This window comes from Phoenix dactylifera, unplaced genomic scaffold, assembly GCF_009389715.1.
Source record: "Phoenix dactylifera cultivar Barhee BC4 unplaced genomic scaffold, palm_55x_up_171113_PBpolish2nd_filt_p 000077F, whole genome shotgun sequence".
Taxonomy (NCBI): Eukaryota; Viridiplantae; Streptophyta; class Magnoliopsida; order Arecales; family Arecaceae; genus Phoenix; species Phoenix dactylifera.
In genome coordinates, this window is record NW_024067676.1 from 566,907 (window position 1) to 851,549 (window position 284,643).

The window sequence follows — 284,643 nt, forward strand, 5'->3', positions numbered from 1 at the left end:
AAAAAAAAAAAAAAAAAAAAAAACTCGAGATTGACTCGACCTAAATATCAACCGAGCTCAAATTTAAACTCTAATCATTCTTTAAAAATATGATTGAAATTAAAAATTAAATTAGATTTTATATATATATATATATATATATTATTTTAAAATATTAAATTAACAATATATATTATAAATAAAATATAATATTTGAAATACCCTCCCCCTTCCCTTCATGAAGCAACATATTGCACCTAGTCAACTACAAGTAAAAATGCTGGCAATGAACGTTATAAGCAAGACTTTTATACTCAGACCAAGGAATGGAGTATCATATGTTACCGAGAAACTAGCAGAATGTATCCTGCATGCCAACCAGCATCTAGAAGCATGACATAAGATTCTTGGACAATGGATACTGATGAATTTGTTCATTGAATTCACTTGCCTGTCAGTGATACTGCATCAGAGAATTCTACCGTCAGTTCCCAACTTAAAAGCCAAATCATCCTTTGAGAAAGATCATCTTAGCAGTATATGGAAAACCTTTACAGCTTTTTTCTACAACAACAGTCCTTAAGCTACAAATCTTTCCTTGTACGATAAACCATTCAGTGGTCATCACCAAAAACCTGCATCCAGGAAGACCGTTCAGGCAATCCAAGTAATCGTAAAAGCCTATTCCTGGAAAAAGGAAGCACGGCATTATCCAAATTTGATTATTAGAATTTTCTTTTCTTTTAACTGGCTGCTGCTTCTGATCAATCCTGTAGGTTTAGGTGTTAAACCATTACAGACTCTACTCATTATTTCAGATAAGTTTAAGATCTTAACTTTTTAAGAGCCCTTTTCAATTTATGCCTATTTGTTAGTAGCTTGTGATGTACTTCGATCATGCTCTGATAGCACATGAAAAACCCTTGGAAACCATGGCAAGACATGTCTGGGCAATCTCAAATATCAATGAGGAGATCAGGGTATTAAATGGGACAAAATGAATTAGAAAATGAAAAAAAAATCCTAACATTTACAGACCCCCGGTGGCCTTGCATCTTAAAAAAAAGAACAGGCTCTAATCCTATGAGGCCTACTGAAGAAAAACATCATGACACCTTCAGCCGAAAATGGTAGGCTGACAACCTGTTCACAAAAAAAGTGAAAGGTTCCACTAGCCTGAATTGCATGCAAGAATGTGCTGATGACTATAACCGAACAGAAACCTGAATTGGAACTTAATAAATTTTTGATAATATCTATTTTACTCTCTACTCATAAGCATGTCTCTTTTATAGTAAGGGCATTTTAGTAAAAGTATTAAAAATGTATGCTTTTTTTTTTTCTTTCCAAACTTCCAAATAAGAGGAAAGAAAGTACTTTCTCTTCCCTTCTAAAACTCCCAAACAAGAAGAGAGGAAAGTCTATTCTATTCCATTCTTTTCTTTTTCTTTATTATTAAAATTTTTCTTTCTTTTTCTTTTCTCCCCAAAACTTCCAAACGGAGGCTAAATGTTAACAGGATTTGCCAACCGCTCCATCACTTTCTGCGGATAATCAGAGCGAAGACACATCTGGCATCTCTGACCATTGGAAAATCCATATGGAAAATTTGCATCGTGCCAAGTTGAAGTGCCTAAATTTAGCGGAGCATAAGATGGTCTCCAAGAATCGAGTAACTGCTACTTAGTTCATTAGAGGATGCACATGCTCCAAATCACATGCTGTGGCCATGTTCAATGCATATCAGAGACAGAAGAAACTAAACCCGAACGGCAGAACCCCCAAATTCTAGAGCTCATCTGACTACCGTGGCAACCAGGAGCAGTCCCCGCTAGATCCGGGAATCCACCTGCTGCTTGTCGGACCGTCGTCGGCTTCTTCCCAGTCACCGGCCGCTTCGACGGGCTGATCTCACCTTGCTGGCCGCAGTCGAGGTGAGCGGCCGTGGCGAGTCGGGGAAGCCGTGAGCGGCGACGGGAACATGGTAAGCGATGGAGGGAGGGCTCTCCAGTGAGGGCCCTCGATGAGGAAGGGGCATGGCCCTTGCTTTGGTGCCACCACCCCACGCCATGAAGAAACTCCCGTCTTCTCCGTTTCCCGACTACACTCCTTTCCTCATTCGCCGCCTCCGAGCCTCGCTCGACCTTGCCTTCGTCGCGTCCACCCATTCCAAGCTCCTCAAGTCAGGCGGCTCCTCCGCCACCTCCCCCGGCAACCACCTCATCAACGCCTACCTCCGCTGCGAGGCCCTCGCCGACGCGCAGAAGGTGTTCGACGAAATGCCTGAGACGAACGTTGTAACCTGGACGTCGCTCATGACCGGCTACGTCAACGCCGGCAGGTCCGACCGCGCCGTCTCTCTCTTCCATTCAATGGGCAACCACCAAGTCCTTCCAAATTCTTTCACCCTCGCTACGGCCATCGACGCGTGCTCCCGCCTTGCCGACCTTAAATCAGGCCGACAAGTCCATGCTCGAGTCGCGACTTCCGGCCTGCAGTCCGATCTCGTAGTCTCGACTGCTCTCATCAACATGTATGGAAAATCCAACAGCGTCACCGATGCCCGTAAAGTCTTCGATGGCATGATCGATAAGAATGTCATTTCTTGGGGCTCGATGATCTCAGCTTACACTCAGAATGCTTGTGGCCACGAGGCAATTGCTCTGTTCACTGAATTCCTCTGGGAAGTCTCATCATCGTCGAAATTAGCTCCCAACCACTTCATGTTCTCGAGCGTCATCAACGCTTGCGCTAGCGTGGGCAGGCTCGGCATGGGAAGATCGACGCATGCAGCTGTGATCCGACATTGCTACGACGGAAATGATGTGATCGCAGGTGCGCTGATCGACATGTATGGGAAGTGTGGATGCATCGATTCGTCGAGAAAAGTGTTCGATGGTATTGCACGTCCCTCATTGGTTCCATACACCTCCATGATCGTGACTGCAGCAAAGTACGGGCTTGGGAAGTGCTCGCTAGACTTGTTCGAGGAGATGGTCCGACAAGGGGTGATGCCGAATAGCATCACTCTCCTCGGCGTCCTCCATGCTTGCAGCCACTCCGGTCTCGCAGACACGGGACTTCGGTACCTAAATTCGATGAGCAGTAGCTACAACATAGCACCAAGCGTGAAGCACTATACCTGCGCCGTCGACATGCTCGGCCGTGCAGGCCGTCTCGACGAGGCCTACGAGCTGTTGAAGGAAGTGCGAGCGGAGGGTGATGAGGCGTTGATGCTGTGGAGCGCATTGCTCTCGGCGAGCAGGACGCATGGGAGGTTGGGCCTCGCGGTTGAGGCCAGCGAGAGGCTGGCGGGGTTCGACCGGGACGTCGCAGGCGCCTACGTTGCCATGTCAAATGCTTATGTTTCAGTTGGGCAGTGGGAGAGTGCGGAGAAGGTTTGGAAGGAGATGAGGCGGCGAGGGATTCGCAAGGAACCCGGGTGCAGTTGGGTGGAGATAAAGGACGCTGCTTTTGTGTTCTACGCCGGGAAGGCCTCGGCAGCAGGCGAGAGGGAATGGGAGGTGGTGGAAATATTGAGGGAGTTGGAGGAGAGGATGAGAGAGAGGGGGTATGATGGTGGGGGTAATGGATGGGTGTCTGATGAAATGGTGGAAGGGGAGGGAAAGAGATTGATGGTCGGAGTGCACAGTGAAATGCTTGCTCTGGGGTTTGGGCTGATAGCTTCTCCCCCAGGAGTGATCATCAGGTGATGAAGAACCTGAGGATGTGTGGGGACTGTCACGAGGCATTCAAGCTGATCAGCGATATTGTGGGGAGGGAGTTTGTGGTGAGGGACTTGAATAGGTTTCACCACTTTAGGCATGGCTTTTGCACTTGCGGGGATTACTGGTGATTGCAATTCGACTACAACCAAAGTCGAACTTGGAGTAGTGAGAGCCAGCAGAGTGGCTACTGTCATTAGATGGATCCAGCAGAGTGTGGAAGGAGTGGGTGATTACTATATGCTCCTCAGGGATATTCGAAAGATGGTGACGGTGGATGGCCTTGCAGGCCAATTATGTGTATCGAAAGGCCAATGGGGTAGCAGATTGGGTAGTTTTTTATATGACTAACCATTCTAAAAAAACACTATGGCTAGAGGAGAACGGGCTATCCAGTGCGTTCCGGAACTTGTTATCTTTTGATTTTTTTTGGATATATTCGCACTCGCTATGTATGATACATTTGGTTCAGCAAAAAAAAATAGAGTTTTGAAAGTTTTCAGCACCAAACTGAAGTAGGCTCCTTCCTAAAATGATTTCCTAAGTTTGTTTGGCAAAAGAGCAGTTACACAAAATATGATCTATATCTTCCTGTTCACCACCATATATCAACATGTATACCCCAGCCACAGTAAATGAACTCTTGGGGCTGTTTGAATCTTCCACAAGGCTTTGAAAATTGTAAAAAAATATAAAAATATATAAATAAATCTACCTCATCCTATCAGCTTAAACTTTTAGGACAAGTGGTGATTTCAACATGGTATCAAAGCAGAGGTCCTGAGTTTGAACCCTGTCTCCGCACTCTTTAACTCCATTATTAAAATTTCACATGTTGGGCTCGCCCATTAAAGAAAAATCTGGCCCATATGTGAGGAGAAGTATAAAAAAATATATAAAAAAATCTATCTCATTCTATCAGCTTAAGCTTTTAGGACAAGTAGTTTGTGCTGCACTATTCGACCGAACTTTAATATCCTTTGAACTATGTTGAGGAATGGCAATTGATCCAATCTCGTAAGCTAATCCCATAGGGCAAAGTTGTTGCATCGCTAATATTTGTAAATTGTATTGCATAAGCTTATTAGGCTGGATTCCTTCCTTGACTTGCTAAGCATCATCTTTCTTCAGCACTAGAACAATATAGGGTTTTTTTTGTAATCCTCAGGCATACTTCCCAACTCAATTACCTCCTTGACGCTGGCCACCAAGTCCACCTTTATGATGTTCCAGAAAGCTTTCTCTGATGCAAGGCTCTTCATAGTAGCTTCGATCTCCTCCTCCATGATATCAGCAATTAGCCTTTCATTATCCTCCTGGTTTAGATAATTATGCGCCCGGGGAAGATCGAAGGATCCCTCAACATGGTGGATTCTCCCTTGAGGCGACCTCTGTTGTTTCCTCAGTAACATCCTCTCCTACCAATCTTGTGACTTGTTTGTCCATCTACGCAGCATAGTAGTATGATGGGAGAAATTGTATTCATATCTTCTTCCTTCCACCGCGGCAATCCAGATTTTTGTCGCCAAAACATCTCCTGCTGTGTTAATACTTTATCATGCTCCCTCAGTTTGTTGAATAGAATCGCATACCTCTCTTCCTTCAACGCACTAACAATGACATCCTCCTTTTGTAACTTTTGAATTTCTTTCTCTAATTTCTCTGCTTTCTTGAGAAGATTACCTACTTCTCTCTTATTCCAATTGATTAATGACCGCTAAACTGATTTCAGTAATTTGATAAATTTGAAAGCTGGTTGCCATGCTCTTCTCACAACTTCCCGCACAACATTACAGCTTAACCAAAATCGTTGGAACCTGAAGGGAGAGAATTGTCTATTCCTATGTTGTTGTAGCTGCACCACTATAGGGCAGTGATCTGCTACAATCCGGGGAAGATGAGTAATCCGAGTTTCTAGGCATAAGCTGAGCCAATTACTGGTCACCAGGGCTCATCAAGCCTTTCTCAGGCTCTTGCCCGACCCTGCTTATTGTTGCACCATATAAAAAGAATTCCAAAGTATCTCGGATCTAGTAAGCCTTTGTCTCTGACAAAATTCTAAAAATCCTTAATCTCTCTCTTCAATTGGAAGGGCTTGCCACCTTCTTTTTCTCCTGTGCTTCTTTAATTATATTAAAATCACCAAGTAAGATCATAGGAGCATTCAGGGAGAGGACCTTCTAAAGGCCAGAACCAGAGACCCAAACTCTAAAGGCCTGATCCTTTCCCAGCTGCTGAGCAGGCAGAACATCTTTTACTCAAGTCCGTTTGGTTTTGTTTCCATCCAGCTTAATTGGCTCCATTCTATTCTCCACAATCAAAACCTTATGAACTGGTCCTTTGCGCACCAACACTTTTATTTGGCGATGGCTTCTGCTCATCCTTCTTAGATCCACAACACCTGTTTCATCAACCAGCATATCTGAAACGTGGCTAGGTGGCCTATGCTAATTGGTCCTACCATGATCAGTGGAACCATCACGAACCGTCCGATTCAGAACATGTTGAGCCATACCGGCGGCAGATTGGAACGTACTGATTAATAGGGAAAATGGTGGATGGAGTACCAAAATCTTATCATTATTATCAGTAAAAAAACATTTTTGTTGGCTTTACTTCCTGGGAGGATTAAGGTGGCTTTCTATGACCACGAAATTACAGGTTACAATTTAGGGTGCAATTCTTGTTAGTTTAAGCCGAACCTAACTTGACTTAACCCATTGTTTGGATCGAGCTGAGAATCCCCCTCCAAATGACCTGATTCTATATGACCCAATCTAGCATGATTGAACCAAAGAAATATTTGAATTGAATATCTATGTTTAGGTTTGAAATTATCGAGTTTGGTTGAATGCGGTCATTTATTTTGTTTATCATGTTGGGCTAGGGTTAACTCTTAACCCAGTCTGCCCTACAAAAAATTGGAACATATCCAATGCCCTGCAATTTAACTAGCCTAATAGTTAGCTCGTCGCACTTAAACCTATCATATCAGACCAAACAAGAAATTTTTACCTGTAGCACTCAACTAAGGTATCGAGCGATGAATTGACACCTAAAATGCCAGCTGCATGAGCCATGATATATAAACTAACAACCCTGTCGCACCATTAACATGGTTAGGTTTGCTATTATTTAATCACAACTTGGTCGCCATTAGTCTGATTAAACTAACACATAGGTGATCTAGGAAATTGAGGGGGTTGACAAAAGATCATGCGGCGAAGATCTTGGGATCCATAAAGTTTGGGGGAAATTTTGAGTGATCTTGTTGTTGGGGTTACAAAAAATAAAAATTGTAGAACTGCAGACTCTAACCATGCTATATCCTAGGTTGAGACTTTCTTTCTTTACACTACTAATCATTCTTTTTATGGTCTTAGTTTTTCTTATGTGGTTCGTAGGATCCATAGAACTCTGGTCTACCTAGCTGCATGGGGGGTGACTTTAGGTAGGTCAACTTCTCGAAGGATGGGATTGCCCAAATGTCAAAATTTCTTAAACAATTTCAACCTGCAGCTTGTGTTATGTTACTTCGTGGAGCATAGAGGAGTAGGTTTACACATCCAATTTATATAAACTAGTTGGTTTGGGCTCAGCTCTGGTTAAGCTTAACCTGATTTGTTGCAGCCATAATTCGGATCAGCTTGGATTACGATCGGGTCGGGTTAATATTAACCTACCTAAGTTAGAATATAGTGTACAGGCTCAAGAAGCAACCAACCATGCCATCTATTTCTCTAGTGGCACTGCCAACCTGATGCAACTCTAACGAAATTAGTTGGAATTCGACATGACGAAATCATCGTCACAGGTTCAAGTAATCAAAGCATGCATATAGACCCATAGATCCAACCTGAATAATAACATTAGGTCAAAAATTGAATCATGCGATAAGTGCAGTTTGGGTTAGCCTAACCTAGTTCAAACTGCCCTAAGCTGAAAGTTCTTCTAGTCCATGGGCTCAATTTTTCTAACGTGATCTAGAACATTATATCTGTTGAATCAGATTTTGCTAATTTTTCATGAAATTTTAAATGAAGAAGGCATAGATGACATCATAAATTAGGGCTTAATTATAAGAGGCTGCAAATGACTCAGCTCCATTTAGTGTATCATTTGCTTGCATGGAATGCCAGCCTCTATTGATTGAGAGAATCAATGGATTGCAACTATAGAATGAGCATAGGTAGAAATTAACAGTTAAAATTTCATTCATAAATTAAAAATTTGTTAGTTAATTCTTTAATTAAAAAGAAAAAGGCTTTATTTTCTTGAATATTAGTTGCTTGGTCATCAACCGTTGTGCGACTTTCATTCATTATCTCCTTAATTCAATCAGTATATCAACTAGGAAAGTCTCATATATAGTTTTGTTGTAGTGGTGGTTTCCACAAAGGCTCTATTTCATAGGGAAAGGCCCAGTTTGGGGGAGCTTTTGGAGGGTCAAAAAACACTTTTAGATGAAATATGAGTGTTTGGTAAAAATTTCGAGAAGCTGTTTTAGTTTTTTCAGAAAGCTAAAAACAGCTTTTTGGGAGAAGCTCCATTTTGGAGCCTTCCGAAAAAGCACTTTTAGGCATGGTCGAAAAGATTTTTTTTTACCAAAATACCTATGATAAAATATAACAATTATACAAAATGTCCCTTTAATAATTACTTAACCAATTTTATCACATAGCCAGAAAATTTTTATATTATGACAAATTAATTTACACTAATAATTATAATATTTTATATCTTTATTATTGTATTATACTATAAAATAATATAATATTATATTATATCATAATATATTGATATGTTATGTTAAATAATCTAATATTGTATGAAATTATTATGCTATAGTATACAATATTATATTACTATATTATAATAATATTATATTATATTAAGTAATACTATACTATATCATATATTTATGTATTAATACATATTATATTTTATTATACTATATTGGATAATACTATGCAATGTGTATGATCATTTTGTCATACTAAAGATACTTTATTAGTTTGTTTACCAAATACATGTTAAAGTAGCACATCACTTTAAAAATATAGTTACCAAATAGCAAATAGCTTTTTATACAAGCTCTACTTCAGAAAGCTCTATTCCAAAAGCTCAACTTTCAAAAATTCTACTGCCAATAGCTCTCCCACACGGGGCCTAACCGCCACCGGCCAAGTATTTGTTTGAATCCAAACCTTCCCTCCAAATGCTAGGGCCCCCAACGACACCAAGTCTTAAGTTCACTTCACAATTGCATTTAAGTATGCCAAACTTCACCTTCAAATAATACAATATTTTAGGAGGTAGATTTCATGAGTCCGACATCATGATGACAAATTCCACACGGCAACATCTGGATCCAAACAAATTGATATCTTTTTCTGAAGATGTCTTTGTCGTTTGATAAAGAATGGAGAATGTCATCTTTGGCCGACTCCTTTCGGTGGATTCATTCATGGGTTATTTTGCTCACATCACTAAGTATTCCTCTCAATTAAAAAGTATAATTGGACCTTGTCATAGTTTCTTCCGGACTACAAGAAGACCAAAATTCTTTCATGGCCAATAAAATAAGTCATGGTTTGCGTTTTTTATAGTTTGGAAGGTGTTTCCTGCCTAAATTCCATCATTTTCTCGTCAAAACAAATGATGTAGTGTACAACATAACACTTTTGGGAATTCATGATGGGTAGGTTGAAAGAATAGAGGTAATATTGCTAGCATTTGTTTGATGGCATCTAATTTAGTTACTTTCCTATGTTCAACTACTAAGTTGTCGCCGCTCCTCAATTCTGGTCTAGGGACGTAAAAGCTTTATTCTTCACATACAATATATAAAGGAGTTTGAATTTTACACTCTGAATTTATCATATTATATAATAGGTCCATAAGGTGAATTTATACTTAATTATAGATGTGATTTGCTGCCGCTGGAAATTGGTACATCCGAGGCACCGAGTTGGCTAAGTTGTTGGAGAGCTCGGCGATCAATTATTCAGGCTATACAGATCGACAAAAGGTTGCGACGTGCCTAAGGTGGTGCTAGAAATAGGAGATTGATGATCAAACCTTCGCTCCAGCGCTGGATTAGACCAGAAACAATAAAGATAAAGAAGTCCTCTTGTTGAAGAGTATCTAACGCGATATCCTCCAATACCTAAGTCAGACAGACTATCAAAAAACAGTAAAGGTGTTGTGAGAGTGGCAGAGTGATAGCATAAAGGTGTATGAGGGCTCGAAAACACTTATCTGAAGGGTCCATCGAGATTGGTTTGTATTGGAGAGGGTGTCCGTTGCCGAAGGATTCAGACGTATGGATCGGCCATCATTGGTAAGCTATGTGACGTTCCCAAGATCATGCTCGGGCATTTTGCCCGCTCATCGTGCACTATATATCTCATGAATGCGATTAAGGAAATCACACTTGATTGTAGCCGAGGTGCTGCCAGTTGGGAAGAGTTTTGAAATTCAAAGAACTCTCCGCCTGCTTTTGAGCTGGCCACGTGGCAGGTTTTGATTGGTTAACTAGGGCTGGTTGGCTTGCCATGTAGGCTGTGGTTGGTCCCGAAGCATATCAAAATCTAAAACAATAGAATCGAAAATATGGAATTTTGTATATGTGTGCATGTGGGGGTACATATTCTATTCTCGGAGAAAAATTAAAAGTAGAAAATTTTAGATGCTCCATGCAATAGAACATCTTTTTTTCATTGAAATTAAAACAGGTAAAAGTTTTGGAATTGGGATTCTTTATTGGGAGGTTAACAAGGGGGCTACATGCATAAGGTCTACAAGAGTGAAAATCTTGATTCTTAAAATCTAAATAGTATATCATTCCACTTCTATGTACAAGGATTTTCTTGAATTCTTGGCACATATGACACTAACTGTAACAAAGAAAATACTCTCAAATTATCAATGAACATGCAATATCACAAATTATCTTGCATTTTATATTGGTGCAAAAGCCAATTATTAGGACATACTTTTCATCAAAGCTAGTGCAACTAAGTAGTAAGGGTACATACATCATTATGAGGGGGATATTTTTTAATCTAGCAGACTTATACACCAAAATTGGAAAAGATCTATTATTGTTTGTGATTTTTCCGGATCCTATTTTTCATGCTTATGGCTTGCATCAATTATTCTAAGGATTTCAGTGTCAATGTTATATTGTAAATAAGATCACATTTTAGTAGCCCAAAAAAGAAGTTTTTGCCCTAGTAGCCATTTTCAATTAGAAGTTTCTTTGTTACCATATCACCACCATCCACAAGTTTCAATTTTATCACATCATATGGCTCGTTAGCTATCAATGTCTGCGACCTATTACAAGTTAGCAAGTTGATATATGTCCCCCTCATGATGTTATGATTTCTCCTAATTGTGTTCAAGTATCAAATTATAGGTCAAATAATTATTTGAATTATTTCAACTTTTCATGAAATTTTTCCATGATATATTATTATTGTCATGAATTAACCATGACATCATTATAACATAATTCTAAAATATTACATAACGATGTATTATTACAATATTTACACCACACCCTTAATCTTCCTTATATGCCTATTATGGAGTGATGAGTTTGAAACATGGTTGTTGTTTTTGCATGCACAATTAATGTGACTTCTTTTCCTCCTTTGATGTGAATGATTTTTTTTTTATTTTTTTGATAAAAAATCAATCTAGAGGATGAGGGTTGCTAGACACCTACCACTTCATTGATAAAGTATCAATGAAGTAGAAGAAATATCTAATACCAAAACAATGCACCCAAAGATTGGCTGAGTTCGAAAGAGAATAAAAAGGAAAATTTCAAGGTAGGTAAATGGTAACCAAGGATCTATATCTACACACTTAACCAGCTAAAAATGGTGCAGAAAGCAAAAACATTATAAATCTTAAAACCATTTAACATCCCAGAGCTAGAAAGAGAGATCGATAAACTGCATCTAACACCGTCTGCCACTATGCCTCCCTCCTCTTGCAATAAAAGATCCTCATGAGCAACAGATAAAAAAAACCAACATCCTTATGAGATGGCAGGAGTACTTGGATCATGTTCACAAAAAGAACCAAAAAAAAGAAAACAAAATCTCCAATCAGCAATATAAGTGCATTGTATCAATATCTTGCTTCACTTGTGATTGTATATATCACATAGCTAATATTTTTTTTATCATTCTGATATAACTGTATACTCACCCAACATAAAAAATGCAGATGCATTATTAATGCATGCATATCTTTATGCAAGTGTTAGTGATATACTATGTGCTCACCGTAGGCTATCACTCTTGAGGGCATAGGCAAATAGTGTGGAGTAGAAAAGAGGGAGAAGACTAATTTAACAAGAAGGGACCACCTTCTTTAGATTACATCTTATATGCTACGTTGGATAGCTAAGGCTGTTTTAACATGGCTATTTAAATTAATGCAGCCTTTATTAATTGACTCTGGGTGGGAATTGCAACAATTTGTTCGAGTCTTCTTGTCCCATTTGAGAAGCAGGATCCAACCATGCTAATGTGATTCTACAAGGCATCTTTTCATATAGTCCATTGGATTGTCCAAATCAAGAGTGACAAGGAACGACTGAAAGCATCACTTCGTCCTTTAGCTAAGGAAATTTTTGGTGTTGTTCCATGAAATGATGAGCTCATTGTGTTGTTCAACAGTTGGAATTGTTTGCAGAAGAAGGCCTTGTTAGAATGTAGCTTTATATTACCTTGACTTCAGATGCCTCGTTTTCTGGCTGTGATGCTAAAAATTGTTTGATTCCAAGGCCATGGCTGACAATAATGGGCCAAAGATCTTCTCCACTCAGATTTGTAGAATATAGTGGGAAATAGGTGTGATTTAGTAATGTTGTCCCCAGCTAAGGCCCTTTACTTGATGAGCTGCATGGGGGACTTCTCTTCCATTCTATCAGCATTATCAGAAACCTTCCTAATGTCATCAATTGATACCTGTTTTATTTTTTTAATGTGTGTCATCATTTAATTAAATTCCCTCCCTCTGTCTGCTGCCCCAAACTCCTTCCTTCCAAACTACTCAGGCAATCAAATAAAACCTTGAGCATGGATTTAAGCCTATCCAAAAAGATTAGAGATAATTTCTGGTTTAGAATGCGAGACACATGAATGGAAGCAAGAGGTGATTGCTGCAAACTTCGCTATAAACTACTTAAAGTTTCATACACTTTTTTGATGTTTTCACTTTTCAATTCACATAGTTTCATACACTTCAGTATTTTTAAAAAAAAAACATGCAGTATTGTTTTCTTTTAAAAATGAACTATTATTAGAGAGAGAGAGAGAGGATAAGGATTGGAGGCATCGATAAAAGCATGGAAAGGGACTTGGCCTTGGAATGAAGACATATTGCAGGCCAAACTAGAATATTAAACACAACATCTCTCTCGCTCTCTCTTTCTTGTAATTTTCTTAGTCTATGCATTATATTATATTCATGCACGGACCACAACGTTATCGACCACACAAGGCACGTCATTCTTAAATCACTTTCCCATAACCCTAGACCTGGAGATTATAATAAAACTAAGGTACCCACACAACCCTTCCTCTCTTTGTCATTTATTTTTTTATAAAAAAAACTCTTTACTCTCATTGATTCTTTCATCTTCATGTCTATCCAACAAGAAAGAAACGAGTAGGGAGGGGAGAAGGGAATGAGACTGCCGGCCTTTGTCTTGAGCTTCCTGGCAAAGTGGCAATTTGGATGTTTTTTGATCATTTTTTTGAGCAATTTCATGGATGTAATATTTTTCTAATTTTTTAAATATTCATCTCCAAGTTTTGAAACTGCATCTGCCCACCAGCTGAGCTAAGTTTCTAATGAATAAAGGTATGAAATTATCATTATTCTTCTAACAAATAACTAATTGACTTTCCTAGGCTTGGGTGATAACTTTTATGGCATGCATTTTATAAGTACAGGGTGTAACCATGGTTAATTACATCTATCATCATAAATTACAAACAAGTGCGAGCATAGATTAATCTAAAGGAGGGCTCGTTGATCATCTGGCTGGTGAACCGAACCCATCATCAATAAAGAGGAGAAAAGCATGCATTGACGTCTGCAACGTACTTTGTATATCTATAGGATTATTATGTATTGATTAGTATAGCAATGCGTAACTGAAAAGGTTCTTTGCTTCTTTTTTTTTGGAGGGGAGGATGATTTCTTTTTTTGAAAAGATCTTTTTTTCCCAATTTGATGTGTTCCTCTCAACAGTTGATTTATTATTATCACATGACATATCATTTTTAATGGCGAGAAGGCAACATTGCTTTAGAGAGTAAAAGCCAAACAAACCCACCAAAGTTTGCTAAAAAATTACCAAAGGTTTTCGGTATTTTCCTGAGCCTGAAGATGCCATGATTCAGATCTTGTTAAGGTGTTTCAAGATTTCAATCTAGCATTGCAAAGTGACAAATTCGCCATTGTGCTCGATAGGACTATAGCAAGGCTTGAGTTTGCTTATCTATGAGTGTATCATTCTTCGGGAAGGTAACCTACAAATGATATAAACTCTGCCATATTAATTAATAGATCGACTGAGAATGAGCTGTGGTAGGCCATTCTGGTTAAATTTTAACCAACTAACGAAAAAGAATGAAATTAAATAAAAATAAAAGTTCTGCATGGTTCAATGAGTTCATCTGTAATTGCTTGAGACAAAGTGAATTATAACGCAGGTGCGATTGATCCAAATTGAGTCAAGTATCGATTCAGTCAAAAGCTTGGTCCATACTTATTTGCTCAAGTTTTGGTCCATACTTATTTTCTCGTAACTTTAGTAATGAGATTAGTAATTACAAATTTATAACAAACTTCAATTTTTCATCATAATTAAATTACTCCCATTATCGTCTAACATTTGCAAATAAAGTAGTGTTCTATTTCATTACACTTCTTAAGGAATGGAATATGCTGTTACTATATATAATTGAATCTTAAACTTTTCATTGAGCTAGACTTGGTGTTGTTCAAGCATGGGTTCATAACTAATCAAGCTTCAAACTTATGCTTGAACATGGTTTATCAATCTCATCACCAGTTTTTTGATTTAGCTTGGCTTGATGGATGAATCTGAATCAAGAGATGAGTCAACCTGGAAAACCGGACCGAGTTTTAGTAGGCCGGCTTGACTGTACCAGTGTCAAGTTGAAGGCCACCAAGAGGGAGTCTATGGTCAAAAACTATTCCAAATAAACTAATATTCCATTAAAATAATCGTGTGGAAGGTGTAAGGAGAGGACAAGAAGAGACCCGGTTCCACTGTTGCTGTAAGACTTGCCAGCACAGGACTCTTCCACCGCAGATTTGGAGGAGAATTCTCTGCCTTTCGTCTTTGGCTGATCCCATGACCAAATAATCACTACTCTCAATAATAGACACTGTTAAAATATCAACTTAAAAGTATGAAAAATATGAGCTCCTATATTTTATTCCATCAATGGCCTCCCCTCCTACCATAAAAGAAAGAGACCACCACCCCATAGCCTCCCCCTTCTCCCCCCTCCCCCACCCCCCCCTCCCACCATCACCACCATCCCAGAATCACTGCCAACAAGAGGGAAAAGAGAGAGAAATAAGGCAAACAAAGAAGAGATCATAAGAAAGCAAGCAAAAGAGAGAAGAAAGAAGTGGTTGAAATAAAGGTTGTGGATACCAAATGTCAAACATAACAGGAGATGGTGGGAGCTTCTCCTCTGAGAACCACACAGGGGAGGAGGAGGTCCACCAGAGCCAGCAGCAGCAGCAGCAGCATCCACTCCTTGGAACCATCGCTGCCACGGCAAATGGCAATGGCTTGAACTCACAGCCACAGGCACTGCAGGTCAAGAAAAAAAGGAACCTCCCTGGGACTCCAGGTATATGTTTCTTTTTCTTTTTTTTTTAACTGTAGAGTGATTGGCGGTTCAATTATTGGTGAGAAGCTTGTCTGTTTGTTAGCTTAGAACTAGGAAATAATTTTGAAAAAAAAATGTACCAAAGTAAAATTCTACTAATAATTATAATTTTACTCTTAAATTTATCAGCATACCAAAGTTATTAACTCTTGGAACACCATAACAATTCGGCATGGTTTTTTTTTTTTTGAATTTTTTCTTTATTACTCTCTCGTCGATCTTATCTAAAGATTCTTTAATGGTTGAACACTTTTGGCCCTTCCTCTTATCACCAACAAATTTGTAGTAAAGTTTACTGTTTGTATATAATATGGACAAAATTCTCCCAGAAGCAGTCAGATTTTTATAACCCTACTCAAATCAAGATCAGATAATTGTGTAACCTGCGAAGCAATTTTTTTGTTATCATGCATGCTAATGATTTAATATGGAGTTAATCTGCACAGACCCTACAGCAGAAGTGATTGCTCTATCGCCGACAACCCTGATGGCAACAAATCGCTTTGTGTGTGAAATTTGCAACAAGGGCTTCCAGAGGGACCAAAACCTCCAATTGCACCGCAGAGGCCACAACCTCCCATGGAAGTTGAGGCAGCGGACGAGCACAGAGGTTCGAAAGAGGGTGTACATTTGCCCTGAAACCACATGCGTTCATCACAACCCGAGCCGAGCTCTAGGGGACCTCACAGGAATCAAGAAGCACTTCTGCCGCAAGCATGGGGAGAAGAAGTGGAAGTGCGACAAGTGCTCGAAGAAATACGCAGTGCAGTCGGACTGGAAGGCTCATACCAAGATCTGCGGCACCAAGGAGTACAAGTGTGACTGTGGCACCATCTTCTCCAGGTTCACTTCTTACACTAATAGATTTAATGTCGAGTAGTGAGTTGTCGATAATTAGAAGGACCACTTTGATGATGAGATGCATGATAATAGTTATGAGTTATAGCTAGTATTATATATATATAAGACCACAATGGCTGTCATTACTTGGCAGAAAAAAAAAAGAGAGAGAGAGAACCATAGATTACTTTTATCCATGCATTTTAACAGCCATTTTTTGGTATTATAATGGCATATAGCAGCTTACGATAACAAATCAAATGTGTCAGGATATCTTACTGAAAAAAAAAGGCATCATATAGAGGTATCCTATGTCTAAAGAGTATCTTAGATAACAAATATTTATATGGAAAGAAAAATATCATGAGCTCGCCATTTCAATCATTTAGAATCTCTGCTATGTCTTTCATGTAACAAATGCAACGTGACTTAGTATATGTTGAGAACATTAGAGGTGATAGAAAAATATCATACAATATTTACAAGAACCATGATGTGAATAGAAAATTAAGTTTGATAAGTGGGTAGCATATATGTTAGGTATGGAAAACATCAGAATATCTAGGATTCCCTCTGAAGTTTAGGGATGTGGTCTTTGAGCATGTTAGTGCAGAATGAGGATCACAAGGTGAACGCTGAACTGTGGAATCACAAGGAGAAGACTATTTCTATTGTACATCTATCAGGATCTTCAATCACTGGAGTGTTCTCTCGAAAGAATGATACAACAAGAATGCACTAATCTTAAAGTAGCTAGTTGATATATCCTGTCTACTAGATTAGTATATGAACTTATTGCACATCAGATTTTTAGGGTTAAGTGGTGGACTCACATGACACAACTTATCATGTTGTAACTGTTATACTGATGAAATTAAAAAATAATTAATTTAGGTCCATTAAACTAACAGGAACTATATATTGATGGTTTCCTATCCTAGAATTAATGGTTTCTTCTCCCTTTGTTCAACTTTTTATTTAGGTACATACAATATCGTTGATTTTTGAAACATGAAAGATTAAGTTTCATTGCAACGCCTTTCCTAGAATTTTTCTTGTTCAAATCAGAATAGCATTGTTTCAACCCCTGAGCGCTACTTAGACGCTTTAATGTAAAACAAAGCAAGTGAGATGCAAACTAGCATGTAAATATGATAATATTCAGGTTTTCAAGGAACATAAACTTGTATTTAAGGGAAATAAAAATCAATAGGTCAAAAGCGATGGTTGTTAACTCCAACGTCTAGAGGGACAAAAAGAATCCTTTGGTTGAAAGACTGTTTTGAATAACGTTGGAAGTAATAAAATTTATGGAAGTCAAATTTTGTCCCTAAAAGTTGGGCATACTTGCTTAGAAAAGGGTGCTTCACAGTATTGCTACTACTAGCTAGAAGAGAACAGGGAACCTCAAAAAGGGAAGGCAAAAGTTTCAAACCCTAGGCGAGAGATTACTCTCAATGTCTCACTGTCCTCAAAAAAAGCAAAATGGTTTCTTTTTTGTTCCTTTTTTTAACAGCAATTTAAAGATTAGACTTGAACATGAAGCTAAACTAAAAATATCTTTTGGCATCAATTTATCAACTATATTATTTTGTTCTCTTCAATCCTAAAAAGCTCTATATATGCATGAAAATATCTTCCAATTGATGTAATAATGAAACTCTCATGTCCACAGGAGAGACAGCTTCATCACCCACAGAGCCTTCTGCGATGCTCTAGTCGAAGAGAACAACAAGACCAGTAGTGGCCTGATGCCTACCATGGGCTCAAACCTCCAAGCTCATCGAGTCCCCGAGCTTATGATGCCCATCGGCACCCCCAGCACTGCTGACTCGCCGGTTGGACTCTCCGACTTCAATAACCATGACATCAAGAACCCCCTCAAGGCCCTTCCCTACGACCTCATGCCCACTCCATTGCGTTCGCATACCATGGCTGGAAGCATGCTCTCCACAACCACGGCCGCCACCCTCTTCAGCTCGAGGACCTTTCCCTCAGGTTACCATGTGCTTAGCGATAGCACCAAGATGGGCCAGCTAGCCATCGGGTCGGCCGACATGTCGGCGACCGCATTGCTCCAAAAGGCAGCACAGCTGGGTGCAACCGCCACCTGTGGCGCGACTGCCATGACCTCCTCGAAAACCCACAGGAGCTTCATCTCGGAAATGGCCGGGCCTGATCAAAACTCTACCATTAGGCCTTATGGTTTATACGATGGGGTGCAAACACATGGGATGGGAGTCGATGGAGGAGGGTTTGTGAATCAATTTTTCGATACTACAATGGGTGAAAGCTCCGGGTTGAGTGACATAGGAATGTTTCCCTTGACCGCTGGAATGTTGAACAATAGTGGTGGTGGTGGTGGTGGTTCGCAGGGAGGGAGTGGGGGGTCAAGGTTGAGTTATGGAGGAGGGGGAAGTGGGGACGTGATGACTGTGGATTTTCTGGGGGTTGGCAGAGCAAGGACGGTGCCAGCGATGGGATTACATGAGAAGCAGCAGCAACAACAACAAGGGATGCAATTTGGAGGAGTTGGTCAGCAGAGGTTGCAGGAATTGCACCCATTTCAGCGGCAAGAACAGCAGCTAAGCTATGGACAAGCTGCCATGGAGAAGGCTTTGTGGGACGTTTGAGTGAGAAACAATGTCGAGAAAAAATATGAGTTTCTTTCTCTCTCCCTCCCCTCCCTCCTCTCCCCTCCTCTCTTGAGCTGGGTAGAATTGGTAGGAGCATTTTGTTAGCATTTTGGTAGGCTCTCATGTAAGTTTTAACTGTTTGATCTTCGGATTAGAAAATTTTTCCTGGCTTTGCTCAAAAAAAATTTTCTAGTATGGATGGAATGATGCAGGTAGCTTTGTCAAAGAAAGAGGTGGTAAAATTTCTCAAGGATAAAGTCCACCATCAAACAAGTTTTTTTCAGAGAAGATTTTTTTAGTAATCCTTTTACCCACAACAAATCTATACTTATTTTTAGAGATAATTACTTTTGTTATTATATATGCAAGCTTAGTTTATAATAACAAAACATTTTGTCTCTACAAATCCATCAATGGAGTTTGATCAGTATCTATAGCAATGACTATGGACATTATCTTTTTGATGAAACTATGAACATTGTTGTAAATATCTTTCAAAACTTTTAGTGGCAAATATAATTGCTACAGTAAATTTTTTTTTTGGGTAAAAAATGTAAAAGCCTCAAAAGTATAAAAATAGTAAGTAAAATTTTAAGTATAATTATGTAACCTATTTAATTACAAAAAATAGCATATACATCAATTAATATATGCATAATCAATTACAATCCACATTAGGAAAAAAATAACAATATTTATTCATACAACTGTGTGTAAAATCAACAAAATAATATCCATTATACATAATAAATAAAAACTCATAGAAGCTAATTCAATGTGTATAAGAAATTGCTCTCCATCCCCATTAGTAATATGTGGTCTAAAGTCATCTTTCATAACTTGGATATACAAAATATACTCTTCCTCCTCTGCTCCTCTCAAAATGCAACCATCGATGAGAAGGAAGGACTTTGAGGGAAGGGAAGGATATGATGTGAGGATCGAGGGTGAATAAACTATTTTTGAAATCTTGTTTGCTGAACCACAGAGATGTCTCCAGGCTTTTTCAGAAAATTTGGATATACTTGTTTTTTATTCCAATCAAATACTATTTAAGTAAGAGTTTTTTGATACCAAATCTTCTATAACGATTGTCTGATGATCTAGAGACATAAAGGATGCTTATCAATCTGCTTGGCCATGGTGATGAAAGACGGACCGCTAATCTATCGTAGAGAGTGTGAATCTGCGCACAAAAAGAAGGAAAAAACTCATCGGAATTACTTTGGTCGGGCCCTCTGATGCTTAAGTCAAATAGGGTATTGGAAAGAATAGGAAAAAGAAAGAAGAAGAGTATGGTATAAAATAATCTCTCTTTTTTTGTATATATGGATCTTAAGCTCTTTATATAGATACAGAATCTATGTCCCATCAGAGTTGGACTCTTTAGAGTATGAATTTTAGCGGAAAACAGCATCTTGGCATTCCTTATCTAGATAAGCTCAGGAATAAGAGTCTCATTGAAATTGGCATTTAGGTGACATGGGCTCCTTTTTGTAGAATGATCTCCTAGATAGGTCGGCTTGGATAGCTCGGTCTAGCCCACTGTAGTCAGCCTTATTCTGGTTGGCTTGGGCCTGGTCGATCATTTCGTTGGCCTTCTTCTTATTGGCTTAGGCCTGATCCACTGGTAAGAGACTAGCCCGCTTAATGTAATAGGTCCTTTGGTTCTATTTATATAGAGAAGGAAGCATGGATATATTACGATTGTAAGCGGAAATCAAGAAATGAGCTATAACCACCGTTCTTTATGAGCCATATGTTGGGAATTGTGTCCCAAAGCCAATTTTTATTGTAAGAATAATGTATATGTTTTATTTAATGAATAATAAAATCTATTATGGCACTCTTTTCATCACAAGTGTTGCATCTTCAAATAGGAACTCCTGTGTATTGTGATGAAGTCCTTAGGACTAATTTAGTGGATAAAGGAGGTTTTATCATTTAGTCCTTAAATTAGTTCGCGACCGATTGACAAGCTATTAATTGGACAATAGCTATGTCAAGTATAGGTCGTTGTATGCCATTTAGTTGGTTGTCCTCTTAACCAAGGAGTGTGGAGACACTGGTATGGCATATAGGTGAGATGTAGGAGTACATCGTCGCTGAACAGTGACTCACCTGTTGAGCACTCCACTGTCGGGAGTTAGCTCACAAAGCATATGGGCATAAGTATCCCTTAGACCTGAGACTATCACGGTGACTTGCAAGCAACTCACTGTACTTTGGCACTGAACGATCTGAATTTCTAATTCAGATATTGAAAAGTTGCTGGGTGCAGTCAAGTACTCGCGAAGTCTGTGTATGAGTCAAGAAGGGATTGACCGCTCCAGATTATAGGAGTTGATGTTTCGTTGTGTTTCAATTTAGTAAAACCTTGGCCAGGGTAAACCAAGTGATTGGTCACTTAAATTTAATTAATTGAAATACAATATGGATGACCGGACCAAAGTATGACAGTTCACTTTAGGTCATCTTGAGCATCGTTGGTCAAAAGGATGAATTATGCGGTAACCATATGAATGGGTTCTTGAATGTTGCTTTGCATATTCGACCTATCCGGACGTCGGATATCATTGCTAGATGGTCACCTCGATTAGTGCATGAAGTGGTTCATGTACTACCGGCTTAGTGTTCGAACCTATCGGAGTCACGCACACAAGTCAAGTTAAGTAGGAAGGACTTGATCCAATTTAATTGAGAATTAAATTGTGGGTCATGTGAGATTTGGTTTTGTCTATGTTCAGCTAGCACTGAACATGAGGTACATACTGAATTTCATGGATGTGTATTTGATTATGTCTGTATTCTGGCTTAATCAAGTTTCAATTAATGTAATTGAAATTGATTTGGGCTCATTTGTTGAGTATGGTTTTGAATTGGATTCAAATAAATATAATTGGGCTTTATGACGATTTATTCCATATTTATTCTAGTCCAAGTGTGACTCGGATTGATCTGAAAATTGAACTAATTGGAGTTCACATGAATCAGATTCATGTGGAATTTTTTCGGATCCAAAATCTTTCAAATTGGTCTTCAATTTGGTTTAGAACCAATAATGGACTCAAGCCCATTTTAATTCAGCCCATTTGAATTAAACCATTTAAGAAAAATCAATTTGAATTGGGAATTTACTTAGATGCCCTCCTGAATTAAATGACTCGTTTCCTGTGTTTCTTCTTCGGTCCACACAAGTCTGTGAACCACTTTTCTGCTGAAACGTTCTCCCGTGAACCACGGTTTTTCCCTTCTTCGAAACACATAAATTGACCGCTTGATCTTCCTCATCCTGCAACCATTTGAAGATCCGAAGAGACGTGTCTCTTCGGTTTTCAAAACTCTTTAATGTAGTGCTGATTTAAATGAAATCAAACGGTTCAAAAAAATTTAATTAAATCATGAATCGTTTGGCGTTTTCTCTTCCCTGGTTCAGCCTTTTCTTTGCCTATAAATAGGCTGGGGTTCTCTTCATTCTTTGCTAGAGATTTTATCTGGGGAGAGGGGAGATTCATGATCTTTTGAGTAGCTTGAAAAGAGAGGAAAAGGAAACGGGAAGAAAGAGGAAAAGAAAGAAAAGAAAAAAAAAGGGAAGAAAGAATTTTTGAAATTCTTTTCTTCCAGGGGTTTATTTGCAAAAAAGGTTTTTGCACTATACAGACATCATCCTACCTTCCTGCATTTCTTGGCGTGCGTGTGAAGTAGAGGGTCCGTACATCCGGGCCTCGCATAGCACCAGATCCACCAGTACCAGATCCGGCACCAGATCCAGTTCCAGATCCAGTTCCCGATCCAGTACCAGATCTAGCATCCGATCCAGTATCTGATCCAGCACTTGGCCCTGTACCAGATTCTGTTCCAGAGTACCTCGATCAATCTTCCGCTGCGGGACCGAGGTATGGTAAACATAATATAGTTATGTTATTTATTTATACCTGTTATAAATAAATAGATAAAATTTTAAAACTGATTTTCTGACCTGGCATCCGATTTTATCGGATTTTGCGGGAGATTTTTACTTCACCATAACCTCCTTCCTTGCGTGGCTTCCTTTAATTGTGGACCTATAATTGCCTAAAATTCAAATACGTTTAAAATTGCTTGCCACATATCGACCCTTGATAGGCAGGTTGAATTTAGACTATATCACTTACTCCCCACTTTCGAGCTTGAGCTGTTTTCTCTAGCTCGGATGAATAAAGTAGATTAGCTAACTGTAGGCGATCAGATGTGCAAACCTCAGCTAGTTTGGGCTACTATAACCTTTTTGTTTTGAGGGATGTTAGGGTTAGCTTTTTGTGTTGAGAGCCATTTAGGTTAGCTCTACAATTTGTATGAGGTTGGCTCGTCAGTCTATGCAGGGTCGGCTCATCGGCAGGGCCGACCCAACCCTTAGGCGACTGAGGCGGTTGCCTAAGGCCCCGGCCCAAAGAAGGCCCGCTGCAAGAAAGGGCTCAAAGACAAATGGAAAAAAAAATCCCCCCTGTGAGCTCGCCTTATGCTGGCCCACTACAGGGAAGGCCTCAAAGACAAAACGACCTTAGACCCCCCAAATACATTGGGCGGCTCCTGCTCATCGGCTTGCTATGGGTTGGCCTTTCCTCCTGCAAGTAGTTAACTCATCTTGCTTGGATGGATCTAGGTCCTCTCTATGTGAAAATTTAATCAAAAGTCAAACACTTACAATTGTTTAAAGAGGTGCAGGAGTTTAGCTCCTTGAGATTGTTGTCCTCTGATATCAGCTTGAGAGCTGTTATGGCCTAAGGTTGGCTACGAGGTGCTTGCCCCCTATTCATTGGCTGGCTTCACTCATGACTGGTAAGGTTGGGCGGATTGCTCGTGCCTTATTTCTTGTTGACGTTGAGGTCGACGTGTTGAGGCTGAAGTGTCTAGATGTAGACTCTAGGAAGCTCAAAGTGTCTATGGTTGGATCGGACCTTTGTCCCCCATTCATTGTCGTTTTTAGATCGATGCATCGTGCCCGCTCTATCATCGCTTTCAGGTTAGTGGGTCGCGCCCACTCTACCATAGCTCTGAGGTTGGTGGGTTGTGATAACTCTGCCAATGCTTGGAACTTGTCTTCTCATCCCGCAGCCTCCATTTCCTGATTGAAGAGGTGAGTTGTTAGGAGTTTGGCTCACCGGATCTTCTGTTGATTGGATTTTTTCGGTGGCTAGCATCTAAATGATCAGGTCGAGCATGCTTCCTCTAATTCGAGCCTAGCATGTACTAGGTCTTTTCATCGGCTCTTGGCCAGTAAAATGGAGGTTCTAGCTGCTTCTGAGATATCGTTGAGGGAGGTTCCAAGCTCACTCCCTAGCCTCGTAGGCTTCAGCTAATGCCCAACCTGCAACACTTGAGTGTGGCATAGTCGGTGGTCTTAGTGAGACTTGCATGACACTCCGTCTATGGTCACAATCTGGGAGATTTGCCAAGCCCATGGGGATTGTAATCAGTAGTATGTAGGAGAATCCTCCGATCAGTCATTTTTTGCAGTTGGCCTCATGGTTGTTGCCTCAACCTAGCCTGAGCTAGGATTTTTCTACATGCCTGGAGCTGCGTTCATGCCTGGATAGATCGAGGGCTTGGGTTATGGAGAGGGTGTGAGCAATGAAAGGTAGATCTTATGCATTCAAAACTATTCAAAATGGTTAGATCACAAATAATCAATTTACACATGGTGTATGTGAACGTACCCATTTGAAGCCCGTGAGATACTCTGCAGCCCAGTTTGGCTGCCATTGCCCTATTGTTCCCACTTGGGTTTGTATCTCGGATCATTGAGCTTGGGTTATTTTGCAATTTTCCATGCTAATGGAGTCAGTCGATACGTTGAATACATCTAACATGGTAAAAATAGATAGAGTCATTAGATTCATTCATGTTCGCGGATATGCAGTGATGAACCAGAGAAATTGATATAATAAACCAGTTATAGAGGCAAAATTAGGGCAAACAAAGCTAAAAATGGAAAGAGCACACCTAAAAACATAGGGGGAGTGGTCTAAACCAGTTCAGAACTAGTTCAAAAATGGGTGAACTAGGTGGTCAAAGTAGTCATACCAGTTTGAACTGGTCTAGTCAATGCTGTGAGTCGGACTAACCAGCTCCAAATGATGAGGTGGCCAATATATGCTAATGTGGTAGCCAATATGGCGGATGTCATAGAATGATTTCGCAATGCATGCTAATGTGTTAGATGTCATGTCTGCCGATATGGCAAAAGTGCTGACGTGTCACTGTCAGTGTGTCACCAATGATGTGGCAGCAAAGAATCGAATATTGCAGTTAATGTGTCGATAACGTGGTCGGTAATGTGGTAGTTTTGCTGATGTGGTGCTGACTGGACTAGGCTCGATTTGAATTAATTGGTTTTGAGTTGGATCTTCTTTCGGACCCGCTTGGGGCATCTGACCTGGCCTCCTTCCTTCTCGTAAGGGCTTGGATCCAAGCCCTAATTGTAGCGACAGTGGTGGCAAGGAACCGTTTGGCTAAGAGAAGAGGATGGCATCGCAAAGCCTCTTAGAAAAAAGAGGCAATCGACGGCGGAATTTCTTGACGACGAAGGTGATGGTCAGTTGCCATGCTGTAGTGAGAGGAGGTTAGGTAGCTGTCTTTCCTTGCAACAGAGATAATGAAAAGTGGTTGATGGAGAATGGAATACCAGATCTCGACGGTGGATCTTTGCGGGCACTTGGCTTTGGCTCAGTCAAGCCAAGATGGTGAGGAGTCGCCGACAACGGGAATGAGCAAAGACAACGAGGTGGCTGAGGATGATGATGCTAGTCACGATCAATCATTGCCGGAAGCTACGGGGACCGGTGCTGGCGCAGTTGTGAGGGGGTGGCAAGGCTTCAATGGGGCTTTGGCGAAGGGCGAAGGGCCATCGGTGGCCGGGACGACAATGATGGAGAGGGTGATGACCATGAAAGCGAGGAAGGGAGGCCGGACGGGTGCTCTTGACGATTATGGTATGCTGGTGAAGGAAGAGGTGGCCTATGGCAGCAAATGCCACGATGGCCATAGAGGCGATGAATCTAGATGGAGTGATGCATGGTCAGATCCACTTTCACTTCATGGATTATATATCTAATTTTTTCTTGCAGAAATTTGTGAAGACAAGAATTAAAGAACATGGAACTGCATCAGTCCAATCAATTTGAGAGCCGGAATCAAAACTATCCATTCTAAAACTGAGGTCAAATCAAGATTATTTGACCCAGAACAGTATGCAGCCCTAGCATATATACTCGGTGCTCTCAAATGTCCCAAATGGAGGTTGGGTTGAACCGTGTCAGGACCCTTAGGTTTAGGTTTCAAAATCTTAACGCACCCCAGCACTACAGAGAAGCACTGGCGTGGCACGTGCGCCACCGCGAACTAGAACCTTCCTTCGCTGGAACCGGTTCCCGGTTCGTTCTCCCTTTCCATCCATCTCTCTCTTCTTCGCGATCGATAGCTGAAGCTTCCATAGGAGTTAGAGTAGAATAGAAAGGACGAAGAAAAGTGGGGAGGGGATGGGACAGGCCCTGCGGCGAGTTACGGGGAGGGTGCGGCCGTCCCGGCCCGACCACCCGGCAAGGCCGCCAGTCAAGAACCCCGAGCGGCCGCCGCCGTCACCTTCGCGGCCCGACCACCCGGCAAGGCCGCCGGTCAAGAACCCCGAGCGGCCGCCGCCGCCGCCGCCGTCCGCGGCCCAGGTGAAGCCGCCGGATTCCCCAACGGTGGGGCAGGATCGACTCGGCATCTCCGATGCAGGTCTGACCAGCAATCGATCCCTTTGATGTGCTTTTTGAGCTGACAATGACGCGAATCCTTCTTATTTTTTGGGCAAATTCGTTTGTTTATGATGTGATTTTTTTCTTGGTTAAGATTTCAAGGACGAGTCTATGCTAGGTATGCGGTTTTGCTTTTTGATTTTTAATTTCCTTTTTTATAGAAGCGCGACTAGGCTGTTTTGAAGTTTAAATGGCGAATAAGACCTGGCCCTGGGATCTGCACCTGAAGCCATTTCTTCTTCTTCTTTTTTTTTTTTGGGGGGGGGGGGGGGGGGGGGGGGTTCGATTTGTTGTTATTTGTTACTGTAAGAGTTTCTTTTCTTCAGAAAATTCATTTAGTAGTAGAGGCGAGGTTTATGATTCAAAGACATATGGATTGAAAGACGCGTAATGGGAGGTCTTGAATTTGGAATTTGAGTCTGATATGAAGCTTGAGGATTGATGGGAGGATTTGGTCTCCCTTTTGAGAATTTTTTATGCTTTTGCTCATTTTATTGCTGCTGTTATTAGAGTAAAGAAAGAAGTAAAAGAAAGGAGGACGAGGAGGAGAAAAGAAGAAGGTGACAAGGAGGGTAATTAGGAGTCGTCGAATTTGCTGCATATAAAGATACTTACCAGTTAATCAAACTTCGATATTAAATTAAATTTCTGGGTTCCCCATACTTTTCAAAAGCTATATTCTATTTGGAAAATTTATTTTACATGACTGCCTGCATCTTTTTCTACTAATAATGTAAAATAAAAGGGAGACTGGTAATGGTTTCCCTTCCACTCGAGAATAGGAACCTCAGAATCATTCGCAGCCAATGTGTAAAAAGCTTATGAACTTCCAGTACCCCCCCTTAGATGAATTTATTGTATGAGTCATGCCATCACTGGTCGAACCTTTTGTACTAGTAGGATCCTATAAAGCATTGTTTCTTTTACCCCTGTCTCTTGATAGTTATATTTCCTTTCTTCTTTCTTCCATTTACTATGTAAATATTGGTCATCTTTTTATATGGTGCCAATTGTGAAAGCACTCTAATTATTAATTTTCATCGACGCTTTTTTATGTGCAATGTCTTAGCATGGAAGCATTAATCTCAGTACTCTGCAATTTCGACTATGCTCTCCCATGCAGCTGTACATGTGTCATAGATGAACTGAATGTTATCTGTTGATGATAAAAATCTTCGTTGATCAGAGAAAGGCACGGTTGAATGCTCTCTGTTGACGTGGCTTTCTTTGATAAGAGGAAGACACATTTGGATGTTCAACTGAAATCCTGGGGACAAATATGAAAGATAAATATCTAAGGTCTGTAGAGTTAAATGGAATTATGAAATGCAATTATCATGGCCCGAAAAGGAAAGAAGTTGAGCCTCAGAAATCAACATGTAAGGCTATGCGATGTCCCACTTTTTTTTTTTGAAAAAAATTAAGATCTATGTACAAAATTGGAGATATACGGAAAGATGAACCTGATAGTGTCACAGTGGATACTTAGGTGCGTCATGTGACTGCCACGTGTCTTTCAGGCTTGAGGTCGTTCGAACTCAAAAAAAAAGATCTCAATGTCAAATAAATCAAAATAATAGACAATAAATAGGCTCAAGTGAATTGTGAAAAAAGTGAGAATGATTGGGTGGATATGGCAGATTGACGAGGCAAGGATGAGTAAATTACAGGAATGGTGGAACTTTTACTAATCAATAACAATGTTGAAGTTCTAACTCATATGGAAAGTTCGAGGAGTCTTTGATTAGGAGGGGGGCTCCATCTGTGCTAAAGGATAATGGACAAGATATTATATATAAGATAACATTGGTGGAATTTATGATAAAGTCCTTGAAAAAGCTTGCTGTGTTGATGTAGTTTGAAATAGGAATGACTGGTCAAGAAGGATTCATGAAGCTTGTTGGAAGGGTTGGTACATGGCTTGATTTGTTTTGGTTGTACTTATGTTTACTTCCTATATTTTTGGAACCCATATACAAAGAAGATTTCCAAAGTTTTAGAAAAAAAGGTTTATTGGCTATGTTTATGGATCATGGATCATGGATCATAGCTTGATCTATTTTGCTTGTAATTATGCTTACTTTCTAATATTTTTGGAACCTTTATTTCTGAGTAGCACAATCTACTTAAGAATGGAATGCGGTTTACAAAAACAACAGAAGAAGAAAGATATGCTATTAGCTGCAAAATAAATGTCAGTTTAGGTTATCACTTAGCTCTACAGACTGATGCTGCTCACAAGATTCTGTGCAACTAATCTTTCTTCCAATATCTCTTTGCTTATTGAGTTACTTAAGAAGGATTCCTCTACTGCTTTCCTTAAACAACACTAAAGGCCCTACATTACCTAACATTGACTTGAGAATGACTTTTGATTTAGTTCCATCTGCAGTCATTTGGATTAAACTTTTCAGAATGTCAACTAGCTGCATCTATATTGACATCATCATATATCTTTTTGTTCTAGAGGTTACTTCAAAGGATAAAGATTACCAAGGTGTCCTGGAAGAACGAGATCCAACATACGATGAAATGCTCAAGCAGATGGTTGGGAGAATCACGTCAAGGCCTGGAGGGAAACTAGAAATGGGTGAGGTGAGGTTAACAAACTCTGTTCCCTGTTTCTTGGCCAGCTCTCAATTTTCATTAGTTACATGCTTATCTTGAGTTTCTGTCTGTCAGAGAAATGAGAGTAAAGAAACAGTCATCATCAATAACTTTAGGATTTGCAAAGCTAAAAAAAGAGGTGTTTTTGCAGTCATGTTAACATATGAGACTCCTGTTAGGTTGGCCATGTAGCATGGATCAATATCTTGATATTTGGTCTAGCTCTATGCACTTTTTCTTTGAAAAAGAAGTTGCAAGATAAAATCTTATTAAGACCATCTCTAATGAAGAAGAAAATTTTGAAACAGTTGTAATGTGATATTTTAATTATTTCAGCAAATGTTGACACCCAGATATCTTTTGGCTGAGGCATAGCTGTTGGTCGTTAGGTGCCATGTAATCTTGATGTCTTCTTTTTGGTGTATCTATTTGTTTATTTTCTCATATTGCATTATACCTGTGATTATTGCTTGAACACCAGACTCTTCAAGCAAAATAGAGTTACAGTTCAACTATTTTAAGACCCTATCTGCTGAGAGTGGGGGTTGAGGGTGGTGAGAGTGTGTTAGATTTTATTGGTTGATCCTCAAGTAGTAGGAACAAGTTTCATTTGTATTGTGATAAATTTGCACCCAAGGAGTCCGCATTCACTTTTATATTTTTTTGAGAGAACGGGAGGAAAACCCACCTGCACTAAATATCCAAGTCCAGATTTTTGTGGATGAACCAAATTAAACCTAGAACCTCTAGTTGCTAAGTAGAGGGGTGTAACCATGGGGGCAAGCCCCACCTTACTTGTTCATTCTATAATATTTATCATTTTCTATGCATAATTTGCCATTCCAGTTTTTCATTGATTTCCTTTTTTAATTATAATATGTAGCTCAGCTTGGTGATCAAATACTGCAACCTTTTCTGGTTTCCATTAGTGTTCACACTCATTCTGAGCTTTTGTACAGTTTATGCGACTTGGTTTCAAGATATGATAACATGCATTTATTTTATTATTAGAAGATATGATAACATGCATTTATTTTATTATTAGAAGTTTGAAACTTGTTGGAACTAAACATTCACTGCGGGCCTAAGGTCAGTTTGTTGAACATGAATTACAGAACTGAGTTTGTAAGGTTGGGATGCACACATAGCTTTTTGAGCTCATAATTAACCATAGGACCTTGCTTATGCACATTGTCAAAATGGTCAAACTTCAAAGTAGGAGAACTTCAAATGAAACTATTGTAAAACCCAAAATAAAGGGAACAAGAAGGATAGTACATTTTAGGATAACTATGTATTCTTGTAAGATTTCTGACTCCTGAGAATATCTATAACCATGCAGCCCAAGCCAATTTCAACACGGAGGGGGATGATGATGATTGGTGGACGATTAGAGGCTCCTTAAATCATAGTGTGCCATGTAACTACACCATAGTGGGGGACAAACTTGTGAGTGATGGTGGAGGCTCTCGCTTTACCACTGTGGCAGAGAAGATGTGCTTATAATGATCCAGCTGTTGCTCAATCCATGGAAATCACAATGGGAGGCCACGTGTTGTCAAATAGTAACAACGGCAAAAGGGAGAAGCGGAAGCTCTCTCCTCAAAAACAGTCCAAGGATAGCTGTGGATCCCCTACATAGCCGGAGCCTAATGTTTTGATTGTATATGGCTTTTTGGAGGCCATGGCCCATGAAGGCTCAAGCCTAAAATCTACGGGGTGCTAGAATGAGCCTGTGACCTAAAAGGAAAAATACACCCATCATGGCCACATCAACATGCCCTAGCAATTTAGGTTTGTCCCCATATCCAAATCTGAGCCTAGCATGTCATCTTGAATCATTTATCCTAATTTATAGAGGTAACTGTACTTTCTATTGAAGTCCCTAGCTACGCCCCATGTCCGCTCCAAGCATTCATCATTCCAATCTAATGCTTCTCCATGATGCCATCCATTGAATGTCCACATCATCTTCTACTCCAACTATTTCATGACATGAAGCCATTGAGGTAGAAGAAGGATGGATAATTCGAGCATCTTCCTCCTACCATGTTCAAGCCATGACTACTAGCTTCATATCAATAGCTGATGGGGGGAGTAATCTGGGTTTATTAATCATATGGCTCTAACCTCCATCAAGGTTCAGCCTAAGAAAGAGCTTACATGGTGACTCACCTATCAATTGCAATCACCTTGGATGGTGCAAAGGCAAGTCCCACCCTCCTGTTCCACCCAAATTTTCCAATGTTAATCCTCTCATGGAATTTTTAGAGGTACTGCTACCCTCCTTTTCAAATAATTTTAAGCAAATTTTAAGGAATCATGATCTTGATATATGCTTGCTTCCTGAAATAAGTATATCTAGGGAGTTTGGTCTATGCTCAATGGGTTGTTGGCCAACATTGGAATTTCTCTGTCATTACGTCCGAGGGCTTGTCCATTGGGATTATTTTTGGAAGAAAGTTTTAAAGGAGGTGGATTTCTTTAGTTCAAAAAGAAATTGCTTTTGGGTTGACCAACATTCCAGACAGTGTCACCTGAACACTCACCTTGAGCTCCAAAAATCTGTCGGAAACATATCAAATACTCAGTGTTCGGGACACTCCTTTGTCCTAGGATTTGTCATGGAGTTGCCACCCAGCTAAGTCCCTGGGAACTTATCTAATAGTCAGGGCTATAGGCAAGGATCTAGTTAATGGTGAGGAAGGGCTTATGAGCACATCTCCCCCAGCCCTCCTGTAGGGAGGTTAACTCACCCTTAGGTTCCTATGTATGCATGGCAAAATGTAAAGAAAAGAGAGAAGAAGTGAGGCACTTGAGGTTCTCTTGCTCCTTTCTTCCTTGTCAAATGGCTGGTGGAGGGTTAAGGTTGGGTTTTTTGGATGGTGGCATGGAAGGAGGGAGGGGAAGGCTAGGGTTTTGGAGAGGTAATTTCCAAAGATTTTCCAAATTCTGGCCTAATTCTAGGGGATTTATCCATGAATTTTTCTATGATTTCTTGTTAGGGTTTCTTGTTAGATTTTGGAAGAGGAGAGAGAGGTATTTATAGATAGAGGTGAGTGGTTCTAGGTCTAGGATTTAATGAAAGGCGAGGTTGCTCCAAATCCTAAGGCTAGGAAAGGGGAATTAACTAGCTTCTCCTTATTGACTCTTGGGTTGGAGGGGAGATATGGTGAGATGATAGGAGAATGTTTTATTTGGGCTTGTTTCTTTGGAGGGCTAGGAATGTTTTATTTGGGCTTGTTTCTTTGGAGGGCTAGGTTTGCATAGTGAGGGGAGGAATTAGTTCAATGTACGTGATTTAATGCTAGGAAATCTAAGAGTTATGATGGATTTGAGGTGACAAAATTTCATTGGCTAAGGGATATGAAGAGAGGATTGAAGAGGTGGATGGTGAGAATTTAACGAGAGCATGTTTCTTTTGACGGATAGGATTGTGCAAAATGAAGGGGTTTAATTTGATGGTCATGATTAAATCCTAGGAGATCTAAGGATTGTGATGGATTTGAGATGACAAGGTTTAAGGCTAAAGGGTATGAACAGATGATTCAAGAGGTGGATGGTGAGGATTTAAGGAGGGTGTCTTTGTTTGGTTGTTTTCCTTTGGAAAACTAGAATAGTGGAGAGAGGGAACGGGTAAGATAAGGGGATAGGGTTTAATTTAAGGGTGAGGAGAGAAGTTAGATGGAGGAATTTGATTGGGTCTTCCTCTCCTTGTAAGGATAGGTGATGTGGAGGATGAATAAATGGTTAGGATTTTGTAAGAGAGGGAGAAAAATTTCAACTTATTGATTAATGATGGTACAAGCCCTATTACTGATTTGGCAGTACTAATTCGGCAGACCTTGTGGCTGACTATTTTATTTTCTCATTAAATTTGAATTGTAGGTGAATAGTGTTTTTATCTCTTTGGATCAAACATTGCAATGTAGACCGTGATTCTCAATTTTTCAAGAATTATGGAGAAGTTGCCTTCTATTGGAACTGTTTCATGATGTCTTTGCCTTTTAACCCTGTAATTCCTGTTATAAGAAGTCAGAAAAAATTGCATTGATATTATGTCTTCAATAAAGCCCAAACTTGGCTGCTTACCAACTTCCCTAAGCAGAAATGGCACAAGACGATCATCTCATTTTCTTGCTTCCAGTTGTGGCATATTTGGTCTTAAAGTTTTCTGATTTGCATAGAGAGCATTAGATTACTTCATTTCATTGGTTGAATCAAGTCAAGATTATTTACTAGTGTGTAAGTCTTCAATTGCAGGCTTTTGTAGTAGAAAGATACAACAGACCAATGCCAAAGCTTCGGAGTTCAAAAGCAGAAGCTGGGGGAAGTGTGCAAAAACCACTGCCTCCGGGAACTCTAACTATTGAGCAAGTGCGCCAAATCATCCTTCTTCACCAAGGTAAGTCCGATGAGCACCAAGGGCCCATGGACATTAATGACATTGCCAGCAAGTTCAGAGTTGATGGTACTCATGTTCAGAGAATAGTGCAGTTCATGTCATTGCCCCCAGAAGATGGTAACGGAAAATCTGAACAGTGACTGCAGGTAGAATGGCTAATTGTTTCTCATACAATCACATGCTTTGACTTATAATAAGTCGGTCAGTCTGTGATGGATGCTTTTGTATCCTTGAAATATTGAAGAGTTCCAAGGAGCTGATTTTATCTGCTCTTGTTTCTCCGCGATCTTCCAATCTTTTTATAGATGGGAGTGCTGCTAGTTAATTTTCACCGGCCCTGTATCATGCGAGTAATTGGTATTCATAATTCAGATATGAATGGAAGATGGACTGACAGTGATGAGTCTGATATCCTTTCTCAATAAATATTCTTTTATCTTTTTTTCCCTTCTGAATATAAATTTACAGTCAAGTCACATATGGGTGCTTGAGGCCACTTTTTTTGGTTGATCAGATATTTGATTAAGGTGTTTTGTATGTGGGAAAGTTCACACCTCCCAATGCTTCCCGATAATCGTTTGAAATGAATTTCCGATAGAAAGGTATTGAATATAAACAACTACTGCTTGCTTGGATCTGACAAAGCCCATGGCACCTGGTCTATTATTTGGATTCAAGTACTTCCTCCATTGAATTCTTCAATTTGCTCCCAGAAGATCGAACAACTAGCAAATCATCGCCCGCCCTTTGTCAGCCAAAATTCTCGGTTTGTTGTAGGGCATGGTTTTTAGCTGTTACTGTTGAGACCATATAGACATGAGTGTGATAACTATGTCCAACTGTTGCTGGGTTCTGTTAATACAAGGTGCTTACTCTAATTTATATGATGCACGATGAATTATCTTAGTGAAATAGTCAAAATTTTTAAGGGAGAAAAAAAGGTTTTCTGCAGTTAAACCACCTCTTAAGGACATCATTCAAAGCAACTTGCATGTATGTTTGATCTAGCTTATTCAATGCCTGGACCTTTTCTCAACCAAAAAATGCTGTCCTTTTAAGTTCAGACAATCTCATGCTTGTGTTGCATATGCCTGTTTCTGGGAATCAACTTGAAATCTGAAATAGGTGAAGATCTTAAGGGTTGGATGAGCACTGTATTTGCTAAACATGCATTGTTGCATTTCTGTACTTAGTGTGGTCATAGTTTACTTTCCTACAAAATGACAACTCTGTTAACGTGCTGTTTGGATGTAAAGAAAGCGCCGCTGACTACTTCGGAACATATTCTCTGTATGATTATTCTCTGCCGTTTGGAGCAAAAATTTATTTAAAATGCCTTATTTCTAGGAAATAGTACGAGAGGGGGAAAACGGATCAAATCGATACGATTCAAGAGGGTCGACACGTGAGTGGATATGGATTTGAAACCACCCAAAATCGGGTCGGGAAAGATACGGATCAAGATTCGTATGCTCTAGACCCGACCCGATCCGACCCATTGGCGACGCTCCTTCACGAGACGTTCTCTTTTTTAATCCGATCTCTTCCCCATCTCCTCCTCTCCCGCGTCTCCGGCGGCGATCGACCTCCGGCTGTGTCACCGCCGGCCCGACAGAAGTTTCTCATCGGCATCCACCTCCAACCAACACAACCGTTTTGCGTTATTCTCTTTTTCTCTCCTCTCCTCTTCCCGTTCGCCGACCCGCCACCGTCGGTGTCGCTGCACCTCCGGTGGCCCGCCTCGTCTCTGCCTCCAAACAACTCCTTTCCGCCTCCACTCCGTTATCTCTTTCTCTGCACTCCGGCGGCGCTCCAACTCCTGTGAGTTTACCACCGGCTGGCACAGTCCCCTTGGTCCTCACTGTTTTCCACCCCCTACTTGCTTCGGTTCTCCCCTTCCGTTCCCTTCTCAAGGTATAATCTATTGAATGCTAGTTTGCTCTTAGATCCTTTTCTCGATTTGATGCCATGTAATTGTTTGCTGTTTTGTTCCAATGAAGAGTTCAGAATGATTTTGCTGCAGCATAGATCTGATGCTGTTTGTTTTTGTTGTGTATTTGATTCTTGGGTCTCTAGAATGAGTTGGGCCTTTTTGTTTAGAAAACGTTGTCAGCTTTAAGTATATGAGACGCAAGTTACGAGCTCTAATGCATATATGCGAGTCACTACCTATTGGTTTTCCTTCTTGTTCCTTTTGTTCAGGCAGAATTTGGAGCAGTAATATGCTGTGAGGTGCGAGCTTTCAATTTGCATGAAAAATAGCTAGCTTCAACCTATGCTTAGTGTTCTTAATAAGCTTTAACGATGCATTAAATTATTAATAAGATTTAACTCCTAGATGCATTTTATCTGTCCATTTCAGCTTGATGCTAAGTGCTACAGATTGTTGTCATCTTAAACACTAATTTATCGAATTCATTACTTGCATAGGAATCTGGGTTGGAAACTACGATGAAGCATGGCTCTCATTGTTATGATGCTTTTAATTTCAAAGAAACTATGCACCGAGCCCTTCTAAGCATTCTACATCATCCCCACCATAAAAAGTCACTTTGTACACTATTATTCTCGAGCCAGAACTTGACTATGAGCATGTTGTAAGTTCATCGTTACTTTTATAGCTTGTTTGGATGATTGAGCTAGAAATCCTATGGGATTCGTAGGTTGGGTCAAAGGCCACAAGCTTTTCAGGTCTTTGTGGAATTTTCCAGAAAGTAGTTACCACTTGTCCTTCTTGTCATTGTCCTGCTTCTTTGCTCACCTATTCCCCTATCAAACTTTTTAATTTTCTTTTTTTCTTTTATCCTCTTCCTGCAATGTTGCTTATGCAATTTAATTTCATCAATTTAGCGGGCAAGTGCAAGATTTAAGATTTCCATAGCCTCATCAGAAAACAAAGAAATAAAGAATTAACAATTTTTTATATTGGTAACTTCACGTATTTCCAAAGCACTGTAATAAAGGCAAAGACCAATGTTGAAACATAAACCCATGATTGCATACTCTCCTCATAAAATGTAATGCTTGCTATTTACCAACAAGAATTGTTTGCATTATTTGTTTGTCCAATTCTTGAGCCACCTTCCTTTATCTTTGTTGTGTGATTTTGCCATCTTGATGGAATGCTACATGAATCGCTTGCAGTATCATGTCATATCATGTTATTGGAAGTGTGTTGGCTTACAAGCATGAAAATGGTCGACCATCATTAGTGTATCATGATAGCAAATACCCACCAAATCCAAGTGACCCTCTGTGCTCCTTTGCTGCAGTTTTTTATCTTTAGAAGTTCATTATTTACACTTTTTTACCTCATCATTTTCATCTATACCCACTGAAAGTCTGAAAGGGTGGTAGAATAAGCTTCTGCCATGTTTCTTATTGGCAAGAGTTCCATCCAAAGGACACACTATGTTGTTTTGTCAGTGAGGGAAGATGCTAGCTATGATGAAATCCGAGCTGGTTATAAGGCATGGGAAAATAGATGAATCCGGTCTTCAACACAAACAAGAACAAAAGTTCCTGGATATAAAGAAGGTGTGATAAGTTCTTTCTGATTCCAAGTCCAAAGCAAACTCTGACGGGGCTGCAAGTCTCTAGGCAGGTGGTGGAGGTTGAACCAAATTGGGACATGGCTACGGAGAACCTCAGTGATTTTCAGAAGTTCTTCTATCAGTGCAGGTATGGTGATTATTTCTCGATCATGTTAATGGAGCTTGGGGAGATGGTCATCTCATTGCATGAGAATGGAGCAGTAGAAATACAGACATCTGCTGAGTTGCCATCATCCTTGGTTTTTCTTCCGTGTGTTTGATGTTCACTTAATATTCATCTTCTTATAGATGAGAATTCCTGGGTCTTTTTCTTTTTTTTGTGTAGTGCCTTGAATTGTTTGTGGTGTTAGCAAATGGGAGCCCAAATTTTTCTGTTTTCGTTAAGAAAACAGAAGGCTTCCAATTCATTTGAGAGCCAATGTATAACTGCTGAAGAATCTCCTTACATTTTTAAGAGCATGTATTTTGTGCCAGGACCAACTTGCAACAAGTCTAATACTGTCAGTTCTTATGATGTGGCTGAGCTGGCTTTCGAAGGTTCTACGGTGAAATGTTAATGGTAACAAAACTTTATATTCTAAAAGTTAGCCTGATGGCTCAAGCTAACTTTAATAACTAGTGAACTGCTCTCATTTTGTAAAAAAATCAGTTCATTCATCTTAAGATCTGTTTTGATTCTGATAATTGAAAATGCTAGAAACTTGATATGCATGGAGCTAGAATGGCAATTTCGATTAAAACAGCTTTAGCTTTCTTTGAATGCAAATCAGAGAAAATGCCTAGAAAAGCTCCTCACCAACTACAAACTTGACCTGTAACTGTTGGGATCCTTGGTTGGGTCACAAAATTTAACGTTTTTTTCCTTTTTGAAATTGGAGTTACGTATAAATAGTCCTTAGATACGTATGATGCACATGAGAGAGGGACACCAGGATAGCCAAAGTGTTAATTTCTATTTTTCCTTCGACTTGGTGCGATGTGTAGGCTATGAGTCGCATTCCTCGTAGGCATGGCATTTTTTCTGTGTCTTGTCTTAATATGAGATAGCGATTTATGGTCCGGGTAGATGTCCCTCTTAGGATTTGCTGTGCCGGTACTGTACCAACATAAAAGATCATAATAGAGAGAAAAAGAAAGAGCGAGAGAAAAAGAAAGAGCGAACGGAGGAGGGAGGAAGGGAGAGAAAGAGGAAGGTCCGCCGATTTCACTTAAAAATCATAAATTTTTTTACAGCAGCTGGACTCTTATTTTCTACGAAACAAAGGTTCTCCTACGCTCTTCGCCATGCACACCAGCATCAGGCTCCCTCTCTCTCCCGCTCACTCTCTCTTTTCTTTTCTTTTCTTCTTCTCTTCTTTCAACGACAGCGTTTTAGTTTTTTTGTTAGAACCGTCCTGGTAAGCCGCCAGTACAGCTCGAAATGCTCCAAACCGAGTGGTTCAAAATGGTTTCGCTAACCTTAGTCCTTCACAAAAAAAAAAAGTTTAAAAAATATGAAATATTTATTTGTATCACTAGTACAAGTCAAGGTAGATGATCAAATAGACATTTGCTTAATATATTTACACTTGTTGGAAAGTAAGTCCATAAATTTTTTATTTGCAGCAAGTGGACTTATAAATGTATAAAATACACGGTCAGCACACAATTCACCAAAGTAGGGCAAGAGGCACTGCACTAACATGAAATTTATGGGGTTCAAGGAGTGACGACTGTGACCACCTATTGCTCCGGAATATTAGGGCTATGATGAGGGATGGAGGGGCCTTTCAGGCCAAGTATGTAAACCGCGAAGCTAATGGGACTGCGGATTGGGTGACTGCTTATGTAGCCTATCACTCCGGCAGTACCCTATGGGCTGGAGATGGAGAGTTGCCCCTGGCACTCCAAGGTATCCTATTTTTTGACTTTATTTGATGTATCTGTACTCGTCAGGTATGATCCATCCGTCATAGCAGCAGCAGCAGCAGTAGCAACAACGTCGTGAAATCTATTTCAATCCATCTCGAGATTCGTGCATGAAGCCCTTGTTTGCTAAATTCACCTGGGCCCCACCTACACCAGCGGATCAGCACTCGCTGCACCTTGTTATCTCCGCCCAGCGGATCAGCTCCAGCCCCAAATCCACCCGTCCGAAACCGTCCGACTCGAGGCAGCTCCCGATCCGCTGAATCTTGTCTCGGATGCGCCTCACGGCCAACTGAATCAAACCAAGCGTGCCCACGAAGCGCCACGCGTTACGAAACGCTGCCCCTCGCCGCCTTGCTCCGTTTCGATCTCGGATTCGGGCGAGCCAGCGAGCCCCGTGTTTATTACAACCCCACGCGAAGCATCGCCCGCGAAGAAAGAAGGGGAGAGGAGCTCGGGATCTCAAGGAAAGAGAAGGAGGAGAAGCCCAGGAGTCCGCACGGCGGCCGGCTCTGTAAATACTCCTCCCCCGCTTCGCGTCTTCACGTTTTTCTTTTCGGACTCTTGGCGTCGTACGAGATCTTGCCGCCGGCTGTCGAGCTCGTCGTCGGAGGGATGGCGATGTCGAGGGCGAGCTCCGGTCCCGCTTACCCCGAGAGGTTCTACGCCGCTGCCGCCTACGTAGGATTCGGCGGATCCTCCAACCCCTTCTCTTCCGGCGCGATCTCCAAGTTCCAGAATGATGTCGCTCTCTTGCTCTACGGGCTCTACCAGCAAGTAAGAACGCGTTTATATATATATATATATATATACTTATTTTTAGGGAATTTTTCGTTGATCTGCCGGTATTTTTTGTGAATTTGATGTTTTCTAGGTTATGGCTGGTTCATCGGGGTTGGGATCTGTGTCGATAATTTTGTCTTTCGATTTTTCTCGGTGTAGTTTTTTGTTGGATATTGTTGTTGTATTGATATGGAGGTAGATCTGGGCTTGAGGGCGTTATTGGATCGATCTTGCAACGTTGAAAAATCGGGGGGCTATTGGCATTGAGATAGATATGATGATTTAAGTTTTTCATATGGTTTTTTGTTGCATTTCGATCTGTGATGTCGGAGCTGGAATGCATGTGAGTGTAGAATAGTGGCAAAAGTGTTCTGGTTTCTGATCGATGGTGGCATTGATTCTTGCTTGCAGGCAACAGTAGGGCCTTGCAATATTCCAAAACCCAGGGCATGGAATCCTGTGGAGAACAGCAAGTGGACCAGGTTGGTGTTACTCTATCGCTATTTGTTCCAGAAGTTGTTATGCTTGTTTTCTGTTTGAATTTTGAAGAAAAATGGTAGATGTAAACAAAAATCATCAACCTGATTAATTAAGGGGAAAATGGAAAGTACTGACTTTGGGGATGTAACATTTATACTTGGCACTGTTTACATGTGCTACTTTCCTTATGTATCTTTGCTCATGCTCTCTTTGATGTTATAATTTCTTATATAATTAAACACGTTACATTATAGAATAAGGCAAGAACAATTTTGAAGTTTTTAACTACATTGCTCAAGATATTAGTGCTAAGTTAGTTATTAAGAATTTAGAGTTAAATCCACACATGCCATCACAAAAATTACAAAAATGGCCAATCATGACAGTTAGCATGCTTTATCTAAAGAGGCAGAACTACAATTCAATGTACTTTAGAAATCTTTAAGAAGACGAAGTAGGTTTGGCAAATGAGTTACTAATTTTGTTGGATCAGGTGGCTTTGGAAAACAAGGAGGTAAAAAAATATGGAGATAATGAATTTTGAGGTGTCTGTTATCAGCTCATACAATTAAATGAAAAAATAGTGATATGTTTTGTGTGCGAGAGAGGATGGTTTGGGACATCATACCTCTGGTTAAGATCCAAAGATTTCATCTCATTAGCCACTATGGAAAGGATCTTATCCTATGCGAGCATCAATACAAGAGTGAACAATGTGGATAACATTCATTGCTGCTGTGAGGAGGAAAGCGAGGCCATTCCCTATCTTCTTCACTATGACTTGGTGTATAACTTGTCTTTGGCTGTATGTGTAATAATTTGCACTGACAGCATGTGTAGGAACCACCTTCTCAGTTGTAATAGCAATATTCATACTACAAAATCATTTATTACCTGTTTCATATGTTCGCAGATGTGAATATATAAAAGTGAATAGCAAAGACCTTGTCTAATGTTTGCAAGATGTGGGGTCTTTGATATTAACCAATGCTTGTTGTAGTTCAATAATGTAAACTTTTAGCTGCAATCCTGTTTGATCAAACATTTTCTAGTATTTTGAATCTGTTATCTATTTGCCACATCATGTCTAGTTATTGAACGTGTTTGTACAATACCATTAAATATATAATTTCCATTACCCTTTGGGGTATAATATTTTGGAAGAAAATAATTAGATTCTGACAAATGATTGCAAGGATATAAAGATTTGTTTCTTGTACCCTTGTGCATTTGTCTGAGTTGGCCATGGCGCATCATCAACCAAACAAAGGTCCAGCCATCCCAACATCAGGCCTAAGATTTGAATCTCAAGCTTGGCCTAAGGTCGACCTGACCCTATTTGGCCAAACCTGCACTGTCCATCCCCTCCTTCCTAGCCTCATCCTCTGCTTTTCTTCCTCTTTAAGCCCAAAGTCCTCACCAATCCCATGCCTAATCCTAGCTCCCAAGCTCAAACCTAGTCATGTTTTAGACCACTGGGCAGTATTTTTTGTAATAGAACATAGAGAGGGGAATCCCTAACCCTAGAAGAAGTTCCTCTGCATCATCACCTGCAGAGGAGGCATGGTCCCAATTTACCCTTTTTTAGAACTGATGTAAGGAAAATGATTGCTTCTTAAAGATGTGGAGAGAGAGAGAGAGGGGCATACCAATACATCCAAGATTGCTAACTGGCATGCAGCTATGGCAGTCTAGCTGCAACTTGATGAAAAAGAGGAGAGGAGATACTAAGGAAGAGAGGAGAAAAGAGAGAGAGATGAAGGAATTTAAGGTGGATGACTTAAGTCTCTCCTAGATTAGATTGGGATCAAGAAGTGGAATCGTAGAATTGGTAAAGTTTATGTAACTATTTTATAAATATTTTTATATGAAAAGCATGGTCAGGTTGGTTCAAGCTAGGCCTATTCATTATTGAGTGAGTGTCGGCTTGGCTCAAATCTTGATCAGACCTAGAGATTTGGGCATAGCTGTGCCCGTTGGGCCAAAACGAGCATTGTTTATCTGGTTTCACCCAAGGATTTAAATCACGAGATATGGTACCATATTACTCACTAGTCAGTACAATAAGTGGTGTAGTATCTACTAATGATACATTGCATTGGCTGATACTAAAACAGAAAAAAAGGGTGTAAAAAAACACAATAAAGCTTCGTATCAGCACTATGGGGTTTGTAAGGGGACTATATAGGCTGATATGGGTCAATTGCCAATGATTAAATTCTGATGGAGTGCTGAATACCAACTCCTGGCCAATATGGTATAGAGAAATATGGACCAATATTTGATTTGTATGGCCTTCCCAAAAGAGCTTGGCTGGTTAAACTGGGCAGATTAGGCCAGGTTTTCTCAGGTCTAATCTCTTGCTTTTAACTCCATGAACTCTAAATTTTGTTTATGTTTACTTTTTAGTAGTTGAATAACATGACATGTTTTGCTTTGATGCATTTGAGACTTTTTAATAAAAAAATATAATTCTAAAAGCCGATAATTCATATAACAAACCGCATGATCCATACATTAATACTGATCTGGATCTTGTGATTCTCTCTAGTCCTGTTCTGTGAATGAAGTCTACATTATTTAGGTGCATTTCATTAGAAGATACTAAGATCTCGATTGTGGCTTGTAAGATTTTTACCACAATCATTATAAGAAAGTGGACCAAGTAAGATTGACTTTAAAATAGGGTTTCATGTTAGTGACTGAACCTTTTAAAATATGGAATGAATTGAAGGCTTTGATTCTCTTTAAATACTTATGATGATTAGATTTAATTGTGATCTGGGTTATTTAAGGGATTGCCGGCTGAGGTTCTCAAAACAACATTCTAGTTGCTGCTTGGTTGAAAAGAGAGGCTCTTTAGGAGCAATTGAGTTACTAATTTATCTATTTCACTATACCTACTATTAGGGGCAATTGATTCTCTTTCAAATTTGTTCTTAATTGACTGAATTTCAGCTTAGAATTGTACTAATTGCCTTTTGAAGACTTTTGTTTGACAGTGTGTTAGTATTGTTTTCAATCCTGATTCTTTGTGGAAATCCATAAGCCCTTGGAGCATGTTTTTTGGTCTTTATTTTTGTGAAGGTATATTATGTGGGCATGATGGAACATGCAGTAGTCCATTCTTGAATCTTAGGGCCATGGCTGACTAGAGCATCGCACAACATGATGGCTAAGGGGTTCATAATTATGCCAATTGATCAGTGGTAGAGAATTTTGTCTTACTATTACTACCAGTTTTTTTTCCTAATATAAAACTCGATATCTATTATAGTGCCTGGGTTCATTGATTCTGAAGAGTCTCTGATTAAAATAGACTATTTAAGGTTAGCTATCTAGAAATTGGTGTTGTCTCAGGCATTTAATCAACTATTTCTATGTGTCCTGTTTCATCATTTCTTTTACCAAAAACCATAAAAGAATTGCTATATTATACGGTTGCATAGATATGTTGTTTTCATGATCTTTTTACCTTATTGAACCATGTGAAGCAGTTTTGGATAAATATTTCATATGATTATGTACATATGAAACTTCAGTTTAATTAATTTAGTAGAAACGATATGCTGTCGCATAGTTGAATTTTAAACTGTTTTTACTTCTCCTCTCTTTCTCCTCTCTTTATCTCTCTTGTCTTTTAATTATGTAAAAAATTTAAAACTAATATATTTAGCCTTGCAGTTGGCATGGGCTTGGAAACATGCCGTCAGCAGAGGCAATGCGTCTTTTTGTGAAAATTTTGGAGGTATACATGGAGACTTAATATTATTGACAATGTATATCTGGGTCAAATAACTGATCACCGTAACATCCTTGATAGGAGGAGGATCCTGCTTGGTATTCAAGGGTCGCTGTGGAGCCTACTGTAGATGTTGAGATGCATGTAAGTATGCTGAGGCAAAAACTCCTTTGACCAAGGCACAGTTTGTTATGTTGGTAGGAGGTCTTTAGTTGGACATTCTTTGTCGCAATGAATTACCTTGCTTTTTTTCTCTTAGGAAAACTAAAGTGATCACCTGTTTTGGCTACTAGATGGAAATGGGATAGCCGGATTGGTTCATACATTTGTTTTTATGTTCTAATAAATTGTAAGAATTTAAACTGTCATATTAAACCAGTTGGATGGGTGGATTTGCTATGATTACTAAAACGATATGGTAAAATGCATATAGAATAGGGAAAGCAAAAATTGTTGATGATGATTTATTCAGTTATTCAATAACATGTGCTCTTCACATAATTTGTTGTAGTTATTGGGATCTTCATATCTTTAAAAAATTATCGACTTTGTTAGCAGTTTTATCCTATTGATCCCAACCATTGATCAAAACTAGGTTTTTATTTTGTTCTTTTCTTGAATTGATGATTTCAGTAAATTGTTCGCTGGATTTCTTTTTTTTTCCAATGATTCAATATGTATTCTTTTCTTTTATCCTATTAACCTAGTGAGCTCAATATTTAAATCAGCATTTATGCTATTGTTTACCATTCCCACCACCAGTGGTATCAGTGCCTTCTGTTTTGTCAAAATCTATAAGCAAAATGTTGTATACCATGGCCCAATTACTTCAACACTTTGATTGGCAAGTATTCTTCAACCTATTCGAACAAGCCTCTCCTAGTATCAATTAAGCAAGCATTAGAGTAGCAAGGCCAACTGTATGCTTGCAAATGACTTACCGATAAGTAGCACATGAAGGATCATGAGTGAAACTCACTGGTATATTCTACTGAAGATAGCCCACATTATGATGGACATGCACATGAGGTAATTTACTTATATATACATACATACTACATATATATGTATATACATATATATACATACATATACATACCCTGGGTTTGCACTCTATTGTGGACCTCCACCTTTCTCAAACTCAAGATGCAGCATATCCTTTGTGGAAAAATTATAGCATAAAAAAGGTGACATAGTAATAAAATTATAGGGGACCACATAGAAATTGTCCAACAAGGTTCACTGAACCAGTACTAGGGCTCGCACCAGCTAGTAACCACTCTGGTATGGTACTGGTGTGTATTGTACTGACCCAAGGCATACCTAACTAGGGGGAGGAAAAGGGAGAGGGGGGAGAGGGAGAAGGAGAGGGAGGAAGAGAGAGAGAGGCTTACGGAGAAGGGGAGTGGAAGAATGAGAGGGAGGAAGAGATCGATAGCAGCAGAACCTCTTTTGAAAAAGAGAGAGAGAGGGAGATGAGGGCTGACCTTGAGAACTATGGCATTTGTCGGTATCAAAGAGGAGAGAGAGGTGCCAGTTGGCATCGAAGAGAGGAAAGAGGCATCGATCAACATAGAAGAGGGGAGAGAAAGCGAGAGAATGAACAAGAGGTGTCGAGAGCCCTCTCAAGCCTATGGATGAACTATCATGATTTGGTGTTGGTTTGGTTGGGTATGGGCCGAACGGCTCAGTTCGGGTCAGTTTGGCAAATGCTAGTGGCCATTATACTTTTTCTAAAAGCACAAGCTTGAAATTTGATTCTTGAGTTCACAATTGTTGTGAAGTGTAAACAACTAATCGATAAAGCTTAGTGCTGCAGTCAAGCTGTTAAAATATCCCTCTAATGTTGGACAAATGATCAAATTACCTTCAAAAACTGATATCAACAATTGGATACTACTGGTTACAAGCTGGGGAGGTTGGCAATGTAGACTGGTAAGTGGTAACAAGATGTATAAATTTGATGTTATATGGAATGGTTACTTTGAAGGAAGCAGGTCTAGAATGGTAACTTGTATGCAATCAATGTAGATGAGAGATGAACCCTAATATGGCAACATGGGGAAACATATTCTACAGACAAATACTTCTATGATGGTGTACTTGGAGCCCACTAAGGTATCACCTATAAGAACACAAGAAGCTTTATAGGCTGATCTTCGAGCTCCACTGGTACCAAAGACAATGGAAATAGGTTTTTTGTATGGATATCCTCTTAGTGCATGTTTGATGAGTGACAAATTATAATGCTTGAGATTTTAAATATCTTTGGTTTGTAAGTCAATGGGGATCCAGGTCTTCATGTCTAAAAACTTGAAAGAGCAGCAGTGGCACCTTATATAAGGAATAACATGTCAGAAACAAGAGAACTTGAATGTTTATTGAAAATGGTAAATAGTGGGCGCATCAAGACATCTAATGATGCTCCAAGGGAAGGCCAAAACATAACCAAGGAATTGCATTTGCATCAAAGACATGTAGCATAGAGTAAACTTCACCTGCTGGACCATATTAAGTATCATTACAGTCGAATGCTGAAATTTGAAACATGAAGTAAAAGGACATGGCTAACCTAGGATGTTGGATTGGTGGGACAATGCTATTTTATGGATGATATCACAGCATGGAGCACAATCCACAAGATTTCCTCATGCCATGACTGCAGCACACTAATTTGTGATGGGTTGGCAGTAATGACAAGCAGAAGAAGTAGACAGGTGGATGGCGCCCACTTGTTTCCACAAAATATGTAAAATAGGATTTCCACATGGTGATGCAGACTAAGATAGAATATTACAATAAATAATGTATGCAGACATACAAGGTTAAGGAAGCCTCATTTAATGGCTAAGACCTACTGATTAATAGGGAGACATGGGTTCCCTTCAACCTTTATCAAACTCCTAGATGATTGAAGAATTCCAATGTGTGCTAAATTATTTAGTTCAATGGAAGAGCACACGAGCGAGCAATATAGTTTAACTACAAAAGGTTGCCCTAAACTTATTCCATATTGAATGCTCCAATTTCAAGTATGAGGAACTTAAAGGGTAAAGGAAGAACTTAAGATGTTGGCATTAGTGAAAAAGTAGTGCAAGAAAATTCAATCGGGGAAGGTGCAAAATCGGCTGTTGAAGTCTCTAATATCAGGAGCTTAATGAAAGATCAATGGACTAATATGGATTAAATTGATAGGATTTTGGGCCAACAAACACCAAGAACATACTCAAATGGATGCAAAACATGCTAGGACCCAAGGTCGGCGGAACCGTCCCGAATCGCTCAGTTTGGGGTGTCCGGAGCCGTATTGGCGGCGGACCAGAACGATTTCGGCAAAAAAAACCAAGACGTTGTCACCGGAGGGGGAGAAGAAGGAAAGAGAAGAAAAGAGAGAGCGGAGGGAGAGGGAGGGAGGCCGGCGGAGGTCCGGCAGAGGCCAGTGCTGGTGTAGGTGGCAGAGGCCGCGACCAGATCCTGTTTCATTCGAAACAGAGGTCTAACCGCTAAAAAATTTTGCGATATTTAAGTGAAATCGGACCCTGTTTTATTTGCCAACTTCACTTAAATATCATGAAATTTTTAGCAGCCGGACCCTTGTGTCGAACGAAATAGGGATCCGGCCACGACCTCTGCCACCTGCACCAACCCCGACCTCCCTCTCTCTCCCACTTCTCTCTCTCTCTTTTCCTCTTTCCCACGGTCTCTTGTGTCGGTACAGGCCCAACACGGCACAATGCTGGCCCGTACAGACTCGTACCGCCGGACAACTGGTATGGTGCTTGGTATCGGCACAACAAACCATGCTAGGACCATTTATGCATCATTGTGATTTGTACCATTAATGCATGATATAGTTTGATTGGATCTATGTGGTGTCCATTGATACAGGCACACTCAATGATATTCTGAACCTTGATAGAAAATTACTGTTATAATGCTGCACTGTCCTGAACATTATCATGATTCAGTTCTCTTTACATCAGTCTGTCTTCCGATATTAATAGCTAAAATATTATGGATATGCCTGCTAGATGCAGATAATAGTGCTGCTAGCAAGTGCACACCAAGTTGTTTTGGGACTGAAATGACAATTCTTGCATACATTTTGCAAACAATCCTTTATTTCAGCAAGTTGTATTAATATGTGGAATGGTATAATGGCACATAAATATTCTTGGCAATTAAAACCTTCCCTTAACTATCAAAAATCAATTTATGGTTAATTATAGAATTCCTTCTCTTGAATTGTAATGCTTATGTTCATCAAATCCTCATTATGTCTCTGTTCCTGTTTCCTTGCAGAAGCCAAAAGTGGAGCCAGCAACTCAGTCTGCTACCCCTAACGGAAATTCGTTTCCAGAGCCTAAAACTATTTCAGCAGAAAATGGAAGTGTGCTGGAGACCCAGGACAAAGATGTCATAATGGAGGGTCTTAGTTCAATTGGGATTTATGACCAATGGGTTGCACCTTCAATATCTGGACAGCGCCCAAAGCCCCGCTATGCGGTCCTCTATCCATCATCAGATTAGACTTTAATTTGTAGGACCAAGTTTTTCTTCTGTTGTTAAATACTAAATATTATCTTCCATCTATGCACAGCATGGAGCAGCTATTGTGCACGACAAGATGTATGTTTTTGGCGGAAATCACAATGGTCGTTACCTTAATGACCTTCAGGTTTGTAACATTAGTGACTTATAATTTCAGTTGGACGGAACAACATGTGTTTAGGATTGGTTAACTGCTTTTGAAGGGCAAAGTATCTATTGGAAAGTTGCAGGTTGATGATAATTAAGATGTACAAAGTATAGGTTGTTTGTAATGTCCTTGCAGTTTTATTTTAGAAATTCCTTGTATTGATTACCAGAGTGATAATTGTAATTTTCTCTTTCCCATTATGCAGTGTTCTTTTTCCTGATCAATATTATCTAAACTGATTTAGTCACTTTGCTTATATCTTGTTTTAATTAAAGGTTCTGGATTTGAAAAGTTTGACATGGTCGAAGATAGAGGCTAAAGCACAAACAGGATCCCCAGAATCACCAACCATAGTGCCAGTAGCTCCTTGTGCTGGCCATTGTTTGGTAATCTTCAAAATTTTCCTAATGTAGTGCTTAGATTTGCTGGAAACTGGTTGTTGGCACATATAGTCTGTAATAAGTTATATCTGTCATCACTTCTCCACAATCCCATTTTATTGCAGATTACATGGGGAAACAAAATTTTATCTGTTTCTGGGCACACCAAAGATCCTTCTGAGACCATTACAGGTTCAAGTCATTCATTTTTCACAATCTTCAGTGGTAATTTCCTTTTTTTATGAAAAAAATGCCCATTGTAGTAACCTTCTTTTTTAATTTTGATGCTAGTGAAGGAATTTGATCTGCAGATTTGTATGTGGTTGGACTTGAAGACTTATGGGAAGCCACCGGTAATCTTATTCTGATCTATGCTTGAGCATGTCATGTATAATTTCATATTTTCCATCTTAAAATCATGAAAACATGTTTCTTTTTCTTTTTAGTATCCTGCATATTTCACAGATATGCACGGTCAGCTTTGATCTGTCCAAACTGAACTAAATGATTTTTTAAATTTAACATTGCACAAAGCAAGCATCATGGGAAACAGGTGTTTTTGCTATGAAATATATGAATATAGCCATTTATTTTTTAAAAATTACTTTGTGTTAGGCATCTTACAGCTGTGTGCCTTGAAAACTACCTCTTAAAATGTTAGTTATATGTTGTTTGCAGCTCTTAATTGAATATGAAAGTTAGCTGGAAGGCACAAAATTGATAGGGAAAAAGATGCATCACTATGCAATTTTTCTTTAGTGCTGAGAATTCATAATGTTTTAAGATGCTTCCAGTTTGTATTAAAACTCAAAAATCTCAAAGCTGGATTACTAATTGATTGTTTTTTTTATTATTATTATTATTTGTAGATTTCCCGTGGAGGCCAATCAGTGACCCTTGTTGGGAACACTTTAGTCATGTTTGGTGGTGAAGATGCAAAGAGATCTCTTCTAAATGACTTGCACATTCTCGACTTGGAAACCATGACCTGGGATGAAATTGATGCTATGTAAGGCTAGAATAATTTATGGAATATGAATAATTATTTGGCATTTGTTCTCATGATAATTATGGAAGAATTGCTTTCAATTGATTATTTGAATGAGACACACAGAAAATGATTCATATTAGTTGAAGGTGTGCATATGGATCTCCACATTACCACCCTAAAGACCATGGCTATTCTACCAAAACAAGGACCATGGCTGTTATGCTTTGTCATTTTTGTGTGACTTAAATGAGAAATGTCCCTTCCTTTTTCTCTTTTTAATTTAAGACTTCAATTTTTTCACATATGAAGTGTCATTTCCTAGTTTCTGAAGATCGCTAAAAGCAAAAGTATCCGGACCAGTAGCAGCGTGAAGGGGTAATATAGGATAGGGGATGGTAAAGCTCTCAAAAAGGTGTCTATTATTAGATGGGAAAAAACAAGAAAACAGAATTTCACAGATATAAATAATTGTGGCCCTAAACAGCAACTCTGCAAGCATTATCCCATCTATTGAGTATTGGCTTTATTTCCTTTTCCTGCATGCTTCTAAAAGATGCGTACCCCTCATGCATGTTTTTTTTAAAATCCTTCCTACAAGTTTCTTCCCAGTTTTATAGGTGCTTTCCTTTTTTTTTAATTCGTACAAATCTAAGCCTGCCATTTTTTTAAGAAGTTCTTCTAATCTTCATTGCAAACAGTCATATTGCCTCAAAGAAATCTGCATTATATGATCCTGTTTAGGTGCAACTCAGAAGCTTTCTTTATTGTGCTCCACAACTTGTCATTCCTATTCCTGATGTCTTCATTCCCCTCAATTTTTGCTAGTTGCTGGGTTGTGAATTGTTGACACTCATACATTCACACCTATGTCAATCATCTGTGTACTAGATTGTCTGCATGCCCTAATATATCAACATCATTACCATTATCTTAGAAGATTTTTCACTTGCAAAGAAGCATCCTCATGACATTTTAAAGAATATCCTTTACTAATTCCCTTTATATTCCTGCTAAAATTGCATTTACATTCCAAACATCTAAACTTCAGATTTTGTGTATCTTAGACCTACATGGCTACATCCTCCAATATTTCTCCTATAAGGTTAAACACCAATTAGGCTCGTCAATCAACAGACTTTTTGACAAAGGTTTCATATAATATATTAATAGTATCATACCAAAGACAATTGCGAAAAAAAAGAGTTTAAAACTATTCCTTGGTGTGAGCATATTGCAATAGGAAACTAATTGGTTTCAGCACTGCATGAATGCTGGTTAAATCTTATACGTGTCTGATTATCTGAACATAATCATTTTGCATGCTTTCTTCCTAAAGGGATCCAAAGTTTTTCTGCGGCACCTAGTCATTTACTTCCAAGTTGATAACATGCATTTTGTTGTTTATCTTGTTAACTTTTCCATCTGTTGCCATAATCGTATTGGTTCTTGACTATATCAACATGAACAAGTCAATGGACTCAGACCTGTTTTACTTTCTTCCATTTTTCTCTAAAATTTGTATTGATTGTTGACCTGATTAACATAAACCAAATTGGTTCACCTGGATCAATTTTATTTTCACCTCCTCTCTTTATAATTTTTTGGCAAATTGAAGCTATACTACTGTAACTTGATGATGATCAATGATTAAAGATTGTAATACGTGGACAGGAGGGTTTGGCATTCCTTCTCTTGGCAAACTGTATGAGACCATGTGTGTTAAGATAAGATAATCTCAAGAGTCTAATCACACAGCAGACTATTTCCTCACGACTGTCTCCTAATGCTTGAGCACAAACCTAAAAGCACACATTAAAGGCAATTGAACTTGACTCCACTGTTAACATATGTTTTAACTCTTATAATATTGTTAAACTGGATCCTCAGACTCTTTGGAACATGAGGGTGCCTTGTATTTTTTGAACAGTTAGGTTATCATGGTGACAATATGGAACTGGTTAAGGAATTATTGTAGCAAATGGTCACACTGATGAATTATATTTTTATTCTTTATTATTTTTTTTAGAGGCACTCCTCCTTTGCCAAGGTCAGACCATTCTGCTGCTTGCCATGCAGAGCGGTATCTTTTAATTTTTGGTGGGGGTTCTCATGCCACATGCTTCAATGATCTGCATGTCCTTGACCTGCAGACAGTAAGATCTACTCTCTATTTAAACATATTAGAAGATGAGCCTTTTCTATCCCTTCTTTTAAGTAATATGTTTTGTTGCAGATGGAATGGTCTAGACCAAAACAGCAGGGTGTAACTCCAGGACCACGAGCTGGCCATGCAGGTGCAACAGTAGGGGAGAACTGGTTTATTGTTGGTGGTGGTAACAATATGAGTGGTATGTTTGTGAAGCATCTGTTTTCTAAATGTCTCATTTCATGGAAAATGGTTTATTCTGTTTGGACTATGTTCTGTATTTGTATCTGTGAATATCTGTGATCATGCTTCAGCTTTTTTTCGCTCCTGATCCATTTGTCATTCGCTTTTCGTGTTGAGTGTTTTTTTTTTTGTATATAAATGTGATTATGCATATTGAACAACTTATTTTTTCTATATTTTAATGTATTAACTTTTGAGATGGGTTTTGCATGAAAATACATATAGCAAAAAGAAATGCAATTAAAATATAACACAACTATGGTCCATAAACAACACTTAATACCAACTATGTAATGGTGTTGGTCTAAAGCATCCTTTTTCATGTTCTTAAAAATGACATGCAGTGGGATACCTATCTTCTGCTGGGGAAATAATTTTCCTGATGATCGCCTTCTCTGACTGCACTTTCTGGTATTTTCTTTAAGTTATTAAAATTTCAGTAATTTTTTCGTGCTTGTTTAAAAAATGTTACTGCACCTTATTTTGGATAAGAGCATTGACTAATGTTGGGATTGACAAACCTAAAAAAATAGGATCTGAGGAATTTTACTGTACATATGAGTTAGGTAATTAGTCCTGGACTGAGAAAATGATGTAAAGGTCTGTAGATGTAGTCTTGCAAGATAAATTTGGTTTTAGATTAGCATGTCATGGATTACTTTTGAGCATTTCTGGAAGCTGGCGAAATCTACAGGACATAGGTTGCAATGATTTAAGATATCATTTGCAACCTACGAGATCAAAACTACTGTCCCTGAAAGGTAACATGACCATTTCTCTCAAGTTTCAACATTTGAATGCACATGTATATCTAGATGTGGTTTATCGGTTCCAATCCAATTAAGCTTTCACTGATCTGAACTTCTTTCATACTAACAGAAAATATAATATGTGCTTCCACTCTTGGCCTACAAGCCCTGGAGTCAAAAAGGTAGAAAACAGAATAGGGTACAAGAAATCTAACAAGAAACTTCAGCCATCTATTAATTTATGGATGTTTTCTTCAAATTTTACTACCTAGAGCCTTTATTAGAGATTTATGGCCATTTTAACCCTTTTGGCAATTGTCTATCTGATGGCTTAATAAGGGCAATGCGGAAGCCATCATTTAAAGAATATGAAATTAGGTCCTAGATTGCTGGCTTGGCTGAATAAAAACTGTCAGTCGAGGGTACTATTAACACAAGGATGCCTCTTTGCTGGTTGAAGACTGCATATCCAATTAAGATCATGGGTATAACATGAAAACACAAAAACTATTTTCTAAACCCACTGCATTACCAAAAAATGCAAAAATGTTATTATTGCAGTAGCACATGTACTTTATCCCATCATGGCACTCATGTCTAATAAGGAGGGTTGTTTTTTAACGTTCATGTAAAAGTCATGCATTGAGAATGTAAATAAAAGGTCAGATTAATTACAAAACCTGCTCTTAACTATCAATCAAAGAAAGGAATGTTGAGACAATAATCAATAATAAAGAAGGTTTGTAATAGGAACGATCTAACAATATCTCTAATACCATAAATTGTTGGTTTACTCTAAATTGCCAAAATTGGGACCAAGTGTGGAAGTGGGTATGAGTGGAGGTGCAGCAAAGCACGTATTTAGAGAAGACTTGAAGGTAGCACTTAGGAAGTAGGTGCAGGTTCGAGATTTTGGGAGGTTCTGAAGCAGGTAAATTATGGTTACTCGAACTTTCTTGCTACTAAGGATTAACTCTATTATCCCATAACAAAATCCTGGAAAAAAATTGTAGCAGTGGTACATATCTGCCCATGTTAGATTGTGCTCTCATTTTACTGAATGGCATAGTTTGGTAGATACCCCAGCCAAGCACTTGGTTGGGTATAATACTTGTAGAAATCATATACAGACCTCATATAGATCATATGCCCAGTAGTGGCAGCAGGAAAGCCCCTTATAGCGATTTCGTAGTAGCTTGTAAAACAAGAAGTGGAAAATAGCAAAAGTGAAGATGGATAATGAAGAGAGAAGGAACTGAGAGAGAAAAGAATAATAAAAAAAGAAATAGGGGCATACAGATTGAATTATATGGTTTTTTGCCGACTTTTCTATTTAGTGAAGACAGTGACCAGTTATAGGCACAAACACAATGTGTACATGCTGCTTACATTTGTTGATTACATTAGACTGTTGATTGCATACAGCTTATGAAACATTGACAGATACAGAATATGGATATGATGCAATACATACAACCAAGCTCGGAAAACTTGGAATACCATATGAATAGGGTTCGGTAGTGTAAAGATATATTTTTCAAATACACGTAAAAGAAGCATCGATAAAAACAAATGGGTTTTATCTAACATAATTGCTGCTCCATACTATAACATGAACACCCACAAACTTCATAATCTAGTTGTCATTTAAATTCATAGATCATAATCCATACTACATATAATGACATCAGCATCACAAATTCTAAAATTTAACATTCATCATGTCCATCAGTAAAAGGTCATCATTCATTTTTATTTAGAAAAAGGACCCTACTCCTCATCCCCAATAGTATCTAGGAGGTATCTAGGATATATTCAAAAAATATTGAAGACCTTTTTATTCTAAAGAACAGGATTCAGAAAGTAGGTATCCAATGTATATCTTAGGCATATCCAACGATTATTTATATGAAATAAATGCATGTTCATAACAAAGGAAAATAGGTTTTTTTCTTGGGGCGAGCTTGTTTTGAAAAGGAAGAATTAAGAATATGTTTGCAGTGAGATGTGGGATGCTCATAAATTTGCTCATGCACAATTTCACATAACCCCCTGTAAATTTCAACGTCTACTCATCTTCACACATCTCAGTGCATATACTTACAGCCACATCAAAGTATCAATTCAGCATTAGTTGTCTAGATAGTTTATGTCAAGATTGAAAGCACCAACTTTATACTAACACTTGAAAGAATAGTTATAATTGATGAGGAAATCACAATAGGCAATATTTTATCATTACTTCTTAGCTTGCTTAAGTTTTTTTTCATTTATCAGTATCATGGTCTCTGTGGATCAAGTGAATTGATTGTAAACTGTTGTAAACAAAGAGAAAACTAAAGGTTGTATTGTTGTTTATTTTAAAATTTAAATAAAGTTAATCAATATTTTACTTAAAGTGTAAGAGAAAAAAACAGTAATATGACGGCTTTTGATCTTTGTGCAAACTTGCTAAGTTCATTTTAGTATTCTTGTTGGTACTGACACATTGTCTATTTCAGGGGTCTCTGAAACTCTTGTGCTAAACATGTCTACATTAGTTTGGTCAGTTGTTACCACTGTTCAACGACGTATGCCCCTTGCCAGCGAGGTATGTTTTGTTTATTTCATATACTCATATTTAATTGGAGCTTGAGGTCCTTACGATATTGCCATATCATGTAATTATGAATATTAGCAAGTCAGAATAAACTTCTTGTGCAGCGGCATGTAAGCTCATAAAATCATTCAGATGAAACCCCCCCTACCTTCTGTTTTGGGAGCTTTAAACTAGAGAGATGTAATTGTAAACTGAAGTAAATGAAAACTCAGTGCAAGCCAACCAACAGCAAAGCCGGAGACTACATTCATCCTATGTATTGTTATTATTATTTTAAGTTTTAAAACTGAAAGCATGCATGTCATGTGAATTCTGTTACTAAAATATGATACAGCCCATGGTTGATTTCTTCTTTTGATTGTTAACTTACAATTTATTCTGGATTTAATGCCTGGATTCTGGTCAAAACACACTGGCCACTTGATATAAATATCAAAAGGTAAAATCCCTAATTGAAAATATACTGCAAATTATTAGATTCCTAGTCCTGAAAATATGTATATCATCTAATTTCAAATATTAGCTTCTAAAACTGGGCATTTGCTGAAGTATAGATAATAGGAAAGAGCAAAACTTATGTTGCAGTTCTTATAGTGCAACATATTATATATAACTTGCTTACAAATAAAGGAATCCATGAAATGGAGTCGGTCCATAACACTGCAAGGTTGGAAAGATATAGATTGACCATGAACAAGTTCCTTGCTTATTAGGTTATGCGTATTAACCATTCCTCTCTATGCCTTTTTGGAATCTGATCATCAAACTAAAGCACTAATTTTATGTTCAGTGCCAATGCAAGTTATTGTAGGAATTTGTCAAACCATTAATTGCATTTAGTTATTGATTAGCAGGACATTTTCTGTACTTAGATAGGCCAAGGCCCAAAATCATTATGAATAAGCTCTTGGTCGTTATGAAAATCCAGAACTGGTAGTATTACATGAACTGGTTTGCCTGGTTGGAGTATTAAACAATTCGCTGTTTTGGAAATCTCCTGTCCTACATGGTAGGATGATTGGAATAGTTGTTTTTGTTTGGTCATTGATGTTTGGATTTTTTCTCCCCTTTAGGGCCTGAGTTTGGTTCCGAGCACCTACAACGGAGAAGATTTTCTTGTGTCATTTGGAGGATATAATGGGCGATATAGCAATGAGGTAAAGAATAATCATGGCATTTATATTTTTCCCTTTTTGTAATTATTTGTTCTAAGTTTCTTTATGTCTTGTAGGTCTATGTGCTTAAACCAAGCCACAAAGCAGATTTGCAGTCCAAAATTTTAGAGGGGCCTGTGTCAGACAGTGTTGCTGCCCTGCTGCCAACAACAAATGCCAGTCGGGACATGGAACCTGAGATTGAGGCAGCTCAAGATGGAAAAATAAGGGAAATTATGATGGACAATGGTGATCCAGAGCTTGTGGTAAGCTGATGTGGAATTATATTATCTTAAGAATCTAGGTTTTGCTTTTTTCATTTGAAAGTTAATGCTTATGCATAAAAAGTAGAATAGGTTTTGTGTCAGACAATCACAGACCTAGACAGATCTGTATATCATGTGCGCTAGAGATCTTTTTTCTCATAATGCTAACACTGGCAAAATGTTGACGTAAAAATATCCATGTGAACAATTATACATAACAGCCTTGACAAATGGTTTAGGTTTGTCAGTTCATATTTGTACTGATTAATTCTAATTAATTTTTCAGAATTTTTGAGATGTCAGTCCTTTCTAATTTTACATCCTTTACTGAAAATTCTTAGGATATCAGAAGTGAGGAAACAAGTGAACAGCTGGTAGCAACACTCAAGGCAGAGAAAAAGGAATTAGAAGCAATGCTTAACAAGGAACAATTGCAAACCCTCCAATTTAAGAAAGAGCTAGCTGAAGCAGAGACTAGCAATGCAGAACTTACGAAAGGCAAGTTTTATTTGTACTTTATTGCTCTTTCTTTGATGAAATTTGTTTTTCTTTTTCCACATTGCAAACATGAAAAATCCTAGGTGGTGTTTCAGGCCACCAAGCACTGGTTCTGTTTATGCCTCATTAAGGTTTTTCCTTTTTCTTTCTTTTGGTGGTTATAAGAGGGTATGCTAGATCTGCTGCTTGTTTAGGTTAATTGATGCTTTGTTCTGGAACTGCAGATTCTAAGAATAAACTTTCCATAACCGGTGTTACAACTTGATATTTCCAGTTTGTTTTTCTATTGTTTATAGATCAGGAGGAGCTAACCTCACAAGAAACTCAGAAACATTTACCCAGAAAAGTAGCTTATATTTTCTCTGTGTATGAACTTTGTAGGAGCTTCAATCTGTTCGTAGGCCAGCTTGCTGCTGAGCAGTCAAGGTGTTTCAAACTTGAGGTATGTATTATGCAAGTTCACTTTTATTGATCTTTTTTTTTCTGAGGTTTACTGCTTGTCTTTGATGTGATTTTAAATGTTGTTGACTCATCTAAACTTGCAAGCTGTGCTAGAGTATCTTAAACTAAGAAAGAATGTATGTTTATATTGTAAGTTGTACTGCAAACTACCCCAACCATGATAGTTTTTTTTCCCTGAATAACTGACCACCTCTTGCCTTTGCTTGTATTTCTTGAGAATCATGGTGGAAGATTCAGAAATTATTTCTATAGTAATGATGCAAGAATTCTCATGTCAAAAAGGTGGGGAAACACCTCTCAAGATTAAAGAATGAAACCTCCTTCCAACAGAAGAGTGGTGCAACTATAGCACAATTTGCGTTTTTCTTTGGTGGTCATTTTTCATATATTTTTATTTGACTTTATACTAGGTTGTAGGAGGAGTTGGATAACAAATTGGAGATTATATAGGTTGAAACTTATATTTGTCTTGATATTCTTTTGGTTCAAAATAATTGCGCACAAATTGTACACTACTTATAATGTTGGCTAAAATGGATCAAAACATGACTTCAACCTTTGGAGCCAATGCCTTCAAGATTTTTGGTAGTACGAATGAAAGATGCCTTGTTTCACAAATAACAGATTGTAGCAATCCATCATGATAATACGAGAAGAATTTAGTTTTTTTGGGTGGAATTGAACTATTATTTCAGCATATCTAATCACATATATTGGTAATGTTCTAGTGCACTGATATTTTACATTGCATATAACAACATGTGGGTGCCCCCCAGCGTTAGCTACAGTGTTTAGAGAACCCATCACCGGAGAGTATTGGCAGGCTAGGCCACCAAAAACCATAATTTTGAAAAAGCAACCAACCTGGTGGTTTGTATGGTTGAATTGTTCAAACCTCCCCATCAAACTGGTTCTGACCTAGATTGTTCAACTTTTAAAGGGTTTGCAGCACATTGATAAAGCAGCAGAGAGGAGGCGGCCGCAGTGGGTGGTTGGGGGTTTTTTTTTATTCTGCGTTTGGGAACAGGCGGTAGTGGTGGAGGGTGGGGGGGAGGAAGAGGAAGGTTTCACATCAAAGCAGAGAGAAACAATGGCTATGGAAGGCTTATGGCGAAGGAAGTCAGCATCAATGGACGGGAGTCGGACGAGAGCTGGTGAGATTGATGTAGGACCAATTGGTCATGGGATAATCAAATTGATGGAGAGATTAAATCGCCATGACTAGATACAGCCCTTATCCAACATGTGGCCATCCCATCATTGAGGGAGGTATCAAGATCAATAGAGTTTGAGACAAAAAAGGAAGTAAACATTAGAGAGGATGGGATGAGTCAGTAGAATTTGAGATGACGAAGGAAATGGAGAGTCTGCTTAAGAACAAAATGGGGGTTAGGGATTTAAGATGAAAGGAGCCAAATTTGGATGGGTTCTTGCTCTTGAAAGAGGAGTTTGGGGCATTGGGTTTTAAAATGGTTGACTCATGGTTGTCCCATCTTCGACTTTTCGAATGCTGACTCATGACCGAGCAAGAAAACGGGTGGGCAAGGTCATAGGTTCAGAACACCAATCGGTTGTATGGTCCTTGTATGGTTTTATTATGCCAGGTATTATGGAACAGGAAGATTCTCCAAATCGTCTCCCATTACCTTCAATTATTGGGTCTACTTTTTTTATTTTTTTATTTTTATTTTTTAATCTTTATCCTATATTTGTCCTTCCAGCCTATGTCGCACGTATAAACCATCTCAAATAATTTTTTCCATTGTGCCATATTTTTGTTTCTTACTTTCCTCTAACATACTCATTTTTAAATGTAGTCTTCATTAACATACTCATCTCCATAACTTATGCTTTTAGGCCATACACATTTACCAGCACTCATACAATAAGTTTCTTATTTTTATAGATGAAATTCCTTACAGTCGAAATGAAGCCAAGTTATTTTACAACACTGGAGGGCTATCTTCAATATAAAAGCACATAATGGAAATGCCTGGAGTCTAATGCCTGAATAATGCAAAAAGGACATAGGTTTGGTTTGGGATAATTATATGGTCAATCTCCACACAAAAGTTTCAATGCTTTATTAAATTAAAATGTCGGGACTTGCAACTCCTACCTCCAAAGGCAAAACTCATGCTACTAATTAAGAAAAATTTACCAAGATTTTAAGAAAAGTAATAAACTTATCTTTGACTGTTTGATTTGAGACCAAAATGAGCCTTGATATATCATTAACCCGAACTCATCAACGCGAGAAAGTTGGTCGACAATGCAAAAGAACCTAAAGCAGTGAGAATGCTGGGTTGTTTTCTTTAACGGCTTGATGTAGAGCCTGTGAGATACCAAATCATCATTTCACTTATTATTCCAATGGAGTTTGATGATGAAGACTGATGGAGTTGATGGTGCGCACGGGTCAGATCGGATTGGTTTGGAGTTAATCCCGAAATCGAACCGATTTAAATCAGTTTTCTGAAATCGAAAACGAAACCAAACCGACCATGTACAAAATTGCTTGAAACCGACCTGAAAAATTTGGTTTCAGTTTAGTTTGCTTTATTGGGGTGATATTCTTATTTTATATATAAAAGAAAATATAAGAAAAAATAAAAATTTAATATATATCTATATAAACATATATGGGTTGGGTTGGGTCGGGTCGGGTCGGGGTCCGTTTAAATCGTTTTCTGAAAACTCAAACCGAAACCGAACCAAATTTTTCGGCTCAAGATTTTTTTTCAAACCGGAAACAAACTGAATAAAAAAACAATATAAACCGAACAGAAAAGACCGGTTTGGATTGGGTTCGGCCGGTTCTTTGCATACCTCTAGCATCAACAGGGCAGGGCCTGTGGCAAACAAAATGTATCCATGCTGGCCTATACTTGTCTATGTTGGTGCATGCCGGACTGGCCCATGCATGCACAGATCTCCACGAACGGGCATGCATGATACAGTTACATGTGACCCTTTGCTGTGCCCAACCTTGTTGCTACAGCATGTAATATACTGAGTGGATTGGCATAATATGGCACCTCAATCATTACAGTATCCCATAATGTTGGGGTTGCGGAAACTATGTTCTTGCATAATCCCTTGGACTCATTTGTTCTGCGTCATTTCTCCATAGGGAATGTATCACATGGACAAGCTGGTAGGCGTCCACGAGCCCTTTACTTTCTTCATACATTCCAAGGTTGAGGGAGCCAGGAGGCAGCCATACTTTTCTTATTTCCATCATATTATTGTGGATAAAGACTTTGCTATTTAGAAACCTGGAACCAACCTTGAAAAATAATTAAACAGAGCAAGTTATCGGTTATTTACAGCTGAAGTAATGGAAGATAGCAGGAGCAGTCTCATTTTGGGAATGGACTTTTGTGATGACATCATACAAATAAGTTTGGGACGTGAACTCTGCTTCTGTGGCTATATTTTGGCTCGAGCAATCCGAAATCCTTTGTTTATGCACCAACCAACGACATTTGTAAAAAAATATTGTATTTGTTTCTAGTCATTGTCATTCAAATATTTCTTCCTTGTTGACCAGAATGAAATGTATATCCAAAGTATAAGTTTTCATCTTTGATTGCATGATTTTTAGAGAAATAATTTTGAATGTCTATCTCCCTGCTGAGAAGTGATATCTCTGGTGAGGCAATCTATGCACACAATCTAACATGCCCAAAGTGGTACTATTTTCAGGTTGATGTTGCAGAGCTATGCCAGAAGCTACAGACATTGGAGACATTACAGAAGGAAGTGGAGCTGCTTCAACGACAGAAGGCTGCTTCGAACAGGCAGCCTTGAGTGCGAAGCAGAGGCAGAGTTCTGGTGGGGTGTGGGGATGGCTCGCTGGGAAGCCCTCCTGAGGAGTCTGATTCTTGATAGCATTAATTTTAAAAACAAACCCATCACCCAAACCCGTACAGGTCAATGTGATATTATTCAGCAGCATTGTTGATCCTTGTTTACATTCTTTGTTGGTCTGTGTTCGTTCTCAAGTTTATGGCAATAAGTGATAAAAGTTTATTAGCCTAGATGGTATTCTGCAGTTCTTATACAAATACTTCTCTTTTTATATTTACGAGCTGTACCTGAAGCATATTTTTTCTTTTTTCTTTTTTTTGTTTGGATATAGTGCTGTTTTTTCTCTGGGACTGTCAATTGTAATGACATAATGCATCATCTGATGAGGTCATTTGATTTTATTTGCTGAGAACAGAATTGTTCCGAGATCCACTTCTTGATGGTTATAGTGCAGGTAGTTTTATCTTCATGCGATGCCAGCCCAAAGCTGGGTCCATTTGGAATATCGTAAGAGGGGTTGTGTGATTATATCTCCCAGAGGTGAGATCTCCATGTTGCTCCAGGGTGTCTGGAGGTGCCAATGAAAGCAGGGCAAGCTTCTCTATTTCAAATTAGCTTCTCCTTAATCCATGGTGACTTTTAACACTCATCTGTTATTCTCTGTCTGCCCCATTTTCTTGAGGTATCAAAGCCATCCCTCAGCTACAGAGAACCATTTGACATGGAAGGTTGATGAATCTTGCAAGTTCGAATTGATTTCAGATAAGACAGTTGTGATCCAAAACTTTCCAATGTTTATTTTTTTTGAATCCTGCTCTGTCGACTACAGAAGAAATCAGCTCGATGAGCAATCAATCTAGTGAGACAATTTTTCATCCAAAGTTTTGAAGGATTCCTTCTTGAGCAATGGTTTTAAAGGTCAAAAAATAAATCTATTAACAACTAAGTGGGGTTGATATGGCACATGAATATGGCCTAGTTTCGAATCACTAAAGAAAACAGACCATGTTCCCTGCAAATGATAATTCTGAAATAGCACTGGCGGTTTAGCCCCAAGTCTTCCGGATTACTGGTTAGGCTACGCAAAGGTGTTAAACCGTAAACCAATTTCAACATTTTCTTGGGTGCCACAGTATCATCATGCAGTGGTGCAACCAAAAATATTATGTACCTGCTTTAGCTAAAGTTTGATATGTGGGGGCAAAATAAGATTAAAAAAAAAAAAAACTTCTCAGGGATTACAAGCTCCAACCAGTAAAACCCTGCTTCACAATGCCTCCAACAAAATCATTAGCTTTTCTAGCGTAACTGTTTAAGGAAACAAATCCCTATAATCATTGATACCAAGGTCCTGGGTGCTCTTTAAATTTCACGGCCAATTCACAAAAAGTTAAGCAACACATCCCATGGAAGCACTATGCCGAAAAAAGAAAAAATAAAGGGAAAAAAAATCTACCATAAGTAACAACTTTTCATATGCGGACACATCTCAAGCAAATCATCACAACTCAAACAGAGAACCGCATGATTACTAAGAATGTAAACTTTGAATATCAAGAAAAGAAGACAACTGCCTGTTGTCTTCATTTGCATAGGCTGCAACTGTTCAACAACCCTGCTCGTAAAATAAAAAAGGTTGAAGAATGTCACCAATTAATTTACAGGTAACCTAGCATATAAAGCACTTGATAAGAGTAAATTTGAACCCTACAACTGGTTGGTGTAACATCTAACTTAGCACAAGTATCCATTTCCTGATGTTAATGATTGATGTAACAATCATACCAAAAATTAACAAAATTACTTTATCAGAGGAAAGGACCAGCACAGCCCAAGTAGCCATCACTTGGTAATGCGGAATATGGAGGCATTATAGTCATTTACCTCGTAAGACCAACTTGTAAGCTGATCCGGTTAGCCGCAATTAAAACCGTATTCATACACACGTATATGAAACAATCATATCAGATCACGAATTATGCTCCACATGGGATGTAACAAATGTATTTCATACACAGCATGCACACTATATCCACATAACATGGCATGCTTGTGGCTATAATTCATCATACTAGGTTGATCCTTATTAAGATAACAAATGAATAAACATAGTAAGTGGTTTAGTCGTAGACAGCTTCAAATTTATTAGTTTTCCTAAAAAATTCCAAGTGGCAAAATGTTTTCTTAAAGGTATGTCTGTCATAAAGTTTAGATATGTGCATGCAAAGTCCTTCTTATAAAACCATAAAAAAACAAGGAGGATAAATACAAATTTAGGATGAATACAATTTTACTGTGTCACTTTGTTTTTAAGAATGCCCGACCTAAAGGGTTTTGTCAAGGAAGCGAAATCAGGTTTTTTCAATAAAGAACTACCAACTTGAATTTCAATTTTACAACTTTGACAGATTTTTCAAGGTCTGCTTTAAGATAAATCTGGGTCAACAGTCTTTAACAAAAATCTGAGGATCAAAAATAGGCTAGAGCTGGAAAATGAAGATTTTTAGGCCGTTGAACAAAGTGAGCTGTTTGTGAATAGCTCATGTTTGGCTCGAGTTCCACTACTTTGATTAGTAAATTGAGCAGAGCTAGAGTTAAGCTTGGCTTATTCAAGCTGAGCTCAATTGAGCTCGATAGGTAAACAAATTAATATATCATATTAAATATTATTTTCAAATAAAATTTATTTTGCTATTTACTTTATTAAACTTAGCATGATATACAAGGAATGTAAAACCATCCCAAACCACCCAATTTGGGGTATAGTGAATTGAATGGATGTAGAATCAAGAAGGTTCTAGTTTCAGTTAGGAGCAAGCCTGGTGCAAACCGGTCTGAACCAAGTGAAATTGCCCTATTTTGCTCGGTTTAGCTCACTTCAAACCAGTTCCTTCTAGTTTTAGGCCCATCACAGGCTAAACAGAGGAGAAAAGCCATGTCAATGCCTTCTCCGCTTGTTTCTCATCAACCGGTACCTATCGATTATAGTACAATACCAGACCGCTCCGACCTGGTTCCTAGCTAGTACCCGGTATTGGTTCAGGAACCTTGTAGTAAATATAGAAAAAAGAATGCGATTTAGTTAAGGGTTAAGATCTTGGTGCATGCTAGTGCTATATCGGCCAATATTTACCATACCGGTCATAAGAAGATATAGGGCAAATTGGTCCATGCATATCATTACCATATTGCTTGTATCAAGGTGTATCAAGGCATATTCCCACCATACCAAGGTGTATCAACCCCATCACTGCTCAGTACACTTATTTAGCTCATTTGTACCAAGGTTTATCAAGGCTTACTGGCCCTAGTGAGGATTGTACAACACTTACTAACCATCAATAAGTTACCGATCCTTAAGATTTGAAAGCCTTGATTCTAACAAATCGGATTCATGGGTAACCACAATATTTAAAGCATATATAAAAAAGCCTCAAGGGACCTCAAGCTTTCATCAAATCTTTTAAAGTAAGCTATTTGTGACCAGCTCAGTTATGGCTCAAAATTAAATATGCTTTAAGCTCGAGCAAAGGTTACAGCTCGGCCTGTTTACACCCCTACTACAGATCAATAACTAAACAAAACCTTTTAACATGTTTGAAATCCAGAATTGGTAATAACACTATAACTTATGAGTACAGAAGGGTGGATAGGGTGATGCATGAGCCACTTGTTCCATCATGGCTATATCTGCAATATTCTTCTATTGGGTTTGCAAATAGGCCTATTTGATTATCTGTTATCTCTCTTAGTTTCAGAATCACTTCTTAGTTCAACTGCTATAATTGTATTAAGTCTTTAATCTAGCCACTTGTTCCATCATGGCTATATCTGCAATTATTCTTCTATTGGGCTTGCAAATAGGCCTATTTGATTATCTGTTATCTCTCTTAGTTTCAGAATCACTTCTTAGTTCAACTGCTATAATTGTATCAAGTCTTTAATCTAAACCTGCCTGCACAGCAGTCATGATTTGCTTGAACTTTCTCAAAGATCCAAGAGCTCTGCTGCTGGGATATCTTTCAAGTTGGCATTTAAGGCGGGCATTTTAGACACTGATTCAATGCAACTGAGTGACCTTGTGGTTCAAACTAAGGTCTTATAGGGACGAGCTAGAACGTAAGTTATTAACTATTAAGAAACAATGTAGAGGAGGGCAGAAGATAGAGCCATCCTTGATGAAAACAAGGACCATACAGATTGATGTTTCCCTATTTTGTCATACAAAATGTGACATTTTCACCTAAAAACAAGTCTCTTTTCTAACAGTTTTCCATAGATGAATTGCAATCCTCTCACTTCCTATATGAAAAATGTCCAACATCATCATGCTTGACCAAAAATTAGCAAAACTATCCTAAATTCAACAACTAACATATTGCTTTTTTTTGGAGCAATATGGCGGGATTGCCGCCTTCATTTTGTAAATAATTGAAGTGGATATCAGCTTATACCGACATTCATGTACTTGAGAACAAAGAGGAAAAGTAAGGAGAGAACAGATTATCAACTATTAAACATGATTTTCTTGTGCCTATCAAGGTAGCTACAAAAGTTTGATGATACTGTTCTCTACTTATTCCAAAACAACATGCTGGTGAATTTCAAACAATAAGTTAGGCCAGGCTTACTTTGAGTTTGTTTTACATTACTAATTTTGAATCTAGGGCGGCTCCAATGCTGGCATTCCCTTGATCCTGTTTGAAATGCATTATCAGTAAATATCTGATGGCAAATTACTTTACAAAAGGCTTAGCTTCCATAGTAATGTACCTCCATTCCCCATTTGATATAATCTGGTGATTCGCATGCCTTGTATTCATCAACCAAGCTTGCTATTATTTCTCGAGATTCGTCAAATTCAGAAAGGTCGTTATCCTGTTCAGGATAGAACAAAACTCACAGAAATCAAACTGATTCAAATGGAGTGAATTTACCAAAAGTCGGCACATTGTTTATGCAAGCAAATGCACACATGTACTAGACAAATTTAGAAGGATCACAATTCTGTTTTGGACAGCTCAAACTCGTAGACATCAGAATGAAAAGCATGGACTAAGCATATTCTCCATGTATATGTGTGCATGCAGACAGACATGCATGTGCAGGTATGCCTACACAGAGGGACTACCATGGTTTCAGTCAGCAGTACAACATGATTATGTAACCAAAAACAAATGCTACAAATCAACAGCTAGGATAATCCATTGAAAATTGCATTAGATTTTAATTACATACTTCTCAAGAAATGGGTGGTACTGCTTAAGTTGGCAATCCAGCAAGCATGACATAGAAAAGGAGGACCTCTTTGAGAAGTGCAACAATAAACAGGTTTTATCGTGTGTTCCATACATCTGTTATTGAGAATACATTAGTACATAAAGCATATGGAACAAACTCCTGAGGCCATCCGAAGGGAAAGAAGCTTACTTGCAAGTAGAATCATGTTTCCTGCCATAAGCCGTGATGCAAGGTATGCTGAACCGACCGGGTCAGCCTGTACCGAACCGGTGCCGACAGGCACCGGTACGATACAGCATAACAAAACGGTTCCGACTCAGTTATGCTGAACTGACCGGGTCAACCTGTACCGAACCGGTGCCGACAGGCACCGGTACGATACAGCATAGCAAAACGGTTCCGACCCAAACTGGGTTGGAACCGATTGGTTCCGTACTTGTACCAGTGCGAACCGGGTCGGTTGGCGCGCGCGAGGAAAAGTGCCCACGCAGTACTGCCACAGAGTGGCATTTAACACGTCCGCGGACGCGTAGATATATATATTTTTTTTTGGAATCGCGCGCGGATGCGCGAGCGAAGAATCGCACGCCCGTGCGCGATTCCCCGCGCCCGCGGCCAATTCTCCAGCAGAAAATCGTGCCCGCACGCGGGCTGCCAGCCGCGTGGGCCATTTAATGCCACAGAGTGGCATTAAATACCACTTTGTGGCACTTAACGCGTCCGCGCGCGTCTCCGATTCGGTACCAATTCCAACCGGTATCGAACCGGTACCGTACCGGTGCTCACCGGTACGTCGGTATGGTCGGTTCGGCGAACCTTACCATGATGTCTTTACCAAATCATCCAAATTTTATGAATATCAAGAAACTAGAGACCTAAATTCATTTCATCTGGATGGTTCTTACATTTTCTTCCAATTACATGATTGTCGCTGCTTCTTGCCATGTTACAGTATTGGGTCTACTCAAGTCACATTATACTTTTTAGAGAGAGGTAGAAAAAGAAAGAGATCATATTTTGCTTTTAACTGGTACACAACTCTGTTCACATTGTACACCCCTACCTCCAAGGAGGAGGGGACCAGATCGGAGCCAATTATCAGCTTTGAATCACATCTTATCAAAATAGGCCAGATAAGTAGATAAACTCCAACCAGGATACACAACTAGGCTCCAAGCTTTGCACTAGCCTAATAATTGCCTAAACATTTATCACAAGATCTAGAAATAAAGTCAGCTAAAAAAAGAAAAGTTACATATTATATAAAAGCATGTAGGAGCAACCGACAATGTTTGTCAACTTACTGCAAACATTGGGAACTTTCGATAGTTGTCAAGGAAGGCTTGCTTTTTCCTCAGCTTCTCATACTGGCCCAGACACTTGCTAAAGAGGTGCCGAATACTAGTATGGTTTGCTAGCATCAATCCACTAACCTGAATGAACAGTTAATTCAAATAAAACTAGTGATAATACTTTAAGGTTTTATGAAATACAATGGTGTTCTCTGTGTGTTTCTTTTTCTTTCTTTCTTTGTGCATGTGTGTGTGCGTATGAGAGAGAGAGAGAGAGTCAAACAAGATATGATCATGTTGAAAAAGGATAAGGTGGGAACAAAGAGTAGTCTTACTCTATGAGTAGTTTGTACATAAGGTGATTTTCTGGACAATGCGACCTGCAAATTATCATAACAAAGACTCAACGAACAAGAAGAGGAACCAATTTGACAAAGCAAATTGATGTATCCTTTAAATAAACCTGAATGCTAGCAGGCCCCCATTCAATGAAGTTGACAAGCTTTCTTTCACGTATCCTCTGTAAGCTTTCATGTACCTGACTCAATTTAAAGGTTCTAGTATGAAAAGCAGCAAAGAAAATTAAAAAAACTGTGAAAAAAAAATAAAATATATTAAATAAAAACTCCAAAGCTAATTGAAATAATTGCTAATCATCTGCATGACTAAAAGAATTAGTGCCAGGTCTCAGTGTTTAGAAATGTCATTTATAAAGGTGATTTCAAATGTGAAATACTCACATTCTTTAACAGTTTCAACTTTCAATGGCAGCTTTTGTTTCTTTTTCTGTGGAGGCTTTTTAGCCAAATAACTACTAGGTCAACCAACCATGCAAAAAATGGTTATTAGTGAGACCAGCATGCAAGGTTCGCCGTACCGGTACCGAACCCCGTACCGGTGCCGCACTAGTATAGGCGTACCGAGTGTCGGTACGGTACGGTATGCGGTACGCCAGGCGTACCGACATTGGTGTACCGATACCGGTACCCATCGGTACGGGTCCGGTACCGATCGGTACAGCGAACCTTGCCAGCATGTTTGCTTAATTTAAGCAGTCTATATCCAAGAATCAATCAACCCTTTGTTTGTGTTGTGACGGATTTATTTGACCTTCACCACAACCCAAACCCATCAAAATTCAACCAGCCAATAGCTATGAAGTGCAACACCAAGATAAGCTCCCACGTAATGATGGTGCAGAATGTTACAACCAACAATTAACAGGAAAGCAGACCTCAAAAACTAGAGCCAAATTCTAAAGAAATTCCGAAAATCTGATATTTGAGCACTAATTGAAGAGTTGAGTTATATAAAGTTATACATATAACTATCTTGTTCAAGTTGGGTTATATATTTTAAATTAACTTGTTCGTTAGTGTAAGACTGGAAGCATGTCAACAGTAATGTAAAGGCCTAGTTACTTATCTTGTTCCAAGCATTAGTCTTGGGGAAAGTTCAGTTCCCGTTGTCAAATCATTGAAGCCAAATAATCACCCTATGGTAGTCCCAAATTTTAGGCTTGTATAGAAAGGATGTCCATCAGATATGCAGCTTCTATTTTGCTTTTCCCAGTAATGATAAATCTCTATGGACAAAGAATAAATATACCAGATGGCATGCTAGATCACAAGATGTATCGCATAATTTTAATGAAAAACAAAATCAAAATATTGGATATTCTGACAAAATAAAGCAAGATTTTGCTTAAAAATTATTAGGATAATAAAGTTTGTACTGCTAGGTGAACTGTCAGAAAATAGATTGGTACTAGGCAGAAGATAATACATCAAATCTACTTTTTTTTTAACAAAATATACCTGTGTAGGGTCCACATCTCCTTGAATTATGTTCAATATAGAAATATATTTTGCTTGACTAGCTTCCTTTGTACGTGCATAGGAAGAGACCATGATATTCTTTGTCTGCATAATACTGAGAAGATTAACATGTTTATTTTAAAGTAGCATAAGCAATACAAAATGTTTAAACAAGGAGAATAATCTTGCCTGCAAAAGTCTTCTCATAACATCTAGCACAGTAGTCTTACGTATCATGTTAACCTGCCAATACAAATGTTTACATCAGACAGTCAATCTGGACATTGTTTGTGTCACCAAAATCAAAATTCTCCTAGGTAAAACCTATAGTTAGACTATTACGAAAGCAAAGATAATAAATGTTGATCCAAGAAAATAAAAATTTGCAGACAGTTGTTTCGCCAAACCAGCAATATCCAACAGTTCTTCGCAAATATTGGAAAACATGATGTGAAATCTCTGAATTGACTTTACAGTTCCATTCATAAGCCCAAATGTGTACAAAATAAAAATAAAAAAATAATAATCTAGAAATGGTCTAAGCTCAGGAAATCTCATGCTTATCAATATATCAAGAATGCCAAGAGTCTCTTTGCAAAACCAGATACACTGCCCATCAGATAGATTCCTCAAATAGTCAAAGTTGGATGATGAGTTGAGGTGGGAAAGAAGAAATTATTGCAATTAGGGAAACTCCCAGATTGCACAATACCAAAAACAAATGGATTCTGGATTCCTTGTAAATGTAATTTCCAGCATCTTGTTCTTTTTCAGGGATTGTATGATTCAAGATTTCCCTGCAATTGTGAGAATTCGCGTACCCACATTGCTAACACCTCACCATTAACCATGTAAACAATATTCAAAAGACAAGCTGTGGAGCAGGCCATAAATTTTATCCTTCAAAAATCTAAAACCTTTAGAACTAATAACATTACAGATTATATCATGATGGGACAAAAAATCAATTGAAAGCGAGTTCTTTAATTGAATGATGTAAGCTTTTAAATCGGAAGATACAAAGGTTTCTCGATGAGTTCCAGAAAGTGTGTCCCCAATCAAATTTCATAATAAAATACCAAAAATAAATTCAAAAAACCTAGTCACTAATGAATTTAGGAATTGAAAACTTAAAGTAAATGCACATCTATATTGCATTTATTTGGTGGATGTTTTCTGTCTTCAATTCCCATCTACCAACTCTCAAAATAGGAGACATAAATATTAGATACATGAAAAGTTTTGTCACATCAAGATTTATTGCTATCTTAATAAGGATAGGTGACAAAATCGTTGTCTTGAAACCTTTTTATAATTATCAACCCGACTTGCTTGCTATTCTAGAATACTTCCTGTAGCATTCAGAATGTCTATACAGAAAAAAAGCTTACTCATTAAATAATTTTAGATTGTATAGGACATAATATGATCACTGGGAAAATGGATGCACATACTTCTTTTATACATTTCAGTCTTTATTAATGTTATTAACGTGAATACATATTTCAATCAGATTAACAGAATGATACTGTCCTTATATTTTTAACAAAATATAATGCAGAAATGGAGTCATATGTGAAGATTGTCTAACCTGGCGCTCCACTGTAAGTGGTGTATAGCCCGTCATGAGAAAATGGCATCTTGGTGTTGGAATTAAAGAAGCAAGTAGGCCAACCAAGTCATTGTTCATGTATCCTGGGTAGCGCAGAGTGGTTGTGCTTGCAGACATAACCGTAGAAACCAATGAGTTTGTTTGTGCAAAAGTCGGATTAGATAGATGAAGGCGTTCCACAGCAATCCTATTGAGTGCCGTATTGTCAAGAACAACAACACAATCAGCATTCAGTGTCAATCGCTTTAAGGTTAAAAGTGAGTTGTAAGGCTGGACAACCACATCACTTGTTTCCATTTGATTGGGGAATACACTGTATGTTTGAACTAGCTTTTTGCTATACCGTTCATTCAGGGTCTCCAATAAATATGAACCCATACCTGCACTAGAGAAAAAGGCAAGAGAACTAAAAAGGGGTAGGGGATCATAGAAAATGTTGCTTTTAAGAAGGCTTCACATTGAAAAAAGAAAAAAAAAACAAAAGAAAAGAAAAGAAAAAAGATGTGCATTCATAAGGCAAAAAGAAAGAAAATAAGAGTTTTGCTTGGAGCATATGCATACCAAAACAGTTGAAAGGTGACCTCCTTCCACTTAGCATGACAAGGACGCATATTCAACCACCATTGATGTTTTTTGATGGTAAAAAACAACTTGATAGAATAGGGAAAGATATCCTTCAACCCACTCAACTCGAAGCTCTTTAAAAAAATAGAAAAATTGGTGAAAGTAGAGTTTAGATCCCTTTTTCTTTAATTCAGGAATTAAACTATGACTGAATTACAAAGCTTCTTTTATACCCATAAGGTCTGCCCGTGCACATTCGGATGGAATTCCTCTTCTAGTTAAAAGAAATTACAACTTTCTCAAATAGATGTGACTAGTAAAATAATCATAAAAAAGCTAAAATTCTATAAGAGTCAGATCTCGACTTCTACATCGACTGTTTTTAACTGCATTGCGTAACACTTCTCGGATTGGAAAACATGCCCTATCAAAGTCTTTCTCAAAAAGAAAATTTTTACTCGGCCCCATCCTAGTTTTCCTATGGAATGGACATGCCACATCTCTATAGTCATCCCCACGAGACTTCCTAGTACTTTCTTCTGTGTAATAAATCTAAATATGCTACATTTTTTTAAAATTATTTTTCTACTATTTAAATAATTATTTATCTTGAAAATATTATAATTTTATAAAAATAGAATATATATTGAAAAAGAATATAATCCTATAGCTTGATCCTTATCCTATAGCATATCACAATTTGATGCCAAAATTTGACATGATTTCACCTATTTTTCTTTAATTTTGGCTAGAATATTGGCAAAGAAAAGTCAACTCACCTTGACTGCAAGCTTCTCGGTGTTAAGCAGTCGAAATTGGTCATTGAAATACCAGATTGCATGAACCTTCTTTCCTTCATCTCCTCTCCTCTCTTTCTCTCTTTCTTTCTCTCAGTTCAATGCGGATGAGGCTCCTCAGATGCTCTTGAAGCCTCAAAGAGACCATAAGACAATAGAGAACTGTCTATGATGCAATCCCACCTTATTTTCGATTCCCCTTTATTTTGAGAAAGAAAATCACAAAGCCCACGAACTGGGACAGGGGAGGGGATCACACATTTCACCCTCTGTCCCAGGAAGGACCACCACGGGACGGGTGGGGTGCCCCGTGTGCAATGGGATCAAGGTCCTGAGCTCATCCCATCTCCTGCTTTCTTAGAGGAACGAAACAAAGTGGCAAAGACACCCCTCGTCCCACCAACACTTGAAACTAAATATTGCATGCAACAATCATACAGCAATCCATATGAAAATCTAGACCTTTTTATTTAAAAATGGCTCCTTATAGCCATTTTCAACAAACATTTTTCTTAAAACTCGACAATATTGTAACAATCACATGAGACTTCATATAAACATATCAACTTTATCCAATCCCTCTAATTTGTTGGATGTCTTTGTAAAACACTTCTAGTTTTCCAGAAAATAAAATAAGTCACTCTAAGTATCTTATGACCATTGATTTGTACCAATCCTTTATTTCCATGTGCATTTCTACAAAAACTCAATACCACATACTCCTTAGAAACATAAAGTTCGAATAGAAGCAAGTTTAAGATTTCTTGGGGGGACAATAAATTTTATATTGCTCATAATTCAGAGTGGCACAGAGAACAAGAACAAGAGCATGGTTTGAGAATAGTTCAACACTTTAGTATGTTGATAATTAGACCCTTTATCCTCAACTGTCCTCCATATTTCTATTTTTGCATCAGATCATGCTCACCTATCACAGACTAGAAAAGCATTGTGTATGTAGCTAAATATGAACACTATACGACCTTTCGTTTGACATTAGAGCACATATATCAAAAGAGTAAGAAAAGGGCTTTAACCTTTATCGTTCAAAGATTTCCTCCATATTACTAGTTTTGAATTGGATCATGCTCGCATTTCATTGATTCAAATTGCATCATTTGTAGCTATGTGCATGAACATTATATGACCTATTCTTCAATACTATATAACACGTCTATGATAACTAAGAAGAGTAAGGAAAGGGGCTTAAGGAAGATCATTATTGTAAACCCATAGAAATTGGAATTTCAATTGTCTCGCAAATCTCTCACAATCGTTACAGCTTTCTCATGCATGCCTTCATTAGTCTCAAATTAACCCTTCAATCTTTCTCAATGCCAACGAGATTACCATCAAAAGTCCTACAAGCATATTGTTTTAAGTCAAACAAAATAACTTCTCTATTTTCTTTGTTTAGACCTTCTCATTCCTAGATGATTGCAATGGCACTGTTTATAATAAGAGGCAAAGGAATGTAATTGCTAGTAAAGTAAAATACCATCACTGTATTAGCTTCCTAAATCCATACTAATCAAACAGTTAAGAAGCAAATCAAGCAATGGCTATTGTGTGTAACCTACATCATAAAGCATGCAACAAATGGTCTAGGGGGAAAAAGAAAGATAACAAGAATGAAACTTGTCATCATAACAGGCATGACTAGAATGCTGTAAAAAGTGGTTAGCTTTATCTAGTTGATGATCACAAAAATGTTTTCTTTGAACTTGAAGAGGGGCAAACATAGAGCCCCACCTCCTTTTATTATGGTGTGCATGGGATTCAAGCCCAAATGGCTCACAACAACTTCTAGCAACTTTACCAAATCTGCCATTGATGACCACAAAAATTACAATGTTAACAAAGCAAGAAAACTATAAATCCTTTAAAAGTAATTATAAAAGAAAAGTAAAATGCATTGGTATTGCTTATATGCAGGTGAAAATGAATGAAAAACTAATAGGTTAAACTGGAAAAAAAATGGAGAAAATAAAAGGCAAAGTAAACAGGTATATGGGATAGATATAAAAAATGAAAGAGATAAAGGAAAGAATAACCAAATGTTTAAGATAAAAAGGGGTAACAGACATAGTCAAGAAAAATGAAAGGAAAAACCTGATCCAGTTCCACCAGCAATGGAATGGCAAAGGACAAAACCCTCAAGGCTATCACTTCCATCTGCTTCTCTATCAATCATGTCCATGATATCATCTACAACTTGCTCTCCCTATCAAGAGATACTTATAAGAAAATATCTATATCAAAGATCATTGGCACTTCTGCACTTTAAAGCATGTAGAGGATAACAACAATTAAGAGGTGATTTGTGTATAATAAAGGGTACAAGACAACATCTTGGTTTATCATATTCTACATATGATGACCTTGCACATACAATGATATTCAATCCACTCAACTTGTCACCAAACTTTAAAGTCATGGAAAATTTATAAAGACAAGACGGAGAATTGACTTCACGAAAGCAAGAGAAACATGGACATTTAAAGTGAATCTTCAGAACATCACACTTTAAGGATATCAAGCACAGAATCATTGGTTTGTGCCATGAACTTTTATGGTTACTACGGTCAGCTCCTATTTGCCAGAATCGGGAGCTGGTGCAGAGCGGGTGCAGGTGCGGGCAAGCGGATATTTTAGAAGCACTTTTATTAATCACTTAGGAAGTCGGTACAGGTTCGAGACTTCAGGGACATTCTGAAGTGGGTGCATTATTCTAGGAAGAAGGTTCTAGCTACTAAGGTTCAGATTCTAATGCATTCTGAATAGTTCTCGAATTTAATATTCCTTTGCATCAAGAAAAAGTTATTTCAATCAGAATGTAGATTTCAAGGGCAGACCAAAAAATTGTGAAAAAGCAAGCTGCTTAACGCATTAGAAGAACAGTGGAGCAGGAAAATTATAACCAAGAATTTCAATCAAAGGAGATTTAGAATAAGAAAATGAGGCATAAATAGCAAAGTCAAGCCACCAGTGGATGGTAGAAGAACATGAAGTCTCTTTTGTTTTGATTGATAATGGATACTCTTTTGTTGTCACCAAAATACTAGTTGCTAGAAGATAATTAAGTCCCTTATGCCAACAGATATGAGACACCTCTCCTGTAATTCAATGCCAAACCATATTAGGCAAAATTATTTACAATTAAATAATTAAGATAGTTCCAAAGGAGATGAAAAATTAAGCCACCAGTCGGAACCAAAAGAGAAAGTGAATCTTCATAGACAAGTGAAGCACCTAATGCAGAAAGATTTTGGTTAAATCAAAGTTTAGATTTTAAGTTCCACCAAAAAAATGTGACGTCTTTGCTCTCTCTTCTTTTCATATTTTCTTCAAAATCATCTGGTGGCTTTGTTTAGTATCTTTGTTTCATATCAAGGTACAGGTCATAGTATCATCTTGATAGCAGATAAGATGTCTTCTAGTAACATTTTCGCTGTGGGCACTGGGTACTATGTTGACCTGTATTTGCCAGCTCTAGACTAAGATCCGCGTTGCACTTCACCAAGGTATAGCACTTTTAACTATATTAGCTAAGACTTCCACCTTTCATGAAAACCATAATATTCATATAGAGCATCGTAGCCAAATAGGTAGAAAAGCAAACTAATCAAAAATTACATTATATGGAGAACAATTGTCTCAATCAACACCAGAATCGGTCAATGGACCTAAAAAGGGACATCACTTTGACTAAATCGTCATGCGAAAGTACCAGCTATGTATGAAAACTATGCAGCATAGAAGAGATGTCAAACCAACTTACATTTATGAGTCTATGTGCAACAAAAGTGTAGCGTTCATATAATCTAAGACAATGTTGACAAACCTGGTGATATCCACTGGCCCAATTGTTTCCAGCACCACCTCCATGTTCTGAGACAAATATGTTCTCATGATTATAAAGGTTCCTATATTCGCTGTTTTGTATACCATTGATAACTCTAGGTTCAAGGTCCATTAGGAGAGCCCTCGGTATGTAGTGTTGGTCATCAGCTTGATAGAAGAAAACATCCTTCCTATCACCTCCCTGCAGTAGCTCTGGTTAAAGAATGAACCATGATAGTTTTTGTTTACAAAGTACAGGATAAAGGAAAATGCATGTTAGACTCCCAGACATGTGGTTTCACATGTAACTCTAAAAATATGGTGTTTCTCTATATATCTGGGCCTGATAGAACTTCACACCCTGATGTGTAGAGGAGCTCTATAGCAACACTGTTAGTTACATTAAAGTCAGAAAACTCAGAGCCTAATTAAAATTACTTATAGAAATAATGCCTGTGAAGCAAATGCTTAAGAAAGTAGAATTGGATAATACTTGCATAAGTTGTCAATAGATTCAATCATTAGAAGCTCCAGAGGCATGACGAATGATGCAAGGCCACATAGCACTGTAACTTCTATGCGCATTTTTCAAAGTCCGAAGTACTTGAGAAATAAACAACACTAACAAAGCATGTATCACCAAACCATTTTAATATTCATATGGATAAGGAACATAATTTTCCTTATAAAATCTTTCCAAGATATGAAATTAGGAGGCATGAAAGAGTACTGGTTAATAGGTCAATGGCAGTTTCATAGTTGTATAAAGGGAATTCATTTATCTGATAAAATTTGTTGTCACTTCCTATTTTATACCTAGAAATTTTATATTCCCTACTAATAGAGTGTTGCAACATGTCATTTTTACAAGATCATTTCTTATACATGTGCTCTCTTGGCAGGAAAGCTACTCTTTGGTAATAGTGTAAGAATCAATAGTTCAATACAGTAGCAAAGAATTATGATGCAAAGACATGTCCCATTGGAAAAGAATCCTGCTAAGAAGCAAATGGTCATATATAGCTAAACGAGCCTTCAATGCTCCAAATCCAGAGCCCCCTCCTTAGAATGATATGTTGGCATTCAGAATCAGGGATGGACAAATGATGGTGCACTCAAACAAGCCTGTCTCTTTCTCATGTTCCTACTGCTGCTTTCAACAATGAGCAACTGCTCAATAATATTTGTTATTTCCTTCATTAAATCACATCCTCACATTCACTCATTTGACCCTTCAGGACTGATAAATGCTAGCAACAAGAAGGAACTCTATCTATCCTCATGGACCAAAAACCATCTGATGGTTTTGCATCTTCTCTTTGTTGGCACAAGTGTGGCGCATCCAAAGCAAGAAAATGCAAGAAACTGTAGTAAAAACAGCAGAAGGGTCGACTCATGCTGATCTGGGGTCGACCCCTGAAATCGGGCAGAGAAGCAACTCTCTGAAAGCCTGAAAGAATCGACTCGTGAGTCGACCTCAGGTCGGGGCCGGTGATACAGAGAGAGCGGGAGTCGACTCGAGCTGTGCCAGAGTCGCCCCCAAACCTGCGACAGATTTAAGTAGGGACGAGAATTGGTCTCCTACTTGCTTAAGGCTCAGGTATTTTGAGTTTTAAGGTGACTAAACATTATTTGAGCTAGGTTTAGGCTCAAAGAAGAGAGAGCATGCAAGTCATGGGTGTACATGGGCTTGGATTGAGTGCTTTCTCATGTGGTTTAGCCTAGGGGAGTTTTTTTGGGTTTGGGTCATGTTTGACCACATATATATATATATATATATATATATATATATATATATATATATATATATATATATATATATATATATATATATATATATTCTTGTAATTTGTGTATGAAAGGAATGAAATCATTGGAAACTCTTTCTCCCTAAAATCCTAATCTCGTTTTCTCTCTTCCTCTCACACCTCCATCCCTAAGAACATTAGGGCACGCAGCCATTATTGAAGGAGAGCCAAATTCCGCTTGGCTCTTATCCTTCTTCACCATTAAATCAAGGTCCAACGCCTCTTGCGGTATAGGGGATGCCCTAGGTGCTGTGGTTTGAGGCGCACGTATCCCACACTCTTTCCAAGCATGACATCAATACTACACATAGAATATAGCTCCATTTTTTTAATCCCTCCATGTTAATGGTGTCGAGCAATCAATCCTAATAATAGTAGGTGGTAATTCCAATTTAATCATGGAAAGACAACAACACTAAAGGCTCCAACTGGAAATGAAGGAAATGTGAGATTATCTCATCTAGAACCTCCAACGAAATACGCATTCTATCATGAATAAAAAAATGGGGCTCAATGCATGAGGATTCCGCCATTACAAAGTATGGAAAGGGTCAGATGAACACAACCATACCATTGTGCCAAAAGTCAAATATAAACTACCAACTTCAAACCTAGCTCCGACACCCGACGCCTTATTTCATCTCCCAATTTTTGCAGGCTACCAAATAGTTAATAAGGACCCCAACATACCAGTCAATCTTCTCATCGAGAGTATCTCTACCTAACATCCGACTACATGAGCCCTCTTGTTTTATAATCTCTATAACCATTTATTATACCTATGGACAGCTTCTTGATATTCTAACACTACGACATATCTTTATAGATCCTACCACAATCAAAAGATGCATTACCTTATGATCCTAGAAACCCTACCATGTTTCTTTTTCAGTCATTCCGTAAATCTAGAAAATGATGAAGGATACAAGAAAGCCTGCCATAAACTAGACGTGTAGGTGAGTAACAACTATCCGAATAGCCAACTTCTTCGACTCTTTCAACCATGGATCTTCTTAAATACTTTGTGGCCATTCCTGATCCAAGGTACAGTACAATATGCTTAACAGGAAGCAGAATAAGGACACAATCATAAGTTAACCACAACCAACAGCTTCTTTCCCATCCATTTGAACCACAGGTAAAGAACTGATCTAATAAATATTTTTATTACTAGTCACCCCCTTGGAGAAAATGTGAAGAAACTTCAAAATAGATTATATTCCAGCACCAAATCGCCATGAACCACCTGTCCCTATATGACCGCTGGATCCTCATTTTGGTGCATCATAAACCGCTGGCTCATCTTTTTGGCGCATCATAAAACAATTAGTAATTTCCTCAACCTTAGACCCTTTGGTTGTCATAATAACCCTTAAGCGAAGAACTGACAAATTTTAAAAACATTGTCATGCAGCCCTCTTTCTTAACCTCCTAAGACACTTACACTAAAAAACGTCCTCCTCATTGCTTATCAAATTAAGGTTTAGCTTAAACTGACTCTTAGTCAATGTATATAGGTGTTGAGGCATAAATGAATGGCTCTGGTAACCAAGATATTTCAGCCATGATAAGAGGGGATACCCAGTGGCTTCCCCTCCAACAACACTCGATCTTCCCTTACAAATATATGAAACAAGATGCATTTCCATGTCAATTTCAGGTTTCTTGTTCTACCCATAACATATAGCGCTTCCCCACAGATTAAGAAAAAAATATATTTAAAAAAAAAAAAAACAAAACTCAGCCAAACAACTAACTTCATCTTGCACGCTCCAACCCAATTCAATCCAGTCGAAAATCCAAATACTGGTAACAAATCAGTGTTGAAACTGACGAAATTTTAAGCTGCATTATAGTTCCCATCTCATAATAGATCTGGAACTATAACTTCAAAACCGAAGCAATCTTGTTACCATAGATCCAAGAAATCACACTACAGACCACCCACCCCCCCCCCCCCCCCCCCCCCCCCGACTGTTGCATTTAACCAAGAAATATCATCAAATAGAGCCAGAAATGGATGAGATTATAGAAAAAGAGAAGACAAAGGAGGAGAGATGGAAGAAGGGAAGTGCCTGGGTGGCGAAATCCTCGAGAAGGCCGTCCTTGCCGATGCCGTGCTCCAGGCAGAGCTGCTTCCAGAATTCCATCCCGATCTGGTTCCCGCATTGCCCCACCTGGATCGTTATGATCTCGCGCGGCATCTCAACGAGAAAGGATTAAGAGCTAGGGTTTGAATCTGAAGGGCTTAGGGTTTCTTCTTCGCTCGCTACTTCATCTCTCGTACGGGCTGAGAGGGTTTGAAAAAAGAGAGGGAAAAGGACTGGATTTTGGCACCGGAACAGGTGGGAGAACCTCCGGGCGTTTTTATAGCTTCCATGTGGCGCTCTCTCTCTCTCGCTCCTCGGCCGGCTGCGAGTCATCTTGCCACCACTCTGCTTGCTGAGCACGTGTCAGTGAAGACCATGCACGTGAGAACAGACCCTGTACAATGATTTTTTTTCAACTTTTATATGGTTTTGTGTGTGCCGCGGTGTTTCGAACCCGAGTTGGACCGACCGAGTCGACCCAGTTCACCATCACCTGCTAGTCTTTGCGGGTCGGGTTAGGTCTAAACTCATAAATAGCTAAAACTCGTTCACAAGAGTGCTATCTAGTCGAGTCAAATTCATGATTTAGTACATCCGAACCCAGACCAACTGGAATTTCGGACCCAAATTTTATTCTACACCCAACCTATCATCGATTCAAGTCCGAGTTAAGATAATAAAAATATGAGTAAATCATAAAAATCTTATTGAGGTTAGGAGTAGATTACATTTATACTCAATAGTATGAAAAACCAGCACTTATCCTTCTAAGGTTTACTTTTATCCAGTATTTTAACCCATAACTTAACAGATGTTGGTCAAATTGTCAACAAATAATTCAAAGTCACTATGAATATTATGAATGAATTAGATCTTCTTTTAAATATTGACTTGATATATATATATATATATATATATATATATATATATATATATATATATATATATATATATATATATATATATATATATATATAAAGAGTTGATAAAAACTAAATAATTATTAGAAAAGTTTGAAAAGCAATAATCTATCTCTAGAGTATATCTATTATATATTATGCCATGTTTAACATAAAATATATAACTTAAAAAATATAAAATTATAATTTAGAAGTGTTAGAATAAAAAGGATCAGGGCATGATTGTATAGAAATATTCAATACTTACCATAAGAAGACTATACTTTGCTATATAATTATGTAAACACTATTTAGTAATTGTTTTCCTCCTTGTATATGATAGGTAGAGACATGAAATCAGTGTAAGATATGGTCTTGATGGGGTAAAAATGTAAAAACTTATGGAGATTGCATCTTTAAAGTTTCAATAGTTTTAATAGCAAGTTGGATGTCAAGTATTTTTAAAGACCAATAAATCAAGCATTGGTTTTGAAAAGTTGTTTAAAGAGAGAGAGGGCTTCTAATGAGGTTTGAATTAACACATGCAAATAACCTATTTGATAATAATTTTACAAAGGTTAAAAGTGCAAGTAATGTAAAGATCACAATGATAATAATTCCTATTAGTCATTTAAGTCACGAATTATGCACGGAATAGTCCATTGCAAGTTCACAAAAGGGGAAAGGGGGGGGGGGGGGGGGAGAGAGAGATAACTAAGTTGGTATTATTTTTATTTTGGAAATTGAATACAAAAATGAAATATTTTTATTTTTGTATCAAAATGAAGTTCCCAATTTAAATCTAGATTTTTCTTGATTATTGAGGAATAGAAGTATATTGCTGGTTTTATTTTTTACTAGATAGATTTATCACTCTATGAAGCATGGAAAAGGGCATCATTCCTATAAAAATTCATAACTTATCTACTAAAAAGTTGATAACATGTGCTTAAAAAAAGAAAAAAAAAGAAAGGTATTTTTATATGTTTTTTGGATATAGAAGTTTTCAATTTTCAATAAAAAGCTGGACCATTAAAATAACTTCTCATCAACAAACTATGTAAAGTAATATCAACTAAGTTAGAGTCATTTATCGACCTTACATTTTAGTCAAATATAAATCCAATCGAAAAAGAAGTACACAATTTCATCATCCAATATTTATCATGTTTGTATCACTCTTATGAAATCATATTTATCTGTATAATATTATATTTTATCCAAAAAAAAATTTATTGAACGTTGCGATTATTCTAAATAACAATAGTAAATCAACAAGCACAGTATCAATTTTAATAGGCCGGTCATGGGCTTTATGATATAGTATTCCGAGCAAATAAGTAGGATTGGGTTCCATTAACATTTCTATCTCATATATAAATTTTTAGCAACAGTAAGGATCCACCACATTAATGTTTCTATCACTTCTCTCTCTTTCTCACCTCTCCATCTCTCTCTCTCTCTCTCTCTCCCGGCAGAGTTACATTTCTGTTCTTTCTGCAATAAAATAGTAATTTATTTTATATACTGATATCGGTAGCACAAGTATCATTTTTATATTATAATATATTACAATTATGGATGAAATCGTTATATCTACTTTATAATAAGGCTAGGGTGTAACTCCTAGAGATGGCCCACGTTATAAATATCAATGGGCTAGTCATGGGCCGAGTACATTGTGGCGCGCCGCCTCAATACATGGGCTCTAAATTACGTAACCCCGCGGGCAAAGCTACGCTTAAACGACAAGAAGGATATGCCGTTATCCCTAAAACCCTCGCTATCAATCCTGATCATAATTGTGGGTACACGTTAATAAACGGAGAGCGGAGGACCCATCATATCTAACTGGCTATGCCCATCTTAAAACCTGGGGCGAAAAAGAGCCCGCCCACGCGGATATGCGGTGCTCCGCTTATATACTTCCAAAGCCCGCCTCTTCCGGGTGATCGATCTCTAGGGTTTCTCGGCTCGGTTGAATCGTTGGAGGGCATGATCATCGGTCTTGGCCTACTAGGGTTCCTCTCTGCCGGCGTTCTTCGTTCGATTTCTTTCGTTTGGAAGCTCGCCGTGACATTCTGGCGAGGATCTCCGTCGCCAACGAGGTGGATAGGAATCCAGCCACCGCCGCCGCCGATATGTCCTTCTCTGGGACGGAAAAACCCCAAGATGGAGCTAGGGTTTCCTACGGGACCGTTCGCCAAAACGGCGGCATTGGCTCTGATCCATCTAGGGTTCTGCCGGACATTGATCCGGTGGCGGCGTCGGCGGAACGAGACGCTGATATCGAGGTGGTGGCATCTAGGATTTTTGAATCCGAGGATGCCAGTGAGGGTTCTCCATGTGTGAATGCCGGAATCGAGCAATCGGTGCCGGTCCAGGCGGAGAACAGGGTCTTGAATGGGGCTGCCGCTTCCCGGGAGCCTGTGGCTCCCCAGTTGGCTTTGGTTCCACTGGAGGCGCCACCGGAGATCTGGATGCATGGCTTCGAGATCGGCGACATGGTCTGGGGGAAGGTGAAATCCCATCCGTGGTGGCCGGGATACATCTTCAATGTTCCTTTTGCCTCTCCCGATGTCCGGAGGACGAGGAAGGAGGGCCATGTCCTGGTTGCGTTCTTCGGGGACAGCAGCTACGGGTGGTTTTTTCCAGATGAGCTTATCCCTTTCGAGCCTTACTATCTGGAGAAGTCGAAGCAAACGACCTCGAAGAATTTCGCCTTGGCTGTTGACGAGGCAGAGGATGAGGTGAGCCGGAGAGCTGCTTTGGGTCTGACTTGCCACTGTCGGAACGCAAGAAACTTCAGGTATTTTGGTTTTCCTGGGTATGTTCGTGTTGATGTGCCGGGCTATGAGCCAGGAGCAGAGTATTCTGTGGAACAGATTGAGAGTGCTAGGGAAAGCTTCATGCCCGAAGAGTTACTGTCCTTTTTTCAGCAGTTGGCATTGAACTCGCGACGCAAGGAGCCCTGGAGTATTGATTTCATCAGGAGCAAGGCAAGGTTGCTAGCTTACAGGAAGGCTTTGTATGAAGTGTATGATGAGACTTATCCACAAGCATTTGGAGTAAAGCCACGTTGGCCGTCTCTAAACGATGCACAAACACCAGACCAACCTGTTTACTTTGCACCCAGAGGTATACATCAGTACATGCCTTTCAGTTGCCATGTTTTTATGTTTTCGATGATGGGTTATTGTCTGTATTTGAACATTCTTAGCTGCAAGTTATTTGTTAAAGTATACTTTAATTTGAATTTAAGAGGTGGTTTTATGTGTGTTATATCTGAAATGGCACTTTGTATTAGAATTTAGTACATGTGTTGATTTCATGCAATTTCACTTGCCTTCTCATTTACTTTTCATGCTTCTGATACGATATGGAACATCCCATTGTGCAAGGAAGAAGGGATTTTTGGGCTCAACCTTTGTTTATATTGAATGAAAAACTTCTTCCCCTCTTCCAGATATTCTTGGTAGACTATATTCCCTCGACTTAATATCGAAGCAACTTATGCTTGATTACTTATAATTCATGCATCTAGAAATTCTATGAATGAAGACCTAGTGATCCTTGAGTTTATATCCGTGGAGTTATAATAACCACAAGGTCCACAATTTTGTAACAGGCACATTTTCTGAATTGGAGTTCTTTAAGCATGTCATGAAATGTTAGAAACAAGTCCAAATGCTTGAAAGTTTTTCTTCTTGGTGCAATTCGATTTTTGTTATTGATCTTAACTTAACGGTTATGGTTCACATTTTCATTTATCTCTTTCTGTACTTCAATAATATGGTTTTGGCTCAGTTTCTTTTATATATGGTCTTGTATTTGATATATGTACTGTTTTGCATTATCTAATATGCCAATCATACAATTACATACTTGTCATTAATATTTTCGATGGCTCAATTACTGAGGATACTAGCTCGGTTCACTCCGTTTATTATTTTACTGTATATGGGCCATAAATTAGTTTGGAACATATGTTGCATTTAATTCCGAGAGTTTTTGCAAATTTGAGCACACAGCTTCTCTCAGAGTTTCCGTGCTAGTGAGTACAAGAACTGTTAACTAATCTAACAATTCATCATTATTTGGGGTTCATTAGGAAATTGCAATTTAGATGCTCATAAGATTAGGATTTTGATATTAGCACATGCGAGCAGGCATAATAGTCACATTGTAAAATTTTGTATAAGATGATAATGTACAATAGGTATTTTGCTTATTTGACTTGTTTATTTTCAAATACAATTTCATTGCAACTTTTTATCCAGCATAACTGCCAGGAAGGTAATTTTGTAACAATTTGTCAAGATGGGTGTGCCCAAGATTAATTTGTGATGATAAGGGAAAAGTTCAACTAAATTCACTAAATTAGAAAATTTATTACTTTAATAAATAAAGAGAATGATTTCTGGGAAAAGCTCAAGAGTTCCTTTAATTTGATATGCGCACATACGAGTAGGCACAATAGCCACAAGGTAGAATATTGTATAAGATGATAATATGTGATAGAAATTTTGCTTATTGGATTTGTTTATTTTTCAGATACAATTTCACCGTAATGTTTTATCCAGCATAATTCCCATGAAGGTGATTTTGTAACAATTTGTCAAAATGGGCATGCCAAGATTAATTTGGGATGATAAGGGTAAGATCAACTAAATTCACTAAATTAAAAAATATGATTATTCCTTTAATTCGAGTGGATTTTCTTTGCATTTGAATCCTTATATCTAGATTTCCAAGAGGAGCACGACATAATTTGGTAGTTTCAACCCAGTACTTTAAGAAGTATAAAATGAAGGCAAGTAACTCTTAAAAGATCTCAATGACTCATGTGATTATGAAGTTTGTAAAAATAATTTTAAAAGACTTGTTGGTGCTTAAGCATTCTGGTTTTCATCATGTTATCTTGTGTTGTGATCTTGAGTGTGCACTTTTTATTGTCACTTCCTTTTTTTGGGCAACATTTGCCCTTTTAATTGTCCTTCTGTACTAGTTTAATCCCGTTATGTGGCTTTCCCTAGCTACCATAATGACATATGAGCTAAAATTAATGAAACAAAAGATGTTGCTTGTATCTGTGAAAAAAAAGCACACACATGACTGTAACGTGCATGAGTACATTAAGGATTCATTTGAAAGCTTAGCTTCATCATTTTATTGTTTCGAACTAATTTTAGACCTGTTTTACAAGGCTACCAGAACTCCTAATTTCCATAGGGTAACTAGTTCATATTTTTCTGTCTTTCTCTAGAAGAACTTATCCTTGAGTTATAAACCTTCACCTAAGAGCAATATTAAATCATCTTATGTAAAAGAAATTATGTTTATTTGGTTCTTTTATAATTGGTCTTGCTTAGGAATGCAATTTTTGTTGTTGTTTGATCCAAGATGTCATGTAATGCTGCCCAGATATTGAGTTTAGTATTCCTAATGATTTTCTTTGTTCTTGATAAATCAAATAATGATATATCCATACTGACAATTGTCTATTGAGTTAATGGGTTAGTGGTAGTGGAATTTTGTATTGCAGGGTGTTTTTCCTCTTTAAGTTCTTTTACAAGCTGATGATAATATACTCCTTTGATCAATGGAAGGATAGACCATGATCAGCTTGGTGATCCTCTTATATCTTTTAATGAAGCAAGAGGCCTCGCTTCTTTACTATGAATGTGAATTGTCTTTTTTTTTTTCTTTCTTTTTTTTTTTGTTGACATTGCTATCTCATGGGGGATCTTTTTGGAAAAATATGACTAAATTAAATAATTTTTGATCCCATGTACTCTATGCTACCCTTATAAACATTTGTTTATCAATAGAAATAATGTCTATGAAACTTAGGGCTGCAAATGAACCAATTTGTTCATGAACAACTTGGGCTCGGCTCAGTAATGGCTGTCCAATCTCATTTCAGCTATAAAATGGCCCTAACTTGAAAATATTTACAAGCTCGACTCATAATTTAGACGAGCTTAAGTTTGCAAAATTGAGTAGAGGCATGGTTCTGCTTGATAAGAAGCTATTCTCATTTGGTCAAATGATAAATGAACCCAGCATAACATCTCTATCAAACTAGGCTTGAGCTTCGATTGAAGCTTTATTACTCCTTTCTTCAAGCAACTGAGCTTGAGCAGTCTGCTAAACTTAGCTCGGCTGTTTTTTTTTTCACCCCTAATGGAACTAGCTGATGCACGTGGAAGAGTTACATGATCACAAGACGGACTGATTTTGAGAACTAGTTGAGGATGATAGAATTGGAAGGATAAAGAGGAGAAGTAACGAAAGTAATACTAGAAAATAAAAATGTTGTCCTTAAAAACCTTGGAGAAAATCATATGTGGTATTATACATCTAGGTATTACCCCTTGTGTCTGAGCTTTCAAGTTAGTCAAAAAACAATTGCTAATTTGTGGTTAGACCATGAAAAAAATAGAAAGTTGGTTGCAATTAGAGTATTGGGACAGCTAGTCTTTTTATATTTCTAGATGTTTTATTGCTCAATTTTCAAGTTTTTAAGACCTTTTTTTAATATATGTATATGTACAATGCACATGCAAATGCATGTGACTATTTCTAAAAAATTTAATTGTGCATAAACTTTAAAAAGATTTTAGCATGAGTTAGGCGCCAATAGGCATTCCTCATAAAAGCATTTAAGATTTATTTATTATATTATGTTCTTAATCTAGATAAGCTTAAGTTTTCTTATCTCCTGTCAATAACCATAAATTTGGATTTTGGAGGATGGTAAATTATTATCATGCATAGAATCATAGAAATCCAAACTTAAGGAGAGTTTTTCTCTTGGACTTTTAAAGAGTCTAGCAACATTAGCATCCTTTTTTGGTAGAAGTTTAGCATGGTTTTAAGGTCTAAGGGAGAATCTTATCAGGATTATTATGAGATTTAAAAAGTTGAGAAATATAGCTGCTTTGGTATAGTGTAGGATCAAGATTGTGGTATAACTCCACTATCATAAGGAACCAAAATTTTATTTCCTATAGGAATCACATTTCTTGAGGATGAGCCTTGGTGCAATGGTAAGGTTACTTCATCGTAGACTTAGAATTTCGTGTTCAAAATATGGTTATGGTGACCTTTCTTAGACCTTGCAATGGTAGGAACATTGTGCATTAGGCCGTCCTTTTTAGGAATGCCACTTCCTATATGTCAGATTGAAAAGATAGCATGTTCCAAAGTGAAATGCAAGGTTGACGATGGTTATTTAGATGGATTTCCAATTTTCCATCCAAGTATAATTTAAGATGTTGTCTTTGGAAACTAGGAAACTTAGTTTTGGCTCAATATCTAGAGTTTTGTATGCAGACTCAACTCTTTAATTAGGGAATGGGATTGATGAGTAAAAATGGATTCAACCAGAAGAAACTCATCCTTTGCTAATGCTCCCTTTCTTATATAGCTCCACCTTTGATCTCATGCCTTCTTGCCTCACACCCTCTCTTCTTCCATCTATACACTCTTACCTTTTTGGTTTTTTTGGGACAACAGCTACTCACACAGCTCTAGCATGAGTATAGCCAAAAGAGTCTAGAGAGGATATGGCGCAGGGGTGGAGGGGCAGCTGTATAACATGTCCAAAAGGCCTCTTCCGAGTGTTAAGCAGAAAAGGAGGCGATCCAGTCCGCAGTCTTGTTCGCCTTCCGAAACATATGCATGGCTTGAAAGGAACTGCAATCTCTGACCATCTTGCGAATATCACTAAGCAGCAGGTGTCCATCTTCATGCAAATCCTTGTTCCGAATCCACTCAATAATCGTAACTAAATCCCCTTGAAGGAAGACGCAATCTGCCCCTAACACACGTCTCGTGTAGGTGCTGCCCTGAGCTCTGCCCCTATAGCTGTCATGTCGAAGGCGCATCGCCCCCCAGCTGCAATCAACCTGGAGTCATGACTCATAATCACAATGCCCATACCTTCTCTGTCTCCACTTGCAGACACGCTTCTATCGAACTTCACCTTGAGATGGCCGGAGGGTGGAGGCTTCCAAGAGACAAGGGTAAACCTAGGTGCTACAATAGTGAGGTGGGTGTTTCAGATGTCTCTAGCCATTTCAGATGAGGTTGACGCGGTAACCTTAGTGATCTCAACAACATGACAGAGAGCTCTACCTATCACCATCCTCATGGGCGCCCTCCTGTCCTCAAAGATTACGACATTTCTATCCAACCAAATGTGATAGGCCAGATAAGCACAAGTGATGCCCCACTCAGCAGTACTCAGTCTCCACAAAGATTCCATCAGATGGCACAGAAGGACCTTTGCCGACCCCATGAACCGCGATAGAAGAAACGAACCCCTCCTCCAAATTTGTGCTGCCCGAGGACATCCGAGAAGAGCATAACTGATGTATTCCTCCGTGTCAAGGCACTCCTTGCACATTGGAGAGGTCTTGACACCCCTTCTGGTCAGCACACTCCTGGTCAGAAGACAACCCCATGCGACCTTCCAAATAAACAGGGCTACTTGTGGATAGATGTGCATCCTCCAAATCCATCCTCCGTTGATCCGCCGAGTGGTTTCCCCTTCCATCAAGGCATACAGGTCTCTGGCACATACCTTCTCCCTCCCTATCGAAGCCCAAACCAGTCTATCCGTCATCTCCCTAGAGAAAATCGGGAGTGCCAAAATCCTCTTCGTTAGCTGCTCTCCGAATACGTCTCCAATCAACCCCTCATTCCACCTGCCCTCTCTAGGAGTGATTAGGTCACTGACTCTACACCCTGCCAGCCTCACCGCATCAACCAACGTCGGCAGGCAGCTCAGTGGCTACTCAGTCAACTATTTGTTCTCCAAGACATCAATGGACCGTCCATCACTGATAGCCTACCTAATCATAGCAAGCATCAATGAGGCACGGGTGCATCTCCCTCCAAATGGAGTAGTGACGCCCTGTCTAGAAGTTCAGCTCCGTAGTATGAGCCCGGTACTTGGCTCTCAAAAGAGCACACTATAAACTGCCAGTTTCCAGAATATACCTGGCTACATGTCTCGTCGTTAGGATCTCCCGTCTCACCATCAAAGAGCGCACTCCCAGCACGCCATACCTGACCGACTGACAAATCACCTCCCATGCTACCAGATGAATAACACCTCTGCCCTCCCGCCTACCCCAGATGAAATTTCTGAACACTTGATCCATACACCCCAATGGCGCCAATGACAAGATGGTGTTCGATAGCAGGTATATCAGTATTGAGCTCAATATCGATCGCACCAAAGTGACTCTGCCCATCATGGAGAGAGCGTCCATTTGTCAGCCCTCAAGCCTGGGCCTAATGCTCTACTCGATGGAGGAGCAATCCCTGCGACGAAGGCAGCGATAAGTAATAGGAATTCCAAAGTATCTCAGCGTGCCTTCCTACTCATCCACTCCCAAAATCTCTTTAATGGAGAGTTGGAGACCTTCACTTGTGGCTTGATCCTTAGGCTAAAGCAGATCATTGACTTGGCCAATTTATCCTTTGACCGGAGGCTATATAATAATTCTCAAGGATCCTTCGGATAACCAATGACGTTTTGCTCATCGTCCGAGCTAGAAGCATGCAATCATCAGCAAATAGGAGGTGTGATCCAAATGGATGCCGGCACCGGCATGTAGGCCTCGAAAGCCTGGGACTCAGCAGCCCGTTGGAGTGCTCTGGACAGTGAGTCCACACACAGGATGAATAGCAATGGAGAGAGTAGGCACCTCGCCGAACTCCCAAAGTAGACTCGAAGAACTGTATAGGCGTACCGTTCACCAGAACAATGAAAGAGGGAGTCTTGATGTAGCCCATCGCCTAGCCAATCTACGCCTCATGAAATCCAAAATTCACCAAGGAGCTCTGCAGGAAGGCCCACCATATCCCATTGTAGGCTCTCTCCATGTGTAGCTTGATCCCCATCAAGCTCCTTCGGCTTGAGGCTCTCTGTAGATCGTGCATAAACTCCTAGGCAATAAGCATGTTGTCGGTGATGCTTCGATCTCCCACAAAGGCTCCCTGCTCTGAACTGATGGGCCTCGATAGGATACTCCTCAGTTTGGCCACCAAAATTTTTGTCGTGACCTTGTATAGAGTAGTACAGAGGCTAATCGGACGGACATAGCTCTGTGGCACTTGCCTCTTCAGGATCAGAGTGATGAAGGTCCTTTTCTACTTCACAGGCATCTTTGCTGTGCTGAAAAACTGCTAAATAGCCTCCATCACATCATGTCTGATCAGAGGCCAATATCTCTTAAAGAAAGCTGGAGGAATCCATCTGCTCCTAGGGCCTTGTTCTGTCTAACCAGAGGCCACTTTTACCCTTTGTTTGACCCTTTTCACTCTAAATAAGCCCTTAGATCCGCTTTCATGTTTGGAAGACACATTTACTAAAGTGCAGTTGAAACGTGGTTTGATGGTCGCGCACGCGCAGGGCGAGAGAGAGAGAGAGAGAGAGAGAGAGAGAGAGAGAGAGGTGAAACCCTTAACATCATGATCATCCCTTTACCTAGAGTAAACCTTCAAACTATATCAAGAACTTGGGAAAATTAAAAACCTATACTAGAAGGAAAGGCAACCTTGTATTTGGGTTAAAGGTTTTTAAAACTGCATAGCGTGACCTATTACATATCAAGTAGATATACCAAAATGTCTTGGGCGTACACAAGTCTTGAACAAAGCAATTGTAATTTTGAAATATTTCAAAGTGAAGTATTTGACCATCAAGTTATTTGTGCCTCCACTTGTTAAAAAGTACCATCTCTATTAGGGGTGCACATGGCTTGGGTTCCTTTCGAGTAAGGGCCAACTCAAAGTTGAACCTATCGCAACCAATTCTTAATATTGAAACTAGATTAAACCAGTAGATGTTGGAACTAAATATAACGAACCTAACAACAATGATTTGGTTTTTTCATTTCTTTGAATATCCTCAGAAAACAAATAACCGAGGTTTGCCGTTACGGTACTAGACCCATACCAATGCCACGCTAGCACAGTATCGGTACGGTACGAAATTTTTTTAACGTATCGAGTGTCAGTATGCCATTTGTACCGAATTGGTATATTACGATACACCGTATATTGTCCGGTTCAGTTCGGTACGGCATACCATACAAATAACCAAAATGATTCTTTAATTCTATAAAAAAAACTTTTTTAAAAGTAGTAAACAACATAAAAGCACATTTAGTCTTTTCACCAAAATCATACAATAAAATCTAAAAGAGGAATTTGGATATAGCATGCTACAAAAACAAAAGCCAGTATTCTATTTAATAAGATAAAATTAACATAAGCCATTAGACCAAGATATAATAAATTGTGTGATGATATATATAACCATAAACTTTATATTGATATAACATTATGCTTAATAATTATAATATAGATTGATTTTTTTTGGGGGGCATATTGGGATATCCAACCCCTTCACCCATCCAATCAGAATTTTCAAAATCAGAACAAGGATCTAACCAATCTATTCTTAAATCCAAACTGGATTGGCCTGATGAGGTCAGTTTAGTCCGGCTCTCAGGCTAACTTGAAAAGATGTGCACCTCTAATCCTTCCTGAAATGCTAAGTATTGATTTTCATGGGGGTGACCATCTTCTCTTCTCTTGATTCTTTTTAGGAATTGATAAATCATCTCGTACAACTCCCGCCCCTCCGGTCCCCCGCCCCCTTACACACGCGCACAAAAAAAGAGAGCGATAGGAGGAGATCCACGAAGCTTGTAATCAAAAGAGAATACCTTTTAAACTAGAGTGTCATTATTAACTATCTTTAGATTAGCATGCCATCAGCTTGTAATCAAAAGAGAATACCCTTCTCAATGAATAATAAATTCCACAAAGTTATGGACACTGTTGCAGCCTACTAGCCTTTGAACTACTTTGAGAACCCTAGGAAAAAGTCAAAATAAAACATGAACCAAGCAAGCCCCATATTACACGTGGCAAAGGAAGGTCTAATGTGGACAAGGATAAGAAGATTTATGAAAGTTGAGTTCTATGCAAGTTATTTGTCCCTTAATACCACTTAAATCTGTGAATCTTCCATGACTTTGATATAGTCAATGTGCCATTTTTTTATTTATCACCTCTTCACATGCATGCATATACTATAGCCTTTTATCTTAAATCAGCATGAATATTGTAATTTCTTGTAAAATTAGTTTTCATCTGAGAGATTGCCCCTTTATGGTATTTTGGTTTTGGTATTGCTTATTAAACACCTTCATTTTCATGTTTGGAAATTTTTATGACATGATTTTTGTTAATGTGAACTAACATACATTCCATAATTTGTTTAAAAATGTATGAACTTATAATATTATTTCTGATGGAAGAAAATTTAGACTAAGATACCGTAAACGATATACACATATGGTTTGATTCTTGAAACAATTAGATGTGCTTGCAATGGGCTTAAAAGTCCTATTTAAGACTCTTAGGAAGCTGTTAAGCTATGTTGTAGTAAAGTGTGAACCTTTGTTATGGTAACACGTGTATATTGAGATAGTATGTTGAGGTTTTGCATGTAAAAAAGCTTATAACAATCGAGGAAACTTTATTGAATATTTAGATTGTCTTGTCCTGTTAATGAAAGTAACAATCAACGGTCCAGAAGTTACTAATAGATTTTATAAATAATAGGATAGTGAATATAGAACTCAAGAAGCTTGAATTGGTGGGATTTTTAGATTTATTAGGCTTGCCTGGCAAGGTATATTAGCAATGGGGTAGTTGATGTGTAAGTATGGCATGTTGGTAGAGGGCCACATATAGTTCATGGTATGAATTCGCATGCTTTTGATGCAAAATGTGATAAGAAACAATAATTATCGCACATAGTAATAGAGGTAGCCTAGTTCTTATGGTTGGATGTCAAGATATTTGTACATCAGTATTAGATGAGAATATTGGTATATTCATATTTGTGTCCATATCTTTCAACGATTATGGATATGAATATAATTATTAAATAGATACCAAAATCGATATCCATATTGCACTAGACATATATGGATATGAATAGGATACTAAGCACGCCTATATTTGTGTTAAATTAATAATGATGTAAATCGGATATTAAGCATATTCATATTTTTCTATTCAAATATGGATATAAATTAGATATTATTTTGGATATATCGGATTTTGAGCCAAATTCAATAATGAGAACTAAAAATAATGACATAATCATAAAAGATAGGTTCAATAATAGTTGCCATTTGAGCAAGCATTTATTGGTAGCAAAAATTCATAATCATAATCTAAACTTTATTGAAAGCAAGAAGTAGTTCATAAATATCTTAATCTTAAAATATATATAGAAAAGGAGAATACTAAGGTCCTGTTTGGGAGAGCTGTTAGCAGTAGAGCTTTTGGAAGTAGAGCTTTCTGAAATAGAGCTTTTATAAAAAGCTGTTTGCTGTTTGATAACCACATTTCTAAAGTGCTGTGGCATTTTAACATATTTGGTAAACAAACTGAGAAAGTACTTTTGTATGACAAACTTACCATAAAAAATATTGCATAGTATTATACAATAGAGCATAATAAAATATAATATATATTAATACATAAATATATAATATAGTATAATATTACTGTAATGTAATGTAATATTATTATAATATAGTAATATAACATTGTATACCATAGTATAATAATTTAATATAATATTATATTATTTAACATAACATATCAATGAATTATGATATAATGTAATATAATATTATATTTATAATATAATATAATAATAAAGATACAAAATATTATAATTATTAGCATACATTAATTTTCCATAATATAATATAATATTAAATTATTTAACATAATATATTAATGTATTATGATATAATGTAATATAATATTATATTTATAGTATAATATAATAATAGGAAACAAGAATACCTTTTCTTGCATAGAAGAGAGTCTGATCTATGGCTAAGCTTTTTTGTTAGGGCTCTAGCAGATTTTTAAGTTTATAAAAGGACAAAGTATGTAATTATTATATTTTATTATGGGTATTTTGATAAAAAAAAGCTTTTCGACAAAGCTCAAAACAGTTTTTTCGGAAAGCTCTAAAATGGAGCTTCTCCAAAAAAATTGTTTTTAGCTTTCTGAAAAAACTAAAATAGCTTTCCGAAATTTTTACCAAATATCTTTTTTATCCAAAAATATTTTTGGAAGGCCAGAAAGTACTTTTGGTCATCCAAAAGCTCTCCCAAACGAGGCCTAAGTACCTTAGACTGAGAATCTAAATAATTAGCAACAACTCATTACTAGTAATAGGAATACCCAAGCACATATACAATAAAATGAGAAAGTCAATTACGCAACAATTATCCACATAAAATGTAATACCCATATACTGGCTTTTCTTTTTTTGCTAAAAAACAAATACTGGCTTTTTTTACCAGAGCTCTTTATTGTAATTACATAAAAGTTCTGCACTTCTTTGCAATTACTAAGTTATACTCATTCTAAATTACTAAGTTATACTCATTCTAAACTAAGTCCCAGGTACTAGTATATCCCAATAATTAGCATAATCATCAATCCATCATAATATATGTCATGTTGGAAAGCTAAATCTATTTTAGGCACATTAGTAGATAAGATATGGATATGCATTGAGAATACAAGAAGGTTGATAAAGATAGGCAAGAAATGTTTGATGGATTAATTTAAGGATGAGGAAGACTCTGGACAACATTAGGACTTGTGAAATGAATAAGATCTAACGTTTTGATCTAAGACATTAACAACCCTAATGAGAGTGATATTTTGATTTTTCTTAATTTATTTAATGCTATCTAGAACAAGGATTTAGGAAGTTGATCAAACTAGCAAATATCTTAATAATTTTCATGTTTCCATAATGTTAAAGCTTCATATACTGAAAATATTATGATGCCTTTTTTTTGGGTAATGATCCTTTTTTGATTTATAGTGTCACCTATTAAGTTTCTACACTAGACAAGTCATTTGATTGATAGGGGTAGGAGATGTTGGAAGAGAATATCATTAATCACTTGTTCCTTGCATGTATAGTACATAGCATTTTTCTTATTGCTATTAATGAAAAATTATTAGTTTGGAATTGGGCACAAGGGACTTGGAAATGTAGAAATAGGATGATTAGGCAAAAGATTTGGTATTCCAATTCACAGCTTCAAACATTGGATCCACCATTAAAATCCATATATTTAGGCAGCACTTTGCCAAGTCCATCTTCTTTATCGAAAATATATGTTGTTCATTCTAAAAGCATTTAGATACATGTAAATAACAAACATGGACACAGCCTAATCTTTTTGCCTAATATTCTTATTAATTAATAACTCTGCTGAATATACCTATGCTGAGACTATGGGAGAGAGAAGAGAGGGGAGAGAAAGTTATACCTATGCTTGCCAAGTAGCTTGATTGGCCTAAGGGGAGGTGAAGGGGCAAGCCGAGACGGATTTGAGAGACATGAGGTATTGGTGGCTACGATAGAGTTATGGGATTGAAGACTCATGGTTGCTATTGGTGGTAGAGCTGTTGTTTGTCAAGAATGGTGAGGATGGCCGACTGCCCTCTCTAGTTGGAAATAGTGAATTAAATTTGTGTTAAAATTTAATTAAAACTGAAATCAAGAGTTTATCTTTTTTCATCAAAGAGTTGAAAGGCACAATTCAACCAAGATTATGCATTTGTGCCATAATGAGAGAAAATTTTCTGAAAAATAAACTATTTAAACAACTATGTCAATTACCTTATGCTTGCAAACATATAGCTGGTAGCAATGCATCTTCTCATTCTACTCTTCCAGAGAAAGAAAGGCTGAATTAGAAAATTCTGCCTTCCAAATATCCTAGAGAAAAAATATTGGATGAAAAGAATCCAGAAACCCTAACACAAGCCAAGCGATCAAGAGAGAGGGAAAAGCTAAGAGGTTGGGATACAAGAAAGTGATAAAATATAGTTTCATGAACCAAAGAGCATTGAGGCAACACCCTCATCCTGTCTCTTCCATGGCATCATTGGGCAGCTAATGTTGGATGTTGTGAATGATGGCCGGCCATTGAGGTATTGGTCCTCCTAGAGCCATCGAGGTGATGATGGTTGCTAAGATGCTGGATACCGATCGTCGGTTGTCGATCAAGAAGGGCATGAGATCGTCCATTCTGTCTCATAAAGTCGCCTGCCACTGCCTCAACGGTCATTGTTCAAGAAGGGATGTTAAGATGATGATTGATGATGGCTAGATGACTCATTTCATGGTTGCCCTTTGTCAGTCACCAGTTGGGAAGGAGGATGTAGCCTAGGTTACAAGCTTTAGGATAAAAACTAGAGTAAAATCTTATCTGGATATCTCGATCCAAATCCGGAAAAACCGAAAAAATCCGGACCGTATCTATATCCATCTATTTCAGTGAGCAAGTATCTGGATCTGTATCCGGTTCTACTTGGATTTAAATTTGAAATTTGAATCTGGTCGAAATTGGAAATGGATATGGTTGGATTATATTAGACCCGCTTCTAGCCCTAGGCCAATGTGGCTTAAGCCAATAAATATAGGTGTTGATGTAATATCGATCCTGGAACCTACTTTTTAGAGGGCCAAAATTTCGTTATGTCTAGATTGATCTAGGAAATATCAGCAGGCCCAAATATGTTTTCTTGGAATTGAAGTATCATAGTCTTGTTTGGAACATTCACGGGTCTAGAATTGAATTCTCATTACCTTTAGGAAATTTATTGATGAATTTATTCTTTTTTGGTGATTTTTTTGGGGTGAACATGCTAGCTGATGGTAGTTTAATCAAAAGACATGTTTCTAATTAGATCAGATTATAGGATTTAGATATGAAATCTGGTAGGTTTTAGGTGGTTTTGTTTCCTTGTAGAAAAGGATTGTAGGTGAGATATGTGAACAATTCTTCTCCTTCATATCCTCATAGTTCAATTATTATCTTTTTCAAATCTTTAACTATAATCTTTTCTATTTTGCAAAGGTTTTCCGGACATTCAGCTATGTGTGAGGCATGCTGCCACTAGGCATGAAATATCAAGATACAAATATGTCTGATCATGTGTTGAACATAGAATATAATAATTTAGATTATTGACTATGTGGCTTGAGGAAGACCAGCATGAAGAAAATCTACTGTGACATTATATAAAGCATAGTCAAGGATTGTTACTTTGGTATTGGTGGTTTAGCCAAATTGTATTTCATAAAAGACAACAATCTTGGTTAAGACGATACAAGGGGTTGAAACCAGAAGCTGAAAAGTTGACCGTCGAGCTAAGATTATTGCGAGGATAATGACACAAAAAACAAGCAAAACACTTGGTGGCTGATAAGGTTGATCAGAAGATATGCTATAGATGCACGATGTTGAAGAATCTAATAGAATCATCTAGCGAAATGATCAAAATGACAAACTGCATACCCTGATGACCAAAGGGATGAAACTGTGATCCGACGCTATGAAAGGAGCTATGTCTAAAATAATCTTGCCATGAGCTAATACAATAGGTCAAAAGTAAATTTTGTCACAGAGTGATAGGTTGGATCGGGGGGGGGGGGGGGGGGGGGGGGGGGGGTGTCCGAGTGGCCGGGATGGGGACCACATATTTGGTCGATGAGCGGGGACGGGATGGTCTTTCAGGCTAAGCACGTCTTCTGGGACGCCAATAGTGCTGCAGACTGGGTGGCCGTTTATGTGGCCAATTACTCTGGTGGCAACCTGTGGACTCGGAGAGAGGATTTGCCTAGGGCATTCCGTGACATTCTGTTTTCTGATTTTATTGGGTATGTTCGGACTCGGATAGTCTGACCTGCCCGTCTTAGCAAAAAAAAAAAAGTAAATTCTGTCGTGTAGCAACATAGTAGTGTTTGAAATCATCCAATTAATAGGATAAACCCTGTTACAATTAAGAAGTGAAGCATTACACATTCATGAGACTAATTACTCCACATTCTAATTCTCCAGTACTTTCTGATGTTTAGGCGTATAGATTCATGGCTTGAAACTTACTGCTTACCAAGCCATCTTTTGTCCATATAACAAATTTCTGAACTAAATTGCTACCCAAGGAAGAGAATATTTAACTGTGATTAGATGATAATATTTCAATCGAAAATGATTACAAAGACCACCGAGGTGGTAACATAGATGGAATGAGGCTTTGTTTCCATCCGTGTGGCCCAGGTTCGAAACGCACGGGCGTCGATTAAATGTGGAAACTGAATGCCTCTCGCCTGGATGCGCTCGATGGGAGCGCTTCTGGTCCGCTGGTACTGAGGTGGTGCTGAGGTGACGTACTCACACGTGGGTAACCACGGATCGGGGAGGGTATGAGTGTATTGTTTACCTGCATCAGATATTTTCTAGTGGAAGGAGGTTCCAGTAGGGGCTGCTACGCGGGTGGGGTTAATTCTCCTCCCCTCCCCTCCCCTCCCTCTTTTTTCCTAGCAAAAAAAAAAAAAAGATTAGAATTTTTTTATAGTGGATTACTTTATCTGCACTGACTCATTCTATAGGTCAAAAGTTCTAGGATCTTCCATCTTTGATCTATAAAGATGTGACCCAAAAATGTTTTGGTGGTTTTCATTTGTGCGTTATCATGGTGTATTGACGTACTGTCTTACTTGATGTAGCAAGTTTGCACATCTTCGGAAGGCCACATTTGATGTAACTGAAAGTTGTTGTCCTTGATTAACTCCTAGCTTTTCTAGAGCCAAACTAGAAGTATACAAGGCTTGACCCATCCAAGCACCTTTTCTCCTACAAAGTAGGGAAACGGTGAACAGACCACGTCATGCAAATAATTTGACGCCATTTTGTAGTTGCAAGTTCTTATGTCGGTTTGCAATAAAGTATGTTATGGGTAAGGTGGATGATTCTTTTTCATATTGAAGGATTAAGGCAGCAGTGTCTATGGTATATTTAGGGTTGGGAATTCTACCAACTTGTTCGATCCTTTTCTTTTTATTTTTTTTCAAACAAAAATACGGGAAGCATCTAAGCACATCATTTGAGGCTACCGTATTTTTATAATCTTTAATTGTCTAAGGTGAAATATATATCTCTTGAAAATGATGAGTAAAAAACTATCTTCCATGGAATATTGTGCCTTTCAAAAAAGGCATTCAACGGCTTGAGGATGACGGTTCTCTTTAGGTTTTATGATTTTTGTTTTATAGATTCTATGTACTACTAGGAAGTATTAATCTACTAGGAAGTATCGGTCAAATCATTGTTTTAGAAAGAATATCACTGGAGCACCGAGTTGTGTCTGTTATGGGGATACATGATCATTTTGCTGATGGTTTCAGGTAAAGCCCGGTACCTCTTGTTGTGGTCCATAATAAGATGTTAATTGGTAGTAGCCGCTCAGCTTTTAAGAGGCATAATCTGGAGATGAATGAATGCACCTGGGGATGTCAACAGAGACAGATATCCAGATATTTTATTTATCCTCGAATCGAAAGAAATAATTTTAACCGAGATGAAATGGGGATGATTTCGATGATGGTTTTTTTTAAATATCAAAAACCGTTCGGTTTGGATTTGGATGAAGTCCTCGATTCGAAATCAGGCTTTGACACTGAGCTCAAAATCGAACATATCCGATATCTCTCTATGTTAAACATAAATTTTAGCCTTTTAACCCATTCAATTTGAATCATTTATAGATTATAGATGGGTAGATGACTAAACGGACAAACCTTAGAGGCTTAAGAGATGTTTTTTCCTTCTTTTGGCTCTTCTTCGCGATTACATCTTCCATGGAATATTGTGCTGCTCAAAAAAGGCATTCAATGTGTGGTTCTTTTTTGCCTTTTTGACTCGGTCTTGATCAACTGTGGTACCAGAGCCCAGAGGCATGGTTGCTAATTAAAGCCTTTGTTTATCAAGAACTCGGTTTCGAAATTATAGCAACAATATTTTAACAATGACATGAGCTTAGGGATGACCATTCTCTTTAGGTTTTTCGATTGTTGCTCTCTAGATTCTCTCTATGTACTATTAGGAAGTATCAATCTGCTCGGAAGCATCAATCAAATCATTATTTTAGAAAGAATATCACTGGAGTACCGAATTGTGTCCGCTATAGGGATACTTGATTTTAGAAAGAATATCACTGGAGTACCTCTTGCTGTCGTCCACAATAAAATGTTAATCGGCAACAATTGCACGACTTTTAAGAGGCATAATCTGAAGATAAATGAAGGGGACGTAAATGGAGACAGATATCCAGATATTTTATTTATCCTCGAATCGAATGAAACGATTTTATCCGAAATGAAATGGGGATGATTTCGATCATGGTTTTTTTTAAAAAAAACATCAAAAACCATTCGATTTTGGTTTGGATGAAGCCCCGATTCAAAACCAAGCCTGAGCTTAAAATCAAACATATCCCATATCTCTTTGTGTAAATATAAATTTTAGCCTTTTATCCCATTCAATTTGGATCATTTATAGATTATAGATGGGTAGATGACTAAACGAACAAACCTTAGAGGCTTAAGGTACAGATTTTTTCTTCCCTTGGTTCTTCTTCGTGATTATATATCCATAATGTTGCTGGAAATTGGACCCGGGGGCGGCCGTCGACTGAGAAGGAGGAGCTCCGGCGTGAGATGGCGGGTGGCGGTCCGTCGGCGGGCGGCATCCTCCGGGGGACTTGCAAAAAGCCGGTGGCCGGGGTTTCCGGCGCCGGCCCTCCGATACCTAAGTCAGAGGGGACAACTATATGGGGGGAGAGAAAATATGTCTCAGGAGTTTCAGAGTCCAACCCCCTCTAAGATGGAGGGGTTCCCCTTTTATAGAGGGGTACAGGATTACCTGTGATGTGACGGGACGAATGGGTTACCGTCATGATTGAGCATGTCGTATGAATTAATGCACGATCGTGTGAATTAATGCATTGCCGTAGAAGATCAGGCCGGAGCCAATGGTCGTCGTGGCTGATCGGACGTAGCCGAGCAGGTCAGCTGTTTGCCGTGGAGGGCTTAAGATCCGTAGATAGCGTGTGCATTGATTGTTGAATGAGCCGGAGATCAGCAGAGGCCATGCGCATTAATTGTTGACTGTCGCTCAGGGCATGGTCCCTGATACGTCGTAGCATGGTCGGCGGGTGGAACGTGACGTGGTGAGGTCATCGCAGGGTGTGGCCTTAACGTGTAAACGGCCAGATCGGCCCTTAGAGATCGGCTCGGCGTTTTAAAGTCGGGGATACCGAGGTCAGGCACCTTCAGGTCGGGCGCCCTCAGGTCGGGGGCTTTCAGGTCGAGCGCCTTCAGGTCTGGCACTTCCAGGTCGGGCGCTTTGGTCACGTGCCGACGACACGTTCATGTACTTCGGAGCAATCCGTTTTTCCTCCAACACATAGAATATTATGCTGTCCAAAAAAGCATTCAATGTGTGATCCTTTTTTGCCTTCTGACTAGGTCTTGATCAACCGTGGTTGTAAGATATGTGGTACTAGAGGCACGAGCTTATCTAATAGCAACAATATTTTAACAATGGCATGAGCTTAAGGATGACCGTTCTCTTTAGGTTTTTCGATTGTTGCTCTATAGGTTGTTTCTCCATGTAGAACTAGAAAGTATCAATCTACTCGGAAGTATCAATCAAATCATTATTTTAGAAAAAATATCACTGGAGCACTGAATTGTGTCTGTTACGGGGAGGCTTGATTTTGACGATGGTTTCAGGTAGAGCTTGGTACCTCTTGCTGCCGTCTACAATAAGATGTTAATCGGCAGCAACTACACGGCTTTTAAGGGGCATAATCTGGACATGAGTCAACAGAATATTTTATCTATTTCTGAACTGAAAGAATCGGTATTAACCGAAATTAAATTGGGATGGTTTCGACGATATTTCTAAAAATAAAAAAATTATTTGGTTTCAGTTTCGGTTTGGATGAAATTTCTGATTCGAACCCGATTCAAAATTGAGTCCGACACCAAGCCTGAAACCGAACATTTTCGATATCTCTTAGTATTTTTTGTATTAGGTATAAATTTTAACCTTCTATTTCATTCAATTTGGATCGATCATGGATGGGTAAATGACTGCATGGACAATTCCTAGAGGCTAAATAGGTGGCTTTTTTTCTTTTTTTGGGTTCTTCTTTGTGATTATTATATTTGATGGATTTAGTTTATTTGATGTTGTTGGATGGTTATATTATTTTTTCAAAATTATTGTGTTTGTTGAATGATTGTGTTATTTTCTTAAAATTATTGAGTTTGTTGGATGATTGTATTATCATTTTAGGATATATTTAATAGTTGAGTTGCTATGAATTATATAATAATTATAAATATCGTTAATTTAAATTTTTTATATAAAAAATTTTAATATAAAATAAATATTTTTTTTTATTTTTTTGAGGAACGGTGGTAGATTTTAGATTTGATTTTGATTTTTTACTTCGTACCGAATCCATATATTTGATATCCTTAAACGGACCTCTAAGATAGAGGCTGCATGGGCCTCGTGGGTGGGCCTTTCGTCACGCGCGCCTAGTGTATGTTACAGGCCAGTTTCATTGTTCTAGAAAGAGACTCGGCCATGGTCATCAGTTGGATCCGAAGGAGCCCTAGAGGTAATGGTTATGTCCACCCCTTACTCCAAGATATCTGGGTAATGGTGAGGAATGAAGGAGTCTTTCAGGCCAAGCATGTTTTCCGTGAAGCTAACGGGGTTGCGGATTGAGTGGCTGCTTATATAGCCAATCACTCCGGTAGTACTATGTAGGTTAGAGATGGAGAGTTATCTATGATACTCAGAAGTATTTTGTTTTTTTTATTTTATTGGATGCATCACAGACTCTTTTGGTGATCTTCTGTTGTTTGATTTCTTCCTTTTGTTTTTTCAAATAGTGTGTATTTTTTTTTATATTTCGTAAGAGGTGGGCGTCGGTCCCGGCGTCCAATAGGGCAGGCTTTTCGCCGGCCGTCTTGTATATAAAATGCATGGAGAACTCTTAGCGGGTCACGTCACTCGTCAATTGTTTTCAAAACAATAATATTTTTTTATTTCATTTCTCGAGTTGTTGAAAATTATACCAATCTTGAATTCTCTTTCCTTACTGACATCTAGATTTGATGATGTGTAAGAGTCGTCCTGAAACATGAACAAGTTGCGTAAACTAAACCAATCTTGAATTCTCTTTCCTTACTGTCATTTTTTTTTTTAAATAATCCACACACTGGACCAAACTAAAAGAACAAAAATTTCAGAGATACAAATCTTCGCCGTGATTCACCTTCTTTTCGTCATTCACGCTGTTCCGTTCTTTACATGACTTAATAAACTGTTCACGTCTCTCTGTTTTCCCTTCTGAAAATAACGTACGTCTCAGCGTCTATCCTTTTCTTTATGGAATTCTTCACTGTGTGCCATGTCTCTATAGTAGTTATATTATCGTATTCTCTATAACTCTGTGTATGACGCTTTTTTTTTTTTTCTATCTTTCTTGTTTCTTTTTTGACTTGAACAGTTGCGCTTCTCAGTGGTCAGCTCAGGATTGCTGATGAAAACCTGGGCGACGGGAGGGTGGTCTTCTCCTTCTCCTCCTCCAGAGCTGCTGCGAGTGCTCCCAAGATTGCCTCCTCATCATCGAAGAAGAAAAAGTTATACGTCGTCAAGAAGCGAAGGGAGGAACAAGGAGGGCGGCATGCAAGCTCCAGTACTGGAGGGCACTCGAGGCCTGCTCTGGATCTCCGTTCGCCCCCTGCTAAACCTTATAAAGAGACGACAAGGGCCGTCCGCTGCTACAAGGCTCCCCGAGGTCAGGCCGCGGCGTCCAGTTCCCATACCGGCAAAAAAGTGCTTCAGAAGAGGCCTCGGGCGACGTCCGCAGGCAGCAAAGCTGGTGCGAGCAGCGATGTGTGGGCGTCGTCGAAACGCAAGGAAACGAAGTTGGCGAGTGATGTGTGGCAAGCCTACGCTGGTGTCTCCAATATGTGCATGCCGATGACCCCTCGAACTCGAGCTTTGGCTGACCGGAAGCCGAAGGGTGGTGAACCGTTGCCAAAAGATGGAAGAAGGATGGAGACTGAACCTGGACAGCCGGATTGCCACAGTAATAGTCTCAGACGGGAGAAAAAACCTGCAGTAGATTTGCCGGCCTCTGATCCTCGAGCAGCAGGGGAGGGCTTGAAGGCTCAGGCTGTGGCAGCTGCGAAAGGAATGGTGAAGAAGGAGACGGCTCGAAAGCGCTTGAGGGAAGATGTCGGTTCTGTTGGACCTGGTGCTGACACTGGAGGAGGAGGCATCAAGAAGAAGAAGAAGAAGCAAAAGAAAGTACTTGGTATTGAGGCTGGCCTCTCTAGATATGGAGGAGAATCTTATGGGAAATTAGCAGGCAAGTCGATCGGTATTGGACTTGGACATGGACAGATTGTCCGAACTGAATCACAGAGGAGAGGTGATGGAGTTGTGAGGACCTCAGTTCTCAATAGCGCCGCTGCTCGACAACCCAGAGTGGATGTGAGCTCTCTTAATCTGGAGTTTCCACAGCTACTGAGCGACCTACGAGAGCTAGCAGCGGATCCTTTCTATGCGATCGAGCGCGATGCTCCCAGTGTTGTCCTCCAAGTATTCCGTGAGTTCCGGATGAAGGTGTATCGGAAGTCGCTCCGCCCACCAGAAAGTGAGCACGATATGGCCCAGCTTCAAGCCACTGGAGTGGCTGCTGCTCGATCACTGCTGAAGCCTGGTGCTGGAAATGCTGTCATGGCTCTTGGGAAGGAAGCAAAGGATCGCAGAGAGCCTTCATCATCTGCCGTGAAGCTATTGAAACCTAGACCGAAGCCAGATGATCCGACGAAGGCTCGCCGCAAACGGGGCCCATCCGACCGACTGGAACAGTTGAATGGAAAGAAGGCGAAGAAAATGAATCAAATAAAGGCACCGGCTGTCGAGGAGAAGGCTGGAATCCGCCGCCGGAAGATACCAGGGGGAAAGCAGCGAAAGCGGAAGCAATCAAGCACAGCAACAGTAGTAACAGCATCAGCGGCTTCGGCAAAGCCTAACAACAAGGGAGCAGAGACCGTCAAGAAGCAAGAGCCAGCCCGGCCTCCTCTGCCGTTCTCTCCAACGGCTCTGGTGTTGAAGTTTGAGCCTGGAGCGTCACTTCCATCGGTTGCAAAACTCAAGGCGACCTTCGTCGTGTTCGGACCGCTGGTTAAAGATGCTACCCGGATCTACTGGAAGTCCAACTCGTGCAGAGTGATCTTTGAGCACAAGCCCCATGCACAGGCTGCTCTCAACCATGCTACGAAAGATGACCTCCTCCTCGGTCCATTTCGGTGCCACATCCGTGAGCTCGACCCCGCCACGACGCTTCAACCGCTCTCCAATATTCCTGGGAAGCTGCCGCCACCGCAGTCACGTCCCAGCGGCAGCCCGCCGCTCGGGCCTGGAAATGGTGGTCAACAGCCTCGGGCTTTACCATATCAGCAGCAACGGGCAGCCACGGGCCCGCTGAAATCCATCTTAAAGAAGCCTGGCGACGAGGGCGGCGGCGGCGGCGGCGGCGGCGACTCTGCGGGTGATGCTGCAAGAGAGCCTCCGCAACGAGTAGTAACATTCGTGCACGACAATGGCAGTGGAGGGAGTCATGCAGCTGGGACCTCATCTTCCACCTCTGCATCTGGGTTTCTTCTCCCATCTTCTCTTCCAGCGATGGATCCTTTGACTAGCAAGAATCCCAAGTCATCCGGTTTGCTTCCTCGTCCCCCACCACCTCCACTACTTTCCCCTCTTTCAAACCCTCCTCGTGCCATGGAGAAGCAACGTCTTCTACCACCTCCTCCACTCCCACCACCCATCTCACTTCCACCTCCACCTCGACCTCCGCCTCGCGCTGCTGGTGTCCCACTTCCATCCATTTCACTTCCACCTCCACTGCTCCCTCGCATCGTGGACGGGTCTGAAGCTCGTGGTCCTGGACCAGCCCAGTTCAACCGGTCCGGACCGCAGCACAACGGTCGACAGCATGCGGCGGGAGAGGGAAGGAACGGAGGACCTGATATCTCAAACCAAATGCTAATCCTTCTGAAGAGGTGCAGCGACATTGTCGCCAACGTCAAGTCTTCCCTCGGCTATGTACCATACCACCCCCTGTAGAAGCCCTTCGATATTGCTGCGTGGAGTGGCGGACGGATCCTCTTCTAGGAAACATGGTAAGGAGATGCAGAGAAGTTAGCTGTTGCTGCTGTTGCTCCCTGTAGAGAGTGTGCGCGATGGGACATTAGATGTTGGTTATGGTTGATGATGACTACCAGTATTGTATGGATATTAAACATCTATCATAATCTCTATCTGCTGTTTGTTTGGTTGTGATTCCGAAGATGTGGGGTGGTGTTGTCCTTTTAACCGCAGCGTTTCCTCTTTTCCTGTTGCACCTGGGTTGCTTGAAATTTATTGATGTTAAGATAGCTTCGGCTTTAGCTGATCGGGACTGTACATTCGAGGGAATCAGATGATCATCCCGAGCCATCTGACCATCAGAAGGCTCGTGGAAGTGTTTTCTGACCAGTCCATCGCTATTATTTCTCCTGTCTTGCTGACTCATTGGTCTACCCCCCCCCCCTCTCTCTCTCTCTCTCTCTCTCTCTCTCTCTCTCTTTCTGAAAAGATGGAGGAGTCAACACGTTTTGTTGAAGATGATGCCTGTTGTTCTTTTATTGGCATTCAACATGGGACGATAGGTTATGCAATAATACTGCTTGGCATGCATGGTGGTTAGGTTGGCATGTTCCTAAATCCAAAGAAAATTATAGTTCTAAGTTTTTTATGCTCTAGTTAACTTCTTTGACCTAAGTGCTTTTGGCTGGATTTTAATGTTGTATGAAGTTTTTTTTTTACCACAATTTTTTTAATTATTTATTTATTAGAAAAGGTTCGAGGCAAGGGGATCTATTTTATCCTTTTCTTTTCATTCTTGTGGTTGATCTTTTGTCTCCGACACTGAGTTTAATCTGATAGTCTTTTGACTGGACTTGGCCCTTCAATTCGTTTGACATTAAAGTTGTTTCTCTTTTGTATGCAGGTGATACTTTGATATTGTTGGGATCCATTTATGCAAAGTCTCTTACTTTCGGCTTCATAAAATTATTGTTGGGATCATAACTTTTAAACTATAAACTTGGATCTTATTCCATCAAGTATCGAAGCTTTCTTTTGATGCTAGTAATTTGAAGAAGGTTGCCTGGATTTTTCTGAGTGATAAGTTGGACAGAAGGTTATCTAGTTGTCTGCAACAACTCTGTCTCTTGGAGATTGTTTTGTTTTATTGAACTAGGTGCCATCTAATCTTCCTATGTATTTGCTTTCTATATTTAAGGCTCCTAATTGGGTTATCAGTAGATTGGATTGTGTTCGAATGGAAAGGTTTATTATCTGTTAATAAGGCTTTCTGTCAGCAGATTTGCAAAACCAAATGACAAGGAAGCCTCGGTGTTAAATGCTTTGGGGATTCTACTCGGAAAATGGTGGTGAAAGTTTCTAAGTGGTAATGACTCTCCCTGATGCTAAGTGATTAAGTATCCATTTTAGAGGAGTCATTAGTCTAATTCTCTCCCTATTGCATCTCATTTGTGGAAGGAGTGATCAAAGCCAAAGAGAGTTTTTTTTGTGTGGTGATTCCTATAATCTTGGAAGTAGAAAATGGATTAAATTCCAGTGAGCTTGTTGGTTGGTGATATTTATTTGAAGGGACTGTATTATTTTTTAAAGTGTGTAATCCTGAAACTTCAGTTGCTGACTGTTTTTCTCTTAATCAAAAAGACTCTTGCTGCTCTTTTAATTCTAGAAGGAAGATGAAGTTAGAAGATTGTAACGAAAATCTCATTCTCCCAGAGATTCTGAACTTTGTTATGCCATCTTCACAGCCCGATATTATAGAGGTATATTTGTTCAAGGAGCACTGCATAGAAAGCGTGTTTTCCTTGGAAAATTTTGTCTATATTTTAGATTTTTTTTTTATTCTAGGAAGTTGTTCTATTTTTTCTTTTGTTTTTCCTAGATTTCCTATGGACTTTGAATCACATATCCAATGTGACCTCATTTTGTGAATTCTTAGTGTGAAGTTGGAATTTGGAAATGGATTTTCGTTCCATTTGGGAGCTGTATGTGCTTGAGAAAAAAATTCTTTTTATGGTTTGTTTGTAAAAAAAAGAGAAAGTTCCCACTATGGATTGTTGGAGCAAAAGGGAGCAAATATTAAATTGGAAGTCTACTTCTAACAATTTAAAGATTATAACACTCACAAGTTGATAATCAATTACTTTCGCAGCTTAACTTATTGCTTCTACTTCTGAGTTAAACTACCATATTAACAAGTATGGCCCTCCTAATATGATTATGATATCATCCCCTTAACCAAAATATGCCTTATTGGTCCAAACCAGATAATATGGGGCATACCGTATTGGTTTAGTATTGGTACTTGGTACGCATGGCATACCGACACTCGGTATGACAAAAAAATTTTGTACTATACTATACCGACATTGTACTAGCATGGCACTGATATGAGTTCTGGTATCTCGATGGCAAACCTTGCCCTCAACACTAGCTTCTTTTTTTTCCTTAGATGAAACCCTTAATACTAGCTATTTGCAGAAAATATTATGCTTAATATCTACTCAGAGCATGAAATATTTTATATATTTCTATTAATCTGCCAATTATAGATTACAATCAGTTAGCATTTGTAAGCCTTATTAGTTGAAGTACTAGAGGCATCTTAATTATTTAAATAATAGAGTTAAAGGGTTATTGCTTATCTCACATGACTTCCTTCTCTTTGCCAACTTCTCTTTTATGTCTCTATTGGCTATACTTATCATGCAAGACCTGTGTGAGCAGCCCTTGAACCAAAAATAATAATAGTAACCTATTCTTACACAAAACTTAACCCCATAGTTGTTAAAGAGGCAAAGTTAGTACAAATAAAACTGGAGGAGAGAATAAGATTGTAGCTCATTAAAAGCAGCTTCTTGCCAATGTTTCAATAGTTTTAGGATTCTTTTAATCATGATCATAGGCACTTCTGCCTCAAAAGAAAAATGGAGAAATTATTCATCAAGTTTTACATTTAATACTGTTAATTTTTTTAATCTTTTTATTGAATCCAGTATTTAGAAAATATAATCCACAGGCCTAAGCGCGCTTACCAAAACACCCTTAGAACTTAGACGTAGTTACCGGCCTGCCCTCCCTCGGATCAAAATCGTGATCAAAAGCAAACCATCTGAAGGTGAGGGTAACAAGGTAATTTCATGTGAACTCCCGCGTCTTTTAATCCATTCCGCGAATCTCTCCCGTCCCTCCAAATTCGCCACCCCTAATAACCCCCTTCTCGATCTTCTCTCCTCCCATTCCTCTCAGTCTCAAACCCTAACCCTAATTTTCCCTCGTCGTTGATCGATCGATCTCGAAAGGGACATTAGGGATATTTCTTTTTCTCCGATCATGGCGTACAGGATGCTGGAGGTGACGCTGATCTCCGCCAACGACCTCAAGGACGTCAACTTCTTCTCCAAGATGCGCGTCTTCGCGATATTGTCCATCGCCGGCGACCGGCGCTCGAGGCAGCGCACGGCCTCCGACAAGTACGGTGGCACCAGCCCCTCCTGGAACACCACCCTCCGCTTCGCCGTCCCCGCCGCCGCCGAAGGCCTCGTCATCCACGTCCTCCTCCGCTCCGAGCGCGCCTTTGGCGACCGCGACGTCGGCGAGGTATTCATCCCCCTCAAGGAGCTCCTCAACGGCGTCGCCTCCGCCGGCGACAGCTCCGTCCACTTCGTCAGTTACCAGGTCCGCAAGCCTTCCTCCGGCAAGCCCAAGGGGGTCCTCAACCTCTCCTACAAATTCGTCGACGCCGCCGCGGCGGCGACACCGGCGCCTTCGCCCGTCGCTCCGTACTCCTTCCCGGCGAACGAGATCAAGTCCGGCGTTCCTTCCACCGCGTGCCTGGCAGTGCCGTCCTACCCGCCGCCAGGGGCGTACGTTTCGCACCCTCCGGCCGGGCCGTACTCGCCCCCAGCGGTGGCATCGGTGGAGTCGAAGCCCGGGAATCCCGCCGGAACTATCGCTGCCCATCCACCTTCGGAGAAGGATGGGAAGGAATCGAAGGTCGGCAAGCCCGTCACCGCCTATCCCGCCGCCGCCCCATCGTACGCGGCTCCAGGAGCGTATCCTCCTCCCGGTGGTTACCCGCCCTACCCGACGCCGTACGGGTATCCGCCGGCGAGGGGTCCGGTGGGGTACGGGTATCCTCCGCCGCCGACAGGGTACGGGTACGGTGCTCCGCCACCGCCGGGATACGGTTACGGAGCTCCAGCGGCCGCGCAGAAGCCGAAGATGGGCAACGGCAACATGGGGCTGGGGATGGGTCTGCTCGGTGGCGCCCTCGGGGGGCTGCTGATCGGAGATATGGTGGTGGACGCCGCAGAGGCCGGCTACGAGACCGGGTTCGGCGACGGCGTCGACTTCTAAGCTAATTTTTATATTTTTTTTTAATAAGTTGTTTATTTATTTATTTATTATTTTTATTGTGAACTACGGATGGAAGGAAGGGATCACAGGGATTATCCTTCTTCTACAGTATTATGTAATTAAATGAATGAATTAATTAATTTTCGTTTGTATTGTTGGAAATTGTCATTAGCTGGTTACCTAGGACGTGTAATTATCATATTTTTGGATTTTTTTTTAAAGTAGTGTCTAATTTTATTTGTGTTTCATGCAAGATTTTTTTACTTTGTTTAATCTGAGAAAGGAAGGAGTTTATATATTATAATTACTCAAATCCAAATTTACATGCATATATATTAAAGATAATATCAATGATTTGAAAATATTATAGTAATTTTAATAATCATCGTGGTACCTTAATTTATAATTTTAGTGGTATAACGTAGTATTATTGATTTAGTGATGACATGATGTTAACTCGATTAGAAAATAATTTCGAGCTTAAATTTTGAGATTAAATTTGATTTGATTTGTGTGTTATGACTTCAAGTTCGGTTCAAATTTAATTTCAACCCGAACCGAATATAAATCTAATTAATTAGCTTGATAATATCGAAATAAGTTAAAAATGATTTGAGGTTGAGTTATGCTTGGTTAAACATGAATTAAAATCTGATTCAAGCTTGATTTCAAGCTTAGTTCAATGTCGATTTCGAGCTTTGCTCCAGCTTGAATTAATATTTGCTTCATATAGAATAGAAGAAATACACAACTAAACTCTTTACCCATCAACTTATTATATACAATATTGGTACATTAAGTCTTACTAATTCAAGCCTAAAACTACAGTCAATGCAGTAAACCGCAGGTAAATTCATTTGGTAACACAACTTTTTCGTTTTTATTAGGGGGTTCCAAGTTATTCATGCAACTAACATGAATGCAGAAAAGTTCTTTCTGCAAATTATTGTCTGCATCAGTTCACTCTCTAAACATGCATGTTAATTTCTTAGCGCAATTTTATCTCTAAATCTAATACATAAAATGAAGTTTTCATTTACAAAAGAAAGTCGGCCTTGGATAACTTGAATGAGGTTTGATTGTTCCATAATTATTGAAAATAATCTTCTAATTTTCATCGAACAAGGTCATGTCTATAATACCATGGTAATACCTATGGCAGCAGATAGGTCGGGTTGACCCGTGACCCGACCTGACCCGATCCGGTTAAAACCGACCCATTTTAGAGGACCTGTGGGTCCGGGTCGGGTTTTAAAATTGGACCCGTTCCGTTTTTTTGGATCGGGTCTAGGTCAACCCAATCTCGACCCGACCCGTTTTTTTTCGGATCAATTTTAGAGCATTTACCCAACGACCCGATCTGAACCCGGATTTACCCATTTAGACCCACAACCCACAAGCACCCATATGCTCTTGTTCGTTCTCTACCGATTCTTCCTCCCCATTCCACTATAGCCGCTACTAAATTTTCGAAACTCAACCTCGCAGCCGCCAAAGGTGTCGTGCCTCCTTAGAAGCCACATGTCGCCTCTAAAGGACTAGAACCCTTCTTCGCTACGCCATCCTTCTCGACAAGGGCTTCGGCGACGTCCAGTCCTCCTCCACGACCCTTATGGAGGATGACCATGTCATTGAGCAAAACCTTGGCCTCCGCTGCACTTGGATGCATATCGAGGATTTTTCGGGCAACAGAGATCGATGAGGATCATCGGTCGCTAATATGGCTGTTGAACGAGAGGGAAGGAGTCGATGATCACCCATACCAAATTCGCGTGCAAGGATAGTTGCCTTCGTGTCGAGCATTCCAAAGCCATCATTGAAGCCAGAGGGACCAAGCACCTTCATGCTCGTGTATCTGGGGGAACAAGTCCAGATCGATGCGTTGATCCCTACTGTATCTTGTGCTTCATTGCTTAACATGCCGGACAATAAGGAGCTCGTGAGAGCTAAAGTCCTTGTAGTGCCCCAGAAGCGATCCCCGCTGGCTGCTGAAACTAGATGCCTCCTTTCTTGTCTCTCTTGATGCCCTTCACCTCCATGCGGTCTTTGAGAACGGCTCCTCTTCGGATGGCTGATGCTTGAAACATGGCCAATGCTCGGACGACTGTTAAAGAAAGAAAAAAGAAAAAGGAAAAAAATGAAGGAGCAACAAAGGAATGACCATGTTGAGAGAGAGCTGAGATTCCACTTAAAGCAAGCCAGGGAATGGAGATATAGACTTGGAGAGGTGTAAGGAGGGGAGGGAGGTTGCGGCGGATGGGTGAGAGGCAGAGGAGAACGAACCAATCGAGATCTTGCATTTATAGAACTTCTGATGAGATGAACTCCAATAAAATATATTACAAAATTCTTCGTAAAACTTTTTATTAAAATTTTCTATTATAGCTCAGATTCGAATCTGGATCCGGACCCGAGCCCGACCTGAACCCAAACCCGACTCGGACTAGACCGGACCCAAATCCGAAATTTTTGGATCGGGTTTGGATTATACATGGACCCGACCCGACTCGAATGACCACGTTGGGTCAGAAATTGTAGTCGTGGACCCAATCCGATCTTCAGTTGGGTTGAGTATAGATCCAAAATTAAGATCTAAACAAAAAACCGGATTAGGGTCACTCAAGACCCGACCCGACGCGACCCGGCCCATTTGCACCCCTACTAATACCCATCAATCTGACCATTTTATTATTGAGATGGAGGCATTATGCTTATGCTTTCCAGCAATATTCTGTGATGTCCAAAAAATATGGAGTTGAATTCATTCTAAATTTTTCTGCCCTTCGAATTAATCTACCATGATCTAGAATCGCAGCACGACACCGATTTTGTTAGCGATTTCGAGAACGGCATCCAGACATGATGATTTCGTTTGAAAGCTTCAGATGCTGACAAAAACATGAAGTTTATAAGATTTTTTGTTTGTAATCATGGAGATGTTAAGAATTTCCAGAGAGCCCCATGCAAGAGATAGCTTACAATGTTATACAAATGAAATTATGAATTGTTCGCAAAAGTTGCTGATGTGAGAACATGAAACATCAGAGGCAGCTTTTAAGAAGAATAATTGTTGAACGAGAATTCATAATGCAAACTCCAAAAAATTGGGAGGACGACAAATGTTTTAATAATTACTCTAATTGATGATTAACAAGTAAAAAGTGAAAAGGAAAAAAAAAAGAAAATTAAAAAAAAAGAAGAAAAAGAGGAGCAAGGAGGATGATACAAAATCACCAGCGTTCTATGAAATGGTTTCCTACTTCCCAAGTATCAAACATCAACATTCATGCTCTATACATCCCTATCTGTCGTCGTAAGCACATCACAAACACCGCAAGGATAAAAGCTCAGAATCTTCAGCTGCATGCGACGTAGGCTATTGGAGAATGCAAGGGCTTCATCCATGTCCCTGAGAGCGCCGGCCAGTGCTTCATCCATCTCTCTGCGGCTTACGTAGTGTGAATATATCTCAAAAAGGATCCTATCATGCCTCTCTTGAGACCTCGACACCCTTTCCTCTGCTTGCTCGAGAGCCTCGGTCACGCGCCTCAGTTTCTCCGAAATGATCTGCCGCTGTTGCCATTTCTTCAGCTCTGGCAAGCTGAGCAAGAACAATGAGGAGAGGCCTGCGAGGAAGGAGAGGATGCGAGGCAAACCCATGGATTACTATGAGAGGAAAGGGAGAGGGACTAGAGGAAAGTAGGGGATTCCATGCTTTGGAGTGCAGACAACAACAAGAACGGCTAGGAAGCAGTAAAAGGAATTCTTTGTTAGCATTGGTAGGGGATTTATACAAGAAGCTGGAAAGAGAAATGGGAATGTTCTGTTCCTTGCTTGCCCCATTGAATCGATAAAGGATGGCCTTTTGATTTGAATAGGGAAAGGAGGTCTTTACCAAACACAAGGTTCTTGGCACAACTTTATTCCTTGCGCAATATAATGAGGCAACATTAGCGGTGTTTTTTTTTTTTTTTTGGTTAAAACGGGCATTTCACACGTAACAAGTACAGATATATCTAATAAAATCAGAAAATAACATACATATAGCAAAACTACAATTACATTGCTTATCCTGTATGAATTATATTCTTAAAGTTCTTGGTCTTAGTCATATACAGAATAGGGGGAATGAAGGAAATTTTTAGTTTTGTTCATTGAATGTGATAGGAATTTTGTGATTGTTGAGGGGTTGGAATTGGTGTTTGTTACATGGATAGGAAGTGAGAGAAGTATTGGTGGAGTCAGAAAAAGGAGAGGAGAAGGAGAAACGAGAGCATTGCAGAGCAAAGAGAACGCCTTGGAGAAATAATTTTGCGAAAAAGAAAAAGATATCAAAGGGGAAATAGTTTGCGCATCCGGGGAATCGAACCCCGGTCAGTACCGTGGGAGGGTACTATGATACCACTACACCAGATGCGCTTGATAACCCACAAGACATTCCACATATTTATAGGAGAAACAGTTCATTACTTTATAAATAAGTTGTTTCGCTTAAGATGGCATGATTCATTTCGGAGCAGTAGCTCATATGTGTGTCGTTAATTACTGTTGTTTTCCTCAAGAAAGCATGATTTCATTTCAAAGTAGTAGCTCCCAGTGTATATCTATGCTGCCTGTTAAATGATATCGATCCTCTACCTTGCTCTCTTTGAGTTAGAACTGGTGATAACATTGTTGAGGAGTGAGGTCTTGAATTAGTGAAAGCCTAATGATTTATACATACCTTGACTCCAAATGCTTGTTCATATATATATATATATATATATATATATATATATATATATATATATATATATATATTGGGTCATTGTGATTACGAGTTAGATATGTTATGTATAATATATATGTATGTATGGCAACGTGGAAAAGACCATAGTTGCTGAACTATTTGTCCAATATCAGAATTATTCCCTTCTTTTTGAATAATCACTTCATGGTCTACCATACTGTAAGGAGACATGAAAAAGTGCAGGCACCAGCGAAACATGAATAGTTGAGTACACAAAGTCTAGAGCTTGCTTGAAGTCAGAGAATTAACTCTATCAGCAAAGATCTCTCTCTCTCTCTCTCTCTCTCTCTCTCACACGCACGCTATCAAAGTATTGGCCCCATATTGCTGAGTGATGCAACATAGCTTACTGTTCCACGAAAACTAAGTTGTGGTGTTATAACAATCACCAGGCCACTCCACCTTTTGGCATGTATTACGAATAAAAAGAAAAATTTCCTTCAGTGATGCCATGATTTTCTTTTTTTTCTGACATAGTGGCGACTCATACTTATTGAGCATGAGTACAACCAAAAATATCAGAAAAGAGAAGTTGGTGAAGAGAGAAAGAAACAAACTCATAATTCTTCCAAAAGATTCCTCCTCGAATGATGCCATGGAACCTTTCACAGTTAAATAATTTGTGCTCAATCTCTCTCGCCTCTCCACATCCCATTGTCGGGTTCAAGCAATAAAGGAGCAGTCATTCTTCATCCCAGGGATTAATGTTTACATTATGATAATTTTGCTGTTAACCTTCTTTTGACTGTGCTTAGATGCTGATGATGCTCTCTAGAGGTCTTTTCCTCTTTCCCTTGTCCCACTTCTCTTTTCTTTTTTTTTTCCCCTTTTTGTCGCCGGTGCGAGGAGATCTCAGGGCCATCCCTCCCTCGTCTCATCTCCACTCTGAGAAAGAAGAACATGCTTGCAAGTGCACCTCAGGGTATGCATACAAAGCATTCTCTGATTCTGAGTGCAGAAATCGTAATAATCCCAATTCTGTTGACTCTGAGTATCACATACATGGGGCTGCAAAGATACAACCATAAAATGACATCATGAGAAAAGCATCAGCCTAACATATGCATAGTCATGTATTTGAGGTGTAAAATATATTAATTGCAATCTTACTTGTCTGTTCCTAATACTCAGTATTGAGATCATCATCATGGTTTAGTGCTTGGCTTTAAAGTTGGCCTCCTAATACCTAGTAATTTCAAAACATCAAAGCTTATAAGCTTCGATATTAATCTTACCACATGAATAATAAATAATATTTATCATTATAATTTTTTCCTTAATAGACATGCACTCGCATTCCTGTGTATACCTGATTTAGAAATCGTAGTAGGTTAGCATTACTACATTGTCAACAGATTACAATCAGTGACCCCATGAGTAAGATTTCGAATTCTTTACAACATAAAAGATCTGTACAAAAATGAGATATTGTTATGCAAACCCTAGCACAACCTTAACTTGACCCAACTGATAAATATAATTTTCTGATATGTGGCGATATAAATCTCCTTTAAAAGAAAAAAACAGAAACAAACAAAAAGAAAACCACTGTCAAATTAATGTTAACCCCTGTTTTCTCCATGTCGCGAAAGATACAGAAAATAGAAATCAAATTATTATACATCGGATTTGAAGCCATGGTGGATAACAAATTATCCTATACTACTACAACCATTTCAGAACCCCTTGATGATATTTATTACCATGTGAAATCAGTGCTGACTCCACCAGAAAAGATTTATTATCATTCTTGATTTTCGTACAATCCTATCTTGCAACCCAAATACCATTTATCTCAACAAAAATGCATTCTTTACCATCTCCAAACTGCTATTTCCTCTTATTTTGATGTCAATGCCTCCATGAGATAAACACATGCCTACAAAAACCATCATCTTGCTGCCCAACTTAGTGATGGAGGAAACCTTAAAAACAAAAAAATATGCAGGCCACTGCACGTTGGCAAGGAATGCTGCATGTCTCTGTCCAGTTAATCTTTGGCTTATCCTAAACTTGGAAACATTGTGGAAAGATCAAGGTCTCTTTGAATCATATCTCATGGCTTTTATAGGAGAATATCTATTACATAGTCATGATTCTTACATGGCCCACTAGTAGTTCGTTCAATTGTTCAGAAAAATCCCGTGAAATTTCACAGCATCCGAGATTCTACTCTGATACCATAATGAGAGGTTTTTGCAGGTATAACCTCTTGAACTTGCATCAAGTAGTGTTTCTTATTTTATTTTCCCAGTCATCAGGACATGGAAACTGTAAAATTTGATGATGCATTTCTTCACCAGAAGTCCAGAAACTTTCTCATTTATACAGCTTGGATTAAGTCTTCAGAAAACAGGCTGTCTTGAGGAAATGAATTTTATTAGTAGATGATCACTTCTTTTCTGGCAGCTTCTCTAGCAATTCTGGGATTACGTCAAATAAATCAGCAACGAGCCCATAATCTGCAACCTGCAATTGAAAAAATCACTACTAAACTTAGATAATGATGTCTTGTTGCCTTAAAAGATGTATTAGATTACGATTGCATGGGACAAGGAATAGGGGAATGATTGTTTGTTCATTGTCCATTTTCTTTTCACAGATCACCCATTACAGAAAATAGTGGGAAAAATGAAACAAGTAGGATTTTAACATACAAAGGAACATTTTCAAGCAGTACTTGGATAAGAGTGCCTAGTGTTAGCCCACTTCCCACAATGACCACCTTTCAAAAAGACTGCCCTTGTTAATATTGTTACCCACTCTACTCAAGATTTCTACTTTCATAAACATTTTTCTATATGGCGATATTAGTAACAAGTGAAAAGCCGGCCATAAAACATTACTGATTATGTAACAACCCAAGACCTCGACCAAAAGGCTAGCCAAAAAGTTGTGATTTGGGATCCTTGGCCTTGCTTAAGTATCCAAGACCTTCTTGATACACATCTAATGTAGACTAAGCACAACGCCTTCATAAGTCCTCGCACACTCTCCTAAGCCCCAACACCCTCACCAAACAAGGATCCAATCAGAAGAAGAAATATCATAATGGGCTCATGCTCAGCCATAAGGGCCCATGTTACAGTGTCCCCTAGCCACATGTGGACCGTGGGCCGATACCATTTGTAATGACCCTATGTTCTCTCCAAAAATGCTAGATAAAAATTGTAAATTGGGATTTTTGGCTTTACTTAAGTATCTAAGACCTCCCCAACACATGCAATGTGGGACTAACACACGACAACGTAGGTCCTTGCAGATTATATGATATAACCTCATGAAGCAACCATCCAACGTTCCCAAATAGGTAACACTGCACCATGAGAGTGACATCAGAAAATTTGATATATTCCTTTAGTAGTTACTTACTGTATTCTGATATACATGGAATAACAAAGTTTAGGTTGTTGCTCATCCACGGAAAGTTTTACCAAGTCCCTAACAGAATGCCTGGAAATGATTGGACTCCAAACGTGGACACTCTTGAGTTACAAGTCATTTAGACTATTCAAGCTACTGCAACAATTGAGTTTGATCCAAAAAACTTTGTAGCTTTGGTAACTGTCTTGTTGCCAGAAGCCCCATTCTGCTATTTAAAACAATAATTTTGAAAGACCATGCAAGAGGACTCCCATTGCCTTCTATTTCGAAGGAAGAGGATGAAAACACTGTCACAGAAGTTGCTGAAAATTGAGGGAAGGTAATTCTAGAACAATTGAAATCAATAGATCATATATTGGTCTCAGCAACCTTAGATAATGCCAGTTAGCGGCAGATATCTAGGTATCAAGGAACAATGGAAAATAATTAATTAATTGAACGGATCGGTCACCTGAAATATGGGTGCATCTGCATCTTTGTTTATAGCCACAATGACCTTTGAATCTCTCATTCCAGCCAGGTGTTGGATGGCTCCTGAAACCCCAAAAGCCATATACAGTTCTGGAGCAACAATTTTTCCAGTCTGACCAACCTGCAGGTGGCAATTCTCATCACAAAATGATATATATGGTGTTGAGATTATAGCCAGGTAACAGATTATGATACATAAGAGAGAATAAGTCAATGAAAGCTGAAACTGCAGGCAGCAAATAAGAGAGTCAAAATGCTAAGATACATGACCCAGCTTACCATTCTTTTTTAATTGATAATCCATGATATTAAAGAAGAAAACACATTAACTTGATAATATATGGGTAAAGAGGAGTGAACAAACGGATAGCATTAAAGCAAACCGAAGCTGCCAGTTCAAGTTAGGGTTCCATGGTAGAGCTTGTTTATGAATGTCAATGCAAAAAGTATCACAAATCCTGACCAACATCAAGCAAGTCCTTTTCTGTCCCATACGTCAGTGCTATACACTTAGAGGGAAGTTGGAACTAATTGTGAATTAGTGATAGAACTAGTATGTTCTTGCATAAATGATAATACGTGATCATATAGACTGACAGTGTACTTGATGGGAGATCAAATGTCATTTTAAAGGCTAGCATACATTTGAGAGACTCATGTTAGTGCATATATTGAGACGATATGAGATGGTATGGGCATGTACAATAAAGATTTGGGGAGACTCTGGTATAGAGAGGTACTTTGGTTTGTATTATAGGCGGTAAGAAAAGGGGGGAAGACCTAAAATAACATTGATGGAGTTATGAGAAAGGATATAAAAAAACTTGAAATAACATCAGAAGTGGCCCTAAATAAAAATACTTGGCAAAAGGATCCATAAAGCTGACTCCATATAGTTGGGAAAAGGCAAAATGATTGTGGTTATGATTATGTTAGTGCAGATATGTGTAATGTTGAGAGATGTGGTGCATAAGAAAGAAATATGCAATATCCAGACATCCATATAGTACAAACTTCAAATTGAGTAAAGGTTGGAGACATCCACATATACACGTCCCGTACCACATACCGGCACCGAATCGGTACAATGCGGTACGTTCTGTACCGTTCGGTTCAGTATGGTATGGCGTACCTTCAAGGGAGATCTATGGACACTGTTTGCAAATACATGAGAAGGTAAATCCTCCAAAGCTTGGTGAAAGATGGCATCCAAAAATAGACGCCGGTCAAATAGTATAATTTCATCTCTACGAGCAGTTCATAGAACTAGATCCTTACAGGCTAAAAAGTTGAGCAGAATGACATATTAATGCCAATGCATGCAATCTTTTCAATTACATAAGATAATTTGATCCTATTAAGAATATAACATTATATTCATGGTTTATGAGACTTAGCTCCATTGTACACAGATCTGATCAACCATAGGTTATGACTAAACCCATATTGCTACATTAATCCAACTGTAAACTCTCATGTAGTCCACAAAAAAGATCATGCACAATTCATGTTCCCATCAAATAAAACATTCTCACACTTTTTTATTAATCCCATACAAGTTAAAAAGCTTGGTTTTCTTTAAATTTGAAATAATATCTATACTAAAAAGGTCAAGTTTTTCCTTGCATCTATCCAGATCACCACAACAAATTTACACTATAATGAAGCCTGTTCTTTAAACATAATGGATTCCACAGAACCTAATGGAGAAGAAGTTTCTTTATAAATAAGTATTTTGGGGCTATTGCTATGACCTACTTATTTTAAGAAGCATAGATTTCGCATAAATTCAATTCTTCTATATGAAAATATTACAAATATTGATATTCATTTCAAAGTTGTCGCAATAGAAAATATACATGCAAAAGAGAAAGGCTTATTCCAATATACAAGTCAAAATGCCCATGAGTTTACTGTTTGAGTGGCTAGCTATTGTCATAAATACTTTTATGTATTTTCACATGTAAAAATGGAAGGCCATTTTCATACCACCTTTTACAAGATTATGGTTTGCTATACCAACCTGTACCACCCGGTATGGGCATACCATACCATATGGCAAAGGGGCACCATACAATACCATACTAGCACATGGTATAACTGTTGTCTCACCTCCGGTAGCATACCATGTGCCAGTATCAGGTGTACCGTACCAATCCATAGCCATGCAGTGCTGGTAAGATACTAGTATGGTGATCACTAGTAACGCAAACCTTGAATCCAATAGATTATAGGAAAAAGACTTATACAGACTTGGAGATTCAATGTATTTATACGTAACCAGAATGAAGCTTGAATAGAAGAAATAGCATAAATTCCTGTTCGGAATCAGCCTTCAATAGTATTATAAAATTGAGTGATTTTTTTCCCTAAAGTGTTACCTGGAGATCATTTGGCACAAATCCTGCATCCACAGCAGCTCGAGTGGCCCCAACTACACAATAGAAAAATAGCAATCAGTAATATTACAAAACATGGACAAAATTAAGGTATCAAACTAAACTACGAAAATGATAAACCATGAAATACGCTTCTATACATTTATGAATTCAAGTTAGCACTGACTGTTTTATCTTTCGAGGAAAAAGTAACATGCTTGCCAAGTACTAATTGGCATATAGATCACTTGCCCATCAATTCCAGTAAGATAGACAAAAGTGTCCATGTAAATGTGATCAGTGATCTTATATTATATAATCGGATCTACCACAAAAGCTTGTTCTTTGCTATGTCAGCTCTCCAATGTCGTTTATATAGGTGAAAGTCTCAATTGCACTTATTGATGTCACTTCTAGTGCAACGATATTCAACTCAATGCAAGAAAGCCTCCTCTTATATATAGTACCAAGAATGTCTACAATGCCTAGGAAAATAAGCAATGGGGCAGAATTCAAAAACAGAACTAAAAGCAACGCTATGAGAGAATATACCAGAAGCAAAAAACAAATATGTGAAACAGGAAATAGATGGAACTTGCTTATCTTATGCGGGCAAAAGGGTTGCTATGTACAATTTATTCATGTTGGGTTTATATTTTGTGTCATTGCCACATTTCTAGAACCCCTAGTTTAAGTCTCAGTTTTGAATGGAAGAAAGAAACTTATCCAAACCTGAATATTCACTTACTTAAGGTATGCACTATTTCTTGTATGTCATGGATCAACAAATAGAATTTGGTGAAAATTATGCATCCTTTTATTTTTCTTGTCTTTTAAAGCCATAATATGCATTAAATTACCTTTTTATGTTGTGCTATATTAGGTTGACAGAAGAATGTTAACTCATTTTTTTCCTCTGTTGAATATTACCTGTTAAAAAGCATCATTTAACTAATGGAGATGATTTATTGCCACCTTTAGGAATTCAATTAGCCTCCTAGATTGCAAAGAAAATAGCTTCTTCTCTTATTGATGTCAACAGTTGTTTTATCTTATTTGATCTGAGTTGACCAGCCCAGAACATCCTGAAAATATACATATAAATTTTTCTCCTTGATTAGATTCTAAAAGATTCTGGTCATCCTGAGCTTGTCAAGTCTACATTTGATAAATCTTTTTCATATGCTGTTCAGACTTCAGGATCCTTCACTGAAGGATTTCAAGTCGACTTAAATGAAACTCCATCAACAATAACAGCAATTCCAGAACAACGAACAAGATTATAGCAAAAGAGTGATGAATTGTTCTAAAAATATTAAATGATCTCTGGTGAAACAAAAGTTACCTTCCTACAAGCAAAGAGAACGGACCTTTTTGCAAATATATCAAGATGAAAGTTCATAATTAAGGAAAAAAATCCAACAAAAGAAAAGGGAAAATTTTAAACAACACTGCATACTTAGTGGAGATCAACTTGAACTACAACGACATCATATCAAAGAAAGGCCGCATAAAATCAGATTAAAAGAGCAATACAGGGGGCAAAATAAACAACTAAAGGCATAAAAATTGCATGAGATGAATGATAATCTTGCCAAATTGGCTAAAATAATTATGCTATGAAGATGATCTTATCCTGTATATCAAGACATCCAATGATGGCATGCTACTTTACAATAGAAACAGAAAAAAAAAATTGTTCTTTCTTTTCAAGGAATATCTTGTGAGTGCAATGATATATATAATAGTACAAACCTGCTGCACCAAGCTTTTCAGCAAGTTTCTCTAATAATTTGAAGTTCTCGGCACTTTTCAACCCTCGGCCCCCTGTGACCACAACATGGGCATTTCCTAGATCTGGTCGTTCTGTATCCTGAGATGCAAGTTTCAACCACCGAGACTTCCCAAAGGATTCTGCATACAGGAAATGGCACAGGAAAATCAAGTGAAATTTATAAAAAGTTTAAGTTTCAACATATAAGATTGTTGAATCAACTCTTCCACTTGTGTTCACACTTCTTTATTAAACAATCATCTGCTATTGATGTAGTGCAAAAAGAAAGATGTCTATAAGCACCAAATGGGAATAAAAAAAATGGAGAAATTCAATTTTAGTCATATAGTGCCTGGGCCTTGATAAGGAGGGCTTCGGCATCATTATAGATTCATAGAGAGAAAAAGGATGTCCATCAAGGTTTTGATGAAAGTGGGAAAAAGGAGTGAATAAGCTCTAAATGAGGTATCGAATGAAAATAAATTGGAAGAACAACTAAAATGGTCTGGAAAAGTTAAATGAAAGCCAGCCTTTGATTACAAGGGCTGGGAGCTTCAACAGAGCGAGCGAGTGAGCGAGAGAGAGAGAGAGAGAGAGGACACTACACAAAGATTTGCATGAAGAAGGGAAACATGAGTCAGGAAGCTCAAAGAGGATGATATGATCTTCGAAATCGAAAAGGACCTTTTATCGCACATAATCTTTTTTCCAAGCAAAATAATGCACATTGATTTTCCTAGACATGAAGCTCCCATTTGTAACATCATATCAAATTTCAAATGCAAAGTGATTCAGCAGTAGAACTGGCGAACTTCTTCTGAACCATTATGACAATCAATTTAAAAATCATCAATCCTGATATATAAAAGTTACATATGTCGATTTCACAAAAAGAAAATTATGGTAAGGACTACACGGACCTTCATTAAAGGTTGAGAGATCAACCTGAGAGATAGTTGCTGCATCAGATTTTGGCTCAGCTAAATCAGAATGCAGAGGAAATGATGTGGACCTAATGGTCATCATGCAAGGATCCTTGCCAACATAACGAACAGTACAAAGAGCATTTCCAGCATATATTGGCCTGAAATTATAAGAGTGCATACCCCATCAAAATTAAATGCTTATCAGTAACCTCATCTATTGAAACAATACTCAGAACTCAAAAGAGGAAATGACCACTAATATCAAGATAGGACCTCCAGCTTTGAAGAATAGAGGCTTTTATAGAGTAGTTTGTGTCTGCAGCCAAACATATTGCACATGGATACACCTCGGATGCAGACATATATTTCTTTTCAGCACCCATATTTTCAGGAAAAATGTGGTATTGGACACTGAGAATAATCAATTCATCCAAGACACATCCCAAATAGTTTAGGGGTTCATGGGTTACAGGTTGAACTGTGCCATGCAAAAAAACATCCAGAACACAACAATTAATGCAAAAAAGAAAAAAAAAAAAAACTTCCTTTAGCCTTCATCATCATGTCTTCCCTAACCAAGAGTAAGAGAGCCTATAGAAAGAGAATAAGGAAACTTGGAATAATAGAATTATTGACAAATTAAACACACAAAGTTAATATTTATCACATATTATACATATTATAATGTCAAGAAGTATCTATTTATTCCCGTACCCCTCCAATATCAGTATCTAATTTTTTTCATGTCTTGTGATGTCAGTATATCTGAATCCATGCTTCATAGGCCCCTAGGAAACATCTAAGGGCAACCGTCTACAGGAGAATGGCTCCGCTAAAAGAAGCCTATGCATGACAAGAAAAACTCATCAAATGGGAAATGCAGTACAACCGACATTGCAGACTTTGTAATATCGTAAAAGTAAGAGCTCTGTCAGATACTGTAAGTTGGACTTCAAAAACTGCACAATAAAATTTCATCGAGTTGCACAATAAAATTTCATCGAGTTACACAAGAAAGATGTGCAGAAGTCTACCTCACAAACAAATGTGGCTCAGATATTTCAGTGATGTCTGTAACAGGTGAAACATCAAGCAGAGCTGCAGCACGTGGTAGAATATTCTTCCCAAATGAATTTGAAGCAGTAATTATGTGTGAATAACCACCTTTTTGTTGAACCAGATGAACAAGTTCAGCCCAAGTTTCAGCTAGTGGATGCATCAATATATCTGCATCAGCAACAAGCACCTGCAACACAATCAATAGCTAATTAATAAATACCTTGTTATCAGTAAAGGAAATGTCTAGATAATCAATTCAACAATATCAAGTTTGGTTTAAAAAAAGATAAAATTCTTTTAGGAGTCCTCAATTGAGAAGTTGAGATGAGAAGAGGTAGGTCTTGGAAGGTCATATAAGCCTTCAAACAAGTAGGAATAAAAACTAAAGGTGTTGATATACACTGCATAATAATTGATCCTTCACAACTTAATGCCCAACCACGAGTCATACAAGTTGGAACAAATAATTGAATCCAAGGTTGAGAGTTCGGGTTTCTTAATGAATTAGAAACTCAGATGGTCAAGCATTCCTGGCACTGCTACACATGTGAACACTCACAGTTTGCAAGCTTTACATTACACCAAGCAGAGGCCATATGATCTTTATTAAATTATGCAGCACATAGTCTAACTGGTAATACATTTTATGCATGCAATCATACATATATATATCATGACCTTTAAAGCACGGATATCCCACCATGTCAGGATTTATAGTGGGTCCTGTTTCCCTTTTTTCTTCATGTGACAACAAATTTAGGGAAGTGGTTGCCTAAAGAATTTTTAGGACTTTAAAAAGATTTCTACTTAACCTACTTCTACTGAAAAAACATGGAGGACAAGAAGTCAATTGTTTAAAATTTAAATAATAATAGTGCACATAAAGCATCATAGTTTAATTCTGAAGATATCTTTTATATATACATATACATGTAGATTAAAAGATATATACATGCACATGTGTGTGTGTCTACATGGACAGGCCCTCTGTCCTAGCAAAAGCAGAGTCTTGGTCGACATTTAGATAGCAAGAAGGTGCAGCAAAGTCTGGGGAAGGGATCCATAAAGGTTATGCATATACCAACCATGAAAGGTTTAAGCTCAAGTAAGGGACATAAAGAAAAGTAGAAAGATGTTACTACAGTTTGAGGTATTTGAAGTTTCAATGCATTGCGAAAGAGGACCTAACTTCTCAGTTGGTGCTTTTAGTTGCTATTGTAGTCTCATGGAAAGACAAGTTATGAGTTTGGTTGCTACTTTAAAGCAACAAATTTTAATCAAAGCTCTAGCCTCCAAGTATTACTGTTTTTCAAGTGATTTTTGAGTTCTGCTGATTGACTGACCTTTTGTTTCCTTGCACTGTTTTTTCAGATCATCTCCTCTTTTTTACCCAGCTGCTTGATCTGTGGGAGTCTCACTGCAAATTCATACAAGCATACCACGTGTTTGATATGGACTCATTTGAAGGAACTTTTGAGGGCTCATCATCAGTTTTATTGATCGTGGTACATCAAGTAAAACAATTCCATAAGTAATTTACCAATCATCATAATTGAGAACCAGACAAATAACTAGTTACACAAAAAATTAGCGATCCAATGATTTCAACTATCAATGAAACTCCAATAACAACAGTGTTAAGCTATGATTCTTTTCATATAATTAACTCGAAGCTTTAGAATAGCAACCAGATCTTTCATAACAGTATTCAAGCTTCCTTTGTGGGATCAGGTCATCTGGTTAGGATGTGCATCTAAGACCCATAGGCTTGAGATTCAAATCTCTGCTATGAAAAGAGGAAGTGTCAGAGTTGAACTCTATATCATTATCAGCATAAAATAGGTAAATTAAATGTGTCTAAGAAGAGATAAAACACACTGGTTGGATTTTCTACAACCCTTTTGCTGGACATTTAGGGTCTACTCGTTGCAAGTCATAGCCTTCCATTTTAGTAGACTTCCCTGATGTTGTACAAGTTTTTATGCTCGGTAACTTTCCTTCTATTAGTGTATGGCACTTACCCATACAAAACTTCAGAAGACAACCATCACCATCCTCTCTTTCAACAAGCCTAGACACGGGCTGCTACCACACCTGTTGGATGTGAGTCGCCGTTGTACCAAAAAAAATAAAAAACAAGCCTAGACATGCGATGATGCCAAATGCCTTCATTCACATTGTTCTAGGACTCACTTTGCTGCAGTAGTCAAGACCAAAACGACTTTTATTTCATGAACTGCCTGGTCTACCTTGTTTACATGTGACTTAGCGATCAGTGTAATTCGCTAGCCTCTTCACCAGAAATGTCTATGTTTTGTCAACACCATTTTACAAGGATTCCTTCATGAATCAAGTTACACAATGTGACTACTATCTTACTACCTTCAGTGCTGTGTGCAACTTCTATATTTATCGATGATGCTTAATGCAGCATTCTAGATACTATCCCAGCTAAACTACAAACAAGCCTTGCTAAGAATATAGCTCTTTCATGCATTCTACCCAACAAGAATATTCATAGTGTTTCTTACAAATTTTATAAATGGTGCTTAATGTAGCGTTCTAGATACTATATCAGCACAGCTACAAACAAGCCTCACTATGAATATAGCACCTCCATGCATTCATCCCAACAAGCACATTTCTACTGTTTCTTAAGTAGATTTGTATATCAAGAACATGTTTTTGTAATCTGGCAAGTTGGATTTACGAAAAGAATAGGAATTGTTGCTTGTTGGTTCTTGCAAGTTTTGATTTGTAAACTAAAAGAAGCTTAGAAGTATGATGTCAATGCAAACATCAATGTATGTCCAGCATCAGTGTCAAGAACATATTGAAGATTTTTTTTTTTGGAAAAAAAAGGAAGATGTCAGATAATGCATAACATCAGTAGGTATTTAAAGAAGTAAAGCTAAGCACCAACCAAATCTTATTAGTACATGTACTTATATAAGTTTGATCTAAAAATTTAAAAGTTAGTTTTATTCAACTTATTTTCATTCATTGCAGCCTTCTTAATCTTATTCCTGGTAAAAATTATGTGCTTTTGCCAATATAGACAGCACCTACTGGGCTTGGGAACCAACAAATGGATGCTTCAAGTAATTTTTACACTCTTGTCAATGCCAAACAGAAGATTGAAAAGAAGCTTTCCAGCATTGTTTCACAAATGATCTATTGCTTCCTACTCTTGCAAGCACGAAATTCTCAGTCTTCCTCTCTTTCCTGCAAAGGCTTTGCCATTCTATTGAAAACCTAATTCAGATGAGATTCATATACAGAACAGGCTTGACACAACTGGAAATAATAACTCAGTGCCACCTATCATTAGCATTACAAGTCAAGACTTGTATGCTGATACTCAATTACACAAATAATGGAATGAGTCCTTGCAACATCAATACTTAAAACTTTCTACATCTAAGAAAGAGTAAGAAAACTTTTATTATGATATAAGTAACCTTGATATGGGACTATAATTAAAGATCAAAGAAAATTAGTACCTGGGAAATCAAAGGATGACTTGATGCAGCGTGCAAAGCAGCTTTTCCAAGGTTCGGACCTGACCCACCCAAGAGAACAGAAATAGAATTTTCTCTACTAATAGCTACTGCAGCTTCTACTGCACTCAAAGATGATGGTTTTATAGATCCACCGTCATGTTCAGCTACAACCAACGTGCTAATCTAACAATGCCACAAAATAAACAACACATATTCGAATTATCAGTGAAGTATCAAACAAAGATAATTGAAAATGATATACATTTAATCCAAGCATATATAAAGTATGATCATAAACCACGATTGTAATAAGACAGACATCAGAAAAAGCTAAGTGGCATGATAGTCCAAGTGATATGTAAATCTTGAATGCGGGTAGAGTAACTAATGGGAGGCATTGCAAGCAAATAAAATAACTATGTCGGGCTTGAATTTACTATAGCATGAGGTTGTTTCATAAGCTCTCAATAGAAAGAATATGATTTGTGGTTTTGTAAATTCATTGATGATAATTTAAAAGAAGTATATGCTTTTCACATTAAGAGCTCCAGTTCTCCAAATCCAAAACATTGCAAAGTTTCAACCAACTTCCCTTTTCACAATAAGCTGTGCAAATTGCACTGGAATTGTTGTAGACAAGGCAAGCTAAGTTAATTGAATTCATTCAAAATGGATCTGGAAGCCTCCATCACGAACCATATCTTTTTCGAGAAAACATCTTAAAGTGAGCTAAAATCCTCTTGCAATTAAGTCGCTTGCTCCGTGAAGGCTTGTCTTGACAAAGGTGAAAAATTAAGGGTTTCCGACCTATCTCGTATCATAAACCTGAAAATTTTCTCGCGAATGAATTTCAAAGATGTTTTATCCAGCCAAATAGCATGAGTTTTTTACCAAATGAATTAAATGTTCATACTTAAATATGTATCCAACCTCAAGAAAAATGGTAACTCAATAATTTAATCCATATCTAGGGATTTCAAGTCCTCGATCAGTCGAGCTTCTTCCTATGGGAAGCACCTGTCATCACTATTTCCCATATGTAAATATGATATCACATGGACAACAGAGTTTGACATCCAAAAAGGGCCTTCTTCTGCAACATAACACTGGTTTGTACCCACAGCACCCTTTCCAATCCATGCAACTGAAAGCGCTCCTCAGATTCCCTGGTCCATCGACAAAAGTTGGAACACAAAACAACCTTTGAATCTGCAATTCCAAGCTTCTACCACCAAGTAGATCTTGAACCCATTGGCAACAAATTTAAAATTCGATTTGATCACCAGCCCGCAAGTCTTGTTCATCAATTAACCAACAAAAAGCACTCAGCAGCTGTAGAATTCAATCGATTAGGACTTTTACAGATTGTAGCTACAACATTGGCCTTGGAGTGGATTAAAAAAAATAATAATAAGACGATGACTAAAATAAAATCAAAGTTATTCTGTAAAAATGATAAACAGCAAGAATAATATTACATCCATGGATAGCATCCCATGTGCCATCAAAATTTAGAAAATGCTCGAACAATTATTGGGGAAAACTTCCAAGATTTATCGAAATGTTATAGAAGTACATGAAGAGTTCGAGGGCACTTACGAATCTGGAAACGGCGCAGCGAATTGGGACTCGGGGTGGCGAGAACGAAGAAAAGGAGGGATTCCTTAGAGCTCGGAGCATCGCGATAGCTGCCATCCTCTCTAAACCCTCGTTCTGGGAACTCCTTTTGATCGGCGAAGAAGATGGGTTGTTTTCTCTTTAAATTTGCGCGTAAAATTGTTCGGAGATTGATCGGATGCAGCCTCGGCTGACGCGTCTAGCACCGTGCGATTCGGCGTCGTTGCTCGCTACGAGCGAAACGTCTTATCCAAAAAAAACGGCAAAAAAAAAAAACGCCAAACGAGCTCGGATCTCTTTGCCCTTCGTTTGGAAGGGGTATACAGACCCGAGCTAAGCTTTAACTGCGAATGTTAGGCTTGGTTCATTTTTATAAGTCCACAAGAATAATGCCAACATTTTTTGTTTTTTTCCTATGCGTATGCACTAATGCAGTGTGAAGACTTTGCGAGTGTTATCTTTAAATTTCTCTTTAAGAGAGATCTATTAAATTATCACTACAGCCAATAATTCTATAAATCTCTACGAGTAGCAGCGACGGTGACAATGATAATAATGTAGTGGTAATAGCTCGCTTTCTCCGTATCATCGATAGCATCTTATACGGTGTTCTCTATGATTGCTAGCCACTCCATATCTTGTCACTGACCTAATCATCGAATTTCTTTTTCATATTTTTTACGCTTGCTAAACCTTAATCCCATAGTTCTGTTGGCTTCTAGTCATCGGATTTGCCAAAAGTATGCCCTCTTTATAGGAACCATATTTTTCGATCACTGAATTCGTCAAATTTATTGGATTCATTGTAGATTTTTGTTGTTACTATGATTTTTTTTTCTTTATTGGTGTTCAAATGAGACCATATCTTTTAGTCCTTCCTTTATAGTATTTATTTTTTGTATTTTTTATTTTATTTTTTAAGTAGAAATGGATGGTGTTGATAATTCATTTGATTAAGCCATGATAATTGGAAAACAATAAACAATTGATGATGCTAATGTGCACTAGAAATACTTTCTGTTTCATTTTATTACCTAATTAACTATAATTACTACTTGTCAATTTGCATTTAATTGATGGTCTACCATTTGGTATGTTTAACTGCATAGCACAGTAATACATTCAAATTTATAATAAGCGAGGCCATATCTAGCCCACCTCTGAAAAGAAAATACTATATATATATATTTAACTCATGAAGTATTAGAAATGTGGAAACATGCTATATGAAAATAAATATTCTTCGTGATTGAGTTGGCAAGTTTTGGTTGGCCCAAATAACAACATCTATGGTCATATTAACATAATTTTATTTAATATTGAAAATGATTTGATAAAATTACTGTTTGGATTTAAAAAGATTTACAGAACAAATATTATTATTTTTTTTGTACACCGGCAGCTCACACTAGTCTTGCATGAGCATAACCAACTGAATCAAAAAGTAAAATGCTCCACAGCGGTGAAGGGGCACGTATGCAGCAGGTCCATAAAGTCTCACCAGAATGATGAGCAGTAAAGGAGGCGACCCAATCAGCAACTTGTTCATCTTTCGAAACACATACACAGCTTGAAAAACATCGCACTTCCATAGTAACTGCCGGGCGTCCTCTAAAAACGGATGATTGAAAGCTCCCAACTCCTCTTATAGAATCTCCTCAACCATATGCACTGAGTCCTTTTATAGGATAATGTATCGGGCCTCCAGAAATATTAATTTTTTTTTGTATACCGGCAGCTCACACTAGTCTCGCATGAGCATAACCAGCTGAATCAAAAAGTAAAATGCTCCACAGCGGTAAAGGGGCAGATATGCAGCGAGTCCATAAAGTCTCACCAGAATGATGAGCAGCAAAGGAGACGATCCAATCAGCAGCTTTGTCCATCTTTCGAAATACATGTACAGCTTGAAAGACATCACACTTCCATAGTAACCGCCGGGCATTCTCTAAAAATGGATGGCCGAAAGCCCCCAACCCCTCTTATAGAATCCACTCAATCAGAATAATGTATCAGGCCTCTGGAACTCGCCTTGCAAAAGAGGCTTATTTTTTGATATTTTCTTAAATAACCGTTATCCAAAATATGTGTGATAAAACCACAAATAGCACCCGTTATTTCTCTGAAACGGTAAATGGCCGTGCGAGGGAGGTCCGATGTCGCCGTTATCGTCGAACGCTCGCTTGGGAAGTTGCTCGGATCCGCGTCAAGGACTGCTGCCATGCGGAAGCCCTCGAAGCACTCAGAGTTGGCCCTCTCCGCGGGCGAGGAAGCAGCAGCGATCATCGGGCGAGTTCTTCTTTCCGATCCGCGCGCGCGGCCGCCGCTGGAGGAGCGTGAGGGCGATGAGGATCGTGGGATTGACGGGCGGCATCACATCCGGGAAGAGCACTGTCTCCAATCTCTTCAAATCCCACGGCGTCCCCGTCGTGGACGCCGACCTCGTCGCCCGTGTAACTCTCTCTCTCTCTCTCTCTCTCTCTCCCTCCCTCCCTCATCCACAATCTCATACCAAATTGCCAATCGAACTTATTTCGTCAAATTGCCAACGGTCGCAATTTTTAAATTGTCTTTAAAAAATATTATCAATATAGTTTTTAGTAAAGATATTTGTGAACTATAATTTGTTGTAAATAAATTTGAAGCAGAAATAAAACTAAACTATTCTACTTCAATAAATAATAGGTAGTAATAGGCTAAAAATAAATAAATTAAAGGTAAAAGTAGAAAAATGGAACCCGAGATGCTGAGGCGTGGTATGTTGGTCACTTTTCTTGAAGTAGATTTCGCTGCCTTACAGTGCACTAGGTTTGGATGACGTTCTACTCCTGAGATATAATAGCCTCTCGTTCCTTCTGCCTTGATGATTTGCACGGATCAAAGAAGGCTTCGAACCCAGAATCAATATGCAGCAAGCCCGTTTAAAAAAAAAAATTTGGAAGAAATATTTTAACTGGTAGAGGGAGTAGAGAAAGAAGAGAGATTAGGAATCCTCTGCTTCTGATCTGATATATTTTTAATCTGTAAAGGTCGTCTATTTATAGACCTCTACGAGACGTATCACGAGGGGTGCTTGTGGGGCGTGAGGCGCGAAACCACGGTCGTGCCCCTCGTGGGTGCGATCCTTCGCATGGACGCGAGTTCGCGTCCCTCAAGAACACGTCCCACGAGCGCGACTCCTGGGCCTTGCGCGCCCCTCAGGCGCGACTCCCGGGCCTCGTGCTTGCACGAACGTAAAAGCACTTGCTTTTACGTTCGTGCAAGGAACGTAAAAGCACTTGCTTTTACATTCGTGCGATTGAGGAAAAACGCGGGAAGAAGGTGACGCAAAAACCGCAGAAAGAAGGACTCGATCTCACGTCCTTGTGAGAACAACCCCACACACAAACCAACCGCACCACCAGAAGATGGTGACAAAATAAAACATTTAATCATTAATAAATCCAACAATCCCCCACCTGATTAAAATGTTTTTAAGATTTTATAAAAAATAGTCATACTGGGCTTTTCATGTCACGACTTCAATAAAGGTAGCTTGCGGCTTTGAACCTTTACCTAGTGAAAGTTTGAAAGGAATAGTGGTAGCTAAAAAGCTTTGAACCAAATCCTTTGGTTCAGATTTTCATATACTTCACCTATGACAAATGCAAATACTGGGTTCATCATAGGTGGTGCTTTTCAGCCTCATGCACCAATATCTCAGTTTCATGAGCGCTCTAGGGGTTAAACCCTTATCCCCATAGACTGCGGCCACACAGTCACACTCACATAGGTGAATCCTCCAAGGATGCTCGCAGCACAGCACCTTGCCATAGACTCGGACTCATTCAGAGTTTTAAACTCTTCCGTATACCTCTGCTGTGTTTAGCACTCACATCATAGGGAGAGACCAAATGACATAAAGTCATTTAATAATAGTGCTAATTAATCATTAAACAACTCGTTTTTTTCCGTTGAACCTTTCGTCTTGGGATCTCCAGTCAGAATAGGTTGGGTTGCCATTGTCAATGATTCCTTATGGGTTTCAGTCCCATCCCCCTTGATGTTTCTATAACTTTGCTTCTAGCTAGTTTTTTAGTCAAAAGATCTGCTAGGTTATCTTCAGATCTAACAAATTCCAAAGTCACGATACCATTTTTAATTAGGTATCTAATTGTCTTATGTCTCACACTAATGTGTCTTCTATTTCTCTTGTTATATTCAGTATTTGTACAAGTATTAATTGCAGCTTCATTGTCACATAACAAAGAGATAGCAGGCATAGGCTTTTCCATAATAGGAATTTCTGACATAAGATTCTTAAACCATTCTGCTTCTTGAGTTGTAGAATCTAAGGCTACAATCTCAGCCTCCATAGTGGATCTAGTGATCACAGTTTGTTTGGATGATTTCCAAGCAACAGCTGCACCACCTAACATGAATATGTATCCACTAGTTCCTTTTCGGTTCACTGAATCAGTGATCCAACTAGCATCATTGTATCCTTCAAGTACAGCGGAAAATCTTGAGTAATGTAAACCATAAGACATGGTACCTCTCAAGTATCTAAGTACTCTGTCCAGTGCTTCCCAGTGACTAAGACTAGGGCAACTATTAAATCTACTGAGCTTTCCTATAGCATAGAAAATGTCAGGTCTACTTGTATTTGCAACATACATCAATGTCCCAATAATCTGAGCATATTTTTCTTAGACCACTGGATCACCTTTGTTGCACTTCAAGTTCAAACCATGCTCATAAGGTGTATTCACTGGTTTACAGTTGTACTTATCAAATTTCTTCAAAATTTTCTCAATATATTGTGATTGATCAAAGATTATACCATTAGGTATTCTGGTAATCCTGTTACCAAGAATTATCTCTGCCTGACCTAAATCTTTCATATCAAAATTATTAGATAAAAAATTCTTGATAGCAGTTACAATATTCATATCAGTACCAAAAATTAAGATATCATCAACATATAAACACAAGATAACACATGAATCATTTTCTAACTTAGAATATAAGCATTTATCGGATTCATTTACTTTAAAGCCATAAGAAACAATTATTTCATCAAATTTTCTATGCCATTGCTTAGGAGCTTGTTTTAAACCATAAATGGATTTGACTAACCTACAAACTTTTCTTTCCTGTTCCCGAGCCACATATCCCTCTGGCTGATCCATATAAATCTCTTCCTCTAAATTACCATTAAGGAAGGCAGTCTTGACATCCATCTGATGGATTATCAAATTATGGATTGAAGCCAGTGCAATTAAAGTACGGATAGTGGTTATCCTGGTCACAGGAGAATACGTATCAAAGTAGTCAATACCCTCTTTCTGAGTAAAGCCTTTAGCAACTAATCTTGCTTTATATTTTTCAATTGAACCATCAGGTCTTAATTTCTTCTTAAAGATCCATTTACAACCTAAAGCCTTACTACCAGGTAATAAATCAGTTAGAAACCATGTTTCATTAGTCATAAGTGAATTCATTTCACTATTAATAGCTTCCTTCCAAAATATAGAATCTAATGAGTTCATAGCATCTTTATATGTTTTAGGATCATCTTTAACCATAAAAGTATAGAAATCAGATCCAAAATCTTTCTTTTTCCTAATTCTTTTGCTTCTACCAAGTTCATTAACATTAATAAGTTCATTTTCATTTTCATTAGAAGGTGAATTACAAGATGCATTATTAGATCTATCTATTATATGCTTTTCTATTTTATCCTTAAAAGAAAAAATGTCTTCAATGAAAGAAGCATCTTTAGATTCAATTATAGTATTCTTATCTATGTCATTAATATCAGAACTAATGACTAAGAATCTATAAGTAACACTATTAAGAGAATAACCAAGAAATATAGCATCAAAAGTATTAGGTCCTAATTTTCTTTTCTTAATTAAGGGAATATTAACCTTAGCCAAACAATCCCAAACTTTTAGAAAGTTTAGGTTAGGTTTTTTTCCTTTCCAAAGTTCATAAGGAGATTCATTAGAACCTTTAAATGGAACCCTATTAAGCAGGAAACATGCAGTAAGCACTGCTTCCCCCCACCAAACCTCAGGTAAACCTGAGTTGGCAAGCAAAGATCTTACCATATCTTGCAATGTCCTATTCTTCCTTTCAGCCACTCAATTGGACTGAGGTGAATAGGGAGGGGTTACTTCATGGAGAATTCCATTAACTCTACAAAATTTATTTAAGTCATTAGAGATGTACTCTCCTCCTCTATCTGATCTGAGAATCTTTATTCTCTTGTCAAGTTGATTTTCTATTAAAGATGTATAAGACTTAAATATCTCAATTACCTCATCTTTAGTTTTCATCAAATAAACTTGACAATACTTAGAATAATCATCTATGAAGGTTATGAAATACCTTCGTCTCCCTTTAGTCAAAGTTCCATTTAGTTCACATACATCTGAATGAATTAATTCTAATAAGGTGGAATTTCTATTCACCATTTTAAATGGTTTTCTAGGTTGCTTAGACTGAACACAAATTAGACACTTTTCTTTTTCATCTAATGAAACATTAGGCAATAAACCAGAACTAATCATTCTTTTAATAGTATTATTATTCACATGTCCTAATCTAGCATGCCAAAGAAATGAAGAACATACTGAAAGAATAACTTTATTATTGCTATAAGAAGGAATATCTAAAGGTACATCATTCATTTTATTAATTACATATAAGCCATCACACTCATAGCCTTTGCCTACAAATATTCTATTCTTTGTTATAATCACTTTCTTAGATTGCAATAACAAAGAATAGCCACTTCTTATCAGAAGAGATCCACTGATCAGATTCCTCCTTCCTTTAGGCACATGGTACACATTAAATAGAGGAAGCACATTTTCAGATGTAAGCCTTAGAAGTACTTTCCCAGTTCCAAGTACTCGTGCCGAGGTAGAATTCCCCATAGTCACTGTTAGGCCGCTCCGGACCTGATAAACAGTAAAAAGGGTACGATCAGTACACATATGAACATTCGCACCTGTATCCACTAACCAATCGGTAGAATGAATTGCCAAATTTAACTCTGGACTTAATGTTACATACCGATCATCAGTACTAGTAGGGCCAGTACTGGATAACACCATGTTGGTTTGTGGATTGGCAGGTTGAGGAGGTGCATGTTCATAGTTCTGATACTTCTTCTTCTTCATCAGGCATACTCGTGCCATATGACCGGATTTTCCACAATTGTAGCAAATCAGCCTCCGATCATTCTTATTGATCTGGTGTTTTGGCTTCATGGATTTTCCTTTGTTCTTAGGTCCACCCTTTTCAAATTTGGAGTTTTTGAACCTATAGGTTTTATTCTGGCCTTCTACAAAGTTCACCTTAGTTAGAAACTCAGGGTTCATGATTTGCTCATTGTCTTTCTCAAGATGTTGCTCTTGGATCCTAATGGCAGATAGTAGGGTTTTGTGGAGTGATTGATTAAAACCCCGTTTGATTTTGATGAGCTCAAAGCATTTGAGTATATCGTGTGATTACTAATGAATTCAATTGAGTGTTTCAGTGAAAATCCTGCTCAAGTGTTTCTAGACATGGTTTACAGTATTTTGGATAAGTTAAGAAGTCTGCTGAACCAATGTCTGAGACTCGAGTCGACTCCCGAGTTTCACGAGTCGACTCCAAGCGTATCAAGGTCACTGGCACGAGCTCGAGTCGACTCCTAATCAGTATGAGTCGACTCCGACTGAAAACAGACAGAAGGATAGAAGAGCAGTCTTTCAGATCTGAGATTCGAGTCGACTCCAGTGGAACGCGAGTCGACTCCCAGCGGTGCACAAAGAAAAAGTCAGAGAGTGTTTTATGGACTCTGAGATTCGAGTCGACTCCAGTGGAACGCGAGTCGACTCCCAGCGGTACACAAAGAAAGAGTCAGAGAGTATTTTATGGACTCTGAGATTCGAGTCGACTCCAGTGGAACGCGAGTCGACTCCCACCGGTGCACAAAGAAAAAGTCAGAGAGTGTTTTATGGACTCTGAGATTCGAGTCGACTCCCGCATTACGCGAGTCGACTCCAAGATTGTGCGACCATCAACAGAGAAAACCATGTTACTGCCACTGAGATTCGAGTCGACTCCCAGACAGCTCGAGTCGACACCAAGACAAGCTTCACGTCAAAAGGCAGAAGACCAACTTTCGGAAACTGAGAGCCGAGTCGACTCCAAGGAAGTTCGAGTCGACTCCAAGACTGGATGAGCCAAAAGACAGAGAATCGGGAGTTCGGGCTCTGAGATTCGAGTCGACTCCCAGGACAGTCGAGTCGACTCGAGAGGGCAAAATTCAAATTTGTATCCACGGTCTACAGAGGAAAAGCCGACTCCAAAATTGCCAGGTCAGCGCCAGAAGTTGGCGAGTCGACTCCGGGCCAAGACGAGTCGACTCCCAGTCGTGACGGCAACTTTAATTCAAACTTGGAACAGTTGCCGAGTCGACTCCTGAAAAGCTTGAGTCGACTCCCGCTACAGCCGAGTCGACTCCTGATCGCGCGAGTCGACTCCAACCCACCAACGGTCACATTGTCAGGCTGCGCAGAGTGTGCAGAACGGCCAGAAAAAGTGGAGTAACGGCTAGTTTCCGTGGGGGTTGGCTTAAATAGCCACAGAAGACTGTAGCAAAATAGAGAACATACATTCCACTCCAAGCATTCAAGTCTTCAAGCTTTGCAAGTGCTCTTCAACGAGAAAAAGGGGAGATCAGCATTTACTGCGCCACCAACTTCTCCCCAGCATTCAAAGCTTCCTCCTCCTACATTCAAGTCGATCACTCATCCAAGAGGAGACCAGAGTCAAGAAGCCATTCCTCTACTTAAGCTTAAAAGCGTTTGAGGGCTTCTAAACTCATCCTTGAATATATTGTTTCATACCTGCTTTTGAGAAGCTTATTTTCTGTTTTCTTTCTACTACGTGTATTTACTTGGTTCAATCGGGGGATTGAATCAAGGGGATAAAGGTTAGTTGGTGAGCCAGTTTTAAAACCAACGTGTGAAAGGGTTTGATTGTGAGCCCGGGAAAACAATCGGGGTTGGTTCTAGTCGGTGAGCCTGGGAAAACCGACCGAGTTCGTTGTTAGCTCGTAAAACAACAAGTTTGGTTGTGAGCTTGCAAAACAACCGGCTGTAATCCAAGGGGGTTATAGTGTATTCCCAAGAGAAACTTGGAGAGTGGACGTAGGAGCAAGGGATAGCTCCGAACCACTATAAAACCTGTGTTTGTGATTGATTGTCTCTTCCTCTTCTCATTTCATATTGCTCACAGCACATAGTAATTAATTAAATAACTTGGCATAGTTTTTAATTAATCATCCATAACGTTTTAAATTATCCAAATTGTTTTAAAACCCAATTCACCCCCCCCCCTCTTGGGTTGTCTATCTGGGCAACAGGTGGTATCAGAGCCAAAAACTCTTCCACTCAAGAGTTAAAAGATCAAAATGACAACCCCATTTGGATCTTCTCACATTGAGGGTCAGTCCACCCAAAGACCCCCTTTCTTCAATGGATCCGACTACTCATACTGGAAGGCTAGGATGAAAATATTCATCCAAGCCCAAGACTATGAGATGTGGACCATTGTTGTAAATGGCCCATACATCCCATCCATATATATAGATGGTGTCAAGGTACCCAAACTAGAAACGGATTGGGATGAACATGACATGAGGAAGGCACAATTAAACTCTAAAGCAATGAATGTCTTCTATTGTGCCTTAGACCGTAATGAATTCAATAGGATTTCAACTTGTAATTCAGCAAAAGAAATTTGGGACAGACTTGAAGTGACCCATGAGGGCACGAATCAAGTCAAGGAATCCAAAATAAACATCTTGGTTCATAAATATGAACTATTTAAAATGGATTCAAATGAAACTATCACATCCATGTTCACTAGGTTTACTGATATTGTCAATGGCCTAAAAAGCCTTGGCAAGAACTATACTAACAGTGAGCTTGTCAGGAAAATCCTTCGATGTCTACCGAGGTTGTGGGAAGCTAAAGTGACAGCGATCCAAGAAGCTAAAGACTTGAACAAGCTTCCACTTGAGGAGCTCCTTGGATCCCTGATGACTCACGAACTCACCATGAAACAACACGAGGAAGAGTCTTCCCATAAGAAAAAGGTAATAGCTTTAAAATCTACTTCTTCTAACAAGGACTTATCTTGCAGCAGCAGCAGTGAAGAAGAAGAAGATGAGGAAGATGGTGGTGAGGCTCTTCTTGTGCGCAAATTCAAGAAATTCATCAACCACAAGAAGTCCTATCATCAAAGGAGAGGGCCCTCAAATTTCTACCGGAAGGACAAAGGTAAGGAAAGAGAAAACGAGGGGATTGGATGTTACGAGTGCAAGAAGCCGGGTCACATAAGAGCTGAATGCCCCTTACTGAAGAAGGGGAGTAAGTACAAGAAGAAGAAAGCTCTTGTCACTACACTATCCGACTCCGACTCATCATCCTCCTCTTCTGACGAGGAACAAGAAGAAAAGGCCAATTTCTGCTTCATGGCCAACGAAGACGAGGTAACTTCCGATACGCATCCTGATTTTTCTTTTGATGAACTTTATGATGCGTTCAATGAATTAATGATTGAGTATAAGAATATAAATGTTAAAAACAGAGAACTAAAAGTAACTAATCAAACTTATATTCATAAGCATGATTCATTAATTAAGGATAAAGATAATCTTACCAAAGAAAATCTAGAACTTAAGACAAGCAATCAACTTTTAATTAAGAAGACTAACACCTTAACTAAAGATAATGAAAAACTAACTAAGGAACTTTCAAACCATAAACAAGTCTTAAACAAGGATCTAACAAAAGAACTAAATGATTTAAAAACAGAAAATCAAACATTAACTAAAGAACTTAACAAATACAAACCCTTAGTTGAAAAATTTACATATAGTTCAGAAAAGTTAAACATGATACTAAATAGTCAACGTGCAGTATTTAATAAAGCAGGCTTAGGGTACAAACCAAGGAATAAGCAAAAACTTCTTAGTAATTTCTTTGTTAAAGCTGGGGAAACAAAAACTAAGAAAATCACCTGTTTGGAAATAAATATGGTCTAGTTATAGTAGATGATTACTCTAGGTACACATGGGTCATGTTTCTAGCGCATAAGGATCAAGCATTTTCTATGTTTAAGAAGTTCCACAAGGAAGTAACAAATGCTAGAGAATCCTCAGTTATAGCTATTAGAAGTGACCATGGTACCGAATTCGAAAATCAATTATTTGATGAATTCTGTAGCAAAAAGGGGATAACCCATAATTTCTCAGCACCTAGGACACCACAGCAAAATGGAGTTGTTGAAAGGAAAAATAGAACACTAGAGGAAATGGCTAGAACGATGTTATGTGAAAGTAACCTCCCTAAGTATTTTTGGGGAGAAGCCATTAATACTTCTTGCCATATATTAAATAGAGTTCTATTAAGACCCATCATAAAGAAAACACCATATGAACTGTGGAAAAACAGAAAACCAAAGGTTAACTATTTTCATGTTTTTGGATGTAGGTGTTTTGTACATAATAATGGGAAAGATAATCTAGGGAAATTTGACCCTAAATCTGATGAAGGAATATTCCTAGGTTATTCTACAACTAGTAAAGCCTATAGAATCTTTAATAAAAGAACTCTAGTTATAGAAGAATCCATACATGTTGTTTTTGATGACTCTAGTGACATCTCATCTAGTAAGAAGGTTAATTTTGATGATGATATTGAAATACTTGAAGAAAAGATAGATGAGATGGGATTACGAGATGATAATCAAAAGTTGATTGAAGGAGAATCATCAAACCAAGAGCCTATAGTGGATCATGGGCTAACTAAAGCTTGGAGGTATGCTCACGGGCATCCTAAGGAACTAATTCTAGATGATCCATCACAACCGGTTAGGACTAGAGCATCCCTTAGGAATATGAATAATCATCTAGCCTTTGTTTCACACTTTGAGCCCAAACATATAGAAGAAGCCGAAAATGATGTAAATTGGATAAATGCAATGCAAGAAGAACTAAACCAATTTACTAGAAACAAAGTGTGGGATCTAGTAGAGAGACCTTCTGAATATCCAATTATTGGTACAAAATGGATATATAAAAATAAGCTAGATGAAAATGGAATTGTTATACGGAATAAGGCTAGACTAGTAGCAAAGGGTTATAATCAAGAAGAAGGTATAGACTTTGATGAAACCTTTGCTCCCGTAGCTAGACTTGAGGCTATTAGACTATTATTAGCATATGCATGCTCTAAAGATTTCAAACTATTTCAAATGGATGTAAAGAGTGCATTTTTAAATGGGTATATTAATGAGGAGGTGTATGTAGAACAACCTCCTGGTTTCGAAAATCATCAATACCCTAATCATGTGTATAAACTAAACAAAGCACTTTATGGGTTAAAACAAGCACCTAGAGCATGGTATGAGAGACTTAGTAAATTCCTATTAGAACATGAATTCTCTAGGGGAAATGTAGACACAACATTATTTCTGAAAAGACAAAATAAGGATATGTTGTTAGTACAGATTTATGTTGATGATATCATTTTCGGTGCCACTAACAATCGCCTCTGCGAAGAATTTGCTGATTTGATGCAGAGTGAGTTTGAAATGAGCATGATGGGAGAACTGAACTACTTCCTCGGGCTTCAAATCAAACAATCTGAAGAAGGCATCTTCATCAATCAAGTAAAATATATCAAGGAGATGCTCAAGAAGTTTGATATGGAGGGAAACAAATCAATCAGCACCCCCATGAGCTCATCATGTAAGTTAGACCAAGATGAATCAGGTAAATCCGTCGATCAAAAACTTTATAGAGGTATGATAGGTTCTTTACTGTATCTTACTGCAAGTAGACCTGATATTATGTTTAGTGTGTGCATGTGTGCTAGATATCAGGCTAATCCTAAAGAATCACACCTAGCTGCAGTTAAAAGAATCTTTAAATACTTAATAGGAACTAAGAACATAGGACTGTGGTACTCTAAAGAATCTAGCCTAAACTTAATAGGGTACACAGATTCAGACTTCGCTGGATGTAAACTTGATAGAAAAAGTACCAGCGGGTCTTGTCAATTTCTAGGAGAAAACCTAATCTCATGGTTTAGCAAGAAACAAAACTCGGTTGCATTATCCACTGCAGAAGCTGAATATGTTGCAGCCGGGAGTTGTTGTGCTCAAATCTTATGGATTAAACAACAATTAGAAGATTATGGCATTAAACAAGATGAAATCCCCATTAATTGTGATAACACAAGTGCCATAAATCTAACTAAAAATCCAATTCAACACTCAAGAACTAAACACATTGAGATAAGACATCACTTCATAAGAGATCATGTATTGAATGGTGATGTGTCACTCCACTTTGTGTGTACTGATAATCAATTAGCAGATATTTTCACAAAACCCCTAAGTGAAGAGAGATTTAGTGTGCTTAGAAGGGGATTAGGAGTGATTGATCCATCCTAGTGGGAGTTACCACTAGATTAATTGATTTTGATGATGAGAATGAGGTTAAAAGAGAGTTTCTATTCAATGATCATCATATCAGTCCTTAATTAGGTGATTTTCCCTCATTTGGCGCGATTATAGCAAGAGTTTTAAGTGCGTGCCAAGGTTAGAGACGACTCGAGTAAGTTTCAGAGCCGGCTCCTAAGGGGGAGTCGACTCGCGCATTTGCGGGAGTCGACTCGCAAAGCTGGCAGCAAAAGGGGAGTCGACTCGCGCATATTCTGGAGTCGACTCGAGGTCGAGTCGACTCGCGACTCAGGGGAGTCGACTCGCAGTCGGGATCCGACTTTTTAACCCTAGGTTTGTCGTTTCGCAAACACTTTTCCTCAAGCCGCCACTGTTCACAAAGCCCTAGAGCCGACTCCTAGGTCATCCCCGATCGTCTCCAAGCCTTTTTCCCGTCGATTCTTCGCCGGACATTGAGTTTCCATCCGTTCCTAGGTCATTTCCGGTCCGTCCCGAGCTTCCTCTGTCCGTCCTTCATCGTCCTCAAGGTATTTTTATTCCCGTTTAGGTCAAGATGCCTCGTAAGGCCGTCGTTAGGAAGAGGTCCCGTCCCGCGGCCGTTCCCGAGCGGCGCTCCAAGGCGCGGCATGATCCCGCGAGGCAACCACCTCCGGATCGTTCCCCGCCTAGGGAGGTTCATGTTAGGCCATTGGCCGGGAAGGCCGTCTCCACCGGGAGGTATGTCGATTTTGACTTCCTCTCCCGGGAAGGGTTCACCATAGGCGATAGGCTTAGAGCCCAGGGTCTAGAGTACTTCCTCACCTTGGACCTTCCCACCTATCCTGGCCTAGTTCAAGAGTTCTATAGTACCGTCCATCGGGGAGATGGAGGTATTGAGGGCACGGTATTAGGTGTCCCATTACGTGTCACGGAGGATCTCGTTGCCCATATCCTCCACCTCCCACTGGTAGGGGTAGCTCCTGCACATCCTGAGGATAGATTTGAGGCCCTTACGATCGTCTTAGGGCAGCCACCTCAGTCCCCCCTAGATGAGGTATCTGCTAGCTCACTTCCTATTGAAGTGAGAATCCTCTTGAGCATTCTATCCAGGTCCATCTTCCCTAAGACAGGAAGATTTGATTTTGTGAATGAGAGGGACCTAGCTATTATGTCTTACATTCTTCAGGACACCCCGGTCAACTTCCCCAAGCTGATTTATAGGTATATGTGTGAGCCTTTAGATAGACCTAGGCTCTCCCTCCCATACGGGATGATATTCACTCTCCTGTTTAGGCAGTACGAAATTTCCATTCCTGAGAGGGAACCCTCTCGTGCCTTGCGATGGACTGATCGCTTGGGTACGGGGACCATGCACAGGATGGAATTTCGGAAGAAAGACGGGATCTGGGTTAGGAAGTCCACTCTCACTGCTCAGACCACCAGACCATCACCCAGTCCTGAGCCAGACTCTGATTACCCAGACTCTCCACATCATCCAGACCTTCCATCCACTCCTCCTGCTCCTACCACCTCTGCCGGACCTTCCTCCTCAGCTCCACCATCTATGGAGGTCCGTATTGATCCAGATCAGCTCCGAGAGCTGCGGCAGGAGATCGTCCGAGATTTGAGGGACGAGCTGCTCCGGGAGCTCCGAGGTTCCGTGACAGCTGCCACTCCTGCACCCACTCCTGCACCCACTCCATCCTCCGCATTGGTGCCATCCTTGACAGCCGTGACAGACATGACGGCTAAAGTGCGGGAAGAGATATATAATATCAGGGATTTGATGCAGGCCCAGTTCCGCAACATGAGGGAGATCAAGAGCACCACTCGACAGTTTCGAGAGGAGATAGGCCGTGACATGCACACCACTACCGAGGGGGCCGAGCGCTTGTCGAATGTGATTGTCGGCAAGCTGGACGCACTTCAGACCTCAGTGACTGGGCTTCAGACGTCGGTGACTGAGCTCTCCACTATGCACAGCAGAGCCACCTCGTCTATCATCACACAGCTTAGCCATGTCACAGAGGCAGTCGCCCTCCTCATGGAGCGGAGCAGATTGGGAGGAGGAGCCACATCCTCCAGAGGAGGAGACGCATCCTCGAGAGGAGGAGCTACATCCTCGAGAGGAGGAGCTACATCCTCGAGAGGGGGAGCTACATCCTCGAGGAGGACATAGATGATTTTGAGTTGTGTTTTATCTTCTTTTGTATTGTTTTTGCCTTACTTATAGTATGCTCAAATGTATTCACCTTCATATCAATACAATGAGTAGACATCTTATCTTTATTTCTGTGCCAATTGACTGTGCCATTTGATGTTTGATTGTGCCATTTGTGCCATTGATTGTGTGTGTGATTACCTCCTTTTTGATATGATGACAAAAAGGGGGAGAAATATGTATAAAATATGTAATAAGGGGAGAAATATGGTTAAAATATGTAAAAGAACTCTTAAAAACACACACAAATTTGTTCTAAGTGGATTCGGTACCTCGAGGCTCATTATCTCTCTTTTGGGGCTCCTAATGGAGTAATCTCCAGAATCTATTCAAGGGATATTCGGAGATTAGCTTAATCGTACTCAAGAACAAATTGACAGATTTTCCCTCTAAAAACAAAAAATTCAGTTCAAAAATTTCAAAGCATTAAAAGGAAATTCAGAAAACTAAAACTAGTTGAATGCATATGTTGAGGGGGAGAATCTGAATTTTAATCAAGATAAATCATTGATAACATATAAGCCAAACAATTGATTGCATAATATGGAGGCTTATATAATTCCAAATGAAAGGGGGAGCTTTAACTCCGAAATTTAAATGTTTCACACCTTTCAAACTTGGATAAATTAAATTTTCAGACATTTGAATTCACTTGTGAATTTTATTTCATTATTTATTGAGCAATTCATTTTACGTATACTCAAAGTTTTGTCATCATCAAAAAGGGGGAGATTGTGGAGTGATTGATTAAAACCCCGTTTGATTTTGATGAGCTCAAAGCATTTGAGTATATCGTGTGATTACTAATGAATTCAATTGAGTGTTTCAGTGAAAATCCTGCTCAAGTGTTTCTAGACATGGTTTACAGTATTTTGGATAAGTTAAGAAGTCTGCTGAACCAATGTCTGAGACTCGAGTCGACTCCCGAGTTTCACGAGTCGACTCCAAGCGTATCAAGGTCACTGGCACGAGCTCGAGTCGACTCCTAATCAGTATGAGTCGACTCCGACTGAAAACAGACAGAAGGATAGAAGAGCAGTCTTTCAGATCTGAGATTCGAGTCGACTCCAGTGGAACGCGAGTCGACTCCCAGCGGTGCACAAAGAAAAAGTCAGAGAGTGTTTTATGGACTCTGAGATTCGAGTCGACTCCAGTGGAACGCGAGTCGACTCCCAGCGGTACACAAAGAAAGAGTCAGAGAGTATTTTATGGACTCTGAGATTCGAGTCGACTCCAGTGGAACGCGAGTCGACTCCCACCGGTGCACAAAGAAAAAGTCAGAGAGTGTTTTATGGACTCTGAGATTCGAGTCGACTCCCGCATTACGCGAGTCGACTCCAAGATTGTGCGACCATCAACAGAGAAAACCATGTTACTGCCACTGAGATTCGAGTCGACTCCCAGACAGCTCGAGTCGACACCAAGACAAGCTTCACGTCAAAAGGCAGAAGACCAACTTTCGGAAACTGAGAGCCGAGTCGACTCCAAGGAAGTTCGAGTCGACTCCAAGACTGGATGAGCCAAAAGACAGAGAATCGGGAGTTCGGGCTCTGAGATTCGAGTCGACTCCCAGGACAGTCGAGTCGACTCGAGAGGGCAAAATTCAAATTTGTATCCACGGTCTACAGAGGAAAAGCCGACTCCAAAATTGCCAGGTCAGCGCCAGAAGTTGGCGAGTCGACTCCGGGCCAAGACGAGTCGACTCCCAGTCGTGACGGCAACTTTAATTCAAACTTGGAACAGTTGCCGAGTCGACTCCTGAAAAGCTTGAGTCGACTCCCGCTACAGCCGAGTCGACTCCTGATCGCGCGAGTCGACTCCAACCCACCAACGGTCACATTGTCAGGCTGCGCAGAGTGTGCAGAACGGCCAGAAAAAGTGGAGTAACGGCTAGTTTCCGTGGGGGTTGGCTTAAATAGCCACAGAAGACTGTAGCAAAATAGAGAACATACATTCCACTCCAAGCATTCAAGTCTTCAAGCTTTGCAAGTGCTCTTCAACGAGAAAAAGGGGAGATCAGCATTTACTGCGCCACCAACTTCTCCCCAGCATTCAAAGCTTCCTCCTCCTACATTCAAGTCGATCACTCATCCAAGAGGAGACCAGAGTCAAGAAGCCATTCCTCTACTTAAGCTTAAAAGCGTTTGAGGGCTTCTAAACTCATCCTTGAATATATTGTTTCATACCTGCTTTTGAGAAGCTTATTTTCTGTTTTCTTTCTACTACGTGTATTTACTTGGTTCAATCGGGGGATTGAATCAAGGGGATAAAGGTTAGTTGGTGAGCCAGTTTTAAAACCAACGTGTGAAAGGGTTTGATTGTGAGCCCGGGAAAACAATCGGGGTTGGTTCTAGTCGGTGAGCCTGGGAAAACCGACCGAGTTCGTTGTTAGCTCGTAAAACAACAAGTTTGGTTGTGAGCTTGCAAAACAACCGGCTGTAATCCAAGGGGGTTATAGTGTATTCCCAAGAGAAACTTGGAGAGTGGACGTAGGAGCAAGGGATAGCTCCGAACCACTATAAAACCTGTGTTTGTGATTGATTGTCTCTTCCTCTTCTCATTTCATATTGCTCACAGCACATAGTAATTAATTAAATAACTTGGCATAGTTTTTAATTAATCATCCATAACGTTTTAAATTATCCAAATTGTTTTAAAACCCAATTCACCCCCCCCCTCTTGGGTTGTCTATCTGGGCAACAGGTTTTCATGCTCATTTCCTCAGTCTTATATTTTAGGGACAACCCAAAATCTTTCCAAGAAGGTAGAAGCTTGTCAATGGTACAAGCAACTTGAAGGCTCTCAGTTATACCCATTCCCCTTAAGCCTAATTCATGATAAATCACTGTTGGCTCATGGGCTTGGTCAACTATAGGCTTGGTGTCTACCATCTTATAAGACAGGAATTGACTAGCAGTATACTTGTCCATTCCGGCATCTTGGATACCATATTTTTTATTAAGATCATCCCAAATCTCCTTAGAGGTTTTCAGAGTGCAATAGACATCAAAGAGGGGATCAGAAAGATAGGACAAAATTCTACCCCTACACAGGTAGTCTTTCTTCTGAAATTCCTCTAAATTACAAGTCCTAGCCGGTTCATTCTCATCCTCATTTGGAGGAGAGTCAAAAATTATGGAAAATAATCCAAGCGTGGTTAAGAAGATTTTCATTTTCTCTCTCCAACGCTTAAAATTAGTTCCATTAAACTTTTCAGGAGGAACCGAGTCACTTGCATTGGCCATTGGGGTAACTCTAATTACTAGCCTATTATACGTAGGAAAATCCACTTCAAGATTGATGTAAATAAATTTGAAGCAGAAATAAAACTAAACTATTCTACTTCAATAAATAATAGGCAGTAATAGGCTAAAAAAAAAAAGTAAAAGTAGAAAAATGGAACCCGAGATGCTGAGGCGTGGTATGGTGGTCACTTTCCTTGAAGTAGATTTCGCCGTCTTACAGTGCACTAGGCTTGGATGACGTTCTACTCCTGAGATACAACAGCCTCTCGTTCCTTCTGCCTCGATGATTTGCACGGATCAAAGAAGGCTTCGAACCCAGAATCAATATGCAGCAAGCCCGTTTTTAAAAAAAAAAAATTGGAAGAAATATTTTAACTGGTAGAGAGAGTAGAGAAAGAAGAGAGATTAGGAATCCTCTGCTTCTTATCTGATATATTTCTAATCTATAGAGGCCGTCTATTTATAGACCTCTACGAGACGTATCACGAGGGGTGCCTGTGGGGCGCGACTCTTCGTGTGAGGCGCGAAACCACGGTCGTGCCCCTCGCGGGTGCGATCCTTCGCATGGACGCGAGTTCGCGTCCCTCAAGAACGCGCCCCACAAGCGCGACTCCTGGGCCTTGCGCGCCCCTCAGGCGAGACTCCAGGGCCTCGTGTTTGCACGAACGTAAAAGCAAGCACTTGCTTTTACGTTCGTGCGATTGAGGAAAAATGCGGGAAGAAGCGTGACGCAAAAACCGCGGGAAGAAGGACTCGATCTCACGTCCTTGTGAGAACAACCCCACACACAAACCAACCGCACCACCAGAGGATGGTGACAAAATAAAACATTTAATCATTAATAAATCCAACACAATTTACTTGATAAGATTTTTTTTTTTTTTAGAATTTTTGGTTATAATTTTTTTTGGCGGCTGGCTAGAAGTTGGAAAGTATCTTGAATTTCTTGAACTTGCGGAGAGCTAGCAGGTCCTCCAATTTTCTGAGGTTTTCTCAGCTATGAATTCAGCAACAATTCTAAGTGTTGAATGGGATTCGATTGTATTGATGACATAGGAAATGGAGTGCTTAATAACTAAAGAAAATACCACTTCTTGCATAAATGCGTCCTAATAAGTTACATATATGACATTAGCTTGATGCGTTGATAGTTTCAATATGGGAACAACACCTTTTGGACATCAAGCTAATGGAATTGTTCATTACTTATGGGCACATGGATTTTTAGGAGTTCAAGGAGTGACTTTAGAACATTTAGTTAATCTTTAGTTTATTTTGGGTTACTGATTAATATTTCTGGACTCAGGTAATTTTCTTTTTAAGTCGAGTGACTTTTTAAGGAGTCACTGGTCATGTGAGAGTCCTGCTTTTTAGGTTAAGGGCCTCATCTGAGAAGGAAGGATCCGAAAGAGTCCAATTTGAGTGTAGTGTAGGTTACAAGTGTCTCAATTTATTCAAGGTTGTGTTTCAGGTTGCTTGATTCTTTTCCAAGCATGTAACGGTAGCAAGGAATTTTTGTGTAAAAATTGAACTTTGCTAGAAGAGCTATGGTCTTCTTCTATTTTGATATGGTTCCAAGCTATAGGAGTTGGTGATGCCCTTAACTCTCTGTGATGATTTGTTGAGAAAACATACAGTTATGCTCCATTTGGCAACTGATCTTGGTTCCACTTTAGGTTTTCTTTAGTTTCAATTCTTAGAGGTCTGTAGTTGCATCAAAACTAAACATCAGATCCTAGGATATTGTTTGTAAGCCCTTTGCTGCATATCTATTATGTTTAGTTTAACTTCTCAGCAAACCTTAGGGCTCTGCAGTTGTGCTAAAATTAAACATCAAATCCTATGACATATTCTTAAGAACTTTGCTGTGCATCTATTCTGTTTAGTTTTTCTTCTCAGCTCTTCCCCAACCTTTCAGAACTGCTTATTTATCCTTTGACCAATATTAACTCGTGCATCTCATCATTGTTTTCTTATAGCTCTATGTTGGGCACATCAATCTACTGCATCAATTTGACTTGATGCCATACCACAGCCTCTTTACTCTTTGTAGTTCCAATACTGTCTTGTAACCTCTCAAAAATAGTGGTCTTTTATGAATATTCAAGTGATTTTAATCTTCTGAACATGTTCATGGTCAAATCGATGTTTCATCAAATTTGAATACTTGCCTATGAAATTCTATCCTCCGTCGCATGCACTACTATGTAGATAAATTCTTTCATGCTCACATATTATATCATGCCATAGGCTTTTCAGTGGTGTACTTTGTTATGCATTTAATAGTATAAGACCCTTCAGTATGTTCAAGACATTTGAGCTAAGGTTCTGTCTCATAATCATGTTCTTAGCTTTATAAACATATGTGCTCCTTCTCATTGTGTAGCATTTTTTTTCTTTTTGGCAATTTTTCGTACTCTGTGTTTGGGGCATTGCTATTGTGGAGCTAATTTATTTTAGGATGTAGTAAGAAAGGGGACTGGTGGTTGGAAAAAGGTCGTAGCAGCATTCGGGGATAATATTTTACTAGCAAATGGAGAAATTGATAGAGCATGCCTGGGTCAAATCATTTTTTCTGATTCAACAAAACGTCAACTTCTAAATCGGTATGTACTTCTAGTAATTCTTATAACTGAAAGCTCTCAACTTTATCTCAGTGATATGTACAAATCCTGCTATAGTATTACTTGAAGTTGGTTCTAGTCTTTAGCAAGAGGAGTGACAAGAAGGATTCTTAATGCAGATCTCTAATAACTGGGAATAAGCTGTTGGTTAAATCTCTGTTTCGCAGTTTTTTTAACTGATACCAATGGCTTGTACCAATATAGACTTCACAGTCACCCTCAGAAATATGTACGGACACCGTAATTTCATGTTAGAGTTTATGTTCTTTGTAGAAATTGTTACTTATAACTCGAACTAATAACATAGGTTGCTTGTATGAAGTTTGTGTTGCCAATTCAATCATGAGGGATCAAATTGACTAGATCATGGCTGAATAATTTTGCTTATTCCCAGTTTTGTAATTTTGGCTGGCCCTCTTGTTTTACTTTCTTTGCTTTATAATGCTTACACTATGAAAGGAATCCAGGTTCTTTTGGCAATCCAGGGGAACAAAGAAAAAGTCCGTAGGCTTTCAAGCTGATGTAGTTTTTTCCATCTTATTGCAGTCTCTTAGCTCCATATATTTCTTTTGGCATTTTTTGGGAAGTGGTGAAGCTATGGATCAAGGGGTCTAAGCTTATCATTCTTGACATCCCATTGTTGTTTGAGGCTAAAATGGACCGATGGACAGCTCCTATTATTGTTGTATGGGTTGATCCTGAAACTCAGGTAACTCGTCTAATGGCAAGAGATGGCATATCCGAAGAACAAGCCAAAAGCAAGATTAATGCTCAGACTGCACTGGATTGGAAGAAGACAAAGGCACATATAGTCATCGATAACTCAGGTACACTTGAAGAAACAAAACTACAGTTTCAAGAGGTCCTGAACCAGGTTAGTAGGCCTTTAACATGGAAGGAATTTGCCTTCTCCAGAGAAGGTGTTTTTTGGATTCTTGTATCTTCAATTGCAGGTGTTTTAGTGGTACAGAAAAATTTGAAGCGATGATGGGCATTACCTATCAGTGAATTTCTCCTGCTAATCATGCTTGTTCAAAATAAGAGAATTTTGTGCAATTTATATATAATTTACCTTTGTAGTTTACAACTACTATCAATGTCAATGAAAACATCTCGCATTCTGCTGTACTGCTCAATCTAAGTAGGGCTGCGTTTTTTTGTTATTTCTCTTGGAGTCAGACAATCACTGATTTAGAAACAAACACTTGGTTTCTCAATTGAGTTGATTTGAATTTTCATGATTAGTAATTTGAATTCTAAGACAGCTCCGCTTTTGTCCTGTTATGCTGACTTTAAAATATTGAAACCCTTCAGATTCTTTATTGATTTACTCTTTTTTTTAAAGAATTTTAATCAGTTAGTAAACATGCTGAAACATGTCATTTTAGACAGGGTTAAGATAATTGGAGTTTAGTTGCCTGGAAGATTTCAGTATTATATTTCAATATGCTCTGATGCCATTTGCTTGGTGTCAGTCTCCTATTTCATCACATGTTACTTAATCATAGCAATTTGTTATGGACCATTATTGCTTTGAATGCTTTAACCCATGCACCATGGACAGTTATTTTGACTTTCTTTAACTAACCTTTGTGATGCTCAAGTTGGTTCAGTAAGACAGGCATGGAATTTACTGGTTTGTACCTGCAGCATCCACTTTGATACAATTAGTTGCTACCATTCTACTTGTCTTCTTGGTTAATTAAGGCCTGTCAGTTATTATTACTACCATTCTACAATCTGTGGAACTAGACATCAAATATGCTGTTCCATTATTGGCTTTTCCCCCTATTTATTTACTTCAACCTCAAATACTTGAAATCTTGCAAGACCTAGTGAAGGTTAGGTGGGGCTCCAAGTAAGCAATGTTAGATATCAATGGATGTTCATTCACCTGACACCGCTAGATTGGACTTTTTTTGTCAGTTATATCTATGAATTAGTTACTCATGTAACTTTCTCTGAGTTGCTCTTACCACCAGATGCCATACTGCAGTGCAGGGCATGCTCGAAAGTTTAAGCAGAGTAAGATCTTGATATCGCTTGTATAATTTATGCTTTGGGGAGTCATATTTGGCAGAGGAGTCATCATATCTATGAAAAGGATTATGGTTTTGGTGCCGAAAGGAAATATGTCAATGTAAGCAATAAGAAACCAGCAAGGCCACGAGTTCTACTTGACAATAGCAGTTATATATTGTTTTGATGCTTGATGTCAAACAGTTGGTCTGAGAACTTGAGCAGGAGGGTTTCACCCTAGATGATTTTCTAATGTTATGTTCCAAGCCAAAATTGTTATCAATGTAACTTAGAGAAACTACTCTCTCTCTCTCTCTCTCTCTCTCTCTCTCTCTCTCTCTCTCACACACACACACACACACACACACAAAGGGGATGTTGCCTCCCAAGATTCGAACCTGGACCCCTCCTAAGTGGACAGGGATAACAACCAGACTTTTATCAGATATCAATGCAGATTTTATTAGTGTTAAATGGACTGTCCATATTTCAAGTGTCATAGCTTTCCAAAGGTCCATTCCAGTATAATCTTCAGGACTCTTCCAGTCATAGTTAGATCTCCCAGTTGGTTTGTCACCTTCAAGTTTTGCTTCAACATCCACCTCCCTCCTCTTGCCATGATTGCAGTGACCATGCAATTGCATGCACCAACTTCCAGCCAGGTACAAATGCTTCACAAAAATAACCTACTGTAGTAGCTGATACCGCAGTCTCCTTACCAGAGTTGTCTAACATTGGAATGCTTTTGCAGTCAAATAACATTGGAAGCAGAATATTTATGCACTAAACCTTCATATGGAGGAATTTAACTACCATGCTCGGAAGCTTCAGATCCTCACCATGTCAGAATAGATTATTGAATTGCTCGTAAGTATACTGTTCGTATTACTAACTGTAAGAGAGATTCTGGACCTAAGAACACTTGGAAGCTATGCACTTCTCATGTGGGATACTTTGATACAGATTGATCAAATTGGTTGTGGTTGATGAAAATGAGCATGGTAAGCACAGAAGCAGGCAAGTTCTAGTTCTACAAACATATGTATAAATCAAAGAAACAATTATTGAAGTATCGATCATTTTCAAAATTCCATGAAAAAATTATATGGTGTTTTGTAGCTATATGGCATTTGTGAGGACAGTGACATCTAAGATATAGATTTTCTGGAGCATTTTGGTGTACTGCAAATTCCATCAGAAGCAGGGATATAGCAGCTGTCAATTTTCTGCATGGAAACTTATCATTAAATTCCATCCTCTGATTCATCATTTTTCTCCTATCACAAAGGAAGGGGTAAAAGAAGAGAAAAAACACTGCAACAATGTATCAACTACGATCATCGAGTTCAATGATCGATTGTTGTTTGGACATCCATTGACAAACCCAACCCGAATATTTGCTCTTAACTGGTTTGACAATTGGGCAATTTTCACACCAACAGAGCTTCTAATGACTCTGCATTTTAGCACTATAATCATATCCACGAATATGTTTCTACCCTCAATGAAAATGTTGTAATATAAGTTTTAAGGCAGTTTGCATGTTGCATAGGAATAGGTCACATCTACAATATAATAGAGATTAAAAACTGCATAATCTCAGCAACTCCTGCACAAGAAGCTTGAAGCTTCCCACCTAGGTAACAGCATCTTATAAAGCAGCCAAAATGAGAGTTGAATGCTAGTTGAAATTTAATAACAACAACACATGAGAGACCAACTGAATTGCACATATTCTATTGGCCTATGTTGGTGACATGAATGGATCAAACAGATTGAAACTCACACCATCGAAGACCACAACTTAAAACAAATTCTAGCAAATAGCTAGAACTTCAACAAGCTCTCATTTGTTTCTGGCTCAATCCTTTGGGAGACTTCATATAAATTTTCACTGTATGCGGTTCCAAAATTCTTAGTTGTGATGCTTGGTGCAGTCAAATCCTTGGCAGACAGACACCCAAACAATAAGGACTAGAAGCAAGAGGATCCCAAGAACCACCAACTTGATTTTCATGTTCTGAAACCACATTTTTCTACGAACTTTTGTTCCTTGTTTTCTGAAATCTTGAGCCTAAAAGATGAAGAATGGACATATTTAGTATGGTCTCCAGAGGACAACAGATACAACAGAATTGGATACCTGATAATGTAAATCTGTAGTCTTGTCTGCAAGGTCCTTCAGCTTCTCTCCACGGTCCATAGCCTGGAAGGTGTCGCAAATGCACAGCCATCAATAAAAAATTGAACAAATTTATGTCCCGTAGTAGAAAAACTTCATCAAGGATTTGGAGAAGGAAGAAAAAGAAAACGTTACATGACATGCACTGAAAGAAAGGAAAACAAAAGTTTACTTTGCCATTCTTCCTAGATGTACTTTTACTGGCCGCCATTATTTTATCATGCCAAGGAGATGACTCTACCTATCAAAATTGCCATTTTTTAAATGGCCAAAAAGTTACATGAATGTTTGAAAGACATTCATCAACTGGATAAAATTAACCAATCATGGCTAAGGTTTGCAAGGATTAGAGGACAAATGGCATTATTCACATAGATGTAAAGGGAACTCCCTATCAGAGCTAATCAATAAACAAATATACCTGCAAAACCTGGGGTTGAGGCAAAGCATTACCCCTTGAGTGAGACGAACTGCTCTATAGGTTCTGGTTTCTTACAAAAAATGCAATTTTTTACTAAAAGATAGCTGAGCCCCTTGCTTGGGAGTGCATTTATGTGTGCAAAAAAGGCATTCAACTATATCAGGAAGGAGAAAGGGAGAGTTGAAAAGTAAGCGATGCTTATCTTTCATTTTTCTTCTCTCTTCAACTCTGCTATTTCTTTTTCATAAATTAAATTACTGAAAATTAGTAGGATAGAGCTTCTGCTAACTTGAACTTTCTCTTGCTGGTCATTACATCCTGTATTGTTGAGAAACCTGGAAAACTAATTACTGATCACATGACCTTCCTCATAGGCATGATTATTGAATCTGAATAGTTAAAGTATATTCTTCCCAAATCACTCCTAGCATGCTTGCAACTTTATATGTGCTGCTCTTTTCTAAACTCCAGATTCGATGAAAATAATGTTACTAGAGAAATCATGACCACTTTTAATTCTAACCAGCCTAAACCAACAAGCCTCATCCCTTCTATACGTGGGTTATAGTAGATGAAGGTTCAATACATCAAAGTTTAAGAATGTTTTAAAACCAGCTTCCTGTCTGATTGTGTACGCATGTACATAATCAGACAGGAAGATTCCTTGAAAGCTACAGGTTCAAGTTCAATCAGACAGGAAGATTCATTGAGTGAGGGGGCCACCATCAAACCCTTGAAAGCTAGTTTGAGGGTAAAGGGACCTCTCTTATTGCATACGGTTTCAAGTTCATGTGATAGGGGAGGAAGGTTCCTGATTTCTGCTACAAGTGTAAAACTTCCAAGCTCAAAGAACGTTGAAGACAGGGTTTGGCAATATAGAATATATTTGTTTTTGAAGTACAAAACATGAGCTATCCCTGAGAGAAATCTCTACCTCCACTTCCTAAAAGAACCACCCTAGTATGCAAGAGCTATCAGTCCTTTTCCTGCCAAATGAGACCAATCAAACTGTTGTTTCACAAGTTGCTGGCACTTGAGAGTTTCTATTTGCAAAACAAGTACCAATAATAAGAAGTAAGGTTAGGCGCTAGGAGTTTTTTGCAGAATTAAGAAACTGGAAAAAAATCTCGACTAAAATCATGCAAAAAGAATTGGAATTAGCTTTCACTGAAAAGGTCCTTAGCAGTTGATAGGAATAAATGCCAAACAAAAGCCAAAATAGATGGGATGAGACTTGTTGACTATGAAGTTCCAGTGCAAATTTTTCACATGTAAATTCTATATACTTCTAACTTAGTAGATTACGCAAATTCCAAACATCTGGGAAAACCAACAGCAATTAACTTTATACTATCCTGTCTATCAAAAGGCATCCAAATTCTTAAAGAGAACCATCAGATCTGAACTAATATATGGCCGACTAGGAAGTACCAAGGAACACAGATCTCCTGCCAAGACTTCAATGACTGAAATCAGTCATTCTCTTCGAACAGAAACTTATATTGAATAATAATACATGGCCTCAAGCAAATCTTCCCTGATGTTGAGATAGGCTGATTTGGAAAGAGAGCAACAGTAAAGCAAGGTTGAGAAAGAGATATAAAGGATATTACTGGTAATGACTTGAAATCAAAATTCTGGCCAGATTGTTGTGTTTTATATAAGAATTACATGCAAATTTAAAAAGAGTACCTTAAATGTCAGGACAGGAAAAGTTGGGGTGCTCATTTAAATGACTGTCTCACAAGCAACCTTTACCAGAGCATGATACTAATAGCAACACTCTCCAAGAAAGACAAAAATAATCAGGAAGTAAATTTATCAGATTAAGCTTTTTTTTCCTTTTCCTGATAGGATATGCTAGTTGTTACAGACCACAGCCTGTAGAGTGAGTAAAAGCACTAGAACATGAGGGAGCACTCTCAACCATAAGACTTTGATAGACACAATCTCAATGAGATGGTCATCAGTTGCTGTCTCATGGTCTGAACTCTGAACAATACCTATTCAGCTATTCCTCCTCTGGCAGCCAGTGATCACCAAAGTTGACCACTATTTTGAGTCACAGGGCAGATGTTACTTTTGTCAATTTTTTCTGCATTATTTGAAACTTCCTATTTTGGAATGGCGGAACCCATCACATTCCAATTTCACATGAATGACTGCAGAAGAAGCACAAAGAGAAACTAATTGGGTTCTATTTAGTTCATAATGAAACCAAAATCAGGTTAAGAGCTTACAATCCCTATGTTTTATGTCAATTGTGTCTAAAGTAAATACTGCTGCACTATTAGTCATTTTGCACTTGTATTTCATGTGCAGGTGTGAAGGTATTTTAAATTACTGGCTTGGTCAAAATCCAATTTTCTACTTTAGCCAAAAAAAAAACAATATTCTATAAAATATGGAATGTTATCGTATCACTGCATTTAGTTTGTTACATAAATTTTTGATTAAAAAAAATCCTAATCATAACATTTCATAGTTTAGTAGCTCACAGTTATTCACCATATTTACAACACTTGCATGGTTGGCAACAACTCATTGGCAGATAGCTAGAATCAAACTTGACAAACTTAATAGATTCAATCAACTTTGTCCAAAATAACCATTTGTGCTATATAGATCCCTCACCCCTTCCCCCAACAAACAAACACACAACAAAAAGAAAAGAAAAAAAAAAGAAATCAACATCTAAGATAACAATAATGCTTTTAGTGTCTAACTTAATTTCCAACTCCTCGATTACCATTGCATGGTTGGCAACATCTCACTGGAAGATCCATAAGGCTGAACTAAGTAAATTTGTAATGTTTAATTTCCAACCACTATTGGGTTGGAAACCAGAAGTATTAAGTGATTGGTTTAAGCAGTAAGAAGAAAGACAAGGGCAAACCGGCAAAGCCTAAATAATATAACTTGCGCAGATCCCTAAACAAATCAGCATATTTAAATCTTATTACTAAAAACATCATAAATTTCATACTAAGATTAGTGAATCATGATATAGACATTTATATCAAACACCAACAACAATGACTATATTTATAAACCGGGAGCAGTGCATATGCTAGGAAAATTAATGTCTACTGTGATAGATGTATATGAAAACTCTTGAACACTGAAAATGTGGAAAGGAAATTAGATACCTTGTCTATATTATCTAACATAATACTTTTAACTTCTGATACTTGGGCCTTCACTTTTAAAAGCTTCTCTATCTCATCTGCATGATCAATGACATACTGCATGTGCTCCTTTATAACTGGGCTGCAATATAGAGCCCAAGCTTATTACTGAAAATGAATGAAGAAAAAGGGGTAAAAGTGCGTTTTCAAAATTAAAAAAAAAACAGAAAACAACAAACATACGCAAATTCTTTGTTGAGACTTTTGGCAGTTGCTGTATCAGCCTTACCACCTCCATATCTCTTTTTAAAGTCTGCCTTCAGTCTCTCCAAAAAGGCTATTGAGACATGCTTTGGAACAGATTCTTTTGCAACAACACAATATGCTGCAAAAATCAGATAACAGTGACACCTCCTTATCAAGAGTACTTTTGCATCTTCTGTTGTTTATCAGATCATTATCCATTCTTTGAAGAACGCAGAAAAGTTTCTGTCACTGAGATTTAAAATGAATAGATAAATCTGAAGTAAATGTATGAGCAAGAGTAGTGACCGTTCTTTACTTTCAAGGAGAAGCCAAATCTCAATGGAAAATAACAAAGGTAGTTTTAATAACATGTTAGATCTGACTTTACACTATAAAGTTAATTAACATCCTTCTTGGTTCCCGACACAAAACCCTTAAATAACATCCAGAAACCTTGACAGAATTGCAATTTCCATCTCTATCAAAATCAACATCTCAAATTTGCAAAACCTATCTATGGTGTCCAGTAGGGTGAGCTAAAGCACAAAGATAAGGTTGCTTCATCATGACCTAGATATCGTGAATCTGAAACACCTAAACAACCTCTCCATATGTAGGGATAAGGCTACATACATCTGACCCTCCTCAGACCCCGCAGCAGCAGAAGCCATGTGCATTGGGCCTCCCTTTTTTGATCTATGGCTTCCAAACACTTATGCAGTCAGTAGTAAGCCACTTAGAAACCTAAATATACACCACATGATTCCTCCTAGAATTTGCATGCGGACTTTTATAAGGTTTGTTTTGCAATGCTGGCAAAGTTGTGTTGCCTAGACACTTGCATCTAGCTCCTGGCATCCATATCAGCTACGTACCCAAGTTGCATATGCATTAGCCACTTGAATATTTAATATTTTTTAATTGTAGATTTTAAAAATGGTAGAGGACTGGACTCATCCAACAATGAGTTCAATCACTACGATAATGTTGGAAGTGAGCTTTTGCCCTTATCAAAGGTTGGTCAAGAATGTTAATATTAAAATACATCATTTCTCTAAAATCTTTAAACTAATTGGGAAGTTTGAAATTTGGATGAAACATGCATATTAGAAAACGTTAAGAAATAATTCTTTTAATATTTTCTTTCATATCTAACCATGACCATTCAACATTATCCCAAGTACTTGGGGTCAGCTTAATGAATCCTAATTTGCCAAACATAAACATTAACAGCTTCCATTACCTTTTCATAAATCCCATCCGTGTAACCTTAAGTCTTCTTCCTCTCCACACCCCCCCACCTCCCGGCCCCAAAAAATCCACAGAGCTGTAAAAAGTTGAATAGAAATTCACTTTTTTTCTATGAAAAGAAAAGAACGAACAGTTTGCGAAAATGATAAAAAGGAGAAACAAAGTTCGCATTTTTTTTTCTCAGAATGTAATTGAAAAGATCGAACATAAACCCCGAAAAAACGAGAAAAAGAGACGAAGAAAAGTTCACATTTTTACAATCAGATTCACCATCCAGTGTTCCTCCGAATTCTTAACACGTAAATTATGAGATCCAATAGAAAACCACGACAAATCAAAGAAGGACCACCAACAACGACAACAATGTCCACTTTTTTCCCGGATAGACGGGTAAGGATAGCTCTTTTGGGATAATACCGTAGCCATCGTGGACGAGGAAGTTGAAGGTGTGGTGGTCGCAGGCGTAGGTGAACTTGTTGTTGGAGGAGGGCAGCTTCTGGAGGCACTGCGCCGCGATCGCCGGGAAGTTGCCGGTGTACTCCGTATACTCCGCCAGCACCATCGTCCCCCTCGCCACGAAGCTATATATAAACCACCCCTTCTCCTCCCCTTCCCCCTTCTCCTCCCCTTCCCCCATCTCCTCGAATCGGAACTCCAAGCAATGGAGCCAGAAGAAAAAGAAGAAGTAAAGAACGAGAAGAAGAACTAGGGTATCTAAATTCCAATCCCTAGGGTTTGGATTTGGAACTTTCGATCAGGAAACTAGGGTTCTTTCTCGATTGCAAATCGCTTTTTCTCTTTTTTTTTCTCCTTTTCTTGTTCGCTTTTTGCGACGCGGAAGCAAAGGTCGCGGATTCAGGCGACCCCGGCCCCACTCCAGCGGAGCTCCCACTCTACTTGATGCTCCGCTTGTTTTCTTTTCTGTTCGAAATCGAACAGGGGACATATTATTTTGGAGATTCATTGATTGCCACCTGGATGCACGCGAGCCTATTGCCCTTGATTTTGCATCGTGGCATGTTTTCATTGGATACGATTCCCTTCGGTGTCTTGCTCGGGGCAGCTGGCTCTTCGGGAAACGCGTGGGAGGGTGGAAATTCCGGTTCTTTTTATTTTTTTTAATTTTTCCGAGGTTGACGACGTGATGGTGGCCAGACGGAGCGAAAGGAATAAATCGGCACAGTTGGTAGCGTTTCGGACCGAAATAGGGAGCGACCGCTACCTATGCTTAAAATAACAGCCGGTACAAGAAGCCAAGAGACACACTTTGATATATGTGCTTGCCAAATATCTTTGGATGCGCAATCTATGTGAGATAAAATTTGAGTTATTAGCAACGTTCGCCGTATCGGTACCGGACTCCATACCGGTACTATATTAGTATAGTGTCAGTAAGGTACATTACGCGGTACGCCTGGCATTTTGAATATCGGTACGCCATCGATATCAGTACTGGTGCCGAAAGAGTATAATACGGAATACTCGGTACCGTCCGATACGTTACGGTACAATATACCATGGTTATTCGTAACTTCATATGATTAAAAGTTTTCTATTAGTGTCAAAAAAGCATGCACATATGTGTATCAAGCGAAATGATAACTTTTGTAGTTACATAATTAGTAATATAAAAATACACGTATATGTGACAATCTATAGATTGTACGTAGTTTCGGATCATTTCTATTATAAAAAAAATGTTATTAAATTTGATAATGTATGGGTAAAAAAATAAATCAAGGAGTTAGATGGCACTCTATCCATTTAGGATATTTGTGAAAAAAATATATATATATTGATTAACAGCAGTGTTGGATGAATACTAAAAGTTGTTTTGTATCAATTTAGTCTTAAGATCTTAAGCTTAGTAGTTTAGATACAAACTCGAATAAGTAGTTTATATCCTACCCAAGTTGATACACTTCCTCGAGAATAGTTGAAATAATAATCTATATTTTGGCTTGTAGATTATATAGTTAGCAATGACATGTCATCTATAAAAGCTACATATTTGAGTATATCATGCACATGATATATATTTTTAATCAATTCATATATAAAGTTTTCTGGAAAAAATGTAAGAAGGAATGATGGCTACCAACTATGTAGCCTCTAATTTAAATTCAGGTTCCTCCAATATCTCATATGTAGCCTCTAAATTGTCTGTTAAATAAGTAAAATCTTTATATAATGCCTCACTAGTTATGAACTTTATAGATTAATGTTATTTAAAAAAAAAGAGAGTTGTTTATGCTTATAATTTTATTTATATCGTTGCATTTGTTTGTATAACAAGCTACGACATTTGGAACAAAACTCTCATGCTGCACTTATGTAATAACCCCAAATTTTTTTTTTTATATATAAAAAGGGATAGAATAGTCCTTTAAAATTAATATAAGGGGTAAAATTGGAAGGAATCAAAAGATAATGGCATAGTTGTAGATGCATTGAAGTGGTAAGGGTAAAATTGGAAGGAATCAAAAGTTAATGGCATAACGGTAGATATGTTGAAGTGTTAGGGGCAAAATGGGAATTTAATAATATTAAACAAAGGGTGAATAGTGTTTTGATGTGATTTAATTGGAGGGTTTGAGCTGGTGAAACCGAGAGAAAGAGGGAGGGGGTTCTCAGGCGTGAAACAGAGGAAAGAAAGAAAGAAAAAGAGAAGAAGAAGAAGAAGAAAGAAGAAGAGGAAGGGGATTCAAGGAGGAAAGGGATCCCGGTTGCACTTCCAGCTGAAGGAAAAAACGTAGATCTCCTTCCCCTCTACGCAAGGACCTCGATTTCCAAAAAGAAAAAGGTAAATATCCATCCCTATCTAGTCTTTTGATGACATTAGGCTATACAAAGGGTGGATATAGTCTAGAGGGGTCGGATAAGGGTTGTAGAGGCGGTTAAAAGAGGAAGAATCGGATTTTGACAAATTTTTCCGGCACTACGGAAAAACTGTGTCGAAGTCCCAACTTCGGCGAATTATTTAGGGGGTCAAACGACCTCCGATAGCAATGCATGTTACCTCTTTGGAATCCCCTATGAGTGTAGAATGTTAGGTAAAAATTTCATCAAATTTGGAGTTTGGAAAGTAGATCAAACCCGGGATGAAGTAACCGGCTGTCGGTCCGGGTTACTGTTCATCCGGGTGGGAAAATAGGGGATTTCATGCTATAATAGGGTATTAAGCCCAGATTAAGCTAAGGGAGACCTTGTACTCGTGCAAGGGAGTCCCTAATACACATAAATGATGAGTTAATTAATAGAAAAAGAAAAAGAGAAAGAAAAGAAAAGATTTAGGGAACGGGGGAGTTGAATCAATTAAAGTTCCCTATATTATAACTGGCACGTAGATTATGGCCATTGATACAAGACTAAATGTATTGTAAATGCATGTCACAGTTGGGCAAGAAGCTAGGGAACAAGAGGAAGAAGTTCCCCACTGCCTGCTGTAGATTTTTGGAGGCGTATCAGGGCTGTGCCGGATTGACAGGTGAGTGGGAGTCATGTACTTTGCACTATGAGCATTCTTAATTCATTTTCATGAATGTCGCCAAGTGTGAATTGATTCCACTTGAGCATATTGATTGATATTGTAGTAGATTCCTCTATAATCTTGATTCTCCATGCTTGATTATTCTGTACATGCATGTGAGGGAACATTGAGAGGAATTACGAGGGGTTGATGAGTAATCAAATTGATTCCGAATTGTGAAATGACTTCTTTTGTAAATTGATTTCATTTCCTCTATTTCAAAGACTTGTGAGTGGTAGCCTTGATTATACTCTTTTATGAGTAGTTAAATTGGATCTGAATTATGAAATGATTTCTTTTGTAAATTGATTTCATTTCCTCTATTTCAAAGACTTGTGAGTGGTAGCCTTGATTATACTCCTTTATGAGTAATTAAATTGGATCTGAATTGTGAAATGACTTCTTTTGTAAATTGATTTCATTTCCTCTATTTCAAAGACTTGTAGAGCCCTTCTCATGGTATATTGAGTTGCATTGTACTCCCGTGATTCCTCACTCCCAACCCTGATGTTAGTTTATGATTGGGTCATGATCGAGTGAGTGGTAATCTTGATTATACTCCTTTTTAGTAGAGTATTGGGAGGGTGCATTATGGCATTTATGCATGGCTTGGCAGTATCTGCAGGACACCTATAGTCGATGGGGGTTGAACATCGGCCTTTGTGCACATAGTAGCCTTCTGGGTGGGCGGAGCCCAGTCCCTTCCTAGGGGGGACACGGCCCTAGGCGTAGGATCGGCCGGTCCTACGACTTATATTCTGCTTGCCGCCGGGCATAGTAAGACCCCGCGAGGTGCAGTATGGCTTTCCGCGGATGTAGAATTCCCGCGAGGTGCCGTTTAGTATGTAGATGTGAGATGGATTTCTGTTCTGGATACTGGCCTGCATTTATATGATCAATGTGGTGTCTTATCCTGCATATGCATGTGACAGTGGGGAGTTGTTGCTGGTTAGCCTGGGGCGTAAAACCCACCTCCCGACAGCTGTCTAGCATTTACATTATTAGTATGGTGTCTTATCCTGCATATGCATGTGACAGTAGGGAGTTGTTGCTGGTTCGCCTGGGGCGTAAAACCCACCTCCCGACAGCTGTCTAGTGATGATTTACATATTGGTGTGGTGTCATATTCGATGTATGCATATGGCAGTAGGGAGTTGTTGCTGGTTCGCCTGGGGCGTAAAACCCACCTCCCGATAGCTGTCTTGTTGATGATTCAGCCTATTGACATCTGATTTATATGATTCAGTACTATGACCTGTTGAACATATTCATGAGTAGCATATATGTTAACTTGATTATTCCATATATGCTTCAGATGAGTTGATATTGATTGTGGTGATATTGATGATTTACTCCATATTCTCTATGTTGAGTTCATGTTCATGTTGTTATTGATCTTGAGATTTCATCTCGAGCCATGATTATATTCTGTCTCATGTGCATAGTACTCTCTACTCCACTCACTGAGTATTTATATACTCACTCCCCAGTTTGGTGTTTTTGATTGCAGGGCAGGTATTGTATAGAGAGGAGCAGGATTAGTGGTTGCCTGCTAGCTGTGCCGCTCCATAGTATAGTATAATGTAGATAGAGGTTTATACCTTTTGGTGTATTATAAACCTTCGATTGTATATAGTGCATAATTACAGTCATAGATCCTGTTGTGGATATGGGTTTGACCATGGATGGATTAGGAAGCAGGTATATATATATGTGTGCAGATGAGTTATATGCCTGAGATGATGTATTGCTATATATTGTCCAGGTTTATTATGTGACAGATTATGTGATTGCTGCTCTGACAGGTAGTGTTGTTGTATGTATTGAGATAATCCTGACAGGTCACTATAGAAAAAGTGATCATTTTGTGCATGTATCATGCCAAATTTTTCAAGATTTATTGATGATTGATAGGTAGTAGGGTTCTACGTGGTGGCTGGTGGCCTTATGCCTACCCGCACCCTAGGACCGTCGCGGCGGCCCGCCGGGAACGGGGCGGGGGTCGTGACAAAGCTTGGTATCAGAGCAAAGGTTAAACAAGAGTCCTGTCAGAGCAATAGGATGAGTCAGGATTAAGTATAGGATTATACTATGGAGCATAGGGTTTTTCTGTATGTTATTTTATGAGTTATTTACAACTCAGTAAAATATATCATGACTCAGTGTGTAACGACCATCCTCTCTTTTTAACTCCTTTAGAGACATATAAAGAATACTTTTAAGGAAAATGGAGCCAGATATAGCATTGGATGCGGGTTCCGCACATGTCGAGCCCCAAAGAGAAAAACCTCCTCCTGCTGATAGACGGAGGGTTGATGATCAAGGAGATGTAGGAAGTAGAGATGCATTGATGGAACAGTTACTGGCGGAAAATCAGGCTCTGAGGGAGCAGATTGCTCGGGGGAAATCTCCTGCCCCGTCAGTAGTATCCATTCCACCTCCTGTACCTGTGCCAAGAAGTTTGGCCAGGCGAGCTCTAGATGATGAGGGGATTACTGTACAGGAATTTCTTAGGCTCAGAACCCCGGAGTTTAAGGGGGAAGAAGGTGAAGATCCTCAGAGATTTCTGGAGGAGACTGAAAAGATGATACGGAGACTGCCCTGTTCTGATGCAAGAGCTATAGAACTTGTAGGGCTTACAATGAAGGAAGATGCCTGGGACTGGTACCAGAGGCACGTGGAGGACAGATTGTACAGTAGGAATCCTCCAACCTGGGAAGAGTTCAGGCAAGCAGTGATGGATGAGTTTTTGTCTCCGGCTGAGAGGCAGAATCGGGCTCTTCAGTTTGAGAGGCTGAAGCAGATGCCCGGAATGAGCGTATCTGAGTACGCTCGTGAGTTCACTAGATTGGGGAAGTATGCTCCTTACATCATCCCCACTGAAGCTGCCAGGATAGAAAGATTCAGGCGGGGTCTGATTTCCCCGCTTTATAATGCAGTACTGGCAGTAGAGGTCCCCACCTTATCTAGGCTGATTGATAAAGCAAAACAGTGGGAGACCAGAAACAAAGAGGAAAATGAGTATGGGGAAAGGGCAAAGCAGTAGAGATAGATCTGAGGGAGTAGATCTCTCGGAGGGCCCGATGGAGCAGTCTGTACGCTTAGCTCCACCTGTCCCACGTAAGAGGAAATGGAGGAAAAGAGGTCAATCACAAGATACTTTTCTGCCATCAGTACCTCGTCCTCCAGTCACTATGGCCAGAACTGAATCTAGGTTCCAATCATGGCCAGTATGTGGCATATGTGGGAAGCAGCACCCTGGCAGATGTAGAATGGGTCAGGGAGAGTGCTACAGATGTGGACAGCCGGGTCATTTTGTCAGAGAATGCCCGCAGGGTGCCACCCAGCAGTTTGTGCCTTTGGCATCCTATCCTTCTGTGCAGATGGACAGGCCTAGTAGTAGGGAGCCTGTAGGCAGAGGTAGAGGTCAAGCACAAACATCACAGCAGAGTGCTGGACCATCTCAACTGTCAGCTCCAGTAGGCAGAGGGCAAGGAAGGGTGTTCACGGTAAATCCACAGGAGGCACAGACATCGAATGCAGCTATGACAGGTAATTTACTCTTTTAAATTCGAGGACGAATTTTATATAAGGGGGGGAGGATGTAATAACCCCAAATTTTTTTTTTTATATATAAAAAGGGATAGAATAGTCCTTTAAAATTAATATAAGGGGTAAAATTGGAAGGAATCAAAAGATAATGGCATAGTTGTAGATGCATTGAAGTGGTAAGGGTAAAATTGGAAGGAATCAAAAGTTAATGGCATAACGGTAGATATGTTGAAGTGTTAGGGGCAAAATGGGAATTTAATAATATTAAACAAAGGGTGAATAGTGTTTTGATGTGATTTAATTGGAGGGTTTGAGCTGGTGAAACCGAGAGAAAGAGGGAGGGGGTTCTCAGGCGTGAAACAGAGGAAAGAAAGAAAGAAAAAGAGAAGAAGAAGAAGAAGAAAGAAGAAGAGGAAGGGGATTCAAGGAGGAAAGGGATCCCGGTTGCACTTCCAGCTGAAGGAAAAAACGTAGATCTCCTTCCCCTCTACGCAAGGACCTCGATTTCCAAAAAGAAAAAGGTAAATATCCATCCCTATCTAGTCTTTTGATGACATTAGGCTATACAAAGGGTGGATATAGTCTAGAGGGGTCGGATAAGGGTTGTAGAGGCGGTTAAAAGAGGAAGAATCGGATTTTGACAAATTTTTCCGGCACTACGGAAAAACTGTGTCGAAGTCCCAACTTCGGCGAATTATTTAGGGGGTCAAACGACCTCCGATAGCAATGCATGTTACCTCTTTGGAATCCCCTATGAGTGTAGAATGTTAGGTAAAAATTTCATCAAATTTGGAGTTTGGAAAGTAGATCAAACCCGGGATGAAGTAACCGGCTGTCGGTCCGGGTTACTGTTCATCCGGGTGGGAAAATAGGGGATTTCATGCTATAATAGGGTATTAAGCCCAGATTAAGCTAAGGGAGACCTTGTACTCGTGCAAGGGAGTCCCTAATACACATAAATGATGAGTTAATTAATAGAAAAAGAAAAAGAGAAAGAAAAGAAAAGATTTAGGGAACGGGGGAGTTGAATCAATTAAAGTTCCCTATATTATAACTGGCACGTAGATTATGGCCATTGATACAAGACTAAATGTATTGTAAATGCATGTCACAGTTGGGCAAGAAGCTAGGGAACAAGAGGAAGAAGTTCCCCACTGCCTGCTGTAGATTTTTGGAGGCGTATCAGGGCTGTGCCGGATTGACAGGTGAGTGGGAGTCATGTACTTTGCACTATGAGCATTCTTAATTCATTTTCATGAATGTCGCCAAGTGTGAATTGATTCCACTTGAGCATATTGATTGATATTGTAGTAGATTCCTCTATAATCTTGATTCTCCATGCTTGATTATTCTGTACATGCATGTGAGGGAACATTGAGAGGAATTACGAGGGGTTGATGAGTAATCAAATTGATTCCGAATTGTGAAATGACTTCTTTTGTAAATTGATTTCATTTCCTCTATTTCAAAGACTTGTGAGTGGTAGCCTTGATTATACTCTTTTATGAGTAGTTAAATTGGATCTGAATTATGAAATGATTTCTTTTGTAAATTGATTTCATTTCCTCTATTTCAAAGACTTGTGAGTGGTAGCCTTGATTATACTCCTTTATGAGTAATTAAATTGGATCTGAATTGTGAAATGACTTCTTTTGTAAATTGATTTCATTTCCTCTATTTCAAAGACTTGTAGAGCCCTTCTCATGGTATATTGAGTTGCATTGTACTCCCGTGATTCCTCACTCCCAACCCTGATGTTAGTTTATGATTGGGTCATGATCGAGTGAGTGGTAATCTTGATTATACTCCTTTTTAGTAGAGTATTGGGAGGGTGCATTATGGCATTTATGCATGGCTTGGCAGTATCTGCAGGACACCTATAGTCGATGGGGGTTGAACATCGGCCTTTGTGCACATAGTAGCCTTCTGGGTGGGCGGAGCCCAGTCCCTTCCTAGGGGGGACACGGCCCTAGGCGTAGGATCGGCCGGTCCTACGACTTATATTCTGCTTGCCGCCGGGCATAGTAAGACCCCGCGAGGTGCAGTATGGCTTTCCGCGGATGTAGAATTCCCGCGAGGTGCCGTTTAGTATGTAGATGTGAGATGGATTTCTGTTCTGGATACTGGCCTGCATTTATATGATCAATGTGGTGTCTTATCCTGCATATGCATGTGACAGTGGGGAGTTGTTGCTGGTTAGCCTGGGGCGTAAAACCCACCTCCCGACAGCTGTCTAGCATTTACATTATTAGTATGGTGTCTTATCCTGCATATGCATGTGACAGTAGGGAGTTGTTGCTGGTTCGCCTGGGGCGTAAAACCCACCTCCCGACAGCTGTCTAGTGATGATTTACATATTGGTGTGGTGTCATATTCGATGTATGCATATGGCAGTAGGGAGTTGTTGCTGGTTCGCCTGGGGCGTAAAACCCACCTCCCGATAGCTGTCTTGTTGATGATTCAGCCTATTGACATCTGATTTATATGATTCAGTACTATGACCTGTTGAACATATTCATGAGTAGCATATATGTTAACTTGATTATTCCATATATGCTTCAGATGAGTTGATATTGATTGTGGTGATATTGATGATTTACTCCATATTCTCTATGTTGAGTTCATGTTCATGTTGTTATTGATCTTGAGATTTCATCTCGAGCCATGATTATATTCTGTCTCATGTGCATAGTACTCTCTACTCCACTCACTGAGTATTTATATACTCACTCCCCAGTTTGGTGTTTTTGATTGCAGGGCAGGTATTGTATAGAGAGGAGCAGGATTAGTGGTTGCCTGCTAGCTGTGCCGCTCCATAGTATAGTATAATGTAGATAGAGGTTTATACCTTTTGGTGTATTATAAACCTTCGATTGTATATAGTGCATAATTACAGTCATAGATCCTGTTGTGGATATGGGTTTGACCATGGATGGATTAGGAAGCAGGTATATATATATGTGTGCAGATGAGTTATATGCCTGAGATGATGTATTGCTATATATTGTCCAGGTTTATTATGTGACAGATTATGTGATTGCTGCTCTGACAGGTAGTGTTGTTGTATGTATTGAGATAATCCTGACAGGTCACTATAGAAAAAGTGATCATTTTGTGCATGTATCATGCCAAATTTTTCAAGATTTATTGATGATTGATAGGTAGTAGGGTTCTACGTGGTGGCTGGTGGCCTTATGCCTACCCGCACCCTAGGACCGTCGCGGCGGCCCGCCGGGAACGGGGCGGGGGTCGTGACAACTTACATGATGCTATTCATACAAGTACTGGTTTATATATACAAGCAAATGCATGTCTTGAAGGGAAAATGATAATCAAAATTTATAATTGATCATAATCTTGAGACATTCGAGTTAAAGTTATAGCTCTGAAAATAAGAATGTTTAATATATACTTATTGAAGATTGTAGGAGATCGACCTATGTGATTCTATTGGCCTATAATTCTAAAATAAATATCATACTATAAGTTTCAAAGATCTGTTAGATCAAATGATTAAAGTGGTGCAATCTAGATTTCTTAGATTTCTTGCAGAAGTATCAAGCTTAGTTGATATCTCATGGTTTTCAAATAAATTCTAATGTTTTCTAAATTATAAATGGCTGAAATATAAGTTGTAATCTGTCATATTAGGAATGTTTTATAGAGTCTTTCAGATGACTAGAATTTCTTTAATAGCATTGAAAGATTTCAATCGTTTTTAAACAAAAAATTTAGTGCTTTTATATATAGCATGAATCTGTATGACTTGATAAATTCTCTCTCACATTTGGTTACCACTCAAGTTTCTGTTGTACATAAAAAAAAGAGAGAGAGAGAGAGAGAGAAAGAATTTAGGAACATGGATGCAGGGTTAGTCAATTATCAAATGATCATACTGATCAAATTAACATCTATAAAGGTGAAGACGCCAGCTTGTCAAGATGATAAAGTCAGTCGACGGATTCAAATCAGTTCAAGAAGATTCATAGCCAAACATGCCAAACTTCTAAGTTTTACTTGCCCTATCATGTTTTATGACTTTTTCTTTGGCATGATACTTAATAGAAGTGTGTTATAACAGTATAATAGATAACCATTATAACATCATTATCTTACTAGATTTTCATTTTAAGCTTGATTCTGCTATAGAGTGGGCTAAGCTAACACATATAGCATACAATTTTGAGCAAAACATAACATATTTTTGGGTTAGCTTGTTCGCTCCTTGCCCAATCTACCATTTTAAGTATCATGGATGTCTTTCTAGTAGGATCTATGATACACCTTGAAACATGATGCCATGCAAAATATTTCTAAAGTGCTGATCTTGTTATTCTTGTATATCACCTTTTCGTATCGGAAGGTAGGTAAAGATGAGTTGAGATAAGCAATGTAGGTATCCTAGGAGGGTTTCCTGATGTCCTAGGTGTATCTTATATGGGCATCAAAAAAGTCTCGAAGATCCTTATTTCCTAGATCAGACCAATATTCGTCGGTCTTGCTTTCTCTCTAGGGCATTTGAGTTACTACAAGGGAGATTTCTTCAAGACTGCAAAATTTTTTAGGAAGCTAACTAGTGGATTGTTAGCTAGATATATATTGTTGTCGATTTCCTGTTTACCTGAAAATACACTAAACAGATCGTTGTTACAATCGACAAACAAAGTTTAAATTAATTATACTCTTACCTTTTCTACTCGAAGAATAGTGGTCGTAAGAGGTCGATCTACAGAGAGGCGATTGGAGTTGCATAAAAATCAAAACGTTCATTCGGATTCAAAGCCGATTTTTTAATAATAAGAAGAAAAAAATATTTACTTCGGGGATGTTGAATGATTCTCTAGTCTACCAGAGAATGTTTTCTATTTGAAAATAATGAAAACACAGATACTTGGAATCGAAGAGCATTTATAAATTTAATGAAATATTTAACTATTCAAAGGAAAACTTTGGCATGGATGAAAACAGTGCTTAAGAAGATTGAAGCCTGGAACATAGATTACATGAGAGAAAATTTCATATATTGCATGAAAGAAAAATTAAAAGATTGCATAAAAAGCGGAAATTAAACTGAACCTAGAACAAGGATTGCATGAAAGAGAAATGATAGATTTTATAAAAATAAATTGATTACAAAGGTAGAAATAAAGATTGGTAGCCTGATGCTGTCTTTTTTTTGCAAATAAAATAAAAAAAAGAAAGAAAAACAAGAAATTTCTCTCCCCTATTTTTTTATTTTTTTTCAAACAAAACAGAGCCATGCTCTGTTTCTTTTTTCTTTCTCTCTTCTCGGGTCCCCTCTTTCTCTCTTTTGAAAACAGAGCCTTTCTTCCCTTCAAAACAGAGCCCTCATCTCTCCCCTTTTTAACCAGCCGAGAACCTCCTCCCTTCCTCCTCTTTTCCTCCTGTTATAGATCCCCGCTAGAGATCAGCCAGCGATGGATCCATGATTTCGCGTGGAGAGGAGGAAGAACGCATGCGTGATCGTTGGGGCGGAATGCACGGGATCGGCTGGAACGATGGAGTTGGCCGCGGGATTGCTTGGAAGAAGACGTGAATCCGACGCGGAGGATGGCTTGGATCATGGGCTAGAGTGGGTCCTTGATTGCAGACGCTGGTGAATGCGGACGGGAGAAGAGGCGAAGGCGGGGTCATCCGGGATTTGGGAATTTCGAATCCGAAGGAGATGCGGACGGCCGGAATCACCGGAAGCTTCGTGGATGCCGGAATGGAAGCGGGAGGCTGGGAGGAGGACGTGGATCTGCTCCGGAAGCTTGGATGCTGGGGATCCGGAAGAGGGGGATGCGGGATCACTGATCTGGAAGGGAGTTGGAGCCTGGGAACGTGGACTTCCTTCTTTAGCCACGGGATGATGCTGGAATCGCTCGGGATGAGATGCAATGGCTGGGAAGATCGCGGAGAAATGGATCACGGGCTCGGTGGAGGCTGGGATCATGGGAAGGAGGGAATTGATCACGGACGCGAGCTGTGATCGGAGGACGTGGATCCGTGGGGACCGTTGCTCCTCCTTTGTTTTCGCACAGGCTGAGACGGAAAAAAAAAAAACTAATCTGGAAGAGGGTTTATGCGATGCAGGGAGATTGTAGAGTCTTTGGATGCAAGGCTGATTTGGAAGGTGATCTGATGGACGGCACGGATGCTGGAAATTTGCTGTTTGGGCATGAACCGCTGCTGTGCTATGCTGGGACGTAGCTAGACTTTGGACACTTGGATTACTTGCACTCAAACACAAATAAAATATTTAATTAATCAATTTTATTACTAATGATTAGCTAAAGTACTAATTAAAATAGTATGAAAATTGTACTTTTATGCTCTTATCATATATAGCCGGCATTGGTCTATGTAGACAACTTGGACATTCAAGTTCTTGTTCTTTTACATAATCTTAACTTTATTAATTATGTCAGCTTCTTGTACTCTTATAGTGCTGATTCATTCATTCATTCTTTTTTTTTCAGAAAAATTCATTCATTTTGTTAAGATGGGAGACCAAATATCATTATCAATAATCAAAAGTTACAAAAAGGAGGTGTAATTAAAGAGGAGGGAGATCATCTATCTATGATTGTTGGCCTTCCAAAGATTTTGGGAATCTTCAACCTCATTGCCTTCCATATAAGAATAATGGACCTGAAACTCTTGGACAGGTTCTTTGGCAGCCTAGATATCGAAGAAAGAAAAAGATTTATTCCAAAAGAGAATGATGAAATAGAGTGGGGAGAGATTTTTATAGGGATCGGCTGGTGGAATAAACGGAGCTGAAAATAATCTTTTTGAGGGTTTCTTTTGAGGGCAGGGGTTGTATCTTTCACATGAAAGAAGAATTCATCTTCTTTTGCATGAATACACTGTTGGATCGCACAATGGTCGTTTCAAGATCTGCACAAGTGGATGATTGAAGGATTTCATGATACTTTAAGATATGTGTGGGATGTGATCCAATGGTCGACGTTGCGAATGCCCGAGCATGCAAGATGATTGGGAATGACAGGCAGGGGTATTTTTAAAATCTTAAGAACTATAATGATGGGCTAAGACCACCCACTTTTTGAAGATTTGTGGGATAAATTTTAGGTAAAAAAAGTAAGAGAGAGAAGTTGACAAAGAAGTTTAGAAAGTAGAGCAAATGTTACATCATCGCCGATGAAATAATATTATAATTTGATTGATTTTTCTTTTTTAAAGAGAGAGAAAGAGAGCCCTACCAGTAATATAATTGTCCATGTCTAAACTTTCGGAAATATTATACAAGAATGGAACCTAGAACTTTCTAGTTACTAGGTAGAGGCCTATAATTTTTTTTTGTTATTCATCGGCTATTTTTAATCTTGAAAAAAGTAACCTTATTTGGGGATTAATGGGATAACTTGTCTCCAACCTTAAGATGATCAGCAACCAAACAGTCTTGATATATGACATAGTAAGTGGTTTCAATAATGTTATTCTGCTATTGTAATGAATATTCTTTGGGGTCGGATTTCACGCACTCCTAGTCCATACACTACATATATCTACAATGCTAAAAAAATTTAGCCCCTTCTCTCTTCTTAACCATTTACGGTCACGTGCATTGCGCATGTCAATGCTAGCGAAAGGTCATAGGTTTTTCACTTACAATATTTGGGAACCAATAGTTGCATCAATATTAGAGCTGAATCGGATTGAATATTAGTATATCCATATTCATATTTATTTTATTTGATGAATACATATATGAATATTAGTCGGACACAAAAATTCATATTCATATGTCTTAAATAGATACAGATATAAGTTGGATAAAATTTAACTTTATGCTCATAGAATCAAAAAAAAAATTTACTAAGTAAAAGATAAATCAAGTTAACAGCATATTAATATAATAATTTATTTTTTAAAAAAATATTAGTGTTATATAAAACTAAATAAAATTATAAATATAATCATATATTTGGATGCAAATCGGGTTATTGTCTATTCATATCAATATTCATTCTTTTATAGATATGGATATTAGTTAAATGCTAATATTTTTGTTTATATTTAGATAGATTCAAATATAAAAATAAATTTGAATGGATATTATGATCTATTTTCTAAACAGTATCTAGGATTTGGAAATCCAATGGGGAGAGGCTGATAAGAGGTAGCACTCTTGTCCGCATCTTTTTTTTTGCTAGGAAGGGCGATTTATGTTTGACGAGTACGAATACACATAATAAAATTAGAAAATAAAATATCTCGAAGTGCCAAAGGCAGCTTCTTATTCTCAGCCCATATAGTACTATTTGTATAGCTGGCTACATAGGCGGTGATACAATTCGCAGCTTTATTAGCTTCATAAAAGATATATTTGGCTTAAAAAGCCACTATTCCTAATCATGCCCAAAGAAAATGGTTACTTGCAGGCAAAGCCTTCCATGGTTCCTTTTATCATTTGATATCCGGTGCATGTGCGACAAGAGACTACTTTGGAGTTTTGGAACATGGATGACGAGTTGGTCCACTGTATCAGCACGCCAATCTTCACCAAACCAACGGATAAGATATGGTTGGTAGGTGGAAGGTGGAATCCAACCAAAGGCCACTGCCCGTGGATTCTGGCCACTGACCATGTGAGCTGCACCCACCCCGGGCCCCACCACTTGTTGAGTAAGCTTTGTGCTGTTATCGCAGCCTTTTTGACGCTTTGGTCTCCTCCTTGGGTATGAGTGCATGGCCAACTTGCCCCATCACATTGCATGTGCTATAGAAGAAAACCTATTCGCGGACCATCCAATAATCATATGCAGACAAAGCACGTTTATCATAAAGCCAACGAGACAGTAAATTGGATACTTTCTTATATGGCCAACCATTTTAGAAAAATTATGTGGCTAGAAGAGAAGAGTTTACTCGATGTAATTCGAGACTTGTTATTTTTTGATTTTTTTGAATGTATCCGTATTTGATATGTATGATATATTTGTTTCAGGAAAAAAAAAAATAAAGAAGAAGAAGAAGTAAGAGTAGCATTTCCTGAATGTCTGAGTCATTAAATCTTAATATTAAGAGACAAGGAACCAGAACTTACTTTCTAAGGAACAACTTAGTCATTTTTAACTAGAAAAAAAAAAGATACAAAAACCTTGGTTCTCAAAGTCATCCATTTGAACCAAGAGAAGATGCCAACTACAGTGCAAATGCCAAGGAACTCTTTGCCCGGTTTTCCAACTCTTCCACTGATTTAACCTGTGACTACGAGCCAAACTACTCTCTAGAAGGTTTCAACTTTTACATCAATCATTTGAGTAATATATATGCCCCACTTGCCCAAGACCAGCACCTCAGCATGTCGCTGGTTAGTGGATTATATTAATGCTAGTATTATATAATAAATCACTCGGGTTTAGGCTTCCTTATTGGAAGGAAGCTTAGGTAAGTTACCAATGATGGACGAAGCAGTCAAAGGCGGTATGGAATTCTAAACCATGGAATGGAATGGATAGAAAAGGATAGATTAGATAAAAAGTCGTTTAGTTCATAAAAAGAATATTTTTTTTCGAAAGTTGATGCTTGAATATATGATGCCCGAAAAAGTACTTTTTGCAGAGTTGACTATGAAAAAATGATATATTTCAGAATAGCTTATATTTGGTTGAGCATCTACTTTTCTGAAAAGTTGGATAAAATTGATCTGATCGGAGAGAAGAAAAATTTACTTCAACTCGCTTAACTAAAATTTCTCAACAAAAAACTAGAAGAAGATGGAGAAATCTTGGAAGTAGGACTTTAAGTCTCCTTTTCTTTCATTGATTCTTAAAAAAAAGAAGTGCATAGCCTCTATTTATAATGTGAGGTCCGTCCTAACGCAATTTGGGTTGAATTCTTCTTTCTAATCATAATAGGACTCTTTTTTCTTAAATATACATCTCTAGTAAAAAAAAGTAAAAAATTTTAAGGAGGTAGATTTCGACTTCTACATCAACTCTGTCTTCTGTCGCTCTGCCGAATTCTTATCAGATACAGAGCTACGCTTGATCAAAGTATTACCCGAAAAGAAAACTTTCAGTCTGACTAGTCCGTTTCAGGGCTTAAACGATAGAATTTTGGCTTTTATTATGTTTGTTACACTGAACTCAGCTTTGCTCCTTGCTATACCCAAAAAAGAAAAAAAAGAGATGAACAGCTTGCAGACCTAATTAATCGATACTAGAACATAGCACAAATTAAAAGTATATTGTCTACTTTGACTAAAATAACCTTTTTTCATCAGTATATACATATACTCAAGCCGTTGAAGTTTTTAATCTTGTCGTCTTGTGTTTTGTCTGGATCATGACCCTTGGGGGTGAAGGGGGCTAGGGACTTAGTTCCACATCAGTTGAGTAGCGGAAAGAATTGTACCTTAAATGGAGGCGCAAAAACTCCTTCTTCCAGGAGGCACCTTTTAAAGGGCAAAACCGATACTTCTTGTGAGGATGCATCCCCTTTTCCTGCTCTAATAATGAGTTAATCCTACGAATCACATCCACAACGATTATAAAATTTTAGGCGAATTGTAGTCTTTAATCCTTCTCCAATAACAATTGGATGTACCAAAAAGTTTCAGATGCCCATGCACACCAAACTGCCCCTTAAATAAGGCTCCATTGATTTCCTTCTCTCTTCCATGGTCTATCAGCATGTGCAATGTGTTGTTAGCTACCTTGGAAGGATCAATAAGAGTCTCATACATCTCATTTTGTAGTTTTTTTCTTTTTTTGTTGTTCATTGCGAGATTTGTGCTACTAAACAAGATCTCACAAAATGTCCAAACCAAATAAATAAGCAAAGAACTTGGTTGGAGTGCATAGTCCAAGTAGAACTCAAAAAGAAAATAAATATTTGCCCATGGAGCTTATCCTTTCACAACCATTTCTCATTACAATAATAGAGATGCTGCATGACAACTAGAGTTGGTATCCAAATGCCAGCCTAGGAACCCAAGGACTTGTGACAATTTGGACTTGTGTTAATTATTATCAATCAACTACAAGGAGTTGGTGGACAACCTAAGGGCGCCCCTGGGATGGCCGCTGTTGTATTCCTCTGCATTTGACCTGTGGCCACTTTCCCTCAAAGCCATCCTATATAAATCTCTCCTCCTCGATTCAATACCTCGCCATTCTCAACTCTCTCTCTCTCCCCCAAGTTTAGACAGCTTCAACACGGCAGTCATCATCCATATCCGGGGTTAGAAGCTATATACATTGCCTTTTATTTTTTCCTTCTAATCTAGACTTACCAAGATCTTATTCCTCTTGAGTTCAATTCTAGGAGCTAGCTCTTATTAGCTTCAAAAAAATATTTTGAAAAATTGCATGCCATTATAAGTCTAACCCCTTTTACCGTAGCTCGCAGTCACAATCAAATAATGTGTCGTTATCGAAACTAAAACTGAATTTCTCAATCAATTATCCGCCGGTCATGCTAAGTATTGTAAATTTTTTGTTATTTTGGACCACTTATTAGGTTAGACCATGGCCATTACATATCATCAGTATAATCTTTGAATTGCTACTCTTTTGCTTATGTTTGGAAGAAAAAATAAAAATAAAAATATTTATTTTTAATTAAAAAAGTGTAATACTTTTGTCGGTAATTAGCGATGTTTTTGTCGGAAATAAAAATACCGTCGCTTATAAGCATTGTTCAATATATTAAAAAGCATCGGCAATGTTTGGAATTGATGCAGCGATGTTAAGATTTTTTTTGTTCAATATAAAGGCTAACAATGCTAAAGTAACAGGGCTTGCAGGACGATTACTTTAACAGTGAGATCCAGATACTTTTGAGCTCGGGAGAGGAAGGGGGAAATGGGCTTAGGAGGTGAAAATGGGATCACCGGCCACCAAGTGGACGCCGGTTCGGAGTCGGAGGATGGCGGGAGCGGCGTCGGATTCAGCGGCCCCCTCAGTGGCCCTCCAGGAACCAGGAAGGCAAGATTTAAAGATGAGCAAACCTACGTAGAGATCACATTAGATGTGAGGGACGACTCCGTCGCAATCCAGGATATACGAGGCCAGGACCAGGAGGCAGCAATGCTTGCAAGGGCCTTGGAGAGGCAGTCGCCGTCGACCGGCATCACGTCGAAGTTGAGGCAGGTGTCGCAGGAGCTGCGGCGGATGGCGTCGTTCTCCAGGAGCAGGCCTGCGAGCATTGATAGGACCAAGTCTGGCGCGGCTCGGGCGCTGAAGGGGCTCCAGTTTGTGACCAAGAACGTGGGAAGCGGCGGCTGGCCGGAGGTCGAGCGGCGGTTCGACAAGCTCGCCGTCGATGGGGTGCTCCTGAGGACAAGGTTTGGGCAGTGCGTAGGTGAGTAGCCACCTTAGCAAGATGACACACTTTGTTTCTATATATTGGTAATTGATCCTAGCTTTCTCATGCTTTTCTCAACCCTGGAGTTTTAGTTATTTTATGTGAATTAATTTGCAATTGAGGTAATGCATTAGTCCTTCTATTAGCCTATTTGACAGGTCACCCTTCAAGTCCTCCTTTCTTTTTAAGAACATTAAAATTTCACACTTAGTCTGCTTCACCCAAAAAGACTACCTACAAGGTATTATTTGAATTTATTAATCCTATATAAGCACCAAGATCTACCCAGCGAATAACCGATATGGAACTAAACACGCGCACGCACGGTCCTTACATAGTCTTTCTAGTCCTTGCCTCTTGTGCTTTTTTTAGTCAGTAGGATTACTTAGCAATGAAACGATGTGTAATCCATCCTAGTATTGGCCTTTTTAAAGTATTTGTGTTTATCAACAAACAGTAAAAACTGTATGTTTAGGGGCAAGAATTCGATTAATTATCTAACAACTTTCACACTGTGAAGATAAAAATGAAGCCTCTATCAGATTGTAGATTAAAAGGAATGCTTCCTCTCAATTTGGGCTGCAGGGCTTTTGTGTCTGCATGTGTGTGTATGTGTGTGTATTTGGGTGAGAGCAATAGAGGATCAGGAGAGGTCTAAAGCTAAGGTTATAATAAGTTGTTTGCGAATGCAGGAATGGTTGGATCAGAGGAGTTTGCTCTTGAGGTATATGATGCATTGGCACGACGGAGGGGGATCATGGCGGCAATGCTGACCAAAGAAGAGCTCCAAGAATTCTGGGAGCAGCTCTCTGATGAAAGCTTCGACGCTCGCCTTCAAACATTCTTTGACATGTATGTGTAAATTGATGGACACCCTCCCTACTTCACCAATGACTTAAAAACACAAGCTTGGATCCATTGGTTGGCAGCTCTTTCCTCAACATTTCTTTCAAACTTCTGTTGGCCAAATTTATGCAGGGTGGACAAGGATGCAGATGGCAGGATAACAGAAGTAGAGGTCAAAGAGGTGTGTGACAATATTCTCTTTTTGCTTTTTAGTTTGATGCTCTCAAAATCCAACCTATGCTCCATCTAATAAGAGCTACTAACTAAATGATGATTGTTAATGCACCTGAACAATTCAATTCTTTCTAACATGCAAAAAAATAAAATAATTTGTGCTCAGATCATCAGCCTGAGTGCATCGGCGAACAAGTTGTCGAAGATCCAAGAACGCGCCGATGAGTACACAGCCCTAATCATGGAAGAGCTAGATCCTAACCATTTGGGCTATGTTGAGGTCTATCCAGTCCCAATCATGACTCTTCTCAACCATCTGTTTTAACTTGCGCTAATAGTTCCTATGTGAACAATTGCATGCAGCTCTTCAACCTGGAGATGCTACTGCTTCATCCAGCTAACCATTCCACCAAGTTGACACCCTACAGCTCCAACCTCAGCCAGCTCCTTAGCCAGAAGCTAGTAGCCACCAAGGACTACAACCCCCTTCGCCGCTGCTGCCGGGGATTCTCATACTTCATGGAGGACAATTGGAAGCGAGTCTGGGTGATCGCCCTCTGGCTCGCCATCTGTGCCGGCCTCTTCACCTGGAAATTCATCCAATACCGCCAGCGTGCTGTCTATCATGTCATGGGCTACTGCGTCACCACCGCCAAGGGCGCCGCCGAGACCCTCAAATTCAACATGGCCATCATCCTCCTCCCTGTCTGTCGGAACACCGTAACTTGGCTCAGATCCAGGACCAAGCTAGGGTTGATTGTTCCATTCAATGACAACCTCAATTTTCACAAGGTACACTTGTCGCATGAAATTGGCCCTGTCATGAAGAGTTCGTTATGGCATCAAAGCTTATCAATTCGATATCGCATGATAAAAATTTGCTCAGTCCTTTCATAAAGCCTTCTTAACTTAGAATTATGAACATAATCATCATCATCATCATCATCTTGTGGCTATCAGGTAATCGCTGCGGGCATCGCTATTGGTATAGGGCTCCACGCAGGAGCTCACTTGACTTGCGACTTTCCTCGGCTCCTACATGCAACCGATGCAGAGTACGAGCCGATGAAGATCTTCTTCGGCGATCAGCGCCCGCCGAATTACTGGTGGTTCGTCAAGGGGATAGAAGGATGGACTGGGGTGGTCATGGTGGTGCTCATGGCGGTGGCCTATGTGTTGGCCCTGCCTTGGTTCCGCCGGAACAGGCTAAAGCCTACTAACCCACTCCGCAGGCTCACCGGCTTCAATGCGTTCTGGTATTCCCACCACCTCTTCGTTATCGTGTTCGCGCTCTTCGTCGTCCATGGCCAATGCCTCTACCTTACCAAGCAATGGTATAAGAAAACGGTATGTTAATGGGCCTCACTTTAGAAATTTAATTTGTAGATGCTTGTCAAATTATTAAATTTTAGTTTAATTATATTGTAATGTTTATGTGATGCGGTATGTTATTATTCAGACATGGATGTACCTCGTTATCCCTGTGATGTTGTATCTATGTGAACGCCTCCTGCGTGCCTTGAGGTCTGGCTACAGGACCGTTAGGGTTCAAAAGGTATGATATATCCAACATTTTGATCCAAAGTATCATCCATTATTTCCTCATTAGGTCCCATAGAATCATTGTTTCTAGTAAGGATCAATATATAATTTTTTATAATTAGGGCTGAAATTGGATCGGATACGAATTGAATACTAGCATATCTATATCTATATTTATTTTGTTTAACGGATATAGATATGGATACGAATATTGGTCGGATATAAAAATTAATATCTATATTTATTTTAAATGAATACGGATACAAATCGGATAATTAGACTTTATTACCACAGAATCAAAAATATTACTAAGTGAATGATAAATCAAGTTAATAGCATGTTAATATGATCATTTAGTTTTTTTAAAAGTTCATGAGTGCTATATAAAATTAAATATGGTTACAAATGAAAACGGATATTTGGATACGGATTGAATAGTTGTCTATCCATATCCATATACATTTTACTTTGATGGATATAGATACGGGTACGAATATTAATAATCAGATGTTCAAATTTCTATCTATATCTGAATAGATTCAGATACGAAAATAGACCCGAATGAATATTATCCGATCCGCTTTCGCTCTTATTTACAATGGATACCATAATAGTTATGGGGCTACGTCATTACCTGCATAACAGCTCATAATACTGTTCATCGCATGTATGTATGCATATATTCACATTGTTACATTAGCATTTTGTAGTTTAGCCTATCATTTTTGTACAAAATTTAGTATTATTTTTAAGCTTATATCTACTATATAGAAAATAAAAATAGTGGATGGTTTTGACAAATTTTTCAGGGCATGACTACTTTGATTATGTAATGAGAGTTCTAAATTGTCTATTTGGACTCCTGCAACTTGCTTTAACTGCAAAAGATTATTATTAGTCTTTCCCATAAGCAACAGTATGATAAAAGACAAATTATCATTTGCTAATTGTCATCATAATAGATTGTTGGTTTTTAATAATTTATGTGGTTGTTATTTAATTTCAGTGATGGTTTTAGAATGGATCATGTTAGCAATATTCTTGTTAATTATCTTGTGATTTCTTGCCCTTTGATGTAGGTTGCAGTCTACCCAGGAAATGTGCTGGCCCTTCAAATGTCCAAGCCCCATGGTTTCAAATACAGAAGCGGGCAATACATCTTTGTAAACTGTGCTGCAGTCTCCCCATTCCAGTGGTAACCTTTAGTCTTCAATTCCTGCCTCTATTTCAACTAGAATGGTTCGATCAAAGATCGGATGGCTGAAATTTTCTTCTTTCTCTGCCTTTCCCTCAGGCACCCCTTCTCCATCACTTCAGCTCCTGGAGATGATTACCTCAGCATGCACATCCGCACCAAAGGTGACTGGACCTCAAGGCTCAGGAATATATTCTCGGAGGTATGCCAACTCAAGTTAGGGGTCATAATTTTTAACCAATTAACCTACTTAACTTGATTCAACCTATTTAGGTCAGGTTAGGTTATCTGTTTAATAATATGGTTGAATTCCCATGTGTGAATTTTTGACATGTTTAATAAAAAGATCAGATTTGGATTTACAGATTTTTTATCTATTCTATATCTGATTCGATCCGTATCTAGTCCGACCTGATCCGATAATAATGCCACTTCTTTTTATCTAACACTGTCCTCGAAATATAACAGGTTTGCCGGCCTCCTAAGACTGGCCAGAGTGGACTCCTTAGAGCTGATCTCATGGCAGAGGAAAGCAATCCCAAGTACAAATATCTTCTTGAAATTTTCATGCCTTGTAGCCTTAACATGCTTTTGATCTTTGGCTAATCAAGAATTTTCGATGCAAATCAAATTAGGTTTCCGAAGCTTCGGATCGACGGCCCTTATGGTGCTCCTGCGCAAGACTACCGAAACTACGATGTCCTCCTCCTCATTGGGCTCGGCATTGGAGCAACTCCATTGATAAGCATCCTTAAAGATGTGCTGAATAATATCAAGCAGAATGGAGTAGTGGCAGGAGATCTGGAAGGTGGCAACAAACCTAAGAAGGCATTCATGACACAACGGGCCTACTTCTATTGGGTCACTCGGGAGGAAGGTTCCTTCGAGTGGTTCAGAGGGGTGATGAACGAGGTGGCGGAGAAGGACAAAGATGGTGTGATCGAGCTCCATAACCATTGCACGAGTGTGTATGAGGAGGGCGACGCCCGCTCGGCCCTCATTGTGATGCTCCAAGCACTCCACCATGCAAAGAATGGGGTTGACATCGTATCCGGGACCCGTGTCAAGACCCACTTTGCCCGGCCAAATTGGCGCAACGTTTTCAAGCATGTTGCAATTAACCACCAAAAACAACGAGTTGGTGAGTCTATGTTGGATATTCTTAAAATCTATAATTATTATTCTATTCTTTCATGTTGAATTTAATTTTAGGGTTCGGATATTAAAAAGCTAATCCAGGATCCTCGGTGCCACTTTTACGACACGGAGCTTGTACCATCATAGATGACCACTAAGTCATTCATCTTGAAGATGGGCTGCTCTTCTGTAATCGCACTAATGGTATCTCATCATATTTCAAGAATGAATGAGAGCAGCCTATCTCCGAAATGGACGACGTGGTGGTTATCCGCAGTAATATAGGATTCTACGGTGCAAAAGTTGCAATGCAGAGAATCCAAACTCCGAAAAAATAGTTGTGAAATGATAAAGGAGATGACATGTAAGTATGGAACTGGCACTCAACGAACAAAGATCTCCCAAAGTGGAAGATTTTATAGTTTTTGCTGCTCATGGTTTTGGATTGAGTCCATATTGGTTTGTTAGGCAGGTAAACAGGGATGGCTCGAGTAATAAAGCAAATTATATATAAGACATAGGGACAAATTCTTCCATGTATGGTCAGGGTCATTCATGTTTGGCACTTTGTCATTATCTTTGTTTCTTATTATACTAAACTTGAAACTATTCTGTTCATTTTGTAAGAACATTGTCCTGACATCGACTGTACTTGGTTTCAGGAGTTTTTTACTGCGGCCAACAAACCTTGGTAGCAGAATTAAGACGGTTAGCACAGGATTTCTCACACAAGACGAACACAAAGTTTGATTTCCACAAGGAGAATTTTTGATATTTTATTAATACAAATCATATTCTTTTGTTTTAGAAATATGTTGCCATCTGTATAAAATAGTACATGTGGATGTAAGTTTCTTCTAAGCCGTACCTAGTTTTATGGCTAATGTTACAAAGCATTCTATCTAGCATTTGTAATCCGTCATGGTAAACTGCATTAAGTTTTCTTGATTTTACCTTCATTTTCTTAAAAGTCTGGTGGAGCTCATCTCTTCTTCTCGATTTTTAGATGGAACCTTTGATACTGCATGAAAAAGCATCCGGTTTTTAAATAACTTCAAGGAAGCATTTGGTTTGCCACCCAAATTCAAATCAGAATTAAAATGGATCGGAATGAAAATCAAAATATGACCATATCCCCAATGTATTATAGTTCATAACCAGAATCGAAATAGAGATAGAATTTGAATACCAGAAAAAGGTAAAGATTGAGTTTTGGAGAATTGAGGCATTCACATTCTCTCCTAAAATTGGATCGAAAATAAAACTCTCCAACCAAACATAGCTGGAATAGTTGAAATGAGAATAACTCGTTTTCATTTCCGTTCCTCGAGCTCCCCCAATCAATCATACCCTAAGTTACTTCTTAGTCAATTAAGGTAGCCACATTCAATCTACTTTTGTACCATGCTAGAACAACATTAGCTCATGCAAAAATAATCCTTCATGAAACAATTCAAGTACTGTTACAAGCCAACACTGGCAGCCTGGGGTATGAAATAAGGAGCAAAATCATGCCAAGCAGATACATTTCCTCCCATCAGATCAATAAATTATCAATAAGACACAATAGACTTTAAATAACAGCATTTATCAACTGAAAAAAAAAAAAACCAATAATGACTCAAAATTGGAAAAGATCTTCAAAGATGGCAAAATGCTCTACTCTTGGTGGTGCACCATCCCAAAGGTAAGAATTTTCACCCAGGCATGAAGACAAAATGTTTCGAGTTATGTATCAGGCCTCTCTAGCTTATGTGCAACAATGTATTATCTGTCAGAATTACATGCTAACAAACGTGATTCACACCGATCATGCTCAGAAGTACACAGCTACTTGAAAAACCTAAGATTCTAATAACCAAAATACAGCTCCTTACCGGTCTGCAACTTCGTAAATAAGCATAAATCAATTGATAATTTTGAGTTCTACGTCCTAATTAGCAACTTAATAGCAATAGTATTGGAGTTAAAAATCACAGCATGGGGAAGAAAATCTGAGAGAGGATTCATCAGTTACACAAATTACAAGTGACAGAAACCAGCCTATCAAGCAGAAGCAGGAAGCAAAGCAACATGTTCTTAATGAAGTACCCAAAATGAATAAAAGTACCAATGCCTGCAAATAGCCCTTTCTAAAAGCTACCTGTAAGCCATCATGTTCACCCCATAAAAAATATATATATAAAGGTCGATACAAGAGTATGAAAGTTCATGCCCTTAACTAGGGGAGGAGCCTTTTTTTCCATGTTGAGAGCCTCCGGTGCCTTCTTGAACCTTTTACCCTTGAACATACCAGTGGATCATGCAGAACGAAAGCAAATCCACCATCAAATTTTCATTATGTCCATAGGTAATGGTCGAAAATTATCATACAAAACCAGCTCATTCCATTTAAGTACTTTGCTTTACCTCCAAGAAGACCCCCCCAATCTGATCACCTCTTCAGTGCCTGTATCCCTACGAAGCCTTTCAGTACCTTCACTTTGCTTGTCACTACCATCACCATATAAATCCTTCAGCTTTGCCAGATTGCTTGAAACACTAGCTGTCTTCTCTTTGCTTCCATCTCTCAATGGACTAGGGCGATGGTCAGAGTTTGCACCACGGATTTGCACACTCCGGCTCCTGCTCCTGCTCCGACTTCGGCTCCTGCTCCTGCTTCTACTCCGACGAGAGCTCGAATGTCTGTGTCGGTCAGTGTCCCGCACACTCCTTTCATGATCCCGCCTCCCACTATCCCTCTCTGAATATCTGGACCGGAGAGAGTCCCTATCTCTACTGTCATGATCACCATGTCGATCATATTCATGCCTCCTATCTCGTTCCCGGTTCCGATACCGGTCCCGGTCTCGGTCCCGATCTCGGTCTCGGTCCCGGTCCCGATCTGAATGATCTCGTTCAGGTCTTTCACGACTGTGACTGCGACGATTACTAGGGGATGATCTTCGAAGGTCCTCGCTGTCGCTTCTTTCGTGCACAGTTGGTAAGGTCCTTCGGACTGGGGATGAGTCCCTGGTGGATGCACGATGTGGAGCACGCTGACCAAAAGAGACTGACAAAGAAGCTTTCACAGAAGGAGGGCGACGAGCAGTATCATCTGAGCCATGACGAGTGGACTCTCCAGTAGCCCCAGAGGTCTTGGTGGGGAGCTTCATCTTCTCCAGATTGGAGACAATTTGGCGCAGGATTGGGACAGGCACACGGGGGAAAAGAGTATCAAAGTAGTACTGCAGCAACACACAAATAGTCATGGCATATGTTAGCATACAATGCTTTCCATTAAAGACTGAATATACAAGATCTACCTGCCTAGATATCATCATATACATGTAGAAAGTATGCTTTGAAACAAGCTTGTACAGTGGGATGAGTTGCACCAAAAAAAGCATTCGGTGATTTAATGACAAAGATAATCCTGATTTAAACATAGTTAAACTATCAACTGAGGTCACTATGATGAGTTATATTGTCAAAACCAGAAATTCAGGCACACGAACTCAATGTACACAAGTACATAACTGTCCCAAGTCAACAATGCTTGAATGCACCACAGCAGATGATGAGCCAGAAATTAGTCATTGGCAAACTAAAGCAGGACAAAGAGTCCAAGGATCAGGCAGAAACGTTTCGAAGAATGCAGTTACAGATTAGAATTCATATGGTTACTGAATAATGCCAAAAAGAACAAATTGACATGGATATAAAAGGATGTATTTTCTACGCATGTATAAACCATCTTGGTCAGGACAAAAGGAAGATGACTACAATGGTTGTTATGTTTACAAGTGTGCTGGATCATAATGTTAGTCATCAGGCATGTATTGCACTCAGCAAGTTCTTAAGATTACAATAAAGCTCTCAACTTGCAGTTACAGTGTTTGAATGTCCTCAATTTAAATATGCAACATCAAAAGGCAAGATAGCCCTCCAACCATGTCTGCCAAATAAATGCATTCATGTCAAATAACAAAGGTTGTTTTTATCTTTCGACAAATTATATATTCTATTTTGTGAATTTCAATTACCTGGCAATAATTCAATAAATGTTAGAAAATGTATATAAGATTCTACATAGTGTAACAAGTTTAAGACATTAATATAAAAAGAAATATTATGTTTCCTAAAATTTTTGCAATTCTACAGGACATGCTCTCAAAATTACTTAAAGCAAAAAAAATTCAAGTTCAACATTTTGACATTGCTTCTTAGAGGCTCACTCTATCACCCATAAGCAAAATCAGCTGGCCCACAAAAAAGAAAAGAAAAGAAAAGAAAAAACAACTATGACGACGACAATGACAAGAATAGCAGACTCAGAATAGGACATTTAGCCTTATATTGGGCAGCCTCAGCAGGAATCCCCCTAATTGGCAAAAACTGGACCAAACTTATCAGTTTTAGCTAAAACTGCCCAAACGACTGGAACTCAATCAGAAAGGGATTGTTTCAGGTGAAACCTATCTGTCTTGACCAAAATATTTTGGTTTCAACAGAAACTTCAAACATTATATTTACAATTAAGAAATTTCCACAGTTCTTGGCCACATATATTTAAAATAAAATAAAATAAAAATATCTAAAGGAAAAGGAAAAATACAACTTCTGAAAGGATGTCATAAGTCTCATTCCAGAATAGCTTGGCAGCAGCCACCTAGGCTCCAATTCTCTTCTTACTAACTATCAGAATTGATGTCAAACTCCAAATTGTCTTTCTCTTACATATTAATAAGAAATATGAAATGATCCAATAAACTGTTATCAGTAGTGCAATCCCACTACCACCCTCTCCATCACCAATGGACTGTCATAGTAGGCTTAATACAACACTAGAGAGCATGCCAGTGCACAAGGCTTCCGCCGTTGCAATGTCTGGGGAGAGTCAGATGTATGTAGCCTTACCTCTGTGTGCGGTGGGGTTGTTCCATGTTTTGAACCCATGATACCTGCCCTCTAGGCCTAATACAACACTACTCCCTATTTCTCAAGTGATTATTACATCAAAATCAAAGAACTATTTATTAAAAAAAAAATCCCATTGTTGTTGTATCTCCCTCCTCAAGCCTTCTTCCTTCTGGCTAGGTTGCCTAGAGAGAGAATCTTTCACCCTCCTCAGATCTCATCCTTGAGGCAGTTGTACTCATGTTTTCTTCTTTTCTCAGAAAATTACTATCCGTCGGTGAGTACAGATGGAGAGAGCACAGAGAACTAAGAAAAAAATGCATTCAAAAGCAAAGTGCCTTATCCTCTGCATATGCAATCCTGCACAATATTAGCACCCTTTTTTACAGGCCAAGTCTGGCATGTATTAGTAGTTCAACCATGGCTCATCTGATTCAACTTATTGAGACAACAATTAACTTAGAAAAGCAGCCAGGATCTAACCTTAGTTATGAAAAAGTTCCCGACTAGATTCTACAGAATTCCCCATAGATCTCCAGCCAAAATCCAGCCTTACATTTAGAGGTGGGATTTCTCATTTTACTGATATTTAAACTAAAGAGAGAAATGAATCCCCTGTAACACCACAACCGAGCCAAATATTTTCCCTCCTATACAAGGTTTTCTTTCTTCCTATATTCCAAATGGAGTGGTAAAGAATATACTTTCTGAACATCCATCAAAAAAGCAACGAATGGGGGATCCAATCTTCACAAAAAAAAGGTAAGTTTTTAAGGACATGGTATTAAAGTATAATCAGTTCTCAGCCTTATTTGTACAGAACGAATGCTCGCAGCTTGGTAGGGAAGGCACCCTAGAAGTTTGGTGCTGGAGGTGGTGGGTATGAGTTCCGGTGTCCATCATGTAAGTGCATGCAATGGATAAGATTGTGTGAACAAAGTATTTTGTTGACAAATTTGATAATCCCTTAAATTGCAGTATTCCTCCAATCCTTCTTCAAGACCAGGATGGCTTCTATACCAAATGTGATGACAAGAAACAGGAGATATGTAGGACATAATATCAGTTGGTTCTTTTAATTCAGCCTTGTCGACTACTTTAACATTCAAAGGTTCAGGAGATTATCATAATTGTCATTAACATACAGTTTGACATTGTCATTCCATCTACATCACTAACATATAGATAAGCCTAAATTGGACGAGTACAATTCTCAAATAGAAGTGTTAATGCAAAAATAGAGAAGCTTGCATGTAATATGCACAGAGACACCAATATAAATATCAGCATCAAGCAGTAGCATAAGTGCTTAAAACATTGACCAGGAAAGTAACTCACTGACAATATAATTTAAACAGCATACTGCTCTTTTAGAGAACACAATCATTTCAAGATCAACATTACAAACCTTACAGAAAATTGTTGACAGAGATGTCATCTCCTCTCAAAGCAAACTCCATTATGGAAACCTAAGCTCAGAATCTCAAATCCAAAGATGAGCCATTTCATTACCAAAGCAATTACCCTTCAACTACCATGACAAACAACTAACTTTATGGTACAAGTCTACATAGAAGTAAGATGACTTAAGCAAGCCAACAACAAGCATTATATATCACATTATAACACAATAGGCAAAGACGTAACCGACCTGTCCAAGAAGAAGATCACGTACATATACCCCCATGGTTGTCATCCGACCATTAGACCCAGGAGAGAATTCCTGCAAAACAACAGATGAAAATGGCGACTGCCTGAATTATTATCAAATGAGTTGCTAGCAACATGCACATTTTCTTTGAAACATATAGAAGAGCAACTATCTTCAAGAAAGTATAGGCAGCAAAAGGAATCGAGAGTCAAATCAACTAGCACAGAAACAACAGTTTAATGTATGATATAATATTATTAGTAAGCTGTAATTAACACCAATATCTAGACGTTGCAAATGACCTGGTAATGCTTTGAAGCCGTGGATCAAGAATGAAGCTATACGCATATGCAGGCTACTGTTGTGAAAACCTACTTTCACTCTTATAGGATTGCTAATTTAAAGAAGACTGATTCTTAGCCAGTTGGGATTACCAATCTTTTCCCCTTCTCCCTTTCGTGCCCAACTAGAAGTACATTATTTACAGGAGAAATTATTTCCATTCAAGAATCTATGACAACATCCCAAAAAAAAGGAGGGTTCTATCTATATGCATGTGTACGCTTGGGATTCGTTGATAATGAGTATCATATTTGTAGAGAAGAATCCTTCCAACTCCCTCCATACAGAGTGAATGATTGTTGCGACCCTTAGTTGATGATTGGCTTTCCTTGATATTGATATCTATGTTTCAGACTGGAATAAAAAAAATTACAAGGATTTGACAGTAAAAACGAAAATAAGACTGGATGTAACAGTTGGCAGTGGTAATTCTCAATGCTAATACAGTAAGCTTGGAAAAGTACAGAGGTGAGATCACAAGCAAGATCCCAGAGTGGGTGTACTGACCTAAGCATATGATTCTGCCCGCCAGAGTTTGAACTTGATAAAGGAACTGAGTTAGCACCTCTACATCTTAAAGGAATGTTATCAACAAACTTAAGATTATACGGCAAACCATCAAAAAGCTTCATGGTGTTTTCAGTTCATAGCAAATTTGCACTTGACAATTTGCTCAGCCCTAGTACATATCACATTAGGCTCCCAAAATGAAAAAACGCCCATCCTTGTGTATAGGGCTACAAAATGGAATTGGATCAACCTCATGCCAATCTGGATTTGACCCTGAACCAAAATCATTTGGATCAGGCTCAGATTGAAAAATATGCTCTACCTGAAATGCAGATTGTATATGGATCAAATTCGATCTAATTGGAATCCAAACCTACCTCAAGCCCACATACTACTAATGATGACATGTATTTAACTACCAATATGTGCTGACAATAACCATATGTTGATGTTAATAAAAATTACACAGAGAGCAAGTTAATAATGCTCATATCTTATTATACCTGTTCCTATTAATAATATATTTAGGAAAAATCAGGTAACTCAATTTATAGATGTTCCTTATGATGTGTTCGAGTTATTTATAACCCAATTTAACATGAAAAAATTATGGATCAAACAGCACTGAAACTCCATCTAATCCAACCCAGGTAGAACTGGATTGGGCTGGTTCAAAGTTCTGACCCTATTCATATAGAACAAGCTTCAATTGTGCCAAACTTGATCGAAACCTTCCCACTTTCAGCCCCACTTAGGCACTGGTTAGCTTCCTGCGTTCTTCCAATCATTTTGAAACAATTGGGGAAGTACCTTTTTCCACAAAATGGAACTTCTCAATGGGTCCCTGTATCTTTGAAACAAACTCGTTATCCTAGAGTAATGACATCAAAATCATCTGCTTACATTTTTTTATAAAAAAAGCATTAGATGTAGCTACTCTGCAACAAATTGATCATAAGGTAATATATGTCCGAAGAACGCATCTAGCTGACAAAAGAATTACATCATACAACTCATATATATAGTTTCTCCGAGTCACTTAAGTCTTCTTAAGGACCTTTATATTGCTCGCACTAATTTATCACTATCAGCTTAGTTTGAAAGACATGCTTACGCTTAAGAAATTAGCATTTTCCAAATCCTTGTATCGTGCACTTCTTTAAAGTACAGTAGCAAAAAGGATTACTTTCATTATGTTTACAATATTATACATTATTCTATCCCATTGGTTCCTAAGCACCAGTTTACCCTTTATAAAATATTGCTTCCTTGCTCCTGCAACTCCTCCTAACTTAGGTATTTACAGTCTTCCATTACGAAGAAACTAATGCCTTACCTCAATATTCTGATTGTCATTTATCCTTAAGCTCTACATTTGGCAATAAGCAACCTAGAAAAGTTTCTTGTACTATCATCACAGTGGCAACTTTACAAATAAATGCTTTCTTAAGAAACGTGATATCTTGTTGATGCAAACAGTCATTCTTAAATCGTGAATGACTTGTGCTCAAAAAGTTCTTGGAAGGCAATCTTCCATGCAAGTGCAAATTTCTAATCAAGCTTCCTGGCCTTGGATCAAATCCCTATCGGCAGATCTTCTAAAAAGGGGTGTTGATAGAGCAACCAAAGTGTACTAGATCGATCATCAATATCTTTTTTTAGTGCTATCAACCCGAAAGCCTCAAGCTACAGATCATGAGTCAAAAATTTCAAATCAGATACATTGTCTGGATAAATCTAGGCAGAAGCATCAAAATATTTCACATTATCTCAATCAATTTCACACTAGTATGGACTGTGGCTAGAAGATTGGTAATTAAAATTGAGAGATAAAACTTGGCATAAGAAAGTCATAAAAAATGCAGAAATATAAATAAATCAGTTGCACAGGCGGTCTTAAGGACATTACTAAGTATACTTTTGTATGTACTTCAAAATATTTTTAAAAGATATTCATAAAAAGCAAAGGTAAAAAAAGTAGAGGTGAGCCCTAAAAACAATAAAAACATGTACCCCGTCAACAGATAAGTTTATCGAAAAGGTGAATATCACATTTAACATAAACAGAAACAATTTTCTCAATTAATAAAAAATCCTCAATCCATCTTCCACATCACTTGTTTATTCTTTAAAAAAAAATCCGGCTCTGCTTTGTGCAGTCCTATCTACAGTTACCTGCCATAGAAGCGTTTCACACAACTTTCTTAAAGGTTTTTTAAGGTATTTCCACCTCCTTTTCTGTTCCTTTCACAAAGATGTATATGGTGTTAAAGCACTTCTTCTGTTACTAAGTATCTAACTCACAAAGCCCAAATGATTCTACAGAGATTTATCATCTAATGGTGTGCATCATATATTGTATTCATCAGTTACTTCCACTTCTCAAATCCCTACTTCCACACAAATAAACTAAGAACCTATCAATTCTATAAGCCTCAAGCAAGGTCGGTGGAACCATCCCGAACCGCCCGGTTCAGGACGTCCCGAGCTGTACCGGTGGCGGACCAGGACAGTTCTGGTTAAACAACCGAGATGCGGTCGCCGGAGGGGGAGAAGAAGGAAAGAGAAGAAAAGAGAGAACAAGCGGGGGAGGGAGGCAGGCGGAGGCTAGCTAGCTACTGCAGGCGCTAGTGCAGGTGGCAGAGGCTGCGGTCGGGCCTCTGTTTCCTTCGAAACAAGGGTCAGGCCGCTAAAAAAAATTGTGATTTTTAAGTGAAGCCACCTTCCGCAAGCATCCCTCCCTCTCCCTCTCCCTCCCCCACTTGTTCTCTCTTTTCCTTTCTCCTGCGATCTCCTGTGTCGGTGCAGGCCCGATACGGCACAGCGTGGGCCCGTAACGATTCGTGCCGTCAAGCAACTGGTACGGTGCCCAATACCGGCACAACAGACCGTGGCCTCAAATATCAGTTGTGTCTCGAATGTAACCCTAGGAAGGCGGCATAGTATAAGCTAGGCATTTAAGAAATTATGATTTACTTTGCATGTAAACCCTTCATAAAATTAAACAATTAAGAGCATCATAACAAATTATCTCGGGCATGTAGCAAATTATACAAGATCAGTTGGTAATCCAAAAAAAATGAACTTATGTTGTTTGAAAAATATTAGTAAATTTGCATAACAGTTTACAAGAATAATCACCTTATGATGGTTATAGACCATAACAAGCTAAAAATTGAAGAGAGATGCATACCTCATCATCTTTGATGTAGGGTTCACACCAAGTCCACAATGTCTTTGGATCTGCCACATATCGCAAGTAGAGGAAGCCAATCTGAAAATCACTTGAACTAATTACTCCATTAGAGCTAGCTAACTTATGAGTAACATGATAGAGTGTACTGAAAAATCAAGCATTGCATGTACATAGGCAACAACCACACCTAAATGTTATGTACCGGGAACACTAGGATGCACCCATACCCGCCCATCCACCCAGTCAAAGAACCACATCACTACACACATCAGCAACCACAAACCCAAAAGACAAACAGAAATGCAAATACAAAATATAATGGTAAAGGCAATTGGAAAAGAAATACCGTTACAGGCGAAATCATATGCATAGGGTTGGCAATAACATGTTATAGATAGCAATTGCTAACTTTCAAATTTGTCATTTTGGACCAAGCTGATCCAAATTCTTTATAACATCCAGCTATGAGGGCTTAATTTTCGGGCCATGTAGTTTTCTTATCCTAGCCAACACACCTTTGTACACCGTGATCTTATAACAAATCAAATGTGGTTTTGGGCCACAAAGAAATTAGCAAGTATTTTGTTTAGTTTCTAGGATGTGCCAGTTTATTAGGAATAGATATCATAATTCAATGTTTAAAATAAATAATATCCGGTGGATCTAGAGCACAGACATCTCCTTATTCTGTGAGAGGAATAACAAATAATTATGAAGATATCAATATTTTAGACCCACACCAACCCTATATTCTATGAATTTTGACAGCAACATCCTAACCAAAAGGGGAAAAAAAGCTCATAGTACACAAGCCAATAACCTGCACCTCATCCAAGACTAGGTTAGCCTTCTAAACCAGCTTGAGAAGTCAATATCAATAATATGGTATATAATATAGTAAAGCAATTCGGGCTAACCCTAAGAAATCCAGCTAATCAGTCCTTACATGATTTACGCTAAAGGCCAAGCAAACCAGAGGAAAATTTAAGGACCATATTTCCTGATTGTTGTTAACCCCATCAACCACTTCCTCTCATAATACTGAATAGAATCACAAGACATTTTATTACAAGTATCTAACTACCATAAAGAAATGAGTTTAAATCCCACTATGGTCATATCATTCCATCCAATTTGTAGATGGCATTTGTCCTACACTAAAGAGTAAAAGTAAGAAGGAGGAAACTGATGCACAACAGACTACATCTTCAAGTTATTCGTATTATCAACTACCTTAAGTTAATGACTGAAGGTACAAAACTTTTAACACAGCATTAACTTCTCAGATTTCGTAGATCCTAAATTTCACATAAAAGTAGTATTTTCACTATTTAAATATCAGCAAGGTTAACTGAAAATTCAATATAAGATGCAACAAAATCAAAAATATCCTTTCACCATATGGCAATATAAAATTCTATATATGTTTTTTTTCGTTTTAGATAATTGACCATCTCTTAACGCCTAAATTCTCCACTCCAAGTGCTGCTCCACAATAGAGACTCTCCAGGCCCTTGCACCAAATACCTAATAATTCCACCATACATGAAATTTAGTATTTATTTACCATGGTTACTATTTTGTCAAAACTATTTTTAGTTCGATCATGAATATTTTCCTTGGTTCCAGTATCATGAATATTTTGCCTAGGAAAAATTAAAAAACATAAATGCCTTATATTTGTAAAAAAACCATTAGGTTGGAAACACAACAAGTGTATCATCTTGTACAGCTGAATTGAAACAATTAGGTTGCCAATACTTGTCTCTTAAGTTAGCTTCATGTTAATTATATTAGAAACCATAAACTTCAGCCCAGATTGTTAGAGATGCTCCTAAAACCTGCTGGTGCCCCAAACCTGCTTCCTAAAACATCCATCCAGTAGTAAAATAAGAAATTATCACTGCCATTTTTTATCAAATCAGTCCAAGTTTAATAAGAAATTTAGAAACATGGCTTCCTTATCTTTTTTAAAATCCTTCATCCTGCATTTCTTTAAAAATATAATAGACAAAGCGTTGATTTCCAATAACTAATATGCTTAGGATATTTATATTCAGATGTATCATAGCTGCCTTCTTGCCTTCAACTTTTTGAGAACCCCTCTTCTACACTCCAACACCAACTCCTGATTCTAATAACTAAGCTTATAGTCAATTTATCACATACGACTAGCCACCTACGTTATTCTATCCCTGATGTATGGTTTGCCAATAGTTATATTAAACTTATCTGCACCAATAAGTTATACTTCAATAATGACCAAATCAACATCAAAATAGTAGATATTAAGTCATATAATGAATTTGAATGCAGATTAGAATGTGATTCGACAAACATAACACAATATAATTAAACAAAAAAGGAAAAAGTTTGGGTGATAAAACTTACAGCCCTAATATATGGAGAATCAGGGTGTTTCAGTAGTCCATGCATTTGTTTGACAGTGAGTTTCATGGTAAAAAATTTATAGAGAAGACAAAATGCTGTGGAAGGACCTCTACAGTTGCCAGTCATCCATGGTTCCACATGATCAACTTGATTATAGATTTCATCTATAACTTCATGGTAAGTCTTCAATCTGTAAAGCTCTTTGAAATAATCAGAAGAAAGGATATTCATGCTGAGCACCTTCTCTACCAAGGTATCAATAGGTTTCCCAGAAGTTTGTATCTCCATTGTTTCTATAGACTATATTTATTATCTAATTAACTTTGACTTTGCTAATTGATAAAGAAACAAGATCTAGAACCCTTCAATACTTGATCAAGCAACATATTCCATGTCCATTAACATTGATAAGACCTGCAAGAAAGAAATTTTAGAAATTAATTTGTAAACTAGACAAACTGTATAATTTCCACATATATTTTATGGAGCAAGTAAAAAGATGAACAACAATGAAAAAAAATAAATGCGATTGGTCACAAGATGGAGTTTACAAATTGCAGAAATATATAACATATACAGAAACATTTTTTATCACAAACAAAATTGATATTGATTACCTACATAAAACTTTTTCCTATAATATAATTGCCATGTTATTTATTGTAAATCTTTTATAAAAAGAAAGCATAAGACTCTTGTTGATGCCTAGCCAATTGACAATAGATAATGCAACTCTGTTCCCAACTTAGGCTACTAACTTGCAATTGCAGAGAGTCTTGACAATCATACATGAAGCAGTTTTGTCTGATTGAGTTTGACAAACGAAAAATAGTAGTCAAATAGTTCAGAAACATTTGTCATTAATCAACCAGCTAATGCAATAGAAAAAATAATAATTAATGAATAAGAAAGATATCTTAAATTATTAAGGGATTCTTGAGGTTAAACTGGAAAAATAATGCACCTGACCAGTGCTACATTATTCATTGATGGAAAAAAAAGGATGCATCTAGTTGAGACCAATCATTCAATGGAAGGTGATAGATAAATGAAAGTAAAAAAAACAAAATAGATGTATAATTAATGACTTACCCTACAGACAGAGAAGTTTTTGCTCTCTATGGTGCTTGCTAATAGTCAATAAACAATAAATCATTTCTTAGTTTAAACATTAAGCCTTAAAACCTTTAAAATCATCATTTAAAGCAACAAGACAGAAAGCTCACCTTCATCAAGCAAAATCATAATCATCCACCAATACATCAGAACAAGGACCACGATTTCAAATATCATAATATGCCCCGTACCATTTACATAGGAGTACAGCATGATGTATGATATGCCCCGTATCTCCTCATGGCTCGTCGAGCTACGCAACAAGCCCCAAGCCAGCATAGCTTGATATGGCAGATAATATAGGATTAATACAGTACACAGTGGTCAGGATTTGAAACCTTGAAAAGGACAGAAGGAGGACCATATGTAGATTGAAAGGATTAAGGGATAATTATTGTACATGGTTCCCTTGGATATGGAGATAATGCCTTTGGATCTAGACTGCATGGAAGGAGCATTGCTGTCTGTTGCAAGGTATCTGTCGGAAAGATAAGGCGGAAGGCTCAAAACAAATCTTCTAATCAAGCTAGAGGAAGCAAACTCAACAGCCAACCATAGAGGAGAGACCAGATTGATGAACAAAGAGGAGAGATCAAAGCAGGTTCAGGGGAGATGCTTCAAGTACCAAGAAGTAGCGAGATCACATTTAGGTTATCAGAAGAAAGATCAAATAATGTTTGTCAAAACTTTACTCAAATCTTTATTTTACATTGAACAGCACACCTTGAACTTCTTTACATTATAAATGTTTTTTTATTCAAAGACACTTCTCTTAAATAGCATTTGAATATTAGGATTTGAACTTTGTTCAAATAAGATATTAAACCCCTCCCTCTCTGAACATGAAGATCCACCTCAGCCTCTCCCCAATCTCTCTTACTTGTTGATTGGTTGAATTGCTCCTCCTTGATGGGTAATAGCATCTTCTTCCTTTGGGCTAATTCAGAAATTTTAAATATGATTCAAGCATCTAATCTCCACTCAAAATCTGACAGGATTCACCACATTCAGATCACTCCTCCCCAAGGTCCGCCGTACCGGTACCGGTCGGCGTACCGGTGGCCGGCCGGACCGGTACGGTACCGGTCCGGTCCGGTACGTACCGGCTGGTACCGGTCCCGTACCGGCCGGTACGCAGTGGTTTCAAAAACCACAGCGCGCGGCGCTGTGGTTCTAAAAAAAAAAAATTTGTGCCGGTTCCGGTACGAGGCCGGTACCGGCCGGTACGGGCTCCGAACCGGCCGGTACGGGCCCGAATCGGCCGGTACGGGCCCGTACCGGCCGGTTCGGATAAAAAACCGGAAAATACCGGTTTTTTATCCGTTCCGGTACCGGTCCACGGCCGGTACGGGCCGGTACGGCATTCCATGCTCCTCCCTCAAAATCTAATTCCACCTCTTAGACAATTGGGATTTTCCTTTGACGAAGTAAACCTCCAACTCTTTATTCAGAAATTGACAAATTTTCTTTGTTTAGAAGTCTATATGATGACATTTGTATGCTCTTATCTTTGTTTTTCCTTTTTTTCATACAATTTCAGTGTTTGAGGGATCACGGACGATACATTTATGCTTATAGCTGGAAAGAAATTTTTTACACAATTATAAAGATGGGTTTTGTTGGATTAGTAGGAAGAGTAAAGATAAGTAGATTTAATAACATGCTTAACTATGTCTTTGATGTGGTAAAGAATATTGTAGATTCTTGAGCTATAGGTGAGATGGTATTGTTTTTTCCTATTTTTTCTTCAGGGGATGGAGAGGAGGACCTTATCTAAGCATGTGAAGCGGATAAATTAGCCAACCACTCCTCATTTACCAATGCAGGGTTTCAATTATCTTTGCCTAACCTACTCACTAGAACAGGCTTGAACATTTATGGCCCACCCAAAAAATTCTTACATTTCTATCTCATTCCCTTTCTCTTTACGTTCTCCACCCGTAAGTTCCCCTCTATCATATGTCTTGCTTTTCAGATTTCACTCGAAACTGATATTGTACATATCAGTCGGTTATTTGATAGTTTTAGTTGTTTTTTTGATGCCAAGCTATCAGGCCTTGTGAATTGTGATATTTCATGCACGCGTTGAAAGGTTTCCCTCGTCAGAAGGGAAGACGTAAAAGCACACAGGACAATAAGGAGGTTTCAGCGATGCTCTGATCCTTCAACACCAGGATTTCTGGGCGTGGGATGTAGTATCATGTGGTTGGATGTGATAGGGGACTCCATTTACTATCAGTTTTAAAATATAGTTCAGTTTATATCTTAATAAAACAGAAACACATGAAATGAAGTAGAATGACTAGGCAACTGGGGCATGCAAGAAGATGAAAAGATTACTAATAATTCTTATTGACTATATCTTTCTTACTGATTTTACTTGAGGGGGTTTATAGCTTGTTGGCATTGAAATAGGATATATATATATATATATATATATATATATTGAGAGCAAAATTTCAGTTCTATTTTTTTCCTAGAGGGAGGAAGAGGTTGTAGAGCCACCACTTGATTTCATCAACTATATGAAATCAGAAGAAACCTACAGAGGATAAGAAGAGGAAAATAAAAAGTTTGGTGTGAAAAAGGAAAAAGAAATGAAGAGGTGTTAGGATGTAGGATGTTGGAGACTCAAAAGTGAGAAAGTAAGCCCGCAAGGATCTGGCCAACAGGATCGATCTGTTCCACAGGTTTTTCATTGAAAGCCATCATCCAGACAATCAAAAGCCTTGTGATGGTTGAAATGGACTTATTATTTGTCGACTATTTGTTACCCCCATTCGGGAGCAAAATTCCAGTTCTGCCTCTATGCACTATTAGTCATTTTTATATGTTTTCACGTTACATTTTTCCTCCATTTCCATTATTTGGCTGGTTTTGACTACATGCGTTCACTTTCACCACTGAACTGAAATGCCACATTATTCAAGTCGAATGTTCAGTATCTTTCACATGCACAAAAAAAATAAAAACTATAACTAAAATTAAAATAAATGCAGAAATCAACTTGACGTAAGTCAAATAGTCAAAGACTCGGCCAAGTCCCCAATAAACATTGTACCCAAGAGTCGATAACAAATTAATAATTTACACTTATACTAATTTTTTTCAAAGTAATAATAACGTACACAACAAGCACATTTGTATAAGATCAGGAAAAATAGATAAAAAAACCTTAATCACATTTGTATAAGATCAAGTAAAATATCTAAAAGAACCTTAGGCACCACCGTGCACTACATTGACGAGCATATTAAACACTAAAAATCTACACATATGGAATAGATAGCACCAAGCATTAAAACCATCTGCTTTCTTTGAGGAAAAAAATCAATTTACTGATGGGATGATAACAAGATACCGTTGTATGTTCTCAATCTATTCATGAAACGAAATATATTTTAGTGCTAACGATTCAAAAAAAGAAAAAAGAGAAAGAGGGAGAGATAACCCGCTCCAATAGTCCAAGTTTACGGAGAAGAGCACATGCAATGAATCAAATAGTTAGGTTTAAGGAAAATTAGGGTTTGCGTGATGAATTAGTCTAGGGGCTTTTGTCCAAATGAAGGGAAGGATTAGCAATTGGGCAAATAGAATAGAAGGGCGGAGGAGGAGCATTGAGAAAGTCCAGAAGAGAGGAGAAAGCACAAACCTTGCGATCTTGAGGAGGGCTCGCCGCCGAGGAGGGCAGCGCCGCCGAGTAGATCTCGCCGCAGGAGGTGGGCCAGTGGCGGTGGCCGGCCGCCGTCGGGGAGGGCGGAGAACGAGAGGAGAGAAGAGAAGAGGAGAGAGAATGGGCGGCGAGGAAAATAGAGGGGAGGAGAGGGGATGATGGGTATCGAATGGAGAAGAAACCCTACCCTGGTCCCGGGCTTTTATCAGGTCATGACGGTGCTGATAAAGTCACCCCCGGTTTTGTATTTTTCTACCCAACTGTGAGAAGACACTAGCAGCATTAAAAAATAACTATCCAGTAAGAAATAATAAATTCTTGGGTGATTTTCATCCCAGACTCGGTGGAATCGGTTGAGTTTCAGAGTTACTCAGTGAGTCAAGGATTTCAAGTTTTAGGGGGCCTGGTTTGCTTGGAGGAATGGGAGTAATCCTATTTAGAAACAACAAAATATATGAGCTACTTAAACCGAGCAACAAGACCTGCATATAGCCAAAAAATTCAGAGGAAATCAAATTCATAATAGCTTGCAAGCAAAGAATATTCTTTTGGAACACCACAAAATATGTGAAACAATTGCTTAAATCTCTACAAGCTGGATGTTACAAGTGAAGAAAAATGATGCAGCTCTAAAAGATAATTGATAGATCTACATGCTCTATAGGCCTCGATTGTTTCTTTTATAGAAGGTGTTTTGATAACTCCAACCATTTAATTCATGTTTTGGCTATGTATATATTTTAAGAATTAATTTTAGAAAACAGAATGTTTGGTTGAAAAGAAGATACCTATTTAGTGTATGAGGTAAGCCAAATATCCACATATAGCTTTTTCATTTGCTACATCATGTATGTGAAGAGAGTAATTTTTAAATAGTTAATTCATGAGGTAGAATTATCTACTCAAGAAGTGATCTATTAAGTGCATGCTTTGGCGAGGAATTCATGGATAAATATAGATATTAGAGAAAAAGGAGATGAGTTGGCCGATCCCTGCATGGTTATGTGCTAATACTCGATTGATCGTCTTATCTATGGATTGAATTTTCATTAAGAGCAAGGAGATTTGAAAATTTTCAAACTACACTATGAAATGCCAAAATTCTTTAGTTTATCTATATATATATATATATATATATATATATCTGAACTACTATATCAATGATGTTGTTACATGCCATAAGGAAGCGCTTTAAGGACTTGCTGTTAGATGAATAACTACTACTAAAACCAGCTTAAGTTACAACATATTCGGCATACGATAAGCATTAAGTTGATCCAATCTTTTGCAAAAAATGGCTTTTAGTAAAAAGAATGGCGTAGAGTTAAAAATCGCAACATAGCCCAAATAGTTCGTTAACGGTTTCATTAGTTATATGATTATAATTGTTACCGTATATAGGATGATTGCCTATTGATTTATATGGAATATCGACCTATGGAAGATAGTCTACTTATCTTATGTAAGCATCATATGTTTATCATATGGACAATGGATGTATCCATATAATGTATCTGCACCTAATTCCAACATAAGTCACATACATCATATGCCTTCACCAAGTAAAGTTAGTGCACCAATTTTGCACCTTTATCATGTATAGCAAGTTTATGTATTCTACACATACCACATATTTATGGTGCTTGATATAATAAAGGTTAAACCCCATAAATAATGTGAAGCAGATTATTCTACTTTTCCATTATTTTGTTGGTATCAGATCTACAAGGTTCAACTCATCAACAATCTCTTCCTTGTCTTGAAGTTGGCAATCAATCGCTTCTCCACCCAAGAGCACTTCTTCATGCTACAACATCATCTTCTTCCAACATTCATGCCCTCCTTCTCAACGTCCAAGATTTTCCATACATCCCTCTAACTTGCTTGGTCCATGGCATCTTTTGCACAACCACTTGCTTAGTTAGATGTCAAGATTATTGAAGCTAGTTATCAAGAGTAATATGTAATGATGCAACTCCTTTCTAATGCATTAGATGTTACTAGCCACATTGATGGGACTCTTTCACCTTCTAAGGCCTCTTGTAAAAAAGAAGATAGTCAATTGGACCTTTGCTGAGCATTGCTCGTAGGATTAATTCATCATTAGTAATGATTGACATTCTCATGCAACTATCGAGCTCAATCATTTGTTGAGTATTGAGAGCTCTCCTTAGCTTATCATGTTGAGCGATCTATTTGAGAGTTTTATTTTTTTGGAGTCAATTGGTTAATTATTGTAGTACCAGAGCTAGTTAGAGGTTGTGTTTGAACGATCTTCATATTATTTATTTATTTAATTTATCTTAGCCTAGTGAGATGCATGCCACATTATGCATATGAACCTAGCTATCATCTTCCTCGTGATCCAGTCTCTATAGGTAGGATTCAAGCCACATGTGAGAGAGATTGTCAAGCATGATATATGTCACTAGCCATCAGTCAAGAGATGTCTTGAATGTCTGCTCAGCTTCAACCTATTGCAAATAATTGATGGCTCTTGGAAGCAATCGTAAGCTAATGCTATAAGACAATTGTACCACATATTATTAGGGTTGGGACGTGAAGCAATTTGTTTAGGTTGAAGGTGCAAGGTGAGGGTATGTGAGTGTTTGGATAAGTTAGGGTATAAAAATCTTTAGGATAACATTGGCACGATTTCAACAAAACTCTCAAACCATCACACGTAGAAAAAGAGAGTTTTTGGATACTCGTAGCTCACTAAATGGTGAAAGCAAGCGATTAAAAATCTTTAGTAGCTGAGAGTTTGAAATCAATTTGGATTTTAAAAGCTTATTGGAAACAATTAGGAGTTTAAAATTCAAAAGAAAAAGATTAAATTTGAAAGCATATCTTTAATCAAACAAAAATATCACCTTTAAAACTAATTAAATATTAATTTTTTTAAAAAAATAGAATTTCTATTATATGCATGTATATATCACAATGTTTGAGCAAAATAACTAGAAATTTGAATCCCACTATAATACTAAATCTAATGCACATAAGGAATTCTATGAGATTTCCTGATCTACACGAGATCAAAGTAGCATAGCACAAAGCATATAAAATTTTAATTAGAAGCAACTATGATTAAAATATAAGCATAAATTATGATAAGAGAACGAAAAAATAACTATAAGTTAGAACTAGAAGGCCTTGCATTTTCACTTCTTGTTCGAACTTCAGACTTGCACCTAGGGTTTTCACAAGTTTCAATAGAAGATGCCTAGCCTCTCACCAATATCTCCTTTCGACTGCGACCTCACACCACGAGCTCTTGACAAGCCCTCATGATATACAAAAAATAAAAAGAATCTCAAAAGAAAGCTTTGTTGATATTTTTCGTGTTCCTGAGCCTTCGCATTAAAGCAAACTCATGAGATTTCTCGGAACTCAACTAGAACTAAAAAAGAAAAATTCAAAAACGTAATTAAACTAGAAAATCTCACTAAAGGGGCCTTTAAAAGCAAAAACTATTTTGATGATGACAAGGACTACTAGATTTGTCAGCTCACAATTAGCCTTGACTCAACTTATTCTGGTGGTAATGCATGTGTCATAAGTTTCTTTCAATGGTGGATGGATTAACATCAGAAAAGCTTGGTCCTAATCTAGGTCGGACTCATCTGGACTCGCCTATCTTAACCATCAACCATCAACCATTGATGCAAGAGATGCTTGAGGAGACTTCCAAAATCATCATCGTGCATGACAATTCCAACCCCTCAAAAATGGTTTTTTTTTTTGGTCCGTAAAATGGTGACACGTCTTTACATCTTTTTAGACATAAATTTGGTACATCTTGCATAGCTTGCTGCTTCCAGACTAGAAAGATCTTTTAACAACTCTAGCATAAGGAACCATAACCGAGCGGAAGTGGCAAAGACAAAGGTTGGGAGGAGTAAGAACCAATAAGCTTGCAAGATAGTATATAACATTATATAAACGCCTATACAAGGTTTAAAACAATCTCAAAATTAGGTCAAATTGATTCAAGCACAAAAAAAGGAAATATAATTTCAACTCTTAGGAAAGATCAAAAGTTAAGCACCGTAACACTCATTTTTCTTGGACTTTCTCTCTTTAAAACGGAGTTAGAAAAAATTATATTGTTAATTTCTTTTAAAGACTCATTTTGTTTGCAGGAAGAATTTGACTTCACTAAAATATTTTTCTTGGAAAGCTGATATCTGGGTATATATTACCTGAAAAAGTTGTTATTGCCTATTTGGTTGACCCTAGAAAAGTGATACATAAAACACACATTTCAGAATGGCTTATATTTAGTCAAGCATATACTTTTCTAAAATAGTTATATAAAACACCTATTACGCCCTTAATAAAATTGTGTAAAATATCTATAAAATCTATTTTTATAAAAAAATTAAATACTTAAAAAGGGGCGTTAAAAATATTTATTAGGTTGAGTTTTTAAAGTTCTAACACTTTTTAATAGTTAGATAATTTCTTTATATTATGATATTTTTTAATAGTAATTAATATATTTTTATATTAAAATTATCACACCTTTTCTATATTGTGGCAATTTTTAATAGTATATTTTTAATAATTTAAGGTTAACTATTAAAAATAGCTATTAAGAAGATCACGATGACATAAGAATATTTTTGGTAATAAAATTATTATAATTCTGAGCTAGTGAAAAAGTGGTTTTCTCATATCCTATATGAATTTTTTTTCCTTATGAAATGCAGAAAATTTATTTTTATAAAAAAATACTTTTTTTTTGAAAACTCCAACCAAATATATATATATATATATATATATATATATATATTTCATTGATCATACTTTCTATCCTCTTCTTTTCACCAAGGTAGAAAATGATGCAGGTTAGTTACAGTGCACAAATAATATACCATATCGCTATGAAGAAATTAAAAAAAAGAAAAGGAATCCCTCTCTTCTCTTGCTGAGCCGCGCTAATTAGGGTGGTTTCGGGGGGCCGCAGTTGCCGGCCGTTTCATTTTTGATTTTGCCCGCTCCGTCGCCCGTCAGTTTCGTTTAATTTGAAATCTTCTCGTTACTTTCGTTGCCGCCCACCCGGACCGGGGTTGCATCTTTCGCGCAAAGGAAGCTGAATCCTTTCTTCGCGAGAATCCACCGTCAAATCGAGCAAAGTTTGCTTCGAGATCCGTGCACAGGATGGCCAAAAACTTTAATGTGCTTTTCGATTCGGGTAGGTCGTGATCCAACGGTCGATGTTGTGAAAGAAGATCAATCATTTTTTGGACCAAAGATACAACCCGAACCGTTTCCCCTGACCTTTAGAAATAAATTCATTCCCATCGCCTCCTATCCTCCTCCCCTTCTCCTCGCCCCATCGCTTCACTCCCTCTCTTTGTATCAATTAATCTCCCAGAGGAGAAGAAACCCTAACCGTAGCACCCCATCTCCAATGGCGGATTCCGATCCAGCACTCTCTCCTCCGGGCGCCGCTGCTGTCTCCTCTCCCTCTGTAAGCTCCGATCTTATCTCTGATCTCCTCCACTCTCTCTCTCTCCTCTCCCCTCCCTCCCTCCCCCCGATAGGAAATTTTGTTTCAAATTTACTAGCTCTGAGAATCTGTTTCTTTTGTTCGAAGAAGACGGATGATCTGCAACCAGCGGGAGCAACGGTAGCGGTGAGATAAAATAAAAAAGATTCATGTTTTTTTTTTTGTTTGTTCTTTAGAATTGGAATTAGAATTAGATTATTTATTCGTTAGGGTTTTTGGTCAGGGTTTGGATAAATCACAATCGGACTTATTGGTTAGACTTCAAGGGTTGAAGCAGGTATTCTTCTTGTTGTTCTTCTTATTTTCCTAATGCTTTTGCTGGAGTACGGTTCTTTTTGTTTGTTTGTTGTTGTTGTTGGGGGGGGGGGGGGGGATTAGGGCAACAAAAGATATGTTTTTGGTAGTGATACGTGTGTACTGTGGCAGGATTTGCAAAACTGGAGATCCAAGTTGGACACACAAGTTAGGACATATAAGGATGTGAGTACCCATGACACATGCTGAAAAATGAAACTCCATTTGCTTATTCAGTGCATTCTCTCTCTCTCTCTCATACGCACACAATTTTAAGTTTTGATATATGTCGACTTTTCTTCTTTCTCACTGTGATTTTTGTTGTGATTCTGTGAAGTTTGTTGGTACATAGGGTATTGCAAATAAAACAACGTGTTGTTACCTGGGAAATCATGTGCCCGCAAGCAAATCATTAGGAAGAAGGAGAATAACATATTCGGATCCTACATAGAAATTTTCTTCAACTATTAACCTAAACAGTCACTCTCTTGTAAAATGCTTTTTGGCTAAGGAAGGGTTGACAAAGGGCAGGGCCATCTTTTAAGATGAGTAACTACAAAATGACCAATTAACCATATGTCGTTAAAAAAATTAGTTAATTAAAGAAGATTGATGAAATGGTGGATTTGCATTTTGGATTTGGGCCCGTGCTCATGTTGGCCATTCACTAGCTTTGTTTTATTTGATGACCTGACTAACTTATAACAGCATGTTCCACCTGGCTAAGAAAAAGCTTGTATGATCTTTAGAATACCATGTTATACTATTCCAAACAAGGGTTTGCACCTTTTAGGGAATTAGACATAGGATAAGCCCATATTACGAAATATGAATTTACATGAAATTTAGGTGATGGTGCAAATAATGCACCAATCCTTATAGTAAGATGAATGGTGAAAAAGTTGTCTGATCATCTTAAAACTATCTTTGAGTGCCAAAAAGGACATGATATTGAGTTCAAAAATGAGTTTGGAGATCAAATATTTAGGGTCCACCTAATGTTTTTAAGACTATTATGACTTCATAATGAATTCAGAACTCTAATTGGTTGCACTAGTTAATCTCTTGGTTTATTCAATGCTTGAAAGTTGATGACACTTTTGAAGTGGTTGAAAACCATTAGAGCAAGGTTCTAACTCCTGCATGCTGGCACCATGCTTGATTGTTGTTGGCATGGTATGTGCCTACCCGTGCTAGTGCTTCATATGCACCGGAACACATGCACACGCATTTATGCACATGAACTTGCTTGCAGCCACGTCATGTCTTAGTTGTTACCAACCTGCAGGGGTAGCACCATAATTCTTTCATATTAGTAGAGTCCGAACCTAAGAAAAGATAGAGATGTGTCTCAGCTGCTTTTCCTAAAATCAAATGGTCATTGGTTTTAGGTGAGTTTTGGAACGAGAATTTGCAGCTGATGGAACTTTAGAAAAACGTAAAGCAAGACTTCTAGCAAAAAGTTACTTACAATGGTTGTTAGTAGATTATTATATCATATAGTCTTATATTCTGATCTTTTAGTTGTTTAAAATTATAAACTAGTGGTAATCAGGGATTGAAATATTAGTATTGAGGGTGGTACTGTTTTTTTTTCCTCCAAGGAACGGTATCGTATGACCCATAGGATGTGTTTTTTTGTTTTCTTTTTGGTTTTTCAATTTTGTTTGGTTTTGGTATGTGGATTCTAAGTCTATCTTTTTCTTTGATATGAAATCTTGATATAGATTGAATTGAAGTTTATCTGACTGCCTACTGTATTGATTTGATAGGCATTGTTTGTTGTCTTGTAGCACAACCAACACAGCCTCCACCTTTTTTAAACAAATTGCCCTTCCGACTGAGATGGGCTTGGTGCAGGCTAAATCAGCCTTGATACTTGTTCATACTGGTTGGAACTAATCAGGATGGCCTGTTTGTCTCGTTCCCCTGCTTTAAAAAAAATAAAAAATTCTGTCCTGATTGGGACAGGGTTTGTACCTGCTGTACTAGCCTTGGTACCGGTCAGACTGATTGGAATGGCTTGTACATCTTGATTTTGCCCATTTTAGCGACTTAGCACTCATCCCAATGCCATTTTCATGCTGTAACAATATTGTACTGATGTTACCATCCCCTTTTAGCAAGCCATGGTGACAATGGCTTATTATAATCTAGAATTGATTTAGATGGAAGTCTAGATCGCATTCTTGAGTATAATTTTTTGATAGGGAAAAATGTATGGGACAAGATGAAGTTATTTAGATCAAAAGCAAGAAGGGTAAAGCCTACAAGCTTAAGAAATAATTGCATGAAAAAGGTCCCATAGGATGGGCACTTAATATTTGAAAAGGCTATTCTTGGGGGGTAGGGTTATGTTGTTTCTGCTAGAGTAAGATACAAGTCACTTCTGTTGTTGAAATGACTTAAGTACACCCATGTTTGCATTGCTATGAGATAATAAAGCTGATGGTATTTTTGGCCTTTTTATTAATATAATAATTTTGCACCTTTTTGCTACAATTGCAGCAACAACCATTACATATTGTAAAGACAAAAATACCGCCATTTGTATTACCAATTGGCAATGCAAAACATGTTTGGAACTTAGTTATTTTCCTTGTAAGTTGGCCTGGTGGGAGCACTATAACTCTGCCCATCCTCATAGTCCAATCTGGCCAATAATTATATCATTGTGTATGCATATGAGAATCTAGGAAAAAATCTCCATATTTTCGTTAAATGGTAACAAGAAAGCGATATAAGTTTCTTGAAAAATACCAAGATAAGATTAAGATCTTTGTCTGAAATGAAAGATACTTGTGAAGCTTCCTATGTGCTGAGAGTCAGGCTTCTGATAGATAAAAAAATTGAGGGCCATGACCGTTATAGATCATGAAGGTCCATAAAAAGGCGTAAAAATGTCTAGCTTGTAAAATAGTAAACCTTATTCTACTCTCATGTTTAGAGCATATAAAGTCTCTAATGTTGCATCTCCAAGTATGATTAGTGCGGTAGGATGGCATGAGAGAATTTCTGTTTGCATGTTGGGTGTGCAATATGCCGCAGTTTGCATTGATCTGATATTTGTTATGCCATAAGATTTGAAAACAAATATGAAGGTAACCTAGATTGGGCATTTGCTGGGTTGATACGTCTGGGGATCAACGAATTTTAAACCATATTTCCAGCTAAAAGGGTGGTAGCCACGAGGCTGTAGTACACTCGGCTTTTGGTTATGCAACAGGCCTACATGTTTGGAAATTAACATCCAACCACATCATTTTATATGTAGGAAGTGCAACTTCTTGGGATGCAGCTGTATAACAAACAAGGCTGTGCTTCACGGTACATATGAAACTTGAGTATGTGTCTGTATTTCATAATAGGTTTTGTAGACCAGATCAATGGACTCTTAAGATGCCTATAGCTCAAATATTGAAAGGCTCTATCTATATGCAGTATTATAATTAATTGGTTATTGCCTTGATAAAAACTGGTGATAACAGTTCTGATGGTAATGGTATAGTGGAACTCAAAAATCGTGATTAGCCATTTGACTTCTGAAGATATGCTTGTGGTTCCTTTGACTAAGAGGAATCGTTGTAGGCATGTTTGGACTTTGAAACATGTCCAAGTGATGGGACTCTGGGATGTGATGTTCGGTCTCTTAGATATAGATGTAGCTGGATGTATTATGGCTTTGTTAAGCATCTTCTTAGGAAACACCATTAAGGTGTATATAGACCTGCATGTGATGCCATGTATGTAACCTAAAGGACAAACTACCAGTTCCACATTGGCCATGTGCACAACTGAGAGTTTTTTTTCCTTATATTATGTCTACACTCTCCCTTGCTTATGCAGCTTGTCATACTTGATGTGCATACATGTGTAAAAATGATGTTGAATGTTTATGTGGTATTGGCTCATATGTTGCCGGGGTCGAAAACCATTTATAAGTCTGGAAAAATCATATGTTGCTGTGGTCGGAGACCATTTATAAGTCTAAAAAATACAAAGTGGTGCACACCTACATATAAGATGAAGGGGAATCCATGTGACATGCCAAAGAAATGAACAACTAGAAATGAAGATCATACAAGCGTTGTTTGGCCAAGTGGGGATGTTGATATGGGTTGCCTAATTTGACCTATGAGCTGCTCATGAATGGAGAATGTGGCATAAGCCAAATGCTAAAAGACCAAAGCCACCTGTATATTTGCTCAGTTTTGATGCTCAAAGATCCTTAGTTGCCCAAATTGGGAATGGGAATTGACTTAAACAAAATCCTTAAAACCTCCTTATGTTTTCATAACCTGAATCATTGATACACTAATTGATCTGTATTCTGTTAGGAGGGTTAGCTATATGTACTAATACAATTTGTTTTGTCTGGAATTCCTAAACCAAAATTTTTTAAACCAAATTGATCTGGAATTGAATTTGCAAGGAGGTTCTTTTTTCTAATTATTTGCAATTATTCATTTTCTTAGATGCTGGGAAGCCCTTCCTTTACACTATATTTAAATTTGCAAGTTTGAGAACATCTGGAAGTGTGTTGCTAGATTTCAAAGAGATCCAGAGGAAGTTAATTTTTTCACATTAGTTTAGCTATTCTCAAGCTCAGAAGTCATTGACCTTTCTTTCATTATATGTTAGATCGGCAATGATATAGGCCACTCTAAACAAGCTTTTCTTTTTTCAAAAAAAGCCTTAATGTGAAACTACTACACAATACATCTGGAGGTGCTAAAGAATAAAATATGTTTCAAGAGGATGTCTGTTATTTTCATTCACTCATTCTTCTTTTGTTTAGTTTGGTCCATTCTTTAAATATCTTTTTAATTTTCAATTTAAATTGCCAAAATTAGAGGGGAACCATTGAAAATGCCTAAATTGCTGAAACTAAGACTCCTTTGATCTAGCTGATGTCAAATTTGAAGCTGAGCATTCAAACCTTGCATACTACGATATGTGGGGTTGATCCTAGTTAACTCAACCCATCTCTGTCAGTGGGTAGGTCAATCCTATTCACCCATGTTCAGCCACATGATGGGATTACAAAGTTCCCCAGCCACTTGTTTGTGTTGTAACCACACGAGCAGTCTACTTCATGATATTTGGCGTTTGTAAGAGAGTTTCTGAGGAAACTTTAATTAAATTCCAACAGAAATTATATATTTGATACTTCACAGTATATATACTTGTTTATTTTGGTGGTAGCTTTACAATAACATTCCCATAGCAATTACCAATTGAGTCCTGGTGCTGCCACTCAGATCTGGTATGGTCACAATCGCATAACCCATATCCGATCCCCAAAATTGAAACATGTGGCTCATGCCTGCCTGCTTTTAGAGGACCTGCTTGGATCTGAACCAAAGTTTGTTGTCTTAAATTTGTATTGATAGGGGACACGTTGATATATCTATATATCAATTTATTTATGCTAGTCATGGAGATTTTAACTGACTTGTTTATGGAAGATACTTTTGCCATTCACTGTTTAAGATTCTCCACATTATTTCATTGATTTTCTATTTTATAAGTGATCATGGAATTTTAAACATATTTTTTTGATATGAATCAAAGCATTTTTCCTTGGAACTGTGACAAACATTGGAAATCTGTTTAAGTTAGAGCTGGAGCACTGACGAATAAATCTTCCCTATAGAAGTTATTACTATTTGATATGCAAGTTTGTAGGATTTCTGTAATGGATTTACCTTGAAAGTATGAAGTGCGACAAGTTAAACATTGAGTTTTTTTCCTGATTCTTGGCATTAATAAGGTATATGCCATTAAAACAGCGGTTCTCTTTCAATATTCTTAAAATGTACAGAGAAAGAAAATGAATGCAAATTTAAGGAAAGCATCTGTTTTCTTCTGATAAAAATATGTGTTCATTTAATGGATGATGCCAAGAGAATTTGGGGTTTAGGAACTAGGTATAGAGAATTTAGGGTTTAGGAACTAGGTATTGAATTCTGAAAACCAAGTAGGCTTATCATTCTTGTTTAGGGGAGGGGATGGAGATCTATGCATCAGTGGTTCTGCATTATGACATGATAGGACCACATATTATATTTCTCCAAATTCTTTTTCAAAATGTATATGAATATCTTTGTGTCACTGCAATTTTTTTTAGCCCAATGTTATATTCATTTGTTCAATTGGTGAAGTAGCGGGCGATAACAATTGCCTCATTATGGTTCTTTAACCTTCTTATTAATTAACATGGACAAACTTTCTGAAAAAGTTTAGATTTTTAATTTTGTAGCCATTTAGTTGTAGTGAATGTTGCCATGAGGTTTGAGATTCTGTGTCATTTAAATAAAAATTTCATAGAAGTCATGCAACAGTATACTGCCATGTTTATCAAGTAAAGAAAGTAAAACTTTCTAAAGCATTACGTGAAGCTTTGATAGCAGGAACTTAGACTCTACTAACCATAACTTCGTGTTAGAATATTATCACTAATATAAATTAGCAAAAACTGCATCTAGAAACGAGAGCATTCCAGTCATTTAATTGAATGAAATTAAGTGATGCTGCTCTTCTATTATAGCTCAGCAAAAAGAAGTTCTATGATGCCATGCTCATTGACGTATCAAGTTGGAGATTAAAATTATCATAACAAATTTGTCCAGAAACATCAACTACAGTGAACTTGAAGTCAGTGACATAGTGAGTTGTTGCAATGTTGGAGGAAAAGAAGGCATTGTATGGAACAACAGTGATCTTGCTTATATTAGATGACATGGTAATAAATGTTCTTGAGGGGTACCCTGCCCACCCCTTCCCTTCTTGGTACCTGCTAGTACATAGTGGCTAAGGTAGAAGGAAAATAGCAATTTGTAAAGGCATGGTTTTTAAACTGCATCTTTCCCAGATAGTGATAGGATTATTATCTTTGCTATCATTTAAGGAATATGTTTAGTTTGCATCTTGATGCAGCATATTCTGATGTTGATGGGCACCACGAGGAAGCAAAGTTGAATCCAACAGTTCCCATGAATCTTATTCATGATTCCCTTATTTGAGCACTTGTTGTGCCCTTTGCATCATGATGTGGGGCAAACTGTTTTTATCATTTAATGCTCTGCTGTCATAATGCTCACTACTTTATTTCATTGTCGGCAGCACCATTATGAAGAGTGAATGAACTGGACATGTATACTTGTTGTAATTTGATATGCAAATCTGTCATAGGTGAATATTATTTTCTGGCTGAAACAATGCTAAGATTACTTCCAATAATTCAAGAACAAATATCTTTAATTGTGTATCACATTTTGTCAGCAATTTGTATTTCATTTATCTGTATACCTGTTACCATAGGGAAAAGTTTTTATATCTTCTTCTCTATGCTACAGCTTTAGAAGATCATTGGATATAGTTCATCAATAACTCAGGCTTTACATTATCCACATATATTATAGCTGTATTATTCTAGATCTGTAATGATTTCTTCTGCTGAACATTGGTTGCCAACTGTGACATTACATTCAGGAGCTCTCAGAGCTTAAGAAGTCACTTAATACTGAGCTGGAGCAACTGAGATCAGTTAAGTCCGCTGAATCTTTTGCCCTTTTTATTTGGTAATTAGTTATACTAATTTTTCCTCCATTGGTGGCAATAGGACTTCCAGGAACTGAGGACCACCCTGCAGAAGCAACAAGAGGATGTCACTGCTAGTTTAAGGAATTTTGGGGTAATCGGCCTGTCTTTCAGACTAAATGAGGCAGTATATTTTACTTGAGAAACCTGTTATGTTATGTTTATATATTGGCACATGTAAAAAGCTTAGAGAGATTATTTAACTTTTTATGAGCTAGATAATTCTGAAATAAATTAAGCGCTATGTGATTGGAACTTATTACAAAATTGGAGCTATCTATCTGCCCCACTCCAGCAAGAGGACCTATTCTTGTGGGTTCACAGTGATTCCAATCGATTACATTGGATTCTTTTCAGTATAAACTACCACTTGCTAGAAGACAATATCGGCAATAATGGCAGTTATTGTTTGAGAATAGTAATAATGCCAATTCTTCATCCACTTACGTACATGTGTATAGATAGGGATGCCAAACCCTTCATTTGAGGTGAACAGTAGCTGTGTCTTTGTATTTGGAAGTAAAATGTTACTTTTACCTTCCAGATGGAGGATGCACCTGCAAATTCTGAGGGAAGTGAGATTCAAGTCCAGGAGGATAACTCAGAGAAGTCTCAGTCCCCCTCAACGCACAACACAACGGAAATCAATTCTTCAGATGGTCCTGTTGCAGAATCTTCTCCTTGATGCATTGTAAGCATATTCAGCAATGGGAGTAATATTAACTGCCGGCGACTGTTAGGTAGCTTGCTCATGTGTTAAATCTCTTTGGGAAAGAACTGTGAAACATCTGTCTGCTTAAATATTATTCTCTAATTCCTACTGTTGCATTTCTGAAAAATGCCTCATATTGCAGTATTGCACCTAGCATTTGGAGGATGGGTCAGCATATTTCTCAAATTTTCTTTTTGGTGTGCGCGTGTGTGTGTATGTATATAATTATGTATTTGCTTTCATACTTAACTATTTTGAGTTGCTACTCATGCAAAAGGCTTTATTCCTTTCATGAGGTTAATGATAAGAGTATGCAATCAAGCTAATTCTTATATGCAAGATAACAGTGTTGGTACATGTGAGTGTGTTAAAATCCTTAGTTTCTTTCAAAAGTGCATCTTTCTGGATGCATTAAATTTGCCAGACTCTGCTATACTATGAAATAATTATTGTCCAGGCATGCAGACCTGATATGACTTTCAGGTAGCTGAGCTAGGGGCAGCGTGCCTACGGGGTCCATGAGTCCAGTGAAATCAAGACGTCTCTGAAGTCTGAAGGGCCGTAGTGCTTTGTTTTCTATTTCATTGTCCCAAGAGATGATGATTGAACGTTTCAGACAAGCTGTTACTGTGCCTCCTTTCATCACAGAGGAAGGTGATGTTCGGTTAGGCACTGGAAGCTTGCCTGAGTATAACCTAAAGTCTGATGCAACTTCAGCCCATAAAAACTTGCTTGCTAACCAGCCACTAAGGATGAAACCCAAAGAGGCTAGGTCTGCTTTGGGGCTAACCCATGCCTAACCTGCTTTCAAGACAACCTAATTCTTAGACCCAACTCATAACTTGGCCAATCAATTTGAGAGGAAGTGAGAGTTGAATGGGGTTCGAGTTCGGTCTTGTTGCTCAAATCTTCAGCACCGCTCAGACTGGACATTAAATCAGGTTTATGTTTAACCACTAGAATTCAAGCCGGCATATATATATATATATATATATATATATATATATATATATATATATATAGATCCAACCAAACTTGGTATCGGTTTGGGTTCGGTTGCCCGTGATAAACCTGAATGCTGCCTCCTAACTAGGTATAGCCCGTCCTACAAATTATCAAATACTATCATAGGCATGCTTGACTTCATTTGTCAGCAGCAAAGATTCCATGTTGGGTGGCATTCTTGACACCTTGATTGTTAGAGCCTATTCAAAATTTTGCTGTAGCTTTGGTCTGATGTCTTGGCCCAAATAATGAATGATTTGATGGAGTTAAGTCTTATATAATTTACCTTGTGCCCATCTTTCTCCAGGATGGAGACATTTATCATGAAAGTGTTATACTTGATAATAATGTGCATACAATTTGAATAATTCGGATGTTTTATCACAAGGATAAAGAAGGGTTAGATAATTTGAATGGTGGCATTCTCTATTTTAGAACAGATCAGTAGGTACACAGACATGAGGGAGACAAATATTATGATGGCAACACTGCTGACATGTGTCTGTATGATGGGGTTCATAAAGCTTAGCTTTACGAACCTTTATCAGGGGTTCCAGTTGCATGGTGTGTTCTGGAGAAGGGATGAATAATGGAGCAAAGTGAGATTACCTCAAAAGCCACCACCAGCACAACAATAGCATTCATCTCAAAGGGATTCAAGCAAGGATATTGACTTGTCAAGTGCTCCATCCACTAAGCTATTAGAGAGACTTATCAGGATATTAAAGATCCAATCTATCCTTAGAAAAGGATGCTCGCACTAAATCATATCATTGACGACTTTAGCAGGTCTTCTGGGATCGGTTCATACCGTACTAATCTTGGCGCCTTGCGCTTTGCTCGTCGGTGCACGCATTTCTGTCCCCCAGATCAAGACCTATTATTCACCCTTTTTCTGGCATCTAGCAAAAGTTCGAGGATGATTTTAGGAAGTGCACTTAGTTCATGGCTCACTGATTTTGAGTCCTGGCAATGGTGGAATCTACTCTACTTGGTGCACTGCAATTACAAGTTTGCCTTCCTAGTTTTGCTCATTATTCTAGAGTTTCATCAGAATGCTGATTTTGAGTCCTGGCAATGGTGGAATCTACTCTACTTGGTGCACTGCAATTACAAGTTTGCCTTCCTAGTTTTGCTCATTATTCTAGAGTTTCATCAGAATGCTTCAATTCTAGGTTAAAACAACGGCAAAGACTAGCACTAGTTCGCCATGGTAATTGATGGTTTTTTTTGAAGAACTTCACTGGAGTCACTGATTGTGACTCCATGCACATTACAGTTACCCAAAATCTTCCATTACTGAAGGCTGAACAAGCTCTAGTCTTTGCTGTGTAGGCAGGCAAAGTATTCTTCTCCAACATGCACTTTCTGCAACCAGATAAAAAAAATTCAAAATACTGAGGTGTGCAGTGTATTGGATACCTTGGTGAATTGCAATATGCAACCAAACAGTCTTCTGAGATGATAACTGCTCAAGAATTTTACGCTCCATTTCTCAGTTCTTTTATCACTCTGGCCTGCTAATAAACAAATCCAATCTCTTTGCACTCCAACTTTCAAGTGGTTATTGGATTGAGACATAAAGCTGGTATTCTATTCAATGTAAAAGAACCCTCCCTGGAGCTCCCATTCAATTGGACAATTTAATCAGTATTCTTTGGCTCCTAGCCTTTTTCAGTGCCTTTCCGAAGTGTTGGTGGTGCATCAAAGTATCTATCCAACATTGGATTTAAGCATACACTAAGAGAAAATAGGCATGGGATAGGCATTTTAGAAAGAATCATTGGAAACAGCAAAATTCTCTTCTTTTTTTTTCTTCATAAAAGTAAGCTCTAAAGCCAAACAAACAGAATCTTGTTATGTGTGACCTATGATGTTTGGTGGTTTCTTTTGCTTTACATTGCTCTTTTCCATCCTAACTTTAATCTCAAAATTTGCCACCATCAGAAAGCCTATCAAATCTTCCTGCTAAAATGGCCATCTTTTACATTAGCACTGGGCCTTTTTCCCAAAAGTATATGACCCTTAGACCTAAACCTTCAATTAACACCAAGGTTACTATCTTGGCCCCATATTTTACTCAACAAAAGGAAGGCCAAGGCTGACGGTGACAGGACAACAGGAGGATGGCCATCAGATCACGAGGATCACCATCAGATCACATGAGAAGGGGTGGTCATTCCACTAGATATGATCCATGTACTTCAGTCTCTTTCTCTCTCTCCCCCTCTCCTACACACACACACACACACACACAAAGGTGTGTACTGTGAAGTCACCTCTTATTCTTCCATTGGCCAGCTCCAATCTCAGCACATTGAATTGAAGCTAGAGGCGATAACAAAGATCCAATCTCCCTCACCTGCTTAGAAGGAGTACCAGTTCGATATGACAATTGGGTTCCATTATTCCTTTTGTTTTGTCTTTATAGTAGTAGATCAATAGGCTAAAGGGTTGGTGAGGCAGTTATGAACTAAACTCATTAGTAAGTTAAGACACCACCCACCATCTGCCTTCTTTCTTGTATTCTGCCAGAGAAGTAAATGCACTAGCCCTGGCTCTTCCAATACTCTCCTAAAGAAACGAGAGATGGAGAAAGACAGCTTTTAATGGGTGCAAGAGAAGAAGCTAAACATCAAAAAAAAAAAAAAAAAAACTTTTCAAAGTTTCAAACACCCAAGTTTTCTTTTTTTTTCTTCCTTTCCTTTCCTTCCGAAATAGCTGATGCCAGCCATTAATTACAGAGAGGATTGAGAGTAGAAATGGAGCAGCTTTGTTCAGCATAGTTTGGCTCTCACAATTACATCATCCATGATGGAATTGATTCTCCTCCTTCTGATCCCAAAGAGTACGTACATTCTGTTCTTAAATAGTCTGGTAATAATGGTGCATGTGATCATGAGGCATCATAATTTATTATGAGCCTTTTTTTTTGTTTTCCTTCAGGGATAAAACAGCAGATTTATTATACTCCCACCCATCATGTCTTTGGTTCAAAATTTGATATTTGAAACTCCTCGTTCCAACATTCTCCAAAATGCTAAACTCTTTCTGTCTCTCTCTCTCTCCCGATGTATATGCATAATAAATATTTATTGATATATTGTTTTTTCTTAATTTTTTCTTGAAACAAGGGAAGAGGGAGGAGGAGGATGCCAGCACCATGGAAGAAATGAAATGATGGAAGTAGTTTATGCAATGTTGAGTTATTCTCTTCTTTCTTTTCCTTTTTCTTCTTTATTTCATAGAATATTTTAAACAATTTTATATTCATAAACAAATTCTTCACTTTCTATATCCAACAAGTTTCTAAGAAGTCTAAAATATTTTCAGTGCTTCTGTAAGAAATAGCTGCCTAAGAGTTCTCTTCATCGACCCATTTGTTCAACAGTTTAAATGCTGGAATATGAGATGGATGTCAAAGAAAGTAGGATAGTTGTGATTCTACTTCAGATTAAAAATAATTACAATAGCATATAAGTTGATATATATATAAACTTTTGAGGGATGCACTTCCCTTGTTTCTTTTCCTTAAGAATTTAACTAAGCTATATGTATTTTTATAAAATGGGAGTAGCTACAAGATCAGAAGAGTGATATGTATGTGGAGGAGAGACCCTTGGTCTCGTTTTTCCTTAAAAGATAGAGATTTTGTGTTTGAGAACTCAAAATGTTGGGCATCACACTGAAGTAGATTAAAGGGCTTTTGTGTTATATAACTGATCCACAGTGATACCACCTGAAACAAGAAACAACACATATGTAACTTAAAAATTCAGTGACAAAACATAGATGTTCTTATGAACATGTAACATCATATTATCTCTAATACTAACAATTAGCAAAGGTTGAGATATAAGCTTTTCTTCTTGAAGGTTAATTACTAGAAGTTGAGGGATTTACATATAAAATAAATACTGTCGAACACATCCGAAAAAGGGAAGTAACTTATAGTGTGGTCTCTTCTTTTTACTATAACTCACTTCTCTTGTAAAGGCAATCCAATGTGCATCGTGCCTTTTTCATGTTGATGATCGATAAACACATCCGAAAAAAAAAAAAAAGCAGCCGCGCTATGAATCAAAATTTTGATGACTCCCAAAAACCTGCCCCAGATCACAATCCAAATTTAAAAATTGGGCATGCCATCATCTAATGATGATGATATGAGTGGATATTTTGAACATGAGATCTCCTATCAAAAGTGCACTCTCCTATCAATTTGATGCTCCCAATCTTTGCTTCCTCAATGCCATAAGATGGCCATCATTAGCCCTCCATATCTGGACTGTCCTGGTCCTTAAGTTCAGCTCTATGGTGAACCACTTCCCCCTCACCCACACTGTACTCACTTGGAGGGAGTGCCATATTGCTCCCTCCTACAAAACCCACCAGCAAAATATCAGCATATTCCCCCACTCTCTTCTCTCTTTCCTCCCTCCTTCCCTTCCTTTTTATCTCCTCACATTCCCCTCCTCCTCTCCTCTCTTCACTTGTCTTCATTGCTCTCTCTCTCTCTTCCAGCTTCCACTATCTCTTTATTCCCCTCTTTCTCTCATGGCCTCAGCTGAAGAAGGTTCAGAACCACTGAAATATCAGGTAGTTTTGAGCTCTCAATCCTCTGTTTTTCCTCTGCTGTGCTCTGTTTCTTTCAAAGAAAAGTTCCATTTGAGAAAAAGGTTCAAAGAAATGGTTTTGTGGTGCTCCAGACTTGGACATTGAAGGTCTCCATCCACTGTGAAGGCTGCAAGAAGAAAGTGAAGAAGGTCCTCCATAGTATCGAAGGTAAACCCTATAAGTTCAGGCTTCCCCTCCTCTGCTTTGTGCCCGAGTTTTCTTCACCAAGATTGTATTTTTATTGAGTTCTCTTCTCCAAGATTGGATTTTTATTGGGTTTTCTTGGAAATTTCTCAGGGGTCTATAAGACAACCGTAGATTCCCAGCAGCAGAAGGTGATCGTCATAGGGAACGTTGAGGCGGAGACTCTCATCAAGAAGCTCCTCAAGACCGGGAAGCACGCCGAGCTCTGGCCGGAGAAGAAGCCCAACAACCCCGGCAACAACAACAGCGGCGGCGGCTGCGGCGGCGGTGGCAAGAAGAACAAGAACAAGAACAAGGCTTCGGGCAAACCAAACGAGTCGTCGGAAAACCCGGAGAGCAATCAGACCCCTACCGCCGATGATTCTTCCCCTGACTCCTCTGCTAATCCCGACGGCGATGCCCCGAATAACGGTCGCAAGGATTCCCCGAAGGTCGACAACAAGGAGGCCGGGAACTCCCCGCCACCTGAGAAACAGGGTGGCGCCGCCGCCGCTTCCGAGGCCGCCGGCGGCGGCGGCGGCGGTAAGAAGAAAGGCAAGAAGGGTCAGAAGGAGAACAATGGCGGTGGCGGTGGCGGTGGGGGTGGAGGCGGCGGCGGCGGCGGCGGAGGTGAAGTTCAAGGAGCCTCAGAAGGGATGGGCAGCAAACCGGGCAGCGGCGGTGCCAGCGTAGTGAGCTTGCCGGCGTTCAGTTATGCAGTCTACCCGACGTCGCAGCCGCCGGCGTATGTAGTGAGCTACAGCACAGTGCAGCCGAGTGCGAGCTACGGCGGTGCCTACTACCCGATGTCGGCGAATCAGAGCAGCTATTTCTACTCGGGTGCGACGGTGGCGGCGGCGCCAGGTTCGTATTATATCTTTAGTGATGAGAATGCCAATGCCTGCAGAATCATGTGAGGAAGCCGATGGCGGCGGCGGTGGCCGGAGTCCTGATCTTATGCGGGGCTTTCGTCCCCTTGGTGTAGTGTAATCTGAAGTAGTTCTAGGTGTTGAAGAGTATGAATGAATGTGAGAGTACTTAAGCTTATACTACCTGTATAAGCTTATACTACTTGTTTAAGTGTAATGGTGGAAAGTAATGCGAGTGTGAAGCTTATACTACTTGTATTAAGTGTCATTGTGGAAAGTGGAGGTGAAGACTGTAGTTTGGATGATTTTTGTCGCTTTTTTAACTGTGCAAATGGTGGAAAACATGGGAAAAATTTGAGGTGGTGTTGCCTTTTGTTGTTTTTGATTTTGTGGTGGTTACATGAAACAAAGGTGACATCTTGTTAGAGTGTTAAACTTATACTGCTTAGATAAGTGTAATGGTGGATGATTTTTGTAGCTTTTTAACTTTGTAAATGGTGGAAAACATGGGAAAAATTTGAGTTGGTGTTGCTTTTTGTTGGTTTTCATTAGGTGGTGGTTACATGAAGCAAAGGTGACATCTTGACAGAATGCTGAACTTATACTAGTTGGATAAGTGTAATAGTGGATGATTTTTGTAGCTTTTTAACTGATGTACATGGTGGGAAATATGGGAAAATTTTGAGTTGGTGTTGCTTTTTGTTGGTTTTCTTTGGGTGGTGGTTACATGAAGCAAAGGTGACATCTTGTCAGAGTGCTGAACTTATACTACTTCTATAAGTGTAATGGTGGAGAGTGGAGATGGATATTTTGTAGTTTGGATGATTTTTGTAGCCTTTTAGCTCTGTAAATGGTGGAAAAGATGGGAAAAAGCTGAAAGGTTGTTGCTTTTTTTTTGTTGTTTTTCATTAACTGGTGGTTACATGAAGCAAAAGTGACATCTTGTTTGGGTCAGGGCTTCCCTTCTTTGTTAAGGGTGAGTGAGGGACAATGATCATGAGATGGGTTCATGGAGGATTTACATTTACTCCTGAGCTGTGTAATTTCTTTTTAGGACTGCTAGATGTATGGCTGTATATAGGCAGCATTTTTTATCTACATGTTGCATATGTGGCAGTTGATTCATGCAGGACACTGGATTTGAAGAGATTGGCTATAGACACAGAACACTTCAGCATACTTGATACTTCATTTACTTCCTCTGCTTGAAGAATTTAAATGTAAAAGCAAGTATATTTGTCTGAGATTAAGTAACCTTCTCTCAGGCTGAGGATATACTAATCCCTTCATCTTCTAAGAGGAAATTAGAAGATATACTGACTTCTAAGCAATAACTTCTTCTCATAGCAAGAGCTATGGGTGCTGCATACTCAATTTGACAAAATGTAACTTTGTCCAAGGATATCCTTGTGAAGTTTGGTCTAACTTTTTGGTATATACCATCTTAAGGAATTCTATCTGAGTATAGTTATTTAGGATCTTGCCATGTTGATATTTTTTAAATTGATTCAAATCTCTCCAATTAATCAAAAAAGATGACTAATTAAGAAAGTCCACTTGTTTATAGATTCCCTGAGCTAATCAGAAATGGTCAAGTAATTTATGAATATTTGGTAATTAAGAGTGCAAATCATTTACAAGTACCCCATGCATGAACTGCTTGTGCATTCACATATTGATCTTTTTTTTTCTCTTTAAATTTGGTTATTGATGTTGATCTAGGTGTTTCTAATTCTTTCTACAGTTTCTCCTTCTTCTTTTTTCTTAAATTCTTTCCCAGCCTATTGATTTATGGATGCCAAACTTGTCACCATCATCAGCACCTGATGGTACCATACTGTTTTCTCACATAATTCTTTGAATGGCTTCCCCTCCTCTCTCTGTGAATGTATGTGTGTGTGTGGCCCCCACACCTCTTATATAATTTAAAGCTTCTTTATCTCAGATTGCTTAGAATAATTTTGAATGGTGGTTAGAAGAAGGAGAATGACATTTTTGCTCTTGTTTGTGAGAAATGGTCCCTTCTCCATAAAGCGAAGTCCATCTATTTGCGTGAAATGGTGCAGAAATATTCCTCAAGCCAATAATGAAGACAACCCCAAAGGCCAAAGCTTCTTGGGTGAAGTGGGATGTGGGATTTTAACTGCTTGTCTTGCATCAACTGATGGTAGAAAAGTTGATCAGATAAAAAATACGGATATGAAAAAAGAAAAGCACAGGGCCTCTTCAGTGTCAGTGGAGTCCAATCCTATGGAGCCACGTGGTTTAAACCTCATAGTGGAGAACTAGCGCTCTTATCATGACCCAGTTTGACTGTGTTGACCCTGACTTTGACAAGGTTGACTGACTGTGTAAAGGTGCTCTGGCCTCCTGGGGTTGTTCATTCTAGCCCTAAGGGCAGGTGAGGTGACCCAATTCTTCTTGTAGCTTACATTGGGCCCCAAAAGGAAATAAAGAAAGAAGAGGGAAGAAAGATTGAAAGAAAGGAACTTGGTTGGATATTTCCAACCAAGCCTTTTTTTTTTTGTTTGAATTTTTCTCTTAACAATTACAAGCATCATTTGATCTTTGAATGCATTAATTTTATGCAATGTACATTTAGTGCTTGTTTAATGTAGATGCTAATTATAAAATTGCATCCATTAACTCAATGTGCAATAGTAAAATTTTAGTTTGAAATATTCATCATTTATAACAGAAGAGTTGTTTCTCTCTATTTGGATGGAAGGGTTTCCTTGTGAATGTGGGCTTATATGAATTTTACGATGTTATACTTTGACCCTCCTCAACTTTCAACTCTTCTTTACAAAGTTTTAATTGACCCTGTTAACTTTTAGTTTGACTCAATATCACTCTTTCCCTCGTCTACTCACCATTGGCATTAGGCTTTAAGGTTTTCTCTCTTTTTTTTCTTTTTTGATACAGCGGCGACTCACACTAGTCGAGCATGAATACATCCAATAAAGTCAGAAAAAAGTATATGATAAAGTGGAAAAGAAACAGACTCATGATTCTCTTAAAGAATCTCTTTTGAATAATGTGCAGCATAGAAGACGATTCAGTCCGCTACACTGTTTGCCTCTCGATAGACGTGAGATGTCTGAAAGGAGCCAAACTCTCTTGCGAGCCCACGATCATCACAGATATGCTGGCCTCGAATCCACTCGATCACCATAGCTGAATTTCCTTCTAGGTAAATGTTGTCCGCACCAAGAGTCCGTCTTCGGTGAGTACATGGTGACGGTGGTGATGATGTGATGCCTCGAAATAAGGAGGCTCGGTCGGCGTCGAACCACTTCATCATGGTGATGAGGTAGGAGGAGAAGCAAAAATCCGAAGAGCTAGCGACACCCCTACTTCCCCTCCAAGTGTCAAACCCTGACCAAGGCCAACAAATGGTAGAGCAAGATCCTCCACGAGATCGAATCAAGATTGCTAGGATCCAAAACGAGGGACTCGGCGAGCATCGCCTCAACAACATGATGAAGAAGCTTCTTTGCGAGCATGTCCAATGGAAGCACCTCATCATCAAGCTTAGTCGCTCCAACTACACCAAGAACTTCCATTTGACGTAACTGTTTGCATGAAACCAAACTAAATCTAGACCAGTCCCACACAGATGGGGCTTCTCTTTCTTAAAAAAGGATGTACTAAGAATTTTAAGAATACTTGGGACTCACATGATGTTAATGTGAGTTTTTTTTTTTATAACTAAATCTATTTAACAAGGACGAATGGAAAGGTTAATTGGCAACGGAGATTACATTGAGGGATCTAATTAAAACTTTTTAAAGGATAGGGAGCATCCCTGCAAATAGTTGAAAGTTGAGAGGGTCAAAGCATAGGTTTCCTTTGGTTTTTTGATGTCCTCTTGTCCCATTTCCTTTTGGCCATGTAAACATCTTGTTCAAATGTCACTTTCCATGAATATGGTCCAACAAATAGACATGGTGGTTCTTTATACCAGCAACATTATAGATGGCAAAATGAATGCACGCAGACAAACTTTTATGCAATATTCACTATTTTGGTACCAGACTTCATATTAGTACCATACTAGCATAGTATTAATATGGTATATTATGAGATTTTTTTGATGTACGTATATGGGTATGCCACTCGTATGAGATACCGGTTCGAGGTAGTACTACTCTTTATACATTCATCTATTCATGCATTTAAAGCTTTGCTTTTTCACTCCGTCGTGGGGTGTTATTGGCTAAAAAATTAGAGACCACACAACCTATCCTCCCTAGCACTACTCTTCTTTATTATTTGTCCCTATAAAACATTAATATGTAGGTTTTTGGTTTGATGGGTAGAAGTAGTCCTCAAAAATTTAACCACAACCCTATAATGCAACTTCTTAAAGAGAGGGTGAGAGGGGGGCCCTTTTAGGCCTCCATCTGACCATGTCTGATTTGGCTCTTATGGAAACCTTCTTTCCCTGTCAAAGTTCTCCACAAAAGACCACAATCTCACTGTCTAGAAACTTGGAGGAATATAAAGATGGAGAGGATGAGGATGCTGTGATGAAGTGAGTGATGGTAGCTATTGCCATCACAAATTGTTCTTGGTATCATTTGTGGCATCTGTCTATAAGGGAAAAAAGATGGCCACTTTCTACTGCTGCCCCTAGGCTACCTTTTCTTTTAGTTTACACTCTTTGGAGGACAATGCCAATGGCATCCATCATATATATCCCCCACCCAAAGTCCTTCTAAGATATCTCTGCATCAATTCAAACCTATGGGGCCACTTGGGTATTCTTTGGTACACCTTAACTCAAATCTGCAGATCATGTCCCCCATCAGGCTGAGATCTCGATATGCTTATCAAGGCGAAAATGAACGGGCTAAGATTCGCCTCGAAGAACAATGAGAATTGGTCTCCTTAAGAGGCATTGGGGCATATTTTCAGGAAAAGAACTCCAGTGCTAGTGATGCTTTTCCTTAAAGTAGGATTCTGGCATGGGAATTGCATAGAGACATCATTCAGAAGGCAAGGACGATTTGCATAGAGATCTGTTGGGCTTATGAGAAAGTAGAGACACCTGAATGCTTAAATTTAAGAATTTTATTTGGCAGTTAATGCTTGTCTTCTATTCATCAATGCAGATCCCCCTCATATCATTCATTGTGCATCTTGATATATAGCAAGGAGATCCTATTTGAAGACTTGACATTGGAATTGCAGGGTTAGGATGCAGGCTAAAGCAGCAGTTTGGATGTACCAAGCACAATGGAATGTTCCATGCCAACATAGGAATTCCATCCAATCCTACCAACTAAAAGAACAAAAGAATATACTGTTGTGGCCTATGATTCAATTTGCAAGGCATCATACATCAAGCTTTGGTCCACTTGAATCAATGTTAGTAACCTTAAGAACAAAGGTGGTGAAGAACAACATCGAATCCACTAAAAACGACAACTCGATCGATTACTCAGAAGATCTTCGATTACCCAAGGATCAGCTCAAGAGCAGAAAGGATCATGAATTTGTAGCACAATTACCCAGGGTCCTGTGGATCGGAGCATCTTTGTGGAGCTGGAAAGCCTGATGCTCTGTACAAATGGGCAGGGAGGCAGTGAAAGATGACAAGAACAAGAAATCCAGCTAATGATGCATGGACAATCTTAGATGCTGTCAAGAAACTTGAATTTCCAAGAATTGGATGATTGTTGATCTGTTGATACAGCCGATGACGTTCGATGATCGGTGCGAAGGGCAATCGCAACTCTTCGACTCTTCAAGACTCAACCCTGCAGCCAACCAGATGCAGGGATTAGGGATCTTACACAAGTCATGCATAAAACTCATTTAACTTTACATCAAGTGCTTTAGTGAAAAAGATGAAAGCTAATGAGTCATAAGTTTAAGAACTGGTCTCAAGCTTGAGCAGAATCCAATGAGAATATATTAGGCACTCAATCAAAATGTCATTTTTTTTTAAAAAAAATACTACTGAAAGTAGGTGGCCAGGAAACACTGACACTCTCTCTTTAAAATTACTAATGGTGAATCCCCACAATGATTCATCACTGAATTCATTACAAACTCCTGTTCAACTGAAGACTAACAGAAAAAGACAAGTAAATATCACAAAACCGACCAAAGATTGCAGACTAAAGGAAGTGTGAGTACTCAGAAAGCCTGTGCGGTCTGGACCATTAAATGATCAAGCGTGTTATTGCAAGCAAAGGACAATAGCATGATGCATAACTTGACAGTCCAAGTTGAAAAACAAGGCAATGTGAAGAAAAAAACTGATTAATTTCTTTTATGAAATAGTTGTGATTCCATGGAGGCTCCTGAACGTTCCAGAATCCATCCTTATCTTCTAAAACCAACAGTGATCAAATGATTGCATGTCAAGATTGTCATTTTGATAAAAGAAGTCTCTCTGTCTAAACAACTTGCGCTAGGAACTTTTTTTCTCGTCGTCCAAACCAAGATATGCCATTTCGATACCAAATTCTAGCATACCGGATCCTACACTAGTACCTATCTATTACTATATCGGTATGCCTGATATAGAACCAATTAAGTGCACCGACACTCCATATGACTCTTGTAGCATCTACCTATATGGTATGATAGTATAGTTGGTATGCACTTGTACCGACCGGTGCAGCATCTCTTGGTCCAAACCTTTAATTATGACTTAGGTAACTGGACCTAGTTACCCGGATCCAATAATTCTCATTACTCTGCCCTTTCTAATCCACATCCATCCAAATGCAAATCCATAACCATAACGAAAATGTGAATCTCAATTAATGAAATACTTCTCTGTGCCCAAGCTAAATCCAACTTTTATTTGGCTAGCCAAGACATTGCTCCTCTACAAACCAGCTAGCCAAGGCCAATTAATCTCAACCCATGAAACCACACCTTAAGATGAGCCCAGGCTAGCTTGAATCTCTTATGCAAAAAGCCCAAAAAAACAGACCACTTTCTTGGGCTGAGAATTGCTATCAGAACAGCAGTAAGGCACCTTAAAGCCAGTTTATAGCCACTCTACACATGCCATTCTATGACCAATTTAGAGGCCAACCTCCACGCTGAACATTCAATTATCTACCCCCTTAATTGTATTTCTACATCTATAACTACAATCCATTTTCATGTTGGAGGAGGTAGGAAGAAACCAAGTGAAACTTCTTTAAGAGAAATTTCAGTCTTAAGCAACCTTAAATACTTTATCTTCATCTTCAATGGCTCAGAGCCTTAAGACATTTGCAATTGACAACTAAACCTGAAAACCCTAGCCACCTTCCTTCCACTACCCAGATCCATTCTTAGCCTCTTAAACCCACATTAAGTTTTTCTTCTTTGAGCATTATGATGGCAATTTGCCACAACTAGGGTTCATCTATTAGACTTCCCTTCAAAAGAAATTCTTCAGGAGAGGGGTGCCAACCAGATGAGCTAGCAGCTTTTAGCAAGACCATATTTAGTTCTTTGTCTCCACTTATAAGATCAAACCACTAGCTCTTTCTATATCACCAACCTATATTTGATTCAAAATTATAATTAACTCTCGAGAAAAGCAACAATCCATTGTTAACATTACAATCTAAACTTTTCCCATAGATATCTACTTTCATAAGACTTGCTATGCCTATGTTAGGTGCAATGCTCCATATTGAAGACCAAAAAATTCTATAATGTAGCCAGAGAACTGTCCTTAAGTATAGGAACGAGATGAGCCATGCACATTTACTAGATACATGTTTATTGAATATCAGATATGCATATTTTGAATGTCCTATACTTATCAGTTTAGACTACTACTATCATGCCCCGGCACATTAATACAAGCAAGTGCATAGCAGACGACTACATGCCTTGTAAGGTTGAACTCATAGGACATGCAAGCCCTAAGGAAGAATTTCATAAGGTGTCAACACAAGAGGTAAACTAGGATATTTAAAATCTCTTAAAATGATAGATATACACAATATAAATTCCAACATTATTTTTAAACTAGAAGAATATAAACTACATGCCATTTAATTTAATAAAAAGGATAACTCTTAGGTCCTAGTTCTCTCGCTCACTGCCCATGATCTCATTCATGCTATTTGTTGGCATGTAAAAAGGAACAAGAGAAAATAAAAGTGAACTACCTCTATCTCTAATTTGATCAAGCATAATATGTACAGAATATCAATTCTCATAATATAAGAGTTTCTGTTATAACTAAAAGTATGTTGAAGAATACAAAATATATATTTCAAAAATATTCAATGCATCTAGTTCAAAGATAAAATTCCAAATCAGCATATTTAATCATTCACACTCTCTCCTAGCTTTTATGACTATGGCCATGATCGGCTTGTAGTAAGCTTCGAAAAAAACTAGATTCTGACTACAACATGCCCCTCGTCGGTATACGCCAGTGATTGTCCTATTGTAGGCCCAAAAAGAAACTACCACTGAAATTATATGGAAAACATGCTTGCATACCAGTAATTGCTCTATTGGCATAGCTTAAAAGAAAACTTGCTCTTGATTACAACATGTTGTTAACCTGCATGCATTAGTGATCACCTGGAAGACAAAATCATGAATTGTGTGATCATAGTCAGGCTAAAGAGGGTACATCACAACCAATAAAAGCAACAATATTCCAATACTGTAAAAATGTAGTTCATGCCCACAAAATTCATTGCATGCTTAATCCAATAATTTAAAATTCACGTGTATAGAGCATACACAACATCTAATATAAATATGCATGAGCAATATTTATAATTAAATTTTAACACTTAGATTAATATTCAAATATTGAATTGTGCATTATAAAATAATTCATATGTATGATAGAATACTAGGATAGAGGTACTTACTATCAGGTCATAAGACAGAATTTCCTGCAAGATGCTACGCACAACCTTACTGAACACAATCGACAATTAGGCTTTCTTCTAAAGTAAGCACAAATATTATTCAAAATCTCAGGCACATGAAGGGCTTTTAGGTTTACAAAGCCCATCCAAGGTTTCATAATTTAGAAAACCTTCATATCATAGGTTGTGACCACAAATATGCTGACCAGTGGGTAGGGGTGCAAATGGGTCAGGTCGGAAAGGGTCATGCATGAACCCGACCCAATCTGATTCCTTATTTTGATCCTAATATTGAACCCAGACCCAACCTAATAGATGATCAGGTCGGTTCACTCGGTTCTAGAGCTATAATTTTTGACCCAACAAATCATTCGAGACGGGTCGAGTTCATGTATAACCCAATCCCAACCCAAAAAATTTGAATCAAGTTCGGATCTCATAAAAAAAGTATGCCTTGTCTGATATGTGTAATCCATTTTGCCTCAAATTCACATGCACATAGTTTTTCCATAAACAATTTATGAATTGCAGTCATAAAATCCCCAAAATATGTATGAATGAGTCCATTATTGCGATCAAATTCCCAAACTAACATAACAATCTAATAGGATTCTTCTTCCACCGTACCTTTAACAGGGCAAGCCTATCTTATGGATGCCTCCGTCTATTTGATGCGCACTGACCGTTATTTCTTCTTTGCTAAAGCTGATCCTGACTTTGTGAGAGATACCCTTACGAAAACGGTTGGTCTGAGCTTTTATTCTCGTCCCTATCATGCTATTTACCTTTCTCTCTCTCTCTTTTAACCCCTCAACGGGAGGAAAGCCTCAAAATCGTTAATTTCTATGAGCTCAAGTTTTGTTCTGAGCCCTTATTCGTTAATTTCCGAGCGCCCTTTTCTTGTAAACTTATCCCCTCTCTCGTTTGGTCCGCGGAAAAAGAAAGAAGAAAAGTGTAGTCAATAGAAAAGTAATGAGATGCCTGGTTGGAGTTTTCAAAGGAGAGAGACGGAAAAGTTGTATTCCCATAGAAATATAATTCCCACATTTCATGAAAAAGTCTTTCCAATGAGAAACATGGAAAAGTTACTTTCACATGAGGTGGAAATGACTCTATTTTTATTTTTTTTTCAAAAAAACCTTCAACATTAAAAAAGTATTAAAGACGCATTAAAGACCTAATTTTTATTAAGGGTATAATAGGAATTATGCATAACTTTTCTAGGAAAGTGGATAGTCAACCAAACATAAGCACTTAGGAAATCTATTACTTTCTCATGGTTAACCAAACATGCAAAAAATACTTTTCTAGGCATTCTCTTCATAGGAATCTACTTTCCAGGAATTATATTTCTAGAAGAAAAAATACTTTCCGCGAACCAAACGAGCCCCAAATGAGAGCAGAGGCAAGATTCTAAGCAGCTAGGCCTATGAACATAATATTCTTGAGTATATTCTATTTCAGTATGGCTGGGATATAAGAAATATCAAAGGAATTTTGAAATAAGCATTATGTAATAGACATCCCCATGAACATGGCTCATATTTTTTTTTTTCCCTTATACTTTATTCTCTATCATCATTTTATATCTCATATTTTGTTCTTTGTCATCATTAATTAGAAAAGCACAGTTAAGATTCTTTTGAGAAGTTCACCTCTTTTCACTGCTTTGTAAGTATTTCGGATGGCAAGGAATAATAAAATCATCACAAAAATACAATCTTGTAAGCATGTACTTTTACCATATTCATGTGTCTGCAAAACAGGAGAGTGGAATAAAGTTTATTTATAATGGATTAATTATTTTTAGCTTATATAAAAGCTAATTTTTCAAATTTTCACTTCTATTCCATCTCTTCGGAATGAGGTCTAGGTGCAACCAGGTTAATAGCATGACTTTGCTGCTTGCATTGGCACCAGATGCTGAAACATGCCTCATGAAATTAATGGACCTAGATGTTCATATCAGCAAACAAGATTGATAATAAAGACTTCTAGCTGCAATTCACAAAGACCTGGTCACAACTAGCTCATTTCTTGTGTGCCTTACAAGTCACAACACAGATTATTTGCATCCACACTTAACAGCTTGGCATATTTCCTGTAATTGACAACAAAACAATGAAGACTACTCATGGAAATCTGGGTATGGGCCTAATGGACAATCCGGGTTCAGATTGGATCGGATCGGATTGCTGGGTAAACTATTCAAAATTGACCCAAAAAATGAGTCAGGTCAGATCGGGTTGAGATTCAGTAAACTTAGACCTGATCCGAAAAATAAAATGGATCCAATTTGAGAACCCGATCCGGCCCCATGGGTCTTTAAAAATAGGTTGGATCGAGTCCAAATGAGTCGGGTCGGGTTAGGTCACAGTTCAACCCGACCCATTTGCAGTGCACGTCTCGAACCTAATCTAGTTCTTATGATGCTATCTAGCCTCTAATATAAGGATTGTGGGAGGAAGAGGGTTGTAATTATCTCGACGCGCGAATCTATCCTTAGAACCCAATGCACCTCCAAGATCTAATGTTTCACGCTTCCCTCAATCTGCAAAAATGAATAATCCAAACTAGAGAGAGAAAAGAGAAAGAGGAAGAGAGATGGAGAGAAAAATGGGTTGGCTCTACACCGACCACACGAGTGAGAGTGAACCCGAAGAGTGAAGAGAGAGAGGGAAAGAGAGCACGAGAGAGAGTGGGGTAGTGTAGGAAAGAAGAGAGGTTGGTGGGTGCTGGTTGTTTGGTGGCATAGTGATAGGGCTGTGAGGATCCGCGCGAGTGCGTATTTAGTTCCACATCGGTTATTCATCGAGGAAATTTGGATACTTATACAGAACTAAGAAACCCAAAAAATATCTTCCGGCTAGCCTTTTTGGATAAAATCCTGGATTGTGACAAATGATATTTGAGCGAACTCGGTCCATAGCCTATATGGATTAGGAGGCACTGCTTTATGGGTCCATGGAGGCTGACCAGGAGCCGATCATGGTTATTGTTTGAATAGATTTGAACTTTCGGCCCAACTCAAGCTTGGCTCGTATTTTAAGGCGAGCTCAAGCAAGCGATCGATCTAGTGAGAGCTTAAATATTTTAGAAAGTTTGTTTATACAATTTGAACTAATAATCTCAATTATATCATATTTTTATAATTAAAATATATTCTATTATATACCATCTTAATCTATACTATTTATAATAAATAAATATTAAAAATATATTTTATTTGTATATTTTTATTTTTAGCTAAATACAGATAAACGCGAGTGAGCTAAGATCAGCTCTAGCTTGACTTGTTGCTAGCGAATCAAGCCAATCCTTGCCGAATTATTAATTAAGTAGATTTTTAAACAAAATCCACTCTTCTCAACATGTCATGAACCCGGTTCATGTCCAACCGAGCCACGACGGTCCGGTTTTTTTTTCACCACAAACTCCTCAATGCCCCACCGCGCACCTGCGACCGCTGCTCACGGAACTCTTTCTTATCTTCTCTTCCTCTCGTCGGCGTCAATGGCGACGATCATCGACGGCAAGGCGATCGCCCAAACCATCCGCAACGAGATCGCCATAGAAGTCCGATCCCTCTTCCAGAATTACAACATGGTACAATCCCAAGACCCGCGGATACCGCCTCAATTCTTCCCATTTCTCGAACGAATTTGAGGTTTTAGGTCGTAGCTGATGGGATTTTGGTCGGACTTGGATTCTTAGGTGCCGGGTCTGGCGGTGGTGATCGTGGGGATGCGGAAGGACTCGCAGAGTTACGTGAGCATGAAGCGCAAGGCCTGCGCTGAGGTGGGCATCCGGTCCATCGATCTCGACCTCCCCGAGGACATCTCTGAGGCCGACCTTATCGAGAAGGTCCACCAGTTGAACGCCGATCCCGATGTCCATGGTTCGCCCCTCCCCCCGATATTCGTCCTTGTTTTCGCTTCAAAATGTTGGTCTGGTGGTAGCTCTACTTCCATTCAGCAAGGACAGCGCAATTATAAAAATTTTAGTTTTTTTTTGTGCGTATGTTGCTTTTTCTTGGTTCTTTCTGTTGTTTTCTTAATGTAACGAATAGGAGATACGAATGAGGTGTTCGTCAAAAGAGGAAAAATGTCATCTTGTTCATGGGTAGAGTTCCATTGAGGTGCAGTTTAGTTATTTTTAGCTATTATAGTTTGAATATCGATGTACTTGAAGATTGTGCAGTAATCCAGGAGAAGCACTGGATCAATTGTGGACAGTCTGAGTCGCCTTGAGTAGGTTTGGACAAGGTTTGGGAGCAAGATCCATTGCATCTAAGACCAAATTGCACATCAAAACTTCCAGAGTCCGTAGATTTTCCATATAACATTTGATTGAGATGCTTCTCTTTGTGTGAAATTATTAAACTTTTAGAGATCTATGAGGGTGCTATCATCCAGGGTTCATTGCATCCTGCTGATATGGTGTTTCAAAGATGTTTGAGTCTCGAAATGGTACAAATCAAAGTAAAAGTTACCTTGCGGATAAGACTTTGACTAGATGTCTTCCAATCTGGGTGGATAAAATATAATTGATATAGAAATCGAGATCTAGTTTTAAGAAAATTTTAGCTTTTTTACAATTATTTCTGCATGTCACTTTCTATTTAGAAAAACTATAACCTCTTTTAACTAGAAGAGAAATTTAACTTGCATGCTGAAAGGACAGACCTTAGTAGTATATATAGAGGACTTGTGTAACGGTTTTGATCATCTTTAAGGAAAGTAAAGGACCTAAATCCAGCTTTTGTTAATATTCTTTATTATTTTATTTTGAGAGACGCGACTTGAGCAAGTTGAAGAAAATTCTTTTTCCCTCTAATTAGGTCATGTAGATATGCAAAGAGAGTGATGTTGAATATTTTCATTTATCAATGGAGGAGATGATGTCTTACTTCCATGTAACAAGGGAAGCTTATTATAGAATAAAATTACCCAGTTACCAGTTTGTTGAATGGATTTAGATCCTTAAGCGTGTTTCTTACTTATTCCTAGCTCTTTTTGTTAGATTTTGGTGTGTTTTTGCATTTATGAGGTTTTTGTATAACTTGAAAAGGGATGGCGTTATAAATTTTCTATGGGTGGGGGTTACAAATGTAAAGAGTTAATCTTCAGATGCTGTGGTGTTAATTTTCTTTATGGTAGGAATATGAGAAGATGCTGTGGAGGTTGAGTTATAATAGGATATTTTGGAAGTGGACATTATTAGAAACTGGACTGTGACCTTGTCATGTCAATATGTAATTGTCTCATTTCCTAGTTATTTGGCCTTCCTTATGGGATTTCTTATTGTGTTTTTACAGTTTGATAAATATGAAAATTGTTGAATCAACTCATCTGCATATTGGGATTTGGAAGAGGTCCAATTTGAAACTTTGGGATTGGACAAGCACTTCCTGATCTCTGTCAGAGGATTTTCTGATCTCTAGGGACTTTAGTCACTTCTACTTGTGATGTGAATTGGGCTTGGTAGGTTCATCCACTCACTTTTTATGTGTGGATGTTGGAGAGAGAGGACTGGAGGGATTTTGAGGACAAGGGCAAGTCATTGACATAAAGGGTTGTACAAATGTTTGAAGGTAGGTGCTTCCTGTGTTGATCTTTCTAGTGCCACGCTGAATAAAATTGTAGTAAATTGGAATATTGTGTCCTTAGAAACATGTTGAAGGATAACTTTGCTGAATTTCTGTTGTAGAACTCAGTGAGCAGGTACCGGGCAGTATTGTTTGAGCTAGCTCAGGTTATAATGGACAGCTGTCATTGTAGTGATCCTGAGAATACACCCTCTATTGCAAGAATTATATATTTCTAGAGGTATGCGTCGAAGCCTCATATTACTAATCTTGGAATATCCCTGTAGTTACACTTTAGAGTGATTGATCTTGGGGTCATCCCAACTTTGGCGGCAGTACATTAGAGATCAGGTTCAGTCATGATCATGCTTGATGAAGAGGACATCCAAAAAAGTTTGCATCGACATACTATCTTATGAAATTGCAGGATTTCTTTTGAGATGCTTTGTTTGTTTGTTTATTTATTTTTTGTTTAGAACTATTTGATATATCTGTTTGCAATCACTTGCAATCTTTTTGGTTTTGTTTGATATTGTCCTTCTATTTGTTTTCCTTTGGAAGATCTCCTTTATTTTTCCTGTTTTTTTTTTCATTTCATTTTTTTCCAATATACTCATTGTACAAAAAACAGATCAAGATTTCATATAATTTATCATGTGTTTGTTATTTTTGACTATGTTATTTACTTTGTTTTGTTACAGAAGTAAATATAGCATGAAGCTCAGAAATTTCCTTCATCAATGTGGTATAATTGAAGTTAAGGGAATTTCCATTTTGTTATTGTATCAGAAGACAAATGCACTCCTGAAACTTGCACAAGGCCATTGTTTTGTGGAAGCCAAGCATGTTTCAGTGCTACTGTTTTAAGGTGTCATTTGTCAACTGGCATTGCTTGAGAAGTATGACCCATCACCATCTTAGCCATCATATTGCGAATCAGAATATATGCCACTAGTTAAGTTGCATTTGTGAATTCACCATCTGATTTTTGATTATAACATTTGTATACCTTCTTGAGACATTACTTTAAGCTAGGTTTTTTCTGTCCAGATGCATTATCTTAATAATGCAACAAAAAAAAAGTCATAGTACAGGCTGATAATCACTCTAGGTATCACCTTATGTTGTTGAGATGTTGCAAGTGCACGTGCAAGTATACTATTCTTAAGATTTTATGTTTTAAAACACAATAACCATGTTTAAAACCAGCCAAAACTGTAGTTGGCTGGACAATAGATGGAAATATTTTCCTATTTTACTGACCTTAACATGGTAGATATCGAAGTCCGATGACACTTGAGCTGTCTTTGTAAGTGGAATAGGGGTTTACCTTCACATGCCAAAGCATATAAATGGAAAGAGATTTCAAAATAATATCTGAGATTCCATGGCAATTACCATCGACAATCATGACAAGAACTTGAAGGATATACAAACGGGGAGTTGAAGAATTAGTAGATATAAGTATGTATCCAGTTTGTTCAAAGCATTGATTGCTCCATTTTAGCATTTTACAGGAAGCCAACTATATTGTTGAAAGCAGTTCAAATCATATATAATGATATGAACTATTGATCCACTGATCAGGTCCATAATCATGTTCATACTACCCAGAAAAAACCTATCATCCCCCATAATTGGATGGCACGCTGCTTAGACCCTGCATGGAATAAGCATCAGTAAAATGTACAGGCGAGTTTGTATACCTAGTCTCTTGATTCAGTTGTGAGAGTTATAATGATACTTCCTTTCAACCATATCATGTATTTGTAGCTACTTGTATCCTTTCACAGACCTTTGTCTTTCCCTGATGTGCTCTGGTGGTATTTTTCTCCTTGGTTATTTTTCTTATTTTATAGCATTGCTTTCTGATTTCATCTATATCATGTCTTTGCTGCTGTAATAAATTTTCTTTTTGGTTACCAATCGTTAATGCTACTCCTTTAAGCCGTGTCTATTTGACTTCCATAGAACTTACCAAATCAATCTCTATTTATGCTAGCTAGCAAGGATCTTGGGTCTTGAGGTTGATGGACTCTTGCTTTCATGCATTGAACTGGCTATTGTATTTTAATCTTAGTTTTCCAAGACCAAATTCTGAAACTGGAGATTAGCTTACCACAACACCAGATTCCTCTTTTTCTGTATAAGCTTGTTGTATTTAATGATATTTATTTGCGTTACCTTCAGGAATACTGGTTCAACTTCCATTGCCAAAACACATAAATGAAGAAAAAGTCTTAAGTGAAATCAATATTGAAAAAGATGTTGATGGATTTCATCCTCTAAATATTGGGAAACTAGCAATGAAAGGCAGAGAGCCATTATTTCTACCCTGCACTCCAAAGGTATATTTTGATTATCAAAAATCCCTACCTCCAATCATGATAGCTTTTCCTGTCATATCCATATCAGAATTTACCTTGCATACTGTTCTGAAAATTGTACCACAAAGTTGCATCAGATGATTTGGTCACCAGGATCTTAAAGGCCTTGTGAACTACCAATATAATTTTGGGCGTTATCTGAAGACATTCTGGTTTTGGGTTTTGATACGTGCAGTTTCTTTACAGGGATGCCTTGAACTACTATCACGAAGTGGTGTAAGTATAAAAGGCCAAAAGGCAGTTGTAGTTGGTCGCAGCAATATTGTTGGATTACCGGTGTCCTTGCTTCTTCTGAAAGCAGATGCGACTGTGACAATTGTTCACTCCCATACTCAAGATCCTGAGAATATCATTCGTGAGGCTGATATAGTTATTGCTGCAGCTGGACAAGCAATGATGGTATGCAGCCAATTAACACCTCCTTGTGCTAGTATTCTATTTCTATATCAATATTATTATGTCGAAAATTTTATTGTTAAATGTTAAGGTCATAGCGATAAATGGCAAGAATGCTTGATTAAACTTTCCGAAGGGTACTCTGGCTAAGCCTGTTTTAGCATAAACATAGATTGTTAAAACTCTTTTTTTTCACCAAAATAATAATGATTAATTTATGAGTGATGCTAAATATGATCTTTGCACTGTGAGCAGATCAAAGGAGACTGGATAAAACCTGGAGCTGCAGTAATTGATGTTGGAACCAATGCTGTTGACGACCCAAGTAAGAAATCAGGGTATAGACTTGTTGGGGATGTGGACTTCCAAGAAGCAAGCAAGGTGGCTGGATGGATCACTCCAGTTCCTGGAGGTGTTGGTCCGATGACCGTTGCTATGTTGCTCAAGAACACTCTGGATGGTGCTAAACGTAGAATTGTGCAGTAAAAAATAGACATTGAGCTAAATTTGTTCTTGTTGTTGTGCATCTATTTATGTTTGGTAGGGAATATAATAAAAATATTTGATTTGAGACTGTTATTTTAATCACTTTCTCTACCTCAGTATTGTGAGATTAGTGCCTAGATTGAATTATAACTCTTTTTTAGGTCGAGTATCAAAAAAAGGTCCCCATTTTGAGCAGATAATATGATAAATAGTTCAATGATAACATCAACCCGATTAGCCAACTTGTTGAATTCATAAAGATTAAGGCTTTATTGCTTTGAGTGGAGCTCCAAGTAAACCCCGCTACATGAATTCACATCCAAAATGAATGCATGCTAGGTTTGGCAGTGCCTATTGTATCCATTGTTTGAGTGCACAGGCATAAATTAATGGTAGAAATGATTTTGACCTATGACAACATAACATTGCTTTGACACCCAAATTAATGCATGCTTCAATGATGACCTCTTTATCATACAGACCTAGCAGCACTTGGAAATAATTTTTTGCAATGAATTGTGTTTCTCAATATGCAATGCCAAGATCCAGTAAGAAATGCAAAATTTGACCAACATAACCTGGCAATCAGACCAATGACCTGAAACGAAAATAATCACAGAACCAATTACAAGATTGAAAAATACTGATAATTGCAGGGGTTTAAAAGGATCCAACAGATATCAATTTTTATAGGTGTCAATTGACATGCAAAATGAAATTTTGAGATCACAACATGCTGGTAGCCCAACTAAAAAGCACTCAGGTAAAAGCAAATCCTTTCCATATCAAAAGATCTCTAATGCCTAAAAGCTGCAATGTTTATTGCTGCCTGACTTCAACTTTCTTCTTTTGCCAAAGTCTATCCAGAGCACCGTCAGCATCTCCCTGTAAAACAGAATGCAATATAAGATTCACATAACTGTACAGATGGAAAGTCTAGACACATAAAGCAGCAAATTCATCATTTGATCAAGTGAACTACGACAAGAAGTCAAGTTGCACTTCAGTTGGCCTCTGCTGATCTCAGGAATTTCTTATGTAAAAGAACAGAAATTGACCAGTTTTTTTTTCTTTAAAAAAAAATATGAAAAGATGGCCTTAAGTGTTACATGCCTGCACGGTTGCAGACTCTCTAGATGGACCATTGTATTGCTTGCCATGACAACTAGGGCACATATCATGGATTTGATTTTGGTGGCGCTATAAATGTTGAAAATGGAAGATAGATCAAAACCGTTATAATGGTCGTTGAAATATTTAATCAACATTCTTACAAAACTATGGGAATTACGCAATGCCAATATTGCATTCTCTTCAGGTGATTCTACTTTTAAATCTTTATTGATTGTTAAAACCTTCGCACATGCTGATTTACCGGTGTTTATTATACCTCTTCGCATGTAAGATGAACTAAATGATATTATTTATTATGTGTCATAATCAAATAAACTATAAGACAATAAAATTGCAACAGATGCATTCAATCAATATGAGGGAGGTATTACCTGATCAGGTCTAAACTACCAAGTGAAATGTGAGAGGTGTTCATAAGCATAAGAGTAGGAATAGAGGCAAGAAGGATGCAAAGTAAAGAAGGGGAGAGAAGGAGAGGCGTCATCAAGCCAAGCAAATTAGGGGACAGACAAGGATGGAAGTCATTAAGCAACTGAGTTGAGTTGGGCTGCAACTATTTCATAGGAACACCATCATTTATGTTTCCTTTCAATTACTGCTTCTGGTACATCTCATATTGATTTCCAAAGTATCCAAAAATAGCAATCTAGGCTTTATTTCTTCAAAGATATTTTAAGAAAACTATTAATTGAAAAAACATGAGAACAAATAGATGTTAGTTTATTCAATGTGTATCTTTATTACTATTATGATTAGGATGATCTCATCAATGTTAAATAAGCCAGAAAGAAAGGGATTACTAAAGCATGAGTAAGAAGAATTAAGTTGGTTTATCTTCGAATATTAGGCCAATGATTCCCAAGGTAAAAAAAAAAAGCAAGACTTCATTGTCGTTGCGGATAAGGTTGGCAGTGCCACCGAAGATTTTGTAAACAAGCCAACTATTAAAGACCAACGTAACCCTCATAAAATTCAAATATTAAGTATTTAAGATTCAACAATTTACTAATAGAAGAAGGTATGAACAAACACTGTATTATTCCAAAACTTAAAAAAAAAAGAAGCAGAAGAGCAGCAGTTGCAGTAAATGCAATGTATGTACCAAGCCTATCCTATCTCTCAAAATTCCAATAATGGTCCAAATCTAACATTCGCCTCGAAAGTATAATAGCACAAGCTTTCATGAAAAACCACATGGTTTCATGAATATCAACAATATCATTGTCTCTTGCTTTCAGAGGATTTTTCTATCATTTGTTCAACTTTTCCTCCATTGGGTCCATGTGATCACATGAAGGTCCAATGCGAAAATTGAGGAAAGAAAAGCTTTCAGGGGGGCATCATAATAGACATGAAAAACAAAAACCTTTCTGGTTGGATTATTCACTTGTGAATTGAATCTGATTATCATCATTCATTTCTTCTATCTTCAAGTGGGAAATTTGATAGGGCTGAAAGCGGATCAGATTATATCTGACCGTATCCATTTTTATATCCGATTCGGGTCGGATTTGGAAACTGTTTTTTTGGTCCGATCGGATACGAATCTGGATAGTCCATTCAAAAATCTCCCAGATACGGATACGGATGCGGATACACCTGATTTTTCCAAATTCGGATCTAAATCCAGATATCCGTATAATAAGGATAAGTGAAAAGAAGAAGTTTAAGTTAAGTTAAGGCTCAAACCTCTTGTTTATCCATTTCGTCCCTCTTTCCTCTTCTTCGTCTTCAAGCAACTAGGGTCTCGAGGATCCCATCCACTTTCTAGTTTCCACACGGTGATTGCAAACCAGCGACAGCCGTGAGACGCCTTGGAGGCGCCATAGATCCCGTCTACTTCGATAATGAGCAACTTTGAGCGGTATATCCTTTATGAAATTATTAGTTTTTTATTATTGATAAATGTTTGTCAAAATTATTTTTTTTATTGAATCCTTCTTTTATGAGTCTTCATTACTAGTTTTCATCATTGAATTTGCTCAAATTTGATTAATATCCAAAAAAAGTATCCGATTTACATCCGTATTCGAATAAAAAAATCTGAATATGTTTAATATCCGATTCGTATCAACATCTGTTTATAACAAATATGCATGTGCTTAATATCTGATTCGTATTCGTTTCCGTTTAGAACAAATATGGACATTAATTTAGATATCTGTTTAATATCGGTATCCATATTCGTTGAAAAATATGGATACATCAATATCCGATCTGTTTTCAGCCCTAAAATTTGATGTTAAATGTATTTATCAGCATTTCTGTTTGTGCAGTGTCAGAATCTGTGAGGACAAAGAATTTAGTTGATGCAGAGTTTTCATGAAAACACTTGATCCTTGTTTCCAGCATTTATCATTATTCTATTACCACATTTTTATCATCATAGCAAGTACAAATCAAATGCTAACAAACTACAACAAGATGTACACGATTTCAGGTGAAAAATCAGAAATGTGGAAAGAGAAAAGAAGAAATTACTAAATTAAAAGGTAAAAATCAATAAATTCAGCAATCTCAACGGTCAGTACAGATTTGCATATCTTATAATTCAAGGTGATATGCTGACTTCGCATCAAAATTTTCTGCTGACCTCATAACGTCAGCAATGTACTTATTTTTACAAATGACCAACAGGCATAATGTAACATAAGTCTATAGCTTTCCTGGGTAGAAAAGTTGCTTTTGAAGCCATCAATCATCTTTCATAGAATAAAGATTTCTAACAATGTCATGGAACTATCAAGTCAAAATTAAAAAACAATGCAACTCTGCCAGCTTCAAACAGTACAGCACTCCTAACTAAAAAGAAAAAATTACAGGAAAAGGATGCAGACCTGAGCACGGATGAAGCCGCTGAGTGCGAAAGTGGTAAACTGGCCAGTGTACAGCCCACTCTCATCCAAATGTCCAATGTTAATCTGGACTGATGCATGGTCCTTCGCAGTGATAAGTCTATTTGTTGCCGAACTACAAGAACAAATGTTCAAGAATTAAACATCAATAAGTGGTCAGCTAATATATGAATTGAGATAAACTGACAACAAAGAAACAACTAAAAGTTAAGTTATGCGAAGGTGATCCCCTCAAGATATACCATTTCCTCGGGATGTACAAATCCATCATCTTGCCCTCCTCGTTCTGCATCTTGTTGGTGAATTTGGTTGGACAGCAGCGTATAGAACAAAGAAATAGCCTGAAAGAAAAGAGAACAAAAACCTTCACATCAAAATTACCACAGGAAGATGAAAAATACTCATTTGACAATTTCAACATGATTTTTTTTTGAAAGTCACATTCCACTGCAGGACTCTTTTTTTTCAACATTTTATAAGAATTGCATAAAATCAAAATGATCGATCAAAAGAAATAGAGAAAAAAATTTTTTAATAGCTTATTTGATAAAGATTAAGAATGAATTTCAAGATATAAAATGCCATATATATCTGTAATAGTGGCAAAAAGAAACCGGCAATCATTTTTAACTAGGGCAAAAGGAATCACCCAAGCAGAAAAAAAATAAGGGAAAAATATAGCTATAACTAATAGAACATCAAGACAAGGTCGACTAAAGATCCCCAAATTCTCTCACTTCTACTGTGCCAAAATGATAATAATTTTTACAGAAACGCCAAAACCAAAACCAACCCAGATTTTGGTAAAGATAACATCTAGCGTTAGGAACAAGAAATTAGCAATCTACGTGTCTGAAAACTGGCCCCAAAACATCGATAAGTTTATAGGGTGAAAAGGAACAATAAAACAAAAAATTAATAGACGCTAACACCGGTCAACTAAGAAAAAAAAATTTGATGTAAAACTAAGAAATTTTGATTTCTAACATTTCCAAACAACAACCAACCAAACAAATGTCATAACAGATTAAAAAAAATTGGGAAAACATGACGATGGAACAAGCAGGTAAGCGAAAAGTATCAGAAAATAGCAAAAGAAATCGCGGATCAGGGAAGGCCTACGCCTAAAAAAAAGCTCTCTAAGACTATAGGGCAAAGTTAGGAACAATGGAAGCTCGGCATTGAGATGAATTCGTACCTGAGAGGAGGAGAACGCGAGGACGACGACGGGAGGACGCGGCGAAGTCTTTCGAGCTAATTATATATAGTCGCTCCAAACCCTAGGGTTCTGCGAGGGGGGGTTGGGCTAAGACCCGATTTGTAACGGAAGTTAGACCCCGGATCGGGCGCGAGTTCCTAACTAACCCTAAGCTCCAATATTTTGGCAGAAGAAAAATCAAACTGGACTCTAATTGAAGAAATAATTAAAAACTGAATTTTCTGACATATAATTTTTTTTTAAATATAAAATTATATGAATGCTCCTATAAAATTATTATTTACATATATATATTTTTATAAATATTTTTTCATATCTATGTACTAAATTTTTTTTAATAATTATTAATTTTAAATCGCTAATTTTTTTTACAGTGCCAGCTTCGCTTTCTTTTCATGAGTACCTCCATCTTTTGGTTATCTCAAAGTCAATTTCGACGGCGGCATATATCGGCGGATGGAGTGTATGGTGGAGTGGGCTTTGTGATCAGAGATCATCTTGATAGGATGATAATGGTAGGAGGTCGGCGCACCATCGGTTGGACCGTCATTAAGATGGAGCTTTGAGCCGTCTGGAAGGTATTTCTTTTGTAAGAAGAGTTCTTGGAGTGGACAAGGTTCACCTTGAGGGGGACTTCTCCACGATGATCGATCGGATGCGGAGAGTGGATCGTTATGGGGACGGTCACTCGTTGATCAGTAAGACTTGCAAAATGGTCAGGAAAATAGAGTCCTTTCAAGCAGCATATGTATTTCGGAAAGCAAACAGAGCTGTAGATTGAGTTGCCTCCTTCGTTGTTCGGTACTCCAGAGATTTCATCTAGACCATGATCGATGAGATTCTTTCTCCATTGTATTATTTTTTTTTCTTTTGACTTGGCTGGTTGTACCCATTTAAGAGCTATGTGAAACGCATTTTCTCCGAAAATAAATAAATAAATAAATATTTTATAAAAATATATATGTAAATATTAATTTTGAAAAAAATATTAATCTAAATTTTAATATTTAGATGGATATATATAATTTTTTTAAAAAAAAATTAACAAAAGGTTCCCATCTATTTTTCCGCTGACGATCGCCTTGTACGGTTCTTCTTTCGTTTCCGGACCTCGTTTCTCGTTCGAGTCGGGGGTGGGGGGTGGCGGAGAAACTAATGACCATGGCGAACATTTCGAAGCCCTCTTTCCCACTTCTTCTGCGACTAAATCAACTCTCCCTCTCCCTCCCTATAAATCCATCTCGCGCTCGGCCATCTCCTCTTCCATCCTCCATTCATCTCTTTAGCTTCCCCAATCTGTCCTCTTTTCTCCATGGAATCCGCTGTGGTTCTCCGATCCTTCCAAGGTAATGTCTCTTTCCTCGCCATTTTGTTCCTCGTCTCTTCGCCATTATGTCATTTCTTGAATCCTTGTTACTTAAGTTGGATTTCTTGTTATTTTCTCGTCTCGGGCTTAGGATCCGGTGGTTGAATTCTGCTCGTGATGTTTCTGAGTTTATTTAGTAAGATTTTCTTTGTATCCCTTTTTTTTTCTAAAATTCAGATCGCATGTCCTTAGTCTGGACCGCGAAGGCGCAAACTCTTACAGGGGGTAGAGATTTTGCCCTAATTTTGAAATATAATCTTTTATGTGTTGATTTTGGTGGCAGAGCAAGAATTTTACTGGTGGGAGGGAAATTGTTAAGCATGATCTAGCTGAAACTAGCGTAATTTATCTTAAAATTGGAAGCATGATGTTACGGACGTTCCTTACGATGAGCAATAAGAAAAGTGGCTTTAGTTGCAATTCGATGAGGCATTCTTGAACTTCTGAAGATGTTAGGTAATCTAAGTGGTAGATACAAAACGGGGTTTGATGCATCCTGTGTGTAGATTGACAATGTCATTTTCTCTCAAGCATTTCAAATTTATAAACTAACACATGTAAAGCACTCCAAAAGATATCATTTTATATCACGCAGTCACAATCAGTAAAAGAAAGGGTGCTTGTGGTTCCATAATGCTTTGCTGGCTTGTAGCTTTTGCCTTGGAGATGAATGCCTTTTCCCATATTGAAGCTGGCAGTCTTCTCTGTTTCCGTTGGTTCTTTCCAAGCTGAAAGGAATCTAGAGGGTTGCCCTTGAGTTTTTAAAGCCAGGCCTCTTTCATGAATCGAACACCAATTCCAAGTGTTGACATCAGGTTAAGAACACAGTATTCTGTAGCTTTGATGGATTGGAACTTGATTTGTTCAGACTCCCTATATAAATGGAAATATCAGATTAGGCTTGATGATGTCTGGTATTTACCATAAAGGTAAGAATAATAAAGAAATGGATTTAGCTTGAATTCCTTTCCAATTGCATACTATAGTAGTTGGGATATTTTAAGGAAATTCTTATTGCCCCTTATCTGAAAAGAAAGTGGATAGATTACTAGTGGTTACAGTATGTCAGCTCGCCGAGGTCCAGCTGTTGTAGAAAACAGGGAGTTGCATTTGAAATCATGGTCTTCGTTACTTGCACTTTCTCTGTTATAAACTGATTGCCAAACTACATTACTTGGTTTAGAGAAGTTATGATTGAGTTTCCTTGATTTATCTTGAATTATGTGGTGTCTAATATGCATCGAGTTGAATGGTTATGGTCAGATCTCATTCATATGATATCACAAGTTGGATTTGCAATGATATAAAATAAAAATGGGCAATTGTTGGAAAAAAAAGGTCTCTTTAGTCATGCTTACCTTATGAACCCATTGCAATATCCATTTCTTTACTGTGGTCAATGGAGATTTTGCCAAGCAATAACCTAGCACTAAATGTCACTTGCTTCTGTATTATCTGTTAGTGCTTGTAAAAGTTTGAGTCATGAGTTTGTTGGTATGTTCTTCTAAGGTGAATTGTTCTTTACTGATCACCCAGCTTTGCTTGTCTATGGCTTATTCTGCTCTACTTCATCATGGATGAAAAGTAATACTTGTTAATATATTTTTCCTTGTTATTATTAGGTTCCCTGCAGCCAACTCCATATGCACATTCTTTTCTTCGAAAGCCTGCTGCAGTTCATATTTGCAGAGCTGCTTCAAAAAAATCTTCATTTTGGAGACTTCATGTGGAAGGGTGGAGAAACTTCTCAACAATGGCTAAGAAGCGACCATCACTTTTGTCTGTAAAGGCTTCAGAAACTACATCAGCCATGACTGCTGATGGTAAGTTAGCTTCAACTATATTCCTAATTTCGAATTGTCTTTTGCTAATCAAGTGCAGGAACATTTTTACTGAGTCATTTTGGTTGGCTAGAACATGATAGGTTGCATCTTTCTGTAACTTATGAATAGTTTCTTTTTTCTGAAAAAGTGGTAAAGAGTTTCCAATTAGCTATCTGCTACTATTCTTATAATTGCTCATTTTCAGTAACGAGGGAATCTCTCTCTCTCTCTCTCTCTCTCTGTGTGCGCGCGCGCGCGCGCTCGCGAAGTTTCAATGGAGGTTCCCATAATGATATTAGATTTTGAAGTTGCCAAGGGAAGATCCATATGTCCTGTGAAAAAGGGTTGTATTATTCATGATGCTTCTTGCCTTTGAGAGTAATGCTCAAATTTTATGGGCAAAATGCCGAAGCATTGCGTTTCTGTAGGCTTGATGATTAGTTGCTCCACAAACAGTCTTTCGATAAAGAGCATCAACTTACCAAGATCACCCTACTTTCTTTGCTTTTGTAATATGAACCTGGAGATTATAACCAAACAGATTTGAACTACACAAAATGGTTTTCTTTCTTAATTATTCAAGCAGTAATAGCATAAGAACTATATTAATTACAGGCATCACGAGTTCTCCCTCCTCCTTTCAGTTTTGCTTGTTACGCATATAGAAATTTTTGCAATTAAAATGGATGTTATCATACTGTTACATGCGCAACCATATCAGAAAACTTTTAGATTTGTGATCTCAGTCAAACTTGAATCATACATAAAACTTAAATTAGACAAGAAATGGGTCTAGGAGTTTTTGGGTTAAAGCTATTCTTATTTATAAATAATCTTAAAAGTTAAATTTCAATGTATAACTTTGCACATTGCTTAAGATAGCTGAATGAGATTTTTCTTCCTTATATTTATAATAAAGCTAGTTATTAATGTTGATTATATTATTGTGTTCATTATATGCCACACCAGCACCTAAACTTAGCAAGGGCAGCTATGTCTTTGGATGCAGCTGACGAGAGCTTGCAAGGGGCAATACAGAAGATAAATGCTCAGAATTCAACATTTCCAAATGGGTTTGAGGTCCAATCTACGATTCTCTTGTTTTTCCATTGGACCAAGATTTCAGTGTGCCACTGACTTTATTTTAGATGCAAAAGTACTTTATATTATCTTTGTCTATAATTTATTGTGTTTAAAACTTTTTAAAGAGAAAAAAAAACATGGACTTTTAGGTGACTTAGGCTTGAACAAAAAAGAAGCAATTTAGTAGCCGGTATACAAAAATGATCTGCTTTAGATGTTCGCTGTAGATTTTTGAGACCCAACTGGGTCAACCTGTTTGACACTTTACCCATCAGCTATGATGGATCTGGTCGAGCTAAAACCGGCATTCAACATCAAGCTATTCGAACTGCTAACTCAAGATGTTCAACTATTCAAACTAGCCAAGTTAGCAGTTCATTTGACCTGGACTGGATTGCTGAAAGGATTTTTTTTTTTCAAAAAAAGTCTACAGAAAAGAAACTCGAACTACTCCATTCTACTGTATACCTTGATCCACTGATCTCTACTTCTTGGTCAAGGCAGTGGGGTTGACGAGGCCACCATCAATTAACCAAATTTGGCCATTGTCCTCCACTTCATCTCCTTCTTCTCTTCGTTTGTTGGACAAGTAGTGGTGCTGAAAGGTTGAGGTGGCAGGTCAAATGGTTAAGGTTGGGCTACTGCCTAGAGATGAGTTGAAGTTGAGGTGGCAATTTGAAGGGGGATGGGCCAAAGATGAGATGAGGTGGCAGCTCTGAAGTGGAGTTGAGGTAGTAGCTCCAAAGGATGGCCGGTGTGGGGTTAGAGGGAGGTTGCGATAGTGGGGCCCTTTACCATGATTGTAACCATGATGAACAAGTCCAATCCCTGCTAATGAGGTGTCTTTATTAATTCAGTTTCGCTGCACATTTCAGATCAAAACTTATATCCTTTGTTAGTGCAAGCTTTGCTACATACTTTCTTGCTATGTTCGTCCAGCATCTTTTGGTCTGTTTTGTTCCTTCTCTAACCATTTCACACAAACTGAAGCCTTGTCCTAATTGGGGACAACTCTGTTTTCTCATGCACATGAGCATTCTATATGAACTCTTCTCCATGTCTTACTACACCACAAACAACTCATTAGAGTGAGAATTGACATGAAATGCAATAAAATATAATATGGACTTGATATGCTTGATCTGATGCTAAATACCCATACATACTAACATGTTAACCTTCCAAATGCTGAGCTTTGTTTTTCATACTGCTGTTAACATAAGCAATTTTTCTTTTGGATTTCATTTTCCAATTCATGCAATTCTTTTTTCAGTGATTACTAATGATCTGTAAAAAAACAAAGCACTTGCACTTCCTCTTCCTCAAGATGTTTCTCAAGCTCAATTGTCAATTTAGGAGTTGTTATTTACATTGAAGTTCAAAGTTATAAGATCAAATTTCAATGTCAAACACTGAAGATAGTCTAAACAATTGAGCCAATGGTGGCAATGCCGCTTCACTTGTCTGCACCAGCATGGCTGTCCTTTCTCACTTACAAGGACAATATGCTGGTCATGTGCTAATATTGTCCTTAAATAAACATATATGATATATTTGTAACAAAATGCCTTGAGGATGCTGATAAACTGTGCAATTGCACTAGAGGCTTGACATTCAGGTGGTTTCTACATACACTTTGGCCAATGACTTTAATGTAGAATTAAATGCTCATTGGCCAAAGTGTAGACCAGAGATCGACTGCTGTTCTCACTTGTTCCACTATAAAAGCTGCCTCATTTCAGTTATAAGTGTATGGGCTGTTCATTTACCTGGTATTATTTATAGTAATGCCTTCAGTTATTTATATATTTTGAAAATTTAAACTTTTTTCTACAATTGTACTTACCTCATATATTTTTCCTTTTAAAATATAGCCAACTAAGCTTTCCGCACCAAACACCAAATCCACATGATTGAAAGCACAAATGGGTTTCTTGTATACAAGCATGTCAGTGCATGTTCTGTAATGATGCTTGTGCCTATCAGCATCTGACTGTAGCTACCAGCCTGTAACTTGACCTACTGAGATATTAAAATGAAAAGGTAAGAAGAAATCATTGGCCTTTTGAGAGCTTTCCCACTGCAGATATCTGCCTATATCTTGAGCATATGACTTCTAGCCACCATATCTTTATTTCTTCTGGAGCAATTAGAAGGTACATTATACATGTTTTTCAGTTTATTCTGATCATTTTGATAACACTCTTCCTGTAACAAGCATACGTTGCACCTTATTGTTTACAAGAATTTTATCTATCCTATTTGATAATTTCAATTCAACTTGCTTGAGCCAACTTTGTATGTTATTATAGATTGCTCTTTGGACCTACTGTCTACTCTGTGATAATGCAAATCCTCTCTCTCTTTCTCTCTCTGTGCACTCCCCTCTTTGTGATTTTTTACATTCCCTTCAATTATATTTCTTATCAGAAGTCAATAATATCAGTTTCTTCTATCATGTGTGGGTGGTAAACATTGGCAAAGCTTTTTGTCTGGTCCATGATGAGGTGTTTTGATGACCAAAAAAAATATATTCTAGAATAAACTTCCTCAGACAAATCCTGTGCAATCAAAGGTCGCAATTGTGAAACTCTGTTTCACACTCAATCCTCCCTAGGTCCTCATCATATGCAAAGAGGTTTGTTTATATTCATGCACTTAGGCTGCAAGTTTGTTGAAACATATGGCTGAAACATAATAAATTTTTGCTCTCATTTCTTCTAAGTTTGTTTAATCATGATTTTAATTATCAATTCTTAGGCTCTATGCCATGGGTTTTGTTAATTTGTACTCAATGCATGCCTCAAATGGCTTGTTGTTTCTATTGCAGACATTCGTCCTGGAAGTGTGTGACCAGACAAATGTTGCAGAGCTAAAACTAAAGGTATATTTGGAAGCAAGCATGGCAATTATAATTTTTCTTCAAATTGCATGATTGATCCTATTTGAATGATTGCTGCTGTAGCGAAAATCACTCTATACCTAGCCACTTCAAGTCCACAAAGACATTCTGCATCATGCGAATACAGTTGTTAACCTTCTTGACGTTAAGATGTAAGCCTATAATGTTAAGATTGCATGTACTTAAATGTTCATGGGGCTATTTAACTAGTCATGCCATTGACCTATCTGCTTATGCTTTTAACATTCATTACTAGAGTTAAGGATACATGATCCATGACTTTTCTTTTACAGCATATCATGATTTTCATCTCAAAACCACCTATTTCAAGTATATTCATTTGCATGAATAAGTCCCTTGTAGTACTATCTAAGTGAATTTAATAAAAAAAGTAAATTCTTTTTCCTTTTTCTCCTGTTTGAGTTGCTGGTTGTTAATTGCGGAGTTATTGGTTCTTACTTCTTAGATTGTCTTTTTTTTCCTCTAGTGGGAATACAGGAAAAAGATTTCTTCAGAGCACATTTTTGCATCTTTTTTATTGCCCATGATCTCCCTATAAACCTGTTTCAAAGATTGTGCAAAGCTATGCGATTGACTCAGTTACTATAAAACTGCATGACAATCTAAGAATTAGGAATTGCCTGAAGATAATGTGATATTGTTGGACTTTAACAATTCATTTTGTTTTTTGGTATCTTTAATTACATGAAGTTTTTAAATTTTGATGATCTTGTGCACGAGGTTATTTTATGGCCAATGAGCTGGAACTTGGAACTAGGTTGAAATCTTTTAGTAGCAACAGTTATTAGTAGGCTGAACCCAGTGGAAGATTTGCTGCCAGAAACCTAAAAATGGGATCTTCTTGCATGAAATCAACTACTATTGCAACTGATCCATTTTTTACAGCAAATTTCTGTATTTATTATTAAGCAATGAAGTTTATCTAGGCAAATGTCAGTAATCCTCTATGTCCTTGATCTGTTGCATAAATGATCCAGCTGATTCTGTATCTGGACAGACAATAAGTAGCTGCGATGGGCATTTGTAATTTTTAGCCTCAGATACCAAGATTCTAATTTAGTTAAAAGAATTTAGTGTAATCATCTTTCATTTCTCTTTGGAATTTTGGAATATTTGATATATATATATATATATATATATATATATATATATATATATATATATATGAAGACTTGACACTCTCTTTGAGTACTTTTAGATTACATCTTTTGTGGATATCAAATACTGATGATCAGTTAATTCAGTAATCAAGTACCATCTTGAATCACTTGTGCAAAATAAATGTGAAATATCCTATTGATGCAGTAACTGTTGCTTCAGGTTGGTGACTTTGAAATGCATCTGAAAAGGGGTATAGAGACCCCAAAAGTTCCAACTTCAATTGCACCTCCTATTGAGTCACCAACTACAGCACCACCAATTCCAAGTAAGCCAATGGTTGAATCAGCTCCTGCTCCTCCGCCGGCTGTGTCACAGAAATCTGATCCAACAGCTATCAGTCCATTTACCAATGTGTCAACAGCAGCAAAATCAAAACTGGCAGCTTTAGAGGCTTCTGGATCAAATGCATATGTTCTAGTATCATCGCCTACGGTATGAATGACTTGTATGATGTAGCCTTGCTAATTTTTTATTTTTCCTTAAAATAAACATTCACAAACTTGTTATTTTAGGTTGGCTCATTCCGAAGTGGAAGGACGTTGAAAGGAAAAAAGCAGCCTCCTAGCTGTAAAGAGGTGATGTGATCAGCAACTCTTACTACACTGTGTTGTTTGTACAGAACATGATCAGGCCTGATTTTCTACAAAACCAGAAACCAAGTCAGGATCCTTCTGTCAGGAATGAATTCTAACATTCTGTAATGTTCCTGCAACTTCATTAATAACAGGGTGACATTATTAAAGATGGACAAATCATTGGCTTCTTGGATCAGTTTGGAAATGAGCTTCCTGTCAGAGTGAGTTGCGATTTTTTGTTTTCTCATTTCTTTGTTATTTCTTCATTCAATTCTGACCAATAGCTCATATGGCTTTTTCTGATGCTGTGGGTTCAAACAGCTTATAATGATGAAAAGCACTTATGATGCCTGTTTGTTTATTTCTTTTGTGCAGTCAGATGTTGAGGGAGAAGTCCTAAAGGTCCTTTTGAAGGATGGAGGTAATGCTCATAATCTAACTTAAAGACGACTTTGTATTTTATCTTACTTCTATGGGGCATTCTGGGTTGTTTGAAATTACACCTACTGAAGTCCTTCTATAAAATGTGCAATATGTATGCTATTCGGAACATTGGTTTGGTACTTGGGTTTGGCATGCACTTCGTTGGTTAAATCAGTGTCATAAACATTTGCTCAGATTGACATGGTAAAACACAGAGCATCTTGTGCTCATTGTTCTCTCTTCCTCTTACATTTTAAGAGAGAAACTAATGGTCTATTTTGGATTCTCTCTCACCTTACCTACATCTCCCATGAAGGTGAGAGTTTGTAAATAGAGAAAGGAAAAGAAATGAGAAGAGTTTATGGAAGCTGTTGCTTTTCCCAATCCCTAGTTTCTTACATACTGTAAGAGATCTTAAAAGGTGAATTCTGGTATTTGGAAAATCTTGGAATTCTGGAATCTACTGAGTATATGGACTCCCATGATATCTCCCATTCAGTTATCCTTCTGATCTACTCATCCCTTCAAACTCTCTGTCCATACAGTTCCTGAATGGAACAGAATATGCCCTGTAGATCACCACCCTAACTTTTTACCGCCCTCTCTTGCTGCTCGTTGTCAACTCCTTTCATCAAAAACTTATACTTCTGCCACCTCTCCACCACATTTCTATGGCCACCAACCCGCAACCATTCCTCTCACATGCTCTAAATTTCCCCCTTTACTTGTTTTGTTACCCGAAATGTGAATTACTTCTACTGCATCAGCAATGAATTGATATCCGGATATCGTTTGAATCCATGAAAACAAGAATGGATACACAAGACAAAACTGTCTGCCTGACTACCTGGTCAGTTCCAATCTCTTCTGGAATTTTTTTGTGGTTTAGGGAACCATATGTTAGAAAACCATATTTCATTAACAAAATGTTCCTTTAGCCGTTTGCCTTGGCTCATTTTTCTTTCCCATAATTGATAATTTAATTGTAAATTTGTGCTCGTCTGTGTGGCATGCTTATTATTTTTTGGGAGATGTGGTGTTTCAAATGATATATTGGAACACATATGGGGAGTGCATTACATCCTTGAACCTAAGGATGTGATGTTACACGTAATAGACACCAAGTTTTGCTCTTCGACTGTTCTCCATCCTGTTTATTGGCAGCTGTTGCTTAAACTAAAACCATAAATGTGGCCTCATTTGATTATTTCTCGTTCTGAATTCTGCTACTAGTAGTGATAACTATCATCATTCAAGCTCTGGTGGTTTTATGATGGCGCATTTAAGCATTATTGGCATTGTTATTTATTTGTTAATTTTCCTCCCGCTCACATTTCTCCAACTTACAGAAGTGGTTGGTTATGGAGACCCACTCGTTGCTGTCTTGCCTTCCTTCCATGGGATAAAATGATGCCATGTTCATTTGCAGTGGCATCCCAACCTTGCAGAGCTCCGAGATTTGGACGTCTGATTGGTTATGGATCTGTTGAATTTTCTTTCTCCCTTCAATCCGGCATAGTTGACTAGGTTGCATTCAGATGATGATGATGAGAATTTTTCAGGCAATTGTTTGCTGCTTGTTAGAATAAGTTGTTGAGACCTTGACTAGGTCACATTTTTGTTTTCCCCTTAAAGCATACAATATTATTGATTTCCATCATTGTTCTTCATCTTATAATTATGACAGAGATAAATGCAACCTCCTTGTATTAAACTATAGCTGAGGATCCTTCATATTTTAAGATTTCTCATTGTTCCTTTTCTGCTTATTGGTGCATTAGTTTAATATGAAGTGTTTACTTGCTGAGGTATTTGAAACTGATTACAGAGTTTGGTTGCAAGTAAGAGCTTACTGTAGCAGGTACTTAAAAATTCAAAGGGTCAGTTCAATCATCTGGCCATGATATTGGGAGGAAGCTCAAAATGTTCTGCATCAGTGGCGTTCTCCAACCTGCTCTGGTTTCATGAACAATATTAGAAGCTTGACTATTTAAGATTGACACTCGAAGCTTCGAAACACGTGAAGCAGCGCACATAAATAGAAATGCAAGTTTTATTGCAACAATTTGCTTCCTCTAATATAGATTTTGGCTGCTTTCTGCCTGCAACTTTCCAATTCAATAGGCTTGGAATAAGCCAGGTATGATTGAGTTAGTGATACGACTAGGGATGGCAAATTTTTGACATGGAGCTGAGAACCCACCTAATAAATGGGTTTGGACGAGGATCTTTTATAATTGGAAGCTGAGATCCTTTTGATCCAATTAGAAATGAATGAGCGCTTAAAACTTATTCCTAAGCTATAGCCTATCGACGGTTTGATGATTTGGAAGAACACATTATTGATGCTAAAAAAAAAATATTGAAAAGAAAAGTGAAGAGAATATTATGTTTAAGATCTATCATATTCTTTTCTCCATTTTGGTTTCTTTTCCTTACTTTCTTGTGTTAATTTGATGCCAATTCTAAGTCCCTCTTCTCTATGATATTTTATTTTCATTTATTAGGATATATTATTAACTTATTTGAGTTGGCGGGCTGGATATAGGTCGATAAGATAAATGGATTGCGTATGGATTTTATATTTATATTTTTAATTTGATTATAAATGATTTGGAAATGGATCGAAGATTTTAGTAGTTTGGGTTCTTGCTGACCTGAACCAAATCTACGATTTAGATGCCCTAGGTGCAAGCTAGCCGTTACAAATTTCTCATTCCCGCGGTAAGGGAATCGGATGGATGCAAGGGATCAAACGGCTGACAGGAATTTGATAACGTGGTACAAGATAAGGCTGTAACCTTTTCCGGATAACGGGAGTAATATAATTAGCGACTCGCGCTCTCACCACCAAAACTGCCTCCTTTTTTTGTCCTTTCTCTCTCTCGCTCGCTCGCTCCCATGGCGATGGCCGCTATTGGCCTCCACCAGCAGCTCCTTTGCTGCCCAGGGTCACGAGCCTTGTCCTCCTATAGACCTTGTCTCAGATCCCAAAAGAGTCGTCTCGTCCTCGTGGCCTCCTCCTCCTCTCCGCCGTCTCCCTCCTCGGAAACCAGCGCTCAGACCGCCGAGTCTTGTGTCAACTTGGGCCTTTCCCTTTTCTCCAAAGGAAGGGTAAGAACGCCAACTCATCCCTCGATTTGATTCTCGTCTCGTAAGCACGTTTAATGCTCCATTTTTTAAGATTAGAGTAAATTGACACTTTGGTGCGGGGGAATCTTCTGCGCCAGACTTTGTATCTGCAGGGAGCATTTAGGAATTGTGATCAGTTAAAAAGATCGTTGCTCTTGAGTTTTTGGTTGCCACTCTGAGCATTGGCGGTGGCAAAACCATTTATTGAACCCCCAAATGGTGTGAATTTGGATAAAGTCTAGATATTGAGAGCTTGATTGCAACAAATGACTGTAGCAATTTCTTTGTATGTTTTGACAGTTATGGCTTCTGGAAGTTAGGTTGCATGATCCACTATTATTTCAGCTGATTTGGTCATGCAAGTTATCTGAATTTTGGAGTGGAAATGATGCTTACAAATTTAAACTCATGCTCAGTATTATCATAATTTTTTTATTTCTGTCCAATAAAAATTTTTGGAAGCTTGAGGAGCAAGTGCTAATATGAATTATGGTATCGCACGCCATGATTGCTCATGCAGGACATTGGTTCCCAATACATAATATGCACATGAACAATATTGTATAGTGTGGTCAGTCTTGAACAACCCTTATGCCTAATGATAATTGAACTAACAAATGATTGCATTCTCCACATGATCACTCATTCAAATGCTGCAATAAATTTGATGTTATGCTAAAATAAAATCTGGGGTAATTAAATAGGCTATGTAGTGTTGATGTGACCATTTGAGTACATTGATTGACAATTAGTGAGAGGAGAGTTAGAGGGGGGAACATGATCATAGTGTAAATGTGCTGGAGCACTTGAAGCTTGTTGTCCATTGCTATCTTTAAATATGGATGCTTAACTACTTTGTTGTAAGAATGAGGTTTCTCATGGGCACTAAAAATTGCAATGATATATTGTAATTATGTAGAGTAAGAGACAGTATTGAGCCAATTATAATGAGTAGGGATTGCTGCATCTGTTGCTAGGGATGATGCTGTGGTCATTTTGCAGGGCCAAACCAAACTCCTAGTAACCTGTGACATGTAGCTGGAGAGATATGTCATGGGAGAAGAAGAAAGATTGTTTACTAATCCTCTATAGTGGACGAGGAATCAAGAGATGCCATAAGTTGACAAAAGTAAAAATAAATGATTTAAGGAAGCTAGTGGAAATACAGGAACACTTTAGACCAAGTACAAAAGAATCGATAAGTGTAGGAGCAAAATTGGAAGGAAAGAAAAGAGGAAAGGGTTATGAGAGGACAGATGGAGCCACAATAAAAAATAGGAAGCTTGGGAAGCTTTACGAAAGGTAGATGCTAGACAAAGGTTGTGTGGTAGGACACTTCTCAGGCAATGGTGACATACATTGAGATATGAAAGCACTGATCAAAAGTATCATAGCAAACGGACCCATAACTAAAAGGACGGAGTTTAGTGACTTAATGAAGAATAGACACTGAAAAAAAAAATTATGAAGAATGTACTGGTCAAAATTTTTTATGGAAGGCCACTCCCTTGGAGAAGGTAACATAGCTCAAGATATAGATGTGCAGACTGAAGGTAATGTAACAAGGATACAAGTATTCAACCATATATTAGGAACTTTGAGATGACCTGTTTAGTAACTCAAGTGGAAGCTTAGCTTGTTCATCAAAAGGCTGGGAAAAAAAGAGGTACAGCCTAAAGTGCATAGACATCCTTAAGAGGAGGAGAATAAAAACACTGATATGATGTGCACCTTGTAAGAATAATGGAAGGACTAGTTTTGTAGAAATAGGTGGATGTGGGATTAAATTTAACCAAGAAATGAGAAGACATGACAGCTGAAATGAGGAGCACATGAGTTGTCTCATGATTGCACTGACGCTTCCTCTCAGCAACATCATTTTACTCATGCCTGTGAGGACAAGACTATTTAGGAAGAATACCAGGAGAGGATAGTGTCAAGAACTTCAGATGAGACCTAACTCTGCGCATTGGTAGAACAAGGGCCTTGATGATTAAAGTAACAAGGAGCAAACATCCAACTGGTCTTCACCAATATTCAGTTGTTTGATCGATGCTGATGAAATGCATTGTGCCTTTCTTTCATTGACTAGATCCCCGAACAATGAACATCTTATATGAGCAAATAATGTAATTTCCTTTGGTTCTCATATATCTCACTACTTTTTTTAAATGCCTCAATGTTTGTGAATGTGATAGGTAAAGGATGCTCTCATGCAGTTTGAAAATGCACTTTCTTTGAATCCAAAACCCATTGAAGCTCAAGCAGCACTGTATAACAAAGCCTGCTGCCATGCATACAGGTAAGAACGTCTATCTCATCTCCTATAAGTATGTTATAGTAGCAGATAAGGCTTCTTTTTATTTTCTTTTCGAGATGTTATCATTAAGTTTGGTAAGCTATTATAAGAACACTTACTTCAACTAGTATGACTTATGTTCTGTTGTGTTTTGTGTAAAACTTTTTGAAAAAAAAGGGGGATGAGTCCGATTAGGAAGGGAATTGGACCAATTGTTTTGCTATAGTTTTCTGAAAAGGGTAAACTAGCAAGAATTTGAAGCAACAATCTGCAAATTAAAGGTTTTTTTTTTTTCTTTCTTCAACCTTATATATTTGAAAACTGATGATATTACTATTATGTCTGTTCATAGAAGCAAATTTAGTAATTTTGTGTGGGTCTTTCTGTTGCTGACAGTAGCTCTTTTTTTTTTCTTTTCGAAGTTGTTTTGTGATGTCATCTATCATTTGTATCATCTTGGTACATAATGGCAGAAAATGCATTTGTGCTTCTTACACAGACACACACACACACACACACACAAAAAAAAGCTGGATAAATCTAGAAAGAAAGGGTATTTGTACTTCTTTGGTTTTAAGGATCAAAATACCACAGTGCAGCTATTATCTTGTTTGCACTGTAAAACACTACTATTTACCATGCCCAATGCACTTGCCTTGTGGATGGAGTAGAGGAAAAAAAATGAGGCAAATTTTTAGGGAAGAGAGGGAGGAAGGAACTAAAATAAATAAAAAGACAAGATGGATTCATTCTTGGAAAGGTAAAGGGGTGATGGGGGGCATTGTCCAAGAGGCAAGTGCTGATACTATATATCAAGATAAAATTAGAACTTTCTGTAAATAATTTAACAGATCATTGGATATTATAAACTTTGAATACTTCTAAGTCAGTAAAAGAATTATTTTGATGATTAAAATACAAGAACTATGAGCAGGAAGGCAAGCAATATTGGATGGTAAAGGCAGTGAAAATTTGGAGAGAAACTATCCTTCTGCTATAGCTATAGATTGCTGCTCTTGATGAAGCGTCAAGGGTGCGGGGTGACTGTTTGAGGGATTGTAGGAATATCCTAATATGCATCTTTTGCGAAGGTGTTAACCAAGGTTCGCCGGACCGACCGTACCGGCGTACCGGTGAGCACCGGCACGGGTACGGTTCCGGTTCGGTACCGGCTTGGAACCGGTACCGAACCAGAGCCGCGCGCGCGCGGACATCAAAAAAAAAAAAACAACGAGTTCGCGCGCGTCCGCGGACGCGCACGGATGCGTTAAATGCCACAGAGTGGCATTAAATGGCCCACGCGGGCTGGCAGCCCGCGTGGGCACGGTGCCCCGCGCGGGGAACCGCGCGCGGGCACGGTGCCCCCGCGCGGGGAACCGCGCGCGGGCGCGGTGCCCCGCGCGGGGAATCGCGCGGGGGCGCGATTCCTGCGCGGGGAATCGCGCGGGGGCGCGCGTTCTCCGCTTGCGCGTCCGCGCGCGTTTCCCAAAAAAAAATTACCGCTTCCGCACGGACGCGTATAATGCCACAGAGTGGCTTTAAATGCCACTCTGTGGCATTAAGAGGCCCACGCGGGCTCCAGCAACGTGGGCACTCTTCCCCGCACGCGGGGCGCGCTGCCCTGCGTGCGTGCGCTCTTCCCCGCGTGCTCATGCGCAGGAAAAATGTACTTGGACCGGTGCGAACCGGCCCGGTTCGCACCCGTACCGGCTTGTACCGGCGCGAACCGGCCCGATTCGCACCGGTACAAATACGGAACCAAACGATTCCGACCCAGTTTGGGTCGGAACCGTTTTTATACGCTGTACCGTACCGGTGCTCGTCGGCACCGGTTCAGTATAGGCTGAACGGACTGGTTCCGGCCGGTTCAGCATGCCTTGGTGTCAACTTTGTAGCAGAAAAGTACAAAATTTAGTAGTCATGAAGTGACTCTCTCAATGACAACTTTTCTTTACCTTGATCTGGTGTAGTCTTTGCATTCAATGCATGACACTGCAATTGTAGTTTTATAACTTTCTAGACTCTGAAAGTGCCTTTAGGTATCTTTGCTTTTGCTTGGTGAGGAGCATAATACTTATTCAGTACCTAGCATGAATCTTTGTTACTTATCACAGATTGCTTGGTATTTGAAGTGATTCTACTATCCAATGGCTATGAAGAGACAGAACTGAGAGTGTACTGCGTTCGTGCTTGCAAAAGGAATAGGAAATTTTCATAAAACATTCTTTTTTATCCTCCATAGGTGTATTTAATTCCTGGATAAGTCTTATTTCTGTTTGAATAAAGTGTTCTTATCCCCATTTAATAATTACAAAGTACCAAAGTAAAGCTGATAATATTGCAGTCACTTTTGTTAAAAAGACAAATATGTCCCTATCTTTGTTGTTACTTTTTTGCTAGCCAAGTTTGCTATTAGTCAAGGATTTACATACTGGAGCATATTGATCCGAATTGGGCAATACCGTACCATATTGGTGGGGATCTAGTACCCAATGCACCCTTGTATGTCGGTACAACAGGATGTATGGTACCAAGTACCAACACATCGCTTGGTACCTACACTCGGTATGGGGTGTACCATGCGAGTATGGAAATCAGTACTTAATACCTTGCTTTTTGTCATTTCGAAAAATCTGGTGGGACCAAATGGCTGGGATAGCTCCATTCCAGAATGCATGTGGAACAGCTGATATTGAGATATCCCAGATTTGATCGAACTATCGGGGATTGCCAATTCTGATACCTATTTTGGCTGTTTGGTGGGATAAGTTGAGATAACAGTCTTTATCCCGATTTTATTGGCCTTCCAGGCACAGCCTAAGGAGTATTCTATTCTGCACATGATTGCTTCAAGGATGTCAAGTAAAGCTAACTCTTCATAAGGAAATGAACAGTGCACTGGCTTACAATCTAGCTGGACAAGGAAATGAATGCTGGATTTTTCATTGGAAACTAAAACTTGATTATGGATTGTGGCTTCATGCAACAGATTGATAACTTGAAAAAGAGGGTTGACAGATATTAACAGTCTAGTGCAAAATGGTGAGATGTCCGATCACCTTCTTCCATGGTGCAGGTCATAAGTGGATGATATGGAATTTGAGTTTTAAACTTTTCTTGGTCATGTTAGGATATAATAACGATAATTTGCAGAGTGACATTTCATGCTTTGGTTTGCTGCCATGGAAGGAGATATATAGAACAAAAATTTGAAGCCAGAAAAATCTGATGGACGGTTATTGTGCAGTATAACTTACCAGAAAATAAGGTATGTTCCTTGCGGGGGTGAATTTCATATCCTCTGAGAGCATGATCTGGAGGCTTGTTTCGTGATAATGGAAATGACAACCTGTGTGCTGCTGTTTATCTGCTAATTGACAGGCTTTGCTGAGCCAGATCGATTATCATGTATTTCCTCTTTAGGTCGTTAACTTACATTTTTGGTTTTGTCATTTAGGATTGGTTATGCTGTTGGAGACTGCTAATATGCCTTAGATAGAAGGTGCCTCTCTGCAGTAATTCTCCATTTTGGTCATTTGTTTTCTGATCAGTAAAAAGCCACTTTTTTTCTAGGAAAGAAATCAACCTAATACTTAGTATTCACTAATACAAACTCTATCGTCTAATGGCTTTTTCAAGCTTGTGAGCCTTCCAAATAACCAACAGGGGGCTCCTTATGATGTATTTAGTTCTTTAGCAACAGGTTATGAGACTACTTGAACTTTTAATCACATGATACCTTTCATTTGTTGAAACAGAAGGAAGGTGTTTCGTGATAGTTACCATTACTACTCTAACTAACTGCTGGAAGGAGAAATGTTATATGTTAGCTTCTTTAAATTATAATTTGAAAATTGTTGTACTTCATTTATTTTCATGAATCTATCTATATATATTTATTGTGGCAGAGGGGAAGGTAGGAAAGCTGCAGAATGTTTGCGAACTGCTTTGCGAGATTACAATCTCAAGTTCGGCACTATTCTCAACGATCCTGACTTAGCCTCATTTAGAGCTTTGCCGGAATTTAAGGAATTACAGGAAGAGGTTGCATTGCCATTGCCATTGCCTATTTGCAGTATCTGTCTATTCCTTTGGCTTGGCATATCCATGAATAGATCAGTTCATCTTTAGCTGCAGTATTTTTCACCTTTTGTGGGAAAATTTCTGCTTATCTGTATTTGTTGGTTTGTTAGGCCAGGCTGGGAGGTGAAGATATAGGATATGGATTTCGAAGAGACCTCAAACTTATTAGTGAAGTTCAGGCACCATTTCGTGGTGTTAGAAGATTCTTCTATGTGGCACTTACAGCTGCTGCAGGAATTTCAATGTTTTTTACTGTTCCCAGACTCCTTCGTGCAATTAAAGGTGGTGATGATGCTCCTGATATCTGGGAGACTGCTGGAAATGCTGCCATTAACATTGGAGGTGAATGAACATATATCCTATAATATTATTTAGCACATATTTGGTCTACTCGGTGTATGCTGTGATAAAGCATATACTAGAGCATGGTGGAGCAAAAAGTTCTAGACAATTAATTGGTTGTTTGTGCCATTAAATGATGTTTTTTCTTTCTAGGTTGCATTAATCTTAACTATTCATACTTTTCAGTTTTCACAATTAAAATGCTTGAGTTTATACTTGTTTGCTACTTTTAACAATTAGTACTAGCATAAACTAATCCTTCAAATGCTCATTGTACTTATAACTTGTTCTATAATGTCATGCAACTGCTAGGTTACCCTATTCACTTTAATCATATTTTTAATATATTTTGGTGATTTCCTTTTATTTATTTTTTCCTATTAATTCCATATAATTGGAACCATGCAAATTTCGGTTAAATGGAGTAGTACGCGGGGGATTAGTAGGCATTGTAGAACTCTTCTTGCTGCTCTCCATTTTACCAATACTGTTTGGATTCACTGGAGTCTCGAGGATCAAAAATTTTACTGAGGCATGTATCTTCCAACTCATGCTTTGATATTTTAACCCCCCCCCCCCCCCCCCCCCCCCCAACCCCCCCAAAATAAATAAATAAATAAATAAGAAAACTCTCTCAAACTGACATTTTTGTGGTCTGTGGAATTCTCTGTAGGACATTTTATCATTTATTCATTGTCTTTTCTTTCCCTCATCTGCAAATTGTTGCTTACATCTTTCATAACTGAGGCCTTATTCTTTCATAAATAATTCAGAATCAAGTCAAACCTTAATCTTGTTATGTGATTAGATCTTGCATGCGAATTTTCATTTTGAATTCATCCTGGTACTCTGTTAATTTCTTAGACTGATCAAGCTTTTGAATCAGCACTCTGTAGGCATCATTGTTCTTGTGGCATTGTTCATCTGGGACAATAGAAAAGAAGAGGAACAGATTGCTCAGATTTCACGAGATGAGACTCTCTCGAGATTGCCTGTGCGCCTTTCAACCAATAGGATTGTTGAACTCGTGCAACTCCGAGACACTGCTAGGCCAGTTAGTATCACTTTTGCTTCTTTCTTACCACCCGTTGATCATAAATCAACTTAGACATTCTCTTGCCTTTTCAGTTTACTGGATGTACTTGCTTACCCTTTTTTTTGCAACTACATTAATTTGACATGTTTTGCCTTGATTGCATTTTAAATTCCTATCTGAGTTCTGGTGTAAGAAAAATTTTAGGTTATTCTGGCAGGGAATAAGGAGACAGTGTCTAGAGCTATTGAAAAGGCTGAGAGATTCCGAACTGAACTGCTTAAACGGGGTGTTCTTCTGATTCCTGTTATCTGGGGTGACTACAGACGAACTTCTGTTGAGAAAAAAGGCTTTGGTCTTCCTTCAAAAGCTGCTGCCTCTGTTCCTTCTATTGGGGTTAGATTCATTGCTTTCTTGTACTTCATGCAGCATATATATATTTACTATTGAGACTCTCATACACAAAAACTTCCTGTTGGTCTAGTGAAAGATGTTCGGTTTATTTGAGCATATCCATATTGTTCCTGATGCAGTAGCAATGCACAAAGTTATTAACTGTAGGACCTGATAGTTGGTATTAACAGTTACCTGTCAATTGCATAATCTCAGCTGACTTCATTTTGTTTGCTTTATTTTCTTACTTGTTTAGCATTTATTGATGCCGAATCTATTGATTTCTGGTTTCTCAGCTACCTGAGCTTCTGTTTTTTTTTTGGGTGTTCTTTAATGTTGAAATGCTGAGTCTCAGCAATATGTAGTACCCTCTTTTATGTGACTGAAATAGCCTTATATGATGCTGAATATTTTACAAAGTGGGGCATTCTATTGAAATTGAATATTGATGAATGCGAGCAGCTTAATGAGGCCAATCATATGAACTCTTCATATAATAATTTAAATTTGTTATCAGTTTGTCTGCAGGCCTATCTTTCTGATTGATCGCTTGTCTGGTACTGGGATTTGCCGGTGAATGATAATCAGCAAACACATAGAGATGATGATAAGCATCGGAGTCCATTTTTGGACTTAGAGTTCATCATATGAGCTGCTTCACTATTTCAATGTCATGGTTTATTTATTTATTTAATTTTTTTTGATTGATTTGCTTCCATCTCAAACTTGTTGGTTCTTTTTAATTTTATCGTAATTGAGGTATTCAATCTTTAACATGTTTTCTAAATGCTTATGCTCCATATTTAGTAGTAAGCAAGCTCTAACAGCAACTTGATATTGCTAAAAGTTCTACATAGTGACTTTTCCTTTTAATTCTATTAATTTCAAATATTTATAATTCTTGGAATTAATAATTTGTATACATGTTGACTCTACAACATGATTGCATATCTTCATAGGAGGACTTTGAAAAGCGAACTCAATCTATAGTTGCAAAAACACGCCTGAAATCTGAAGTGCGCTTCAAAGCTGAGATTGTATCACCTAATGAATGGCAAAGGTTAAGTTCCTTTCACTTGTTTACCAATTTCTTAAAGATATATTACATTTTTGCTGGATAAGAGTTAAGTTTATAACTAACATCACTATATTTAGAATAGTTGTCTGTGCCTTTGACTTAGAGTTATGGAAGTTTCCATGTTATGATGTACCTAAATTTGTTGATTCAAAGTAGAAGATTAAGGGATACATGACTATCATCCTAATTCATTAGTTCATGCCTTCATGGGCTATCCAATCCTGGATTAAAGGGTATGCCAAAACGACTTCTGCATTAAAGTTTGTCAATTGATACTTTTTATTGAACATTCTTTGCCGGGCTTCACAAAGAAAATAAAGGTAGAATGTTTTAGATAGACTCATATGCCTACAATTCTCAGTAGTTTATTTTTGTAAATTTAATTTTATTTTGGTTCTTCAGGTGGATACGTGATCAACAAAAATCAGAGGGTGTTACTCCTGGTGATGATGTTTACATAATTCTACGTCTAGATGGCCGTGTTCGAAGATCAGGAAAGGTAAGTTCATGCACTAAAATTCCCTTGGTAAGTATGTTCTTACATTCTCATATATTCATGTGCAAACTATGTTTACATCATGCGTAAAATACTTTAGAATATCCAAGTCAGTGTGTTGGAGTTGTTCTAGTTATGGTTGTAGACTAATTCATCCTTCTTCAAATCATAGAAGCTGGGCTTTAGGTTTAGAAATGTCACACATTATGTTTAATCTTAGTCCAAAGAGGCACGAGGAACGGAAGTGGAAGGGGGAATGGATTTTTTGTTCAGGAACATGTCTGAAACCATTATGTAGCAGTTCCTCTTTTGAAGCTTATAAAATCTCTGACCATTGATTTTGACATATATTGTGTTTTTCTCTCTCTCAAAAAAAAAAAAGGCTCTATGTTCAGAAATTAAGCATGGTGGATAATTTCTTGGTGAGCAACTAATGGAATGCTCCAGTAGAATGGTAAAAATCAACACATACAGTTGCTATTTACTTGTAGAAAACATTTGTTACATAGCTCATCATGGGCTGGGCCTCAGGCCTAAACAATATTTATTTACAGTCAAGCTTCAGGCCGGGCCCATTCAAATTTGGCATTACCTGTGCCCAAGCCTGGCCCATTAACAAGAGGCGTTCTGGTGAATGTTTAAAGGATGACATGATGATATATTAAGATCTTTCAGAAAATGGATAAAAGAACAATGATAAGTTTTAGAAATAGTTGTGCGGAACAATTTATTTTCTAGTCATGATGAGATTCTACTAAAGACATCCTAAAGCCTTCATCTCTGTACACTTGCCATAAGGACCTGACATCAATGCTTAAGAGGAAATGTTGCATTCTATGTTATCTGTAAATAATTATATTACATATTGAGATGAAAAAATTGTCGGAATTGCTAGATATAAGGAATAAGGCAAGGTTAAGAAAGATTAAAATTCATACAAAGAGGTGGAAACTAGAGAAGTAATAAATGAAATGTAAGTAAAAATGAGGCCTTGGTAAACCTTGAGGTTCAAGAAATAATTTGCTAGTCATATGAAAATCTCGGGATCAACCACAACAGAAGAGTTGACAATAGAAAGACATTTCTTTGAACTGCATGCCTTTGAAACTTGAAGGGTGTTTTTTTTGAGATAAATGTAATATGGATTGATATATTAGAGAATATATTGGGATCAAATGCATGAAGATAAGCATCACTGATGGGATAATGTTAAGGCTGATGTGTGATAAAATTAGAGTATGAGTCGATAGAAAGTAACTTACATGAACTGGAGTTGCCAAAGTTTCAGGAATTTGCAACTTTTATTTTTTCTATGGATGAAAGTTTATTCAATTGGACCAATTGTAACCTAGACAGTTGGACTTTTCATAATCCATATATAAATACTTAAGGTAACTTTATTTGTTGTTTGGTGGCCATATGCCAAATACTTTTCATTTATTTGAAAATTCATGTAGGGGTTACTTTACTTTTATCAATATTACATATTAAATGTTATATTATTAATTATATATCAAGGAAATGAGACATAAATGCGTAGCTAAAGAAATAAAACAGAGCAAAGCTCCATTCGTTCTTAGCTCGGTATAGGATGGCTTTTAGCATTCCCCTGTAAGAGTGGGTCAAAAACTTATTCACCGGTAATGAAGGTATTATCATTTTATGACTTTATCATTTTCTCTATCATTGGCCTTTCATCTTACCTGGCAATGATGTTGCGGTATTATCAAATTCCTTTCATTTCCATTTCTGGTGCTAAGTGACCTGGTTCTATATTTGATGCCTAAAAACCTTGGGCATACTAATGCACTAACACACCAGCAATTAGAAAACTGATAAGTGCTTGTCTTAAGTTGATGTTGCTGAACTGAGAACTTCCAATTGACTGAAAGAGATTGCATGCTTCCTACTATGAAACAACTTGGAACATTGAATGGATTATTCCTGGATGATGGATTTATTTAATTATAGAAACACAATGTTTAACATTTTCTTTGGCAAATGCCAGACAGTCCAAACCTCATGCTTTGAATATAGTCAAGTACTTCCAAACCAATTTCATATACTATTGTCTTTCTGCAGGGCATGCCTGATTGGCAACAGATTGTCAAGGAGCTGCCCCCACTGGAAGATCTGCTCAGCAAACTAGAAAGATGAATTATATACACAATTGAGGAACCACACATGTTGGAAACATACATTCCCGGTACCATGCCTTGCCAGTGAATACTCATCTGCCATCTCTCATCAGAAGCTCCTCATTTTGTGACATATTTAATCATCATTCTTGTATTCAACTTCTTGAGCAGTCATATCATAATGACAATTCAACCCAAATTTTTAGATTTTCATATGATCCTAGTCTCAGATAGCTTTAGTTCTTTTAAGTTATGGATAGATTTAGATCTGTACAATCAAATAGATGAGATAAATGGATTGAGAGATAACTGCTATGCAGTTTTACTGATCGGAAATTGAAAACATCCTAGTGGTGTGTAAGCAGTACTTTATTTTGTTTTCTTTTTCAATGGGAGAAAAAGTTAATGGAGCAGGCAATTAAGATGAGTGGCGTCTGTTCATGTTCCAGGCTTTGTAATATCAGCAGGTATGGTAGATTAGGTTATGATGATTTTTTGTACTCTTCAATGCAGGGAGTAAAAAGTTCTAAAGAACTTCCTTTTGAGGCCCAAATTGTTCCTTAGTCTATTCTTCCTCTCATTTATTTTGGTATTTACACTGCACCTTGTTGTTCCCTCCATTGAATTTATTCTCAATCTTATCTCCACTTTTGGCTCTCAAGTGCCTCTTCTTAGGTTGCAATGCAAACTGATTTCCTTTGACAGATCAATTGAATTGATTTCCCCCCCCCCCCCCCCCCCCCCCCCCCCGCGCCGCGGCCAACACACACACACAAAAAAAAAAGTGGTTGACTTTCATATATTGTGTAAATAAAGAAGATAAAAATTAGGAGAGAAGGTAGATAATTTAGACTATATAATGATTCTTTGATTTCTTTTGTCAGAAACTTCATGTATCTGAGAAGTATGATACAAGCAAGTTATTAATGGTTTAGGTTGAAGACTAGGACATAGTAAACTAGGAGCTAGTACAACAACTGGAAGATTTCAAACATGTTAGCTGTATGTTTCTTAACTCGTGATGCAAGGTAGTAGGTGGCTAATAATCATTGAATCTGGCTTCTTGTTTGAGGCTTCTGTAATGTTTGGAAAAAAATATTCCTGTGATTCTTATTACGATCCGACAATTCTTCAAGGGTTGGATGACTTTTATTTGGTGTACTTATTTTATGAGGAAGACAAAAACAAACTTCTGGAACTTGGAGGGCTGATTTATTCAACAACTTCAATGGTTTTTAATGGGGAAACCTAGACAAATTATGTATTTAATATGAATATACATATGCCCAATTGACCAAGTTGGCATAATTTCAGTACTCATCTCATGATTTGTTGTGATCAATGCTGTCGGTCGATGACTTTGGGAAAAAAATGCTTTTGTTGAATGATGCTTTTTCTTGGTGAGATTTTGCAAACCAAATATGGTGTCATGACTACATTTTTATGTGGGATTTTACAGAAGAAATCCACCTACTATCAAAAATTTGGACAACCAAGCTGCATTTTTTTTTCCACCTGTTTTCAGAAACAGGCAATTCTAAATTGATCTGAATCTTTCAACTATTTCAGCATTATCAATCATCTTAATTGCATCGGTATCAGCCTCATTTCCATTCTGGTTTGTGTAATGCTGTAGTCCGATTTTTCTTGTGTAACTTTGTGAGTTGTACATCACTCATTTTTTGTTGTTATGCAAATTTTTCTTGTTAAGTTTGTTTTTGCTTTGAAAGCTTAGGCCTCAAATCTACCCTCCAGATTCGACAGTTCAATCTCATGTTATGGTCATCAGGAAAGCACCAATCAATTATTTACATGGATGCGAAAATTGTTAAACATCATGGACATTTTAGCAAGAACTAATATATAGTTGCTATAAGTTGAGGATTAAATATATGATGGAACTCAAAAGGGACAGGGAGCCATGATAATGTGGTAATTTCGTTGGCAGATGATTTTCTCAATGATTTAATTTAAGCTCGCAATTGCACATAAGAAGACCACCAAAAATTGTGTCAATTTTGTTATTACACTTCGCCATCCACCCGGCCGGTAGATTAAAAGCACCAAGGCTTATCTAGGCCAAATCCTTTCACTAAGATATGGTTGTCGATCTCTCTTTCTTTGTGATATCACTGATACAACATTTACCAACCCAAACTTTAAATCATTGGGAACAAGATGTTTAGTAGCTAGAGACATTAGCTATAGAATCTTTTAATGCTATCTTTTCTTCTTAATGTGGACGCTGCAACTTAAAGTAGGTTTTGAAAGGGTCATCTTCCTCTCTTTGAATAAGAAAGTATGCAACTTTTTAGAGGAAAGGAAGTCAATGTATATGTCCTCCCATGAGGGGTGGTTGTTGTTGGATTTGGATTATTTATTTGGTCTAAGAGTTGGTGAGCTACATGACAAAGGTGCAAGTCAGCCGAAAATGGCAGCTTATGGGAGAATAAGAGTGGACGAAAGATTGTTCCTTGGGTTTGATTACATTGGGTATTTGCCCTGGGGTTGGAGAGAGTTAATATACTTTTAAAAAAAAACTGAAAGAGAAAAAAAAAATTATTATGGTAAATTGGATAAATTAAACCAAACGAATATAAATATATCTATAAGAATCGACAAACAAAATATTTAACAATTGATCTGAAAAATTTGTAACATTATCTTTGTGTGATCCTTCAAAAGGATGCGACGTTCTCTTCGTGTCATTATGTGGCATTGAACTTTTCTATTAAATTTGTGGTGGTTTTAAGACAGAAGAATTCTCAGCAGCTCAATTTTTTAGAAAATTGTTAAATCTTAAGTTTGATAAGTGTAGCCAGGAATGGGAAAAAGAAGCATACACTCTCTTTCAGAAATAGGGATGTGACCACTGGGAGTATGGTTTTATTCAAAATCAACCAGTTTGTTGATAGAAAATTACAGGTCCAATAAAAAGTTTAAAAATTCTACTTTGTTTACACAGGTTTTGGTAGGATAGGTAGGGAAGTAGAATTGTAAACAGAACTGGTAGAGTCAAATACAATAAGATCTAAATCCAAACCTATTACTTGATTGCGTTTGATGTTGTGATCTTTTGCAAAATTCTGGTTTATGGTTTTAATTAAATTGACATCTGCAATATATATATATATATATATGTATGTATAGAATTTTTTATTACATACATAAGTACAGAGAGACATATAAAAAAATGTTTTGAATAAACTATCAAGTTAGCAGGTTAAGTTTATTTTATCTCATCTGAGCTTGAAAGACACTAATGTCCGGGTCCTTTAGTATGATTAGATGCCATTTACAACCCCAAAGGCAAGATCTAAAGGCCTGCTTTTAATAACCATTCCTGTACTTTTTTGTCCCCTTTTCCTAAGAAAATCATTCAGTCTTGTTCTTTGGCATATGTTTGTGTTTTAGTTGTCACAAGTTCCATTTGAAGAGACTGTCGACAGAAACTGTATTACGGTATAAAAGAATGGATATTAAAAGTCACCAAAAAAAAATGAAGATTGATGGTAATAATTATGATGCTTTGTACATGATGAACTCGAGTTGCTAAAGCCATATATAGTTTTGATTACGATGCGTGAAAATTGGTAGATTATTAATTTCTTTTGCATCATTAAGTTTGCTAAATTTTGCAGATAATGTGATCCGACAGCAATGAGGCGGCAATTTGCTCTACCCTATCAGATATCCGACCCAATCTGATTCTAATAAATCAGATTTTACCTGATCCTAATAAAGTAAGTTTTATCCGAACCATAATGGATCCAGGATGGATGGATATGCATAATGGTAAAAAAATTTCTGAATTTGATCTGAATATATATATATATATATATATATATATATATATATATATATATATATATATATATATAACTCTTCATAAATCTCTCTCTTAAAAAAAATGATATATATAAAAAAATAATTTTTGTAATTTTATTTGACTTGATCCATCTAACCCACTTCGTTTAACTCTATTTATTCTATCTCGTTCCGTGACAAGTATGAGCGAGTATAAATAGTGGCTTATTGGATCCATTGCCATCTCTATATAAATTTTTTATAATAATAATAATATTTTTGAACTCGAAACAAAGTGAAAGTCTTGGGCTTTGTCTCCCTATCAATTTAACACCATTTGAATGATTCTTTTGTTGACTTTTCATCTTTTCATCATGTTATCTTAATCACAAAGAGTAGGCTCTCCTTTTTGTGGAAAACTATTTTTTTATAAAAAATAGTAGAGCTACTAGGCTGTTTTTTTTTTTTTGGGGGTAACCGGCAGGTAGAATTACTACATCAGCAGCCCACCTACTGCTCCATTCACTGATTCACCAAACTATCCGAGGCCATAGCCTTCAGGAAGTGTGTTCATGTGCAATAAAAATTAGATTGCCACCAATCTCATTCTTTTTCTTCTCTCTCTACAGCCAAGATGGCATGGCCAATCATATTTTACATGTGTTTTTCTAATGCTATGATTGTATTTTTCTGTAGGGCCTAGTCTGCATTTTGTACTGTGATTGCTCGAGGCGTACTCAGTAACGAGACGCCGGTTTACCAAAAAAAAACATAGCTTGCTGATATGATCAAGTCTTTGTTGGTTCATTAGATGCCTGTAGATAGCTCTGAATTAAGACAATGAGACCACCCTAGCTAAATGAAATAAATAGGATTGCGGGGACTTCAAAGGGTGCCAAATCTAGACGAAATACATTTTTTTTCCCTTCAAAGTGTACTCTTTTAGGCTGTCTGTCGAAATGGAATAAGTTAATCCCGAGTAACTAGATTAACTTACTCTTTACTTTGTAATCAGTTACATTGTCTTCCATGATACAGTAATTTATTCACGTATGATGTGGAATAAATGAGTTTAGAAGGTAAAAAGTTATGTGCCAACTTTTTTAAAATATCCATTTTAATGAGTCTTTGGTTGAAAGGAATATAAATAATTTTTCTCCATCTTGCTCTTAATTATGATACTATAGAAAATATTTTTAGATTGAACTAGTGACATGACCACACATCTAAACATTGTTTAAACTTTGTCATGATTCTATCCCTACAAAGATATTAAGAGCAGGTCTAATTTATCTCCTTGATGCTAAAGGACCCCATGATTCTTGATGAGTTTTGATAAAGTATGTTAATTCTAATTTATATTACATCAAAAAATATGCCAACTAGAATAGTTGGTAAAATTATTGGGTTTGGTTATAAGTGATCTTAATTCAGCTTTTGCCTCTATTTCTAGTTTTCCAAAATATAAGAAGAAAAGAAAAACCACCTTAGCTGCTCTTGGTGGCTTTTGCTTCACATGGTTACGCTAATCAAACAATCACATTGCCTGAATGCTATATATACTAAAAGATCTATTCGTGGGGTTGGTATTGGATATCTAAGCACATCCACTAGCAAGATCCAATGATTTATATTATAGATGATTTCGAGTATTCGAAAAATTAAAAATAAGAGAAATGAAATCGCTACACTTATTCCATCTTCGATGTCCTCTTCAACCCTTTTTTTTTTTATTTTTTTGGCAAGACCCATCTTTAAGTTTATGTTTTCTCCTAGGATACGAAGATTTTTTAAGTAATTATTTTCCCACTCGCATGAAAACTATTTTTAAGTGATTGTTCAAACATTAGTTTTCATTGAAATTTAGGCCATTGATCCATGCTCTCATTAACCTTTTGGTTGAATTTCTTATGCTAGTTTGGATCCCTACTACCACTAATTTTCATAGAAGTGTATCCCATTTGAAGAAGTCATAGAAGGCAAATTCATTCGTCACATCTAGATTTACTAACAATTGCTCTCTCTCTCTCTCTCTCTCTCTCTCTCTCTCTCTCTCTCTCTCTATATATATATATATATATATATATATATATATATATATGTATATATATATGTTTGATCTGCAAACTATCTTGTAACGTACCCACTAAATTCTTGTCCTTTTTGTTAGCAACAATTCCTATAATCCTTGTATCCCTCGCCACACATCCATAACATATCGCAAATATAAAACACTATTTTAGGCTATCATGCATGCGAAAAAAGAGTTAAGCTAGCACAACAACAATCATCCCCATGAAGGTATTATAATCTTTAAAACCCAAATTTAATTAATGATAAATATGTTGCTTGGTTAATTTCATTGGAATATACCTCATGCATGCAACAGTAAAATTATTACCACTAGCCAGCTCGATTATATTGGAGGGTGATTCGGCCATCGTAATCAACTGAATCCAGAGGATCCGAGTGGCGGTGGAGGAGGTACTCTTGCTTCAGAATATTTTGGCTATGGTGAGTGATGATGTGCCCTTTCAAACCAGGCATATATTTAAAGAGGCTAACGAGATCGCAGACTGGGTGGAAAGGAGGAGTTATATAGAGCACTCCGAGATTTGTTGTTTTCTAGTATTATTGAATGTATCCGTACTTGAATTGTATAAAATATAGTGCCCAAAAATAAAATAAAAAAAAATATTACCACCATTTCCAAAAAAAAAAAAGAATGCAAGTAAAAAAGCATGATAAGCTAAACCGAGCTTGGTTCAGCGGTAGCATTCTCTTGCTCACTTGCATGTGGTCAACCCGGGTTATGTACCTGCATGGAGCTCGGGCTTTAAAATCCCCATAAATAACGCTTGCAGTACTTAAAAACAAAAGAAAATAACATAGAGGTAACGGTCCCAGAAATTAGTACAATTAAACGGTGCACAAACACAGAGAAAAACAATAAAAAAAGAAGGCAGCAGTGAAAAAAAAAGGCTTCAGACCTGGTCTCTCTTTCGCTCTCTCACACGCCAATCCAATGAGCTCCGTTCCCCGACACCTACCGTCCAAGTCAAGTGGCATCTCTTGTAATTCTCCCACAACGCCGGGCCCAATTAATTCCACTCCCTTCCCTTATCATGCTCCCTCTCCTCCCCCCCACCCCCATTCCCCTCTCGCTCTCTTTGCCCAGAGCTCGGACAAGGAGAGAGATACCACGACGAAATAAAAGCCTTCTCTTTTCTTCTTCCAAGAGAAGAGAGAGGCAGAGGGAGGGAGAGGAATTAAAGCAAACACATCATCGGCATTTGGCGCCGACCACTCCATGGCGAAACTAGCGGGACTTCCTTTCCTTCTTCTGTCCCTCCTTGTCGCCGCTGCCGCCACCGCTGCCGCCGCCTACTCCAGCGGCGGAGCAGGGGAAGGCGCCGTGCCGCTGAACTGGATCCCGGGGATGTCGACGTGCCAGGGGACCATAGAGGAGTGCCTCGCCGGGGAGGAGTTCGATCTGAGCTCTGAGGTGGCCCGCCGCATCCTGGCGACCTCCGACTACATCTCCTACAACTCCCTCAAGCGCGACAACACCCCCTGCTCCCGCCGTGGCGCCTCCTACTACAACTGCCGCCCCGGCGCCCAGGCTAACCCCTACTCCCGCGGCTGCTCCGCCATCACCAAATGCCGGAGTTAGCTCTCTCTCTCTCTCTGTGTGTGTGCGTGTGTGGCTCTCTCTCTCTCTCTCTCTGTATGTGTGTGTGTCTCCCTTCCGAGCTCCCCTGTTATCTGTTTCTTTGCTAAAGGGAAAGGCTTCTTCTAGTAAGAGAGAGAGAGATTAATTTGGTATGTGATGTTGTTGTTCTCTTCATGTTGTTATTGTTGTTGCTGTTGTTTCATTGTTATGTAAACATGTTTTATATGTCTTGTGTAAAAAAAAAATCTGATTTTTTTTCCGGTCCCCTATACAGTTGAGCTTCCTTGTGTTAATCTTTGATGAATTTATGTTGAATAATTGATGCTCTGACTGTTGGTGCTGTTGCTGTTGTGGTGGTGTTGTAAAGTGGTTCTCTATGTTATTTGTGTGTCGAAAAAAAGGGCTATAGATTTAGCTCTTTCTTTGGTCATTGTTGATGAATTTTTGCTGAATATTAGTACTTTTATTGCTGTTACTGTTCTTGCATTGCGGGTTTTAATTAATTGTATGTGTGATTTGTGCAAATAATTCATTGTATTTATTTTTCCTATGAGCTTATTTGCAGGTTGCTGTTTATGAAGAAAAATGATTTATTTTTTTTTTGAAAAAAAGTGTTATGATTTTTTTTTTTCTATTATAGATTTGTTGGGAATTAACAGGGTGTTTCTGTTTTTGATTATATATATGGGCGTCGGTAATGATAATTAAGTAGCTTTAATTATTAGAATCAAAGTGGTGAGTTTGGTGGGAGAATAAATGCTTATTGAAGGGGCAAAGTACTATTGGAATAGAACTAAGGGAGTTGGGGTGTTGCTATTGATTTGGGTTGTTGGCTCAAGAAAGGGATAGGAGAAGGACAAGTTAGGAAGAAAGTTGGGAAGGAATAGGAAGTTTGAGTTAACTTCCATTGGAGGCCAAAAGAAGGTAAAAGAATGATGGGTAAAAGATTTGTTAGTTTTGTTATTCTCTCTCTTACCTATGTTGGGTTTTATTTAACCACACACCAATAACCTCTAGCTCCCAAAAATTGGCCCTCTATTTTAAGGTAATGTGCAAGTGAGAGGAAATTGTCTGAAATAGTTTGGACATGGAGACTGCTTCAAAGTATCAATCAAAGATGAAAATAGTATTTTATATTGGGATGTAGGATGTATAAGATTTTGATGGTATATAAGATGTGAATTTAACTCGAAAATAAGAGAATACTTGTTTTTAGTAATGTATATGTAATTTCAAAACACTTTTTCCAAATATCTTAGGAGGTCAGGAAGCTTTTTAAGATCAAAAACATTGGTAGATTCCTCATCTATGGAATTACTTATTCAAGCACCATCCCAACTTTTGCCAACCAGTCCCACATATTGTTTTAATATGAATAAATAAAGAAATGTTTATCATCATGAATTTTGCAAATCATGCTTCCCTGATGTTGAAATATAGATGTAAACAAAGGCTAATTCATTTGCATTTTAATTGCTAGTTAACTGAGAAAATCAAGAATAAAAACACAAAAAGTGTAAAATGATGATTTCTATCCATAATTTGTTTCATCCTTATTTTTTAATATAGGATGGAAACAAGTCATGTTTTATATGGGCTAGAGCAACTAGACACCATGCAGGAAATTGTGGAGTAACTAGAGGTTGAGATAGTGAAAGCCCTTTTCATTTTAAGATTTTCTCTGTTCTTGAGTGGTTGCTGCAACATCATTTTCAACTTTCTACAATTCAAACCTTTTTGGTCAATTAGACTTCCTATCTCTGTCTTTATTACCTTAGTTCTACCTTGAATCGCGATTGTAGGCGGGGAGAGCCAACCTTTTGTACTAGCTTACTGCCTGAACTAGAGCTAGAAGCCGAACCGATTACCAACCGTAAGCTGAGTATGCAATTCCTAATCCATTGGCTAGGCACCCAGTCTTGCCCCCTTTCCTTTTCGAAAGAAGATCTTGCCTCCTTTTGCTATTTGATAATAAATTAAAAATTAATTAAAAATAACTTAATGCTACAGATATGAACTTTCAAATAAACTACTTCTAAAACACCATTTAATAAAAAAAGAATTCTTGTTTATGTTTGTTGCGCCGCTTCTCAAATTGTTTCTTCTTCTTGTGACTGCGGTCTTCCAACGGGACCGGCTATGGCCAGCTGGACTTTTGTTAGGGCATTGATTTCTTGTAATTTAAGACTAAATCTTGCAGTGTAGGTAGGATTGTTTCAAACCTAGAACAGCAACCTTCTGTGAATAGATAATATCCATGTGCTATGGGGGACCTTTATAGCAGGAAGATTCATATGAAGAAGGGTGGAAGGCAATCATTCAAGTTATATAATGATGCTCCTTCTAGGCTCTAATGCTTCCACTCAACCTAAAGAACAAGTCCCACATGCCTCTTAGTAGGAGTTGAACACTGGAATCAAACAAGATTTTAATAATGTATGATTGCATATTTCCCCATATAACAGATCCATTCCGAAACTGTACCCATTGTTTACCCAACTCGACCTGGATTGTGTCAATTTGGAAATAAAATATTGGCTGTTAAGAAGACCCTTGTTGACCATAACAGGATATAAGCGTTCATAACAAAAAATGATGGTGTCATTTGCTCGAGCCATTGTGCAGCTTCTTTCTTCTCTAAGCTGCCCCAGAGTTTTGATCTCTCTCTCTCTATATATATATGTACTATATATATATATATAGAGAGAGAGAGAGAGAGAGAGATGGACTTGGCTACACTCGAGTAGATCTCCACTCAAATCGAGTCATATCTATATTTGAATTTATATAACCGAATAAGAGGCCTTCAAAATTGTTATGACGGCTATTACAATTTTGCGACTGGCGTTTTATTTTAGACCTTGAATAAGACTGACATGGCAAAGGTTTTCCTGGCTGTCCAATAGGCAGCTACTTATGATCACCAATCAACTAGGAATAGGAAAGAGAATCCATCCACAGAAAGGTAAGGGATAATTAATCAAGGTGATCTTTTGGGTCTGTGGTCCTTCCAAGAGATGGCATTTATGGGAAGATGAAGATACAAACTCCTAGGTTCCATCAAGAGTCATTGCCATTGGAGAACTTAACAACCCACTCTCAGGACCACCCCTCCAGAGTCATAGAAGGCCACATGCAGTGTTTTTAACACTAGAAGATCAGCTGAACCAGGCAGTTCAGTAGGCTTATATGGATTTTGGACCCCAACACTTGCAGTCTGGTTCAGATTATTAAATCTAGTAGTTCAGATCCACAATTCTGAACTACTGCAGTTGGTGAGCTTTGATGTTATTAGATCTAGTCGCATCCCTGCTCAACATTAGGTCTACGTTCAGGCCCCGATGGATTCCTAGGTCCTGGATTTCAGATA

General features: G+C 38.3%; 19 protein-coding genes, 1 non-coding gene and 1 pseudogene across 35 annotated transcripts; 15 read left to right on the forward strand and 6 right to left on the reverse strand.

Moving 5' to 3' along the window:
- The first annotated feature begins 1,433 nt into the window (after positions 1 to 1,433).
- LOC103715116 (pentatricopeptide repeat-containing protein At4g15720) lies at positions 1,434 to 4,214 on the forward strand. Its single transcript, XM_008802647.4, is given in 2 exon segments — positions 1,434 to 3,687; positions 3,690 to 4,214. Coding segments are annotated over 2 exon segments (1,818 nt in total). The 5' UTR covers positions 1,434 to 2,015; the 3' UTR covers positions 3,836 to 4,214.
- A 10,783-nt stretch (positions 4,215 to 14,997) lies between these two features.
- On the forward strand, positions 14,998 to 19,328 carry LOC103715115 (zinc finger protein GAI-ASSOCIATED FACTOR 1-like). The gene is made up of 3 exons (XM_008802646.4): positions 14,998 to 15,628; positions 16,114 to 16,510; positions 18,183 to 19,328. The coding sequence occupies exons 1-3, from the start codon at positions 15,430 to 15,432 to the stop codon at positions 19,138 to 19,140; spliced, it is 1,554 nt and encodes a 517-aa protein (XP_008800868.1). The 5' UTR covers positions 14,998 to 15,429; the 3' UTR covers positions 19,141 to 19,328.
- Positions 19,329 to 26,491: 7,163 nt separating this feature from the next.
- On the forward strand, positions 26,492 to 34,384 carry LOC103715114 (ras-associated and pleckstrin homology domains-containing protein 1). Its single transcript, XM_008802644.3, has 3 exons — positions 26,492 to 26,901; positions 29,389 to 29,516; positions 33,792 to 34,384. Exons 1-3 carry the CDS (start codon positions 26,661 to 26,663, stop codon positions 34,071 to 34,073), a joined length of 651 nt encoding a protein of 216 aa, XP_008800866.2. The 5' UTR covers positions 26,492 to 26,660; the 3' UTR covers positions 34,074 to 34,384.
- Positions 34,385 to 34,520: 136 nt separating this feature from the next.
- On the forward strand, positions 34,521 to 38,070 carry LOC103715113 (annotated as a pseudogene).
- Positions 38,071 to 39,771: 1,701 nt separating this feature from the next.
- On the forward strand, positions 39,772 to 62,801 carry LOC103715112 (acyl-CoA-binding domain-containing protein 6-like). Its single transcript, XM_039116283.1, is given in 20 exon segments — positions 39,772 to 40,172; positions 40,590 to 40,660; positions 44,343 to 44,406; positions 44,482 to 44,544; positions 48,703 to 48,906; positions 49,001 to 49,078; positions 49,375 to 49,485; positions 49,605 to 49,671; positions 49,771 to 49,832; positions 50,349 to 50,488; positions 52,497 to 52,623; positions 52,704 to 52,818; positions 56,110 to 56,198; positions 57,281 to 57,364; positions 57,439 to 57,627; positions 57,969 to 58,129; positions 58,510 to 58,567; positions 62,296 to 62,380; positions 62,383 to 62,444; positions 62,446 to 62,801. Coding segments are annotated over 20 exon segments (2,025 nt in total). The 5' UTR covers positions 39,772 to 40,010; the 3' UTR covers positions 62,479 to 62,801.
- LOC103715110 (tubulin gamma-2 chain-like) lies at positions 62,720 to 81,822 on the reverse strand. 3 transcript variants are annotated; one of them, XM_039116281.1, is made up of 13 exons: positions 81,450 to 81,816; positions 77,568 to 77,768; positions 75,836 to 75,947; positions 75,476 to 75,547; positions 72,342 to 72,742; positions 70,940 to 70,993; positions 70,751 to 70,855; positions 69,397 to 69,471; positions 69,269 to 69,313; positions 68,946 to 69,074; positions 67,174 to 67,278; positions 67,032 to 67,097; positions 62,720 to 64,014 (listed from the first exon to the last, which is right to left on the reverse strand). In XM_039116281.1, exons 1-12 carry the CDS (start codon positions 81,576 to 81,578, stop codon positions 67,044 to 67,046), a joined length of 1,482 nt encoding a protein of 493 aa, XP_038972209.1. In that variant the 5' UTR covers positions 81,579 to 81,816; the 3' UTR covers positions 62,720 to 64,014; positions 67,032 to 67,043. The 3 variants fall into 3 exon arrangements, with proteins under 3 accessions (XP_038972209.1, XP_038972210.1, XP_026663498.1); XM_039116282.1 differs by lacking the exon at positions 75,476 to 75,547 and having other exon boundaries at positions 81,450 to 81,813; XM_026807697.2 differs by lacking the exons at positions 62,720 to 64,014; positions 67,032 to 67,097; positions 67,174 to 67,278; ... (1 more) ...; positions 69,269 to 69,313; positions 69,397 to 69,471 and adding an exon at positions 69,489 to 70,518 and having other exon boundaries at positions 81,450 to 81,822.
- Positions 81,823 to 84,273: 2,451 nt separating this feature from the next.
- LOC103715109 lies at positions 84,274 to 88,648 on the forward strand. The gene is made up of 2 exons (XM_017844718.3): positions 84,274 to 85,501; positions 87,909 to 88,648. Exons 1-2 carry the CDS (start codon positions 84,505 to 84,507, stop codon positions 87,941 to 87,943), a joined length of 1,032 nt encoding a protein of 343 aa, XP_017700207.2. The 5' UTR covers positions 84,274 to 84,504; the 3' UTR covers positions 87,944 to 88,648.
- A 23,093-nt stretch (positions 88,649 to 111,741) lies between these two features.
- On the forward strand, positions 111,742 to 113,058 carry LOC103715108 (protein SRC2-like). The gene has a single exon (XM_008802639.3). The coding sequence runs from the start codon at positions 111,871 to 111,873 to the stop codon at positions 112,894 to 112,896; it is 1,026 nt and encodes a 341-aa protein (XP_008800861.2). The 5' UTR covers positions 111,742 to 111,870; the 3' UTR covers positions 112,897 to 113,058.
- A 4,186-nt stretch (positions 113,059 to 117,244) lies between these two features.
- On the reverse strand, positions 117,245 to 117,315 carry TRNAG-CCC. Its single transcript has one exon. It is a non-coding gene; the product is annotated as a tRNA-Gly (tRNA).
- A 2,092-nt stretch (positions 117,316 to 119,407) lies between these two features.
- LOC103715107 (electron transfer flavoprotein subunit alpha, mitochondrial) lies at positions 119,408 to 133,113 on the reverse strand. The gene is made up of 8 exons (XM_008802637.4): positions 132,780 to 133,113; positions 131,181 to 131,363; positions 127,653 to 127,864; positions 126,613 to 126,776; positions 125,674 to 125,832; positions 123,922 to 123,974; positions 121,521 to 121,661; positions 119,408 to 120,154 (listed from the first exon to the last, which is right to left on the reverse strand). Exons 1-8 carry the CDS (start codon positions 132,873 to 132,875, stop codon positions 120,077 to 120,079), a joined length of 1,086 nt encoding a protein of 361 aa, XP_008800859.2. The 5' UTR covers positions 132,876 to 133,113; the 3' UTR covers positions 119,408 to 120,076.
- A 1,753-nt stretch (positions 133,114 to 134,866) lies between these two features.
- LOC103715106 (dephospho-CoA kinase-like) lies at positions 134,867 to 157,488 on the forward strand. Of its 5 annotated transcripts, none has more exons than XR_005507073.1 (5): positions 134,867 to 135,250; positions 154,225 to 154,363; positions 154,928 to 155,208; positions 156,378 to 157,267; positions 157,364 to 157,488. XR_005507073.1 is itself a non-coding variant. In XM_039116284.1 (3 exons), the coding sequence occupies exons 1-3, from the start codon at positions 134,932 to 134,934 to the stop codon at positions 155,367 to 155,369; spliced, it is 900 nt and encodes a 299-aa protein (XP_038972212.1). In that variant the 5' UTR covers positions 134,884 to 134,931; the 3' UTR covers positions 155,370 to 156,701. The 5 variants fall into 5 exon arrangements, 3 of the variants coding, with proteins under 3 accessions (XP_026663496.2, XP_038972212.1, XP_008800857.2); XR_005507072.1 differs by having other exon boundaries at positions 134,881 to 135,250; positions 154,928 to 155,255; XM_039116284.1 differs by lacking the exon at positions 157,364 to 157,488 and having other exon boundaries at positions 134,884 to 135,250; positions 154,928 to 156,701.
- Positions 157,489 to 157,913: 425 nt separating this feature from the next.
- On the reverse strand, positions 157,914 to 164,506 carry LOC103715103 (vesicle-associated membrane protein 724). Its single transcript, XM_008802630.3, has 5 exons — positions 164,046 to 164,506; positions 162,375 to 162,516; positions 162,153 to 162,273; positions 158,544 to 158,606; positions 157,914 to 158,474 (listed from the first exon to the last, which is right to left on the reverse strand). Exons 1-5 carry the CDS (start codon positions 164,263 to 164,265, stop codon positions 158,316 to 158,318), a joined length of 705 nt encoding a protein of 234 aa, XP_008800852.1. The 5' UTR covers positions 164,266 to 164,506; the 3' UTR covers positions 157,914 to 158,315.
- Positions 164,507 to 181,768: 17,262 nt separating this feature from the next.
- Positions 181,769 to 188,915, forward strand: LOC103715104 (respiratory burst oxidase homolog protein B-like). 2 transcript variants are annotated; one of them, XM_039116285.1, is made up of 13 exons: positions 181,769 to 181,926; positions 182,483 to 183,048; positions 183,744 to 183,903; positions 184,030 to 184,078; positions 184,238 to 184,351; positions 184,435 to 184,863; positions 185,032 to 185,418; positions 185,531 to 185,626; positions 186,693 to 186,808; positions 186,908 to 187,010; positions 187,277 to 187,350; positions 187,444 to 187,949; positions 188,608 to 188,915. In XM_039116285.1, exons 2-13 carry the CDS (start codon positions 182,550 to 182,552, stop codon positions 188,715 to 188,717), a joined length of 2,643 nt encoding a protein of 880 aa, XP_038972213.1. In that variant the 5' UTR covers positions 181,769 to 181,926; positions 182,483 to 182,549; the 3' UTR covers positions 188,718 to 188,915. The 2 variants fall into 2 exon arrangements, with proteins under 2 accessions (XP_038972213.1, XP_008800853.2); XM_008802631.3 differs by having other exon boundaries at positions 181,848 to 181,926; positions 182,492 to 183,048.
- A 964-nt stretch (positions 188,916 to 189,879) lies between these two features.
- Positions 189,880 to 205,907, reverse strand: LOC103715102 (pre-mRNA splicing factor SR-like 1). Of its 3 annotated transcripts, none has more exons than XM_026807693.2 (6): positions 205,703 to 205,907; positions 200,935 to 201,348; positions 198,541 to 198,621; positions 194,496 to 194,567; positions 194,253 to 194,326; positions 190,840 to 191,172 (listed from the first exon to the last, which is right to left on the reverse strand). In XM_026807693.2, exons 2-5 carry the CDS (start codon positions 201,220 to 201,222, stop codon positions 194,279 to 194,281), a joined length of 489 nt encoding a protein of 162 aa, XP_026663494.1. In that variant the 5' UTR covers positions 201,223 to 201,348; positions 205,703 to 205,907; the 3' UTR covers positions 190,840 to 191,172; positions 194,253 to 194,278. The 3 variants fall into 3 exon arrangements, with proteins under 3 accessions (XP_008800851.2, XP_026663494.1, XP_026663493.1); XM_026807692.2 differs by having other exon boundaries at positions 190,887 to 191,172; positions 194,253 to 194,313; XM_008802629.4 differs by lacking the exon at positions 194,253 to 194,326 and having other exon boundaries at positions 189,880 to 191,172; positions 205,703 to 205,901.
- A 5,120-nt stretch (positions 205,908 to 211,027) lies between these two features.
- LOC103715101 lies at positions 211,028 to 220,175 on the forward strand. Of its 3 annotated transcripts, XR_605328.4 has the most exons (8): positions 211,028 to 211,202; positions 211,329 to 211,367; positions 211,465 to 211,518; positions 211,668 to 211,721; positions 219,030 to 219,083; positions 219,160 to 219,231; positions 219,682 to 219,877; positions 219,992 to 220,175. XR_605328.4 is itself a non-coding variant. In XM_008802627.4 (7 exons), exons 1-7 carry the CDS (start codon positions 211,143 to 211,145, stop codon positions 219,820 to 219,822), a joined length of 474 nt encoding a protein of 157 aa, XP_008800849.2. In that variant the 5' UTR covers positions 211,028 to 211,142; the 3' UTR covers positions 219,823 to 220,113. The 3 variants fall into 3 exon arrangements, 2 of the variants coding, with proteins under 2 accessions (XP_008800849.2, XP_008800850.2); XM_008802627.4 differs by having other exon boundaries at positions 219,682 to 220,113; XM_008802628.4 differs by having other exon boundaries at positions 211,040 to 211,202; positions 211,332 to 211,367; positions 219,682 to 220,113.
- Positions 220,176 to 225,126: 4,951 nt separating this feature from the next.
- LOC103715100 (heavy metal-associated isoprenylated plant protein 36-like) lies at positions 225,127 to 226,897 on the forward strand. The gene is made up of 3 exons (XM_008802626.4): positions 225,127 to 225,453; positions 225,564 to 225,639; positions 225,769 to 226,897. Exons 1-3 carry the CDS (start codon positions 225,169 to 225,171, stop codon positions 226,569 to 226,571), a joined length of 1,164 nt encoding a protein of 387 aa, XP_008800848.2. The 5' UTR covers positions 225,127 to 225,168; the 3' UTR covers positions 226,572 to 226,897.
- Positions 226,898 to 238,819: 11,922 nt separating this feature from the next.
- On the forward strand, positions 238,820 to 244,348 carry LOC103715099 (bifunctional protein FolD 2). The gene is made up of 5 exons (XM_008802624.3): positions 238,820 to 238,987; positions 239,096 to 239,279; positions 243,159 to 243,316; positions 243,542 to 243,754; positions 244,007 to 244,348. The coding sequence occupies exons 1-5, from the start codon at positions 238,823 to 238,825 to the stop codon at positions 244,235 to 244,237; spliced, it is 951 nt and encodes a 316-aa protein (XP_008800846.3). The 5' UTR covers positions 238,820 to 238,822; the 3' UTR covers positions 244,238 to 244,348.
- A 514-nt stretch (positions 244,349 to 244,862) lies between these two features.
- LOC103715098 (40S ribosomal protein S21-like) lies at positions 244,863 to 249,567 on the reverse strand. Its single transcript, XM_008802623.4, has 4 exons — positions 249,425 to 249,567; positions 248,469 to 248,567; positions 248,209 to 248,341; positions 244,863 to 245,122 (listed from the first exon to the last, which is right to left on the reverse strand). Exons 2-4 carry the CDS (start codon positions 248,516 to 248,518, stop codon positions 245,057 to 245,059), a joined length of 249 nt encoding a protein of 82 aa, XP_008800845.1. The 5' UTR covers positions 248,519 to 248,567; positions 249,425 to 249,567; the 3' UTR covers positions 244,863 to 245,056.
- Positions 249,568 to 250,578: 1,011 nt separating this feature from the next.
- On the forward strand, positions 250,579 to 260,568 carry LOC103715096. 2 transcript variants are annotated; one of them, XM_008802620.4, is made up of 9 exons: positions 250,579 to 250,791; positions 252,434 to 252,634; positions 253,626 to 253,714; positions 256,548 to 256,601; positions 257,961 to 258,233; positions 258,314 to 258,376; positions 258,529 to 258,597; positions 258,752 to 258,797; positions 260,149 to 260,568. In XM_008802620.4, exons 1-9 carry the CDS (start codon positions 250,758 to 250,760, stop codon positions 260,208 to 260,210), a joined length of 891 nt encoding a protein of 296 aa, XP_008800842.2. In that variant the 5' UTR covers positions 250,579 to 250,757; the 3' UTR covers positions 260,211 to 260,568. The 2 variants fall into 2 exon arrangements, with proteins under 2 accessions (XP_008800842.2, XP_008800843.2); XM_008802621.4 differs by having other exon boundaries at positions 250,584 to 250,791; positions 253,644 to 253,714.
- A 1,063-nt stretch (positions 260,569 to 261,631) lies between these two features.
- Positions 261,632 to 274,220, forward strand: LOC103715095 (protein LOW PSII ACCUMULATION 1, chloroplastic). 4 transcript variants are annotated; one of them, XM_008802618.3, is made up of 10 exons: positions 261,823 to 261,913; positions 262,030 to 262,150; positions 264,130 to 264,233; positions 268,139 to 268,274; positions 268,424 to 268,655; positions 269,552 to 269,709; positions 269,896 to 270,084; positions 271,041 to 271,141; positions 271,562 to 271,658; positions 273,738 to 274,220. In XM_008802618.3, exons 2-10 carry the CDS (start codon positions 262,148 to 262,150, stop codon positions 273,810 to 273,812), a joined length of 1,095 nt encoding a protein of 364 aa, XP_008800840.1. In that variant the 5' UTR covers positions 261,823 to 261,913; positions 262,030 to 262,147; the 3' UTR covers positions 273,813 to 274,220. The 4 variants fall into 4 exon arrangements, with proteins under 4 accessions (XP_026663488.2, XP_038972215.1, XP_008800839.1 ...); XM_008802617.3 differs by lacking the exon at positions 262,030 to 262,150 and having other exon boundaries at positions 261,636 to 261,913; XM_039116287.1 differs by lacking the exons at positions 262,030 to 262,150; positions 268,139 to 268,274 and having other exon boundaries at positions 261,635 to 261,913; positions 268,429 to 268,655.
- A 6,518-nt stretch (positions 274,221 to 280,738) lies between these two features.
- On the forward strand, positions 280,739 to 281,604 carry LOC103715094 (rapid alkalinization factor-like). Its single transcript, XM_008802616.4, has one exon. The coding sequence runs from the start codon at positions 280,911 to 280,913 to the stop codon at positions 281,271 to 281,273; it is 363 nt and encodes a 120-aa protein (XP_008800838.1). The 5' UTR covers positions 280,739 to 280,910; the 3' UTR covers positions 281,274 to 281,604.
- Positions 281,605 to 284,643: the final 3,039 nt, after the last annotated feature.

What these genes read in the sequence shown, in the direction of transcription:
- LOC103715115 (XM_008802646.4), top strand. Translation starts at nt 15,430, where the DNA reads ATGTCAAACATAACAGGAGATGGTGGGAGCTTCTCCTCTGAGAACCAC. An exon ending in GAACCTCCCTGGGACTCCAG is followed by an intron (nt 15,629 to 16,113) that starts GTATATGTTTCT and finishes TAATCTGCACAG; the next exon opens with ACCCTACAGCAGAAGTGATT. An exon ending in TGTGGCACCATCTTCTCCAG is followed by an intron (nt 16,511 to 18,182) that starts GTTCACTTCTTA and finishes TCATGTCCACAG; the next exon opens with GAGAGACAGCTTCATCACCC.
- LOC103715114 (XM_008802644.3), top strand. Translation starts at nt 26,661, where the DNA reads ATGGGACAGGCCCTGCGGCGAGTTACGGGGAGGGTGCGGCCGTCCCGG. An exon ending in ACTCGGCATCTCCGATGCAG is followed by an intron (nt 26,902 to 29,388) that starts GTCTGACCAGCA and finishes TTTTTGTTCTAG; the next exon opens with AGGTTACTTCAAAGGATAAA. An exon ending in GGAAACTAGAAATGGGTGAG is followed by an intron (nt 29,517 to 33,791) that starts GTGAGGTTAACA and finishes CTTCAATTGCAG; the next exon opens with GCTTTTGTAGTAGAAAGATA.
- LOC103715110 (XM_039116281.1), bottom strand. Translation starts at nt 81,578, where the DNA reads ATGCCGCGCGAGATCATAACGATCCAGGTGGGGCAATGCGGGAACCAG. An exon ending in CACTTACAGTGGAGCGCCAG is followed by an intron (nt 70,994 to 72,341) that starts GTTAGACAATCT and finishes TTGTATTGGCAG; the next exon opens with GTTAACATGATACGTAAGAC. An exon ending in TTATGAGAAGACTTTTGCAG is followed by an intron (nt 70,856 to 70,939) that starts GCAAGATTATTC and finishes AGTATTATGCAG; the next exon opens with ACAAAGAATATCATGGTCTC.
- LOC103715109 (XM_017844718.3), top strand. Translation starts at nt 84,505, where the DNA reads ATGTCCTTCTCTGGGACGGAAAAACCCCAAGATGGAGCTAGGGTTTCC. An exon ending in TGTTTACTTTGCACCCAGAG is followed by an intron (nt 85,502 to 87,908) that starts GTATACATCAGT and finishes TTTGTATTGCAG; the next exon opens with GGTGTTTTTCCTCTTTAAGT.
- LOC103715108 (XM_008802639.3), top strand. Translation starts at nt 111,871, where the DNA reads ATGGCGTACAGGATGCTGGAGGTGACGCTGATCTCCGCCAACGACCTC.
- LOC103715107 (XM_008802637.4), bottom strand. Translation starts at nt 132,875, where the DNA reads ATGGCAGCTATCGCGATGCTCCGAGCTCTAAGGAATCCCTCCTTTTCT. An exon ending in GCTGCGCCGTTTCCAGATTC is followed by an intron (nt 131,364 to 132,779) that starts GTAAGTGCCCTC and finishes TGGCATTGTTAG; the next exon opens with ATTAGCACGTTGGTTGTAGC. An exon ending in CAGATGCACCCATATTTCAG is followed by an intron (nt 120,155 to 121,520) that starts GTGACCGATCCG and finishes TTTCAATTGCAG; the next exon opens with GTTGCAGATTATGGGCTCGT.
- LOC103715106 (XM_039116284.1), top strand. Translation starts at nt 134,932, where the DNA reads ATGGCCGTGCGAGGGAGGTCCGATGTCGCCGTTATCGTCGAACGCTCG. An exon ending in ACGCCGACCTCGTCGCCCGT is followed by an intron (nt 135,251 to 154,224) that starts GTAACTCTCTCT and finishes TTTAGGATGTAG; the next exon opens with TAAGAAAGGGGACTGGTGGT. An exon ending in AAACGTCAACTTCTAAATCG is followed by an intron (nt 154,364 to 154,927) that starts GTATGTACTTCT and finishes ATCTTATTGCAG; the next exon opens with TCTCTTAGCTCCATATATTT.
- LOC103715103 (XM_008802630.3), bottom strand. Translation starts at nt 164,265, where the DNA reads ATGGGGGAAGGGGAGGAGAAGGGGGAAGGGGAGGAGAAGGGGTGGTTT. An exon ending in AGTCTCAACAAAGAATTTGC is followed by an intron (nt 162,274 to 162,374) that starts GTATGTTTGTTG and finishes TCTATATTGCAG; the next exon opens with CCCAGTTATAAAGGAGCACA. An exon ending in TGTTAGATAATATAGACAAG is followed by an intron (nt 158,607 to 162,152) that starts GTATCTAATTTC and finishes GACACCTTCCAG; the next exon opens with GCTATGGACCGTGGAGAGAA.
- LOC103715104 (XM_039116285.1), top strand. Translation starts at nt 182,550, where the DNA reads ATGGGCTTAGGAGGTGAAAATGGGATCACCGGCCACCAAGTGGACGCC. An exon ending in CTTCAAACATTCTTTGACAT is followed by an intron (nt 183,904 to 184,029) that starts GTATGTGTAAAT and finishes AAATTTATGCAG; the next exon opens with GGTGGACAAGGATGCAGATG. An exon ending in ACCATTTGGGCTATGTTGAG is followed by an intron (nt 184,352 to 184,434) that starts GTCTATCCAGTC and finishes AATTGCATGCAG; the next exon opens with CTCTTCAACCTGGAGATGCT.
- LOC103715102 (XM_008802629.4), bottom strand. Translation starts at nt 201,222, where the DNA reads ATGGAGATACAAACTTCTGGGAAACCTATTGATACCTTGGTAGAGAAG. An exon ending in CCTACATCAAAGATGATGAG is followed by an intron (nt 194,568 to 198,540) that starts GTATGCATCTCT and finishes GTTGTTTTGCAG; the next exon opens with GAATTCTCTCCTGGGTCTAA. An exon ending in GTGATCTTCTTCTTGGACAG is followed by an intron (nt 191,173 to 194,495) that starts GTCGGTTACGTC and finishes GTGTTGCTGCAG; the next exon opens with TACTACTTTGATACTCTTTT.
- LOC103715101 (XM_008802627.4), top strand. Translation starts at nt 211,143, where the DNA reads ATGGCGGATTCCGATCCAGCACTCTCTCCTCCGGGCGCCGCTGCTGTC. An exon ending in CAGCGGGAGCAACGGTAGCG is followed by an intron (nt 211,368 to 211,464) that starts GTGAGATAAAAT and finishes GTTTTTGGTCAG; the next exon opens with GGTTTGGATAAATCACAATC. An exon ending in CTAGTTTAAGGAATTTTGGG is followed by an intron (nt 219,232 to 219,681) that starts GTAATCGGCCTG and finishes TTTACCTTCCAG; the next exon opens with ATGGAGGATGCACCTGCAAA.
- LOC103715100 (XM_008802626.4), top strand. Translation starts at nt 225,169, where the DNA reads ATGGTGAACCACTTCCCCCTCACCCACACTGTACTCACTTGGAGGGAG. An exon ending in CAGAACCACTGAAATATCAG is followed by an intron (nt 225,454 to 225,563) that starts GTAGTTTTGAGC and finishes GTGGTGCTCCAG; the next exon opens with ACTTGGACATTGAAGGTCTC. An exon ending in GGTCCTCCATAGTATCGAAG is followed by an intron (nt 225,640 to 225,768) that starts GTAAACCCTATA and finishes GAAATTTCTCAG; the next exon opens with GGGTCTATAAGACAACCGTA.
- LOC103715099 (XM_008802624.3), top strand. Translation starts at nt 238,823, where the DNA reads ATGCCCCACCGCGCACCTGCGACCGCTGCTCACGGAACTCTTTCTTAT. An exon ending in TCTTCCAGAATTACAACATG is followed by an intron (nt 238,988 to 239,095) that starts GTACAATCCCAA and finishes TTGGATTCTTAG; the next exon opens with GTGCCGGGTCTGGCGGTGGT. An exon ending in CAGCTGGACAAGCAATGATG is followed by an intron (nt 243,755 to 244,006) that starts GTATGCAGCCAA and finishes CACTGTGAGCAG; the next exon opens with ATCAAAGGAGACTGGATAAA.
- LOC103715098 (XM_008802623.4), bottom strand. Translation starts at nt 248,518, where the DNA reads ATGCAGAACGAGGAGGGCAAGATGATGGATTTGTACATCCCGAGGAAA. An exon ending in TTGTACATCCCGAGGAAATG is followed by an intron (nt 248,342 to 248,468) that starts GTATATCTTGAG and finishes TTGTTCTTGTAG; the next exon opens with TTCGGCAACAAATAGACTTA. An exon ending in GCGGCTTCATCCGTGCTCAG is followed by an intron (nt 245,123 to 248,208) that starts GTCTGCATCCTT and finishes TCTGTTTTACAG; the next exon opens with GGAGATGCTGACGGTGCTCT.
- LOC103715096 (XM_008802620.4), top strand. Translation starts at nt 250,758, where the DNA reads ATGGAATCCGCTGTGGTTCTCCGATCCTTCCAAG. An exon ending in ATCAGCCATGACTGCTGATG is followed by an intron (nt 252,635 to 253,625) that starts GTAAGTTAGCTT and finishes TAGCAAGGGCAG; the next exon opens with CTATGTCTTTGGATGCAGCT. An exon ending in GAAATGAGCTTCCTGTCAGA is followed by an intron (nt 258,598 to 258,751) that starts GTGAGTTGCGAT and finishes TCTTTTGTGCAG; the next exon opens with TCAGATGTTGAGGGAGAAGT.
- LOC103715095 (XM_008802617.3), top strand. Translation starts at nt 261,701, where the DNA reads ATGGCGATGGCCGCTATTGGCCTCCACCAGCAGCTCCTTTGCTGCCCA. An exon ending in CCTCTGTTCCTTCTATTGGG is followed by an intron (nt 270,085 to 271,040) that starts GTTAGATTCATT and finishes ATATCTTCATAG; the next exon opens with GAGGACTTTGAAAAGCGAAC. An exon ending in GTGTTCGAAGATCAGGAAAG is followed by an intron (nt 271,659 to 273,737) that starts GTAAGTTCATGC and finishes GTCTTTCTGCAG; the next exon opens with GGCATGCCTGATTGGCAACA.
- LOC103715094 (XM_008802616.4), top strand. Translation starts at nt 280,911, where the DNA reads ATGGCGAAACTAGCGGGACTTCCTTTCCTTCTTCTGTCCCTCCTTGTC.